At 35.9% G+C, this 288358-nt stretch overlaps 1 protein-coding gene and 1 long non-coding RNA gene across 2 annotated transcripts; one reads left to right on the top strand and one right to left on the bottom strand.

The window, feature by feature from the left end:
• Positions 1 to 69875: 69875 nt before the first annotated feature.
• On the top strand, positions 69876 to 203028 carry LOC149554473 (glucuronokinase 1-like). Its single transcript, XM_089828528.1, has 6 exons — positions 69876 to 70199; positions 96044 to 96193; positions 144141 to 144329; positions 144418 to 144534; positions 144786 to 144946; positions 202616 to 203028. The coding sequence occupies exons 1-6, from the start codon at positions 69990 to 69992 to the stop codon at positions 202854 to 202856; spliced, it is 1068 nt and encodes a 355-aa protein (XP_089684654.1). The 5' UTR covers positions 69876 to 69989; the 3' UTR covers positions 202857 to 203028.
• LOC149554474 (uncharacterized) lies at positions 137021 to 141134 on the bottom strand. Its single transcript, XR_016364375.1, has 2 exons — positions 140976 to 141134; positions 137021 to 139880 (listed from the first exon to the last, which is right to left on the bottom strand). It is a non-coding gene; the product is annotated as an uncharacterized LOC149554474 (long non-coding RNA).
• Positions 203029 to 288358: the final 85330 nt, after the last annotated feature.

Genomic DNA, 288358 nt, shown 5'->3' with positions numbered 1-288358 from the left:
TCAAACACAAGCACAACAATAGACCAAAGAGAGAGTATGATCATAATGACGATATATTCATTTAATATTCCATATTGAAGTACACTAGGAGTGCTTGTATATAAAGGCCTCTGGAGAGCTTCTAGATTGCATAGAAGTTAGCAACATGATAAGTCATACAACTAGGCACATGTCCACCAGATATGGGTTATCCTCCATTAAGCACGGGAGTAAGTGTGATGATGAGAGAGTAAGCCTATAATGGTGTAGCATGCAATTAGGAGTGTGAATAACTATGTTGTCTACATGACAACTCAATGAATGATGCAAACTCCAGTGTTGTAGACACCATGTGCTAAATTAGAGTTGTGTACTTCTGTGTTGTCAACATGACAACTCATGAGAGTACACAAACTCCTAAGTGTCTCACCTAAATAATGCAATATAATAAAATAATACATTAACCTAAGTAAACATAAGTAAAGTGTAAATATCTCATGTTTTTTCTTAGCTCTCTCATCCTGATGATGGATCATGCAGTATGATCTAAAATGTTGATGCTAATAAATGTACACACAATCTTACCAGAAGCATTAATAAGGAAACTGTAAATAGTAAATACTTATTCGCGCCAACAAAATTATTTGTAGGATTGAGTAAGGATCTTGTGTTAATCTCAAATTGGTTTTGAAAAAGCAGTGACAAAACACATAGTCATTATTCATCATAAGTACAATGCAATCTAAGTGATCAGAGAAAGCTGAGTAATCAGTGTGAGCTGAGTGATCAAAGCATGCTGAGCATAAGGCGCTAAAAAATACATGCTGAGTAATATACATAGACAGTGTCGAGCACCAGTATGTGTTGAGCAGATAGTGAGTGTCGAGTCACTCAGAACCTAAGTAAATAGAGTATCCTGAGTCATTCAGGAATCAAGTTACAACATTGAAGATACAATGAATGTCAAGCACCAAAGACTTCAATTTTCAAGTGAATAGTTTTGGACACAGTTGTTTGTAGTCAGAAAAACTTCTATGTAAACCATTTTTGGGTTGACTGAACGATTGTTTTATGATTCTAGAATATGTATATAGGTGTAAATTACAAATCCCTATGAAATAAATTTAACCAATCAAATTGAGGGATGTTCTAAGTAGAATGATGGATCAACCACAATCATTGATTCTAACCTAACCCTAGCCAACTTGTGTTTACTTAAGGAGATAAACCCTAAATAGTTTGTATGCGTAAAGGAAGAGAAGGAGATACAAGAGAGACAAATACTAAGTGTAAAGAGAATTCATGATGGCTATGAAGGTTGTGATAATGTTATGAATTATAGAATTAATTAAAGGAGAATAGAGTGAAGTAGAGAAAGGATAGAAGAGACATATCTGATCAAAAGGATCAAGTACACACTAGAAAAGAGAAGATCTGATATCTAGAAGAGACGTGCTAACTGAAGGATCGATGTTGAAACATTGTAATAGGTGAATCAGTGACAATATCTTATTAGAGTAGCCTTGATAGGTTTCACATTCTAACATACTTTTGTGTTAATCTCTTAACTGTGTGCTTGTTTTATTGCAAGTTTAAGTCATCTAACAAGGCATACTTCTAGCAAGGTGTTTAAATCTTTTAACAGGGTGACACCTAATAGTCTTTGTAAGCCTTTAATAGGGTAGATCATAGTTTATGATCAAACTTCTTGTAACCTTCATTGGCCAAACTTTATAGCTGCAATAGTAAAGATTTGTGGATGTCATCCCCACTCTAGTTTTACCTTCCCATTGGAGGTTTATGGGGAAAAAAACTTATTGTGATATGTGTTATTTGATTCATGTTATGGATGAACATGCGTAGTTAGCTATTTCAATTTACATGCTAAATGATAAGATGGATGTGTGGTGAATGTTTTATGGTTAGAAATTTCATGTACTGATCCCCCCACCCTCTCAGAGTTTTACTTTTCCATTGTTATTTCCAACAATTGGTATCAAAGCCTTGTTCTCTGAAAAGGAAAGCTTTGCAACTTTGAGGAGAGATCTTGAAGGCGAAAGTCTACAAGTTGGGAAAGACTATTGAGAACCAGAAAATTGAAATTCAGCTTACCCTACACCAACTCATGGAAGCAAGAGAAGAATTGCAGTGTCCATTGAAGAGAAGGAAAGAGATAGCTATTGAGGAAAATGACACTTTTTACCAAGAGAAAGACACTACTAATTTTTTTGCAGATGGGAACTTAAGAGAGTTTGATGCAGCAGTTACAAATATTATGGAAGAGAATGGTGCCCTAACTAAAGAGGTCAAAAATTTTAAGATAAAACAAGAAGTCCAATCAGTGTTGCTATGCTAGGTGACCAAGTAGAAAAAGAAAGTTGAGGAAGAAAAAGTCATGATTGAAGATGACAAAAGAACATTGACAATAGACTAGAAAAGAAGACATCAGAGGTACAAAGGATTGCTAACATGCAACTAGAAATAATAAATCAAGTGATAATTACCAATCATGAAGTGAATGGTAAGGATATTGAGATCACAACCCTAAAGTTATAGAATGAACAACTAAGTGAACTAAGAAAAGAAAAGGAATTTACTAAAAGTTTCAACAAACCTAGTGAAGTCATCAAATACTTTGAAAAACTAATGAGATCTCCTAGATCTAAAAATGATACTATTAGATTGGGATACATTAGTATTGAGGAAGCAAAATCATCTAAAAATGGTGAACAAAGAAACAAAAAAGGTAAGAACTACAAACCCACTTGTCATAATTGTGGAAAGTTAGGTCATACAATAAATGTTTGCAAGAGCAACAATCCAAATTAGAACCCTATGCAAAAATTCAAGGGTTATTGTCATAAGTGCAACAAGAAAGGACATTGGGCACATGAATGTAGGACCAAGACCTTAAGCATGTAGAGATTTGAAGGATATTGCAATAATTTTTAGAAGTATGGACATAAAGCATATGAACGCATGTCTAATGCCTATTAGACATCGAACAAGTAGACAAAGGTATAACAAAATGGAAAATCCTACAATTGGGATTACAACACAAGGTATAGTTGTCACTATTGTCAAGAGTATGGACATGTTCCTGAGAATTGCATTAGAACACATTTTAGAAGCAACTACAATAAATGCTTGAGTGAGACTACATGTTTTAGCTATTTAAAGATTGATCATATTAGTAGAAATTGTCCAACTAAATCACTAATGTCAAGTAATGGAAATAACAAAGGAAAAGATATGGTCAATGTTGAGAAAGTCAAAGTGTAGATGAAAAAGACATGGAAGAAGAGGGAAGATTGCAATACTACAAGTTCTGGTGAGATCACTTCATCCAATGGATCAGGTGATCACATCACCTCTAACTAAGCAATCAAAAGGTATGTGTGGGACTAATATTTCAATGATATATTTTACATCAGTTCCATGAATCTAAATTTTGAAAACTTAGTATATGCATGAATTAAGATGCAATGTATTGGTTAGTTTTCATGTTGTTGTCGAGCATGAAAGGTTTCATAGTTACTACCTAGTATGAATGGAATTTCAATTTTTATCGAGTTATAAAAGGTATGGTAGTATTCACCAAGTTTGTTATATGAATCGAGCATAGTGGAAATCATGTGTAAGCCGAGTGAGTTGAAAACCCTGTATTGATCGAGCTTACAATTGTGTAAGCATTAAGCATTTATTGTAGAATTTTAAGGGTTATATAGTCATTTCTTAACTCATTTGTATTTACAAGCAATTGAAGAGAGCACGAAGAGCACAAAAGTGAATTGCAATAGGAGATTCTCAAGTTTGTGAACTGAGTTCAACTGCAACTCGACATATTCATCATATTGGAAAGGTATTTTGCTGGTGTTGAGTTTCATTGTTTGAATTTTTGTGAACCCCAAGTATCAAATATGGTAGCTAGTTCTTTTGTAAGTGTTAGGAAGGATGGAAAGGAACTATTTAATGTGAAATTAATCAGTAATGATGTAAGACAACCACCTTTCTAAGCAATAACTGAAATTGCATATAAAGAAGATTTGTTTGGTGCATTATTGATGATACCACTAAAAGTCTTAATGATATAGGATGCTAGGTGTTTTTATACATGCAAAGTTGGAAGTATAGGAGACATGGAGATAAGGGACTTGTTTAATCAACTTTATCTAGATGGAGTCTTAAGGTAAGAGAATAAAATTGTAGAAAGGGTTGACTTGTGCCCTAGATTTTCCTAATGTATTCAAGACTGAATGAATAAAGATTGTGCTCAGTAGAATACATGATGAATTCATATGGTTAGAAAGTGGACCAATTAAGATCACTAAAAGGATCATCAACTGAGTAACATGGTATCCTACCCTATACAGACTCAAGAGCATGCAAAGTGATTCAAAAGAGATAATTGAGAAGAACACAAGTGCAATATGGAACAAGAGGGGAATGTTTATAGATTTTATCTCAGACCCCCTAATTGCCTTTTTTGTAAGAGTGATAGCTCACAAGTTCTTTCAATCTAGTAGACCAAACAGTGTGCCTTGCATGGTTGTAGATTTAGGATACAAAAAAGTGAAGAGAGACCACACCTATAACCTTGTTGAGTTGCAACTTCAATAATTGTTTGCAAACTTGGAGGCCATAAGGAAAACTAAGAGTGCATCTTGAAAATTTGGTTCTTTTCTAGTTTGTATATTCTTTTATGTGTAGAACACATTTCCTACATTTGGAAAAGTCTCTTGGAAGACCAATAGGTCTATCACATTTTAGATTTTAGAATTCATTGAGCAACTTGGAGATAACTTTGAGTCAGTGATGACTAGTTATTTTGAGGATTTTAAGAAATCCATGAAACAGAGACTAAGGATTCCTATGTCACTAGTGGAGAAATATTACAATGATGTTTGCTTCTTAGTGGATGTAGATTATACATGTGTGTAGGTAGTTATTCCTAGGATCAGATGGCTTAAGTTGTTGCCATATGAGATCAATGGTGATGAGGCATCTGCAACTATTACAGCACTACTGGTAGAAGAAATAGATAAAAGTGCTATCTCATTTGGGAATTACAAGGAATCCAAGTCTAGAATTACAATTGACTTGAAGACAACTTCTATGGGAATAAATAAGAATAAACTTGTGAAGAAGCTAAAGGAGAGAGTTGACAAAGGGGGAGAAGAAGATGATGATGAAGAAGATGAAGAGGAAGAACAAGTCCAAGCCCCTTTGGCAATCACTCAAGGACATGGAGAAGATGAGGAAGTTCATGAAGAAGATCTCAAGGAAGAAGAAGTCAAGGAAGCATTGAAGCCTGCTGAGAAGAAAATAAAGGCTAAGGAGCCTAAAGTGGAGAAACCCAAGAAGAAGCTTATGAAACTTTCATAACAGAAGCTAGCAATACTTGTTACCAAGTCTAGCACAAGGGTAGCCTCTAGGCAAGTTGAGGTTGCTGAGAAACCTAAAGGTAAAAGGACTATTGCTTTGGTAGAGCTAAGCTAGCCAGCCAAAAATGCATATGCAAGGAGGAAATACACTCTAATGGTTGAGTCAGATAAGGAGAAGATAGAATCTGATGACATGAGTCAATTCAAAGTGGTAAGGCATAGTCCCTCCTCTAACTTAGATAATTTGTGTGATAATATAAAATCAAAGATAGATTTATTTGGTTTTGCACACATAGATTTTGATAAGTTAGGAAAGGTTGAACAAAATATAGTTGAGGAATCCATATATATGATGATGGATACATTCAAATCAACTCCTATTGAGATTTCCAACTCACTACCTAAAATTCTATATGACATACTTGAGTATAAATGGCAATACAATTTGCATACAGAGAGACGGATTAGGGAATCCACTCTAGCCCAAGTAATGCTAGAATTAGATAACAGGATGATCACCAAAGCCATGGAAAAGCACAAAACAAAAATTGCCCCCAAATATAGAGCTTTCCATATACTAAATAAACAAATTGAGGACATGGTAACCAAAATCACATCTATATGGAGATCTATTTATGGATTACCTAATCCTATAATAAAAGAGAAAGGTGAGCAAGATTTGAAAGAACTTAAGAAAGGTAAGTAAGTGACAACAGAATCAACACAGGGTATTAGTAAAGGATGGTAGTCTAGAAGGCATTGAGGAAGCAGTAGCAACAGAAGAAGCCATCACTAAAGAAGATCAGCAAGATGAACATCATGTACAAGTGTCAAATGTTAGTCATCTACATGTAGACCAAGTGAGTCAACTAGACTCAATATTAATCAAGGGTGTTCCAGACAATTTTACTTAGAAGATCAATCCTTTGATTGATGATGACTTGAAGAAAATATCGAAGAGTTCCACCATGGCAGCACAGTTATGCCCAAATCCTGTATTGGTGAGAATGGATGAAGCTGATAAGGTAGAAGTGGCAGCAGTAGGGGAGAAACAAATTGACACATCTAGTGTACCCCCTACATCTATAGAGACAAAAGATCAAAGTGCAAGCACTAAATAGCTAAGTGTTATTATTGAAACACTAGTAGCATTGTCTCTAGTGCCATCCATTTCAACTAAGAAAGCCTTAGTTACAATTGACAAAGATGGGACATAAGTCAAATTAGGTCAAGAATCCAGTCTTGCGCATACTCCATAAATTCAAGGTGAAGATCAATAGGAAGTAAGTCAAGTTGATAGGTTTGAAGTATTGAAGGTGACTACTGCTCCAGAGGAACAAATTGCTATTCAGACTCTAGTTACCTTACCAGTTTTTGTGACTCCTACTAGTAGTGAAGTGTTGATATCTAATTGAAAAGATCATTTGAAAAGATTATTATTAAGAGGGAGTTTTTTGAAGAATATTATGTGTTTCAATCATTTTTTTTCACTGATGTCAAACCTGCTATTTGTTGGTAAGATAATTGCTTACAAGATTCAAGTACTATCACTTATTTGATTGATGAGGAGGATTTGACCAATAAGATGTAACAAAAGCACCTAGAGGAAAGGTTGAGTTATGATTATGTAATGAAGTACAAGGATCAGTTAAGACAATGATGACAAGATGTATTGATGATCTACTTAAGGTTACAAAATGGCTTGCTACACTTAGAAACTTTAGAAGAATAAGTTAAATAAAGTTTGTCTACCAAGCTTGACCCAGTGGATAGTAGGTGCCGAGCAAAGTTAATGCAAGTCGAGAAAGAAGTTAGTGCAAGCCGAGCAAAAAGTTAGTTGGAGCTAAGTGAAAGAAAATTCTAGTGGATGTCGAGCAAGATAGTTGATGCCAAGTAAATTTCAGTTGACATCAAGCACTAGTAAAATCTAGTTGATGCCGAATGATTTTATAATTGATGTCGAGTGATGCAGTATGTGTTGACCATCAAAAGATTGATAATGCCAAGGTGTTGCATTATGACAAAGATCAAAGATTTTCCAAATATAAGTCGACAAGTTTGTTTTCTTGGAACTTGTGAACTAGAAGGAAGATAAGATTGATAAGTTAGTGGCACAGAATTTGATGTAAACCATTTTTAGGCAAATTCAAATGGATTATAAGAGAAGTTTCTAGAAAAGACATGATATGGGGTAGATACATTGTATCCTTCCTAATCCATCCAAAACCCTAATTTAGACAATGGATAATGAGTAGGAAAATATTCTAATTTCCTTTATATAGGAATGTCTAGCCATGAAGCAAAGAGTTAAAGAGGTTGGTGTCATGTGTGAGAACCTAAGGAGGAGAAGGAATTAAGGGTTTTGCTTCATCAAGTGACCCAAGAGAAGTATCTACAATGGAATACCAAGCAAGAAGGCTTAAGGAGATGAATACTTGAAGGGTGAACAAGCTGTCAAAGCTATAGAATATGAAAGCCAAGTAGAATTGAGGACTGAATAGAAATTTGCAATCTACAAGTGAAGTTGTAAGCTGTATCAGATCAAAACTCTATTGTTACTATTGGTGTTTTAAAACTACTAAACAACAAAAGTTCAATACCAAATTGATATTACTCACATAACCTAAGGATTAGCCAATTCCTATTAGCAATTACATGTGTAAACCAAGGGTGATTTTCTACTCTTTAGGCTTTGCAAAACCAAGGTGGGTATACCCAGGGATGATTCAAGACTGGAAGATACTGTATGAGAATTATTTTAGTTTCATTCTAATTCTCATCTCAAATCCTCAAATACATACATGATTCTGACATTTTTAATAAACACATCCCATATAACAAATTTGGCCAAATTTCTTCTATGGATTTGCACGTATTCCCAACAACAATGGCCAACTAAGACTAAAACATTTCATGCAAACAAGTGTTGACCATCATTTACAATCTTCAATAAATGTAAGTTAAAACTCATTCTAATTTTAGAATTGATGCTTCTTCATAGTGTATCTATTCTGCATACTGAGTAAATTTTGATCAGTGCCTATTCCATTGGGATTCAGAGTCTACTTCAATTTGTGGATCTAATCTGTTGCTTTACAAGAAGGCTTATCAATAGTTCTTACTGAATTTCATTCTTACAAACATCCTTTCTATTACCATGACAACCCTATCAAATTCATCAAAAGCATTTACTTGATTCATTGAATTAATAGCAGTAATGAATTGGCATACAACCTAAATGAATTGCATTCAATTGAGCAAGCTTTACTCACACAATCTCAAAATAACCATGTAACAGCTAAGGAGACAAGATTCAATAAAAACTTATATGGGGACAGCTCATAACTTGTATTAATTTTCTTTAAAAATTGTATACAATTATTGTAAACTCAAAATGACCTTAAGAAAAGACATAGAGATCATTTCATATTCATATATTCTCATAAAACATGCAGAGAAAATACATCATAAAGTTTTGCTCAAAGACTGGACCGAAAACATCCTAAGTGTAATACTAAAATGCAATAGAAATTAGACCATTCTCTAGCCCTGGAATCTCACTTATATAATGTGAGATGCAAAAAAATTCAGGCGTAGAGAACTAATAGGTGTCCTTAAAAGATATTTACATACACCGTGTCACAAAAAGACAAAACTTAAGTAAGAGGAAAGTGACATCATATTATTCTTTGCAGGCCTTTTTTGTTACATCCTCGCATGTTGGGACTCCTTTGATTGGTCTTTTATTCATTCTAAATCCTCGACATATGTGGCTACTAGACTTGCCAATGATGTGTCAGGCCTTGATTCATGTAACTTCACCTCCACTCTAGCATTGTCACTCATGTCATGGTGTGTTATCAAGGTGAGAGTTACTCTTGATTCTGCATGTGCTAAGTCATCTAACTAATCCATTGTATCCTTTTGCATGAGATGACTGCCCTTCTTCTTTTATAGGTATTGATGGAGGTGGATCGATGATTTTTAATTCATCTTCATGCATTTCATCATCATCACTCTCAACTTCTTCTAGTTGCACACTAGAAGTAATATCCTCCATCCATTTGTCAAACATTATATCATCTGGCCAATTGAATCGCAAGATATCATTCTGTCTTTTGAGCACATACTCAGCCTCATTATGAATAGTAACAAATTCTTGTTTCAAAGAATCAAAGAATATTTGGGCTTTCACTATTTCTTTAGTTGTGGTAGTCCACCATGCATGCCCTATTTCATTGATAATTCTATTCATCCTTAAACAAAATAAATCATCAAGTTCTTTTGCCCATTCATCTTTGTTTTTCAAATTATTTCTCCTATCTAGGGCACAAGGAAACAAACTAAACTTTTGGCTCTTGTACTTATTCAAGTAGCCAACTATTATTCTTTGCAAATGAATTCTCTTATTGTCAAAATCAAAAAGATTAGAAACAATATCAAAAGTTTTCTCAATTTGATCATAGGAGGTTTTTATGACAGAATAACATAAAAATGTAATTTCTTTCCTTTTTCTCACCCACTTATTCACAATAGGCTTCAAAGCCTCATCACTTGATTTTAGTTCCTCCCAAATATTTATCACCCTAGCCAACTGCTTATAGACTAGTGGCCATTCAATTTTGTCCCCCAATTATGTGAGAGCCTTTCTTAATTTATCTTCATATTTTGCCTCCAACTCCACATGTAATGCCCATAGCTTGCCTTTTTCTTCTTCAAAATCTTATGTTGTGTAGTATTCTAGCCTTTGGGGTGTATTTGGTATTCCTATGAGGGGGGTGAATTTGAAAGGTTCAACTAGTGGGCAAGGGTATGTTATTCTTGGCCTTGTGGACCTCTCCATTAACTTGTTCTCAAGCTCAATTCTCTTTTTAACCTCTTTATTGTAGGCCTCTAGAATTGTTTCATATTTGCTTTGTAGTTCAAACATGGCCTATTCTCCTTCTTAGCAGTGGCCAAAATGAATTGGGATGAATTCACATTCCAATGTGCTACTTGTACATGAGAGGTATCAGCCACCTTCCTCACAATGATGTTTCTTGTCAGCCTAGATTCATCTGGTTGTGACGAAACAACCCTAGACCCCTTTCTCAGTGACCACATGACTAGAGCAGCTTGATCTTCACTAAATGAAGTCCTTGCAAACTCCTTTTTATTGGGGTCTTGTAATTCTAATTTATTAGAAATAAAATTAAAAATCAACGCATCCACAATATCCCAATTGGGCAACAATAATATATTAGAATCCTTTACCATTTGCCTCCCCTCTTCAAGGGTTATGTTCTAGAACTCTTGCATCATTTGTTCCTTTATTTGGTTTTAGATAGAGATTTCATCCATTTCTGGATGCTTTGCTATCAATTTTTTGCATCTTTCCTCAAAATTGCTCATATTTGCCCTCCATGCAAACTGATGGAAAGCCCTAGACTTGACAAAGCTATCATCAGACAAAAATTGTAGAATAGCTTGTTGCAAAATAGGGTCCAATTCCCTTCCTCTATGACCTACAATTGTTAATTCAAAACTTGGCACTAGAGGCTCTTGGGGTTCTCCTTCATTTATTTCTGATTGTGTGACCAAAACTTCCCCTTGTGATCCCAACTGCTCAATTTGCTCATCAGTGAGTTGTTCCTCTTCAATTCTCAAAGGGGTCTGGGAGGGTGAGTATTCCTCAACATGAGATCCTCTTCCATTATTATCTTTCTCTTCTTTAGAGAGGGTTCAAAAGGCCTCTCTTCCACAATAGCACTAGTGGACGCCATTATTTGTTTTCCTTTGTCTGCAATGGCCCCTTTATTCTGAAAAAGAGTGTACCCTAGCCTTTTCTGGACAATTGATTGACCTACCCCTATATTGGGAGTAAAACCTAATCTTCTCATTACTTCCCTGGCCTTATCTAGGTAAAATCTAATTAAGAATTATTTATTTTCATTCATTGCCTCTATTATTTCAGGAAAAGAATTCATAAGTTTCCTTATCTTATCTACATTTGTAACTGCATCATCCAAAGGACTATAATCTAGATCAAAACAATGAATGAAATCCAAAATTTTAGACAAGACTCTCCACTTTTCTTTTCTAGTATCCTGCTCTTGCAGGGAGTACTCATTCCTTATTATATCATCTAGGAAGTAAAATTCATGCTCAACTTGTCCAAGCTTAATTCTACGCCTCAGAGCCAAATTAAAAAATCCCTCAAAATCACAAAAATGAGGGTGAGAAATAGCCATCTTGTAGTGATCCAAAATTTTGTTCAAAGAGAGCCAACCCCCTTTTGTGATTACAAAATGATGGGCTACTGTGCAAGTGGGGAAAATTGACCCTGTTGACCTTTTCAACAAAAATGTTTCCTCCTCCCAACTACCTCAAAAGCTCAACTACTCCTACCTTCAAGGGAACCTAGTAAGGTAATACATGAGGACTTCTCTTAAAACCATAAATTCTAAAAATAGTAGAAACAGAGTATGGGATGATATCCCCCCAATTATGTGAAACTTTTAAACCACTGGGGTTATCCATAGGCCTAATGAGACCCATTAGTGCCTTGGGGATTCTAGGATTATCACTCAATAAGAGGCATCTCAGCTTGGAAGAGAAATACCTGTCAAACCTGACAAAACTAGCATTCTCTACATCCCAAGTTATATATGCACTCAATATTTGGACTGGTAGTGCTTCGCCATTCTCCTCTTTTTTTAATTTCATTTCTTTACCAAAATATGTAGCTCCTTTAAACAAAAACATGTGCATCAACAAAGAATAATGACCAAAAGTTTTTTCCACCTTGCTCTTGACAATTCCAATTAATCCATTGTGAATTTCCTCAACTCAACAAGAAGCAAAATAAAAAATGATGTCCACACCAAAAGATGAAATCTGAATAACCATATACATAAAATCCACAGGCATAAATTCTTCCTCATCTCTCCCAAAAACTACGCAAGGTCCTATATATGGAATTGAAATATGCCCTTTTGAAAGGTTCCCTAGGGGCTACTGTTATTGCTAGCAGGGTTCCAATTTTACCTATATGTGCCTTCAATGCACCTTGTCTAATGGTATCTTTCTTGGATTTGTATTCCTTTTCTAATCCTTCCAAATCAATGGGCACATGGTAATCAGTGATAGACCCTAAACTAAAAACTTCCCTAATCTCAGTTGGGCTGACTATAATTAGGACCTAGCCATTAGTTCTTCTCACAACCTTAATGGCTTGGTTGTAGTTTTTGGCCATAGCTTCAAGAAGATCATAGTCCATGAAAACACTAGGAACCACCAGTTTCCCTAGATCAAAATTCCAGATATTGGCATGTGGGGCAAAAAGGTTCCTCTCTAAAAACCATTTTTTAAACAATTCTAGACTAGTTTGAGAGGTACTGGCATCCCAGATAGAATTACCCTTTTCATATAATCCATCTACTATTTTCAACCTAGGGTTTAATGTAGTGAGCTTTTTTACTTGCACAGTTTCAGTAGTGGAATTGGAAAGCAGCTCAAGTAAATCATTGTGGACATTCCTATCCAAGTAATTCTCCTAACCATAAAATCCCTTCTTTGGAGGCATATTGGAATGTAATTTGCAGAATTAAGACACTACAAAGATTATAGTATAAATACTAACTTGATTCTCTGCTTATTTCTCTTTGTAACTCTGCAATGTCTTCGTGAACACTAGAAATTTGCTTCACATTCTTATCTAGCTCACAACCTTCTTAGTAATGGCTTCTTCTTAGGAAAAGCTTGAAAACTTTGTTCACATGGGATGAGACTGAGAAAATCTTTTGTATTATACTTTGTTTCTTTCACATGTGAAGCTTTCAAGCTTCATAAATGCACATAGTGGAAAAAATAGTGTGGCATCATCTTTCCTTTTAAATTTGTGTCGTTGATCTTTGAAAAATCCTAAGATCCAGGGACAAAAATGAAGTTGACTCATCTTTCCTCTTAACACATTGGTAGTTAAACCAATGACACACTTCCATCTGCACCTTTCCTTCGTTGCTAGCATTTAAGTCTAGACCCACTGATGACTAGGGACATGTTTCATCAAGTCGCTACCTCGCTATACATAACTTTTGAGCATCTTGCTATAGCAAAGTAGTAAAAACCATTGATCTTGTTGTGATCGTGTGGAAGACATTTGATACAACTCTTAAGAGAAATATGGTGGGTCCCTCATTCGCTACCTCGCTATACATAAACTTCGTACAACTCTTTATAGCGAGATAGCGATGGCTATAGATTTGAAGTTGATATGATGGCGTGGAAACTACATGAACTTCTTAATATGTGTTGGGTCTCATATTTTCTATGTCACATAGAGTAAAAAGTGCACATCTTTCTATAGCGAGATAGCAAGAATCGTTGATCCCATCTTGATCTAACAATCAGAATACCTCATGTGTTTTACGAATGGGGCGTGGGTCCAGGATACTAATGACATGAGAAATCCTGCATAGTTGGCATAATAAAACCATATTCTAATCCTAGTCACCTTTCCACATTGCTTGGGTCCCACCATATTTCATTTCATGATAGCTCGCTATGTTGCTAACGGTGAGATGCATAAATTTTTTGATAGCGAAGTAGCGAGCTCCGATGTCTTAACAGAACTCGACACTAGAAGAATAAAGGCAAGTCAAGTCACAATTGCCCCTATTAAGTGTTTCTGACATAACAATCATTACTCTCCATGCCACTTGGAAAATTTTATGGTCACCAAGAATTTTGGAGGCCATCGTGTAATATATTTCCCAGCTATTCGCTATGTCACTAATGGCGAGGTGCTTAGTTTTTCTGATAGCAAAGTAGCAAATCATCGGAGAAACCATTATTCTAGTGATTTCTTCTGCCCGCCTTTTACTGGATTCCTTTTCCTGTTCTAACAATATTGACAAAGTGCACGTGACTTAATACTTTGGATGCAACATATTTTTTCTTACCACTGCATCTCCATTTTATGGCACCGTTCTTTAGTTTTGTGGTATTCACTACCTCGCTATACATAAGAAGTGTGCAACTCACCATAGCAAAGTAGTGATTGCCGTAGATCTCATCAGAATTGGATGGTGAGGGACATAAGAGAACAAGACTACCTGGGGGCATGAAAAATTTAAAATGAAAATAGAATATTTGCAAAAATTTAAAAAGATTTTGCGCCCAAAACTTTTAAAAGGAACGAGACATAGGGTTTAACAAGTTTTTTCAAAGGCAAACAAAATATGGAAGACTAAACCAAAAACCCTATTTACCAATGATGGATTCAATCTAATTTTTTGTACCTAGGCTAGGGAAATTTTACCATGCAAAAAATCAGACCAACAGTTACTCTCTAACAATTGTATCAGTCTAGGGTGAATCCTTTGGATTAAAGTTGACCTAATAGTCATTGGAAAATACTTTAACAAGGTGGCATTCCAAGTGAATGACCAAAAGCCCTCTAACAAGGCTCACTTTTAATAGGGTGATTGAAATCCCTTAACCGAGTCACATTCAACAATGTGTATTGTAACCTTTAACAAGGTTGGCCTTTCACAAGGTGTCACTTCAGAAGAGTGAAAAGGAGTAGCATGTTACTAGTCATTTTTCCCAAGTTGGGTTTCCACATTAAATCATTGTGTCAAATGTGTTGATGAATGTGTTATGTTTCATGCTTTACATTTCTGTAATTTGATTAGACAGTAACCTGCAAGTTTTAATTATTCACATATTCATTTGGATTTATGCATGAATATGAATATTTTATGGGTTCACTAAGATAAGAAAAGTTTTATTTGTACATCTGAATCTTGAATAACTGATTCACAACACACTCCCCCCCCCCCCCCCCCCAATTATTCTAAAAGAATTCCAACAATTGGAATTAGAGCCATCTACTTAAGAGGACTAGTTTTAAAGTACTAGAATCACAAAGATCAAGATGTCTAAAAGAGAAGTACCCAAGCTCAATAGAGATAACTTTCTTGCATGGAAAAGTTTGATGAAGCTACATCTTGGAGGACTTGGAGATCATGCACAATCTACCATTATAGTGGAACATTTTGATCCAACAGGAGCCCTAACTACTCAAGATATGAAGAAAAAGGAACACAATCAGGCGATGTTGGAGATTGCCTCTACTCTAACCTATGCTGAATTTGATGATATCAAGGGCTACAACACTACAAAGAAAATTTGGGATGCCCTGACCACCATCTATGGAGGAGACAAAAATGTTCAAAGAGCCAAGTCTAAAAGCCTCAAAGGTAAGTTTGATGACATGAGAATGGAAGAAGTTGAGAATATTGATCAATATGTTGCTAGCATAAAGGAAGTTGTTAGTGCAATAACAGGAGCTACTGGACATATAGATGATGATACTATGTTAAGCAAAGTCTTGAGAATATTACTGCCTATCTATGCTATTAGAGTTTCTGCAATCCAATAGTTGAGATGTATTTTAGGCAATGATCTAAGCCTTGAAGGTATAGTAGGTAGACTCGCTGCTTTTGAGCTATCTAAGTTTGACAATTACAAGCCAGAGAGTCTTGAATTTGCTTTCAAAGCTAAGTTGTTATTGAAGGATTTTGAGGAGGTAAAGAAAAAGAAGAAGAAAAGAAAGATAAAATATGCATCTAGTGACAGTAATATAAATGAGGAAGACATTGAACAAATAGAAGCACTACTGGCAAGGAGATTTCACAGAGGTAAAGGTAATTTACCCATCATTTGTTTCAATTGCAATGAAGTTGGTCATATTGCTATGAGATGTACACAAAAGAAGAACTACAAAGAAGGAAACAAGTACAAAAATAGAAGAGAAGATGACAGCAAAGATTACAAAGACAAAGGCAAGAGGTCATGCGACATTGCTGGTGAACATGACTCTAATGAACATGATGATGAAGTGGTATATATTGCAGTGAAGGATGAATCTGATGAAGATGAGGCAATTGCACTTGTGACTTGTGTGAACAAGAATGATAGATGGATCATTGATAGTGGATGCTCACATCACAACTAGAGACAAAAGTAAGTTCATTAACTTAACTTGTTCTGATGGAAATAGTGTAAGATTTGGTAATGATGCACCATGTTTGATAAAGGGAAAAGGGCCTATCAAAGTCATAGACAAGATTTCATGTGATAATGCTTACTATGTTGAAGGATTAAATTATAACTTTTTAAGTGTGTCACAATTGAATAATCTGCGATGCAAGGTTGAATTTGAAAAACAAAACTGTCAAGATATATAACACAAATGGGAAGCTGATTGGAAAAGGTGATCAAACTAGAAGTAGTCTATTCTATCTAGATATAGAGGATGCTACTCCTCTTATTGCAAAACTTGAAGATGTATGGCTTTGGCACAAGAGATTATGCCATGTTAATTTTGACAATTTTGTTAGTATCAGTAACATGAAAAGAGTTAGAGGTTTATCTAAGTTGAAGAAACCTGATAATATAGTATGCAAACAATGTCAACTAGGCAAAATATCAAAGTCAAGCTTTAAGAGTAAAGCTTACACCTCTAAGAAAATACTATAGATTGTTCATACTGACTTGTGTGGACCTATTAAAGTGCAAAGCTATAGAGGAGATAAGTACATAATGTATTTGTTGATGATTACTCTAGGATGATGACAGTTATGTTTCTAAAACAAAAATCTAATGCTTTTCAAATGTTTAAGTGGTACTTGGCAAGAGTTGAAAAAGAAATGGGTAAGAGTTTGAAATGATCAGACAGAGGTGGAGAATTCACTTCAAATGAGTTTGAGATGTTCTATAATGACAGAGAAATCAAAAGGAAAATATCTGCACCTAGGACCCCTCCACAAAATGGAATTGTTAAAAGAAGAAATAGGTCTATAATGGACTATGCTAGAACACTTATGATGGAGAAGAATGTTGTTTTGAAATACTAGAGAGAAGCTATAAGTACTGTTGTATATACCTTGAACTATGTGCAAGTCAAAAAAGGTACTCATTCAACACCTTTTGAACTATGGTATGGATATCCCACTAATGTAAAATACTTTAAGGTATTTGGAAGTACGTGTTATATTCTTAAAGACATTAAGAATGAAAAGTTTGATGCAAAAAGTGAAGAAGGTATATTCCTTGGCTACTCCACAAGAAGCAAAGCCTATAAGTGTTTAAATACTAACACTAACAAAATTGTGAAAAGTGCAAATGTGAATTTTGATGAATCTATAGAAGTACATGAAGCTGAACCTATGAAAGAACAAGAAGAATACAAATCATTTGTATACTTCTATGAAGGAATGCCTACTGAAAAAGATGCTACAAATCAAGTTACAAAACAACAGCAAGTCTCAGTAACTATCGAGTCACATCCTATGAATGTTGAGTTGCATTCAAGAACTAAGCTACATTCAGATGTCGAGTTACAGAATGAAGAAAATGCACATTATGATTCTAAGATTAGTATACATGAAAGAGATGCTAAGATACCTAATAGAGATGCACATAGTGACTCTAAATCTGAAAGACAAAATGTAGAAACAAGATTTGAGCCAAGATTGTCTAAATATGTCAAAAGACATCATCCTACTAATCAAATCATTTGAAATAAAGATGCTAGACAATGATAAGAAATAGACTGAGAAGTGAATCATGTTTGTTAATCTTGAAGGAGCCCAAAATAGTGAAAGATGCATTGGAAGATGATGACTAGTACAAGGCCATGGAAGAAGAGATTCAATAGATAGAGAAGAACAAAACATGGAGTCTAGTTCCTACACCAAAAGACAAGAATGTGATTGACACCAAGTGATTATTCAGAAATAAACTAGATGAGAATGGTGAAGTGACAAGAAAAAAAGAAAGATTAGTTTGCAAAGGATATGCACAAGAAGAAAGAATTGACTATGGTGAGACATTTGCCCCTGTTGGAAGAATGGAAGGAGTAAGAATTCTACTTTCTTATGTTGCATACAAAGGTTTCAAAGTTAATTAGATGGATTTTAAATTTGCATTTCTGAATGGCATATTAGAAGAGGAAGTTTACATAGAACAACCAAAAGGATTTGTTGATGATAACAACAAGAACATGGTATGTAAACTGCACAAAGCCCTATATGGATTGAAGCAAGCACCAAGAGCATGGTATGAGAGACTTCATACTTATCTTGTGAAGATTGGATTTGAAAGGAATGATGATAACATCAATCTGTACATAAAGGAAAAAAAAGACAAAGGTACTTTGCTATCTGAAATATTTGTTGATGATATCATATTTGGAGGACAAGATGCTTCATGTAAAGATTTTGCAAATTAGATGAAGAAAGAATTTGAAATGTCTATGTTTGGAGAGATCAAATTCTTTGTGGGATTGCAAGTATATCAGATGAAGTATGGTATATACATCACTCAGTCAAAGTATGTCAAAGAGATATTGAAGACATTTGGACTAGAGGATTCCAAACCAATAAGTATACCTATGGTGACAAGACACAAGTGGTCAAAGAATGATGATTCAACTGAGGTGAATCAGACACTGTATAGGTCTATGATTGACAAATTGCAATATGTAGTACATAGAAGACCTGATATTGCATTAGTTATAGAGATAGTTGCAAGATTTTCTACTAATCCCAGGGACAATCACTTAATGGCTATGGAGAGAATAATGAGATATCTGAAAGGAACATAAGAGTTTGGTTTATACTACAAGAAGAATGAAATTTTTTAACTAAGAGCCTACACTGATGCTGATTGGGTTGGAAACATTGATGACAAAAAGAGCGCCAGTGGAGGAGCATTCGTCTTAGGCAAAAGACTAGTTACATAGACTAGTAAGAAACAAAGTTGTACTTCCCAATCTATTATTGAAGCAAAGTATGTTGATGTTGTTATAAACTGCACAAACATTGTATGGATCAAATAGCTACTCAAAGGAATGAAGGAAGAAATCATAGAACTAGTGATACTTTATTGTGATAATACAAGTGCTATCAATATATCAAAGAATCCAATGATGTACACAAAGACAAAGCACATTGCAATCAAGTATCACTATGTAAGAGAGTTAGTTCAAGACAAAGAGGTGAAGATGGAATATGTTTTTGATAAGGTAAACAAGTTTTACAGGGACCCTGAAACCCAAAAGTAGCTACATAAACATGGCTGAAAATAAGTAATAGAAGCCCAGCCAGAATAAAACAAGTCTGATGACTGAAAATAAGCATAAGGCCTAGCCAACAATAGAGGCCAACAAAAAGGATAGAAAAACAAACTATCTTTAATAGAACTTAGCAAAAGCCAGAAGCAAAAGCCAAAAAAGATATAGCAAAAAACAAAAAGACAGAACAAGAGGGCTACTCTTCATTCTTCCTCTCAAGATCCTACATGGCCTGAGTTGCCTCATAAATCTTCTGGTTCTCCTCGACCATCTGCTCATGGGCTTTCTGCATATCCTGGTCCAAACTAGTAAAGGTGATATCAATCGCCATATCTTCATTAGACTTGGCTCTACCTCTGTCCTTTCCATTCTCACCTACTAGCAGGCCTCTGTCTTTGAGCACACCAGTTAAGGAGAGAATGTTGTCATTGATCAAATTGAGGAGAGAAATCATCCATTAGCCAAGTTATAATTATAGTTTTCTAGATTCTTAATTCTCCTCTCAGCCAGACTGACTTTTTCCTCCTATTCCTCCCGGTTCTCATTATCTGTATTCTTCGTGTTGCCCTCCAACTGGCCCACCTTCTCTCTAACCTCTTCCAACTCATGGTATAGCCACTTGATTGGTCTAAAATTATTAATCATTTTTTTATGAGCATTGTTCAAAAGATTCATTCTCATCTCCCTAGCATTATTAGTGATAGCCAAAATAGCAAGGTCAATGAGCTCTTCAAGTTGGGGTTGTTCCTGGTTATCCACCAGAATCTAAGGATTCATAGCTTCTCTAAAAATTCCCATCATCATAGTCCTAACATTGAAATTACTCCAAGCTTTTCTCCTATTTTTGACAAGCACTTCCCCCTCTTTACCACCAATATTAGCCTTTTCCTTCTCCTCGGGATGAGATTGAGGATGTACAAGGGAGAGAGGGAGAATCATAACATCTAACCCCTAATTTGAAACCCTCTCATCATCTGCACCATCCCTCTTCCATTTCTTCCCTACATGTTCTTCCATACTCTCCTCTTCCTTCTCCTTGCCCTCATCATCAGAAGCCATGTCCTCCTCATCCTCATTATAATCCATTTCATCTTTACCAAAGATTTGGTCATGGTCCCTTAGACTCTTTCTTCTCGGGGTTATAACAGAGGGTGACTTCTTAACTTGACCCTTAATTTTCTTACCAAAAGAAATATTCCCCTCCCCCTCCAAGCTTATGCTCTGAATGTCATTAGAATCAGAAGAGTAGCTAGAGCTACCATTATCAGCTTCTGCTTCTAGCAAAGGATTGTTGCTAACCATCTGAGATTTGAAGTGCTCATGGATTAGCAGTAACAATCCCTCATGCAAAGAAGGGTTGACAGTTGGTTTCTTCTTAAAACTAGAAATTGCCTTACTCATGGAGGTAAATAAATAGTAAGGGAAAGAAATTTTACTATCATGGCAAAAATGATTTAGAAGAACAAAATGATGGGTTCTTACTCGATTAAACCTAGGGTCTAGAGTAATATATTCAATAACAACACACAAAACATACCTCTAGAGCTTCTTGATGGATTTTGTTACATAAAATGTCTCACTTTAAATTTATTCATTCATTTCTTTAGTGCTCTTCACAAAATCCTTCATTGCATTGGTACAGAGTTTTTTATCCCTGAAAAACTTGAAACCCTCCATCAGAATCTCAGTAACCGCAGTTACAACCTCCTCTGTGATCATAAGCGAGACACCATTCACCTTTACCTTGCCATCTTTACATGAATTCACCATGTTTTTGGTGACCTCAAGATCAAAACCATGAATTTTTGCAATGTAACTTGCAACCCCTCCCTTCTTTAGCTTTTTCCAAACTTTATCCTTGTTTCTCTATTTCTCCACTTCCCCCACCAGCTCCTTTCTGTAGTGTTCTCCCACCATCTCTTCACTTTTAGCTCCTATAATTCTCATATACTTTGAGCTCTACAACTCCTTCATAGATGAAATTTTGGCACTGTTCCTTTGAAGAGTGCCAAAATAATTCACCTTACAAAAACACAGGCAGTAAATGAAAATTTTGACCCACAAAACATGTCGAAAAGACAATGATAACCTCAGCTACTTGCGATATCCAAAAAAACCTTTATGACTCGAACTCATTCCCCAAATTCCATTAATAGTCATTATTGGAATTAGATCTCCACCGTACACCCCTAGATTTTTTCTAGGTTGATAAGGGTCTTGGCTTCTACCAAAATATTTTTTCTTGATTGCCATGTAATCAACTTGTTAGATCCCACACCTTTATTGGCAAACCAATCCGCAATTGGATTTGCTTCCCTAAACACATGTGTGATGTAGATAGTATCAAATTTTGCAAGTGTGTCATTTGTCTCTTCAATTAAATTGGCAATCAACCAAGATGGAAGAGTTTTACCATTTATATAATTAATTATATTATTAGAGTCCCCTTCTAACCAAATTTTAGTTATTCCTACTTCAAAAGCTAGTTTAACCACATGGCACACTACTCTGGCTTCAGCAAAATGATAGGTTTGGATTCCTAATGGAAGAGAAAAAGCCATGACTCCTTCACCAAAGTTATTTCTTATTATTCCACCACTGCTCGAAGGACCTGGTTAACTCAAAGGAGAAAATTGCAATATCTTCACAAAACCATTACCTAACAATGTTCATGAGTATCTAAGAGGTAAAATAGGGATGATACCCCTATCAAAGAATATGTAAGAAACAAAGGGAGTGCCCTACATCAAATAAGCTAATGTTCATATAATACAAATTGATGCAATGGACCTTACTTTAGGAACTGCCTCAAGTAATCATAGAACTAGAACTACAAATCAATCACAAACAAGGTGACAGAGGGAGAAATTGAAGAACCTACAAAAGCCTATATCTGCATGTATTAAAGATGCCAAGTGTTTGGTATATTAAACTGATCATCATCAATAGAAGAGTTTTACTAATCAAGTGCAAGAGATAAGAGGGAGAAATTCCTAAACTAATATGTTGATTGGAGAGGGAGAAAGTGATCAAAGAGGGAGAAAACATATCAAAGAAAGGATCAAAACAAAGAGGGAGAATTCATCATCATTAGAGGGAGTTATAAGAAAGAGTTTTTATAACTTAATCAAAAGATGGAAGTTGCTAATAGAAGGAATACAAGTTTTCTTTTTGGTACTATCTTACTATTTTAACCTAGTTAGTTTGATTGAACAAGATTGACTTGGTCGATTAGTTTGGTTAGCCATCAATGCCAAAGAGGGAGATTGTTGATATCTGATTGAAAAGATCATTTGAAAAGAGTATTGTTAAGAGAGAGTTTGTTAAAAAAGATTATGTGTTTCAATCATTGTTTTGTCACTGATGTCAAACCTATTATTTTCTGGTAAGACAATTGCTTACAAGATTCAAGTACTATCACTTAGTTGATTGATGAGAAGGATTTGATCAATAAGATGTAAGAAAAGAACCTAGAGGAAAGGTTGAATTATGATTATGTAATGAACTACAAGGATCAGTTAAGACAGTGATGACATGATGTATTGATGATCTACTTAAGGTTACAAAATGGTTGGCTACACTTAGAAAGTTTAGAAGAATAAGTTAAATAAAGTTTGTCTCCCAAGCTTGACCCAGTGGATAGTAGTTGCCGAGGAAAGTTAGTGCAAGCCGAACAAAAAGTAAGTTGGAGCCAAGTGAAAGAAAATTCTAGTGGATGTCGAGCAAGATAGTTAATGTCAAGTAAATTTTAGTTGATGCTGAACACCAATAAAATCTAGTTGATGCCGAGTGATTTTACATTTGATGTTGAGTGACATAGTATGTGTCGAGCATCAGAAGATTGATAATGCCAAGCTATTGCATTATGACAAAGATCGAAGATTCACCAAATATAAGCTGACAAGTTTGTTTTCTTGGAACTTTTGAATTGGGAGGAAGATAAGATTGATGAGATGGTGGCATAGAATTTGATGTAAACCATTTTTAGGCAAATTCAAATGGATTCTAAGAAAAATTTCTAAAAAAGACAAGATATGGGGTAGATACATTGTATCCTACCTAATCCATCCAAAACCCTAATTTATACGATGGATAATGAGTGGTAAAATATTTTAATTTCCTTTATATAGGAATGTCTAGTCATGAAGCAAAGAGTTAGAGAGGTTGGTGTCATGTGTAAGAACCTAAGGAGGAGAAGGAATTAAGGGTTTTGCTTCATCAAGTGACTCAAGAGAAGTGTCTGCAATGGCATACCAAACAAGAAGGCTTAAGGAGATAAATTCTTGACGGGTGAACAAGCTGTCAAAGCTACAAAGTATGAAAGCCAAGAAAAATTGAGGACTAAATAGAGATCTACAACCTGCAAGTGAAGTTATAATTTGTATCAGATCAAAGCTCTATTGTTACTCTCTAACAATTGTATTAGTCTAGGGTAAATCCTCTGGATTAAGGTTGACCTAAACAGTCATTGAAAAATCCTTTAATAGTGTGGCATTCCAAGTGAATGGCCAAAAGTCTTCTAACAAGGTTCACTTTTAACAGGGTGATTGAAATCCCTTAACCAGGTCACATTTAACAGTGTGTATTGTAACCTTTAACATGGGTGGCCTTTCACAAGGCATCACTTTAGAAGAGTGAAAAGGAGTAGCATGTTACTAGTGGTTTTTCCCAAATTGGGTTTCCACGTTAAATCATAGTGCCAAATGTGTTCATGAATGTGTTATTTTTCATGCTTTATATTTTTGCAATTTGATTAGACAGTAACCTACAAGTTTTAAGTATTCACATATTCATTTGGATGTATGCATGAATATGAATGTTTTATGGGTTCACTAAGATGAGAAAAATTTTATTTGTACATCTGGACCTTGAATAACTAATTCACCCCCCCTCTCAGTTATTCTAAAAGAATTCTAACAGTCAATACCTTTAGAGGCCGAGTACTCATGCCACACCATTGTAGATATCAAGGCCTAGTACAAAAACATCAAGGAGCTCAAAAGAAATATCCTATGGAGATGTAAGTCTTGATGAGGTGATTGAATTACCCAAGTTTGATCTTAACATAGTCACTATTGAATAGATGAGCATTCTATGGGAATCTCTAAATAGGAAGAAACAACAAGAGTTGCTAAGAAGGGAGCATAAGCAGAAGCAAGTGTTTCATGACATCAAAGACATATTTCTTGATGCATTCAGTCTCCTTGCTACAAATGAAGATAAACTCATTATTAAGAAACTAGTACATATTTTAGATAAGATTAGTGATGAAGACCTAGATTACAATGTCAAACTTCTAGAATGGTCTGAAAAGAAATTTCACACTAAAGTACTTGAAAAGATATCTAGTGCCCTTTCACTATGACAGCATAACCTAGCAACCAAAATGAAGGACGTGAAAAAGGTGTTAGAGAATATCTTTTCTCTATACACAAAGCTTTTTCATGTGAATTTATTCACACAAGAAGTGCAAAGGGTTATTGACCGACTACAAGGAGATCTACAATCCATAGGTACAACATTGAAACTATCTCCTAGTCAAAGCCAAACTCATTTTCAAAGATTGTTATCTAATTAAGGCTAGCTAGCCACATTGCAAGCACAAGATGCTAACATTCAAGCTACCTTGATCAACATCCAAGCCATGTTGACTGCACACATGGAAGTGTTACACAAGGAACTAACCTATGTTGAAACATTAATGAAGAAAAATTCTCATCTTTCCACTCATGATGGCCTAGTTAACCTTGTTGTCAGGCTAGACATCCAATATCAATCTCTAGAGGTAGCATGCAACAACTAGGATGTAGCATTGAAAATCATAATGGAGATCCATAAATCATTTTTGGATAAACACACTATCAATGTATGACCCCTGACATAAGTGTCAAAAAGGGGGATAATGATTATAAGAGGAGTAAGTATGCAGAAAAAGGGTACAACAAATACACTCATCAGGACTATCAGATTCAGAAACAGAAAGGAAACATATACTCGAGGGGGAGTAATGGAGTAATGAGGTATGACTATAAGTCATCCATTTTGCAAAATTTTGAAGTTTTAAAATTTTGTATGAGAACTAAGTAATAGATATATATTGTATGATTTATTCTCATAATACAGATTATATATGTATAACCATGTGTTTTTGCCACTTATGTTAAAGGGGGAGATTGTTAATCTTAGATTGGTTTTGACAAGGCAGTGACAAAACACTTAGTCATTATTCAACAGAAGTACGGTGCAAGTTGAGTGATTAGAGCAAGCCAAGCAATCAGTGTGAGCCAAGTGATCAAAGCATGTCGAGCATAAGGTATTAGACAATGCATGCCAAGTAATATACATAGATAGTGACGAGCACCAGTATGTGCCAAGCAGATAATGAGTGTTGAGTCACTAAAAAGTTGATGTCATATCCCCATTTTAAGATAAAATTTTAATAATAATTAGAATATACAATGTTATTAAATAAATAATAAAGTCATATTAAAACTAATACTAAAATATAAAACAAGGAAATAATTATTATTTAATCTATATTATTAATAAAATAATACTTAGTATGATATTTTAAATAACTAAATTTCAATGAGTAAAGAAATAAATAAAATGAAATACGAGAGACAATATTGTAGAAAGTATATTAACTTTCTAAATAGAATTTAATAATAAATAAAATAAACACAGATAAGTAAGTAAATAAATAATATAACATAGAATAATATAAATTAACTAAATCTAATAAAAATTCAAGAGATGTTTAACAAATAGACATGACTCCTTAAAATTAAGATATAAAAGGGAGGAGAGTTTATTTTAGAGAGTAGAGAAAAAAAAAAGGAGGAGAAGAGAGAAGTTCAAAAAAGAAAAATGGAAGAGGAAATTAATATGAAGAAAATAAGGAAGTAACTTTTTGAAAAGGTGTCAATGATATTGAAAGGATGTGAACCTTCAAAAGGGTCATAATTATGAATAGTTGTGTCTCTTCAAAAATTGTGATTATAAAGTAGTGAGACTTTTTTCAAAAAAAATTAGTTATGAAGTGTTGTGACTTTTTGAAAGTATTATAACTATGAAGCGTTGTGACTTTCCAAAGGATTTGTATTATGAAAGGGTATGACTCTTGGAAAAGAAGAAGGTAAGAAAGGTATGTTTATGAATTATAGTTGTTTAATTATGTTTATAAATTTATTTATATTAATGAACCATACTTGTGGATAATATTGTGTTAGCTCATGGGTTTAACACCATGGATATTAATGATACTCAAAACATGGAGCATGTGAGATATTAAGATCTCCATTGTCTGCAATGGCTTAGAATCGATTTGAACTTGAAGCACGGAGCATGTGAGATATTAATATCTACATTGTTCTCCATGGTCGAGAATCAATATCGAAGCATGGAGCATGGAGATATTAAGATCTCCATTGTCTGCCATGGCTGATAATCGATGTGCCAGAATATTTTGATGTTGTCAAACATATGCATATGTCATTGGCCTTAGATAGAGGATGCTCGTCCAAGAAGAATCTTAAGGGGTCTGCTCCCAAGATGATGACAAGGTAGCTATGAGCTAAGAAGCCCAATCTAGAGATGTCCTTAAGATTGGGGTTAACTTAGAGGGTAGAATAATATAGTTAGTTTTATTATTATTTTGATTTTAACATTTATTTTGTAGGTATTACTTGTACCAAACTAACCCTATTAGTGGAGACATTACTGTGGAGTCATTTAGGAACCAAGTTACGACATTGAAGATACAACGACTGTCAAGCATCAGAGACTTCAATTGTTGAGTGAATATTTTTGGACATAATTGTTTGTAATGGCACAAACTTCCATCTAAACTATTTTTGGGCTGACAGAACAATTGTTTTAAAATTTTAAAAGATGTATACAAGTGCATATTATGAATCCCTATGCAGTACATGCAACCAATCAAATCGAGGGATGTTCTAAGCAAAAAAATGGATCAACTGTAGTCATTGATTCTAACCCAACCCTAGCCAACTTGTGTTTACTTAAGGAGACAAACCCTAAATAGTTTGTATGTGTGAAGGAAGAGAAGGAGATGCAAGAGAGATAAATGCTAAGTGCAAAAAGCATTCATGATGGCTATGAAGGTTGTGATAATGTTATGAATTGTAGAATAAATTAGAGGAGAATAGAGTTGTTAGTGAACAAATTGTCCTCCAAAGAAGAATATATAAATTAACTCCAAAGCCTAAATAGGAAGACTAAATATGCACTAACAATTGGATCACTTTCCTATTGAAAAGCATAAGTGCCCTCTGAATTTATCTGGGTATAGCTCCCCATGTATGATTTACAATGAATTCACAAAGATACAAATATGGATGCTTTTAACCAGAAAGCACAAAGAGTTTACAAACATCTATCCATAAACACAAGATAGATGGGGAAAGACTACACAACTAAAGAAAATAAATGACACAAAGTCCATTTATTCAAATTTTACATAATAGAAAGAATGAAAACAAGGAATAAATCTTCCATTTTCCTGAGAAAGTGAAGAATCAAAGCTTTTAAACATATCTTGAAATGATAACATAATCAGAAAATAGTGACATTAAAATTCATTTAGAGAAAATTGAAAGCTATACAAAGATCACAATTAGTGGAAATAAAACTACCAAAACTCAAAGTTTTGATGTGCAATTATCTTCCAAGTCTCCCTTCTCTAAAGTGTACAAGATTACACAGACCTTATTACACATATGCATCAAAATCACTACTTAGAAGAAACAAAAATTGCACCCTTACAATATGCTAAAATCAAGATTTCCTCCCTTTTTCTAACACATGGTTCAGAAAAATGACAAAAACTCTACACTTTCATAGACCACAGTCTGCTCTCTTTCCCCTCAAAAGAACTGGAAAAACTCAAAAAACTGGAACCCAACTCGAACCCCCCTTTGGTTTGATATCCTCCATTAAATAAAATCCAGAAGACCAAAATTCTACTTGGTCTCTATAACTGTTTCTTGAAAACTCTTTCATCTTTTCACTTTGCTAGGATATTTTCAGTTATAAAAACCAATTCATGAGAATGCCCCTTTCTCACCTAGTTTTTATTTATCCTTTAAATAGCATTGCACATCTCATTTTTAGGGAAAAATAAAGATGTGAAGGGCAATTATAATGTTTAACAAAATATTATAACTATTTTTTATTCTCTCCAAATTTCCCTTCATAGACACCTGTCACTATCAGGTTGAATAATTTCCTGTATGTAGACAATAACAATGATGTTGCCAAATGTCTCGCAGCCACTTTATATGTTTATCACTTTCAATAACTAGATTATCTTGGAGAGAATTAGGTGGGTCATCTACTCACTCATATTTGATTTTGAACTAATTATATCACCAAGAGCTCATGCTCTATCCCTTCTTCCTTCGTGTCATAGTGTGAATGTCACTAAACAATCAAATCATCATTGATCAAGGCTTGGTTTTTACCACTGTTATTGACTTTCATATGCATTTGGGTGCTTTAATATTGTGTCTTCACAAGTGTAACCTTCATCAAGAGGCCTGATGTAGCACTTTTTGTACTCAAGCATTATGCTCTCAACCCTATTTGCCTCCTTTCTACATTCACAAAATCTTCATGGAATGGAAGTCCGGTGTAGCACCTTCAATACACATTTGTTATGTCATGTGAAGAACCAGATTAGTACATGCCCCTACATTTGACATCCCATCGACATCTATCCCAAGCTTTGGTTCTAAGTGCTCTTATTGAGTGATCTCAGATTTGGACTTTGTGAGGGGAGGTTTTCATTTGTAATGCTACTTGCAATTGGGATCCCCTTGTTTCTTTCATCTTCCTATCGACACAAGATGGGACTCAGGACAAGAATGAATGATAGACATACATATAGATTATCATAGTTGGGCCAAGGATTGATGGGTTCCCTTCATCCATACTACTGCACCATGAGCACTCCATTGAGGACACCATCAACTCTAGTCCTATCACAAAGGGTCACGGCCAGAATGTTATGTTTAAACAACACGTTATCTCATTGGAAACAAGCAGACTTTGCATCTCATTTTTACTTTTCTTTTTCCCGTGCTTATATTCAAAGGTGTCACCCACAGATTCCTCCTTAATGCCGCAAACATTTTGTCCTCTAATTGCCATTACCATTGTTGATGACTTGATGTCATAGATATTTGCCACATTTTTTTATTCACCCACATAGGGACCCAAAAGTCTACACAAGTCAACTCCTTGCAAGTATTGTCAATCTTTCGCAATGGGGAGCTATATCAAACACACACACACACACACACATATAGGCTTGCTCATAAGAATAATCTTTTAATTGGCTAAGAACATGATCATCATTATGTTTTCATTCCATCAAACAGTTACATTATTCCCTTTCCACAAGTGATTCGTATGTGAAATATGAAGACAATACTTCATTCGGGGATCTTCATGAGCTTTAGCATCCATGATATAACCTCATACCATGGCCCATTCTTTGAGCCTCTCACATTTTTCCTTGAAGTGAGGTGAATGGACTTGAAATATTTGAAGTGACCTCCACACTCTTGACCCAATTTTGAATCGTGAACTTGTTGAACCTCTGAAACATGGGAATCTACATCTTGGTCTTTCAATGGAAAATCTCTATAAATGGAGACTATCTATTGAAGGGAGTCATGTTCTGACCATGCCCGATGAGGAAAACAACAAATTTCTTTTGATGTAAACCTATGTATGGCCTTGAGGCTTTTGATAACTCCACTTTCACAGGGAATGGTTGTGATACTTCATTAATCAGAGGGCTTCTTGGATTAAATATTCCTTGATGGAAAAGAGTGCATGTCATGTAGGGTCTTTAAAATTGAATGTTGAGCCTGAATCTATATACCTGAACTTTACACATCAAACTTGGGGATCCCGTATTGACCAATTAGTGCTAATTCAAGGTATTGAACTTAGCCTTCAAACTTGAATTTCTAAATCACTAAATTTCAAGATAAACCATTTGAACTATCAAACCAGTTCAAACTACTTTGAACCATGGTTCAAAGGAGTTCAAGACCAAAATTGAAAATTTAAATACTGGGTCTATATTGGGTACCAACAAGAGTGACATAAAGAAAGGATAGAGGAGACATATATGATTAGAAGGATCAGGTACACACGAGGAAAGAGAAGATTTGATATCTAGCAGAGAGGTGTTAATCGATGGATCAATGTTGAAACATTCTAATAGGTGAATTAGTGAAAATCTCTTAACAGAGTAGCCTTCATAGGTTTCAAGTTCTAACAGACTTTTGTGTAAATATCTTAACTGAGTGCTTTTTTTATTGCAAGTTTAAGTCCTCTATCAAGGCATACTTCTAGGAGGGTGTTTAAATCCTTTAACAGGGTGAGACCTAACAATCTTTTTAAGCCTTTAATAGGGCAGACCTTTTACAGGGTAGATCATAGTTTATGATAAAACTTCTTGTAACCTTCATTGGCTATAGTTTACAGTTGCAACAATAAAGATTTGTGGGTGTCATCCCCACTCCATTTTTACCTTCTCGTTGGAGGGTTTTTGGGTAACAAACTTATTGTGATATGAGTTTTTTTATTCATGCTATGGATGAACATTTGTAGTTAGCTATTTCAATTTACATGCCAAATGATGAGATGGATGTGTGGTGAATGTTTTATGGTTAGAGATTTGAAGTATTGATTTACACTTGTGCACCCCCCACCCCCACCCCTCTCAGAGTTTACTTTCCCATTGTTATTTCCAACATCTTGGTGATAACCAAAGGTTATTGTCTACTTCTAAAAATATAGGAAAATCCCACAAGATATTGACTCTTTATATGTCGATCATGGTGCCTACAAAAATTCAATCCTCCATACAAGCCAAAAATATAAAATCATGGCTTTGCTTCAAACATTTTTGCAAACATATGCACCACTGGAATGAATCATATATGGGAGAACTCTTTAAATTTTTATTCTAACCATATTTTATTCACCATGCATATACAACTTTCAAACCTTGGGAATAATTTACAATATGTTATATTTTTCTTCTACATTATGGACCACATAAACATGACAACTACCCTCATCATGGGCTAGAAACTTTTGTAACTCAATTGTGGATTGATATAAGAGTGGGAACTTTACATTAGTGGGGGAGGGGATGATAAATAAATGTTCATTCTCACTTGAACCATCTTTAAAGGGAAGATATTTCATTCATGTATAGATGAGTATTCTCAGTTTTTACACTTATTTACTCATTGTAGTCCCTCTCCTATTTCTATTTTTATGCATACTATAAGAGTTATTTGCCTTGATCTTTTCCTTTATGTCCGGAGATGTTCTTGTAGAAAAAGAAGATTGATACTTTACACATGCTACCAAATGTTGTGCAAACTCAATCTTATGATAGTAGCTCCAAAGAAGATGTGATCTAGAATTCATTAGTCATATGATGATCAAGGTGGATAAAGTGAGGCTCTTAAAGAGAATATCCTTGATGATTGATATTATGAGTATCTTTCTATTTAAAGAGGGAATCTGATACTTCACTAAAGGAAACCTAGTACGAGGAGGTCAGAAGGTTGATATCAGATTTAGAGGGAGTTTGTCATTCCATTATAAGCAATCTTGAATGGAAAAAACCAATAGATTGAGAGGGAGAAGTTCGAGGAGAAATCCCCTGTAATACATTCTTCATGATAGAGAAGTTTGAGGAGAATTCCCTTGTACTTCAAGATCTTCAATAGCTTCAACATATCCTTCTTTAGCTTTAGGATTTCTTCTTAAACCATTCAAGATATTTTAGATCCCATTCCTTATCTCAGCTTTAAATTCTTCAAACATATTCCCTAGCCTCCTAGGGTTCATTCTTCTTGGCGACATACTGACTAGAACAAGGTGCAACTACCTCAAACCTCAACAACATGTACACCAACAAGGATCAACATGTCTATAATAGGATTCTATACAAAACTTAAACACATCATTTGCAATTATGAGACAAGACTTCAATCTGCCACCTCACAATCAAGGATTCCAAATCTTCACAAGCTCTCCAAGCTTAACCAAGATTGTATCAACAACTATCAAATCCAACCACTCTAATAAGTCATGAACAAGGTCAACCTCAAGATCAACAACTAGATCAACAACCAACTTTGATAAGTTTAGTTAGATCAAACCTTTCTCTAATACCATTTGATGTAGTATAAAGCAAGTGTATCCCCAAAGGAGATGACCAAGTCCCCAAAAAATACAACACAAAAAAAGTTCACAAGATATAATTGCAAGAAAGCACTTTATTATCAACAGATCTTCAATTAGAGAAAATGTTCTACATACATTCTACTGATTCATAAGAAAACCCAAATGATTAATAATACTACATGTTAGTTCATAAGGCCTTCCTGGATACGACTGTGTATGCCAATATTACAAAACAAAGTTTGTTATCCAAGATTTCTTCAAGTATTACATTATCTACTACTCAAGATGCCCCTTGAATGCTAGTATAATGCTACCTACTAAGAGTCAAGAATATTACATATATAGCCATTAAGACACACAACTCAACTTAGAGTTCACAATCTCTAATAATAGGAAATATGCATTACATTATAGGAATGACCCTCAATGAATGAGTGACTAAATACATAATACATCACATAACAATATGTAGCCTTAGGTATAGGTCCACATGTTAACCAACTACCTAGATTGAAGAGTGTGTAAGCTAACTCTTATATATAGAACTACACCAAATTAAATACTAGATGTTGAATGAAGAGCAACAAAGGAAATCAACACCGAATAAGATGAAGCATAACTTATGCTAGTTGTTGTATAGGATTATGCACACTTAACATAATGAGCCATGATAAGTCCATAACATGAAGCCAAACTCACAAAATATGGAAATAACAAACAAGTGTTTGCCACTACAAACTGTTAGACAAGTAGTTGTAAAACATAAACTAACAAATATATTATTGAGTGATGCGAGATTTGCAACAACCCAAGGATGCTCCTACATCACTTTACCTTGTAAAAGTTCAAAGGAAGGTATTCAATCATTGCAGTGGGTTTACCACATTCATCCAAAGATCATAATAAATCATTTTTTGAAACTTTGGATCTTTTATTATTGATTTTACCTTAATCTTAGGTGAATGTTGTCACAAATTCATTTTTCCTTTGTCTTTTGAAGGTTCAAAGGAAGTCTCATGTCCTTCCAATGAACTATTAACATTGTAGTGATAAAAATCATCTTTCTCTTGTGTGGTCTATCAATTTGATTTATATTTTAGAGTTAGGATATAATGCAGCAAGGTGGTTAGTACTGTAACATCTTTTATAATTAAAATACAATCCCACATTATCCATGGATTGAGACTAGTAACGATCACTAACCCTTAAAATTATTTCAATTAGAAGGTCTTTCTAAGTGTCAAGATCTATTAATATGTGAGCATAAGTTGTAAAGATTTTTTTTTAAATGATTTTTTATTTAGAACTAAGGAATTATCCAAAGAGTTTCCAATAGTGTTAAAACATAATTTAACTTAGAAATGAAGTTTTAGATTTGGAAGATGTACCCAAATAGGGATAACATTGAAAGATTTTGCAGAAGTGAAAAATGAGAGGTGTCACAGTTTTTACATCAATAAGTGTTTTCTCCATGCTCAAATAGTTTGCATGATAGTATTTTGATCCATCATGCTATAAAAATTACAAGAAACCATATGCACAAATAGATAGATTTCATCTTTTTGTCATAATAGACAACTAGGAATCAATAATAAACTTATATAGAACCAAGATAAAAGGCCATAAAAGACTAAATATGATAATTAGCCCACACTTTATTAAAAAAATCCTCACTTTTTAGCTATCCTATTTTGATCTTGTCACCTATAGTTATTTGTATGCACATACCAAGACATTCTAAGTTTTCCTTCTATAATAAAAAGTTTTCTCGAAAATTTGTTGGGATTTCTTGTAGATGTGGTAGCATTCAAAAAAATCGTATTAGGTGAAGCACATTTATATTGGTTACCATTAATAGTGCTAGTAAGGGTCATATAAATCCCAAGCCTTGTTGACCTTGATCTACCAAGCTTTGTGCTATTACACAAAATTTCTTAGCGTACCAAGGATGATGTTAATAGTAGAAAAATAATATTTGATGGAAGGCATCTCGCTTTGTTACAATTTGAGTCAGTTTGGAGTCATTTCCCTTAATGCCAATTAAGAAACACTAGTTAGATAAGGAAGGTAGGCAAACAAAATCTCTATGATCATCATTTTGGTAGTATTTGACAATGAATACCCCACTTTACCTCCCTAATCAATTAGGAAGGTCTTTATGTTAATGTATTTAAAGTTTACATTTTTCATTATTCTAATTTTAAATATGAAAATTTTAAGTTATATTGCAATTGTCAAATCATTTGAATCTTAAATATTTTTGAGCTCATTTGAAAGTGTCCATGAAAGTCCCATGTCATTTAAATCTAGCTAATTCATTTTTTGAGACTTTTAAGCAAATAATTACAAAGATGATTGAAATTCATACCAAATATATTATAAATGAAGATGCGATTTGTAGTGTGCTTTGTCATTTTGTATAGACAATAGAAAAATCCACTAAAACTAAATGTATAAGAAGGTAGAAGTATTGTGTACTTTTATAAGAAGGGAAAGGAATATTAAAATGTTTAATATATATTAGTAGAAGGGAACCAATATCCACATGCTTTTAAATATAATTATCACAAATATACAATATAAACCTATATATTTGCTTAAATATATAAAGTGAGTGCAAATTGTTCCTATAGTTACATAACAACTACTTATTTGCCTTTTCTCCTTCTATGCTTTCAATGCATATATGATATAATCTCCAGTCTATCTACAACTTAAAATAATGAGAAGATTGATTTAATTGTAGTCCCACAATTAGTTGGCAAGTTACTCGTTAAATCTGTAACCCTACAAGCCCAATGTTTGGTTTAATTATCACTAGGTTTTCCACATAATTATACTCAAACTATAAATTTTCAATATATTGTATGCTTTGCAATCCCAACTACATGTTTAATATAAAAGATAATATGTGTGAATACAAGTGCACATTCCCAACAAACACTAAAAAATGGGGAAAGCAAAGAATCTATTGCAATCTTGCAATTCTACTAATATGCATATACACTTTGAAACTCACAACAGTCTACACATAAACGTAGTCTGAGATCTTGCTTAATATTTGTTTTCAAGTAAATCCAAAAATTACAAGCACATGACATGGACATAATGGATTTCCATGGAGGAATTCAAAGTTGTTTTATAAAAGATAATTACTAAGTCTAAAGTCAAACTTCTTAACTATTAATAACATCCTAGACTTACACATAATCAAGTGAAAATATTAAGAATACAATGCCAATATTCATCAAACATAAAGGCAACAAATGCATTTAGATGTTCAATTTGAAACTACTATGGTAGAATGTGTTTCCCTCATCTTTTGGCTTCACAAAATTGGGGCAACCTTGCGTAATTTTCTCATGGATTCATAGGTGCATCTTCTTTGTTTTAATGCATCAATAAGGTGTCATGAAGAAAAATTGTTATCTTTGAATTGTACTTTGTGTATCTCTATCTATGTGTTCTTTTGAAGTTTTTCGTCGAGTTAAATCCCAAATTGTTTGTTGGTAAGATCTTTTTTTCTCTGACTACAAATATTCAATTTTTGGCAAACTTTCTCATTTTTCCTTCATTTTTCTTTGCGTTATAAATCTTTTTTAATAATTTTTTTTCATTAGGTTAATATCCCTTGGAATTATTCTTATTTTGAGATAACTTAGGTCTAAATTAGAGTTGTCTAGCTCAAGTTATAAAGGAAAAGGTGGGGTTTTTCAGGACAATTGTATATATTTATTAAAAACCTCATAAAAGTGGGATTTTTATTGGCAATTGCATGATATAAAATTATATTTAATATACACATTTTTTTGATAGGTAATCAACCAAAGCCTAGCTTATTTATTATTTATTTATTATTAGTAGTATTTGTTGAGATTAATTATTATTATGTGTTAAGCTCAAGTAGATTCCAACCCAAGACCTCCAAGATGAGAGGCTCACAAGTTACCATTGTGTTGTAGGTTCTTGCCTTAAATTATATTTAAAAGTTAAAGTGGATTTTGACATCCATTTTTAAAGTTTCAACTCATTTTGAGTTGATTTGGCTATAATTTTTTGTTTTTATTTTATGAAAATTAGTCTATTTCAAGTCTATTTTCATGTTACTTTATTGAAAACTATTGTTAAATTTATTAAATTTAATTACATGAGACACTTTAAATGCATTTAAGTGGGTTTTTATTGTTCAATGCATATATCAACATGCAAATCACTATATGAAAAGCCACATTAAATTAAATATAAGTCCCAACATCATAAAGTGGACTTTAAATGCAATAACACATTTCATGTGTATAGCGGGTTTAATATGTTTTTGCATATTTAAATCTTATTAAATTGATTTAAGTAGAGATTCTAAATCCATTTACACATATTGTTTCACATATAAGCTCATTTTTAATATTTTAATGCATTTAAGTGGAGTACTTTTTCAAACCTATTACAAATGCATTTTTAAATTGCCACTTAAGTAGGCTTTTGAGATCAATTTACATGTTATTATAACATATAAATACACATTTTAAGTGAGTTTTTAAATCAAAAGTGGCATTTTTGACCCTATTGCATATATTTTTTGGTAAAAGAAAACCCATTCCTATAAGCCAGAACTAGAAGTGGCGAGTTTTGATCCCATTACATGTGTTTTAAAAGCCAGAGAGAACGTGTATATGCATGAGAAAACCTCATTTTCACGTAAAGGGAAAGAGTGGCAATTTCTCATGCAATAACATGTGATTTTGAAACATGCTTTTTATTTCAAAAAGTGTGTTTAAGAAAGAGTGATGAATGTAGACCCATTTGCATATCATTTAAACATGCAAATGACTTCTAATAACTCATTTTTTATGACTTTTAGTGCATTAAAACTCAAAGTGGCAATTTTTCCCGCCATTGCATATGTTTTAAACATAGAAATGCAACCAAAAGTGATTTTTCACTTCACAATATGATGTTTTTAAATCAAAAACATCAAATAGATGATTTTTAGCCCCAAAACACGTGATTTTGGCTCTCAAAACTTTACTATCTTGGGCATTTTTCCATCAAAATTGGATTTTGCAGTTTTCAAATACTCATATCTTGAGCATTTCTTGGTCATTTTTGATGATCTATATATTATTGTTGCCTTAAATTACCTAAACATATTGGGCTACTAAAAAAGAAGTATGTTGAGTGTTTTCTCCATTTCTCAACCCATCAAAGACATGTATTCGCTAAAAAATGCCCTAGTCTTAAGCAATTTATGCCATTAAAACAACAATTGTTTGAATCAAGGTAAGTTTGACAACATTTCCTATCCTTTCTAGCTTACATTCAAGTCTTTTAGATCACTTGATATGCTTTGGACGTCATTTTCTAAATTCTTCGCATGTTGCACATTGTTTGGTCAAAGGTTGTCGCATTTTTTGTGCACTTTATCTCTCTAACCTTCTACACTTGTCTAAATTCAAACCTTGACTATCATTGGGTTTTGATTTTGAAATCGATATAAGGCTTGTTGTCTTTAACAATTCTAAATCCATAATATCTTGGATTTGTTTTTCAATTTTTTCAAAGATTTGAAAGAGACTTATTCTTTTGTTCTTTGTGAAGAGAGGTAAGTTTTCCTTGTATTTTTTTAAGGCAAGTTGTATAGTTTTGTTCTTGCTAAGTATAGCTACAAATCTTTTCATTTCTATTTGTAGACACCTAAAAACCTTTAGAAAATAAAGTATTTTTATTTTCTGAAAAAGTCCTGATGACATCATCATTTATTAATTAATTAATTAATTAATTAATTAATTAATTTTTATGCCATTAAATTCCTTTATCTTAATTAAAAATATTTAATTAAGGAATCCCTCCCAAAAATGTTTAAATCTTATTTAAACATTATTTCCTTATTTATTAATTATTTAATTAATAAATTGACCAAAAATCCTAAAATAAATAAAAAATTTATTTTTTGCCCAAAAATTGGCCAATTTCCTTATGACCAATAACCTCTTCCAAAATCTTCTAATCCTTCTTTAATTTCGATTAAAGGCTAATCTCATCATTTCCTACCCCTAACCCCAACTCAAAATATTTAATTAAAATTAAATATTAATCCTCATGTTTATTAAAAAAGTTTTAATAAATATCTCCTCAACCCAAACCCTTGAAATAAATAAAACTTTATTTATTTCCTAAAAATCTAATTTATCCTCACCCTAAGAAGTTCTAGACTCTTCTAGAAAGTCTTCATCCTCATCCTAGGAAATTCTAGACTATTCTAGAAAGTCTTTATCCTCATCCAAAATCTAGACTCTTCTAGAAGATGTCTTTAAACCTAATCCTAATCCCCTCCTAACCTTGTCACATTCCCTAAACATGGGTTAAAACTTACTAACCCAAGCCAAAGTTAACAAATATCTCTTCTTTCACCCACCCTCATTAAATGCCATCCACTTGCCTATCCTTAAGCTAATCCTAAACCATCCTAATCCATCCTCTAATCATTTGCACAAGCCTAAACAAGCTTAAAACATTTCTAATCAAGTCCAAGTCGAATTTGCTCTCATCACCCTCAAAATATCTCAACCATAAAACTTTATGAAGTCCACTAGGTCATAAATGACTCTTACAAGCCCTTTTATTGCTCTTACAAGTCATTATGAGGGTCTTTATGAAGATTTTATCTCTTGAGCCTCCTTTGTTGACTCATCCTTGCCCTTTCCTCCATCCTCTCACCATGTGACATGTGTCACTCCTTGATTGGCTATAAGGAAGCACAATCCATGTGCTCTCCTCTCATGCAATCTGAGCCTTCCATAAGCTTTTTCCCATCCTTGCATCTTAGCCCTCAATCCCTCAAGCCTCTTGCCTATAAATTGGATCCTTCCCCTTTGCAAAATAACACAATCCATGAAGTAAAGTTATAATGCTATTTTGAGAGCCAAATCCATACTAAAGCCATCTATCCACACCAAAAATCCACAATCATCCATTGAAGCCTTTGGAAGCATATTGAGCATACATCCTATCTTTTTAGACAAAGCTACTCAACAAGAGAGCTTCTCATTGAGAGAGCCCATTAATGGCTCATATTTTCAATTGAGATCTCATCTTAGTCTATCTTGAAGTTTATAAATTTTGTTTAGTTTGTAGAAGCTTTATTTAAATTTGGTTTCTATTAGCATACTAACATTGCTCATATACATTTTGGCACGCCCGGTGGGACCCCGCATGGGTCATCTTCATTAGCTTTTTTAGTCAAGTTTTGTATGTCATTTGCTGACTTTGGCTAATTTTTCTTGTTTTTGTGATTGGTAGGATTGTATAAATTGGTTTTGTAGGTCCACATGAGCATGAAGAAGACAAAGGAACTCATAATCTATCTCATAGTGTTTGCAGATTTTTCAAGCTTATAGGTGGACAAAGAACTTGAAATTCTTCTTCTTCTTCTTGTCTATATTCTTCTTATTCCATCTACTTCTTCTTCTTCTTCTTGTGGGAGATCTTGGCCTTTTTTTTGTTAAGGAAGCAAAATCATACACACTTCTTTTTAGTGCTTAAAATGAACCCCCAAATCATACTTAAATCCATTGAAAAACTAACAATTTGCAAAAAAGAAAAACTCTTTTAACAAGGGAAACTAAACCAATCTAATCATTTGCATCCTTGCAACATCAAGGTTTTAGATGCATTCATGCAAAATTAGGAACACTTCATTTTTGGGAATTTAAAAAGAACTTCAAGTTTCTATTTCAAAAGGTTCAAAATCAACACTAAGTGCACACTAAAGTTCTTTTAAAAAATTTCATGAAAACTAAGAGTCCTAAATGGTTGCCAAAAATTGTCCTAAAAGCTTTGTTATTTGTTCCAAACAAATGTCTTATTGCAAAATCTTGAATGTTTCTTAGGATTTTCATGCATCAAAACAATCTAGGAATATCATTTTTGGGCTTAAAACATGCAAACTAGAACACAAAATTTTGAATGAAAACCAAAGTCCAAAGAGTCATTTTCACTTTTGAGTCCAAAACAAAATCTTGAATGATCTAAGGTTAAAACAAAGCACTTCAAAGTTCTTAAAACAACACACAAAATCTCAATCTTGAATGCTCAAAAGAAAACACTTGAATGTTTAACCACTTGTCTTTGAATGCATGTTGCTAAAATCACTCTTGAATGCCATGGATTAAAATCAAATTTTCCTTGAATGCATGATTAAAACAACAAATCCAATCTTGAATTCTAAGGATCAATTAACCATTGCAATATCAAACACTTCATTTGGAGCTTCTAAAAATTGAACAAAACAAATCTCTTTTCCACATGCAATCTAGGTAAAGTTTGATTTTTGGACATTTAAGAAACCTTGTTAAGTTAAAATACAAATTTGCAAAAATCAATTTGAGTAGTTCCTTGGACTCACCTCTTTTCTAATCACCCATCAAATATTAACCATTGGTTGCAATCTCAGCGCCATTTATGGGGATGGGTCTACTTGAAAAAGGTGTTAAATGTTCCACAATCTAACTCACTCACTTGGTCTTTGAATTTTTGCTTTAACTTTATCAAAATTCTTAAATGATCAAAACTCTAGATTAAATCGATCACACTTCAAGTTTGGGCACTAAAATTGAACAACAACTGACGTGGAGAGCCTCCGGGCGCGCGCTTGAAATCGAATCTCACACACTTTTGTTTTGGGCTTAAAACAAACTCACACTCAATCTTGAATGCCTTAAAGAAAATTAATCGATACTTGACGTGGAGGGCCTCTGGGCGCGCGAGTTTTCTTTTGTTGACCCTAACTCTTCTTATTGTTTTCATTCTTCGATCGATTTACTTTTTTTGGCGCTTCAAGTTGGAATAAACATTGTATCTTAAACATGAGTGCTTGCAAAGTCTAGATCAGAAAACTTAAGCGTCAGTTGGTAAAAGAACAAGCATGCTTTTTAGCCCAAGATCATCCAAGTCTTCTCTCCCCTTGTCGTCTTTCGAGGCCATCTTGGGTGCATAAGATTAGGATCCAAAATCTTGTCTTAGCTTTTTAGGAGGCCTGCTTGGGGATTTCATCACCCCTTGGGACGACCTCAACTCCAGCGTTCCGACAGAGTATAAAAATCGGGAGGTGAATCCAAAGACACCTCTCTTGGAATCAAGATTTTGTCACTCGGGCTAAGCCTCAAGGAACTTTATACCCTTGAGAAGTGAAAGAGGAGAAGTGGGTTACCGCTCCTCTCGGCTGTGTGACATCTTTTTGATTTCATCTACGGATTTGGGCCTCACGTACCTTGCGTATATCGAGGACTCCCTAGCTATAACAAATTTCATCCTTGTAGAAAGCTTCCTAGGATGTTGGTGTGTTTGACGTGCTTGCTCAAAAATTTTATCTTCTTGTTTGTTCATAGCTTTTGAATGAATGTTTGCCAATTTTGGCCGAAATCCCAGAAAAGCAGAAATCTCCCAACTCAAGGCATACTTAGCGTAGTCACTGCCTTATCAGAAAATCATCCAAGCTCCCCCGATGCAACCGAATCTATCTAGTTCTTTGCCTTAGAACAATCCCAAATCCAAAGTCAATCCAAATCATCCCCCCAGCCAGCTAGCAACCCAATCCAAAATCACCCAAGCCTTTAAAGAGTTGTTGTCACTTTGCTAGATTTTGCTATCCAAATCAATCCTACCAATCCACCAGCCTCACCACGATTATCCTTTTGACAGAGCTTTGTCTAGGGTAATCTAGCTTTGTCACCTGTTATCCCTCATCACCTTGAGCTAAAGGTTGGGATCCACAAATGATCAATCTTGTGTCATGCCCATAGGATCATTAGTCTATTCTTAGGTTGACACAATCTCCACCAATCCAGTGCATAGGAAAGAAAAACTCTCACCTTTTGACAACATGCCCTTGAAGTCTTCCACCCACAAGAAAGCCAAAAATCTCCAGCCAATCCTCCTTAGGTTTGTCATACAGCTTTGACTCTCCCTAGGAAATCTTTCATCAGCCAATCCAAAATCTGTGATTAATCCAAATCCAACCATGAGCTTCCGTGTTCATCCATATGCAAGACCCCATCCCCATCAAACTCATCATCAAAGCATGAAGTACCAATCCTATCATGATACGTTTGGTCGCATTGTCCTTGCTCCCGCCACCTCCTATTCCAATGATGATGAAAATCTTGTTGACTATGACGGGTATATTGAAAGCCTTAGAAACATTCCCCCAAGCATCCCCCAAAATCCAAGGGTTATTCCAAACTATCTAGTCATGCCATCTGATATTCCAGCTTCCCCTCCATCACCCCATCAACCAAGCTTCCAATCTTCCACCCCCATCACACTAGCTATTCCTGTTAATCCACCTCCACCTTCGACACACGAGTCTCCAAGGAATCTCCTAGAGGAAATACAAGAAAAGTTGCCTCCAACAGTCGATAAGCCATGTCATCTAATCCAACCATGTGAAGTAGTCAGTGATGAAGCTTCCCCATCTATAATATCACCTCCATCTCCCATAGCTATCATCCCCATACCATCCATCAAATTGCTTAAAATCCTTCCACTTCCCGCAAGCATCAAAATCCCACCACCTATCAAATCCCTCCAAATCCTATCCACATCGCCTCCAAGCATTTCCCAAATCTCTCGTAATGACCCTTATGCATCCATCTTCTACTTACCCATCTCCACTACTGAATCTCCCATCTATCCATCCGCTGCCTTTGAAGAATCCATCCCTTCACCTCCTATCGCACCATCCACTCCAAACCAATCCTATCAAGATCCTGCCCAAAAGCATGTTGACATCCCCCAAAGCATAAATGAAGATATCATCGTACCATGTCTTCCATCCATAGTGCAGTCACCATCTCCTCCATCTCCAAAACCTCAAGCCATATCTCCTCCACTACAAGATATCTTGTCATCCCAACAGCTACATCAAGATCCTATCCTTCCATCTCCCCCGCTCCATGCTTCCATCTTACCACCTATCCAAGCTATTCCACCATCTATAATCTACCCTCTTGGTTCACTTACATTTATCCACGGTGGCCCTCTCTCAGCAGAAGAATTAAGAACAGTATCTCCCCATTGCAATACACCTAATAAATCACTTCTACCATTTTCTGCAAGCAAAAAGTTTCCTCAGCTTGTTCAAATGCTCAATCGATGGCATTATCAAGGTCAAGGTTTAGGACCACAAGAGCAAGGAATCAGAGAGCCTATTATTGCACAAAAAAATCTAGGATTTCATGGTCTTGGATATGTATCCAAAGGCTCACCATCTAAAGGTGTTGGTACACCACACCCCCAAACCAAGCCTATCTCCAAGCCCACCATGCCAGCCTCCCATCACTCCTTCAAGAAATCTTATGTCATCCCCCCTCCACCATCTTTGCAACCCAAAACAACCTACCATATCCCCCCTTCATCCGCTAAATCCATTTTGGGTCCCTATGTCCCAAAATCTACCATCCTCCATCCTCCTATCAGCCATCATAAAAATCCTATTCCATCCATTTCTATGCAAGATCAACAAAGGCACATATCAGGGCACATCATCCATCATCATCCCCCTACATGCTCTTTCATATCCTCTCCATCTCACAAAGCTTCTCCTAACCATCTTCCCAAAGCTTACCACAGCAATGTGAATGCCAACTTCAAAATGCATAAAGCTAAAAATCCACATCCTAGGCAATCATATGTCTATTCTAAAAGACATACTCCAAAAAGGCAAAATCCAATCAAAGAATGCAAAACAATGCAAAAGCCTATGAAAAGAAAATCCAAAACCATGTGGATCCCCAAGAAAAAAGTTGAAACCCAATGCATAATGGCATCCACCATTGCTAATCCCCCATCTAGTGACTCATGTCCCCCATATCCTAACTCCATCTTGGGTGCCTATATCCCCAAGCATTCTTCCACAAATCCTCCATCACGCCCGCATCTACCATCTATCCCCCATATGCTCTTTTCACACCCGTCCCAACATGTGCCAATGTTGCTCTTACAAGCATCCCCATCTCATGCTCCTTTCCAACCTTTTCATCCCTCCATCTCCTACCATCAATCCCATCTAATCCAATCTATTGCATAAATCACACATCCGGTGTACCAATAGCTAGCAACAAAATTGAACATTCCAACAGCTAGTGAAAAATCCCCAAAAAGCCAAAATAGCTGAAGAAAGCCAAAATCATTCTAGCTAAGTCCAAAGTCAAAAAAAAAAAGAAAAGAAAAGAAAAGAAAAGCGTCCACTGGTGAAAACTTGGCAATTCAAGCGCCTTGGACAAGTACCATGATGAAAACTTGGCAAACAAGCATCATGCGTAATCTAGCCATCCCCAGCTTAGCCTATCATCCTCATGCTTTTGGTCACATCGTGCCATCCAGCTCCATCTTCCAATTTATCCACCTATCTTTCATCCTCCAGCTTTTATCTATCACTATCCACCTATCCTCCATCCTCCAGCTTCCATCTCACACCATCCACTAATCTTATGCAGCTTCAACCAATCATCTCAGCTATCATCCATCTCCCTAGCCCCTTCAACTTTTTTCATCCTAGCTTCAATCCTATCACATCCATCATAAGACCTCCTTCTGCATGTTATCTTCTGATTGGGGGCACTATATTCCTTGGAGATCTTGTCTTGTCCATCCTCCCTTATCATTGGTATCTAGCTCTAGGCTATCCTCATGAAAACCCAATGTCATCTCTTTATATCCATCATAATCCTAGCTATCTACCATCCTATCCAGCCATCTCATCCTGCTCCTCTAGCTATCCTTGGTCACAAAATCTCTCATCATCATTGGATGCATCCTGCCAAATCCATATCTTTCGCTATCACCTCATCCTTAGCTTCTGCCTCTTGCACCAACTTGAGCCATCCCGCTATCCTCTCATCCTGAGCTTTTTATCCATCTGTATCATACCTATCATTGGTCTGTTAGCTTGTACCATATCTTGATTAGCCTGCTTGTACATATCTTGGTCCATCACCTTGTACATCCTCTTTAGCTTAGTACTATTGTATCTATCCAGCGTTCGTGTCAGTTTGTCCTTGATCAACATCTTGCACACATCGCACACTTTGGTTAGATATTCCAATGCATCCTTTAGCTAGATTTCCTGTCACCAAAGTGTTATCTTTCTTAGTTCAGCTTGCCAGATGAATCACTCATCCAAATCCACCAGCTTTGGTGCTCTCCGATAGGTCCTTGCAGGATATAGCTTTCCTCAAGTCTAATCTTGGTCAGTTAGTACCTCGTCCTACCCATCTCGTTGGCAAACAACTCTCTTTTGGATTTTCACTTTCTTTTGATTTGGAATCTCCCCTTTTGGGTCTTGAAGTATCTTTTCCAAGCAATCTCCTTGTTCCCTCCTCAAGGTTGCCACGATCTTCCATATCATGGTATGCTGCGAATGGGGCAATTAGAGTGTAAGGTCTTGATCAGGTCTTTCGTTTGTTTTTTTTTTCTGCTTGTGGGTTCTCCAGTGTCATTTCCACGTTGCTTCCTCTAGGACTCATGTGTGATGCTGGGGCAATCCTTGCGTGTTTGTTTTGAGTCAGTCCGTCAGTCCTCTGGATGGTTGGTGAAAAGGCCTTGATGTTCTTGGTAACCTTGGCAATTAACCAATAGTCCTATAGCAAATCTAGTGCTCAACTACATGGTGGTACTTCTCTTTGAAGTATCTCCCCGCTCAAAAAGCTTCAATGGTTTTCCTTCATCTCCATTATCCCCCACCCATATCCAGCATCTGTCTCTCCTACCCTAGCTGATGCATCAGTATCTCTTTGAATCACTCATCACTCTTAGCTTTAGGGATCCACAATCCTAGTCTTAGGGATCCACCAATCCAAATCAACCCACCAAGCCTCATCTTTCGAGATCCACAATCCTAGTCCTAGGGATCTCCGAAACCCATCTTCCACCAATCTAACTCTTTGAAATCCTGTTCCATCAGCTTTATAATCCCCTCATCCATCTCCCTATCCTGGATTCCTTTTTATAGCGCTCTGCTCCTTCATCCTCCACCTTCCCTAAGGTCTTAAGCTTGCTTCCTCTTGTGCATCTGATTCTCCTTTATCATTCTCCCATAGTGAGAGTTTGAGCTAATTCAGCCCCTTCTCTTTGCCAATCTAAGTCTCCTTGCTCATCCCATATTCTTGTACTTTTCAAGAAGCCATCGAGCCTCACTTTCTCTCCCCGCTGCCTTCTTGAGGGGGCATCTCATAGTCCATTCTCTCCTCTTCTGCTCTAGCCTTGGGCATCTTATTTTCTTATCTTTGATGCCATGCCACTTGCGGCATCACATCAAAGAGGGGCAAAATGTAGACACCTAAAAACCTTTAGAAAATAAAGTATTTTTATTTTCTGAAAAAGTCCTGATGACATCATCATTTATTAATTAATTAATTAATTAATTTTTATGCCATTAAATTCCTTTATCTTAATTAAAAATATTTAATTAAGGAATCCCTCCCAAAAATGTTTAAATCTTATTTAAACATTATTTCCTTATTTATTAATTATTTAATTAATAAATTGACCAAAAATCCTAAAATAAATAAAAAATTTATTTTTTGCCCAAAAATTGGCCAATTTCCTTATGACCAATAACCTCTTCCAAAATCTTCTAATCCTTCTTTAATTTCGATTAAAGGCTAATCTCATCATTTCCTACCCCTAACCCCAACTCAAAATATTTAATTAAAATTAAATATTAATCCTCATGTTTATTAAAAAAGTTTTAATAAATATCTCCTCAACCCAAACCCTTGAAATAAATAAAACTTTATTTATTTCCTAAAAATCTAATTTATCCTCACCCTAAGAAGTTCTAGACTCTTCTAGAAAGTCTTCATCCTCATCCTAGGAAATTCTAGACTATTCTAGAAAGTCTTTATCCTCATCCAAAATCTAGACTCTTCTAGAAGATGTCTTTAAACCTAATCCTAATCCCCTCCTAACCTTGTCACATTCCCTAAACATGGGTTAAAACTTACTAACCCAAGCCAAAGTTAACAAATATCTCTTCTTTCACCCACCCTCATTAAATGCCATCCACTTGCCTATCCTTAAGCTAATCCTAAACCATCCTAATCCATCCTCTAATCATTTGCACAAGCCTAAACAAGCTTAAAACATTTCTAATCAAGTCCAAGTCGAATTTTCTCTCATCACCCTCAAAATATCTCAACCATAAAACTTTATGAAGTCCACTAGGTCATAAATGACTCTTACAGCCCCTTTTATTGCTCTTACAAGTCATTATGAGGGTCTTTATGAAGATTTTATCTCTTGAGCCTCCTTTGTTGACTCATCCTTGCCCTTTCCTCCATCCTCTCACCATGTGACATGTGTCACTCCTTGATTGGCTATAAGGAAGCACAATCCATGTGCTCTCCTCTCATGCAATCTGAGCCTTCCATAAGCTTTTTCCCATCCTTGCATCTTAGCCCTCAATCCCTCAAGCCTCTTGCCTATAAATTGGATCCTTCCCCTTTGCAAAATAACACAATCCATGAAGTAAAGTTATAATGCTATTTTGAGAGCCAAATCCATACTAAAGCCATCTATCCACACCAAAAATCCACAATCATCCATTGAAGCCTTTGGAAGCATATTGAGCATACATCCTATCTTTTTAGACAAAGCTACTCAACAAGAGAGCTTCTCATTGAGAGAGCCCATTAATGGCTCATATTTTCAATTGAGATCTCATCTTAGTCTATCTTGAAGTTTATAAATTTTGTTTAGTTTGTAGAAGCTTTATTTAAATTTGGTTTATATTTGCATTTTTTTTGTATATAATAAGTTAGTCCTTAGGTATTATTCTGCCCACTTCTCTTAGTTCTATATGCAAGGTTTTATTTACTTGCATATACAGTTAGGATAAACTCTTGTTCTAAGAAAAAGGAAATATATTCATCTCCCATTATGCGAATACAAGTATGAATCCTACCACGATGCTTTTCATGAACCTCCATGTGGCTGCCCTATGGTTGGAACTCGGCATGGTTTGTGGAACTCGGCATGGTCTATGGAACTCAACATGGTATGTGGAACTCAACATGGTCTTTGGAACTTGACATGGTCTCTGAAACTTAGCATGGTCTCTAGAACTCGGCATGTCTATGGAACTCGACAATGCTTGAGAATTTACTAGTGTTTGTCTTGGTTTTGCTGACTCAGTTTGGTATTAGTTTCTATTGGTGTCAAGTTTCTTGTGAGCTGGCTTTTGGCATTTAATTTATGTATGGGTATTTCATATAGTGTCATAGCCGACTTGTGGCTCAACCTATATTTAATGTAAGAGATCTAATTTCATTTGTAATGAGCTGGGATGAATTGTGGCTCAGTTGGATATAAGTAAGGGGTCTTGTAGAGTCTTTTGGCATGATGATGACTTATTCCAGCTTGGAGAAGGGGATGAAATGTAGATGTAAATTTTGAAGAGCTAGGATTGTGGCTTAGGAACCCCATCCTCAATTGAAGAAATATTCAGCATACCAACCTCATCCTAAATATTGAATCTCAAACCATTAATGTACTAAGCTACCTTTTCCTTTGACAATTCTATATGACCAGACTAAATAGTCAACTTGTAGAATTCCTCAGTATAATCCTTCACAGTCATATCCTTCGGTTTCAGATTCTACAACCTCTTAAACAACTCAAGTTCATAATCAAAATGAATGAACTTAACCTTAAGTTTAATCACCATCAATCTCCATCTAGTGATCTAAATTTCACCTTCTTCTTCTTTATCTCTTTGCAATTCTTTCCACCAAAGAGCAACATGTCCTTTCAGAGCTGATTTGGTCCTCCATCATCAAGCTTGATCAAGCAACAACAAGGTATTTTTGTTGTTAGTGTTGTTTCAACATTTGTTGCTAGTCCATCAGTTTTCACAATTATTTCCATTCCAAATGTATCTATAGCAAGTACAATGACAGTTGAGAAAGAGTCTCAACTAAGTACTGGAGTCCTAGACAAGGGAAAACAATTTGTTTCAACCATTTTGAAGGAAAAGGGCAAACAAGTTGAAGCTATTGATATGGATGAGGATATAGTTATTCCAAATTGGGATATCTCTACCCTCACCCCTAATCAAATGAATACCATGGGAGAACTACTGAAGAAGAGAGCTAAGCAACAAAAGATTAGAGAAGAGAAGAAGAAAGTAAAAAAAAAATTTGAAGACATAAAGAGCATATTTGTTGATGCTCTGAGTATTGAGGTTGATAATACTCAACCTATTCTTGACCAGTTAGCAAAAATTTTCCACAAATTCAATGAAGACTTGAATGGAGAAGAGAAGCTACTTCAGAGAGCAGAAAGGAAATTTTAGAATAGAGTATTAGAACAAGTTGCACAAAGAATTGCAAGAGATCAAGTAGAGTTAGCTACTATTCTTGGTGCACTAGAAACATTTGTTAATAATGTTATATCATTATTTGTCAAGTTGAGTGACACATCTATATTCACAAAGGAGATAAAGGATAAATTGTCCAAGATAGATGAAGACATGAGGGCAAGTGTACACAAAATGTCACTTGACCCAAGCCATAGTTTTGCATATTATTCAAATATTAGATATCTAACAAATCTGCAGACAAAATTATTGAAGGAAGAAGCCAGGATCAAGGCCACACTTGCAAAAATCCAAGGCATGATTCTTCCAAAAATGAATGCATTGCAGAAACATATTGTACATACAAAGACACTCATCCATGATAACAACTTCTTCGTAGCTGATCACATGATGGAATTATCAATAGAAGTTCAAATTGCATTGCACGCAAGCAAAGCACTACAGAAAAATTGGGACAAGACAATGGTACTTATTCTGGAGGTTCATTTTGAATTCTTCTCACATTTTGGTATTAACATATAGTTATTATACACCTTTGGTATTTATGTCAAAAAGGATTAGTGTATATAATATGTAAAGGAAAAGAAGTAATATGTAAAGGAAGAGAAGTATACTATACTCCATGTGTATGTATATAAGGGAGATATATGTATGGGGAGTAGTATAGTGTAGTATGAATAAGCAGAAAATACTTTTACAAAAGCAATTTTGAAAAATCAGAAATACAGAGTATGTTACCAAGCCACAATAGATAAAAGTCAAAACTGAGTTGAAGAAACAAAATGATGATAAAAGAAGTTTTGACTTATAGTTTTGAATGATCATATTTTTGTTTTGATAAGTGTTTTTTTCACTAATGCCAAAGGGGGAGATTGTTGGCATTAAGGTTAATTTGTCTATCAATGACTCAACACTTAGTCAAATTGGTTACATTGCTACCGAGCTCTACACTTGATACCAAACTTATCATTCAGTTTGCAATGTTAAACAAATGATTCAATTGTTCTTGAGCTAAGTATTTAGAATTTAGTGCCTACCAAGCACTTGATTCAATTTGTAGTATTTGTTGAGCTACACAGTGTTTACTGAGCTTCAAAGACAAAGTTTAGTGCAAACTGAGCATAGCAGAGGCTATCGAGCTTGTTAGTGGAAGTGAAGAAGATCATAGAGTTAACTAAGCTTATAGTGTTAATCAAGTCCAATAGTGTCTATCGAGCTCACAAGGTTAACAAAGTGGATCTAGTATTGACCAAGTCATACAGTGTCAACCTAGTGATCCAATTGCTACCGAGTTTCTTACAATTCATCGAGTCACACAGTGTTGACTAAGTTCAAGCTACTTGTAATTGATTAGTATGGATCGAGCTTCAAGTTCAATTGAGTGCCAAAGATTTTTGAGTGTTGACAGTGTTTTTTGTGTACCAGAACATCACCATGTTTGTCTTCAGAACGTGAGTTATAGCAGTTGGGTCAACTTTGTGTATTATGATGAAATTGGTATTATAGTCGACTCTAGTAAGTTATGATTTGGATTGGTATATATGTAATGCATTATCTCATATCCAAGAATATATGTGAAGAGAATATGATGAGTACAAGTGTGAATTAAAGAAGGCTACAAGCAATATAAGGGACAACAGAATTTTATCTATCACAGTCAGGTGATTATTGCAATACAAGAAATGTCAACCAATAAATCAGAGTTGTAGATCAGAGATTAGCCACTGGTTCATCCTAATAGGTGCATCAACTAAATCCTTTAACAAGGTAGACTTAACAATCTTTGTTAAATCTCTTAATTGAGTACATACTTCATTGTATGTTTGTAAATCCTTTTACAAGGTGTACCTCACAGTCCTTATTTTTCCTAATAGGGTAGATCACCAGAAGTGGTCAATTATAAGCCTTAACAAGTTAACTTTATATTGTAATATTAAATCTTGTGGGTATCATCCCCACCCTAGTTTTACTTTCTAATTGGAAGGTTTCTAGGTCACCATATCTTGTGTCAAAGTGTTATGAATGTTTATTTTCTTTCATTCTTTCATGCATGCAATTAGATCAAAATATTATATGAAGGATTAATTGGTGAAGTAAGATAAAGTTTTATTGGTTTCTAATTCACCCCTCCCCTCTTATTAACCTTGCCTACCTTATATTTCCAATAGTGGCTACCCTACGGTTGAAAGTATTTCCCACATGTTTGTTGGATAAAAATATCATGAGTTGCATCTATAAAAGTGTGTTATGCCTCCCATTTTCTATTCATTTATCCCTCATTTTCACAATTTAAATCATGTTTTCTGTGTGTGTTATGTTCTTAGAAAAACTCAATTTTTATTTTTGAAGTAATTTTTGAGCCATTCTTAGCTTAACCCATTTGCTCAAATGTTAGCTATCTGTAATCATCCCATACATTTTCCCTATTCATACTTTGTCCAAATTTGTGTTTTTACATTAAAAAATCTTGATATGGACCCCTCATATGATGATGTTCTTATACTATCAAACTTTTGTGTAAAAATTGCAAAGGTACAACATTTTGTGATGTCAAAAGAACTTGCACAAGCAAAAGGAAAGGATAAGAAAAAGATGAAGTACCGGTATGATCAGTACCACAACTCCATTCCACCATCTCAATTAACTTCTTACACTTAAGAGGTTCGAGATACTAGTATAACACATATGAATAATGGAGATTTCCTCATAAGGGTCAATACGAAAGCCACTAAGAATATGACTTGGATCAAGTGAAGTCATATACATATGTTATCTACTTTTCCCTTGGCATTTCTTGAACTTGAGTTCATCCTTGCACGTGCCAAACATTTTCATGCACCCTCTCAAACTACCAGAGACCAAGACAACAACACCATAACTAGTCTTGATCTAGAGACTATTGATTGAATTTTTCATGTTCCTCACACTCTAGTGCTAACTAACATTACCAAACAAAAGGCATTGGAAAGATGGAACAATGACATGGATGAATGTTATAGGTAGGTGAATGTCAACTGGTTGATCAACAAGAGGCCAAATATTGTTAGGTAGCCAAAAGGTGTGCACTATTTTGATTTCAAGGAGGAAATCAATGATCTTATCACATTACTTAGCCACTTAGCAGGGATTAAAGATTTAAATATTTTTGAACCCTTAGGGATCAATGATTTAATTGTTTTCAACCCTAGATGTACAAATATATTCATCACACCATAAGAGCTAAAAAGAGAATGTATTTTGGGCAAAACTGATAAGTGTTTCAATCTGCAAACAATTGGTGATTCTGAAGGACACATGAGCATTCAAGATGAATTCTTACATGGTGAATATTATTGTTACCTTGGGTTCCTTTTTAGGTTTATCAACCAAAGGTGACAAGTCTTTGGTGCATGTTTTGGAATATTATGATCAATTGCCTCTAAAAAAAAGATAGATACAATACTATAGAGTATAAGATGCCTTCTTTGGACACTACATGTGTTTGTTTGACAAAGAACTCCCTATTTGACAAAGAACTCCCACACACACGTGTTTCTAATGAGGCATGGAATAAATACAATCAATACGGTCACATGTTCCTATAATTTCCTAACTTTACATATTTGCAAGTTGGATGCTTCAAAGGAGATTCGTACACTCTACCCAAATACCCCACAAACAAGATTGTACTCATGGAGCTAGCTAGACAAATCATGGAGGTAAAAGCTTATTGGTCTAACCTACATAAGCCAAGAGTGGGAATTTTATTCAAAAATTTCTTTGAAGATTGACATGTATTCTATATATACTATGCCAAAAACCAAGAACATAGAATTTGAGCTTCAAAGAATCACTCTAAATAAGTTCACGACAAGGAGTTGTTTTGACTAGAGAAGGATGAATGATAAAATGAGGAAGCAATTCACATGCGTACATTGCCTAGAAGATTTCTAGATTGATGTGCATACTAATGTGGATATTCGATTCTTGGAATATAGTCTGTTGACATTAAAGCAAGTAGTATACTTCAACCTTGCACAAATCCCTAATGGGGCTGAAGATGATGGTCAAATTTTGGATCCTGGCTAAATTCAACATCAGATAGAGAAGTTGCCCTATCCTTCCTCCTATATGGTCAAGTAAGGAAACCACCTCCATATGGGACCATTTTCAGCCTATCCTCACTAACACCAACATTTGATTAAAAAAGAGAATCCTCAAGCATACCAAGATCAAACCTAGCAAGGATTTTGATTCTGTAGCATAATTGGCATAAGTTCAGAGATAAGGGTAAAAGGGAAAGATGATACTTCACCTTCAATAGTTGAGCCTCTTTCCCAGTGCCTACTAAAACTTACAATCAAAGGAGGAAAAACCATTGGTAGAATGCTTGAGATAAAAAAAATTAGATCTCAAGCAATTCAAATTAATTCCACTAATTATGATGAAATAAAAGAAAATGAACTCACATCCTTAGCTTTGTGTCTCATAGAAGTCCATATAACAACTCTCCTAGACTCAACACCTATATCAGATGAATCCCCTAATTCACCTTTGAACATTGTTGTGGATGCATCCTCCACCAAACATACATCTCTTGAGGATCATGTAATAGTAACTCCAAAATTATGTATGTCCTCAGTTGCACCTACATTGGCAACAAAACGTGGTTAGTATAACTATAATATTTTTTTAATACATATTCCATGTCAATCCCCTCTGCATCAACCTAGCCTATGAAATTGATTGATGTGACCTCAACTTAGTTTAATAAATTCATGACTAAGGTTACAAACAATATTCCTACACCAATAACCATTCAAACTGAGGCACCTACTATAGTCACAACTATCATGCAAGATAATCCAGTGCTAACCATGATGACTACTACTGCAGATGGCACTACCTCTTCTTTCATCCTACCTCCATGACTAAGCACAATCATGTAAAGAGGAAGAAGGAAGAAATCCTACCAAAGGAGTTTGATAGGCAATTTGTCAGACTTGAATCATAGTTGATAATAACAATATCAAGTATGCTGAAGTTGTTGAGCCCCTTGTTGAGAAACTAGTGGAGGAAATGAAGGCTACCTACTACAAGTTCACTAGGATTGAGCTTGGGAAACAAAATCATTTGAGCTTCCAAAAAGATGTAGTTAGCTTGTTAACCCAAGATAATGACAAGTTAGGGAAAAAGAAAAACATACTTAAGAAGGAAACTATGCAGCTCCTGGAAACTATTGAAAAAATAAAGAAATTTCCTCAAGTGTTGAACTTGTTTCTTTTGAGTGCACATAAAGAATAAAGAAAGGCACATACTATAGATAAATGAGTCAGCAACATTGAATCATAAAGATTTCAAGTCATTTGAGATATGTACAAAATACCAAGGAAAGGAAAATAAACTAATGCTAAATCGAATAATATTCAAGAATCACTTGATCATCAACTAGAACTACTAGATGAGGACATTGGTGCCTAGAAAAACATGATGGAAATTGATTTGGAAATCTTATTTGAGTATAAATTCATCTCATTAGTTGAAATGTATCATGATTACATGCACCTAATGACTAATAAAGAAGAAGTCATGCAAAATTTCATGAAAGATGTAAAGGCAACTATAGTTAAGATAAACAACCAAAAAGGCATGATCTGTGAATATTTAAAAAATCTTTTATGTGAAGTTTTCATTGAAAATAACAAACTCAAGAATGAAGAAGTCATCCTTAAAAGGTTCACTGAAGCAACTCGCTTACACCTTAAAGTGGTTGAATTCAATATCAATGTGTTGAATACATTTGCAAGATGAAAGTGGTCATTGAATGATCTAAAAAGTAAGATAAAGGTTTATGGAAAAGAAATCTTAGAAGCAACAAGCACATTTTGAAAGATCACAATGGTTGAACAATACATCGGTGAACCAAATGTTGTAGTAGTATGCAAGCCACTGCGAAAGTTTGGAGAGCTAGTTGATACTATGTGAATACTTCAAATCTCTCAAATTTCTTAAGTAGTATTGTTGGCGCTCAAAATTGCATTCTCATTTTGAGCATTTATTTGAAATTTTGAGTCAAATCAAGCCCCATAAATGCATTTGTACTTGACTATACCTTTGAGCCCCATGAGGTGTTTAATGCTTCTAGCACCTTCCATTCAACATATCCACATGTTCCATGATGATAAATTATCATTCCGAGCCATTCCATGAAGTCTCATTTTGAGCAATTTCTAGATCTGCATTTTCACCGGTGTCAAACAACGACATGAGGCTGTGTTTGCAACTGAATATCTCGCACCCAGTAATGTTTTGTGACTTTCTGCTTTGGGAGTGTTTAGTGTCCATACCTAAGAACCTATGTTTCAGATTCCAAGTCATTTTGAGTTCGTTTGATTAGGTTTTGAATCCCTCAAAGTTGGTCAGTTACTATTTTCGTGCTTTTGCAATTAATTTTGAATTTTGGGAAGCCCTATTTGATGTGTTATAACTTTTGACCAGTTGACCCGAATGCTAAAATTCCTTTTGCATTGTATTGTAGATGTTAGAGACTTGTTATGTTTCAAGTTTCAGCTCGTGAAAAATCTATTTGATCAGTTTTCAAATGCGATTTCAAACGCAATTTTTACCTTTTTACTAGTGTCAGCATTTGCAGATTTGTTGGAACCCTTGTTTGTGGTGTTATAACTTGAGATCTGTGATTGCCTAGATTGAATCAATTCTACCCCTATGTTGTCCTCTAAAAATCCTCCAAGTCTGTCAGTTTGCAAGTCTTGACGAATCCATATGCACACTTTTCTAGGTCCATTCCATTTGCAAAAATTGTTATCTTGTCATTGTTTCCAGTCAACAATTCCAAGTAACCTACCTTGAACGCTCACCATTTGCGCCCTATTATTCATCATAAGCCCAAATCACAAATCCATAATTTTCTCATGATAGAGAACCAACACCCAAGTTTTTGTCTCCCTAGGTGTCAGTTTGCCTAATTTTTCGAGCCAAATCTAAACCCAATTTATGGTTTTCTGACATGTTTGTTTGCAGGTAATTCTAAGAGGTCAACTTTGACAATCAATATCTTTTGACTGAGAATTTTTCATGAGATGAAATTCAACAAGGTAGGAGTATGTAGAGCAGAGAATCAGTGGGTCAGATTTCAGAGCCCGATCATGTGTTTGGATCAGTTTTTAAAACTAGCCAATAGGCCCTGTTAGCACAAATCACAGTTTGCATAAAGAGGGTAAATGAGTTTTTAACGATCATTTAGTGATCAAATTTGATTCTAATCAGTCTCAGATGGTTAATGGATCAGTTTTGCAGATCAGTTGTGCGAAAATGAATTTTTTATTATTCAAACCTGCTTTTGGGCCCGACTGAATGGTGTCAGATTGATAGAATTTGAGGAAATATCAGATAGAACTTCAAGACATTGAAAGTTGCATTCAGAGTTGCAATATTTGTATTGATCAAAATTTAGCTACGCTTTTTTTTGGAATAAAGGGGAAGTATGGGTCGTTAACAATGTGACTTGACAAGAGGAAGGATGTTGTTGTGGGGAAGATCATGTTTATTAGAGAGGGCGGCCTATTAGATTGAGGGGCAATGTTATTGAATCCTTGCGAGATGGTTATGGTGGCAAGTGTATGGTTATGTGGCTTTGTAAAAGGAAGGGTCATTCAACTCTACATTGTAGTAATATGATTTAGCACTAGGAAAACACGTCACAAAAATATGCGATTTAGTGTATTGAATATACATTTAAAGCTCAAATTTCTAAGCGGACAATTTGACTTGGTACATGTGCCTTACCTTGCTCACGCCTTTTAACATTGTTAAACAATTCATTCTTGCTAGAGACTTACTATATTTATGTGCATTATACCATGATAAGTTTTCATCTACGCAGCAAAGATTAGGCAATGAATAATTAGCCAGAGGAAGTAAAAACGAGGAGCACATGTTTTAGAACAGTCTTGCGCAGGAGAAAATAGGGGCATCTTTTGTGACTATCAACACATTGAAAAGAAAGTCAGTGCAGCATGCTCACGCCAGTCAAAGGTAGTCATCTAAGACACATGAAGGAGATTGGATGGAGACTAGAGCTTTTTGGTTTCCATTTAATGCAAGGAAATTTCAAAGAATGCGTCACTTAAAGAAAAGACCATCTTGCGCCAAGAGAGCTCCACACATAGATATAAAACTTTTGGCAACAAAGGCCTGCTGTCAGGTGGATAGATGTTGGGGGGATAGCTCCTTTTACACCTGTCAATTATTCGTACTTGCGAGTAATGCTCTGGTTCAGTTATGAAGGAAACTGACAAACTATTTGCAGGCATCTTCGATTGGAACACCAAACCAATTGATCTCAGTCATCCCTGTCTCTTCTGCTATGGCCACGTTTGTGCGTTTACAAAAAGAAAAATGATGGCCAAAGATGAAGATCACATGTCCCTACCAAAGCCCACGTTAGTAAGGAAAAAACCTTGCATATAAAAGAAGAGGTCATGGCATGGTCAAAAGAGGGGGGATTCTGCGAAAGAAGCATGAGCCCATGCATTGGAGAGTGGGAGCATGCATTAAAAAAAGGGGAAGAAACCTGCGCAGAGAAGAGGCAGAAAGACCTTGTGTAAAAGGGCAAAGCTAGCAGACACTTTCAAGAAAGAAGCTCACGTTATATGGAAAGAACTCCGTCCAAGCCGCAGGCACTCAACGCATGTTTAAAATAAATTAGCTCACGGCTGTTAAAGAAGAAATGTCTAAGATTAAAAGAGAATCTCCAAGAAATGCCTACAAAAAATGTCCAACGCAATGCAAGAAGGTAGCTTCACCCACAGGTTCCATAAAGTTTTAAAAGAATAAGGAGCCGATTCAAGTCACAGGAACCCACAGTCAAATACAACAGAGAGATGCCAGGCGGATTTGATTTATCCCACATTGGGTGCGCCGAAGGGTTTTTATTTCTTTAAATGCCCAAGCATAAGAGATAGAAGCAATTCAAAGTCATCGGCTTTTGAAGCGCCTAGGCATGGAGGGGCCCGCAGGCTTAGAAGTTAAAATTTTGACTTGTGAAGTAAGCTCGCGTATGAACGTAAGGATAATGAAGATGGTCTTCCGCTCTTGCGTGCAAGCTTCAAACGTATGCTCGAAAATAAAAATCCAAGGTTCTACGGGGTTACGCTCACGTATGATCAAAATAAAAAATAGAAGGATCCCGATGATATGCTCATAAGGCATATGAGCGAGAATTGGCTTGTACGCGGAATTCACTCTTGTAAGAGCATAAATCAAATTTTGTATGCGGAATTCACTCTTGTAAGAGCATAAATCAAATTTTGAAGAGGTCCGTGGATACGTTTTGAGCGTATGAGTGTAAAAGGAAATGCACCTCGTATAAGCGTAAAGCAGATTTCAAAGGGAAACTCATGTGAACATGAACGGAAATGTGTAGAGGCTTTGGGGCTACGAGATTTAGGAGATATTATTAAAATATTAATATCATCCATGTGTGGGAGAATGGAAAGAGAATTTCAAATGCCTCCAATGTTACGAGAAAAATGAATATTAAGAAAATTTTAATTAATTAATTAATAGTTCAATTATCATGGCCAATCAACGTTCGACATGTGCCGTCTTCAGATTGAAAGAGAAGAACAAAATGAAAGTTCAAAGAGGATAAACACATGAAATGAAAAATTTAAATGAATTTGAATTTTTATATAGTTTAGACTATATACTTTTTTTAAATTTTTCATTTTTAATGCAAAGCCACAGTCTAGGACCAGATTTTCAAATGGCCATAACATGGGCTTTTTTTGTCCAAAATATGCCTTATCATATACCGTCAGAACTGGGAGAACCTGATTTTTTCATATTTGAAGTCAATTTTTACACAGCAATTCACTGGTTCAGTCTATAAGCAGTTTTGTGATTTTTGGGGCATTCTTAGTGCAATGGGCTTAATTCATCATGAAGCATCAGAGTTTGTTACAGGGCAATTTTGAAGGCTTGGTAAAGTTTGGATGTGAAGAAAATCAATTCTAGAATGTTTCCTTGGCTTTTAGAAGTCATTTTTAAAACTAATTTTCATTTTACCGTGAGTAAAAATCAAGAATCAAATCAGTTGTTGGTTTAATCATACATTTAAGATATTTGATGCTTTTGGAGCCATAACTGATTGAAGATTTGATTCAGCTGTTGAGGGAAAAGGTTAGAAAGATGTTTTAACTTGTTGAGAAGGTTTTCCAAGTGGACAGATGTCATGTTCAGATTAGATCCGGGAATGAACTCTTCTCCTATATCTTTCCTTTTCTCATCTATTGTAAGGGTTCCAATTTTTGTCACTAAGAAACCAGTTGGTTCCAGTTCCTTGGAAGAAATATGCTCATTACCGTGATACCAGATTTTGGATCCAGTTCTTGATGCATTTCCAATACTAAGAAACCATTTCTTTTAGCAATTTCTCTTGTATGAACGGTGAAAATGAAGAGAATACAGATAGTTCAAGTCTTTTAGGCGTTCCTATGTTTTGATTGCATGCATACGACTGTATAATTTCAAGGAAATAATACAAAGAGCAGAGGAATTTCATTAGTTTCATTCTGATTCTTGCCTCTAGTCTCGGTGAATTTTCAATGTTTTATGATCTTTGAACAAAGAGCTTAGGTCATAGTTGCAGTCCCTTAAGGCTATACATTGTTTTATTGTTGCTTATGACTCAAGGAGTTATGTAAATGCTTCAAGGAATCAACAGAGTTGCAAGTTTATTGAGAAGGATATCATGTAAGAATGAGGTTTGGATTGAGCACCGATGTTTATTTACAAGGTAAATAGATAGATCAGATATCTAAATATATACATAAGTATCAAATATCCATATGTATGCATTTGATTCATGGATTTGCCCAATGGATTAGGCACTGGTCAACTACAAGATCATTTAAGTCTTACTGCAGCATATCTGAGGGTTTGTTGAATTCAACATTATTAATCAAACGTTCTTTCCCTTTCATGTTGAAGGACCTAAAAGTTTAACCCTCACTCAGCGTATGAGATTCATAGCTTTGCATTTAGCTGATGTAGATTTGTGTCATTTCATGAGTTATTAGGAGAAAATAGGGGTTTTAATCTACTTAATAGATTCAGGGATATGTTTTTGTATTGGTACAGTATCAATTGAATCTGAGGTTTACCCACCTAGGTTTAGCAGAGCCTGAAGTAGAAGAAGGGTCATGCCTTATAGTTGGCCTATTGAAAATGGGAGTTAGTTGCCCCTAGATATGTCAGTTTCTCAGTGGGATAATTGAAAACCCTCCAACATTTTCGAACACCAACAAGTATGACATTAGGAATATTATATGTAAAGAGAAAATATGTTGTAAGTTTAGGATAACATGTACCTGTACAATCAACTCATGTAGTCAAGTTGCAATTGTAGAGTCAAATTAGTTAGTTAGAAGTTTGTTAGAGAATAAGTCAAGATGGTTGAAGATTTCCTCTTTTCTCTCTCCTATTTTCCTATATAAAGAAGAGAACTCATTGTAATAATAATCTTTGGCTTTGTGTAAGAAAGACTACATTGAATTTCTTGTGTCTTGATAACTTTGTGTTTCTTGGTGCAAACTTTCTACATTGAATAAAAAGAAACATGAGTTATTGAACTTGGTGTTGTCATTCCTAGAGTTAATTGGTGTATTCTTATTTTGCATTGATTGGTTCATCCTTGTTTTAGCTTATAGCTTTTTATACGAATCTTTGGAGAAATTTAGCTAAGTTCTCAAATAAAGAATAAATCTTAAAGTTAGAAGTGGTTGTAGTTTTTTTTTAATAAGAATTCCAGTAATAGATTTTAAGCTTTACTATTCTTTCTTATCTAGTTTCTTTGTTATTGAATCATTCAATGAATTAATCATCGAAGGCTTTGGATTTCATTTGTTAATTCACTTAAGTTATTAATAGTAAATTGCGGTCTTACGTGTTGTTCTTATGTCAACCACCTAGCCACCAATATTATCATAGCAATAAGAGATTTTTGTAGAGTTGTAAGTTGTTGTTACTTACGTATATTTCCTTAAAAAAGAGGAAAATTTTGAGAGAACCACCCCTTTTTTTATTTCATTTAAGATCCTATTGGAGCCATCTATGATAAGAAGGGAGCCTCCCCATGTCAAGAGGAGAGAAATATCTCATTACACTATTGCCTAAAATCACTATTTTGTAACTTGTAGTTTTAGTGACTTACAAAATATTTAGCCAACATAATGTTTGTAAAATGCAAATGCAAAAACAATACACACAAGCATTATAGAAAGTTCAATGATTGTATAACACAGTAAAAATGGATTTATGAGAAGAGTTTTAGAAAATACTAATCAAATGCAACCTAAAATCATGGTCTTCAACCTTTGACAACATACTCCACTTTTGCAACTTTTGAGCCACATAAATGTTTGCGCCCTCATAGTCTGATGCATTTTAATATACTATACTATATGTTGTAAGACTATTGGTTAGGTCTCACAAATAGATATCTCACCTACCTATACATATCACTTTGATAAATTATGACAAATTCATGCCACATATTGCCACTAGATTGTCTTGTCTCTTTGTAAAATTTTGAGAATATCGGGCCATACGTTATCATTATTGGAAAAAATAAAATTCTCAACTCAATCTTCCCCATGGTTTGTTAGAAAGTTTGCAACTATGTTGGCCTGTATCTATCTATATGTCTATCTACATCTACATCTACATCTACATATAATATCAAGAAGTCCCTCATATAATAAAAAATAACAATAATTTGTTGTAATTTCAAGCTGAGTCTCTAATTGGTAATCTTTAAGAGAAAGCAACACCAATATAAGTTTGAGAGCCACCTTCAATATCCACAACTTTGATTTTATTTCGTTGCCACAATCCAAGCCTCTCTAGTAAGACATATAACTCAATCTCAAAGTTTTGTGGATGTGTAGAGTTTTAAAAAAGATAATATCAATGAGTTTACTTCAACATTTTATATTATTCTTTCAACCCCAACTAGATCCATATGATTGCTTCCCATCTATATTTAATTAATATTCCAAAAGTAGGTACCAAAGTTTGATTTCTACCCTACGCAACTAAACCAAACAATAAGAAAAACCAACAAAAGCCTAATCAATTCTTTGTCAACCTATTGTCCAAACTAATGAACTCAACCATTTTATGTAAATTCAATTTCAATTACTAAAAGATTTTTATCAGCAAACATTTATCAATTTTTTTCCCTTGGCCCCTTTTTGTGAATTTGTAACTAGTATATAAATTTATTAATAGAAAGGAACTATTCATCAATTTTATTTTATTTTATAATTTTTCATACATACTTATATTTGAAATCCCTTAAAATAATTTATATTCAAAAAATAGGCAAGAGCCTACAACACAACGGTAAATTATGAGTCTCTTATCCGAGAGGTTTTGGGTTCAACTCTACACAAGCTTAATAAATAATAATAATTAATAGATTTTGGTTCTGACCCAATGGTAAATTGCAAGCCTCTTATGCAAGAGGTCCTAGGTTCCACTCTAAAAAAATTCTATTTAAAATTATTAGGATAACAATGATGAATATCCATGTCTACCACTCTACTTCACTGCTCACCTATTTTTGAAGATTCTTAATCTTGGTTTTCGAACTGACGACTCAAGAATTGGGCTCTGCTAGGGTTTTCTTGCTACATGCGAACTTTCAATTTTTTTTTGCGTACAGCCCTTCACTTGCACTCCCCTTCTGTTGGCACTTGTCATACCGCATCTACTGCAGGAGCTTTAGGTTAGGATATAATGGCTCTGGCCAGCGGTGAACCAGTTGTTTCTGGTATTCACGCTGCTGCTTCGAACTGCCATGGCGCCGCCACCGAACAAACGCCCACGCAAGTTTGTCTTGAAGGTCCTCCACGAGGTAATCCTGATATTGTCCTTCCTTTGCAAGAATTTGATGCTGCATGTGACTGGTTAGAACAACATACCTTGATAGGGTATTTTGTTGGTAGGACTCCCCCTGAAGCTATGCTCAGAGAATGGGTCAACAAAAGCTGGACTCCTCATGGAGTCTGCCTTGATGCTGTACAAAACCTTACCAAAAGTTTTTTATTATTTCGCTTTGCTAACCCATCGCAAGAAGACGCGGTTTTTACCAACGACCCTTGGTTTGTGCGTTCCTCTCTGCTTGTTTTTCAGAAATGGTCCCGAGACTTCTCTGTCTCGGATGATAAAAAGCTTAGGGTTCTTGTTTGGGTCGAATTCCCAGGTCTACCCTTGCCCTGCTGGCCTTTTATTGAGTCTATTGCCCAAGCCCTTGGCAAAGTTGTTACCAAGGAGCCAGAGAAATTTTTAAATGCTCGCCCTCAGCAGCGTGTTTGCATTGAAGTTGATCTTTCTAAAGATCTCAAGGATTCTGTGGAAATCCAGATAGGCGATGAAACCTTCTCACAGAAGGTGCTTTACTTGAACCTACCTAACACCTGTTATAGGTGCCAGTTTGTGGAACACAAGATCAGGGATTGCCCTTTGGCTACGCCTAGGGTCAAACCCCAGCCTAAAGCGACGCCTGTCAAACAGGTCGAAGGAAAAAAAGAAGAATGGGTTACTGTTGGGCGCAAGGGCAAGCCTACCTTGAATCCTTTGGCCCCCAAGCCATCCCATGCAGCAGTTACCGCGATTCCTCCTGCTTCCATCGAAGTGTCAGCGCCTGCTAGCGTGGAGATGCCAGCAGCTTCCATTACACTTGTTCCGATTTCGCAAGTTTCAAACCCTGCTGGTTCACAGGGGATTAAGGCGGCCGTCAGGGCCTCATCCTTGGATGGGGCTTGTTCTCCTCTTGCAGTCTCTTCCATAGTACCACCAGCAACAAGGCGTTCTCGCAGTCCTCCTGGACGTGCGGAGATATCAAGGGTAAAATGGCAAGCTGTAAGTTCAGAGGATTTCTCGTCTAACTTCCACCCGATTTCTACCTTTTTGCAGAATAGTTACTCCTCTCTGGAGGACGAGGATGATATGGAAGAATTCTCATGAACTTCCTCTCTTGGAATGTTCGAGGTCTTACAGACCTCCCCAGGAAGTACTATGTCCGGGATACCCATCATAGACTTGGGAATTTAGATTTTCTTTGCCTGCAAGAAGTTAAGATTTCTAGTTTCATGCTTTCTGCTGCATGCTGTGTCATTTGGTAGGATAGCATCATGTTTTCTTCTCAACATGAAGCTGGCCGAGGTGGTGTAATTACTCTCCTGTCACCTCGCCTTCATTCTGCTATTATTTCGTACGGTTCTGACCCCACACACAGTATTATTTGTCTTTTGCTTTCCATTAACAATCATTCTTTTGGAGTCATTAATGTTTATGCCTCCAATGATGCTGTGGAAAGGGCACAAATGTGGGTTTGGCTTGCTGACAACTTGCCGCCAACTACTTGGGTCCTGTGTGGGGACTTCAATATGGTTGAAGTGGCCTCTTACAAAGATGGCATTCTGCCTTTCCGTTGGACAGCTGGGGAAAGAGAAGCCTGGTTTTACATGCATCATAAATTGGGCTTTTTTTATCCCAATACTAGCCGCTGTCATGATAGTGGGGCCTGGCACACTTGGTCCAATTTTCGAGCCGGTCCTGACCGCATATTGAAACGTCTTGATCGTGCTATGATCTCGGCGCAATCTTTTTTTTCCTTTTTTGAAGATCGTGATCTACCTGTCATTCCCCTAACAGATGTGACGTTGTCAGACCACTATCCCATTTATTTTGGCATTTTTTGGCAAACAGCTGTCCCCAAAGTGGCCAAGTCTCAATTCTTCTTCGACACGTCTATGTTGTTGCATGCTTCCACCATCTCCCACATACAACATGTCTAGAATTTGGAACCATGTCCACATTCCCATCGAGGTTGGATTCAATGGTGGAATGACGCCATTACAAGAACGACTCAATTTTTGCACATCTACGGGCGTCAGCTAGCAATTTTTAGAAAACGGTCTTATGAAGCCAACACCCTTGCCCTCAAAAAAGCCTCTGAAGCTCTCACCTTCAACCCCTTTGATGTGGATCTGCAAATTCAGATTGCCAAGCTTCGCCATGAAAAGCAAATTGCTGATAACTATGTTGCCCAAGGTGCTCAAATCAAACGTCTCCACTGGTTGGAAGTTGGCGACAAAGCCTCGAAGGAGTTCTTCCAGGCTCTCTGAGCCCGTCATACCAATGTTGGGATTAAAAAGATAAAATAGGGAACTGATGTTCTTTCCAGTCTGCCTGACATCCTGCAAGCTTTTGTTCTTCACTATGAGAACGTCTTTGCTTCGCAGGGCCATTCGGTTGCTCAGGAGGAGGCTCTCAGAAAGTGTATTACTGTTACTCCAAACCGGCTCGCGGTTGAGCAACGCGCTTTCTGTGAGCAACTTCTTTCCCTCCGAGACCTTAAAGAGGTAGTTTACTCCATGGCAGATGACAAATCCCCTGGGTGTGATGGATTTCCCTGTGAATTTTACAAACATCTTTGGGAGCAAATTGGTCCTGATCTGCACAAAGTCTATCTTGAAGCATACCATTCTAAAAGCTTATGAGTGATCATAAATAAATGCACTATTAAATTCATACCTAAAGATGGTGATCTTGAGGACATTTGCAACTGGAGGCCCATCACCCTCCTGAATGTGTCTTATGAGATCATTGCTAAGGCGCTCTCTCTCAAAATCCGCCATATGCTTCCTCTAATTGTGCGGCCTGAACAAACTGGCTTCATCAAATCCAGGTATATTCTTGACAACATCATTACTGTCTGGGAAGGTATGGAATGGGCTCGTAAGTCCAAGCAACAGGCTATCTTTTTAAAGATAGATTTTGCTAAAGCCTATGATCGTATTGAATGGCCTTTCATTTTGGCTATGCTTTAGGCTCTGGGTTTTGGTCCCAATTTTCTTCAGTCTGTGGAGATGCTCTTTGGTGATGCTAATGCTTGCATTACCATCAATAATTCGCAATCTAAAGCTTTTGGACTTTTTTGTTCCATCAGACAAGGTTGTCCGCTAGCTCCAACGCTTTATGTCCTTGCTGTTGAAGGTTTTGGTTATTTACTTGCTCACTCTGTGTCTTCAGGACTGGTCCGTGGCATTTCCTTGCTTGATTCTTCCTCCCAGCTAGTCAATGGTCATTTTGCTGATGATTCTTTTCTTACTCTTCTTGAAGATGAAGAAAAGATAAAAAATGCTTTAAATTGTCTGGACACTTTTTGTCAAGCCTCTGGCTCTGCCATTCAATGGCATAAAATGCTTTGCTACCGACAGTCTTTTTTGCCAGCTCCACCTTGGTTCAACCAATTCCAATGGAAATGGGTTACTCATGGAGAAATCTTCCGCTTTTTTGGCATTGCCTTTGCTTTCCAGGCCTCCCCTGTGGAACTTTGGAATGCTGTGCTTACAAAGATTAGCAAAAAGCTTGATTATTGGATCACTAAGCCGCTTTCTCTTGCTGGTAAATTCCAGATTTGTTCTAAGATTTTGGCTGCCACCCATGTGTATTATTCTTCTTGTTGGGCTCCCTCCAAAGCTTCCTATCTCAAATTAGAACGTTTGCTCAAAGATTTTCTTTGGGCCTCTAGTTCTGACCATCATGGTTTTCACAGAGTTGCTTGAGATTTCTGTTGTCTCCCAAGGGAATCTGGGGGTCTCGGCCTGCTTTCCACTCGGAAGCAGGGCCTTGCCCTCTGTGCTAAATGGATTATCAGAGCTATTTCTAGAGATGAAGCCTGAAAAATTCTTGTTAGGCATTGCATCTCTTCAGGCTTTCCTATTAACAGACTGGCGTGGAAGGGGATTGGTTTTCAGACCCTTTTCACTATGCGTGAACCAGTGGTCATACAGGGCTCTTTTGTTATTAAGAGCATCTGGAAAGCCTGGGAAGCTATTAAACCTTGGCTTCATTGGGTTGGTGATGAGTTTTGCAATGGGCTGTCCTTAAATCAACAGAACATTTGGTGGTCTCCCCTGTTTGCCTTCCAGGGTACTCCTCTTGCCAAGACTCAAGGTGCCAGTGCTCTGCGGTTCTTTAAACATGACATCCACACTACCAAGGACATTTTTTCAAGAGTCACCATGAATTTCAGGTCATGGGAGGATATGCAAGTTCAATACCGCCTTGTTCGTGCCGATCACCAGACTTATGACCTTCTGTTGTCTTCCATCCCTATGCACTTACTTCATAAAGTTGGGATTCAATCTGTTCGTCCGTGGTGGTATGATTGGAAGTGGTTTCTTGCCACTCCATTTACCAATTATAAGCCCAATATGGGATACAGATGGCTTTCGCCCCACCTTCCGATGGTGGACACACTTAATCAACGATGGCATTTGCATTCTTCGCTTTCTCAATGGAGAAAACGGTTTGACACCATTTGGAGTGCCATTACAGAACCTAAGATTGCACACTTTGCTTGGTGCCTTGCCTTCCAAGGTCTTCCCCTGGGGCCTAGGCTTAAGCACATTGGGGTTCCTGATCCTAGATGCCCCTTCTGTGGCCAACCTGAGTCCTCTTTGCATATTTTTTGGTTTTGCAAGCGTGCTTAGAATTATTGGCACTGGATTCATGATTTTTTCAAGCCTTTTAGGCTCGAACCTTTTTCATGGCACATGATCCTGCTGGGTGATTCCCCCAGATTTCCTCAGAAGTTCTCCCAGATTTGGCATACTTTCAGGATGGAAATTTTGTTTTCTCTGTGGAAAGATAGGAATGCAGTTTTATTCACTCATAGTTTTTTGGATGTTAACATTGCAATGTACACTAAGGTATGCATTTGTAACAATGTCATTATGCAGATACAGGTGCAAGCTAATAAAGTCGCCCTGGAGGTTGCCCACTTACAGGAATTGTTAAATCATTGGGGCAATGCTCTTTGCATCATTGCCAGAGTGCCTCTGGATGCCTCGACCGATGTCTCCTTGTCTCGCGGTCGTCGTTCCCGACGCCAATCCTCTGGTTGCCATTCACACACGCCGCGCTCCTAGGGTCTCCGCCACTGCTCTCTCAGCGGTGGTCATGGCGGTTGGATGTGCCGCTCCGCTTCCCCACCACGTGGTGGTTCTGGTTGGTCCCCGGCTCCCCACCTGGGCAGACTTCTGGCCGATCTCCAGCTCCTCCCCCTGGACGGGCGCACTCTGGCAAGTTTCCTCGGCTGGCCTTGGCAATTTCTCTTCCGCGGCCAGACAAGAAGGATGCGGAGACTGCGACTACCCTAGACCCTGCTGGTGCTGCTGACAGCTGGACTGTTCCCAGTCCGCCTAACAATCCCATTGATGCATGGGGATTTCCTGATAAAGATGATCCTCCTCCCTCTGCTGGTACTGCCTTGGCAACCTGAGGTTGTTAAATTTTTTTTTTTTCGATGAATAGTTTATAGTTTCTGGCTGAGGCCATGTTGTTTATTCCGACTTCGGCCATTTGAACTCATTCGCGGAGTGATCTTGTATCCTCCAGCCCCTTTTTTGTGAATTGTAATCTTAGTAAATTTTATTAATTGAAAAAGACTATTCATCAAAAAAGATTCTTAATCTTATAAAGAAAACAATGATGATGGTTGAATTAAGAATGGGAAAGGTTAGTAATTTTATATTTTGAATGGAAATTGTTATAATTAAAAATATAAAATAATAAACTAGAAAACACCGAATAACGAAATCTTGGAAAACCCAAAAAAATTCCAACTGTGAAGGCAAAATGTCAGAAACTACCTACATTGCCTCGTTAAATACCTTTCAATGGATTGGAAAAATCCATAGCTTCCAAGGCCTTGAAAATGGGGAGTAAATTGTGCATTGCATCCATAGCAGGGCCCTGAAAATAACAAGGAAAAAGCCTTCAGAAGGTAAATTTTTTGTCTTGAATTGATATGGGTTTGATGGAAGAAAATTACATCGAGCACCGTGCATATGCGAGAGTTGGACTGTTGGGCAATCCAAGCGATGTGTATTATGGGCGTTCACTTTCATTTGGCCTGGCGAATTTCTGGGCAACCGCCCGCCTCAGGCCATCCCGAGATCTCGTGATCGAACCGCACCCGTATCATGATTTGGTCCAATTCAACTCTCTCGAACACCTGGTGGGTACGCTTTCTTTTATGGTTTTATGATTCAATGCTTTTAGAGTTTGTTTTTCCGTGAGCACCCGTTTGCAGACCTTCATCTTAGAGGTGTTGCCAGTGCATTACTCTGCCTACTTCGACAGCGCGCTTCATTGTTTTTCTTGAAATCAGATATGACCGAAGCCTTTTATATCCACCGTCGGTGCATATACACGTATATACATGAATAATTAGGTGTGTAAACATGCATCAATTTTGTGTAAATAAACATGTGGAAACACGTTTAATTTGTACATGCATATTAGAGAAAATGTACATTGTTTGTGTATGCCAATATGCAGATCAGTGCATATACACCATGTATATATGTGCATGCTTATGTAAGTGTACTTATCGATGTATATATATGGTGGGTGCACATCAGTGAGAGGAATACGGGGGACTGGGAAAAAAATTTGGTTGTTATAGTTAGTTTTTCAGTCTGTAGATTCTAATTCTATACCCATTTGTATCGTAAAACTGTAACACTCCAAATAGGTCAGAAAATCACTTTCATAATTTTCCTTAACTTACCAGTCCAAGTTATTAGATTACTCCATGATTATCATAATTCGGCTGTTCCAAGATTAATCAGGTTAGTTGATTTGCCAGTTCTTGTAACCAAACTATGATATTGCCTCTGGGAATTATACCAGATTCTTTCTCCTTTGGGCTTCAGTTCTAGAATTCTTTATTAATAGACTTCCACATGATCATAATGGTTTATTTGCCACTGGCATACCACATGGCTCGCGCGGATGTTTAAATTGACAACCTTATTGAATAGGTATAGAGGAAGCTTTTCAGACTGGGTGTAAATGGCAAACATGTTTCGTGATTTCACATCAAATAGGCTGATAAGTTGCAACATCTCACTTCGAGTCCTCCTGGGAACTTAAAATATAATTGGTTACATTGAGAATTTGGCTAAGGTGTAAAGGCTTGGATGTCTGGACGTCAAAAGGATCGTAATCATTATTTATAACCTTTTTTGCTCTGTTTTCTTTTTGCAACTTTTGAGGATTCTGTGAGGTAAAATGTATAAGACAGAGAGAATATAGATGTGAAATCTCTTGAAATTTGATTAAGTGGGATTTGAGGTCATGGTTTCTAAACTTCACCGTTCAACAGCCACATTGTGCCCTTCCATGTAATGGACACCCCTGGATGTCCCAAAAAACTAAACCAATTTGCTGAAAAGAATTTTGTCAAATAGTTTGCATTCAACCTCTTATTTCTTCGTTTAATGTTTTAAACCCCTTATAACTCCGGAAATCAAACGTTTATTTGTTTGTTGTGTTTTGTGCATGGAATTGGTATCATACAACATAAACAAGAAAGAAACTACAATAATATGCAAAGTGGAAATGAACTGCTGCTAATAAAATGTTATTTTCAGAATTCATAAAACCAAATACATGGCAGATTTATCAACTCGCTAATTACTTTAGCAGTATTGACATAATACTCCGGCCCATGCTTTCGAACTTGCTGCTACAGTGCTTTGTCCTTCAATCAGTCCACTACCTTCGTAATATCATTCCCTCAAAGCGGCATAAGCGTCGGAAAAGTAGTGAAGAAGATATGAGCAAAATACCAAATCTGCTTGTAGCTGGAAATGCAACTAAATTGTTTGATAATGGAGCCAATAACAAAGAATTCCAAAGGCCAAACCCCAAGGGAATGACATCTAGAATGTTACAAGAGAGGATAGATGTCCTCAAATGCCAAGAACGGAGCTGCAACTCACACACCAATTTTTTCTCATATTCAACCCTCACTAATGAAGCCACAAATGCTTCCTTTTATTCTATTTCCAAGGGTCCGCTCAACTCATATGGGCAATGTGGGATAAAAGATGTGTAGTATATAAAACATATATTAAAATACCCCTTATGTCTCCCTTGGGTACACATCCCCATAAAATAAATATTAAAGTAACACTTTAATATTTTACAATTAAATTAGACGTTACTTTAATAAAACTTCAGGCATTAAAATGTATTAGCAATCGAACTCCGAATAATGCGAGTGATAGCTCATCGGAAAGCTCTCACCAAGGAGTATCAAATCCAATCGCCAAAATTGACCTGCACTGTGTCCTGCCAACTTACTAAAAATAGTAAGTATGCCTGAAACTGAGTAAATCAACTTCGTTTTGGCCCACATTGGAAATGACTAGGCCAAAACACTCCAGGATCCCATTAAACCCTTCGTTAGCCCTCGGGACCATGTAGAACAAGGCTAACGCACACACACTTGGTCAACTGCTAAAATGGGGACATTAAAGTCCGCCCCCCTTGAAATTGCTTGTCCTCAAGCAATCTCAGTCCAGCCTGTTGAATAACCTGCTCACTCTCCCATGTAGAATCTTCCTCCGGCAGGTCTCTCCATCTGACCAAATACTCCTTCACTATCCTGTTTCTAAGCTTCCTCTCTCTGGTGTCCAGAATAGCCTCGGGTTCTAACACAAGCTTTCCCTCCTCATCCAAAAGGGGTAAATCTGCAGAAGGCACTACATTCTGACCAATGGCTTTCTTAAGCCTAGACACATGAAACACATTGTGCACTCGATTGCCCTCTGGAAGCTCAAGCTCATAGGCGACTTTGCCCACTTTGCGAATCACCCTGTAGGGACTATAAAATCTAGGTTTCAACTTTTCAGCTCCGCTCTTCTTGAGCGATGACTGTCTATATGGTTGTAGCCTCAAGTAAACCATATCCCCTACCTCGAAGCTACGCTCTATTCGGTGCTGATCAGCATACAATTTCTGTTGATTCTGGGCCTGTTGTATATTCTCTTTGAGCACTTTCAGGATGTCCTGACTATCCTGCAATAAGTTTTTCGCTTTGGGCACTCTACTGTCCCCCAAAACTAAATCCATGAAGCTAGGTGCTTCATAACCATAGAGTGCCATAAAAGGAGTCATCTTGATGGACATATGATAAGTGGTGTTATAACAATACTCTCCCATATGCAACCATCTGATCCAAGCCTTTTGTTGTGCAGTTACGTAGTTCCTCAAATATCCTTCCACCTATTTATTCACAATCTCTGTTTGCCCATCTGTTTGTGGATGATAACTAGTGCTAGATGTAAGATCTGTACCACACAACCTAAACAACTCTTGCCAAAAAACACTCATAAACTTACTATCCCGGTCGCTGACAATGAATCTGGGCAGCCCATGTAATCTGAATATCTCTCTAAAGAAAAGATCTACCACTGTGCTGCTGTGTAAGTGGACGAAATAGCAAAGAAGTGAGCAAACTTCGTCAAGCGGTCCACCACCACATAGATGCAATCTCTTTCTTGCACTCGTGGTAAACCAGTGATGAAGTCCATCGAAATACTTTCCCATTTCCTATCAGGAATGGGCAAGAGCTGTAATAAACTTGCAGGAAATGTGTGCTCTCCCTTATTCTGTTGACAAACCACACACTCCCTGACATACCTCTGAACATCATCCTTGAGCCCTTTCCATGAAAACCGCTCTCGGATCTGCCTGTAGGTCTTGAAGACCCCCGGATGTCCAGCTGTGAGTGCATCATGAAATGCCTTCAGTATCGGCTCTCTCAAATGTGATGACGGAATCAAATAAACCCTGTCCTGAACTCTGATCAATCCATCTATCACCTCATAGTGATCATCCTGTATGGTACCTGAAATCAATCCAGAAGCCCAAGCATCTTCGACATACTCTGCTATAATCCGATCTCTCCAATCTCCTGAAATCTCTGCCAGAGCACATAAGTGAGGTCTCCGAGATAAGGCATCGGCCATCACATTTTTCTTACCTTTGACAAACTCTATGTCAAAGTCATAATCCTACAATTTAGTCACCCATTTTTGTTGCTGGTCATTAAGATCACGCTGGCTCATGAAGTATTTAATACTGTTGTGATCAGTCTTGATCACAAAACGTCCACCTACCAAATATGATCGAAATTTGGCCAATGCATGCATTATGGCCAACATCTCCCGGTCATAGACAGAATAACTCTTCTCAACTCCCCAGAGCTTCCTACTCTCGAATGCAATGGGATGCTTCTCCTGCATCAATACTGCTCCAATCCCATCACCTGATGCATCACAATGAAGCTCAAAAAGCTTCGTGAAATCCGGTAGAGCTAGAACTGGACATGAAGACATTACCTGCTTGAAATGCTCAAAACACCTCTATGCTGCCCCTGTCCACACGAAGGCTCCTTTCCTGGTAAGATTTGTCAAGGGTGTAGCAATCTGTGAGAATCCCTTAACAAACCTCCTATAAAAATCACATAAACCAAAGAATCCCTTAAGCTGTGTAAGGTTTGTGGGAGTAGGCCACTTTACAATAGCTCTAATCTTTTCGGGATCAACCCGAACGCCATCTGCACTAATGATATGCCCAAGGTAAAGGAGCTCAGTCATGCCAAACTCACATTTAGATTCCTTGGCATACAATGACTCTCTCTCCAGAATACCTCCTCCAGATGATGTAAGTGCTCCTCCCAGGTCTTACTGAAGACCAAGATGTCATCAAAGAAGATCAAGACAAATCTCCTCAGCTGCTTCCTGAATACCTGGTTTATACAACTTTGAAATGTAGCGGGTGCATTGGTTAGACCAAATGGCATAACCATGAACTCAAAATGGCCATAGTGACATCGGAAGGCTGTTTTCTCAATGTCCTTTGCTCTCATCCTGATTTGATGTTATTTGGATCGCAAATCAATTTTGGTGAAGAAGCATGCCCCATGCAACTCATCAATCAACTCATCAATCCTAGGAATGGGATACCTGTTTTTAATTGTTTTCTTATTCAGTGCCCTGTAATCGATGCACATGCGCATCGTCCCATCCTTCTTCTTTACCAATACTACTACTGAAGCAAAGGGGCTCTTATTGGGCCTGATATGCCCCATCTCCAACAAATCCTTAATCGCCTTCTCTATCTCATCCTTGTGTTTCTTAGGATGACGATAGGGAGTAATCATAACTGGTTTGGCTCCCTCCTCGAGCTCAATAACATGTTCCATCCCTCTGTCAGGAGGAACCCCATGAGGAATATCGCTAAATACTTTAGCGTGTCTATCAAGTATCTTCTGGATATCTGGTGGATGACTCTTTTCTTGTGGCTCTGGTGAAGTTGGCATAATGTAGCACTCTGCCGCCCACTCTATGTCATCATGACGAAAAAGTCTCTGCATTCTCCTCAAGGACACTACTCTGCAACCTCCATCTGAAAGACCTCTAAGTACCACAGTTCTGCCCTCATGCTGGAATCTCATCTCCAATTTCGCTAGGTTGAGTGTGAACTCCACTAGTGAAGCCATCCATGTCATGCCGAGGATGACATCATAATCTCCCATGTCCACAACATAGAACTCATCCTTCAACTCGTAGCCATCTCCAAACCTGATGTGAAGATTAGATATCTTCCGAGTGCATAATAATTTATCACCGTTAGCCACCATGACTCTAAACCCATCATGCTCCTCTGTCTGTAACCCTCTCCTGGCTACCAACTGTGCATCTATGAAGTTATGTGTAGCCCCAGTGTCAATAAGAGATATCACTTTCTGCCCCTGGATAGTACCCTTGACCTTAAATGTGATTGCCTTTTGGGCCCCTGTCAAGCGTGCCAACGATCTATCATCCTTAGGAATGCTGCTCTCCTCTATAGTGTTATCCTCATCTGAATCGGAGTGCTGATCCTCCCCCTCTGCCTCTGAATCTTCTGCTGAAAAATACTCCATTTGATTTGCCTTAGCCTTGAGAGAACATTTATGAGATAAGTCCCAAGGCTCTCTACAATGGAAGCACAGCTTCTTCTTTCGAAGTTCATTCAAGGTTTCATTGTCTAGTCCTTTTGATCCTTCTTTGGGTTTGCTATACTCTTTCTGAAACGGTTTTTTGTCTTTGTCCTTGCAGTAGGAAGAATCTGTTGAATGGTTTTTTCCTTTGTATACTGAAGGGGCTAAATCTCGTGCCTTTTTAGTTGCTTTAGCTAAGGTGAGTGGATCATGTCCTTTCACCCAACCTCGTAATGGATCAGCAAAACCATCACAAAATAACACCACCAATCTCCTAGGAGAGATATCAGTAACAAGTACAGACAAGTGCTGAAACTCGGCAATGTAAGCATCCACAGAACCTGACTCCCATGTCCACAACATAGAACTCATCCTTCAACTCGTAGCCATCTCCAAACCTGATGTGAAGATTATATATCTTTCGAGTGCATAATAATTTATCACCGTTAGCCACCATGACTCTAAACCCATCATGCTCCTCTGTCTGTAACCCTCTCCTGGCTACCAACTGTGCATCTATGAAGTTATGTGTAGCCCCAGTGTCAATAAGAGATATCACTTTCTGCCCCTGGATAGTACCCTTGACCTTAAATGTGATTGCCTTTTGGGCCCCTGTCAAGCGTGCCAACGATCTATCATCCTTAGGAATGCTGCTCTCCTCTATAGTGTTACCCTCATCTGAATCGGAGTGCTGATCCTCCCCCTCTGCCTCTGAATCTTCTGCTGAAAAATACTCCATTTGATTTGCCTTAGCCTTGAGAGAACATTTATGAGATAAGTCCCAAGGCTCTCTACAATGGAAGCACAGCTTCTTCTTTCGAAGTTCATTCAAGGTTTCATTGTCTAGTCCTTTTGATCCTTCTTTGGGTTTGCTATACTCTTTCTGAAACGGTTTTTTGTCTTTGTCCTTGCAGTAGGAAGAATCTGTTGAATGGTTTTTTCTTTTGTATACTGAAGGGGCTAAATCTCGTGCCTTTTTAGTTGCTTCAGCTAAGGTGAGTGGATCATGTCCTTTCACCCAACCTCGTAATGGATCAGCAAAACCATCACAAAATAACACCACCAATCTCCTAGGAGAGATATCAGTAACAAGTACAGACAAGTGCTGAAACTCGGCAATGTAAGCATCCACAGAACCTGACTGTTTTAACTGTGCTAGTTCCTTGAAATGTAACTCGGGATCCTTAGTGTCAAATCTCTCAATCAATGTTTCGGTGAATTCCTCATAGGATGTAATCTGATTATGCCCCAAAGTCACCATGCCATGATGCCACCATTCATGTGCAACGCCATCCAAGTGCATAGCCGCATACTTGATAGCCTCCTCCTCAGGCATAGGATTTAGCTACAAGTATGTATCTACCTTCTGCACCCAAGCTCGTGCAGTCATCTTCCTTGAAGCATCATAATAAGGTAAGGAAAGTTTTCCAACTTTCTTTCTCAGCTCAAAGTTTTGATTCCTCCCTCCTGCTCTAGGCATGTGTCTCATCCTCAAGTCCATATAATCTTTGAGGGAAATATCCTCCTGAAACTCCGGTCCACTAGCCTCCCAGTCCCTCCTGAACTGATTCTGTAACTCGGTAATCTGCGGTTCGTTTACTGGTTGAATCGGATCTCTGGGTGGGAAGGTGGGTAGAAGAGGTCTCGAGCTCGCAGTTTGCGCTGGGTGTGCAACGTGTCTAAAGTTATTAGCCTCATTCCCATCGTTGCTGTGTCCATTATTACCATTAATGTTATTCTCAGGACCATTGTTGTTGCCTTGGCCTCCATGGTTATTGTTTCCCCCATTGTTATTGTTTCTGTTGTTGGCATCACCTGGATTAATATTGACACCCATCTGTCTAGCCATGAGCTGCAACATCATGTCCATTCGCCTATTCTGCTCGTGCTGCATACGCTGCCCCTACTCTAATGTATCCAGTAATTGTCTGAACATTACGTCCCCTGATTTGGACCGGCATTCCCGCCTCCACCTAATCTTGTATTCCTGTCATCTCGATCACCCATATTGTTGTCCTGATCAAAGAATATCTCCTCTGTGTTTGTATGGCTGGATTCAATGTCCCCTTGCACGGATGTACTAGACTGTTTGCTTTGCAAGTCTGAAATCTTATTTTGTCTTGCTCTGGTATCGCGGAAATTATAAGGCCCCTGTCGCATGCTCAAACATAAATGCTTAGCCTGTGTTTTTTTTAATTTCTGATTTTAGTGTTTTGACATTTCGTCAAACACTTTTCCCTTTATCCGGCTGTTCCAAATTTCCTATAAGACCTCCACAGGATGGCAGGACTTATAGCTTTGATACCACTGTAATGGACACCCCTGGATGTCCCAAAAAACTAAACCAATTTGTTGAAAAGAATTTTGTCAAACAGTTTGCATTCAACCTCTTATTTCTCCGTTTAATGTTTTAAACCCCTTATAACTCCGGAAATCAAACGTTTATTTGTTTGTTGTGTTTTGTGTATGGAATTGGTATCATACAACATAAACAAGAAAGGAACTACAATAATATGCAAAGTGGAAATGAACTGATGCTAATAAAATGTTATTTTCAGAATTCATAAAACCAAATACATGGCAGATTTATCAACTCACTAATTACTTCAGCAGTATTGACATAATACTCCAGCCCATGCTTTCGAACTTGCTGCTACAGTGCTTTGTCCTTCAATCAGTCCACTACCTTCGTAATATCATTCCCTCAAAGCGGCATAAGCGTCGGAAAAGTAGTGGAGAAGATATGAGCAAAATACCAAATCTGCCTGTAGCTGGAAATGCAACTAAATTTTCTGATAATGAAGCCAATAACAAAGAATTCCAAAGGCCAAACCCCAAGGGAATGACGTCTAGAATGTTACAAGAGAGGATAGACGTCCTCAAATGCCAAGAACGGAGCTGCAACTCACACACCAATTTCTTCTCATATTCAACCCTCGCTAATGAAGCCACAAATGCTTCCTTTTATTCTATTTCCAAGGGTCCGCTCAACTCATATGGGCAATGTGGGATAAAAGATGTGTAGTATATAAAACATATATTAAAATACCCCTTATGTCTCCCTTGGGTACACATCTCCATAAAATAAATATTAAAGTAACACTTTAATATTTTACAATTAAATTAGACGTTACTTTAATAAAACTTCAGGCATTAAAATGTATTAGCAATCGGACTCCGAATAATGCGAGTGATAGCTCATCGGAAAGCTCTCACCGAGGAGTATCAAATCCAATAACCAAAATTGACTTGCACTGTGTCCTGCCGACTTACTAAAAATAGTATGCCTGAAACTGAGTAAATCAACTTCGTTTTGGCCCACATTGGAAATGACTAGGCCAAAACACTCTAGGATTCCATTAAACCCTTCGTTAGCCCTCGGGACCATGTAGAACAAGGCTAACGCACACACACTTGGTCAACTGCTAAAATGGGGACATTACATTCCATCTGGAACTACTTTCCTCATGGCACACTTTGAAGCCCACCTTCACAATTTACCACTTTAGATCTAACACATGGCTACATGTGATTAAATCTGACAATTCTATGACTAGGATGCATGGATTTAACATCTGAGTAAATTGGGTTTGAAATAGATTTTAGATCTAGTTTTTCGTAGATCAATTGAGGGGCATCAAAAGGGGAAAATGTCTTCAAAACCTTTTTGAATCCAAAGGTCACATTCAACTATTTTAACTTTTAACAGACTGAAAATCTGGAAAGCTCAAAGAAAGTTAGTTACCTATCTTGATTGAAACCAAAAATGGATTTCAACAAGAGATTTGAATACGACTAGGGTGAGGCCTGGTACCATTCGATTTGAACTATCAAAGATGTCTAAAAAAGATATTGGTCATTGGAACAAAGCATGAGATTGAATAAGCCAATATATATCAATTATGTGGTTTCCCTAGGAAGCAATTTGGCTCAATTATTGGAGAGGTTGAGTGCATTTTACTCTAGCACATTTTTATACACAACAATTACAACCTCTTGACCACCTAATATAATAATGCATTTGGGCAATTGCATGCTTGTCTTGTGCTATGCAAATAGGCAGGGTCATGTGTAGGGTGTACTTGTGGCACAGATCTTGCTTTTGAATATGTAATTCATGCAAGTAAGTGTGAGTGAGTGATAATGTTCAAAGTTGTCATTTCTAGGGCAATTCTTGCAAGCAAGCATAAGTGAGTATGTCCAACTTTGTCATTTCTAGAGTAAGTCATACAAGCAAGCCTAAGTGTTAATGTTCCAAACTTCTCATTTCGAGGATCCTTTTCAATATAATAATATTGCAAACAACACTTTATTAACTTACACTTCATTAGTATCTCATTTACAAGCCTTAATTGGATTCCTTGAAATTCTTGCAAGGATTTTAGAATGTAGCATTTTAATGAGCTGATAATAAATGTTAATATCTTGAGTATTTAATCTGGGATTTTATACTATGACTCATAACTAGGAATACTTGTTCAAATTGAGCATACAAATTTATACGAGGACAAGAATTTAAAATACAAAGTTGCTAAAATTAATGCTTTTTAATTAACATATAACCAAGAGCTTCACACATAATCACAAATGGGCTAATTATATTATATCTGCCGGACTAATTGCCAACGTCTCCTTTGGGATTCATGACATGGTTTAGTAGCCTTCTATGTTTTCTATAAGTCTAGTAGTTGTATCGGGCATTAACAGGTTGATTTTTTGGTATAGCACAAACTGCCACTATAACAAGTGGTATTAAAGTTTGGTCATAGGTTAGAATCCACTTGGGTGATGCCGAGGGGGGATTGTTGGACTAATTGCCAAACATCTCCCTTCAGAATATGTGACATGGTTTAACAACCTTATTTGTCTTCTATATGTCTAGTTGTTGTGTTGGGCTTTAACAAGTCGATCTTTTGGTGCAATGCAACCATTGCACTAACAATATTGAGGAACTTAACATCCAATACAATGCATGAATTCTCTACACTAAGGCTTTGTGATCCTCTTTTTCTATACAAGAATTTGAAGATCGTCAATGTTAAGATTGACCAGATTTAAATATTTTTGGATTTTAATGTTGCTGAGATATGTTATATTTGACTGCTGTAACTTTAATTTGCACTAATTTTATTATCAATAATAATAATGCTCCATGATAATAATATTGAATGCAAGATATTCAATGTTCAAGGTTGATAGGCCATTCAAACATTTGATTTCATCAATAGAAATCATCCGATTGAAGCTAAATCATTAACACTCCCTCTTAGCTAGGGAGGATGATTTCTATCCCAATAAATGACACAATGTACTATTGTTACCTTATGGTAACATCAGGAGTATGGTATGCCCAAGAATATCAACCATATGATATTCACCATACTTATATGTTTTCTTGGTATGTGTGCTAACATTATGTCTACCAAAGAAGATATCTGCTCATGGCATATCCACACATGTTACTTCTCATATCAGTCACCATGACATATCTCAATAATATAACTCATTGTAGTTGCACACTGCTCTGTTAATATTATGTAAGAGATATGAACTATAATGGCATTTCTCTGATACCAACCATATGATATCCATCATGATAGTAGGTTAAACTATGCTAAAGTTGTCACTTTACCATTGTAACAACAAGTAAGCTTCATTGAAAGATCGTCACCTCTCAATAAGTTTTCACAAGATCTTGTAATAACTCACATGACATCCACCATGAATCATATTAGAGGGTGGATCCACCAAAAATATTCCCAGAGGGTGGAACAAGTGTTTTTATCGTAAACTTCTCTCTCACAGAGAAGCATACATTAAAGTACATCTCAAGTAATCAGTAAGGGCTCCAATCCATAACTCCAAGCTTGTCTTCAATAATGTACAAACTTCACTTTAGCTGAAGGCTTGGATAAAATATTGCTTGTCAGATCTTCAATGATAGCATTTCATGTATCCATCTATGGTTTAGGCATTCACATAAAGTCCTTTCAGTCTACACGCATAGAACTTCATCTCATGAATCATAGTCCTTTGGCTGCTATAGTTTCTTGATTACTAGAGAATCCATCTCGACATGGTCTAGTCCCTTTGAATAAATATGATAAAGATCCTCAAAAAGTCAATTGAAGCATATTGTATGGAAGATTCTTTAGCATTGTAGAATATGTGCTGTTGGGAGCAGATGTGCAGTGGAGTGAGATTTTGTGTTCTTCAGGTCATTATTCAACTTTGACAGATCACAACTTGCCATTGCACATGATATTTGGTGATATTTTTCAAACTCGAATGTCGCTTCGAAAAGTAACTTTTAATTGCAGACATTTGATCATCGTGTTTCAACCTTTGTGCATTTTTCTTCCTCTTTGATCCATGCATAGCGACCTAATTATTTTTTTCACTTTCCAATTGGGTGCATTTGAGGTAGTGATATGACTTGCACTCATGGGCATACATTGCCATGTGGGGAATTGTCAATTCTCCTTGCCTACTAGTGATCTTGAATCCTTTAGATAGTATGATTAGGTGTCTTTTTTAGGCTTTTAATCTGCCTTTTCAATGCCCTTTTCATTTTGATGCTCTAAAGCTTGGCCATTTTCAATGTTTTTATGTTTTTTTGGTCAACGCTCAACCACTTTGATGGATCTTCTACTTTTGGACACTTGCAATGAATTTTTCAAACTTAGTGAAATTTATCTCCTTCTCTAATCTGGATCTTCTTCAAGGATGAAACAGTTCAAAATTGAAACCTCACAAGGCAGTTAAACTACTCTAGATGTTGCCAAATTTTAATTTCATCACTTCTCAATTGGAAAACAAGGAAGAATCAAGGGAGCAATGCCAGAACTACCAAGAAACACAAGCCAGAAATGAGCAAGCGAACCAAAAAAACTCGCAGTCTCCATTTTCAATGGGGTGATGTGTGGAAAGGTCACAACAAGTTTTCCACTCAGACACCTACGTCATAAGTTGTGCATATATGATTCTTATGTTCTATGGATTGATATATGCCTGATGCTATTTTCTTTTGATTATATATTGATGTATGTCTTAGTGCCATTGTGTTTAAGTAGTAATATGTTATTTGAATTGAATTTTATTGACCATTAATTCACACACCCCCCCCCCCCTCTCAGTGGTCTGGAGTGTTCCAACAATTGGTAATAGATCCAGGCTCCTTGTAAAGGTTAAACAACCTAAGGTTGATCTTGGTAGGGAATACTTGCATTCAAGACACAATAAGGGTCCTTAGATGCAACAGCATTTCTGTTTGATGACATTGTCTATGCTTTTTGGAATGTTAGAATGAAAACATATTTGATTTCTACAGGAGTTTATGTATGGAGTAAGGTTGTGAATAGATATATTGTTCCAGATACTATACCACAGGTAGTGCTGGCAAAAAGGAAAAAGGAATATGAAATTGATGCCAAGGAAGAGCATCCTATTTTTTGTGGCTTGACTAAAGACATTTTTGTGAAAGTTATGTATTGTGAGTCTTTACAAGAGGTCTGGGATAAATTGAATAATATCTATTATTGTAATGAAAGTGTGTAGCAGGCCAAAATAAAAAATCTGAGATCAAAGGTGAAGGGCTGAAAATAAGTGAGGAAGAGAAGATAGCATATTACCTTCATAGGGTTGATGAAATTGTCAATGCTATCTGTGGTCTAGGAGAAGAGTCAGGATAAAAATGTAGTAAAAATGGTTGTAAGATCACTGCCACATAAGTATGATTTGAAAATATCTGCAATAGAAGAAGCAAATGATATATAAGTAAGTATCCTGTGGATGACTTAGATGGTGCTCTTATAGCTTATGAAGTGAGAACATGTAAGGAAGAGTCGTGTAATAGAGAGTCAACCTTGAAGACCATGAAAAAGGATAGAGCAGTCAATTCAGATTCTAGAGACTTGCACATAAAAGAATCTAACTCTGTCAGTAAATTGAAAAAGGGACCAGGAGAGTGTAAAGAACTTCCTTTTAAATGCTTCAACTGTGGTGGAATAGGACATTTTGCTGCAGAATGTCCTTATGGTGAGTCTAATAGAGATGAAGGGAGTATTGAGAAGCAGGGCAGAAAGAAATTAGTCAGTGGTAGAAGAAATTTCTCTTATAAGAAGAAAAGTATATATGTTGATGTGCCTGATAGTAATTCTAAAAGCTCAGTTGATGAAGAAGGAGAGGTCTTGATTATGACTATGGAAGTTCTAATGCAAATCACAGAGATGAACATGATACAGAGAGAATTTGAGATTGTAAATGTTGAGATTGAAGGTGAATAAATTTGTGCCTTAAAGAAAATTAAAATGTTAAAAAACGTTTGCATATGAAAGAAGGAAGGCATGAAAGATAAAGAAAATCTGATCAACAAGGTTAAAAGTGCAGATCATGTGGTTGTTTTGAAAACACGGCTTGAGGAAAATTAAGAGAATTGAAGAAGTGATCAAGGCAGAGTTGGCTTGCAAGATAGAGGACTGTAAAAAATTGGAGGCAGAAATTTTCTCAATAAGAAAGACGTTAGCAAGACATGATAGTAACAACAAACTCAAAGAGTAAGATGTCCAAATTTTAGGATCTAATAACAATAGTCAAACACAAACTGCCTCAAAGTCCGATCACAAACATGTAGATGTTAATGTCAAGAGAAGCTACAATGTGTTCAAGGGATCATCAATTATGCATGGAAGGTTTCCAATCAGCTATAACTCTGATTTCTTTGGTTACTGTTTCTTTTGTAATCGGTATGGACATAGGATACATGAGTAGAGTTTCCCAAGGAAGAAGATTGACTTGTTTGGAAAACATTCCTATGATATGATATATAATTTGGAATGCTTTAAATATCATAATCTTGTTCAAATAGCCAAGTTTTGTAGATTGAATGTTGATCAACAAAATAAGAAAAGTAATGTTGATTTTGAGAAGATGAACAAAATAAAGTTGGTTTGGGAACCAAAGTAAAGTATATTGAGAAATCAATGTTTGTCCAAATAACACTTTAACTCCAAAAAGAAAGACTTGTGGGTGAGTGACGGTGGTTGTTCAAAGTCAAACCATGACTCATGATAGAGAGAAATTTACTGAACTTGAAAGTTATGATGGAGGGTTTTGTCAGATTTGGAGATAATACTTCCAGGTAGATCAAAGGTTCGGGAATCTTGTTATTGGATGATAATATGTCTATTAATGATGTCTACTATGTAGAAAATTTAAAATAATATGCCTATTAATGCTGTCTACTATGTAGAAAGTTTAAAACATATTCTCTCGAGTGTCAATCAAATTTGTGACAATGGTTACAATGTTTTATTCAATGCTCAAGGATGTCAGATAAAGAGGAAATTAGGAAGGACAGTTGTAGAATCTGCACTTTTCTTCACACTTTTTGTCAACCTCAAATCAAAGGATGATACAAAAGTGTGAAGAAAAGTGTTGCAGTTGTAGCAATTTCCTAGTAATTCTTCAAAGCTCATGATTCTGAAATTTGTCTTCTCAAAGACTTCAGAAATTTCCTTAATCTGAATCATATTTACCAAGCAAGAAATCCGAATGATCGCTCCTGCAACTAGCCAGGGTATCAATTTTCACTACTGAAATTAGAATAAAATAATTCTACCTATGCAAATGTACTTTTCAATATTTCATTGATTCAAATAATAGAGCAACTTTAATAGTTCCCTTTTCATATCCAACTTTATTAAATTAATTAAATAATATTACCCCAAATATGCACAATAATTAATTTGAATTATTCCTTTACTGCCGACTTTAACCTATGAGAATAAGATAGGCTAGCTAAATGGTCTCCTAGGTTACTCCTTGGAAGGGGATATTATATTATGCCACTCTTGATGGAAATCTTTGTTAAGTTATATGCCCAGGGATTAGATCAACAGCATAAGATAACTAAATAAAAATGCACAGAAAACACAAAAGATTTATCTTGGGAAAACCCTTCCACTTGAAGGGAAAAACCCAGCTACACCAGGAAAATATCTCTTTTATTGATCATACAATAAATGAGTACAAGGCTTTTCACTTGATTGATTACAATATACCGAGCAATCATATAAATAGACTGCATAAGACTATTCATCTTACACATGAAGGTCTTTTTGAGTATTAAAAAATAAGACCCTTCAGATTTCCACATATTAAACACCTCATATTTCCATACTTATGCCTCTTTGCATGACGTATGACGCATGTCTTTTTGCATAATATTAACATAAATATAATCACAATTAGCTTTTTCAGCTGAAAATGGCCATAACGGTCATAACAAACATGTTTCTATCTCATAAAATCAGAGATAAAGATCTTTATTGCATCTACAAGCTTCAACACTCCCTCTTAGCAAGAGAGAGCTCTTTAGTCAGGCCTACCCATAAAGCTACAACCAAAGATGATAAATTCACATAACATGTGTTATCTCAGCATAACATAATCCATCATAGTTACCCTAGAAGCACATAGAATAGAGTCACACACATGACTTTCACCATGCTTGCTTGTAGAGAGTAGAATGAAGACTTTTATTTCAAAACTTCTCGTAGAGAAGGATACATTTCCACCATGCTTACTCGCAGAGGGTGGTCCACTGTACCTACTCGCAGAGGGTGGAATGAGGGCTTTCACCTCTGACTACTCTCATAGAAGAATACATTTCCACCATGCCTACTCATAGAGGGTGGTCCACCGTACCTACTCGTAGAGGGTGGAACAAAGGCTTTCACCTCAGGCTTCTCCTAGAGAAGAATGCATATCCACCATGCCTACTTGCAGAGGATGGTCCACCATACCTACTTGCAGAGGGTGGAACAAGGGCTTTCACCTCAAACTTCTCCCAGAGAAAGATGCATTAATAACTGAGATTTTCATTTTAACACAGACTCCCTCTCCACAGGGACAATCTTTAATAACCATGTCTCCCTCTTAGCAGGGACAATGTTTAATAACAAAGTCTCCCTCTCAACAGGGACAACTTTAATTTCCACGATAAGATATTTGACTATAAACTTGCGAAGGGTTGGACATATCCCTTTGTCTTGTAGCCTCTCTTTGAATGTGAATAGTCTTTCTCTAAATAAGATCTTCCCTTTTTAATATAGTGCCACCAATTTGGTATCAAGACTGCAAATAATGTTTCATAATCTCTCACCATCCCATTGCATTCTACAACCATGAGAGATTTTAGTAACTCATTTCAGCCGATTACTAAGATTTTCTCAGCAACATCTACTTAACCAAAATAAAGAGGGCCATCAAAAACTTTTGTCTAGTTGCTCTAATAGAATAGAGTCGATTGAATAGTTAAAGTCATGTATGAATCGTTCAATAAAAAAAAACAAGACCCTTCCCATTGGTAGTAAAGCTCTTGTAAACTTGATCGATGCATACACCATTTACACAGAATCATAATTATTGAAACATAAAACTAGTAAATGATAGACATAGCATCTGCAAATAACTTATATAAGCACAACTTACACAATCACTGATGATATCATAAATCATGCATAGGTATATTTGATATCAAGCAATTCTCACAAATTAAACTTGATCTCACAATATATATGGAGTGCTCAGAAATTAAACACTATCTCAAGAATCACACTCAATATACTAATGACATATAAATTGGTCTCGACATGCACAAAGAACTTTCCAAAAGGTGAGAATGGGGCCAATTTAACAGTTCTACGCAATTCTAAACTATTCCAGATTGTGCTTTAACTCCTAAGGTTAGGGAGATAGACTAGACATAGATTCATAAACAATTAAATATTTCAATATCTGCGATGATCAAGTGTAAAATGCCATAGATAACCACATCCACTTATCCGACATAAATTGTTTATGGAATTTTAAAAAATAATTATAAAGGACAAAAAAACAGCAATTTAAATCTCCATGCCTTTAATAAAAATAAACAAAGGATATTTTATTTTATTTTTAAAATAAAATATTTGAATTTACATTACAAAGCCATATTAATATATTATATATAAATGCTTTCTTTCTTTTATGTTTTTTGAATATGTCTTATATGTCTCTCTTGTATTTTGTTCCATTTTATACTATCCCTATTTATATTTGAAATTCATGTCTTCTTGAAAATAATCAAACCTCTTCCTTTTACTAATACTATTGGAGCCTTTTAACACAAGCTTTCAATGATTAGATTTATCATTTGTTGCATATCCTTTCCGAACTTTATGTTAATTAGCACTTCAATATTTCCACCAATCGCTTTTTCTGTTTGGTTTGCGATACATGCATTTATCAAAACTTCTGAGGACATCTATGTAGGAAAGGTTTTTGTGCGAATGACATGCCACATAGATTTCGGCTCATTGATCTTTGATATCATATGGTTTTCCAAATATATTTATCGCATATTATTTATAGGGCTCCATTGTGACATTTCTGTCACAGGGATCATCGCGTTTGGCTGATAATGATTGCATCATATCACTATGTCTTATTCTTGACATCGTGACTCCCCCTCACACTTCATTGGTCGCTTCTATGAACCGTATTTGTCTTTCTTTTGGCGTTTATCCCTCATTGCATACATCAGCGACAAGTACAACATATGATAATCATTGTTTATGTTATATATTGCTCAGAATCATTTCTACCTCTGCAACATCCTTGTTTTTTGATGTGCTTTGGAATAGACTAATTCACTATATTTGTATTTCATGACTCCTTCAATGTGATGCCCCGCCCAGGAACCCAAAAGAAATTAACCGAAAGCTTCACTAAGTTTGCCAAACTTTTTTTTTTTTTTTTAACAACAGATAAAATATAGCGGAAGCAATATTCACATACATACCAACCATCATAAAACATATTACATCTATTAGGGGTCCTATGACGTTGAATCACATTTACATTTAATTAATACTAAATTCAATATATAACAAGTCCACATCAAAGAATAATTACAAGTACAAATCCATTTAAATAATATATAATTATATCGAATGCCACTTGGCAATAATCAGAATGCATAATCATCCACTGTACAAGTCACAGGGTATGAAAAGCTCAAAGAATATACATCATGAATATAATACATCATCTCATAAGATCTTTGATAATCAAATACATACAACAGAGTATAATCATCCACAAGATCAGGTAGAAAGGAACATCTGCACAAACACATCTAGCTGTTGGATCTCAATGGTATAAGAAATATGCACTACCACCTAACCTTGTGGAACGTAAATGGCCCACTCCCACCGCACTGAGCAGATAAACTCAAGTCCCATACGGATATCAATCCACAAGTCAAAACCAACATCTAGGTCAACTATCTCAAAGGGTACGAAGACACAAGTAACATCTAAACCTAGAGGCAACAAAGAGACGTAGGAAATCTACTATGTAAGTGGGCGAGTGTGATTGCATGAGCCAACTGTAAGGTTATCTTGGCAGCCTCTCTGGACTGTGGCCCCCTAGTGTCTCTATGGGGCACCAGTATCCTTTTGTACAAACAAGGCATACCAATGAAGCAAGGTCGCAACCAAGCATCCTCTCTGCTCCCATCCTAGCTGTACCAGCACTCGAGGCATGGGTGAGGAAAAACAATGACTCTTATTAATTCATTTTAAACCCATTTAATGATATGTTATCACTTATTAAAACAACTTATAATGGGTCACCCAGGTAGCCACTTTGGGATCCAACCTCCATTGCAAGCCACTTCCCAATGTACATATAGATTACCTACCCTAGGCTCATAAAAGAATAACTCATAAGATCACAGTTTCTACCTCAGTCTTTTACAAGCAACTGGAAAGCACCTATAGATAGAACACAACAATCACCTCAGTCATTTACAAGCAACTGGAAAGCACCTAAAGACAAATCATAACATTCACCTCAATGCTATGCAAGCGACTGAAAAACACCACAAGACAAAACACAATAATCACCTCAGTCCTAAACAAGCAATTGGAAAGCACTAGAAGATAATCGAACGACAGCTCAAAGGTTACAACAAGAAAGTCACAAATATCACCTCAGTTCTATACAAGCAACCGGAAAGCACAGACAAGCACTGATCATAACTCATCATAGAAACATGTGACACATCACCATGGTCAAGTATAAAAGGTCGTATACATAACATCATCACAAAACAAAAACCCCCCAAGCCTCTGGTAAACATCCTGAATGGTCAACTTACTAGGTCAAACCCGGAACCCAATATGAAATACAATATACATCTCAATAGAATTCTAACCATTGTTTTCATAGTTCATTTAGGTTTTCAAAACACAAAGATTCAATAAACAAACAAGGTTACAGTTTTTCATTTTTCCCTAGTGTTGATTTGCTAATGTTTCCAAGTTCATAAGAATAATAGATTCAAAAATCTTATTAAAAGTCAATTAAATATGACATTGAACTGTTAACCAAAACCCGAGTTTACCAAAACAATCAATTTCCCAATTACAGTTCACAAATTTACTGTACAAATACATTTTAATAATAAATTAATTAAACACATTAATTAAATATTATTATAATTAAATCAATAATCAATAATCATTAAATCATTAATGATAATAATTATTTATTCATTAATAAAATAATTTATATTAAATTATTAATAAACAATTATTAATCTATAAATAACACAATAATAATTAATAATCTAATAATATTAATAACATTTAATATTTAATAAACATATTTACTCATTATCAACTTTTAATAAATTTAAATCACATATATTAAAATTTATTATAAAAATTAATAAAAAGACATTAATAAAAAACAAAATTTAATAAAACCTACAACTATCGTCGGCTTAGGCAGCCTTGGCTGCCGGCTGGTGGCAGCCCTGGCTGCCTTTGCAGTGGCAGCCAAAGGACTGCAGGAAGAGGGACGGGGAGGTCATTGCCCCGATTCCTCTTCAATTTTTTTTTTTTTATATATATTATTTTAATAAAAAAGTAAAACAAACAACCCCCCTATCCGTACAAAATCGCAGCACAAAAACACATATCCCTATTCCAGTATAAATTAATTTTTTTTTCTTTATAATTTATATTATAGATAATTATATAATTATGTATAATATATATTTTTTAAAGATTTCCCAAATTAAATTTGATAGAAGAAATATGGAAGATCAATCAAATTTGTATAAAACAATCTTGATTCCTTTTCCAAACCCTACTCGTATCAAAATACAGTTCTCTAAAAGTTTACAAAACGAGGGTTTCTAATTCTCCATTCATATACAAATGATCTTGAAACAAAGAGCAATGAAATTCGCAACAAGGGTTTCAACCCAATTTATAATTCTGAAAATAGAATCCTCAACAAACATGGAGAAGACAGAGAATTCAAAGATTGAGAAACTACTGCACAAACCCACAAGATCCTACCTGGGTCTGATGCTAAAACAACGGATGCACGAAACTTGCAAACAATTTCCCCTTCTTTCGAAAACTTTCTTCTCGAAAAATTTGCTCCTCCAAATCTTGGTATCGAGAAATGAACTCTAATTTCCCGATAAAGGGTTTTTCCCCAATTTAGGGCTTCGATTGTGCAATCATGCGAAACCCCTTTTTCTTAATTACTTTATTATGTTTTAATTTTTATGTGCAACTTTTTTGCAATTTAATTAAAATACCTTTATTAAATCAATTTCTTTCTCTGTTTAATTAATTCACGAGATGTTTTTGATAAAATGTTTACTAACTTAAACAACAATAATATTTAGAGTTTATCTTGAAAATGAAACTCCTAAATATATTATTATTAAACTAAGTAAATATGATTACATCAAAATTAGAACTTTAAATATATCTTTAAATTTAATTCTTTTATTTAATTAATCTCTCAATTAATTAAATATAATTAAATATTGAATTTTTTAATGATATTTCCATTAAATTAAATCATTAAATACTCTTTTAATTTGATTTAATTATAACTGAAACCACAATAGAGTCATAAGACGAACTACGAAAACCCATCATAAAGAACATAACACAGATTCAAACTCCAGGGTCAAAGTCACGAATTCATTTCACTTGACGAATTCAGAAGGGTAAACAACTCAGATACTTGTCCTACTTTCTAGGACAATTGGCTTAGGGTTAGGCTTTGGACTCAAGAATTATCTCCCCTCTTTTACTATTGAGATATTGCAATAGGGCACACTCATCCTAGCAATTCAGGAAAGTCAATGTTTGGTGCCTGCAATCTGCATAAAATCCACGCATGTACATACACATATAATCTAAACTAAACAGGCAATGGCGGGAAGTGGTGCATCATGTAGATCCCGACTAGCAGGTGACTATGACTTCCTCCTTCAACCACATCAGAAATGTTAAACATAAACTAAAATATACATGTACACCATACACATGCAAGTATGGGGCGAGTAACCATAAAAACTGCATATAAATCACATATCTAACTAGCATCATGAGATAATTGAGAACATTGTATGAACATACATATATCATCATCGAAATAATCATGAACACATGAAATAACTAAGTATCTCAACACATATATCAAGTAGCTCATCAAATAAATCAACTAAGTATGAAATATCATCAAATCAATCTGGTAACTGAGTACTGCTAATTATAAAACATAATCATAAAAATGGCCTAAAAGAATCCGGCAATACAATTTGAAAAGTAAACTAGGGGTAGGCTTAACATCCAATAGATGAAACTATTATAACCTCACCATTTATCAGAGATGCATGATAACGAGCCCTCTAAGTCAGATACTTTCAATAGTATTCTTGTTTTCAGTGATACGTGCCCTTCTATTGTGTTCCCTCCTAATTCAGTTATGAAATTGTTTTGTTGCCTGTGTATCAACACCTCTTGTCTATGGGTCCATATGCTTTATATGCATACACCATTCAATATGTAACTTGAAATGAGTTCAGTTGTATATGAGGGTGAATTCTTGAAGGAAGAACATGGTATTCACAAAGTCATGATTCAGAAATTTGTGCAGATCATTTTCAGAATTCTCAAGTTCTTACATATTGCACCGATTCTGTTCTATATACATTCTTTCTGAAGCTTTGCATTCAGATTAAGGTGTTTCTAAACATATCTGGTTTGTTCTGATCCCTTGCCTGAACAGGACTTCAAACTACCGGATAACATGTCTTTTGGCATCAAGTCTGTTATTAGCAAGTCATCATCCCTATTTGAAGCAATTATGATGCCTGGATTCCATTCTGTCTTGTGTACCTTGAATTTGATCACAGTCAGAATTCGTACTGGCGTGTGCATGCTTGTGAACTTTTGAATGATTTGCTTTCTTGAGAGTTAAAAATTGTTTCAGCCAATCCCACTGTTGTGACAAGAATCTTTTGTAGTTCCAATTTCCTCTTCGTGCCTTCTTGATTCCACATGTCATATTTAGGCTCATTTATTTTCATGGGAGTGCAAATATACTTCCAGATCCAGTACGTTGAATACTTTCTATTGTCTGAAGCTGAACACACATAAAATAACATCTACAGTATATGCAACTCCAGTTTCCGTGATGTTACCTTTGCTATCAAAGGCCATGCCAATTCCATTTCTCCTCTGATTGGGATTTAAAAAGCTAATCTTGCAGGACTTTTTCCTGGGCTCTTTAGGAAGATTAACAGATGAAATCACATGAATCTGAAATGAGAACTTTTAGAACATAGAATATGTAGGAATAAGTAGGTAGCCACAGGGATTCATATGTACGGAAATATTGGGTCATTCAGGATTATTTTTTATTTGCAAATGAGGTAAACATGTGTGCCCTTGAAATTTCAACATTTGGTATATACTTCAGAACTAACTGTAAGAGGTTCAAAATGAGTGAACGCATTTATCTACTGGTGACAAACATGATGACATGAATATTTTTCTCATTTGGCATATGATTCCAAAGGCTGCAAATAAGATTTTTTGTTAAAATGGGGCTCTAGTTTTTGCTAAAATTTAGTTCCAACAAGTTCTCCAGTCACTGAGAACAGTTATCTTCCTCCCACACGACTAAGATTTATACAAAGTGCAAGAAGGATCATGAAACACAGAAAATAAAACAGATTCTCAACAACAAACATCCACTATGCTCCAATGAACTTCATTGCATAAACAAGATTATCTAACCTGGCTCTGATACTATGTTAAGTTATATACCCAGGGATTAGATAAACAACATAAGCAAACTAAATAAAAATGCACATAAAACACAAAAGATTTATCCTGGGAAAACCCTTCCACTTGAAAGGAAAAATCCAACCACACCAGCAAAATATCCCTTTTATTGATCATAAAATAAATGAGTACAAGGCTTTTCACTTGATCGATTACAATATACCAATCAATCATATAAATAGATTGCATAAGACTCTTCATCTTACACATGAAGGTCTTTGAGTCTCAAAAAAAAGACCCTTCTAATTTCCACATATCAAACGCTTCATATTTACATACGTATGCCTCTTCGCATGACGTATGAGTCTATGACACGTCTTTTTGCATAATATTAATTCATATAATCCCAAATATCTTTTTCTGCTGAAGATGGCCATAATGGTCATAACAAACATGTTTCTATCTCATAAAATCAGAGATAAAGATCTCTATCGGAGCTACAAACTTCAACAGTCTTAATCTATGCCATTGATTGTACTGGATCAGATTTTGTAGGAGTTTGAGTAGATATATGTCAAATCATGTCCGGGCTATGTACATTCTCGTAGTTGATACATATAAAAAGGCCACATGTGTAGGATTCACACATGAACGCATATGTGCACTATAAACATGTCCATATTTACACACTAATGTGTAGATACAGATTATACACATGTAATTGTGCAGACCATTTAGAAAGTTATTTACAATCTATGTATTGACGCATGGGTGTGTATATACTGTATAACTTGTTTGTGTCTATACATGTGCTTTTTAAAACTCACACATTTATGGTCTATGTATCTTTGTGCCACATTTGTAGTCTATATATACACATGCTTATGTATGTGCTAGCATGGTTCAAAATATTGGGAGCTTGCTTGCATGGCAGTAAGGCTTGTTCAGTTGCGTGAAAACTCATTGAAGGGTCTTAGGCAAGTGGTCTCTAGGTAACTTGCAAGCACCCCCAAGTCCACACTAAAATCTATCTTTTTGGGGGAAGAAAACAAGCACCAAGGATAAACACACAAAATTTATACTATTTGTGTTTTCAATTTTTTGACAACATTTCGTTATTTTATTGATGATCTGTAAAAAGCAATAAAGCATAAAAAATGACATGCTCCACAGTTTCTTGTGGCCTTGAAAGTCTTAATTTGCTTGGTGGTGGGGACTGTGTCCCTTGATCCTGCACTGTATTCTCCTCGACCTTGGAGGAATCTATCTGTCAACCTTGTTGGGTGCTGCTGCTCCCAATTTCTAACTTAGGTTTTAAAAAGCTAAAAAAAATTGTTGTGTGCCTTGGTTGATGGAAAGCAACATTTTTACCCTCATTTGGCTTGGAATAAAAAAAACCAGCATGTTTCCCTTGTTTTTTGAATATTTCAGAATTTTTTAGTTTCACAAATTTTCCTGAAGTAATTGAATTCCGTTATACTCTTGGTTTGCCAAGTCATTCCATATTCCAAGTAATGCATCTATGATAAAATTAGAATGTGTTCTCTACATTCATTTTTTATGCTACACATTCATTATATAAGTTTACTTTGCAAATTCATATATTTTTATTATATGCCAAATCTCAAGTCTGGGTCAAAATTTAGGCCTGCGGAGTTTTTCCTGAGATATAGTTTTTGAGTCATGTGCGACATATTCATGTTTAATCCATGTATATGCATGCATGTTTACACAATACGTGTATATATTATATATTATTTTGTGGGGAGAATGTGAATATGATTTCTCAGAAAAAGTCAATTCACCTGGTATAATTTAAACTGGTACCATGTTTGAATCATAAGGCATAATTGAAGAATGGCTTGTTTGTAGGTCAGTAGGGTGGAAAATGAAGGCTATTATGGAGGGGTAAGGCTGCTTATGGCAACATGTAAGATGTTCGTCCATTATTGCATCGACCATAAGATTGATCTAAAGGGTGGCAATTTCACTTTGTCGTATGACACGAATATTCCTCGACAGGTATTCTGAATTATGTTAAACTAAGTGCAAGATCTACGTTCAAGAAAATACAAAAAATTGAAAGCATATGAATTTTTTTTTTCTTTTCGTTTCTAATAGCATTGCTAAATTAGTTTTAACTGTTTATCTAATTTTGCACAGATTAAATTTCATTGTGATGTTTATACATTGATCCTCACCTATGGATATCTGTAGTTAGGACAGAAATATAAGTGAGAATACAGTGGATCTGATTTCTGTAGGCGTGTCACAGCATGGACTCAGATGCATCTTTCAACCTGATTGTGGGACTGTTTCTCTTTTCATCTCTTTTGCCTGGAATAATGTCTTACATAGGGAGACTAAGAATTGAACTAGTTACTGCCTCTTTCAGAATAGGAGATTAAGTGTTGTTATGCAGTATTTCTCAATATATCTTAAAGTCAATTGAACATAAGCAGATTAATTGTACATTAATAAATTCCCTCTCTTAGTACCAAGGTTCAGATTTTATCTCTACTAGCCTTTTTAGAAATATTCTTGTTATTGGGTGTAATATAAAGTTGGATTCTTCATTAGAAAAGGGTAACTTTTGCTTGATGGCACTGAAGCTTCCTTCTAGCTCTCCTTGATTGGGATTTCACCTTGTTTCTTAAAACCCATAGGCTTATCTCACAAAAGAAAGTCATGATACCTGAAAGATAGGCCCAATCGTGTGGACTCATGATGCGAGCCATAAATCTATCATATGGATACATGCCAAAGAAAATCACTAGTTAAAGTCACAATTTGACCCTAATCATTGTCTCCAGACCTTAAAGATAAGGATAAATCATAATACGGTAGATGTAAACCTATCTTGAATAATGATCTATGCACATAAATCATATTATGTAGCGTCCAGTAATTAGATTCTTCAAACAAGCATTGTAGTATACATTGTACATTGATTTGATACACTCTGCAACCTGAAGGAAAATGATAACAACAATTCTCATCCATAGTTAGCTAATCTATAGATAAACATGACCCACCATGAACATTGCACCATAAAAAAACTAGATTATCAAATTAGTTCCAATATTTCTTTACATTTTGGGTACGAAAAAAACATTGGAATAAACTGGAAAAACCTAGAAGTCCCAAATTTTTTTGTATTTAAAAAAATACGAATATATACTGAACAGACTTTCAAATTTTTCTTGAATCCATAGGCAAGACATTATTCAGGGAGAGAAACCCTTGAGTGGTAGAAAAGTTCATGCTGAAAAATCTTGGAATGCTTTTATCTTTTTTGGAACATTTTGTAAAGGAATCGTATTTATGATTTTATTTTGGAACATTTTATGGCAAATATGATTTCACATTGGAGCAAGCACACTTTAAATTTTCATCTATAGAAAAGACTACAATCGTTTCTCTGATATTTCTGATTCCTTTGATCCTATCTGTATAGCATCTTTGTGGTATGGTATGGTTAACATACCATCTACCTTGTAAATTCTATGTTATGGTTTCAACTTCTAACAGCCTTGGAAGGTGATGTCAGGCACTTACAGTGTATTGGAAAATTATTTTGTAATATTTATTCTCGTTATTGTGATGGTTGCACTCACAGTGGTAAAGGTGGGCTGTGAACACAATTATTAATATTGTTTTCCGTACATGTGGATGCCTTAAATGAGATAAGTTATGACATGGGAAGAGGATAAACGAGTGGCCTTTGGGCTTTAAATAAGGGCTTAAGAGAGGCAACGAGTGACTTTTGGTATTCTATCCCAAGATTGGGCCCCCAAGTTGGAGTGGAAGTATTGGAGCCCATGTCCTTTGGAATTCTGTTGAGGCAATTCAAGGTTTGGGGTTGTTTGGAATGAAAAGCGTTCTTTGGATACCTTGTTCGGTGGTTATGCAGCTCTTGCCTCTCTACAAATTCAGCTCTTTGGATGTAATTGAATGTAGAATTTCTCTCCAACAACAAAGATATGTGGGAGGCATTAGGAAGTTCTCTTTATAGAGGTGCTTCGATGTTGGATGCAAAGAGGAGAATGGATGTGTCTGACATGTAAATCTTGTTTCAAAGATAATGCATACTCAACTCTCTTTTTGATGGAGTTTTTTCCCGCAAGAGTTTCTACGTGTAAATCTTGTATTATCTGATGTTCTTGTTTTGCTTATCTAATTACATATGTGAGGTTTGCATTATTAACTATCAACTTAAGCAATTATGCAATGTCCCACGTGTTGGCTAACACCAAAGCTCAAGTGCACACCTTATGCAAGAGTGAAGTTATTTAAAGTGAATAACAAGAAGGAAAGAATCTTCAACTGCAATTGCACACAAGTGTCATATCACTCCTATTGCAAGCTTCACCTGTTTCCTCACTTCCACATTTCATATCTGGTGCTCTCCCAAGAGGGTAACCAATTACCTCATAAAGAGAACATGTATCCCACACCTTGATGTTTTCACCAAATATAATGCTACATCCAAGAATTGTTTTGTCACCCAACATAAAAAGTGGCTTGTTACATATCTTCTCAACACCCATGTCTAACTTTCAGTTATCAATGGAAATCACAAACTGATTTTGCAACGAAAGTGAATCGCCACTATGATCAATACCAAATTCATAAGTATCATTGTTGGTAAACAAATTTGTCATTGTGTTTGCTATTTCAAAACTAACCCTAATTGCTCTATGAGTAGTGACAATTGCATCATATCACAATTCGATCACAATCTTCCTTTGCTTTTGAGAGGGGCAACTCCCTCCTATGATGGGGTTATTTGGTATTTCTGTGTACTTTTAACCAAAACGTACAAGGAGAGAACAAAAAATTAAAGGAAATGGGCAACAAGAACCTTACTAGCAGACATACGAATATCAAGTAAGACTTCACGATCAACAACACATACAAGGGGGTTTAAGAACAAGATAATTTGGATATGCAATAATGATGTAATAGAAGAAACAAAATTCCACATACAAGGAAACAAGTAGCCTCAACACTTTCTAGCAAGATACTAGGGTATGAATGTGTTTCATCATTTTCATAATAATAAGTACTCAAAGGGATTCTTAGTTTAACATGAGAGAACTTGATAACAATAATTGAAAAACACAATTAAGAGATATGAATCAAATGCAGTCTTGGTTATCCTTTTTAAAATATACATTTTCAAAACTCTTGAGAACAAATTGTGTACATAAAAGTTCTTCAAAAGTCCCTTTGCACAATTCTGTTGAGTTTCTCCCCTTTTTCAAAAAATCTCCTCACATTACAATTTGCCTTTGTGTTTATAGGCATCTCCTTGATAACTACTTCTTTTCTACATTAGTAACTAACTTATTTTTGCATAAATTGAATGAGGTTATTGACCTTACAAATTTTGTGCAAAAAGGGTCAACTACTTGGCTTTGACCAAAACTGACAAACGTTACTATTACAAAATTGTAAGTTGAAACCTATACATTCTTATAAGGTTGAATTCTTGATCTTGATCAAGTAGTCACTGATACTTCTTTTGATTTGTCAGTTATTGGTTTGCCAAGAACTTTGTTTTCAAGCATATTTATTGCATGAAACAGTCCTACAAAACAAGAGCCATGTCAGCATACCCCATGAAATGCGGAAAGTCTTCCTCTTGTATTAAAACTTTATCATTTAATGTGATGCATATAATCATCTTTTGATGATCATTTGGATGTATTTGTACTCAATGGATAATGTATTTGTTATGCTCCTTGAATGTATTTATTAAATCAAGCATTTTGATGGATGGATGACATATAGGTCAGCATCCTTGGATAATGTCATGTGTTGCATTCTCTAATGGATAAATATTGTTTAATCCTTGATTATAGTTAATGGAATGATTGTTGACTATTCAAATTAGGGTTTCGCTTGTTTATTTCCGCATTTCTAGCAATTTGATGATGTGGCAATTGCTTAGCAGGACATGGTTCTTATATAAAGTAGGTGCCAATTTAAAAATTGCAATATTCCCCGCTAGCTCACTCATTTGGTTTCCATGATTATGTAACTCAACAATTTCTTCAACATTGTGCACATAGTTGGGAAATTTGCCAAAGCCAAAAGCTCACCAAGAATGCTTTGCAATGTCAAGAAAATTGTTGCAAACCTTGTGAAACCAAATCTCTCCAAATCTCTCCCATGAGTGTGCTCTCTCATCAAATGTAGAATGCAAGGGTGATTGTAGATATGTTTTGTGATCCGCCTTCCATCTTCCACAACTAGAGTCACCCAATCAAGATTTCTTATGCCCTTCAAAAGAAGGTTAAGGACATGTGCTGTACGAGGTGTCTAAAAAAGAGGTGGGTGCCTTTTGTAGAGGATTCTTCTTACTACCACATGCTGCTGCATTATCTATGATGATTAGCACCACATTCTCCATTCCAACTTCCATGACAACATTCTCCAACATTAATGCCAATGTGCACTTTTCACCTTATTGGAGGCATCAACCAATTTTTAGAACACCACGTTGTCCTTGCGAGCAACCAAAAAATTAATAATGGTCCAGTTTTTGTCATTTGTCTACCCATTGGAAAGAATGGTGCAACTAATTTTATTCCACTCTTTTTTTTGGCTCCTCCACCACTTCTTTTTTCCTATCAACTATATATGTGAGAAGCCTACAAGAACAAAGTGAAATTAAATATCAGTGCACAGTTTTGATTTTATAAACGAGAAAAACATTTAAAATTTAAAAATGAAATCAAGTGGACTATTTACCAGCCTCCCACCTAAATTCTTGCGAAAAGGGGTGTTGTACCATTTTCCTACAACTGTCACTTAATTGCTAAGTTACCAGATTCTCTCCAGGAACCCTCAAAGTCTCGTTCAATTTTGTACAAAGTCTGGTCCTTGTCAAATTCTCTCCAAATTCTCTTGCAGAGTAGCAAATTTGCTGCAAATTCTATTAGAGGAACCTGGGTAGAATTTGCAACGAACTTTGAAGAATTCGCTGTATAGAACTGGGTTGAATTTGGTCTTGGAATATTTTTTTAAGACTTTTTAAAGTGTTTTTTGACCTGTCAACCCTATTGTGACCACTAAAAAGACCAAAAAAGATGTTTATATGTCATTTGTGCATTTGTGTATGAAAATAAAAACTTGCTTATAAAGGAAACCCAAACTGACAATAGGTGACATCTAAGTTGATGATTATAGTATTACGGAAGTAATTGGTAAAATACTTGCTTGTTATTAACAGAGACCAAGAGGTCAATTTATACAAAAGAATAAAGCGATGTTTCCTTAGGAAACTATAAAAAAGAATAGAAATATTCTATTCTAACAGATAAAGCTAAAAAAGTGAAAGTTAACTAAAGCTAATTAGATATTTACAATAGATATCCATTTACTAATAATAGACGACTTATCTATTATTGTAATACCCTCCCTTAATGGTTAATCTATCTAGAACATAAAGCTGTCCTCTGAATTTGACAAACTTATCAGGACCAAGAGGCTTGGTGAGAATGTCTGCAGTCTGATCTGTGGTAGGAACATACTGCAGATCAATAGTCCCGTCTTCAACCAACTGTCGTATGTAATGACAATGAACATCCACATGCTTGGTTCGTTCATGGAAGGCTGGATTCTGTGCTAACTTGATAATGCCTTCGTTATCAACAAATAGAGTAGTCGGTCCTGCTGGTGACATCAGCATATCCCCAAGCATCCGACGAAGCCAAACAGCTTCACATCCTGCCTTAACAGTCCCTCTGTATTCAGCCTCTGTAGAAGAGAGAGAATTTGTTTGTTGCTTCTTGCTGGTCCATGTGACTGCACCGGATCCCAAACTGAACACATATCCAGATGTTGACTTTTTATCATCAATAGAGCCTGCCCAATCTGAATTTGTGAACTCACTGAGTTTAGGATTAGAACTTCGAGAGTACAGAAGTCCATAATCTGAAGTGCCCTTCACATAACAAAGCACACGCTTTGCTGCCATCCAATGATCAGCCTTAGGAGCTGTCATAAAGCGTGAAATATAGCTGATTGCGAAGCTAATATCAGGCCTAGTAGCAGAGAGGTAGATGAGGCTACTTACTAGTTGCCTGTATGTAGTATCATCAACGGAAGGAGAATCAGACTTTGCTGATAACTTGAGAGCTTTCTCCATAGGTGTAGATGTAGGTCTGCAATCTTGCATTCGGAATTTGTCTAATAGGGCCCTGACATATTTGGACTAAGAGATGAATATACCAAAAGATTGTTGCCAAACTTCAACACCTAGGCAATAATGCATGAGCCCAAGGTCAGTCATATCAAAAGATTGGCATAAGCTCTGTTTGATTCCTTGAATCAAAGATACCGAACTGCCAGTGATGATTAGATCATCCACATAGATAACCAGAAGGATGATGTCACTGTCAGTAGTCTTGATGTACAAATTTGAGTCTGAAGAACTCCTCTTGAAGCCTTGATCACTGAGGTACTTATCAATCTTGATGTACCATGCCCGAGGGGCCTGCTTCAAACCATAGAGAGCTTTTACTAATTTGAGAACCTAATGGTCTTTATCGACAACCTTGAAACCAAGAGGCTGCGTTAAGTAGACCTCTTCATGGAGATCACCATTCAGGAAAGCACTCTTTACATCCATCTGATGGACTTTCCAGCCAAACTGTGCTGCCATGGCTAGGACTAATCTGATGGTGCTCATCTTTGCAGTAGGAGCAAAGGTCTCCTCATAATCAATGCCCTGACGCTGAGAAAAGCCCTTTGCCACCAAATGAGCTTTGTACTTATCCAAAGTACCATTTGATTTGTATTTGATTTTGTAGACCCATTTGCAGCCAATGGGTTTCTTCCCTGGTGGAAGATTAGAAAGGACCCAAATGTTGTTCTTCAGCAAGCTCTGGTGTTCAGATGTCATGGCCTATTCTCACTCTGGAATTCCTTCAGCCTCAGAATATGTTTGAGGTTCAAACACATTGTGAATGTTGGCCATAAGAGCAAAGTTAACAGAATCTGTAGTATTGCTCTTTTTCCGAGCAGTTCTTCCATCTACGAGCTCATCATCATGAAGATTAGCAAGTGTCTTAGCCCACCACTTAGGCCGGATAGGAGGACCAACAGTAGTACTAGGAGATGCTTGATTAGTAGGATCCACATCAGAAGAAGCTGGATCAAACTCAGGTGAAGCATCTTCAAAACAAGGTGATCCTGCAGGAGAAGTCGGAGGAGTCTGTATAGGTATCACTGGAATAACTGGAGCTGCAGGAGCTACTGGAGCCCTCCCATCAGGTGGACCTAACGGAAGCCGAACTCCCAAATCATGTGCTTGCATAGGCTGGTCTGCTGGATTAGGAACAGGAGAAATAGGCATGAATGGTCCTCGTTGCTCATCAAAGACTACATCACGGCTGTATATAAGATGAGATGTCTCAACATCAATTAGGCGGTAGGCTTTGTGAAGACTGCTATATCCAGCAAGCATCAGTTTCTGACTCTTGGCATCCAACATGATGCATGAAGCATCAGGGATCCAAACAAAAGCAAGAAAGCCAAAAACCTTCAGGTGATTGATTCTGGGCTTGCGACCTGACCAGGCCTCTTTCGGAGTTTTAACTTTGACCGCCACTGTGGGTGATCGGTTCAACAGATAAACTACAGTGTTAATTGCTTCTGCCCAAAACTGCTTCGGAACATGTCTGTGTTCGAGCATGGAACGAGCCATCTCGGTGATTGTCCTGTTCCGACGTTCAACTACATTGTTCTGTTGTGGCGTGTGGGGTGTGGTGAACTGGCATTGGATGCCATGTGTATCCAAGAAGCTGGAGAAAACATTAGAACAAAATTCCCCCCCATTGTCTGATCTAAGAGTAATAATAGATTTCCCAGGCTCTTTTTCAACTAAAGGTTTAAACTTTTGTAATATAGTAAATGCATCGGATTTCTTTTCAAGGAAATACACCTACATTTTTCTACTGAAATCATCTACAAACAACAGAAAATACCTGTACCCAAGAACAGGAGGAGTGGCCATAGGGCCGCAGATATCAACATGAACAAGCTAAAGTACCTGAGAAGCTCGCCAAGAATCGCCATTGGGGAAAGGTGTGCGATGTTGCTTCCCAGCCTGACATGCGTCACAAACTCCAAGGTGTTGAGTTTGAATCTTTGGCAAACCAAGAACAAGCTCATCTCGAGCAAGTTGTGAGAGATGATGCACATTTAAGTGCCATATCGCTGATGCCAAAGTGTGCTTATGGAAGATCACCGAGCAGCCATAGCTAAGTCCTGAGAATCATCAGAATTAGTAAGTCTAAAAAGACCATGATCCTCAAGACCAACTGCAACAGTAGACTTAGTCGCTCGATCAGTGATGGTGCACTGATGTGAACTGAAGGTGACTGCCAATTGTGGAGAATGTCGCAACAACTGACTGATTGAGAGTAGATTTAGTTCCATCCCTGGAACGTAGTACACATCAAGGAATATGAGATTCCTCCCAACAGACTGAATCTGAATGTTGCCTTTACCGACAACCGTGTACACTTCTCCGCCACCAAAAATAACAGAATCTGAATAAGATTGGTAGTCAGTAAACTAGTCTCTGCAGTGAGTGAAATGTCGAGAGGCACTTGAATCAATGTACCAGGCAGACAACTTCACATGATCTACAGGTCTCTTAGCCATAAAGGCGCAAAAGGCAAATTTTTCTTGCTTAGTGTGCTTTGCACTGTTCGCTTTGGGTTGCGAACCGGATTGCTTAGACTGGACAGCTAAGCGTTTTCGACATTCAACCTTCATGTGACAATAGTTGCATTGAATGTTCTTCTTTTTGGTACCATCGGATGCTGGAGCAGAAGACTTTTGCTGAGATGGTTGTTGAAACTTGCCCTTATCCTTCTGAAAGGATTTCGCAGCAAAGGCTTGCTCAGTGGAGTTGGAATTGGAGCTATTACCGAACTGTTGTTTCCACCGATCTTGCTGAAGCAGCAGGGTGTAGAGATTAGTGAACTTTAGATCAACACTAGTAGATGTGATGTTGGGAGTTTTGATAAAATGCTCATAGGATTTTGGTAAACTCCGAAGAGTGATTACCACAATATCCTCTTCCTCCATCTTGTGACCAATGGCAAGTAGCTGATCACAGATTTCCTGAATCCGATTCAGGTGTGCCTGGAGCGTGGTCCACTCATCCATGACAATAGAAAACAGAGTGTTTTTCAGAAAGAAGGCTCTGCTCTTGTCAGAAGTCTCATGAAGACCTTTGAGGTGTGTCCAGATTTTTGCCGTTGTTATTCAGATCCCATGTATCTTGATCAGGACCTGGAGAAGTCGAATGCTTCGTAACACCTAGAACAAGTTGATCGGTGTTCTGATATTCTAGGTTCCCTAATTGCGACCATTGAATTTGGAGTTATGCTTGAGCAGAATATTTGTCAGAGATGCCATGGTACGTCTTTCAATGAAAATCTGTGAAGGCATGTTGTTCGAGGCAAAAATATGGATGACCCAGAAGAGAGCTCGAAAAACTTAGAAGGAATATGTTGTTGTTTTCTGAATCCGCTGGCTCAAAAATTGAGGCACGAAAAATGAGGCACCTAGAAAAAACGGACGACAACCTAGTTGAGCTCTTGAAAAACCCACCAAGAATCTGCAAAGGAAAAAAATTTCTGACCCCAAAAATTAGGGTTTCGAGCCAAAAAACCAGTCAGTGGATTTGAAGGTCAAAGCAATAGAAAAATGGTGTTTGCAGGTTTGAAAAAGACGATTTTGATCAGAACAGGGGCATTTTTGCCTGAGACAGCATAGGCAAAGAGATTTTAGCATAAAAAATTGTGATTTCACCCTCGAAAACGCTGTTCCTTGACTGCAGAAAAACAAATGCCAAAACTGAAACCCTAGCTCGCGATTTTCAGATATGATGAGGATCCAAGTTGCAGAAAAACAACTTCCAGATCTTTGATTTTCAGCAGCTGAAAAATGACAGTGAACACATGAATTCTTCAAAAAATGGAAAACCCTAGATGGGTTTTTGAGAAATTGCAGAAAAAATTCCGAAAATTTTGAAGCAAATAATTTCAAAAAAGAAATTATATAATTTTTGAAAAAACTTCAAGTATTAGCTCTGATACCATATTACGGAAGTAATTGGTAAAATACTTGCTTGTTATCAATAGAGACCAAGAGGTCAATTTATACAAAAGACTAAAGCGATGTTTCCTTAGGAAACTATCAAAAAGAATAGAAATATTCTATTCTAACAGATAAAGCTAAAAAAGTGAAAGCTAACTGAAGTTAACTAGATATTTACAATAGATAACCATTAACTAATAATAGACGACTTATCTATTATTGTAATATATAGAGGAATGTCTTTAAAAAGATATGTTATGTTATGTCGGCATAGTTGTATAACACATTATGTATATCACGATTCGCTACGTATACAATGTTCTTCATTCCTTTCTATTGATACATATCAAGTTATAACCCCGTAATCTTCCATTGTTGGTTCCTATCTAAGTTAAAATAAATTCTTTGGTTTAGCTGGTGGCATCAACAATTAAAATAAAAATTCCTCAAAGATCTATACTGTGTTGGGTGCTACATACTAGAAAGTTGATGCCGCACAAGGTGAGTCAGAGATATAGTTATTTCAGTGGTTCAGAAGTTCTCCATCATTATTTCAGGTGTGTGATTCTATTATTCCTAGGAAATGATCTGTTGTGATATTAGATCTCTGATTTGCTGTCTTGATCGCAACCTGGATGAATATAAATGTGAAATAAAGAGGCATGTCTCTTGAAGAGACATGTCTCTTTAACATATTAACTTATATTAGTTATAGTTATAATACAAGTAATATACCCTCAATATATTATAATTGTTATATAACTATATATATATATATATATATATCACTCTTAATATAAGTTAATCATTCCATATATAATATTTGTCATATATATAATATAATTTATCCGACAGAATTATAACATTAACAAAAGGAAATTCAGTTTTGGGTGTGATAACATATTTGAATATTTGAAAACACTGGCTTTGTGGATCATTCTTGGTTGTGTGTAGAACAAAGGTTCTTCGATTTTGAATCAATTGATTTTGCATGTCAGTATGTTCCTTTGGGACTTGGAGGTAAGTTAAAGATTTCAAAAGTTCCTTGGCTTTCGAATTTTTTCATTCCTTTGCATTTGATTCTTCAACATCTACTAATTTTCATCTTTCTCCTTGTTGTGCATTGATTTACATGCTGAATTCTGAGCATATTAATAAAAGTATTCATCTCTAGAATATTTAATATCTCTATGCCTTTTGAAGATACTTCCAGACCTAGCATTCTTCTCATCTTTTATTCTGCATGTTTTGACACATTTACAATCCTCCTTTGAGTTACTGTTTGCAAAACCCTGAAGTCTTGCTGGCACTCTCTAGGAATTTTAACTTCAAAACTCAAAATCAAGAAGCATTTCAAAATTGGAATCTTGAAGGACATGGAACAAAACTTGACCTAGGACATCAAAAACTATCTTTTCTCAATCGACAAAAGCAAAAAAAGGGCCAAGCACACAAAAGCAAGGGGTCCCATCTTTGATGGGATATGTGAATAGGTCACAACACAACTCTGATAAGCATCCACATTCTTTGCAATGCTTTGATATTTTGCATGTATCTCCATGAGGATTATTACAAATACACCATAACACATAATCTCTTTCACCTTTGGTCTGTGCTTCAAGGATTATGCATTCATGGCTCTGGAACTCCAAATTTAACACTGTAATTTGTAGATTGCTTGGAAGTTTTGAAGACCCCTTTCAACAATGAAATTTGTTATATCATGAAATGTCACATTTCATTCCTAGAAATGACATCCCTTTCAGACATTTCTGTCAAATAATTGTGTTGCATTGTCCATGAGTTCACAATTTTGCAGGCATACATGTTACCCTGTGCACTTTTAAGATGAACATTACTTAACATCCCCTTCTTCATTATACTTTAATGGATGCCATACTGTGTTCCACAGACCCCATTGGTGGTGCAGACTGAGAGGATGTTGGCATGAGGGTTTGGAGTTTAGAGCTGCACCTGCCTATACCCTGTTTTGAAGCTCCAGATTTGGCACACACAGGGGCTGTAAGAACCCTGCTGGTTCTACCTCCAGAAAACTCAATTTAGATGTTTGACATTTCGTCAAACAGTTGGCATGCAATGTTCAGATTTCTAATTTCTAAATGTATATAGCTACTGATAGCCTATATTTTCACTGTGCTAAAATTCTGAAAATATATTGTCAAAATGTCATGAAGAGTTTTGTGCAACTAGGGTTTCTCATATATTGTTGTCAAGTTTCCTTTAAAAACCGTAACCTAGCAGGTTTGTGCAATAATCCATTTCAAATTTTTGCCTCAACCTAGGATCATACAAATGTTCTAAGACTTGTGTCTCGTGCTTAACATTTGAAAAATTTCTTATTTCATGATCTAGTTGGTTTTAACCTTAGGTTTTGTGTCTAGCGGGAGATCGCAATTGATTTTCAAACCTTCCTTGTCTCTTTATGATCTCATGATCAAATTCATTAGCATGGAATCGTAAGTCTTAGGTTTTTAGTCTCCCGATGTTACAGTAAGGGTGTTTAGTGCAAGTAAAGTGGCAATTCATGGGTCTCTTGAGATAACGATTTTTAACACAAGTGTAAAGGCGTAAAAGTATTTTACATAGGTTTCGATCTTACGCTCATTTGAGAGTGTAGCATCGTAAGTATTTTTTGTGAAGATCAGTAGGTGTGACGATCTTACGATGAAAGGAGTAGAGTAAAAGCGTAAATGCTTTTCTATGGTGTCCCGACCATACGCATAAATCAAAAGCGTGAGATCATAAAGTGTAAAGTTTCAAGTCATATGATGCTTACGATCTGACAATGTGGGGCCTAGCACATAAGTGTAGCATAATTAAGCACATAAGTGTAAAGTCTTTCGGGGATTTGAAAAGTGAAAGATCATAAGATCACAAGGTGAGATGTAAAGATTCCTGCAGCTACGAAATAAGGCGAAGCGTAAGTTCGGAAGATGAAAGCGGAAAGGTCCTGATGCCACAATAAAGAGTCAAGTGTATGATCAGGAGATTAAAGTGAAGCTAAAGTTAGGGTCTCCGGGTTACGGTAAGCAATAGAGGTAACTGTTAGCATATGGTCGGAGTGTTAAGGCAAAAGTTAGAAGAAAAGTTCTCGGAGTTACGGTGGAGGTTTGTATAGCTGTTAGCATGAGATCGTAAGACAACAAGAGAGAGGCCTTGATGCTACGGGTATCATTGAAGCGTAAGATAGTAAAGTTTTCAATGCACAATGCCGATGTTACTTAAATGGTTGTAGACTGCCAGGCATGGGGTTTGTGGTTTGAAAATAACGTTGTAGGTGATGTTTCCAATCTCACGGTAAATTGATGAGCGTAAGGACATAAGGAATATAAAAGGGTTCTTCATTGATACGAAAAGGGATTGAGCGTAAGATTGCAAGCCCTAAATATAACATGGAAAAGATTTTTGCTTTCTCTGAGCTGGAAAAGGACAAAAAGGTTTTGACCAATAAGGTTTTAAAAGTACGAAAAAGTGCTAAGCTGGATAATTAAGTCGACGCTCCATGAGGTGATAGAAAAATTGAGAATTAAAGCTCGCAAATGCAAGAAATCAATGCAACAAAGAAGTTAATGAAATACATAGAGCACAAAAGACATTTTCAAGGCTAAAACAAAATACCATTTACAAAGCATGAAGAATTTGAGAAGTTGCAGAGCTTTCAGATCATATTAGCAGTCAAGATGTCAAAGAAAGAGGTAGAAGAGATTCAAGCTAAAGACATGGAAGTTGCAGAAACATCAACTTCAAAAGGAGGAAAGACTCAACAGAGAAAGCCGAATAAATATGCAGATGAATGGATGAAGATATTCCCAGAATCGTCAAATGCCATCTCTGCAAATAATCATTATTTCAGAGACCTGTACGCGTTCTGTAGAGATGCAATCTACCTTGGTGTTAATGGATATGAGTTGTTTAGATATTGTTACAACAATGGTTTGAGAAGATCCCCATCTGCAACCCATGGAGAAGAAATATGGCGAAGCTACTATTCCTAGAGGTATATGTGGATGTTGATTTGATGAAAGCCCTAATCAAATCATACAATTGAACAACCAAATTATTCCATAGACATGACGAGAGTATTTTGTGTACACTGGATTGTGCTTCGTTCATTGAAGCTTTTGGACTGGCAGGTCAAATGAGTGTCCCACTTGATATAGATGAACTTCAAGGAAAGTTCGAAAGAAATACAAGTGCTTATAGTGGAAAAGCAATGATGCATCATATCCCTATGGACCTCAAAAGGGTAGGAGATTTTCCTAAGAAGGTAGAGAAAATGATGCCCGTGAGCAAGTTCAAAAATTACTTTCAGAAGACTGTGTATGGTGTCCACAAGGTAGTGGGAAGTGATGGCTTTGATATGATGTTTAGATCAATATATATTATAGCCCAAGATGTGTAGGATGCCTTCCACAATTTGGAGTATGATTACGTGGGTTTCATCATTGAGAAGATGAAAGGACAGATTGAATTAGGACAGAGAGGAGAATTGGGGAATTTCAGATTCCACCATTATTCATTGTTGATGCATCTTATCTTATACAAGAATGTGGGATACATCAATCCGAATTTCATTGATCAGACATCTGATGAGAATGGAGAGCTACCAGTACAACTATGGACACAGGTATGGGATAGATATTACCATTACTTTGATTCTGTTTTGTTTTTCAATAATTTCAGTGTAGTAATAATGAAAATGTTAGACCCCAGTTTTTTTAGGACCTCTGAAATTTTGAAAAGTTTATTAAGAACAACCCTCTTGCCTGAACAGAAGAGATTAGATCACAATTGGGGTGACATCTTCTTGTTCCAAACTTTTTCTCCTTCGAGAGTTTTTTGCATGTCCCTAACCACCTCATGTATTACCAAAGTATATCCTTCCTAGGCTTGCAATCATTGAATTTCTATGACAGCTGATCATGGTAGATAGGGAGTACTTAGGGCCAAGATTGCACAAGGCACCTTTTTGTGTAGATGTTTCAGGATAGGAGACTTTTCAATTGGGAAAGAGTCTCTAGATCAAATTCATGTATTCCTTAGGCATTACAATTTATCCACTACCCCATATAGAATCTATGATCTAGAAAATTTCATGAAAATACCTTGAAAGAGATTAGAGGTTATGTATTGCCTAACACTAGGGAATTGCCCCTTGAAGATTTAATTACAAACACTGTAGTTGAAGGGGAAGCCACAAAAAGATTAAGAAAATTTGATGACATCTAGAGGGTGGAGAATGAATAGAAGAGGACAGACCCAAATTTCAAGGGTTTTTACTTGGATGTCCCATACTCCTATAGGCTAAGGAAGATGATTGAAAATTATGATGATATCATCGCACAAATGCCTAAGGAGCCAATAGGTGAAGAAGGAAGGGTAAACCCTGAGTCCCTTGAGCTTTATGTAGTTTTGAAAGTTGAAGAGGAGTCGGCGGCAGTGTTGTTGGCTCCTGATTTAACAGTTTTGAAAATGACCAAGAAACCAAACAAATGCATCTAAGGTTGGCAACTTCCCATGATGGATGTACCTAATTGCAATCTTGGGCCAACTATAAGGCATAACTCCTCCACTTCAGGCTCTGCCAGACCTAGGCGATTAACCTTGAGGTTCTAAGATATGGTACTAGTGCAATTTAACATAAATCTGAACCTAACATCAGCAGATTAAAAACCCCTTTTATCTTCTAACACTTACGCAATAACATAGGAATGAAATAACTATAGATCATAACCTATGAACCCATAAGCTAAGTGAGGGGTAATTCTTTTCAGCCCACTACAAAACATGAAAAACTGAATTGATTTTGATTAATAATGTTGAATTCAACAAAACCCCTAATATGCAGCAGAATGAACTTGTGATCCTAGAAACGATCAGTGCCTTATCTGTTGGAAAATTCCATGAATTAATCACATACATATAGATACCTGATACTTATTTATATATTCAGATATACGATCCATCCATTCACCTTGTAAATAGACATCCATGTTCAATCTAAATCTCATTCTTACATGATATCCCCCTCAATAAACTTGCAACCCTGCTGATTTCTTTGAAGCATTTACATAACCCCTTGAGCTATAGGCAACAATGAAACAACATATAGCTTTAAGGGATTGCAACTATGACCTATGCTCTTTGTTCAAAGATCATAAAACATTGAAAATTCACTGAGATGGGAGACGAGAATCAGAATGAAACTAATGAAATTCTTGCTCATTTGCATTCATTTCCTTGAAACAATACAATCAAATGCATGAAATCAAAATATGAAAAATAGCTAACATATCAGAACTAGCTGTATTTATCTTTCTACTGCTGTTCATACAAGAGAAATTTGCTGAAAAAAATGTGGTATCACAGTATGGGAACACATCAAAACTGGATCCAAAACATGCTATCACAACAGTGATTAGTTTTTCTCCAAAGACTGGAACCAACCTTACAATGAGGAAAAGAAAAGAAGATATAGGAGAAGAGTGAATTCTCGGATCTGATCTACATTTGACACGTGTCCACTTGAAAAACCTCTCCTAACAAGTTAAAACATCTCTCTAATCTCTCCCCTCAACTGGTGAATCAAATCTTCATCATTTGGCTTCTACCAACACAAAATATCTAAGATATTTGAAAGGAAGAATAACTGATTTTGATTCTTGAACTTTACTCAAAGTAAAAGTGAAAATCAGTTAAAAAATGACTTCTAAAAGACAAGAAAACCCTTTGAAATTGATTTTCTTCACATTCAGACTTCAATAAGCCTTTATATTTGTCTCCAAACTGATTTTGACATCCTATGATGAATTCTGCCTGTTTCACTGAGAAGGCCTCGAAAATTACAAAACTACTTATAACTTGAACCAGTGGATTGCTGTGCAAAATCTAACCTCATATTCAGAAAATTCAGCTTCTCCTGGTTCCAACAATATATTGAAGTGTCTAATTCGGACAAAAAAAGCCCCTGTTATGGCCGTTTGAAAAATAGGCTCCTGGACAGAAATAGAGCTTTAAAAATGAAATTTTAAAAAAATTATATAGTTAAAACTATATACAAACTTTAAAATCATTTAAAATTTTCCATCTTTGAAACCCTTTTCAAATTTTCATTTCATTTTCACTTTATTTTCAAACTCTCCCTCCAATCTTGAGATGCCATATGTTGCATTATGATTGGCCACCATTATCATTTTGGAATATTTTAATTAATTAATTAACATATTAATTAATCCTTATCTTCAATTCCTCGTAGTATCGGAGGCTCTCATTTTTTCCTTTACGTGCATACTCTCAACTTCTTGCTTTACACTTGCATGGGCTTTACGCTCATACGGGTTACTCGTGTCACCAGAACTTTTAAAAATTTGGTTTACACTCTTACATGAGTGAATTCCCTTTACGCTTTCATGACCCGAGCGAAGCAACGAAGGCTTTGAAATTCGACTTACGGGCATACACTTGAAACTTTCGCATAGCATCGAGAAGACTTAACATCTCAACTGCCACTCATACGCTTGAGCGTAACCTCGTAGAGCCTTGGGTTTTGCTTTTCGCTCTTACAGGTCAAAATTTGTTGACTTTGCATGCCACTAGCCTAGCCGAGCGGGTCCCACAACAAAGCTTGCGCTTCAAAAGTGCTTGTCTTGAAGACAACAGTTGACTTGTGTGTTATTCTATTTAAAAATTTAAAAACATCAACCCGTAACAAATGTGGGATATTGGGTGGAGACTGTTCCATCTACTTATGGCATCTTTTGTCTGCTAGCGTGAGTACCTTGGCTTTGCGTGGATCTGCTTATGTTGTTTGGTGTGTTCTGCCTTTGATTGCGTGGGTACCTTTTCTAACACCTTCATAGCCCCTATTTTATACGCTGTACTCTTCTACCGTGGGGCTACTCTTTTCCTTGACGTGCTGGCTGCTTGGATTCTCCTTTCAATGGTCGTCTTCTTCTATCGAGCTCCCTTATACAATGGCGCTCCCCCTTCAGGTTGCATGTCGAGCTTTAATATAGGCGTTCCCTGCCTGTAGATAGTGGTCTTCTTGCCGTTGACTGCAGGTTTCTTCTCTTACCATGAGCTCTTACGCTTCGTTCCCTTGGTCTTTGGCATGCAGATTCTCCTGTTCCCTTTTTTATGTGCTGGTTTTTGTCTTTTTCATATGCGTGGGTTCTTTTTGAGAGAAGGAGGTGAAAGTCAGAAAGCTTCCATGAGAAGGGATAACCCTTCCATTTTTGAAATTCACATAAAAGAAGGCCAAATAAATTTCTTTAAAATCACCAATTCCTGGTAGTCTACGGCATAACTGTTTAAACGTGTGAATTATTGATTATAATGAAATTCAGACTTTGAGCCGTCTCATTCCTTTGATTAGCGTAATCAATTTCTTTGACCGGCGTGGACTTTTGTTATGCCGCCCTTCTTTGGCTTTCAGCCAACTCCCCTTTAAATTGGCGACTATTGGCATGATTTGCCTTGGTGTTTTCACTTCACTCTCACAGGCTCTTTCTTAAAATGGGCATCTTGGTAAGCTTCGAGCCACCTCCCCAGGTCCCACTCGACTCTGATATGCAAGAGTGTGATCAATAGTGATGTCTTTTGCCTTGAGTTCATTCATAACCAATCCCACACTCTTCCATCTTTGCTTTATATGGATCACCAACCTCCTCAACATATGTAAGTAGCACGCCATATGCACTGAAAAATATCATAACCTCTATTGGCCTTCAAACTTCTGCAGCTCTTTCTCAATTAAGTTTGCCATAGCTTTGATATATCCTTCTCGCTGATACTAGGAAGTATTACTGTGTGTTGCATCCTCACCAGATACTCATCTTCCCTGAAATTGCTTTCTAGAAGACGTAGACTTGAACCACTAGTAGAAATTGAAAATTGAGGATAAAGTGGAAGAACAACAAATTTAGTGATTCCATCACTCTTGATCTTCTCAATTGCTTCTTCTATAAATGGATGCTAGTAGCGCATTCCTACGTACACCTTGGTAGGTACTTGCATTGCTAGCAAATCTAGAGGGCTTAAAGAGGTTCCAAGATCAATTCCTCCCCTGGCATCTTATCAATTTGACAGAAGTAGTCGGGCCCCAAAGTGGGTCCGGCTAAAAAGTTTTCGTTTTCAGACAACTGACATTGCAAAGTAACCTATTGATCAATCTGATACTAATTAAACTCGAATTTGAGCATTGATTGATCATTTGAAACTCATTTCACCATTGATTTGCGAACTGTCATTTTGTGCTTACGAGGCCTATCGGCTGGCTTTAAAAACCGATCCAAACAAGTAACTAGGCTTTGAAAGCAGGCGTGTTGATATTTTGTCCCACATACTTTTACCCCGTCGAATCTCCTCTCATGACGAATTCGAGGTCAAAAGATATCGACTGTCAAAGTTGCCTCAGAATTGCCTGCAAGAAAACATGTCAGAAAACCATAAATTTGGTTCACAATCGGCTTCAAAAATTGGGTAAACTGACACTTGGGGAAATAAAACTTGGGGCGTTGGTTCACTATCATGAGGAGAGTATGAATCTGGGATTTGGGCTCATGATGAATAACTGGGCGCAAATGGCGAGCGGTCAAAGTGAGCTACTTGGATTTTGCAAACTGGAAATACTGACAGAAAACATTTTTGCAAATGGAAATGCCCTGGAAAAATGTGCAAATGAATTCGTTAAAACTTGAAACTTGGAACACTTAGAGTATTTTCGGAGGACAACACAGTGGTACAATCCATTCGATCTTACCAATCACAGATCTCAAGTTATAATGTCCTAAATAGGTGTACTGATCAATCTGCACTTACACCAGTAAAAAGTTAGAAATTCCATTTGGAATTGCGTTTGAAAACTGATCAAACGGATTCATCATGAGCTGAAACTTGAAACACAAGTCTTTGACCTCTAAAATGCAACACAACAAGAATTTTAACATTTCGATCAACTGGGTCAAAGTTATAACACATCAAACAGGGCTTCCCAGAATTATGTGCAATGTGCATCAGCATGAAAACAGTAAACTACCAACTTTGAGGGGTTCAAAACCTAGTCAAACGGACTCAAAACAACTCGGAATTTGAAACATAGGTTCTCGGGTATGGACACTAGGTACTCCCAAAGTGGCGGGTCATGACACATTTCTGGATGCGAGATATTTACTTGCAAACACAGCCTCCTGTCGCTACTTGACACCTAGGTGAAAATGCAGAATTGGCAAATGCTTAAAACGGGACTTTGTGAAATGGCTCGGAATGTTAGTTTAACTTCATGAAATGCATAGACATACTGAGTGAAAGGTGCTAGAAGCATTAAACACCTCATGGGCTTCTCAAGTACAGCCGGGTACTTAGGCATCAAAAAGTGTTTATAGGGCTTAATTTCTCCATTAGTGCTCAAAATTTGGGCTACAATTTTAAGCACCAACAAGTGTCATGTGTAGCCAAGGGCAACAAAAGGCAAAAAGTGATCCAAGTACCTGATAAGGTGAAATAGAGGACACTACAACTGATGCCCAGTAAAAATCAAAATTTTATTGACTTAAGGCAAAATTATTTACAAGATAGAGTAATAGCAGCAGAGAATTCTCTGACTGACTTACAACTGATAGCAGCCAGAATGGATGACAAAATCATCCAGGCAGAAATTTATTGAAGATGATGAATTCTTGAAATCTGCTGAGTTTAAGAGTTTTTTGTACAAAGTGAAACAAAGTAAGTTGGTCTTGAAGCTCAAGCCAGGTGAATCTAAGGAGAAGATTCAAGAATTGGTAGATAAATTGCAGGCATATGATCGTAAAAGTGAGAAAATGACTCCTATAGAGGCTAGAGACCTTATACAAAGGAGTGGAATGCTTATAGTGCATGGTTGGGATCTTGAGCAAGCATTCATGCTAAACCAAATCAGAAGACAAGAGAATGCAATTTCATATGAGGCATTTGGTGTTGATGGTTTTCAAAGAAGGTCAGCATTCAACATATACTCTAAGTCCTTTGCAGTGTTGAGCATGGCACCTGAAACAAACAAACCAAAGCTGATGGAACAAACAACAAGGTGGTGAGATAAGAACAAATGTTTTAAAAGGTATGATATGCCATAAGATAAGCACTTTAAAGATCTCTCAATAGGCACATAGCCTTTTCATTTCTCTGCAAGGTGTTGAGCATATATGCAATGAAGCATTATTATGGCTGTCACCTATTTTTAACCAATGGGGACCACATAATCAATTTTTTGAAAGATTAATTTTGTTAATGGCAAAGAAGCTTGATCTACTTGATAAGATTTTCACAGTAAAGGAAGGTTTGGAGACAGTAAAAGAGTTAATTGGTTTCTTTACTGGTAAGTTGCAAATTGTGCAGAATAAAATGAAGATTTTGATAGGGGGAATTGATTCTCATATCCTACCAATTTCGGATGCTAACAATAAGTTAAAAGATTGACAAGAATGGTCAAATTCTTTTGACTCAATATTAGCTCTAGAAGTAGTAACAACCTTTTTGATGCAGGAGCATCCTGGCCATCGCGTTATCCTGCTCTGTTGGTTGTTGCCGAGTTACAGACATTGCCGAGTGCTAGTAACTATTCAGTCATTGCCGAGTTGAAGTTTCCTGACGTCGTGTTAACCCTTGGGTTAGCGTGTTATCCCATTTCACTGTGCAGTGTGTGCCGAGTTTTCTAGTATGTGCCGAGTTTTCATGCATGTGTTGAGTGAACCTGTTGATGCCGAGCGTCAGCATTTTGTTCCTTCTTTTGTTGAGTTTTCTATGTCTAGTTCCAATTTGGGCCAACCTTGTGCGTATTTAATTTTGTGATGGGTATTTAATATTTGTTGAGAGTTGACTTGTGGTTTGGTTATGCATTTAATGTAAGGGTTCATTTAGTTGGTAATTTGTAATAGGCTGACTTGTGGCCGTGCAAGTATTTAAGGGGATCTTGGGTAGAGTCTTAGTCATTATTGTTTAAACATGGAGATGTAGATGATAATTTTGGAGTCATGAATAAGTTTGGGAGTGTGGAGTCTTAATGTGGAGTCGCTTGGAGATAGAAGTTCGCATTTGAGTTTGGAGATCTGTTCTTCTTTGAAATATGTATTCTTCTTTGTAATGGCCGTAACCTGGAAGGCCGTACAATCGGGCATGTTGGATGTAAACTTCCTGATTCAAATATATGAATCGTCTCTTTGGATTTGAATCTCGTCCCTCTTGTTCATTTTTTGTTGTGTGTTTGTTTGCTGGTTTCTTGATCACCTCGTTTGGGGTACATCTGGATTTGCGTTGCGTCACTTTTTTATGGTGATACAGATAATGTTGCTTTAATGATTTGATTGATTCTCTTTTCAAAGTAGAGATTGACATGAATTGGTTTGTAACCGAGCCAAGAGCCATAACAGATGCCAGGTGGAACAAGGCAGTTAGTGATTTGGATGAAGTTAGAGGCACTGAATGGCCAACAAAAAGAGAGATTTATGTGTGGGAAGTAGTTGGAGCAATTAAAGCTCAGCCCATGGGAAGCAGTTAGAAATCACAGCTAAATTGCAGAAGAGACAAAATAGAGAAAAGACAGTGATTGTGACAGGTTGTTAAAATTGTACACATGCTCATCTTGGAGACACCTGAAGAGAGATCGCTACCTGCCAGTTTTGGAATTGCTTCCTATCTTTTGTCCAAGTACAAAGAATGTTTTGCAAGAAAAAAGTATTTGATGTCTTTGTATTTGTTTTGAATCAAATTTTGACAAATGTCCTCCCATCTGAAGCTTGTATGCAATCCTTGTCTTATAAAAGGATTTCCAAGATGTGGAGTGACGGTCCGGTTTTTGTTTCATTTTAATGATAATGCTTTTTTGTAATCGGTTCAAATTCTTATGTTAATTTCATGTTGTTTCAACTTTGTATTCTGAGAATATAGTGGATCATTGAATGACAGATTTGTCAAGTTCTGAATTGTATTCTAAGTTTTCTATTAGATATGTGTATTGTTCTCAAGAAGATTAATACAAAAGGGTATTTTTAAATATCCGTGTCTTTAAATTTTGTCTCCATTTTCATATATTTGTCACTTTGAGATTGAATGAACAAAGTTCATTTAGTTTAGTGCATCTTGGATGAGTTGAATATCAATTCATTGTTGCTTTTAATTCAAGCAATTAAGTAAATGCTTTTGTGAATTGATAGGGTTTCTAAGTGTATGGAAGGGATATAATGAGAATGGGATTCGAGGTTAACAACTGATATATTTAATTGCAAGTCAATTGAATAGGTCAAGGTTTACTGATATGACTCTATGTAACAATGGATAAGGCATTGGTCATCAATTGAGATACAAATTGAGACAATTATTTAGTTGCATAATTCACATTTAAATCAAATCAATTATCTAAAGTCTGTGAGAATAGATTACATGTTGGTCATTCACTTATTATAATAGCTTTTGAGTTTATAGTTGGCTGCTGTAAATCAATAGTTAATTTCAATTTCAAGAAGATTAAGAGACCAAATCTTCTCTAAAGCGATGTGTGATGTGAAAATATGGAGAGAAGTTGAAATCCCTAGGTAAACCCGCCTTGGTTAGCAGAGCCTAAAGTGTAGAGAGCCCATGTGCTTTGTTAAGTTGGTCTAGATCCAAATAGGTTTTGCCGAAGATGGGAAATAGCTAACCACTGGGTATCACCTTTATTTTGTATCCTAGTGCCGTTTTAAGATCTGTAGTTTTAAAACACAAACAGTTACTTTCTTTGTTTTAAATGATTTTGCAATTCAAATACATATATTAATGCATGTATTAATTGAATTACGATGCATCTCTTCTCCAACACTCAATTCCACTGACCTTTTATGAAATGATTCTATTGACAAAGTCAAATGCAATAACATCTATCCAATAACAAAGATCAGGGAACATGGATTTGTTTGCATGCAGTCAAAGAGAACTCAAAATGTTATTACAGATCCCTGCTGAAGCTCTAAATTAATGCCCCAATATGCGGATCAGTTTTGGAATCATGCAATAGCATAAATGTGCCCCAGTTCACACACATGCTGCCCGGAAATTCTGATTGAGGCCCTTAAAAAAGACTACTGCTCGATGATGAATGGAAACTCTCTCTTTTATTTCAAATCCAGAACTTCTTTATGAAACACTGGCCCCAAATTAACCACTGCTGGCTAAATATACAGAATGTCGTTCCCCAGTTCAGTGCTGTGGGTGTCTCTACTACCAAATGCAGACCTTCATAGTCTCGGCAGTGTGCAATTTTAGCTGTTTTCTAACCTTGCAGTTAATTTCTGAAACTAAATATTGAAACCCTTCTTTCAATTTGATCTCCATTAAGCTCAAACATCTTTTTTTGAGGATTATAGGGAACACAAAACTCCTCTTAATCCCAACTTCAATGTGGCAATTCTGAAAGTTAGTTGAAGTGTACTCTCCTCTGTTATCGGTTCTCAGGATTTTGATTCTATTTTCAGATAGGTTTTCAACTAGATCTTTGAAGTCCTTGAATCTCATCAGTACTTCATCAGATTCCTTATTTTCTAAGGAAATAGATCCAAGTCTTTCTAGAGTAATCATCAACAAAAATGATATTAGACAAGAAACCACTGAAGGAAGCAGTAGACATAGACATAGGACCCCATAAATCTGAATGAAAGAGCTTTAAAATGCATATAGATCACTTTTCACTATTGTGAAAAGAACCTTTAGTGTTCTTGCCTAAAGCACATCCTTTGCAAAATGAAGGGGATGTGAGTTTGTGCAAAATGAGGCTAAGTTCAAAAGAACAAATCCTAAGGTAGGGTCAAAATCCACTGCCTACTTGGGATTCTCAATCCCAACATGCACCATATTTTCGTCTCCTAATCAAGAAACCAAAATAGGAATAAGATGGGCATGAGGAGAGTTGAAGTCTCAAAGCAAGAACAATTGTTTACAATCCACGAAAGACCATATATGAATAAATTGGAGATTTGAAATTACAAAAGGCGGTCTCAAGTGAAGGGCGGGATCTGCCTTGCACTTAGGATTCATAATCCCAACAAACACCTAATTCTGCCCCTCTACCAAGGTCAATGTTACAAGAAAGAGGGGGTGGGGAATCAATCGATTTCATGAATTGAGGATAAGCCTAAAACCCCAAACATAGACTTTTTTCAACATCAACTCACCACAAATGAGACTAGAGTGAACCAAGGGTATTGTTCAAATGTGGAGTGTAATATGATAATCCGAAGAGGGTGGCCAGAAGTCCGCCCCATGATCTCAACAGATGTGATCTCTTCAATGAGGTTGTTGGTGTTCGAGATACATTCTTGACTCCCAAGGATGAAACAATGGATTAGATCAGAACAAAAATCAGATTGATTTGGTCTTAACATATCTCTATTTTATTTGGAAGATAAAATAAACTCACCATGATAAATCTCCATCAATCTTGGGATTTAATTGGAATCATTGAATCAATACCAACTAACGGGAGAATCTGCCCCCTAGTTAGGATTTGTAATCCTAAGCACACCCAAATCTCTGCCCAAAATTAGATCAGTTTGATAGGGATTTGAGAAGAGGTGCTTCTCACACATTATTTTAAACTAAACTCGCCTTTCGCCCCCTAACTGAAGTTGGCCTGCATGGATGAATTCAATGTTTAAGTCTAAATGATTTTTGTTGCCCAAGGAAAAAGCAAGTTGGCCTTAATAAGGACATGCCTCTTCATTTTGTGGATCACCTACATAAGGGAGGCAAGGATAATTCATTTTTACCAAAACAAGAGAAGCTCTCTCTCTCTCTCTCTCTCTCTCTCTCACACACACACACACACACACACACACGAGCCGCAACTTCCCTTACAGGCAGATGTATAGACTATAGAGGCCACAATTACATCTGTGGCAGCAATTGGAAGATGTAGACATCAAAATATCACCGAGTTTCCATCAAAGTCAAGATAAAGTGCTGAAAAGAAGCTAAATCTGGGATTAAAGAAAACCAGACCATAGAAAATAGAGAATCCATGATCAAAATGCATTTTTCTCTCTTGTTTGATAGAAAAGAAAAGGTTGATGCAATTTTATGTAAGCTTTTAGATTTCCTTACTGTCATCTATTCTTATCTATTATAATTGTTGAAGGAGAGGCTTGGAGAAAAAGGAGATGATGACAGGGCCAAGTCAAACAAGGAGAGAACATATTGATACTGCAAGAACAAGTTTGATGGTTCAAGAGCAAGGTCAAGGTGGAATTAAAGAAAGAAAAGCCTGCAAGTGAAAGGAAATATTTTACGAACATGTTCGTCTTCAAGGATCTAACTACATGAAAGTTTCATCATCACCAAGAAGATCAAGGTCTAGACATGAGAAGAGACATCAAGTTTGCAAGTACAATCAAATTCAAATCATGGCAACAAAAAAAATTCCCAATGGAAGAAAATGGACAAAATTTGAGAAGATGAAGCAATAGGAATATGCCATAATAATTGAAGGCTTCATAATGTTGAGTATCAAGAGATATTTTCTCATCACCAAAAAATGATCAAGTCTATGAGAAAAGAATGATGAGGTGGCACCCACTTGGCTTTTACCAATAAGAATATTCTAGTTACATGTGTTGAAGCACACTGAGTTATATTATGCCCATTGAGTTGTATTATGCCTATTGTATAGTTTTCTCATTTGCTCTTAAAAGCATTGTAATTTTCTTTTTGGCCCACAGGGTGGTGCTTTCATGTAATTGGATGATAGTGTGATAACCCTAATTATGGTTTGTAATGGGTAAATCTTGGCCCTTGATTGTGAATTGATATTGGCCCTTCATTGTAATTGAACAATACTAAAGGGCCAAGCCCTCCTCATTCATAAAAAGTTAGATTCTAGATAAATTAGAGAGAAGACTAAGATTAGAGTAGAGGTAGAGTATAGGAGGAGACTTGTTGAAATTGGTGTCGTAATGCTATCAAAGTAATTGTTGATAAAATATCTGCAAAGTACTTCATCACCCCAAACCAAAATCCTCCTGAAGCCTCAAGAATACTATAAAACCTGTAACTATGAGAGCCAACTAGCTAGGGTTTGTCTTCCGCCATCAAAACTATTAATCTGAATAAGGGGTTTTGTCCTCAACTAGTCAAGAAAGGAACTCTAGAATCGTTTTGATAGCATAACTATAGCTATCAATCTCAACATGGCCAAATCGTTTCTGTAAAAAGCAATCACTAAAAACAGTTAGTAATCCAAAACTCCCAAATGATCAAGTGGTGTCCAAAATAACATTCACTAATTTTTTTAAGTCTCGAACAAGTTGTTCGAAATTACTCTAGAAAAGTTCGTTTATCTCCATTAATTTGTCTAAACAAACTATCAACAACGAGACACCCATCAAATATTGCTGAACAACACTTTGAAGAAAACACTATTGGCATTGCAAGAGAATCAATAAATCCCAAAGTTTTTATTAAATTATATATCTACTAGATCCGATTGAATGAATGTTGGATTTTTGAATGCCTATTTAGGAGATAGTTAAGAGACTACAATAGAAGTCTTAGAGAAATCAAAGCATAGCTAAGTTACTACAAAATTAGGGTTTCCAAAAAACTGATCCCAAGGTGACAAATCAGCCAGTTTCTTTGAGTGTTTTTTGGCAAATTGTTCGGATAATGTGTCATTAACAATCCTAAGGCATTCATGCCTCCATGTTCCTTGGAAAATGTTTTTAGAGAAAAATATTAAATATTTGTACTTTATGACTATTTGTAATTGCATTTTTAGGAGGTGAAGATGAAGAGGTGATAGTGATAAAGTAAAATGGACAAGATATATTCTTTCTCATGTTCATACTAATACATGAATGTTCACGCTTAAGATGATCAAGTTTGGGAGGACAAAAGGTGTCCTTTAGGGGATTTGAATAGTCACCATAAGCTATGAAGCACTCAAAATACAATCTAAGTGGCTTTGGGTTTGGCAGCTAAAGAGGAGTCATTTGAAGAGTTTTATTATTAATTTACGTATATTAGCTTTGATTTTCCAAGTGGTCTCCTTAGATTTTTCCACAACCAGTGATCTATAAATTGGAGTCAATGCATAGTTCTTTCATCATATAGTTTCCTAGAGGTTTCAAAGTAGTTCTGGGATCATTTGGAGAAGTGAAGTATATTATGTAGAAGTTGATAAGAAGACAACTTCATAGATTCTAGAAATAACTTGCAAGCAAATACCTGTTACAAGGAAGATGAAGCAAAGTAGAAAATATTACTCTCAAAACAAAAAGAATATATTCATGAGTGAAAATGAGAAGTGTTCTCATGAATGAGAAATGAGTTCTCAAGATATGTAATACAAGAGAGATGATCTCTATATAAAGGAGATCATGCAATTTGGGAATTGTTGTCATCCACTCCTAAAGAGATAAGGGGTCCATGCAATCCTATCATGGATTCCCTAAAGAGATAAAACCATTTAATAAATGAAAACATTTATTAAATGCCAACTATGCATAAAGGTGAAATCTTAAGAGAGGATAAAAGACAACTATAATAAAGCAATTTAAGTTAGGCCTTTTAATGTAACTTCCCCCCCTTAAGATGAGTGACAATGAAGAAGAAAACTTGGGTCTTGACAACATGGTTTGATGAGGTACCCAATTACAACCAAATCTCTATGAACTAGAGAAATAGACTAAACCACATGGGAAAAACTCTACTGCAAAAAGAGATGAAGAAACATGCTAAAAAACATGAAAAAGGAAGGAAGGACTCACTAAGACCCCTCAAGGGCAACTTCCTTCACCCCAAGCATGGTGTGCAACTCAAGATAGCACGGTGATGCAAAAGTTTTAGTGAAGATGTCAGTAACTTGCTCTTCTGTAGGAATGTACTCTAAGATGAGAATACCATCTTGGATCAACTGTCGGATTAAGTGCATATGGATCTCAATATGCTTAGTACGCCAATGCTCTACTGGGTCGCGGGAAATGTGAATGGCACTCCGATTATCACATCAAAGCATAGTGGGACTATTAGGAGGAAACCCAAACTCAATCATCAACTGTCGAAGCCACAAAATCTCTTGACTAGCTAAACACCGCTGCTTGTTACTCAACCTCTATAGATGATAGTGCAATAGCAGATTGCTTGTTGCAAGACCATGTGGTAGGATTAGATCCAAGACAGAACACAAAGCCATAAGTAGACTTCCTATCATTAGCATCACCAGCCCAATCTGAGTTTGTAAAGCTGACAATGTGTGGGTATCCTATAGTGTAGTGAATGCCAAACTGTGTAGTCCCCTGAATGTACCTCAAAATACGCTTGGCTGCCTGCCAATGACTCTCATGAGGATCATGGGAAAAGCGAGAAACAAGGCCAACCGCAAAGGAAAGATCGGGACGAGAGTGCGTTAGGTATAACAAATTGCCAACCAATTGTCAATATAAAGTGGGATGCGTTGAAGCAGTAGTACAAGTGGTAGACAAGACAACGCCTGACTGAAAAGGTGTAGGGGAAGGCTTGCAATCAAGCATATTGAATCGCTGGAGCATATCAAGAGCATACTTCTGTTGATAGATGGAAATACTATTGGAATTCTGAGTAACTTGTAGGCCCAAAAAATAGTGTAGAAGACCAAGATCTGTCATCTCAATGCTCTCTGAACACTCTGATTTATAGAGGATGAGCTACCCGTAATGATGAGATCATCAACATAGAGCACAAGTATCACAGTATCAATCCCCAAATGCTGAATGTATGCAGTGTGATCAGAATGACAATGTGTGAAGAGTGAAGTAAGCAAGAATGAGTCCATCTTCTCATACCAAGCCCTCGGGGCTTGTTTGAGGCCATATAATGAGTGTTGAAGTCTGCAAACTAAGAGTCCTACGAAAAACCTTGAGGTTGCTCCATATAGATCTCCTCATGAAGATCCCCATGTAAGAATGCACTCTTCACATTCATCTAATAGACTGGCCATCCTTGTGAAGCTGCTAATGAAAGTACAAAGCGAATAGAATTCATCTTGGCGACAGGGGCAAAGTTCTTAGAGTAATCAATATCCTCTACCTCTAAGAATCCTTTCACAACAAGACGTGCTTTGTACTTATCAATAGATCCATCTGTTGGTTCCCAAAACCTCCTACGAGCCTTGCCTGCTCGATGCTAGGATATCCAACCGGTTAAGGCCAACTTGATGGGATTGATCAATGCGATCCAAATCCCCTGCGCTTCCGGCTTTGCAAAACCGAGGCGGTTGTACCTAATCCTGGACAACAACCTTATATCCAAGATGCTTAAAGTAGATCAATTAGAACGCAAATGTATTGAAAGTTTCCCAGAGGGAAAGGATTATAGAAAACCTCAAATTTGCAAATTACGAATTAAGAATAATAAAAGAATATATGAGAGTTTTTAAATAAAAGTGATTATTATAGATGATTGGAACAAATGAGTATATTAATTCTTCGAAGGAAAGAAATGAAACAGTTGCCAGCAAATGGATTATGAATCAAGAATAAAAGACCAGTCCTTAATTAAATGGGCAATCAGAGTCCATATTCTTAGTTGAAACGTACCACTTTATAAAATTCAATATATTTAAACTATAAATAATTTTAACAATTCAGACGCGATAGATCAATTATATAAACACAATTTTAAACTAGTTTAGGATGCACTTTAACTCCTGCGGAGACACACTAGACATAAAAATGGAAACAAATAAAATATTTCACAATATTTATGTTTATCAAATTTAAAATGCAATAATGACCCAGTCCACTTATCTGAATATTAAAATATTTATAGAAATTAATAAAAAACATTTATAAAGGACAACTTAATAATAATTAAAAACTCTATATTTTAAAAATAAATAACTATCACGAAATAAAATCGCAATAAAGACACTCCTTACAGATGATCTATTTATTGCATTTCTACTCCGGAATCGCATATAAATTTGCTCCATAATTCAATCCACGGGCTTTGTTCAAAACTTCATTTCTCCACCAATAAAAGAATATAGTCTATCATAGTGCATCATAATATATAATTTTTTTAAAATATCAATTTTTATTTGTGTCTCTTCCAAGTTTAATTTCACATCATATATTTATAGAGAATGAAAAGGCATCGGTTATTCAACCAAACCTTACACCTCTTCATAATAAAAACTAACCAATGTTAAAAACTTAATATGTTTTAATTTTATCAAAATATAATCAGATTCCCATGCTTTATATTTTCTATTGGTGTTAATGCATAATTGAATATAATCTCCTTCAGTCCTGTGGGTGCTTTTTCAGACTGATCCTTCTATGTGTATCAATGTTTGATGCAATTTCTTTCATTTCTCGTGGACATTTTTGGGCATTTTTCTATGCGATTCGCACCTTCCAAACATCAGATCACAAGCCATATTTTTGTAATATCGACTTACAACATCCGCCTTTAACTCTTCTTCGTCTCACTTCCATTCGTACACCTGCAAAAACAGATACAGGCACTATAAGTAAACATACGTGTAAACATTTTATAGGAAACACTTACCAGAAGATCTTGTGGTCGCCGTTTGACACAGAGGGAAGCAATTTCGATTCAAGGTAATGCACATTCTATGACCTCCATATGCCACCCTTACCAATGAAGATTTCCCGAAACATCACCATCGGAGTGCTGTAGACACTGCACTTTATCTCTGCAAATGTTATGATATTTACACACGACAACATCCTTTTAAGAAAAAGGGATGATTGATGTCAAATTATGATACTCGGCTTCGCTATCATCTCAGCATACACACAACCGCATGTTGGCATGCATAGCTTGCAATCTGGGCAAATTCTTTGCACATATCAGGCATATTGAGTTTGGTACTATGTTCTGTGATTTCAACATTCTCCTTCAGCGACATGCCTCAGATTTGTTGATGCGAGTTTTGTATCACTTACATAACATATTAGTAATTGGATGTCCGATATGGAGTATCAAACATACAATTCCTCTCTTGAAAAGTTATCACTCATGGGATGTGAGAACAACTCCAATGTTCCTTACACTTGTGGATACTCACTCAGTTTTATCAATGTGATTTGCTGGTAATCACGTAGGCGTTCTTACGCTATTCATTTGTGAAGAACCTCCTTATAGCAATATCATGAGAATGCTCGAAATAACAGAATACAAAGTGATAGCGGAACTCAGAATGAATCTACTGATCGCAGGCCACTTCGAGGGGGTAACCTCCTTTGAGCAAGCTCAATACAATAAATTCGTCCGTGCCCATCAAGGGCCTCAACCTATTCTTATATACTGGGTACGATCTAGAAAAGTAATACTACCTATGCATGTGGGATAATAAAATATACTCACGGGACGACTTACAAAGCATATGCGTCCAACAACACTACTCTAACAAAATAAACAGAAGGAACACACAGGTTCCTAACATCCCCTCTCCCTTAGAAAAAAGCTTTGTCCTCAAAGCTTAAGGTGTGGAAATTGTTGTTGAATCTGAAGAAGGGGTTCCCAGGTAGCATCCTCTGGTTGCATGCCATGCCACTGAATCAAGACCTCAGAGATGGAGCGAGAGCGAAGCTGGCGAGTGCGCTGGTCAATGATTGCCACCGGCTCCAGGATAATGGATCCTTCCGTATCCATTTCAGAGAGAGTAGTTTGTGCTCTGACAGTGGTACCCAGAACTTGCTTTAGACAAGAAACATGAAAGACTGGATGAATGCGGGAAGAAGAAGGCAGTTCCAGTTTATAAGCAACTGAACCAATCTTCTGCAGAACCTTATAAGGCCCATAAAATTTTGGGGCCAGCTTATGACGCCCTTTCAGCTTTAGGGAGGATTGTTTGTATGGCTGTAGACGAAGAAAAACCATATCCCCAACTTGAAATGAGCGCTCAGAACGGTGTTGATTTGCTTGCTGTTTCATCCGATTACGGGCCATGTGAAGATTATCCTGTAAGGTACGAAGAATCTGATCCCTGCTGCGGAGAACTATGTCAACTGCCTGGACTGGTGAGCTGTTGGGAGTGTAGGGAAGGAGCACTGGAGGTACCTGACCATAGACTGCTTCATATGGAGTCATTTTAGAGGCAGTGTGGTAAGAGGTATTGTACCACCATTCAGCTAAAGGGAGCCACTTGGCCCACTGATGTTGCTGTTCGGAAGTGAAGCAACGAAGATAAGTTTCCAAGCATTTATTGACAATTTCAGTTTGACCATCAGTTTGTGGGTGATAGCCCGAACTCATCTTCAGTTTGGTGCCAGTTTTCTGAAACAGTTCAGTCCAAAAATGACTGGTAAAAGTTGCATCACGATCAGAGACAATGGAAGAAGGGAGTCCATGAAGACGAAATATCTGGTCCATGAAGATTTGTGCAACAGAGGAGGCAGTATAGGGGTGGCTGAGGGCACAAAAATGACTATATTTTGAGAGACGATCAACCACAACCAAGATCACTGTCTTGCCACCGGATTTAGGAAGCCCTTCAATGAAATCCATAGAAATATCAGTCCAAATCCGTGTAGGGATGGGCAATGGTTCGAGCAAGCCAGGAAGGAGGGTCGTTTCACCCTTGTGGCGTTGGCAAGTATCACATTCAGCCACCATCTGTTGAATCGTCTGTTTCATCCCTTTCCAAAAGAAGTTTCTCCTTGCTCGCTCATAAGTTTTGAGGAAGCCTGAGTGCCCTGCTGAAGGAGACGCATGGAGTTCATAAAAAATAGCCTGATGTAGAGCTGGGTTCTGAGGAAGCACTAGCCGACCCTTGTATCGAAGAGAAGCACCATCCCAAGAGTAATGTGGTATAGCAGAAGGATTATTGGCTAGCTGGTGAATGATTTGAGATAAAGAAGAGTCACTGTCATAGCCCTGCTGAACAGACGCTAACCAATTGGGAATGGGCATAGAAATAGCAGAAAGGGAAGCTTGATTATCAAATGTGCGAGAAAGAGCATCTGCCACAATATTCTCCTTACCCTTCTTGTAGGTGATCTCATAATCATACCCCATGAGTTTGCTGACCCATTTCTGTTGTGTAGGAGAGGATACCCGTTGTTCCAGGAAGTATTTCAGACTTTGGTGATCGGTTCTGATGCAAAAATGACTCCCTAAGAGGTATGGTCGCCACTTCTGTACAGCATGCAAAATAGCCATCATTTCTTTTTCATAAGTAGAGAGGGCTAGATTCTTACCAGAGAGGGCTTTGCTAGTGAACGCAATAGGATGGTCATCTTGCAGGAGAACAGCACCCAATCCATTGCCGCAAGCATCACTCTCAATAGTGAAGGGTTTGGAAAAATCTGGCATCGCGAGAACAGGTGTACTGCACATAGCCTGTTTCAGTTGTTCAAATGCAGTCTCAGCAACAGGGGTCCAGGAGAAGGCATCCTTTTTTAACAGAGCTGTCAATGGTGCTGCAATTTTCCCGTAATCTTTGACAAACTTGCGGTAGTAGCCAGTCAACCCCAAAAAACCCCGAAGGCTCTTGAGAGTTTTAGGATGCGGCCAAGTTTTCATGGCATCTATTTTTGTAGGATCCACCCGCACTCCATGGTGTGCAACAATATGCCCGAGATACTCCACTTCCTCCTGGCCAAACACACATTTAGATAGTTTTGCACAGAGTTGATGATCAGAGAGAAGTTGCAAGACAAGCTCCAGATGATGGAGATGCTCAGCCCAAGTTTTGCTATATATGAGGATATCATCAAAGAAGACCAGAATGAATTTTCGGAGGTATGGTCGAAATATGTTATTCGTCACTGCCTGAAATGTTGAAGGAGCATTCGTGAGGCCAAAGGGCATGACTAAAAATTCATAGTGACCATCATGTGTGCGGAAGGCAGTTTTAGGTATATCCTCCTCATTAACCCGAATTTGATGATACCCAGAACGAAGATCTAACTTGGAGAAAAAATGAGCCCCATGAAGTTCATCAAGAAGTTCATCAACAACTAGAATGGGAAACTTGTCCTTTATAGTGAGATGATTAAGTGCTCGGAAATCAATGCAGAGTCGCCATGACCCATCTTTTTTGCGAACAAGCAGAACTGGAGAAGAAAAGGAACTGGTACTAGGGCGAATAATTCCTTGCTTCAGTAAGTCACGGACAAGTATCTCGATTTCGGTCTTCTGATGAAATGGGTAGCGGTAGGGCCTGATGTTGGGCGGAACACTGCCAGGAAGGAGCTGAATACGGTGGTCCTCTGGACGAGAAGGAGGTAATCCCACAGGTTCAGCAAATATACCAGAATACTTGTCCAAAATGTGTTGAAGATCGGCAGGAGTGCTAGAGACTGCTGAGGGCTGCATCTGAATGGAATGGAGCTGAGCGATGACACCATGTGAATTCTTCTTAAGAAGTTTTTCCATACGGTGTGAACTGATGATGCTGAGAGACCCTGGTTGTAAGCCTTTCAAAGTGTGTTGGTGCCCCTCGGCTGAAAACTGCATCCAAAGTTCAGCAAAATCCCAGAGAATGGGGCCAAGAGTGCGTAACCATTGGGCACCCAAAACCACATCACAGCCACCTAAGGGTAAGGCAAACATGTCAGAGCGCATGTTATAATCTCCAATAGAGAGACGCACATTGCGACATTTCCCTTTACAAGGTAAAGTGCCCCCATTGGCAATCATGACTTCAAAGCTAGAGCAGGGATGGATAAAGCAATCAGCCTGTTTGGCTATTCGTGGATCAATGAAGTTATGAGTGCTACCAGAATCAATGAGTATAGTAAGAGGGATCTTCTTGAAGAAACCCTGGACCCGCATGGTTTGTGGAGTAGTGACTCCTGCCAAAGCATGGACAGATATCTCTGGTGGAGCTTCTGGTGAAGGAGGTTCAGGCTGGTGAGGCTCAACCTCATCATCCACTGTTTCCTGAGCATCTACATATTCTTCCAGTTCCGGTGGAGAATCCACATCCAAGAGATAGAGCTTTTGCTGAACACATCTATGGCCCCGAGACCATTTCTCATCACAATTATAACAAAGCCCTTTGTCTCGCCTGACTCGCATCTCTGTTTCAGACAAGTGCTTGATCGGAGTAGTTCTGGGAGCTGGTATGACTGGAGGGTTGTGAGAACCTGTATTTCTGAATGGAACAAAATTAGATCTGGAGCGTTGTAGAGCACTAATCTTGTCTTCCGCTAACTTAGCCAACCCAAGGGCTTCCATCATTGTAGTAGGTCGAAGCTTCCATCATTGTAGTAGGTCGAAACATTTTGACTTCTGAGCGAAGTGCATCCTTCAGACCACTGACAAAACAACTACGGAAGAATTCATCAGACAAGCCCTCTGTGTGATTAGCTAATTTTTCAAACTCTGTCTGGTATTCTCGTACAGTGCCTGTTTGACGCAGTTTAGTTAGTGCTCCTGTGAAATCATCAAAGGAACTAGGGCCAAAGCGCTCCAAAATGAGGGTGCACAATTCTCTCCACGTTGGGTCTACATTAGCCTTGATGTACCAACGGAACCATTGAAGAGCTTCATGTTCCAAATGAAAAGATGCAAGGGGGACTTTGTGGTTATCCAAAGTATTATGCAAGCTGAAATACTGCTCTGCCCTATAGATCCATCCAGTCGGATCAGAACCATCGAAGCGTGGAAAATCAAGCTTTGGTCCACGAAAATTGCCAGAAGAGGACCCAGTATCTCCTGAATGGTTTCGGCTCATGGCTGACTGCTGAAAGTTAAGACCCAGAATTTTGTCATCCAGATCTTGAAGTTTGGTTTTGAGGGATGCAATTTCCTCTTCCATGATTTTTGCTCCTGTACGCGTAACAACCATAAAACAAGGTTTTTTTTTTTTTTTGGAATGGGTAGAAGATGAGAAACAAAAACTTTTTTAGTTACGGCAAACTTGGATTTGGGTAAAACTCATATAGGAAATGGGTGTTCGACGGGTGATGGGAGACTATCTGGGGACAAGGGAAAAAGAAAAATGAGGGTTTCAAGGGTAGGGAGGCGAAATGAGGCGAACAGTCCAAGAGGGATAAGGGAGCAAAATGAGGAATTGAATCTTGTGGCTCAGTTTGGTGGCGATTGGATGAGAGGTGAAAAAGATAGGGCAAACCCTAAAATTAGATAAATGAGGGATTTAGGGCTTTGATATGTAAAATTTGGGGTTGGGTCGCCAAGGAAGGAAGTATGCGAAATGATATTGCAGACGTTCTGCGGAAGTATGAGCAGAAACAGAAAGCAAACAAGGAAGCTAGGACTAAAAAATAGAAAAATTTTTACTCTTTTTTATTTTTTTTATTTTTTTTTATTTTTTGTTTTGGTACAGTCGACTTAGAAAAATTCACTCACAGACAGAACAACTGAAAAGAGTTATTGCAATAACAAGAGATATTAGAAGTGAGAGGAACCTGAAGGCCACGACAGAAAAAAAAAATTTGATGTAATTTCCACCCAGCGAGCCCAAGAGAGTGCTCTGATACCAGATGTGAAGAACCTCCTTATAGCAATATCGTGAGAATGCTCGAAATAACAGAATACAAAGTGATAGCGGAACTCAGAATGAATCTACTGATCGCAGGCCACTTCGAGGGGGTAACCTCCTTTGAGCAAGCTCAATACAATAAATTCGTCCGTGCCCATCAAGGGCCTCAACCTATTCTTATATACTGGGTACGATCTAGAAAAGTAATACTACCTATGCATGTGGGATAATAAAATATACTCACGGGACGACTTACAAAGCATATGCGTCCAACAACACTACTCTAACAAAATAAACAGAAGGAACACACAGGTTCCTAACATCATTCAAGGATGACTTGGGCTTTGGTGGAATGATGGTGATGGTGATGGGTTTGTGAAATATGCGGGTGGCAGATAATGTTGATGGTGGTGATGATGGAGGATGTGTTTGCCAATGGTGATGCTGATGGGAAAGCGATGGTGGTGGAGGGTGAATGGGTGTGTTCTGATACTTGACCTACTTCCCTGACTTCCTCATCTAAACTTCGACTACCCAGCTACTCATTATTCTACTCCTACTCTTATGAATGGAAGGTTAGCAAATGGACGGGGATCGAACCTAATGAGAGCTGACCAGGGGCCTCACTTCCACACGTGCAATGATTTGAAGGAATAATAAACTAGTTTGCCACACAAGGCTTCCCAACCAGCCGCTAGGATGCTAGTGGTCTAGTATTGATCCCTATCAAACATCTACCAATGCTGCTATGCAACTATCCATCTACTTTACTTTTGCTTAAACAACTTGAAATGAAATTTGCTTCAACAACTTGACAAGAAATCTAACTACGTGGAAGTAGAAAACATGCAATAACACCCAATGTTCTTAATCAACATGCAAATCGCAACAATGAAAAAGAGAGCAATTTTGGTATTATCTTTGCAAAAATTTCTCCAACGCTTTACAAATGAGAGCAAATGGCCTTATAAAGGGGCCAAAAATACAACGGAGGGTGGAGATCAAAACAAGATCAATGATCCAAATTGGATCCTAAAAACCCTAATTAGGGTTGCCACCCCATTGGCCAATGAGAAGGTGCCACCTCATCAATGGACCAATGAAAAAAGTGGCAACGAATGAGAAGGCACCAAAATGGCGGCCAATTAGAAATAGACACTTGTCCTATTCTAGAAGAAAGAGAAATTTGCCACTTGGTTTTACATCAAATGATCTTCTAATATAACTCTTCCCTTTTCTTTCATTTTCTTAGCTAAGGCAATGAACTTAGCTAGCCTTTCATTAACTTCTTCCATAGGAGGATAAGGTGTGTGTTTCGCCTTGAGTTCCGCTGACTTCGCCACGCCATTCGCTGCTTGTAGTATATTTTCGTGATCCTTCTCATATTCTTTTGCAAATCCAATAGAAGCACTGAGAGAGGAAAGAGTGCCCAAATGCTTTTTCGATTGCTTGTTCACCGATGTTGGCCAACACTCTCTTCCCTTCATCAAAAATGATGGATTTACTGTTTAGATCAAATCTGGATGCACATTCCATAATCAATTCCGGACATAGCAACGTAGGAGGAAAAGCTGCCACATGTACAACTCCACTTTTGTATATCCTCTTTGCCAAGGGGGATTGTCCTTCCTTTAGTCTTTCCTTCATCCGTATCTTGTCCACTGTACCGATATTGGTGTCGGTTATTCTCTTCATTTTCGAGAAGAAGGGTGTTTTGGGCATCATATCCTCTTTGTCTTTCTTAGTGTTTGTCCGCTTGAGATTCTTACTTGCACTAACATCCTCCATACTCGTCGCCCTATTATGGGATGGTGGAGTGGTGGAGCAGAAGCCAAGTAGAACCAAAGGAAGCAATCCTTAGACTAGAACGAAAGAAAGATGTCAGCTTAAGGACCCCTTGCAAAAAGAAATTAAATGATGCCTTCGAGATGTTAAATATTTCCATTTAATGAGGATTTAGTAATTAATACATCATTAAAATTGGATTTTGGCTAACCAAAAGCCATATTTCAATATTGAATTACCAATTTCATTAAAGGCAAAAAGTTTTCAAGGCAAGTTAAATCTATTAAAGCCAATTTTTTGCAATTTTTCTCCAAATCAATTTTGCTATGCCAATTAGAAATTTTTTGAAAAAAATAAAATAAAATTGCTTCTAGAGCCAACAATTGATTTTTGCAATTCAGCCTCATTTCAACAAAATTAAAATTTTCACCAAAGAAAAATTTGAGATTTTCCAAAATTTAAGTCTAATGAAATTTTTTTCTTTTGAAAGATTATTCAAATTTACACAATTATATCTGGATTTTCAAAGGAAAACGTCTAAGTGCAAATTTACAATTTTATCCTACCACATATTGCTCTTTAAAATTTTGTTCGGCCTAAGGATGAAATTGACGGCTCTGGAAAATCAAGTGGAACTGGGTGAAAATAAGCTAAGTCTCCCCACATTTGTCTCGAAGGTGCCAAGGCGTGAAATTTTCAAAACTCAAAACTTTTTGGACAATCCAAAAATTTGCCGAGGCCATCAAAAGGGGGTCCCCAAAGAATTTGGGGCGATGGTGTGAGAACCTCACAACAAGATTGAGATCTGCTGTTTTAACTTTTCCTTCTACTTGCCTATTGCTCATCTCTATCTTAAACCCGACATGGCTCCTCTGTGGTTGATACATGGATGAAATAAGGTTCGGTTCTTAGCATGTTATCCTTCTACTGTGGATTCCAGCGGCTCCATTTGTGATGCAAAACTTCAAATGGTCTCTGTGCACTTCAGCAAACACAAGGAACTATTTGCAAAGTCTTTATCGTGGGCTCCTTGTATTCATGAAGCCATTGTTCAGAATTTTTGTAGAGCTACAGCCAAGCGTTCCATTTGCAATTTATACATGCAATCTTGCCCAACTTCTCAAATACTGTCTACTCCTGTTGAATATTAATCCTTGACCTTTGCTGATGTGGTTGTATAACTTTGATCAGTCTTAGAAACATGCTACCACTAATGCTACTGTAATTTAGTATTATGTCTTTAAGGTTGATGATATTGTTATCATTCTTTCCTAAGAACTAATGCAACTTACTTCTTTGATTCAGTCTTTGCGGTTCCAAATGAGTTTTCTCTGCTGCTTCAAGTCTCATCTTTGCCACTTTAACTTCTTAGTCTCATCTTAGAGATGATCCCAATATTAACATCAGCTGCTTATATTCCATATAGAGTTACTCATGAGTCAATACAAACTTTAATTCAACTGATGTATACGCGCAAACATGGTTCCTTTTGAGGCTGTAAATAGTTTGAATACAATTGCCGGCTTACATAGCTTCGAAAATACTACATGTTGGATCCCTCATTGTTTTGGTAGAGATGAGCATAATCAACTGATTTAATGAATACAAATCTAAAACTGCCTGTGATACAAAGAATTTCCAATTCGTAGTTTCTAATACTAATTTTCCATTTATGCTCACTTTTCATAAAGAAAATTGGAGACTAAATTTTAGGCTCCATCACCATCTGCAACATACTTGGTACAGTACACCCACTTGCGCCGAACTAACTTTCTCTCTTTAGGAAGGGAACAAAGATCCCAAATTCATAGCCAAATCCCACCCTAGTGTTCTATCGCCTCTGAAAATTTCTAAGGATTTGCAGAAATAGCATGACTCAAAAAGACTAGAACTAGATGTTTGAGCTTGAGTTCGGCGTGTATCGAAAGGAACACCTGCTAAAGAACCAACTGCCTCAACTGTAATATGTGAACCAACTGCCTCAACTGTAAACTGGTGGTGGGGGTGGATTGTCATCTATATCATCCTCAAAAGATGGTAAATCCCTAAGAGATGAAGAGGGAGTAGTAGGTAATGAAGAGGAATCTAGTGAGGGAGAATCTAGAAGAGGAAAGCGCTCATCAAATTGGACATCTTGTTGAAAGAAGACCTCTTTGGAATTAGGATCAAACAACCTATACACCTTCACATCCTCACAGTAGCCAACAAATATGAGTGGTCAACTCTTCTTCTCCATAGATTTCCTTTGAGCATTGGGAATAAAAGCCCATGCCTCACTACCAAAAATTCGGAATGTAGAAACATTGGGCTCGGCATGAGACCAAGCCTCTTCAAGAGTCATATGGCGTAATGCCTTGTGGGTCATTTGATTCTGAATATAGTTGGCACAATTGATTGCTTTAGCCCAAAAAGAAGACTGCACATCCCGTGAATGAATCATACAATTTTCCATCTCTCGTAGTGTTTTGTTCTTTCTCTTGGCAACACCATTTTGTTGAGGGGTATGAATAACTGAAAATTGATGTAGTAAACCATGCACAGTGCAAAAGTCTCTGAATGCCTGATTCACATACTCCCCCCCATTATATGTACATATTCATTTGAGAGAAAAACCAGATTGCTTCTCCACAAATGTCTTAAAGATTCAAAAGGAATCAAAGACATCAGATTTGTACTTAAGAAAGTACACCCATGTATGTCTGGACAAGTCATTAATAAAGGTGAGTACATAGCGAGCCCCTAACAAAGGAGAAGGAAATGACATAAGACCACTATGGACCAACTCAAAGAGTTCCCTAGCATTTGTGGCTATTCTCGTAGGAAAGGGATCTCAATGATGCTTGCCAAGAACACACCCATGATAAACACCATCAGTGTAGGAGATCTTTGGTAGCCCACAAACAAGTGTTTGTGTACTTATCAGCTGTAAATACTTGTAGTTGACATGGCCCAAACGCTCATGCCAAAGCTTGTTCACTGAGTCTGCATGAGCAATAAGAGAAGAACTCAAACTATCTGAACTCTCAAAGCCATCAAACTGATATAAGTGAGACTAAGGATCAACACTGCTAGTAGCGATAATTGAATCAGGATCACGAAGGTCTTGAATAACTACATCATGTGGTGAGAGCTCAACTGTCTTACCAGAGCCAAAATGACAAATCTGATAAACTGAAAGGAGGTTCGTCAAAATGTTAGGAACAAGAAGTACATCTTGAAGACAACCACCATCCAATGAAACTAAACTTGAACCGAGAACTGGGAGCTGTTCTGAGTCACTAACTGCAATATGTGAAGTATCACTATGGGCAAGGGTGGTGACCAAATCTTGTGAATATGTCATATGGTGTGAAGCACCAGAATCAATGATCCAAGAAGACCCGAAAGGTAAGGCTTGTGCATGAAGAGCATGACCTTTCCCTGTGGAAGGAGGCTAAGGTGGGGACATATGATATTGTTGCATGGCTTCCTCTAAAGCCTCTAACTATTTCCAACATTTGGAAATTGGATGTCCTTCCTTGCCACAAAAACTGCAAGGATCACTTATAAACTTCTTAGTCTTGGAGGAAGACTCACCAGACTTAGAAGATTTACTTTTAGGATTGAATTGTTGTTTTGAAGTAGACTAAAAAGGTGGATTGCAAGAATGCTCACTTCCAAAAAAATCTTTCTTGGGCTTCAATTTCTACTTCGACCTCTCCTTAGATTACTGAGCAAACAGTACCTTGTTCATTGATCCTATTAGAGAGTCTAACTGTGTAATCTTGGCTTGCTCTCTAGTCAGCGGATCACAGAAAACCTCAAATGTAGGCATAGTGAATCTAGGAGCCAAAGCATCCATAGTAGAGTGAAAAGTAGATGAGAAAATTTGAAAGTTTCCTTGAAGCTTTGAAAGAATAAGGTAAATGCACTCTTGACTAGTCTTGATCTTTCCACAACCTTGTAAAATATATCTGATAGATATGAATTTCATCAAGAAATCCTCAATAGAGGGAAATGAATCAGGAATCAAAGAAGTCAACTTTGCCTCAATCTGCAGTGCTCTGAACTCATTTATGGTGCCGAAAAGTCCCTCAAACTTTATCCATATAGCCTGAGGAGTGAGACAACCATCCAAATGCAAGAGTAGACTATCATTGACATGCAAAGATAACAAACCCATAGCTTGATCCATGTTGTTCCTCTGTTGCATGACCTCAAAAGCACGTGTCAATAGAGGTTGAACCTCATCCAAACAGGACCATAACCCTCGTGATTCTCGAAGTCTTGTCATACGAGCTTTCCAGAGATGATAATTGTGCGGAGTAAGAGACTCCAAAGATGAATCTGCCATTATTTTTTGTAGGGTTCAAAAGTTAAGAAGTTTGAGTTCTCTAATGTAAATTACAGAAAGCAAGAAAGAAACTTCTTCCACAATGTAATTAATCCAACCACAAAATAAATTGTATATTTAATTATGTGGAATTAAGAGTTCAAATTGTGATTTCCCAATTGACTTAAGACAGTTAAAGGAGTCAATGCATTCAGATTTGCACAAGATCACATCCCCCCCAGTTTCACTAAATCAGAAGTCACCCCCCACAATGCAATTTTTTGGCACTTTATAATGGAGTGTGGGTACGATGTGCTAGTTGCAAAAAACAAATTGGCCTCTTTTTTTTGTTATGATTACAACTTCCAATCTGAATTAATATCAGATTCATACAATAAAAAACACTTGGATTACGAAAGGATCTAATAGAGGATAAGTACTAAAGAGGCCAAATAAGGCCACTTTTCAAAAGTGAATTTTCTGCTTAAAGAAGACTGTCTTTTGATATCAGATTTGGATAGATCTGAAAAAAATAGGCACTTAAAAAAATGTGGAACTTAAATTTGTGTTTGTATGAGCTTGTATAGAGTTTTGGAAGTTGCAAAAATGAGGATTAAGTAGGTACAGTCATAAAAAATTGTTAATACCTCAAATTCCATGCATCAAACTGCAAAACTAATTTCACCATTGGAAAATTTGGGAGTTCCTACCCCAAATCAAAAAAAATTACATGCGATTTGGAGTCTAGATGACCAAATTATGGCCTTCCGAAGTTTGAGTACCAAATCAAAATGTAAATGCGCTATTTCACAATGAAAATGCACTATTTTACAGTGCAAATGTGCTATTTTACAAGGCAAATGTGCTATTTTACAATACATATGCATTATTTTATTATGTAAATGCACTATTTTACAATACAAATATGTTAGAGTATAACAAAAGCGCCAAAACATTGTGCGGATGTGCTACAATAATATTTAAATGCGCTAAAACAGAGTTTAAAAGTGCTAGAACAGAACAATTTTCCAGATTTGCTGTTCAACAGTACATAAGCTTCAAAAATCTTCAAACAGGAACAAGAAGTTGCAAATCCATGGCTCTCATACCATGTAGAAGTTGATAAGAAGATAATTTCACATATCCTGGAAATAACCTGCAAGAAAATACCTATTACAAGGAAGATGAAGCAAAGAAGAAAATATTACTCTCAAAACAGAAAGAATATATTCATGAGTGAAATTGAGAAGTGTTCTCATGAATGAGAAATGAGCTCTCAAGATATGTAATACACAAGAGATGATCTCTATATAAAGGAGATCATGCGATCTCTAAGGAGGATAAGGTGATAAGGGAATCCTTGTCATCCACTCCTAAAGAGATAAGGGGTCCATGCAATCACATGTTCATTTCAGATTTAGTTTTAGATTTGGTAATCTTTTCTGATTTGCAATAGCATAAGAAAATGAATGACTGCAAGATTTCTTCACTTTGTTTCTCAACAAAAGTGACATCAAATCTTGGGTAACTTATTTTTTAAAATTTTATTTTTTTTAGTTTCATTAGTATGATTTATGCAAAATTATTTTGTTGGAACTTCTTCACAAGAAGTAGCAAAAAATAGAATAAAAAGAAAAAAATAAGAAAAAAATCTAGAAGAACAAGAAAAGGAAAAAGAACAAGTATTGGAAGAGCAAGAATGAGAGAAAGAACAAGAGAAAGAGCATGAACATGAACAAGAGTAAGATCAAGGGCATGTAATAGAACAAGATGAATACGAAACGACAAAAAGAAGAAGAAAAAACAAAAATATTTGATGAAGAATAAGAAAAGAAAAGTTAGCAGCAAGGACAATGCTTTTGTAAAGGGGGTAAATGCTATACCCCTAACGGTTTAGTGTCTATTCTGTAATGAGTAGTTGGCTTGCGGATGTTGTAGCTCTTAAATAAGATATATTATTATGGAAAAATATTTAAGTTGACCTAGGCAGTTTCCAATGCATAAGTTATTAAAGTAATATTATAATATTTAGCTAATAATGGTCATTTAAGTCATCTACTTAGTTTAGTTAGTAACTTTCAATTCTACTTTAAGTTCTTGATTGTTTTTGTGATGGAAAGATCTTGTAATTTTAATTTATTCATAAGTTTTCAATCAATTTTTAAAATAAAATCGACATCATTTTTACAGGTTTTTTGATAAAATCAAAGTTTTCAGAATACTTCGAGGGTTTTTGTGCTATTTATGTGTGTGAGAGTTTTTCAGTACTGCATGCAAAGGTTTTTGGTAAATTTCCCAAAAAATTGTGGTTTTTTGCTATCGGGTTTTAACTCTTACATGATCTTTCCTAGAAGTGTTGAGGTTTTTTTTCATGATTTTTCCCAAAAAGTCATGGATTGTCTGATCTTGGAGGAGTTTACATGATTGTTTCTCAAACATCATGGTTTCCTTTGTTGTGAGTTGCTAGTTTTTCACAATTTTCTTAACATTGTGGGTTTTCACCCTTTTCCCACAAATCACACGATTTGATGATTTTTTCACAAAATCACTGATTTCCATCTTTGACAAAATGTTTTGACGATTGTTTTATAAAATCATAATTTCTTGCAGCGATTTTTGGGTCACACCTAGTGTTTCTACTTTCTAGGGTGAACGATGTTCTTGCAAATATAATGGAGTTTTCTGCACAATTTTAAAAAATAAAATGAAATTGTGGGTGTTGCTGTTTCGTTAAAAGGTTTTTGATGTTTTTTCTACCAAATCTTGTGCGATCTCAACATTGGATCAAGGGTTTGAAGGTTTTTCCAGAAATCATGGTGCTGTTTTGTAACAGCTTCTTTGGACAATTTTTGGCAAAATTGTGGGTCAAAGAGTTTTTGCTGATCTTTTTCAGAAGCTAATCTTGTTCTCTAGATAACAGGAGGGGTGGCTTGGTTACTCAAAATTTTGTTGGAAGACATTGAGTTTGTTCTTGAACTTGGTCATATCCAAAAGTTCTACAGAAAGTGGTTTACTGATCAGAATTCCAACCAGGGAGGGTCTCAGCAGTAGGCTCATTTTGCAGAGCATTCTGAGGAATTAGACTTCAATTCCTTTGTGGTCAAATAACTTGCAGAGTATGTTGTCTTCTGTGGGTGGATAGTAAAATGACCATTAAAGGAGGGTATTAAAGTGATATTGTAATATTTAGCTTATAATTGTCTATATACAAACTCTTCCTCTCCTTCGTTAGAAACAATTAATAAGTATGGTATATATAGGAGGCACAGATTAGTTATTATCATCATGTTGAATTATGTTTCTTTTTGAAGATTATTGGAGGTATCCTCCTTGGATTGGATAGGAGGTTGCCCTCTTGAAGTGGCATATTATTATCAAGTATTTGCAGAATATTTCTATATATAAGAGGTATAAGTTAGTTATTATGGTCATGTTGAGTATTGTTTATTGTTGAAGACTATTAAAGGTATCCCGCTTCAAGTGAGTTAGGAGGTTGCTTCTGGAAGTGGCATATTATTATCATGTTTTTACAGAATGTTTCTTATTATCTTCTCCCTTGTGCAAGTTATTTCATAACACCTCCCCTAGCAAGTATGACACATTGATTAGGAAACCATGGGGCTAACAAATTGATCATTTCAGACCAAGAGTTGTTTTGCATAATATATGCCACCCACATTTTTAAGTTGACAGTTTTCTTATGCATTTTGAAAGCTCTGACCTGTGTTGCATAGATAGTACATTGTACCAATTTGGAAGTTCATCTTTAATGTTACATCTTTAATTTCTCTTGACTGTTGGCTTTTCTAGGATGACATCTCAGCTTGTTATATAACATGAGTTTTTGAAGTTGTTTGATTAAACTTTTTGTTCATACACCACATTTCCTCTCAGCATAGTTATTTTCCTATGTTTACAAAATCAAAATGATATTGGGCTGGCTTGGTAAAAAGTTGCTATATATTATTATATGAATTATCCAAAAGTCATCCTAAATGGTCTTGTTTCACATATAAGGTTAGGGGTTGCTGCTGGGGAGGCATATGGATTCCTTAACTAAAAAGTGCTCAATTGAGGTTTTTATGATTTTAATTTATAAGAATTACCCTAAAATTGTGGTCATAAACATTAAAGTTAATCAACCTTGCTTGAAAAATGTGCCCTTCTCTTTACTCCCACTTTGTCCTCTTGACAAGGAGAGAATTCTTTGCTTCCTCGAGAAAAAATTGTTAAGATGATCGTATGCTTATGATGTTTTCTATCTGATTTTGCAGGCAGGGCTTTCAGGTTCCAGTGCAATAGTGTGTGCTGCCTTAAATTGCTTGCTTGATTTCTATAACCTAAGACACTTGGTGAAAGTGGAAGAAAGGCCAAACTTGATACTCAGTGCAGAGCAAGAATTAGGTATCACTGCTGGTCTCCAGGACCGTGTAGCACAGGTCTATGGAGGTGTTGTGTACATGGTATGTTCAGTCGTTTGGTTGGTATATTTCAGTCATATGATACATGCCCAGAGTTCTTGGTTTTAATATCATAACATTGAAATGATAGGATTTTAAGAAAGAGTATATGGACAAGATGGGACATGGTATGTATATACCTCTGGATCCTGCAATGCTTCCACAAATGTACCTTATTTATGCTGAGAATCCTAGTGATTCTGGAAAGGTACATAATAGTCCTTAATTGCAAACATCTGATGTAATTAGCTCTTGTTGGAGAGATTTTGCATCAGATTTTAGAGAGGAGCTTGAAATCTCTTTTTAAGTGCTTGTGTTTCTGTTATATTGAGACAATGGTATTATTAACATTGATTAGTCACTCTTGAAAGTAATCTGTCATAGATCTTTCACTTAAAAATTTGCAGAGTTGAGGACTGTGTTCCTTAATCATATCTACCTTTTTTGATGCCAATGTAGATACACAGTGCTGTGAGAAAGAGATGGCTTGATGGTGAGGAGCTAGTCATAAAATCAATGGAAGAGATTGCTGGTTTGGCATCACAAGGTCGTGATGCACTGCTGGAAAAAGATTTATACAAGTTAGCAAAACTTATGGATCGTAATTTTGATCTGCGAAGGTGTATTATCTCTCTTTGTCCCTACTCATTTTCTGTTGATATCTAAATTTTTAGTAATTGATTAGTACTGTTTTTTGTTTGATTATTTGCAATTAATTTTGGCTGTTTTTACAAACATCTGTTTACTACTATCTATCTACTACTATTTCCTTTTTTGGTCAAACCCATAAAACAAGCTTTGAATTTGCTGGGTGGTTTATGATTTTACAGTTGACAACATTTTTAGATTATAACAACATTTAGATAAGGTTTGAGATCATACACCTGACTGTTGTTATCTGATATACTTTTCTTTTAAGTAATCTGGAAATATTTGATAAATGTAATGAAGGTTTGAACTGTAAAGTTTTTGCAAATTCTGTATGAATCAGACTGAAATACTGCTTTTTAGTATTGCTGAAGATGAACCTTAATATACCGATCTGTATATGAAGTGTACTAAGAAGTATTATAACTATTCTGAATTTCCAATATTCTGTATCTTGCTAGTAAATCGCATAAGGCAGTTTTATAGAGAAGCAGACCTTTAATGTATCTTTTGTGTGTTCTCTATCCTCATACTTACCTTATATTTATAAGGTAACCAAAGGGCATGTCACTTCACGTGACATGACCCTATCTAGGTCGGCCCTTAATTGTCTTTTCAAAATTGGTGCCTATCTAGGAATAGACTTAGTTAGTGATTAACTAAGTTGTTCAAGATTAAACTTAAACAACATTACCAAGTGAGACGTCAATCATGACTGAAGACTAACAATGATATTTAGGCCCTTTATCACAAAGGTATATTATGCATGATCAGATCTGTATGATTTGTATCATCAGACTAGGATGATTTTGAAGTTATAGAATTAACACTCCCTCTTAACTTGATAATCATATTGAGAGATAACATATCTAGCATCATCAATGAAAGATGAATAAGCATAGATTGATACTCTATATCTATCTGAATCTTTTAAGCATGTGGTATCATTAGAACACACGATACTATGTCATATTACTATACTTGTGATATGACTTATCATTGATACTAGTGATAACAGTATTGCAAAGAATATAATATATAGGATAAAATTCGGAGAATCCTTAAATTCTTCATTTATCCAAGTTGTGACTCATAGGTATTGGCATTCCTATATCACAAGATGATCCTGAGTTAAGATCTACCAGAACATAGGATAAACTCCGAAGAATAATAAAATTCTTTCTTTATCCAAGTTGTGACTCATAGACATAAAAATGTCTACATCACAATGTGATTTCGAATTCATCTAGATCTAACAGTAGATCTCTATTGTTCAACACATTATCTAAGAGATCATCATCTCTCATAATGTCTTTTATACAAGTGTTCATTATCTCAGAGATCGTCACCTCTTAGATAATGAATACAAATGGTGGAGCCCATAACAGTCTGTAGCCTGACAATAAAAAAATATTTTAATAATAATTAAAAAAATACAAATGTATTACAATTCAACCATACCAAGTCTTTTTCTGAAGTGATCTATTTTCACTCGAGAGATCAAGAGGTTTGGTAAGAATATCTGCTCTCTAATCTGCAGTACAAATGTATTCTAGTTTTATAGTATTCCTATCTACCATATCTCGTACATAATGGTAAGAAATTTCAATATGCTTGGACCTGTCATGAAAAATAGGATTCACAGAAAGCTTGATGGAACTCTGATTATCACAATGAATAATCGTAGGATTCATGGCTTGACCAAATAATCCCACAAGTAACTTTCTAAACCAAACTACTTCCGGAGAGGCCATTGTTGCGGCAATGTATTCGACTTCTGTGGAACTTTGAGCTACTGATGACTACTTTCTGCATATCCATGATATCATCGCTGAGCCTAAACTGAAACAACATCCTGAAGTGCTTTTGTAGTCAGTAACTTTTCTAGCCCAATCTGAGTTTGTGTACTTATGTAGGTCCAATTCAATTTTCTCATACTTGAGCCCAAGATTAAGAGTGCCTTGTAAGTATCTCATGATGTGTTTGATTGCAACTAGGTGAATCTCCTTTGGTTCACACATAAATTGACTTAAGGCATTAACAACATAGCAAATATCAGGTCTTGTATTTACCAAGTACATAAGAGATCCAATCATCTGTCTATAGAGAGTAGAATCTATGGAAGGTGATTATGTTGTTGCTTCCTTAAGTTTATGTAGATTAGTCTCCATTGGAGAAGACATAGGCCTGCAGTTTCACATTCCAAATCTCTTCAAGATGTCTAATGTATACTTTCCTTGATTAAGTATGATGCTATCAGAATTTCGCCATACTTCCAATCCTAGGAAGTTATGAAGGAGTCCTAAATCTTTCATTTCATATTCTCTGATTAGATCTTTCTTGCATTGATCTATAAGATGATCATCACCTGTTATTAGTAAGCCATAAACATATAGTATCAATATCATCATATCATCTTTATCCATTTTATAGTAGAGATTTGGAACAACTTCATTCTTTGAGAATCCTAAGTTGATGAGATACTTATCAATTCTTTCATACCAAGCCTTTGGAGCCTGTTTAAGCCCATAGAGAGCTTTCTTGAGCCTGCAAACAAAAACTTTAGGGTTATGAGTTTCAAATCCTTCAAGTTGCTCCAAATATACCTCTTCTGTAATTTTTCCATTAAAAAATGTTGTTTATACATCCATTTGATGTACTATCCATCCCTTCAATGTTGCAATAGCTAGGACTGCTCTCACAGAGGTGTATCTGGCAATAGGACCAAAGGTTTCTTCATAATCAATTCCCTCTTTCTGAGAGAATCCTTTGGCTACGAATCTGGCTTCATATTTTTCAATGCTATCATCAGCAACATGCTTGATTTTAAAGATCCACTTAGAATAAACAACAAATTTTCCTTCAGGTCTTGGAACAATTTCCCAAACATCATGCTTCATAATGGATTGGTATTCTTGTGTCATGGCATCCTTCCAAGTTGTATGTTTAATAGCAGCTAAAACATTGGTTGGTTCTGATTTAGACAAATCACTCATGTTTGTTGCATAACTAGAAAATCTTTTGGGTCTTTTGCTTTCTCTAAAGCTTCCAGATGATGCAGTAAAGTCTTGTGCTTCCTCTACTGTCTTAATGGCCCAAAGTGGTCTTTTCTTTGAATTTTGAGTTTCCTCAAGATTGAGATTTTGAATTTCATCTTCAATTTCTTCAATGTTCTCCCATTGAAACCCAGATTTAGTATTTTCTTCAGAACTAGGTAAAGGAGAGGGATCTCCAGAACTTAGGGCTCTTTTGAATGCTAAATCTTCTTCAAATATTACATCCGTACTGAGTTCAATATTTTTCTAACCAGGTATGAAAATCCTATATGCTTTAGATGTTTCATTATACCTAACAAAAAGACCTTCCCTCTCGGAGGGTTCTAACTTAGTTCTCTTTTCTTTTGGAACATGTATATATACTGGGCACCCAAAAATCCTAAGATGTCTTATATTAGGTTTAACCTTAGTAAAGACTTGTTCAGGAGTTTTATCTCTAAGATAGGAGTGAGGACTTCTATTTTGAATACGGACAACAGTACAAGAGGCTTCTGCCCAAAGATAATATTCTAAATTTTGATCAAATATCATAGCTCTTGCTACTTCTATAATTGTTCTATTCTTCCTTTTTGCTACTCTGTTTTGTTATGGGTTATAAGGAACAGTATACTTCCTCTTAATTCTTGTTTCTTTACAAAACTCTTTAAACATATTTGAGGTGTATTCCTCTCCATTATTAGTCCTAAGAGTTTTAGTTTTGTGTCTTGATAAGTTTTCAGTTAAGGTTTTGAATTCTTTAAATCTCTTAATGATTTCTTTTGATTCGTTACATTTTAAGAAGTAAATCCAAGTTTTCCTAGAGATGTCATCTATAAAAAGTATGTAGTACCAGTATCCTCCAAGAGAAGGAACAGACATAGGTCCACATAAATCTAAGTGGATTAATTCAAAAACATTATTAGTTTTTCTAGTGCTATTATGAAATGGAATTTTGGTGTCTTACCTAGAGCGCATCCTTTGTATATGCTTGAGTGATCTTAATTCAACTTAGGTAGACCAGTTACCATCTTCTCCATGGTTGATAAGGTTTTGAAATTTAGATGTTCTAACCTTCTGTGCCATATTTCATTTATATCAGCAGCTTCATGAATTAAGGCTTGAATAGGTGGACACGGTTTTGAATTTAGCTCATACAAGTATCCCTTTTTTTGACTGATCAACTTTGCTTTAAAAGAAGAGTTCTTAGACCAAGTCATTACTTTACTGTCCATGAATGCAACATTATGTCCACTCATCTTCAAGCGCTGTAACTGAGATTAGATTCCCTTTTATCCTTGGTACATAGAGTACTCCTTTGAGATGTAGAGAATTACCCGACTTCAGTTTCAAGGTGCAATTCGCAATTCGTTTGATTGAATGAGCGAAATTATCACCGATGGTAACTTCATCATCAACTTTTTTAGATAGAGTCCAATGCTTCTTTGTACCCTGTAATGTGTCGAGATGATCCGCTATCAATTACCCATGCTTTGCTTGATACTTCATTTGATAGTGCAAAATACAATACACGATTCTCAGGATCATAGTTATCTTCTTTCATAGTAATGTTAGTACAGTTTCCTTGCTGCTTCGTATTCTCACGGAAATTAGATCTATAGTGTCCAAATTTTCCACATTTGAAGCATTTTATTTTGTATAGATCTTTTTTAGGTTTGTCATTTCTTTGATTACCCTTATTCTTCTTGAAGTGCTTCTTCTTACCTTTATAGGAATTTGTATTGAGAACATGAAGTTCTTCATCTTTGTAAAGTTTATTACCAGATTTGATTGATTGTAGAATATTTTTGCAGGTACAAACATTAACACCAATGTTTTGAATCACTTCTAGAATCTGCAAATATTAGTGCAGTAATAACATAAATGAAGTATTATCAAACTCAGAATTATCTTCAATCCTTTTGGAGTGCTTGCATTAATAGAGTTCGATGCCAAGATTACATTGAATAGATTGGAAAAATATCAACGGAAGGGGTGTGGGGATGAATGGCCATGTCTCCAATTGGAGACATGGACATTCATTCTCAAACCCGTTCATTGTTAACTAATACTCATGATTAGTTACTACCATAACACAGTGATTGAATGTATAACCAATCATTACATCTGCGGCCCAATATAAAGGATAGATCGATCAAGATCTAAACATCAAAGGAACCAAAAATAATCTCGATCATGCCTTAATGATCTTGTGCATATATATATCTCATCGGTTTCAGACTGTGGAAGATACAACAACGTGTACGTATGCATATATGTATAACAGCGTGTGCATCATGCTGTTGTACATATATACATACGTATGTGCCTATCACAATAATGTCAGACCGAAGCTACATGCATTAACACTCCCTCTTAGCTAGGGAAGACAAAGTGCATATATATAAGTTATTTATATGAAAAGTAATATCCTCAAGATATATATAAGAAAATCAAGTCTTATGATATTCTTTCTAGTTATGGTGTGTATATAGATATCAGGTCACATGATATCCACCATAAAAGATCATGGTACATCCATAGATATTAAGTCACATAATATTCACCATGAATTTGAACATATTGATCTTCCATAGATATCAAGTCACATGATATCCATCAACATGCTCTTTTAACTATCATGATTTTTCCTTGCATATCAAGTCACATGATATTCATCATGATAGTAATCTAATAATTATAAAGTCGTCACCTTATATTATCAAAATCAATATTTCATTATAAAAGATTATCACCTTAAATAATGAACATAGGGTAGGCCCATGAGTCATAGAGTCACACATATGACAAGAGTTTACACTTTAAACATCTTTATTTAAATAATACAAATATACAAAGTTGAGACTCGTACACTTACATTTCAATCAAGCCAAGTTTCATTCTGAAATGATCAACCTTCACTTTAGGGAGAGCCTTGGTGAGAATGTCAACTATTTGATCACCTGTATTAATATATTCTAATTGAATAGCTCTTCTTTCCACCATGTCTCTTACGTAGTGGTAAGGAATTTCTATATGTTTAAATCTATTATGAAATACCGGATTCACAGATGACTTGATGCAACTTTGGTTATCACAGTGAATAGTGGTAGGTTTTATAGGTTCACCAAACAAGTTAGAAAACAACTTCCAAAGCCACACTGCTTCTCTAGTTCCCATAGCTGTTGCAATATACTCTTCCTTAGTAGAATTTTGAGCAACAGAAACTTGCTTTCTGCAGATCCAAGAAATCATGGCTGATCCTAAACCGAAACATCCTAGTCTAGATTCGACACTCGTTTCCTTTAGCTTGTGAAGGTTGGTTTTCATAGGTGTAGACATAGGTCAACAATCCCACATTCCAAATCTTTTCAAAATATCAATAGTATACTTCTTTTGATGTAGAAAGATATTGCCAAACTTCTGACGGACTTCCAAACCAAGAAAATAATGAAGAATTCCTAAATCCTTCATTTCGAATTCAGAAGTCAAATCTTTCTTACATTGATTAATGAGATGTTCTTCCCTTATAATCAAAAGATCAACAACATAAAGAATTAGAATTAGCATATCACTTTTAGTTACCTTGAAGTAGAGATTTGGATCAGCCACATTCTTGGTGAATCCAAGACTTAAAGGTATTTGTCAATCCTTTCATACTAAGCCCGGGGAGCCTGTTTGAGTCCATATAGAGCCCTCTTCAATTTACAAACATGAGAGGCAGCATATGAGTTACAAACCCTTTTGGTTGTTCTAGGTATATTTCTTCCTCTATTTTTCCATTAAGAAAAGCAGTTTTTGCATCTATTTGATGGATTTTCCAACCTTTGGCTGCTACGATGTCTATTACAGCTCTAACAGAAGTGTACCTGGCAATTGGTGAAAAGGTTTCTTCAAAGTCAATTCCTTTCTTTTGAAAAAAACCTCTATACACAAAACGAGCTTTATGTTTTTCAATGCTGCCATCTGTAGCATACTTAACTTTGAAGAGCCATTTTGTGGACACAACAATTTTTTTCTTAGGTCTTAGAACTATGTCCCAAACATCATATTTTAGTATAGACAGGTATTCTTCCACCATGGCATCTTTCCAAGCTTGATGTTTAAGTGCTTTAGAAGTACTAGAAGGGTTAGGATTTGAGCTCTCACACAAGAAAGCATTATATGTCAATTTTCTAGGTCTCTTGCTTTCTCGGAAGGTTTCTAAAGGGGCTGCGAATCCATCTCTTTCCTGTATTATTTTTCTTGCCCAAAGTGGCCTTTTAGAGTGATCAAGACTCTTCTTGAATCTCTGGAAGGATTTCAGTTTCAGTTGAAGTCTCTTTAGGGAACTCCCTTTGAATCTGAAGAGCAGTAGTCTCTTCTGGAGATACATCAAATGTATCTAGTTCATCAGAGGTTTTGGCTCTTTTGAAAGCAATGTCCTCTTCAAAGATGACATCTCTGCTTAGTTCTATTTGTTTCTGTCCAACTATGTAGACTCTGTATCCTTTTACTATTTCGCTAAAACCAATGAGAATACCCTTTCTTCCAGAAGGTTCCAACTTAGTCCTCTTGTCTTTAGGTACATGAACATACACAGGACATCCAAATATCCTTAGGTGACTGATGTCAGGTTTCTTTCAAAAAAATGCTTCTTCAGGAGTCTTATTGTCCAAATGTGAGTGAGGACATCTATTCTGAATATAGAGTGCTATGTTGGATGCTTCAACTCAGAAGGACATACTCAAATTTTGATCAAAAATCATAGCGCGAGCAGCTTCTACAATAGTTCTGTTCTTCCTTTCAGCAACTCCGTTTGGTTGAGGATTGTAAGGGACTGTGAACTCCCTCTTAATCCCTGTGAGTTTGCAGAACTCTTTAAATATTTCAGAAGTATACTCCTTCCCATTCTCTATTCTCAGAACTTTAATGTTCTTACCGGAGGAGTTCTCAGTGATAGTTTTAAATTCTTTAAACTTAGAGAGAATCTCTTCAGATTCTTTGCATTTAAGTATATCCATGTCTTCCTTGAGAAATCATTAACAAATATCAAATAGTACAAGAATCCTTCTATAGAAGGTAAAGACATGGGCCCACATAGATCAAAATGTACTAGTTCCAACACTTATTTAGTTTTTCTCAAACTATGAGGAAATAGCTTTTTAGTGTTTTTCTCTAAGGCACAACCTTTACATGATTCATTGTGAATATGGTTTAACTTGGGCATTTCGGTTACTACCTTCTCCATTGATGTTAGGGCATGGAAGTTGATATGACCTAGTCTTCTATGCCATATTTCATTTGAATCTAAGGTCTCATGTACAAGTGCAAGGTTTATCTTAGCACATAGCTCATATAAAAGTCCTTGTCTTACTCCTATTGTTAGAGCCCTTTTAATGGTTGAATTTTTAGGCCATGCTAGTACTTTCCCTCCCATGAATGCAATTCTAAAACCATCATCTTCAAGTGCAGATATAGATATTAAATTCCTCTTAATACTTGGTACATAAAGAACTCTAGAAAGTTGAATAGAATTTTCATATTTCAATTTTATGGTGAAGGTCCCAATTCCCTTTACGGAGTGTGCAAAATCATCACCAATTGTAACTTCTTCATCTGTTTTTATTTGCATGCTTTCTAGGTTATCTTGATATCCAATGATGCGTCTAGAAGACCCGCTGTCAACTATCCATGTATTCCTTTTGGTTGATATTTGGCTGGATAATGCTGAAAAGAAGGCATATTTCTCATATTCATTGCCTTCATTTGACTTCTTAGATTTTGCAAAGGATGCTTGAGGTTTAGATCTATCGGAACAATTTATTGCATAATGTCCATATAGATCACATCTGAAGCATTGGATTTTGGACAAGTCTTTCTTCTGTTTGGATTGTCCTTTTCCATGAAAATTTGTCTTCCTTTTGTTGTTTTTCTTCTTTCCCTTCTTATGAGCATTTGTATTAAGAACTTGAACATCTTCATCTAGGGTTTTTGTTTTTCCCTTAATCATTAATCTCGATTCTTCTTGAAGATAATCGGATCTTAAACGATTTACTTTAGGGATTATAGACCTAGCACTTAGACCTTGTACAAAGGATTCCCAGGAATTTGGAAGTCCTCCTAATGCTATTAAGGATAATTCTTGATTTTCAATCTCATAACCAAGTGCAGATAATTGATCTCTCAAATTTGTGATTCTCATAAAGAAGGCATTTATAGTTTCTCCTTTAGTCATGCTTACATTATTCATCTACCTTTTAAGAGCAAGTTTTCTGCCTGTATTATTGATTATAAATGCATTTTCAAGAGCTCAAAACATACGATATGCTGTGATATGTTTTGCCACAATAGGTGCTATGTGGTCTCGAAAAACATCCTCATTTATCTTGATAGCCTTTTCATTTTTCTCGATCCATTCTAATTTCTCAAGATCATCTTTAGGTTCCTCTTTGTCCTCTCTTACAAATGATTCCAATTTGTTTTCTTTTAACAACATCATTAATCGAATTTTCTAGGATTCAAAGTTATCAGAACTTCTAAGGTAATGTTCAAATCTCATTGTGTTTGTCATCTTTGTAGAGAGAGGGAGGACTGTTATTTGAAGTAAAAATGTGATCCATATAAACTTAGTGTGATCTTTCTTAGTCAAGCTTTGATACCATGTAAAGTTGATTACCAAATTTGATTGATTGTAGAATTTTGTTGCAAGTACGAACAATAACACCAATGTTTTGAATCGCTTCCAGAATCTGTAAATGTTAGTGCAGTAATAATAGAAATGAAGTATTATCAAACTCAGAATTATCTTCGATCCTTTTGGGGTGCTTGCATTAATAGATTTCAATGCCAAGATTACATCGGGTGGATTGGATAAATATCAACGGAAGGGGTGTGGGGATGATGGCCATGTCTCCAATTGGAGACATGGACATTTATTCTCACACCTATTCATTGTTACTAATATTCATGATTAGTTGCTGCCATAACACTGTAATTAAATGTACAACCAATCATTACATTTGCGGCCAAATATAAAGGATAGATCGATCAAGATCTAAACATCAAAGGAACCAAAAATAAACTGGATCATGCCTTAATGATCTCAGAACACACACACACACACACACACACACACACACACACACACATATATATCTCATCAGTTTTAGACTGTGGAAGATACAACATGTACGTATGCATATATGTATAACGTGTGCATCATGCTGTTGCACATATATACATACGTACGTGCTTATCACAGTAATGTCAGACCGAAGCTACATGCATTAACAATCTTCAATTTTCAATCTTCCTCCTTTCTTAAGTTTCCTAGATTCTTCTTACAGGCAATCTCCTTTAAGTCTATTAAAGTCTGGAAGATTATCTCTAGCACTTTACTCCTTGTGAGAATGTTTCCCATGAATCTGGTAATCCATCTATAGCCATAAGTGTTAGTTCCTTGTCTTCAATTATGGTCCCTATACTTACAAGTTCATCTCTGAGTTTAGCCACCCTTAGGAAGTAAGAGTTCATAGATTTTCCCTTCTTTATTTGTATATGTTGATGCGAGTTTTGTATCACTACATAACATATTAGCAATTGAATATCCGATACACAGTATTAAATGTACAATTCCTCTCTTGCAAAGTTATTACTCATGGGATATGAGAATAACTCCAATGTTCCTTACACTTGTGGATACTCGCTCAGTTTTATCGATGTGATTTGTTGGTAATCATGTAGGTGGCCTTATGCTATTCATTCGAGGATGACTTGGGATTTTGGTGAGATGGTGATGATTTTGTATGAGTGCCAGGTGATGTTGATGTTGACAGTGATGGTGGAGGATGTAGCCCCAGATAGTGTTGATTGCACAAGGAGGAGGCAATAATGGTTCTAATGGCTTCTACCTTCCTAACTTTCTTAGAGTGAAATTCGACTACCCAATTACTCGCTATTCTACTCCTCCTTCAACTACTCACTATTCTACTCCTACCCCTATGAATGGAAAGGTTAGAAAATGGACAAGGATTGAATCTAATGAAAGCTTACCAACGGCTCCACCTCCATAAATGCAGTGATTCAAAGGAAAAGAAAACTAGTTTACCACACAAGGCTCCCTAACCAGCGGCCAAGATGCTAGTGGCCTAGTTATAGATCCCTATCAAACATTCACTAACATCACCATACAATTAGCCATCTACTTCTATTCTAACAACATGAAATGCAATCCTACTTTAATTTGAGAGATGAGAAGAACCATGCAATACACCAAAATGATCATGTATATCCACCATGCAAGTCACAACAATGAATAGAGAACAATTTTGATAGTATTTTGGCAACAATCCTCCAACATAACTCCCTCACAAATGAAAGCAAAATGGCCTTATATAGAGGCTGAAATTACAATCGACGGTAGAGATCAAAAGAAAAATCAACGATCCAGATTGGATCCTAGAAACCCTAATTAGGGTTGCCACCACATCGGCCAATGAGAAGATGCCACCTCATCAATGGACCAATGAAAAATTGGAAAAGTGGCAACCAATGAGAAGGCACCAAAATGGTGGCTACTCAGAAATAGACACTTGTCCTATCCTAGAAGAAAGAGAAATTGCCACTTGGGCTTACATTAAATGATCGTCTAATATAACTCTCCCTTTTTCTTTCATTCTTTTAGCTAAGGCAATGAACCTAGCTAACCTTTTGTTGATTTCTTCCATGGGAGGACAAGGTGTATGCTTTATCTTGAGTTCAACTGATTTCACCATGCTGCTTGTTGCTTGTAGTGTCTTCTCATGATCCTTCTCATACTCTTTTGCGAATCCAATGAAAGCGCTTAGGGAGGAAAGGGTGTTCAAATGTTTTTTCTTGATAGTAGCCTTTCCTAGCTCATCCAATCTCGATTCAAGTCTTGTCTCATTGATATCCTCTTCTCTGATGTCTTCAAAATCAAGTGCCATCCCAACGTCGCTCATCATGGTTGATATGGAGGTGTCGACGCTTGGGCTGTGCTTTGTAACTGCCTTTTGTATCTCTTCAAGTGTTCTAAATTTGGTAGTCAAGGCGACAAACCAAGATTCAACCGTACTCAATCCTTCCTCATCAACCAACTTGGCCCTCTCCAAATATGGTCCTGGTAGCCCAATGAATGCCTATAGTCTGGGAATAGCTAAATCTTTGATGGGAAGGAAATCCTTCCACTCTTCTTCAAATAATCTGAACTTGTCTCTAACAGTCACCAATGATTGGAATGTCGAGATGAAGGAAGGCAAGAACTTTCGCCCATCTTGGATTGTATCATGGATCCAACCCTTGACTTCATGTAGCTGAGCTGATATCTCTTCCATATTGCTCCCACTTTCTTGAGGAAGGGCTGCCTAGTGTAACTGTTGGATAGGCTGGCAATCTCTCCAATATTTGTCCTCGGCCTCCAACTTCATAATCCTTTCATTGGCCTTCCTCAATCTTTCCCTGATCGAAGCTATGCCTTCCTGGATCTCTTCACATTCCATATCATTTGTGTTTCTTCGCAAGTCGTGTTCCACTATCTTGTATTCCTGGGCCGCAATCTCATCCAATGCCTTATTGACTATTGGTATAGCAATCTGAACCTTTCGGTGACCATCATTGTTGCTCTTGATTACCTTTGCCACCGTCTTTGCCTTTTGTTTCTGGTTCTCGCTATCACCCTTTTCTATTAATCCTCAGATGTCTTCTGCTGTTCGGGCAGTTACCACATCGCCTCTTGGCATGAGCATTTGCCTTAACCATAGTGGTGTGGTGCATCTCCCCAAATCTGGATTTGGTTCAACTAACAAAGCATCACCAATGGCCCTCAGGTGCCTGACTTATTGCCTCAATACCAATCGACCCATCTCCTTCTTCACTAGTCACTGCCATATCATCTCCTTGTTGGTTTTCAGAGAGAGGGGAGTACTCGGTGCTCTCACTGTAACCACTTGATTCTGAATTAGAGCTCACCTCTACTGTGGCCCCTTTATCACTTGAATTGACCTCTTGGCTTCTAGGCTCAACTATGCTTTCCCCTGATGGAACTGTATGCTGTCTCTTGGCCAGAGGTTCTGGATGTTCTTTGCTCTTCTCGACCTTCAAGGCTCTCTTCTTGTCTTTGGCTGTTTCCTGTTGCCGGCTACTTCTTTCACCCCTCTGTTCGACTGATTCTGTTGGACCTTCTTTTGGCTTTGTCTTCTCATATGTAAGGGGAATCTTTCGTCTTTGTATTTTGCTTAACTTTTCATTATACCATGACTTGGTATGCAAATCAACTGCTCTTGTAAGTGCCTCCAAGGAAGGATCCTGATGGTCATCCTGATCTATTGGATTCAACTTTGTTACTTCTACTGTATCATAATCTACTCTCAACACATTACCGTCATCTTCCAGTTGATCAGGAATATCAAGGCCCCTCCATTTGATATCTCTCATCATGTTCACCGACAATCTCGAGAAAGCTAGCTTTCTTACATGAAAGTCATTCTTGGCATTGGCCCAAAAGTCCTCTATAGTGGGAACATGCTTAAATGCATTTCCATGAGATACCTTGATAAGACCACTAGGATCGAATCCTTGCCTTGCTTTGTACCATCCTAGATGATACCATTCCAATTCCTTCTTTGCAGCTGCAAAGGTGGCCCGATTGGGGCAACTATCATTGCCAATTCCAATTGAGAAGGTAATCCCAGCCTTACCCTCGTTTCTCATTATTCTATCATAGTGCTCAAGTTGCCTAGCCAATTCCATCAAAACTACCTTGTCGGGTGGGTATCTTGGAAGCCTCTTGGGACAAACTGTACTCCTTGCTATTCTAATGTAGGTGAATTGCATAAATTGGATAAACCAACTCCCAAACTTCTTTATCTTTGCTTCTGCTTCTGATGAAAGTCTCTTAGTAAGTGTCCCTTGAGGTACCCTTACTGTCTTCATGGAAAAGGCATCACAGAAGATCTTGTAATCCTTGTTGTTGTGCAAATGAATCTGTGGATAGCATTCATGCACCGAATATTGCCCTGGCCCCTTGCCAACTTCTCGTAAAGCCTCAAGTCTCGGACTCTTATATAATCTAGCAATTAGGTAAAACAGATAGGATCCCATGTAGAATTGCTTTTGGTTTTGTACGGTTTTGAGTTGCAACTCTAGGTTCTCACTTATGATCCTAGCCCAATCAAATCTTTTTCCTTTTTCAATTTCATCAATGAAGAAGTACATCCAATTTTCAAATTGCGTACCTTGAGCTAGGCCCATGATCCGACTGAGAAGCACAATGAGATCTTCGTATTCTGATTTGATGTCTGCCACTGTAAGCTTTGATGACTTGGTTACACCTTTCTTTCCCTCGTGTAGCCAATTTTGCTTTAGATGTGTGAAATAGGCCTCCTGGGTATCCTGAAATGATTTAGTTGCTTGATCCATCAGCACTACTATCATGTTTTTGTACTGGGGAATGTTAAATGTTTCTTTGATTGCTTGTTCACCAATATTGGCCAACACCCTCTTCCCTTCACCAAAGATGAAGGATTTATTGGTTAGATCAAACCTAGATGCACACTTCATAACCAATTCCGGACAAGCCAATGTAGGAGGAAAAGCTGCTGTGTGTACGATTCCACTTCTGTATATCTTCTTTGCCAAGGGGGATTGTCCTTCTTTTAGCCTGTCCTTGACTTGTATCATGTTTACTATACCGACATTAGTATCGGTTATTCGCTTCATTTTCGAGAAGAAAGTTGTTTTGGGCATCATATCCTCTGTCTTTCTTAGTATTTGTTCCCTTAGGATTCTTGCTTGCACTACCATCCTCCATCTCATCGCCCTATTACGAGATGGTAAAGTGGTGGACAATGAATGCAAGAAGAACCAAGGGAGACAATATCTAGACAAGAACGAAAGAAGGAAGTCAGCTTAAGGACCCCTTTCAACTCTAAATGATTAAAAGTCACCTCCACCAATAGCCGGATCTTTCTTTTGGAAACTAAGATCAGACTTTGAGAATTTCAAATCCCTTGAAAATCAAAATTTTACGTCTTTGGAATTGTCCACCTTTGGCCTCAAAAATCAGACTTTCATCATGTATTTCTTCTCCAAATAAAATCTCCTAGGTCTGATGTAAAAAAAAATACAGTCCCAAATGGAGAAAACCAGACCTCATCATAGATCGCCTATGGCACAAAAATCAGGTCTGCCCTCGTAAAAATGCCAAGAGTGGAAAATTCTGCCTTCAAACCAATTCTACCAAGCAAGAAGGCGCTCTCTCTCAACAAAAAATCGCCATATATGAGAGAAATCAGTCTGCCCTAGCAAAAATCGCCTAACAATGGAGGAGAAGTCTGCTCTCTCAAAATCTTCTAACAATGAAAATTCTGCCCCAAGAGGAAAATCGCCAAAGGGAGGAGAAAATTTGCCTTGCAAAATCGCCAAAACAAGAAGACAATCTGCTCTTGCAAAATTGCCCACACCATGGAGAGAAAAAAATGAAAAGTGAGGAGAAAAGAGGAAGGGGGTTTCCTCTTATACCCAACTTGCCACTCCCTCCTAGCTGGCCGATTGGGACCCTGGGAGCAAGAAAAATAATAATTAATGCACATTTATGGCCCCCAATTAAATGCTTAGCTAAATATTAACTTCACCAAGATGAAATTTACTTTTTGAAATTGCCAATTAGACCAAAATTGCAAAAAGAAAATAAATAATGCCTTGGAGATGCTAGATGTTTCCATTTAATGACAATTTAGCAATTAATATGTCATTAAAATCAGATTTTGGCTAGCCAAAAGCCATTTTTCAATATTAAATTACCAATTTCATTAAGTTTTAAAAATTTTTCAAGGCAAATTTAATCCATTAAAGCCAATTTTTTGCAATTCCATTCAAATCGATTTTGCTAAGCAATTTTAGTTTTTTTTAACACAAATAAAATTATTTCTCTAAAGTCTAAAATCGATTTTGCAATTTGCTTTCATCATAACAAAAATTAATTTTCCCACAGAATTTTTTTTTCAAGATTTTCCAAAAAAAGTTCAAATCTAACAAAATTTCATTTTTTGAAAATTATCCAAATTTACACAATTATATCCAAATTTCCAAAAGAAATCGTTTAAGTACAAAATTTACAATTTTATCCTGCCAAGTGTTGCTCTTTGAAGTTTTGTCCGGCCTAAGGATGAAATTGGTTATTCTGGAAAATCAAGTTGGAATCGGGTGAAAATAAGCTAAACCTTCTCCTCTCTGACCCTGAAGGTGTCCTATCACTTAAAATTTTTAAAAAATCAAATCAAAATTGTTGGACAATCCAAAAGTTTGCCAAGGTGATTAGAAAAAGGTGGTCCCCAAAGTTTTGTGGCCGTGGTGTGAGAACCTCACAATAGTATATGATTTAGTTGCCTTTTGAGTGCAAGGGTTCTAGTCGCATGTTAACTTCATGCATTTAATAATGCATCCATCATATGAAATGATGTTTGATGTTTCATTAGCATAGGTACTATTTGATTTTTCACTCCATCTAATATGATCTGCATGGCTTTCCTGTTTCCTTTACTCTAGATAGTTTTATTAGGTTCAACTACAGGTTGCTTGGATGCTGAATCATTGTCTTCAAGAATCATCATAATCTTGAATTTCCAAGCAACGAAGTGTTCTTTCCCATCAAACCTATCTTCGGGTTTGATTGTGCTTGCCATTGAAGATAGAAGGATGTTGCTAGATATGAAAATCTGATTGTCAATTTGCAGAGCCTAGGTTCTGTTGGTTCCCAAAACCGCAGATTGGAAATCCAAGAGCCTGCCACTTCTCTGATAGGACTTCTCAATCAATTTTGGCCAACGAATAGGAATACTTCTCGATTCCCCTACATTTTAGGCTCCGCTACACCTAGGCGGGTAGACCTCCTCGAACTTGATTACTTGGTTGAGAGCTTTTCTAAAGCGAATATAAACTTTTGGAGTTGTTTGGTGGGCAAAGTCCTCGAACTCAATTAAAATGAAAACTGGATGTTGGATAATGGTTGAATGTTTTGTGTAATTGAATAATAACTAATTTGATTCTTGTAGGAAGGAAGTTATAAATTTTCTGACTTCCATAATAAAAAGACCAGTGCTTCTGCTCATCTGGGCAATAGAGTCAACTTCAGTGAAGATTTTCACATACAACTTTATAATGTTCTATGCACTTATACTGCCAACAATTAAATAATCAAGATGCGACAGATCAAATATTTATGCAATTTTAAATTAGTCCAGATTGAACTTTAACTCTTCTGGTAGGGAGACAAACTGGACATAGATACAGAAACAATTTAATATTTCACAATACCAGTGATGATTGAATTTAAAATGCTAAATGACTATGTCCACTTATCTAACATTAAAATTGTATACAGAATTCCCAAAAATAATTACAAAGGATGATTCATCTGCAATTTAAATCTCCACGCCTTTAATAATAAACAAAGAACATCTTATTTTATTATAAAAATAAAATAATTGAGTTTACATTATAAAGTCATATTGAGCCCTTATTCCTCCATACAAGTAGATATTAAATATTCTTCAAAATATGAATGTTTTCGAATATGTCTTGTTGCTTTACATTTCTCTCATTATTTATATTTTAAAAGTTAAAGAAATGTGACTTTCCAAACTCAAAAGTCACTACCTTATAAAAATAAATTACACCCCTTCCCATAATATGACTTATAGACAATTTTAATTAAATTAAAATCAACAGGCTCCAGCGAAAGGCTTGGTAATTCCATAACCCTGTCTCAGGATAAATTCATCGGGCAGTATAATATTATGCCAGCAAATATTATTTAAGAGACCTTTGTGTTGTTATTCAACACTCTTATCTATCTGCTAATTAATATATGCTCGTAATATGCCTCTATATTATAGCCACGTCATATATACTCTTGTATTAGTAATGAATTGAACCTTTATTATTTTTGTGTTTTCTGGCAAATATCATTCTGTCATCTCCAGATGTTTGAGCTGTGTACATAGTTTTCCGGCTTTGAATGCACTTGTCTCTTCCGCTCTAATTGACGTGAGGTATGACTTCCAGCTTTGGTCCATTCCTTCGAATTCATTGCTTCAGCAGGCCTGATCTTGGCAAGACTCGTTTAACATCATCCATCATTTTGTGAAACCCTTTATGATATGGAGTCATCTTCAAATGTGTGTGAATGGCCTCTAATTCTTCATCTGTGTGCATCTCACAGAGCATGATTGACACCATCCACCATTTTCTGGCATAGCATCCTTTAAATGTCGTGCATACATATCATGTTTGGAAAACTCCACGGTGTGTGTTGTATTCAGAAGTCAGTTTGCTATGGTGCGTTTAATATTTTGCTGGAAGTATACTTCTGAAATGACGCCTATTCATAATTTGAGGGATTGTGCAATTCTATATCATAAAACACAAGTGGAGGACATAGTAAAATGCAGAAGAGTATTATGGGGATGATTAGCCACGCACGGTATGACTTCTTGGAAACATTATGAAGGCAGGTGCTCTGTAAATTCAACAGCCCAATAGCAACTCATGGGTCATGGTAACATTGGTGATTCATGGTACTCATAGCAGTCACGATGGACTAAACCAGAAGCACATCTTAATAATGACAGTATCCAATTTCATTCAACACAGTGAACTGGAAGTAGGTATATATATTCCGAAAACAATATTGCAGGTGTATGTGAACTGGAAGTAGGTATAGAATGAAAAAGAACTATCATATCACATTCCATTCATTGGAGAGAAACTTTGGACAGAACCACACTTTGAGATATTAGATAGTGAACATGTTGGGAGTACTAAAGCTTTGGGGTCCTTTATCTCTGTTTGTGTTAATTCACTCAAACTCCTTTAAACATTATAGTGGTTATGATCTTTTATTGTTTTAATTCATATTGTTTGAATATAAGTAGTGGGTACGATTTAAATATTTTCTCTTTACCATGCTGCTTGGGAATCTAAATTTGCCAAATTTTAGAGTTCCATCAGGTTCGACTACCAGAGCTCTGATAACACGTAAAGTTTCTGCAATTCTGTATGAATCAGACTGAAATACTGCTTTTTAGTATTGCTGAAGATGAACCTTAATATACCGATCTGTATATGAAGTGTACTAAGAAGTATTATAGGTATTCTGAATTTCCAATATTCTGTACCTTGCTAGTAAATTGCATAAGGAAGTGTTATAGAGAACCAGACTTTTAATGTATCTTTTGTGTGTTCTCTATCCTCACACTTATCTTATATTTATAAGGTAACCAAAGGGCATGTCCCTTCAAGGGACATGAACCTATCTAGGTCGGCCCTTAATCGTCTTTCCAAAATCGGCGCCTATCTAGAAATAGACTTAGTTAGTGATTAACTAACTAAGTTGTTCAAGATTAAACTTAAACAACATTACCAAGTGAGACGTCGATCATGACTAAAGACTAACAATTATATTTAGGGCCTTTATTACAAAGGTATATTATGCACAATCAGATCTGTATGATCTGTATCATCAGACCAGAGTGATTTCGAAGTTATAGAATTAACAAGAACCTGTGATCAAAGCTGGGTCTTTTCAATGTTCTTACCTTCAATCGCAGGAGTGGAAATGAATATGGGATGACTGATCTCTATCATTAAAAAAGAATGAAGTCAAATTAGTTTGAGAAATCATTTTACTGGACAAATGTACCATGGAACTCTTCTGACATGCATCTACACTTCACTAGTGACAAAGGTTTCTATTATTTACAAAAAGCACACAATACTTTGTAATATATTGACCCGTTTTTCCTTTTGTTTTTGTTTTGAGATGTGTTTTGCAATGGTTTTGAGATGACAAATAAAGTGTAGATAGTAAAGTAAATTGCAGAAAATTAACAACTCAGAAATTTGACAACTCAAAAATATATGTAGCTAAAAATTCCAGAATTTATTTCTGATTTGAAAATATACCTTTTCCCAGAAGTAAGAGCAACTCATATCATGAGACAGAATTGAATATTATCTGTTCTTTTTTTTGACTCATTAACATTTTTGCATTTAAATTTTATCTTTCAAAGGATCCATATTTTGCCTTGCAATATCCTTTCTCCCTTGAGGACTTTTCAATTTTTCAATTTTGGAAATTCTTATTTCCGTAAGGATTTTCATGATCTCTTGGGCGAAACCTTCACTTGGCTTAAGAATTTTGCATTTCAAACTTGGAATTTTCAACCTTAAACATGGACTTCTCATTTTCAACTCACATATTTCATTCTCAAAAATGATTTTTGTAAATATCAGCATCTCAAATTACTCGACGATTAAAAGGGAATATTGACCTAATTTGGATTTTGCAGTTGATACTCAATCCTTAGAAAGTTCCTAATTCCCAATTTTCAACCTACGAGCTCTTGACTCAACATACCTAGAACTAGGAGACTATGGAACCTGAAAATGTTGCCAAGAAAGGAAACACTAAGCCATAAAGTGATAAAAAGTGGGGTTCTTCATTTGCAATGGGGCGTATGTGTTTACAATACAATGCTAGCGTATGTGTTTACAATACAGTGCTAGCGCCATTTAAAAAAAATGTTCTTGAACATTTGAAAGGTGAAAGCTCATTTGAGACTCAATGCCTTTGGAAAATTCCTTCTAACTCATCATCAATTGGAACCATACTCAAACAAGAAGGAAAATCACAAATTGAATTTGAACTCTTTGGCTTTGATTACCCAGGTGTGCCCAAATGCCTTCATTCCATCTAAAAAGACCATTGAAACTCCTAATATCCATTGCGACTAGCGACATGACTTATTTTACATCAAAAGCATCTTGAACATTACCTCACTGCTAGTTAGTTGTCCATGGCCTTGACAAGGTTATCGAAGTAATTACTACAAACATTTCTCTACTGCCACCCAAGCATCTAGAGCCCCAACATAGATATTTGCAAATTCCTAAAGTCAAAACCTGATTCTTCTTTCATTTTATTTTCTCTCTTCTCTTTTTGTCTTGGATACTACTTTTCTTTCCTCATATTTTTACTAGTTTGGCTCACAAGTAGTGAAGCTCGTAGCGGGTTTGAGAATTATAGCGGTGCTGAAGTAAGATTTTACATTTTTCGCTAGCCACAATTTCTCCTAACAAACCTCAATTTCTTAGATCAATTAATTATGTGTAAAATGTATAGTAATTGAAAGATTTAGTTTGAAGACACAATGGATGATTCCCTTCCAAGTCGATGATGAATTGTAACGAAAAGATTAAGTTAGAGGAGATAACCTTGGATTTTGAAGTACTTCATCAATATTCATTCAAGAAGTAAACTAAACATATGATAGGATCATGTCGATGTATGACAAGACAATGCCTTTCTCGCAAATTGAGATCCCACAAAGGAAACTAAAACTAACAAAGCAACGACAACAGTAAAGAAAACTAAACTAGGGAAAGCACACCTCCAGAATCAAATGACTCCAGGTGAACTAAAAATAACTACTAAAACTTGTGTCAAGTGACTTAAGTCTTGCCTACTCTAACTATGTACAAAATAATTGGATGATCAAAACTCAAAAAATGTCTAGATATGTAGAAGACCTCTCAAAATGTTCAATAGTAACAAGACATTAGTCATGGTTTGAGTTCTTGCAAATTTATTCTTGGATTTTGAGAAAAAAATTTACCACCTCACACTCATATTTATGAAATACATCATGCAAGATCAACAATTGAGGTAATTCATCAAGTCCAGAATCTATCCACACATGTGGTCTTTCCTAAATTTCCATAGTTAAACTGATGACCATCAAAACTATTAGTAAGGAAAGAAACAACCTAGTGAGCTTTGTCTTTGAATGGGAATTCCTATTTGTAGTCTACTGCTTTAAGGGATTGAAATTGATGATGTACCATCCTCTTGCATCATCATTGTATTCACAAGTGAACAATGCGGGTTTAAACTACTATGGTAAAATAATGAATGTGTTATTGAACAAAGATCATAAATGATCTATATACAAGTATAGACAAGAATGTTTCTTTAACAAACATAGAGAGAAATAGAAACATTTGGAAGAGAGAAAGAGAAAGTTTCCATATTGAACAGAGAGAGATGTGAAAACATAGAAGATGAGCAAATATTAGAAATAGAAGTAAATCTGCGGAAGAGAGAGACACAAGAATAGAGAGATTTAACTCTAATGCCCTTCCTTGATGGTCAATCTAACTTCAAAACAAAAAAATTTGCAGGCGAATCCTTAAAAGGCGTAAAAGGCAGACTTGGGCTGATCAGGGCACAGGACGAGTCTCAGTACCTAGAACAAGGGGCTCAAGGCGATAGTACTTGAAGATATCATCATTCTCTACTTCCAGGTGTTGTAGTTCTTTTCGTTGAATCACTCATTGCCTTCCAAGAGAAGATTGGTGAGAGATGCCATGATATGTTTTTGATGCAAAAAAAATTGAATATCTGAAAAGGCACAAAATTCGAGGCGAATTGACTGAAGACCCAGAAAAAATTAAAGGACACCCAGAAGAGAGCTTGAAAAACCCGAAAAGAATTTGAAATGAGATTCTAAATCTACTAGCTTGAAAATTGACGCACCTAGAAAAACAAAGACCGACTCCGTTGAGATCTACAAAATCTCATCAAGAATTGGCAAAATGTTTTTCAAAATTTTCGACAGTCTTCCTTTGTGGCAACGACTTCTTCATGCTTTAGTGCTTCGAAACTTTGATCTTGACTTGCGACTATTTTGTTTGATCAAAGGTCTTCTGTTTTAACTGATGTTCGGGTTAGAAGATATATATCCAACAGTCACATGCAATTTAACTAATATGCAGAGGAATAAAACACAAAAATGGAGCAACAAGTACTATGTATGCTTGTATTCTTATTGCATTAGGCTAACTCTTCACAAGATATATAAGCCTTGTAGTCGAGTGGGTCGTACTACATTGTACAAGGGCCAGTGATAAGTCCTATAGTGGAATGGGCCATGCTTCATTATTCAAAGAAAGAATCCTGAGGTGGAATCGGCATGGGCTACATCATACACGACACTAGATACGGCTTGTGGTGAAATGGGCATGGGTTACATCATACAAAGACACTAGTTGTGAAGAATAGTCTAAATGGAAGAATTATTGTGCGAATCCACAACCATATTTTGTAGATTATGTTACATTAACAATTTACTGACTTTGTATATATATATACACACACTATTTGTGAAGGTTATTTCATGTGGAAGAATTATTGTGAGATTCCATAATCACGTTGACAAATTATATTACACTAACAATATGTATGTGTGTGTGTATATGTATGTATGTATGTACACACACACACACACGTGTGTGTGTGTGTGTATCCCTTATTGGTGATCTTTGGCCCACCAAGCATGCCAAGTTTTTTTAATGTGAGTTCGCATTCCTTGCTTGATGTGTTATCCCCTCATAGCCTTGTATAACATGGAAACAACCTCTAAGTGTGGGACTTGTGCTTTGAGGCTAAATCTTTGAAGATGACCAGGGACTCCAAGTGTAAAATCTACTGGTTTCAATTAGTCCTATTGCTGATATGTATAAGATCATTTCTGATTTTTAGTGACTTACAAATTTTCTATGAATTTACAGCTTTTAAAAATCTCTAACATTGACCCATTTCACAGAAATGCATATTATTCTCCCTTATATCATGAAAATTCTATTCCAACATCCTCTTACTATCACATCAGCCTCAGCCACAACCTAGTTATTGCCTAATTTCATTTGCAATACCAAGCGGCCAGCACGTCCAACTTGCTTACCATCCTCTTGCTCCAGCTCCATCAGCGTCAACGCCTCCAAATAGAATTAATAGGCTCAAGGCCACAATGTTAGAGATTACTGAGCAATTGAAGGACCTCGGGGGCCCAGGAGTATGATGAGGAAATCAAGAGGCAGCAAGAACTTGATAAACACTAGGAACAGGAGGTACGTTTGGCCTATCTTTATGAGCAACAAATGGATGCCCAACGATGATGGTAGTTTTTGGACGAGATTACAAAAAAGATAGCTGCAGAAGAAGAAGAACAAATGAGGCTCAAGCTTGCTGAAATGCAATAATTTGAAGAAAGGAGACTCCAAGGTGCAAATTTTCCAGCTTTAGACACGATAAGACTTCACCATCACTTTAATTTGCACAAGAGACTAAGGTCCCTTCTCCCAAACTTGTCATTCCAAGTGTTACAGATCCCTGTCGGTCACAAGAGCCTACCCAAAAGACTAAGGTTTATTCTTCTAGCTTCTTCACACATCTCTTTTTGGATAAGAAATTGATGTGGTGCTTTAATGTAACTGAGCCCCCATTTTCTATGACTTCTAAAGTAGCGCAGGAGGAGGAAACAAAACCAAAGCTGCCATGTGAAGAAGAGTTGCAACCTTCTATTCATAAGGCTTCACATGAATCAGATGGGGAATATGAGGAGGACAAAGAGGATCTGTTGCAAAAGGACATTGAAAAGGTTTTACCCTCATAAACCTCTCCACAGATGAAGAATGAACAAAAAGAAGACTCCGTCCTCTTATTTGAAGAGCTTCCCTCTTTCGTTGAGGAAGGAGAGAAAAAAATTGTTCTTTCCCTTGAGGAACAAATTTTGACTATTGAGCCTCTATAAGAATCAAAGGACTTTCTGCAAAAAGGAGAACAAAAGCAGTTGCTACAGTAGGAAATCCTCTATGATATGGAGGATAAAAAAGACCTAAAGGATAATAACTCCATCCTTGAGGAAGAACATGTTTATATGCATGAGGTTGCCTCTCAACCTATGCATCAACCTATGCATATTATTGGAACAGAGCAAGCCAATTCTGTTGAATGTAATGTCCCCTCTTGCCCTCAAATGAAATCAGGAAGAATTTAATTTAATGCCTTTTACCCCTTTGTTTGGCATTTAATAAATTTTAAAAAAAAGCTACGTGAATATTTTTATCATTAAAATAAAAATTGGTGTCCTGCAAAAAACAAACAAACAATATTTGCATAGACTTTAGAAAGGGGGACTTAGAGGGACTGTGGAAATGTCTACATGGAGATGGGGAGAAGGCAAGAAGCTTGGCCGCTTATAGACTTGTTAGGGAATAAGAATGCAAAGCCAAGAATCAACCAGGGGGGAGATAGAGGAATCTGTGGCGAAGAATTCTTGGTGAGATTTAGTAAATCGCATGCAGGGGAATTGGCCCGACTCTGACAACTGCAGAGTGGCGTCTGTGGGAATCCCATCTTCAGTGTTCAAACGATTCACTTAGGATAGGAAAGAGGGATTAAAAATGGAATTTATCATTGCTAGGAAGTCGAGGGAGGCTAAGTGGAATAGACAACTTTGTGGTTACTATTGCAGGCCAGGTTATCAACTAATGTCTTCACTGGCAAAGCTGAGATTATTCTATATTCAGAAAAGTGGAAAGAGATGTCCATGTAAACACAATAGTAGGATTGAGAAGAAGCGCGACAATTAATTGGGGTTGGATAATTCATATTCATTTGGAGTTTTTGCAAGACCAGAAATGTTCTTTGGAATGACGACTTGGGTAAGATGTGGTAGCTCCGGACGGTTAAAGCATTGCTCGTCATTTCATTTAGTGTACATCTCAGTAGGGGAGACAATATGTGCGAATGCTTGGTGATTACACTGCAGAACCATTACAGAGTGCTTGTCAATGAATCTTAGTTGTTGGCAATGTTGCATTACTGTTGGAAAAAAGCAGAGTGGTCTGGCCTGTTGGAGTTTGGTGAAGGGAAACGACAGAAGGAAGCATGGTGAGTTTGGTTTGCACAACTAGTTACGTGAAAATGTCAAGTATATGCTCAGACCTCTGAACAAATGAGTACCTTGGAAGAGAGGAGGGTATTAACCAGTTTTATCCTGTGAGTTGAAGCGCACTCTCTGTATTGGAGCAACACGTAGAAGGCTGGACCAGTTCCTCTACACTTACGAGTTGAGTGATCTGATAGTATCATAGGTATTGTGAATGTTGTGTAAGCATGTCTCTGTGCAGTGATATATTAGAACCAAGTATTTCCTTTTATGTAGAAAAAAAAAACTGAAGTAACTAAAGAATTGTCCATAGACAGGAATGAACTGTGATATGATTTAATTTTGCATGTATTCTGTATACATCAAACATGCTTTTAATGTGAATACTACGACACGTTGCCAATTTACTCTTATAGAAAAAGTGCGTCAAGTACTGTTTGAAATTACTAAAACTGTTGAATTGTCGAGGGAGACTACTATAGTTTTGTCAAGCTCTTGAGAGAACTAGGTGTTATGCTTATACCCACATATCACCATTATATTCAAAGAAATAGGTCGAATCCGCATTTGAACAAGCAACCAGAGGTTGAGCAGTCTCTTCTCCAATCAGGAACAATGGACAATGATACCAATATCTTGGTGGAATTGAAAATGTCTTAGGAGAATTAGCAAGGACCCAAAGGGAGATGATGAATTTAATGACAATCTCAATAACAAATGACACAGATGCTCACTTACTTAGTACAATCAAATGCAAACAATGAGAACTAAGGGCATGATGGAGATATTGTCATTGATGTCAAAGGGCTACAAAGATGGACAAAACACTTAGCATCACCAATGTCAAAGTTATGAAGTAGAAAATCGTAATTGAAGTCAAGAAAGTAATCGAGAGGGAATATATGAAGTCTATAATCCAAATTCAATAATATTAGACCAGTTACAATAGAAGATATAACATGAACAATAGAAAAGATGACTAGTTCAGGAAAGATTAGGAATACATATAGAAGATAAAGCTACAGTGGTCATGCATACAGAAGACGGAATCTGAGAGTCTTGAGTGAAACAATAAAAGCTTACAAAAGTAGAAGTGGTTGACAAGTCAATGATGACTATATGATTACCATAATCATATACAGAGTAACAAAATATAATTATTCGAAAATGACTGTTTGACAGAGTATTTCGAATAAATTATAACTTAAGAGTGACTGCAGTGATGATAATTAATTGATTTAATCGAACAAATACTACAGAAACACCATTGGGTTTGATGTGCATAGTCATTGTAGTTTCAGTCTGTAATGGTCTGCAATGAGGCACAATAAATGGTTTGTTTGAAAGTCAAAATGGCATATAGTTGGTGATATGCTGATCCATGTCAGCAATAGAGTTTACAGATGCATTGAAACCTAAGTCACAGGATTCGCTGAATTTCAGCGAGTTTTTACCCTTTCCTAACTCCACCCAAATTTTACAATTTTTAATATAATATTGTTTTTGATTAGATAAACAGGTTTTACAGGGATCTTGAAACCCAATAGTTAAAACATATAAGGCTGATAATAAGCGTGAAAGCCCAGCCAAAAAAGTATAAGTTCAGAGGCTGATAATAAGCATAAAGCCCAACCAAAAAGTAGAGTTCTGAGAAAATACCAGGCAAAAAGACAAGTAATACCACGGCCTAAAGCCAGAACAAAAGCCAAAAGGCAAAGAAAAACAAAAGAACAGGCGAGAGTTATTCCTCGCTCGTTCGCTCCAGCTCTTGCATAACCTGAGCAGCCTTGAAGGCCAGTTGATTCTCCTCCGCTTCTAGCTGTTGCGCCCTTTGGTCCCCCTGGTCTTGATCAGGAATGGAGTTGTCCTTTGCAGAGTCGTCCTCCGTTCTAGCTTCATCCCTGTCTTTTCCTTCCTCATCATCCTGCATTTCTCTGTCTTTGATCCAGCCCGTAAGAGAGATGATGTTGTTAATGGAGCTTAACAAGGAAAACATCTGATTCGCAAGGTTGTGATTGTAGTTCTCCAGGTTGTGTATCCTTCTTTCCGCCAAACTGAGCTTGTCAGCTGAATCCGTCCTCCTGTTAACATCCATGCCATTCCTTGTTGCCTCAATATGTCTCACCTGTTCTTTGACCTCCTCCAGCTCGTGGAAAAGCCATTTGATTGATCTAAAATTGTCAATCATACTGTTACGAGCATTGTTCAAGAGGTTCATCCCTGTCTCCCTGGCTCTGTCCAAAATAGCCACTATCTTTGGGTCAATGAGTTCCTCCAGCCGCTGTTCCTCTTGATTTTCCACGAGGATTTGGGGATTCATGGCCTCCCTGAAGATGCCTATTTTCGAAGTCTTGACATTAAAGTTTATCCGAACTTTCCTCCTATCATTGACCTGCAGTTCCCCTTCCGCATACCCTGTAGTCTCCTCTTTGCGCTCCTCAGGTTGGGCTTGGAGGTGGACTAGAGATAGGGGCAGCATAGACGCCTCCTCAAAACTCTCCCTCTTGCGTTTCTTCCTTCCACTTTCATCCTTAATTTCCTCCTGTGTCTCCTTAACCACCTCCTCAAACTCCGGCTCCTCCTCATCATCGCTGTCTCCCTCCTCATCCTTCTCAGGAGGCTTCTGCCCAAGATCCCTAGGGCTTTTTCTGCTAGGGGTTATGGGGGAGGGCGATTTTTTAGCTTGGTGAGTCACTAAAAAATAATTTTGAGTTATTTAGCTTAATTTTATAGCAATGTCAAACTATTTTGACAATTTTGTGGATATATTGCTTTTATATAAAAATAAATAATTTTATATAAGTTAAATTTAATGTTGATTTTTTATCCACATTTTTACCCTTGCTGAATTTCATCCAAATTTTATGATCAACAAACCCGAATTCAAATTTGAACCTTGCGACTTAGATTGAAACAACCATTATTATTCACAACAGTAATACTGATCGAGTCTGGGTATGCAACAATTTATTTCTGGAGTATGTGGTAGATTAGAGATGCCAAATATGAACAACAGTAATAGTGACTTCATGTTGATGATGAAAACATATATATAAATACTCAGCAAATGCAGAAATATATTTATTTGTCTGATCTGGGTGATTAAATGGAAGAACGGCAGTATCATATAAGAATTTTTAGTTTTTTCTGTGAATAAGCTGCCTGTGTGTTAGCCAGAAGAATTTGTCTTATCTGAAAAGACAAAGACAAACTTAAGTATCGGGAGCAACTTTGTGTGAAACCAAAAGAAAATGAGAACTCTATACCCAGTAGATATGGCAGTCAAACTTGCCCTATAAATTCCAATGATGATGTGGCAGTTAAGACAAAAGCAAAAATTAAATAGGATGCAATTAATATAATACAAAGTTTTGAAAGGCTGCGATCATAATTAAAATAATGAGTAAACAAAGGGATTAAACTAAGTTTAAGAACAGGAGCGATTAAGATCTCATATAAATAATAAAAAGAAATTAATTATGAAAAGGTACGTTGTCAATACGAGAACTCCCTATTCCAAAGAGACACATCTTTTACTTGGAAAGTAAACATATACATAAGAAGTCTATTATTTGCAAAGACGAAGCTGAAGTGAGAAGAATAGAATATATATATATATATATATAGTCAGATTTTTAATCTGATATGTATATATACAGCAGAATAAAAGAGAGAGATGAATACAGAATTGAATATATGTGAAGAGAGTAAAAAGAAGAGTAGTGAAGTATAAAAAGAAAAATGAAGTAAGATATAAGTAGATTGAAAAGTAAGAGTGCAATAAAGGAATATATATATATAAAATCAGATTTTCAACCTGATATATGTTTTTAGCAGAATATAAAGTTACGTGGGAATAAACACGTAAGGGAGAAGAATAGAAATGAAAAATATAATGAGATGAAGTAGCACATAAAAAGAAAAACAAGAGGAAGGGAAAAAATATATATATATAAAAAAAAAATATAAATAAAAAAATAAAAAAATAAAAAAATATATATATTCAGTTTTAAGCAGAGTAAAAGAGGGAATGCAAGATATTATATAATCAGATTTTTATCTGATATATAAATATATATTTGAAAAGAAAATATAAAGAACAGTATTTCCAGAGATAAATAAAGAATTGAAGCAGATATACATTTCAGATTGATGAGAAATTGGTGCAATTAAAGTATCCATCATCAGTTGAAGCAAGCAACTTAGTCAAGGTGGAAAAGCAGTTTGTATGTGTTAATTCTGTAACTTCGATCTCATACTGATCTGATTGTAAAGATCGTACAGTTCTAATGAAGCACTGAGTTCCTTTATAGGGATTAGCCTCTTATTTTATCTAACCTAATCGGCGTCTAATTGTGGAAGATATTATAATGCGTTTATGCATTGTGTGTGTTAGTATCTTTACTAACTAATATATTTCCTTTAAGAAAGCTGATCTTGGAAAAGATATTTATTAGGTTATATTGGCCGACTGGGGAGGAGACATGTCCTTTCTAAGGACATGCCTCTTGAGTGCAATATATAGATGAGGTAAGGATGAGGTTAGAGGACACACAAGATACAATTATGTCTGCTCCTCTACATTGCTGCCTTGTATGATTTATTGCAGAGATAAGAACAGTTCAGAATAGTAATTATACTATTGATTAAACTTCATATAGAGGTCTGTACATTGAAGACCATCTTCAGCACTATAAATGTATTATCTCAGTCTGATTTATAGCAGAATTTGCAGAGACTTTATAGTATGTAGTCGGTGCTCACGAAGACAAGTAGTGGGGAGTTAGTGCTTCCCGTAGGTCGGTGCCTACAAAGCGTGGGAGTTGGAGCTTCTAGTGAGTCGGTGCTCATAAACATAGGGGTTGGTGCCTCGAGTAGGTTGGAGCCTACAGATCACTGTAAAAGAACAAGTTGATATAAAAACAATTATTTTGCCATGGTTTTCTCCTGCATTACATTTCCACGTAAATCATCGTGTCATTGTGTTCATGTGCATAATTATTGATTTCAACATTAAATGTTATTAAAGCAATTGTTTGGATAAAAAGTATAAAATTGGCAAAGTTGTCATACTGATTCACCCCCCTCTCAGTGTAATCGTGTGCTCTTCAGGGCAAGGAAACAATGGCAATATGAAACAAGAAAACAATGGAAATCACGAACAAGGTTCAACTACCAATTGACAGGGACAACAAGGAATTTCTGGATCCATAGTTCATTCAAGGCCATTAATGCCTACTTTCAACCACATCAACAACATACCAGCAAAGAATGAATCGATGAATCAAGAATTTCATAGATAGGTTTGGGCTGATTGGCAAGCATTAGGAGCAGATTTCTAGGATGAAATGCCCTTTTCTCATTACATTGCTTCTAGGGAAAGGAATAGATCACGAGGGGGTAATGATGTAAGGTTTTAGAATGAAGAATTGCAACGAAGAGTTGGTAAGGTGACTATACCTTTCTTTGATGGTTGAGGGAAAATTGCATTGAGATCATATATACAAAAATTGGACACTTTCTTTCAACTCAGGCCAATGGTTGAGGATGAAGCCATAAAATATGCAACCTTGCATTTGGAGGGGAGTGCGCATGAATGGTGGTATCACAGGATGATTTCCTTGGGCCATGATTAGATTGTATCTTATGCTGAATTCACAGAGAAACTCATAGATTGTTTCGACAAGAAGGATCCCAAGCTTGATTTCAAAGAGTTCGCACAACTGAAATAGTGGGGAATTGACCCAGGGAAGGATGGAGAATTAGGGCCAGAGGCACACCTAATTTTCCAGACACCTTGTTGAGCAAACACAATGGAAGCAAGTAATAGAGAACAACACCAAAGAGAGTGAGAAACAACAAATGTCTTTATTGATTCATCACAATATCAACAAATATGCCTGGCTGTGAGGCCTTTTAGGTTACGGCCAATACAAGGATTAGAAATACATCAAAATGCATCCAATATGATATAGCTCTGATCAGATATCCTGATTCTAGCTCACTAACTTCTACACCTCTTTGACTTGATCTCCCTTGTGATATTGCTATCAGGATTTCTAATAAATGATTCATAAGGCAAACACTTGGTCAAGGTTTTGCAAATGGGGTTGCAAGCTCTGGGTTTAACCATGGAGGAAACTCCGTAGTTAAGTGTGCTCAGGCTGGAGTAGTACTGGGATGGGTGACCTCTCAAGAAGTCCTGGTGCTTCACCCCTGTGAGCATCACCTAGGTCCAATTAGTGCTAAGTGTTCCATTTATTCTCATGAGAGATGGATTCATGTTGAATCACTATCATGAAACATGGGTTAATGAGTTTGACTCAAAGTCACACAGTTAAATCTTGATAGCAATATCACAATTTGACTTGTTGTGGAAATTATCTCCTACTTATCAATTGATGAGCTTAAGGGGCTTTCTAATGAATGGTTCATAAGGCACAACACTTGGTGAAGGTTTTGCAAATGGGGTTGCGAGCTTTGGGTTGAACCATGGAGGAAACTCCATAGTTAAGCGCGCTCAGGTTGGAGTAGTACTGGGATGGGTGACCTCTCGGGAAGTCCCAGTGCTTCACCCCTGTGAGCATCACCTAGATCCAATTAGTGCTAAGTGTTGCATTTATTCACATGAGAGATGGATTCATGTTGAATCACTACTCATGAAACATGGGTCAATGAGTTTGACTTAAAGTCACACAGTTAAATCCTGATAGCAATATCACAATTTGACTTACTGTGGAAATTATCTCCTACTTATCAATTGATCTCCCCATTTTTTAAACCTAAACTAGACTTGCTACTTATACTTCTCAAACACGACTTACCAAAGATTCTAGATCTTCACATGAGAGAAGGCCAACCTTATAACGGTTTGTACGCATCCCAATGCATGATCCTTACATTAAATTCATAGCTCAAATTAAATAAACAAGTTGGTTAGCACTAAGAACCAATCACGAACAAACTCGGTCAAAGAAGGAACCGAGTATCAGAAGAAACACCTAGCCAACTTGGGACATGAAGGAACTCAATGATTACAGGAGCTTGGCCAACATAAGAACTCAATTGATATTGGAGCTTGGTAGTACTGGCGCTCGACAAAAATTGCTACTCAGCAACTACTGATAGGAAGAGCAAAGATGAGCAGGATCTCAAGACAACCTAGGATGCTCCTGCATCAGACAACTGGGGTTGAAAGAAATGATTCTCCTGAATCATGAAGGCATCACAACCCGAGTTGAATCCAACTCAAATTGAGAAATCCATGTAGCATCTTTAACTGGCTTGTTCTTCCACTTCACCAGATATTCATAGTAATCTTTTCCTCTTGTTTTCTTACCAATTCTTTGATCCAATATTTGTTCAATCTCTTCAATCCACTTCTTAGGATAATCACTTGTGCAACAACTTCATCTTCTGAATTGTGATACTAATACAAATCAACAACATTGAATATAGGAGATATATTCATGTCATCAAGTAACTCAACTTCATATGCATTACCACTGTCAAACTCTCTTAAGATTCTACAAGGACCAAACTTCTTCGTTTTCAACTTACTGTATGTTCCAATCGGAAATCTACCTCTTCTCAAATGAATCATCACCGCATCACCAACTTCAAATACATGGAATCTTTTAGAATTGTTTGCATTCTCCTTATACTTCAGATTACTTTGTTCCAACCTCAACTTCACTTCGTCATGCAAATACTTCATAGCATCAGCAAATACTTCCCCTTCAACACTTCTCTTCGCTTCACCAACAATATCCCTTTAGGCTGCATTCCAGTAACAATCTTAAATAGTGTTTTCCCAGTACTCCTATTCACAGAATTATTATATGCAAACTTAGCTTGTGCTAATACCATATCCCAATTACTTAGCTTATCTTCAACTAAACATCTCATAAAATTATCCAAGCTTCTATTCACAACTTCTGTCTATCCATCTGTCTGTGGATGGAATGTAGAACTAAACTTCAACTTAGTGTCCATCTTCTTCCACAAAGTCTTCCAGAAATAACCAACAAACTTGCTGTCTCGGTTAGAGATAATGCTCCTTGGCAATCCATGCAATCTAACAATCTCTTTGAAGAAAAGTTCTGCAACATGCATTGCATCAAATGTCTTCTTAAATAGAATGAAATGTGTGATCTTAGAAAATCTATCCATAACAAAAAATATGGAATCACACCCTCTTGCTGTCTTAGGTAAGCCAAGAACAAAATCCATACTAATGTCACTCCAGGGTTTCTCAAGAATAGAAATAGGTGTATACAATCTAGTATTTTGACTCATTCCTTTTGCAACTTGACAAATTTCACAACTCCTTACAAACTTTTGTACATCCTTATACCTCAGTAGCCAATAATACACGTCTTTAAGCAAACTCAATGTCTTATCAATACCAAAGTGTCCAGCCAATCCACCACAATGCTTTTCCTTAATCAAGTTAACTCTCATAGAACTTCTTGGTATACACAATTGAATCCCTTTGAACAACATACCTTCTTGAATGAAATACTCATCATACTTACTCGTTTGATTTGATAGATTCGGTGCTCTATGGTCTCTCCATGTCTCAAAAAAATTAGGGTTAGTATCATACAACTACATCTCATCAAAGCGAAGAACTTCAATCTTTATCTCGGTCAATAAAGAACGCCTTCTGTTCAATGCATTTGCAACTTGGTTAGTGACTCCACTTTTATGCTTTATCATAAATGTGAAACTCTGCAAGTACTCAACCCACTTCATATGTCTCTGATTCAACTTATGTTGACTTTCCAAGTACTGTAAAGCATTATGATTAGTATACAACACACTCTTTAGGAATCAAATAATGTCTCCACTTCTTCAAGGCTTGAACAATAGCATAGAAATCCTGATCATAAACAAAATATTTTTTCTTAGCATCATTCAACTTCTCACTAAAGAAAGCAATGGGTTTACTTTCTTGACTGAACACAACTCCAATTGCACTACCGCTTGCATCGCATTCAACTTGAAATACCTTATTGAAATCAGGTAAAGTCAATACAGGTAACTCAACAACCTTTTGTTTCAAAGTCTTGAAACTCTTGTCAGCTCCATGTGTCCACTTGAAATCCTTTTTATCTCCTCTCATAGGCTCAGTCTTAGCATTGCAAGTAGAACTGAAATTCCTTATGAACTTTCTATAGAAACTAACAAAACTATCGAAATCGGATCGGAATCGGCAAGGCTCAATCGAATCGTGAATCGGCCATGAATCGGAATCGAATCGGCCACAAATCGACAAATTTAAAAAGCTCTTGAAATTTAGTAACTTATTTCATAAACCCTTTATCGCTGATTCGATTCACCGATTCACAAAAAATCGTTTGGCTTGAATCGAATTGCCAAATCACGTAAATCGTGTGAATAGTCGCCGCGATTCTTGGAACTATGATCTTACCTCACCCACATTCTTAGGTGTAGGCCACTCCAGAATCACTTTAACCTTCTCAAGGTGCATTCTCAAACCATCAGCTGAAATCACAAATCCCAAATACACAATCTCCTCTTGCATAAAGGAACACTTCTTCAAATTTATTAGCAACTTCTCCCTTTTTAGCCTTTGCAACACTTGCCTAATATGCTCAAGATGTTCTTCCTTAGTCTTATTGAATATCAAAATATTATCCAAGTATACAATTACAAATGTACCCAATAATTTTTTTAGAACTTCATTTGTCAACCTCATGAAAGTACTTGGTGCATTAGTCAAACCAAATGGCATTACTAATCATTCATACAAACCATCATTTGTTTGTAGTCTTCCACTCATCACCCTCTTTGATTCTGATTTGATGATAGCCACTCTTCAAATCAATCTTGGTAAATTATTTTGCTCCATTCAAGCAATCCATTATATCATCCATCCTCGACATAGGAAATCTATGTGTCATTGTTATCTTGTTAATAGCTTTGAAATCAGTACATTCTCCATTCTCCATTTTTTCTCAGGTGCCAATAGGACAGGTACAACACATGGACTCAAGCTTTCTCTGATTAATCCTTTCTGCAACAACTTCTGCACTTGTCTGTTAAGTTCTTCATTCTTGGTAGTTGTCAATCTATGTGGTGCTTTATTCGGCAAACTAGCTCCACGAATCAGATCCATACAATGACTTATACTTTTTATTAGTGGTAAACCATCGGGTGTATCTTATTCAACAATCTCCTTGTATTTACTAAGCAAATTTTCAATTTCCGCTGGCACTTGGCTATTATTGTCATCTTTTGTTGTCACTCGGCCTCTACTATCTTCTATCACTCAACCATTACTATTTTCTGTCACTTGGCCATTTCTGTCACGACTTGATTCTCCAGGAATTACAACAAAGCAGACTTGGTTCTTCTTCAAGTCCTCAAATTGTTTCCAATTGACCATACAAACTCTAACAGTAGTACAATTTACCTCATCTGGAACTTCAAAAGACAACAACGTTTTCTTTCTTCCATTCACCCAAAGGGTATATTGATTCAATCCACCATCATGTACATGTCTATCATACTGCTAAGGTCCACCCAACATAATATGACAACAATCCATAGGCATAATATTGCACAGAAATTCATCAAAGTAGTTTCCAATCTTGAATTTTACAACACATTGCTCACTTACCAACAATTTATGCTCATCCTTGATCCATGAAACATGATGGGGCTTAGGGTGTCTAAACCTCTCCAACTACAACTTTGTAACCTGCTCCTCTAATGCCAAATTTGCTGAACTACCACCGTCAACGATCAATTTACAACATTTTCTTGCCATCTTACTCCTGGTTTTGAAAAGATTTCTCTTTAGGACAGGTTTTTCATCAACGCTTTCACTACACAAAGTTCTCCTTACCATTAGGTTTTCTCTAGCCTTAGGTCCACTTGGTGAACCCTCAAGATCTCCTTGAATCACAACATTTCTGCCATTACTACCTTCATTCCTCCTTCCAAAATGTTTACATTCGAAGGCTCAATGTCCTTCCTCACCACATTTAAAACAATTACCGCTATATCCTTCTCTTCCATAACTACCTCGGTAAGAACGACCTCTTCCTCGATAAGAACTACTACCTTTCCACTCGGTCTTGCCTTTGTCTTCACCTTCCTACTTGGTTTTTCCCTTATCTTGCACAAAATTGTTAGATCTGCCACTTTCTCCATAAGATCTACCTTTGCCCCTATGAAAGCTACTACCTCTGCCTCTTTGTCTTTGTTCATGCTTCTTTGTCAAGATCTCCTCAGCTTTCAAGGCATATTGATATGCTTCTTCCGCACGGTCCAATTTCACAAAACTTATTTCATCTTGAATTCCAAATCTCAATCCATTCAGATACCTTGAAACTTTCTCAATCTCATCGTCAACATGTCTAGATCTGATGTCCAATCTATAGAATTCCTTTTGTGTATTCGTTTACAGTCATGTCCTTTTGTCTCAAATTTTGCATCTTCCTCAACAGGTTCACTTGGTAATTAGCAGGGAGAGACTTCTTCACCTTGTTCACCATTTTCAACCAGGTTCTGATATTTTCCTTTCCTTTTCTTTGTCTATCAGTTTGCAAATGTTCCCACCATAGTGAGGCATGACCTTTTAACCCAGTGACTGCAATTTTCACCTTCCTATTATCAAGAATGCTTTCAAACTCAAAGAACTTCTCCATATTAGAGATCCAATCCAACACAACATTGGTATCCAATCTACCATCATAAGGAACAACTTCAACAACAGGCTTCAAATGTGCCCTAGACAGAACTCTCAACAGTCTTTCCTCATCTTGATCTTCTTTAGGTTCAGGATTAGGGTTTGGTGTCATTGCTTCATCATTCACATCATCAAGATACGCTCCTCTAATCTGGCTACAATCTGACTCAACATGTTCGTTATGGCATTATCAACATTTCCTGTTCCTTGAACCATCTTGACAAATAGGTTCCTACAAGATCATAACCCTCTACAAATTATAGGTCAAATCCTTAGATTTGTTGTCTTATAACCAAGATCTAGGATTCTACATGATCCAATCCTACGAACAATTGAGCTCTAATACCACTTGATGCAAGGAAGGATGGAGAATCAGGGCCAGATGTACACATAACTATCCAAACACGTTGTTGAGTAAACACAACGGAAGCAAATACCAGAGAACAACACCAAGGAGAGAGAGAAACAACAAATGTCTTTATTATTGATTCATCACAATATCAACAAACATGCTAGACTATGAGGCCTTTTGGGTTACGGCTAATACAAGGATCAGATATACATCAAAATGCATCCAACATGATACAACTACGATCAGATATCTTGATTCTAGCTTACCAACTTCTACACTTCTTCTACTTGATCTCCCCTTTTTTAACCTAAACTAGACTCGCTACTTGCCAAAAATGACTTAGAGAAGATTCTAGATCTTTACATAAGAGAAGGCTGACCTCATAACGGTTTGCACACATCCTAATGCACGATCCTTACATTTAATTCACAGCTCAAATTAAATGAACAAGTCGACTCTCACTAAGAACCAATCATAGACAAACTCGGTCAAAGAAGAAACTGAGTATCAAAAGAAACCACTAGGCCAACTTGGCATATGAAGGAACTTGACGATTACATGAGCTCGACCAACATAGGAACTCGCTCGATACTGGAGCTCGACAGTACTGGTGCTCAGTAACAACTGCAACTTGGCAACAACCGATAGAAAGAACAAAGATGAACAGTATCTCAAGACAGCATAGGATGCTCCTGCATCAGAGAATTTTATTTTAGATTTCCATAGGCTCTCAGTTTGAGAATAGATATCTTGAAAGAAGAAGAGTGACGCTTTTTATAGATGGGTTAATGGAGCCTTTGACGAGTTGGCTTAAGGCCTTGAACCCACCAAGTTTACAGGACGCTATCAAAAGAGTGAGGGAATGGAAGCATCAACTTCAAGGAGCAAGTACCTTCCAAGGAACCTCCGTTACAAGAGGGAAAAGGATAGAAAACACTCCCAAAAGGATTTTGACTAGTCCAGGAAGTTGCAGACCAGATTAGATGACAAGAAAATAAATGACTTCATAAAGAAGAAATTATGTTTCCAATGCAGAGAACCTTGGGACCCAACTCAGAAATGTGTTGTGAAGGCCAAGGCAAAACGATTAGAGTATTTTACAGTCCCTGAATCAAGTTCTAAAAATTCAAGACAGCAGACCGAATCAGACTCTAGTGTAGGGGATCCCACATCAGACAAGTCAGAAGAAAAGAATGGAAAGAAGAGTTGCATGGCACAATTAACCCTAAAATATGCAACCTTGCATTTGTAGGGGAGCACCCATGAATGGTTGTCTCACAGGTTGATTGCCTTGGGCCATGATCAGATTGTATCCTATGCTGCATTCATGGATAAACTCATAGATCCTTTCTAAAATAAAGATCCTGAGCTTGATTTCAAAGAGTTGGCACAACTGAAACAGTGGGGAACAATAGAGAATTTTATTTCAGTTTTCTAAAGGCTCTCAATTTCAGAATAGATATCTCGGAAGGAAGAAGAGTGGTGCTTTTTATGGATGGATTAATGGAACCTTTGAGGGGTTGGGTTAAGGCCTTGAACCCACCAAGTTTATAGGATGCTATCAAAAGAGTGAGAGAAATGGAAGCATCAACTTCAAGGAGCAAGTACTTTCCAAGGAACCTCCATTACAGAAGGATAAGGATAAAAAACACTCACATAAGGATTCTGACCAGTCCAAGAAGTTGCAGACCAGATTAGATGATGAGCAACTAAATGACCTCAAAAAGAAGAAATTACGTTTCCAATGTAGAGAACCTTGGAACCCCAACTCATAAGTGTAATATGAAAGCTAAGGCAAAACAATTATAGTACTTTATAGCCCCTGAGTCAAGTTCTGAATATTCAGGAAAGCAGACCAAATCAGACTTTAGTGAAGGAGATCCCCACATTAGATGAGTCAGAAGAAGAGAATGGGAAGAAGAGTTGCATGGTACAATCAACCAGCTTGCAGAAATTGGTTAATTCAGAATAAGAGATGTGTTGTGTGGACAATGAATAATTACACTAATAGAGATGGGTGCAACACATAATCTCATAGATGAAGGGATCGTAGCAAGAAGGGGTTTTTAAGGATTGAAGAATGTGGAGGGTTTAGAGTGATGGTTGCTGATGGGTTTACAATCACATGTATACGTAGGATACCAAACTTATTTATGCATTCAACTAGGCGAATATGAATTGAATGATGACTTCAATGTGGTTAGTATTGGAGATACTGATGCAGTGCTACACAGCTAATGGCTTCGCTCACTTGGTGAGTTTAGAATGAATTTACAAACAGTGGAAATAAACTTTGAAGTTGAAGGGAAGGAGTTTCTCCTTAGGGTCATGACAAATGGTAGTCCAAAAATATTGTCCTTCAAAAGAATGAAAAGAATGTGGTTTGATTGAGTCAGTAGCAGAGTGTTACCACACCAATTGATTGGGGATAGAAAATGAGGAGTTGATACGTAGGAGATATCGGATAAGTCCCGATGCTTCACCTCTGTGAGCATCACCTAGATCCAATGAGTACTAAGTGTTCCATTCATTCACATGAGAGATGGCTTCATGTGAATCACTACTCATGAAATTTGGTCAATGATTTTGACTAAAAAATTACACAAGTAAATCTTGATAGCAATATCACAAATGAGAAGTTTTTAGCCTAAGATTAAGGTGCTACCAGATAAGTACAACAAGGTTTTTAGTTACATTCCACACGGTATTCCACCGGATGGAGGTTTTGAACACATAATAGGATTAGAGAAAGGGGCTAAACTGGTCATAACCACTCCCTACAAGCATTCAAAGAGGCATAAAGATGAAATACAGAAGGCAATCAAAGAGCTGATGGAAATGGGTCACATAAGGCCAAGCAAGAGCTCTTTCACTTCTTTTTTTTTTTTGGTAAAGGAAAAAGGTGGAACCATGCACATGTGCATCGATTATAAAGCCTTGAATGGGAGGACAATCAAGAATAGGTACCCCATACCTCACATTGATGAGCTAATAGATGAATTGCGTGGAGCTTTCTTCTTTTCGAAGATAGACTTGAGATCTGGATACCATCAAATCCAGGTATGAGAGACGAATACGGAAAAGACAGCTTTTAGATGTTATTTTGGGCACTACAAGTTTTTATTCATGTCTTTTAGGCTGACTAATGCACCAGTGACCTTTTACTCTTGCATGAATTGGATTTTCATGAAGCAGCTCTGAAGTTTGTTTTGTTATTTTTTGATGACATTCCAATACATACAAAAACATGGGAGGAGCACTTGAAACAATTGGAAGTTCTTAGCATGTTGGAGAAAGAATCTTTGTTTGCTAACGACTCAAAGTGTGAATTTGGTTTAACAGAACTGTTGTACCTTGGTCACATCATTAGTTCCAAAGGAATTAGTGTCGATCCTGAAAAATTAAAGGCAATCATGGATTAGCCTCCCCCAAGCAATTTATCACAACTGAAAGGTTACTTTGGTTTCTGCAGACTTTATAGAAGGTTTGTCGAAGGGTTTTCATACGTGGCTGCTCCATTAACTGATTTGACTAAAAAAGGAGCCTTTGCAATGTCTATTGAGGCACAAAAATGTTTTGACCAGTTCAAGGGTCTAGTGAGTTCATGTCTTGTGTTAGCAATACTTGATTTCACTGAGCCATTTGAGCTGGAATGTGATGCATCGGGTGAAGGGATAGGTGTTGTGCTAACACAAAATAAGCATCCTATTGAATTTGAAAGTAGGAAGTTGAGAGGAGCTGAAAGGAGTTTTTCAATTTATGACAAAGAGATGCTAGCAATAGTGTACGCCCTTGGTAAATTCTACCTTGTTGGGAGTAAGTTTACTGTCAAAACTGATCACAAGTGTCTCAAATGCATTTTGAACCAACAAGATTTGAGTGAGACAACGAAAATGAGTGAGTAACTACTGGCCTGCCTATGATTTTGATATTGTTTATTTTCAGGGAAAAAAGAACGTACTAGCTGATGCTTCATCAAGGAGAAGAGAAACATTACAGTTGAATATGCAAAGGATGTTTGGGCTTCAAACCTACTTGAAGGTAAGACGCATATGACAGGTATAAGGTGCAGAATGGACTCATACTTTACAAGGATAATTCTTTTTAGTGCGTAATTCTAAGTTCAGATTGTAAACATTTTATAACGCTCCCATGGCTGGCCACCTTGGATTCTTCAAAACATACAAGCAAATTAGAGAAATATTTAGTTGGAAAGAACTAAAACTTGAAGTTTAGAAGTTCGTATATGAATGCCCAACATTAAGTGACTCTACAATACCCCCAAGATCAAATGAAAGACCAAGATACTTTCACAAGAGATTGGTAAGATAATTACATTAAGATGCAAGAATGATATTATTGATAATGAACATCAGTAGATTAATTGGACATTTCTGGACATAATTGAAATTTATACGTCTCCTTATATAGGAAAGGTGATAAGAGACAATGATAAGGAGAAGATAGCCTATCACCTACACAAGTTGGAATCACATGTCCATCAAAGGTGGGTCATCCTTCATTATGCAATGAAGTATGCGCAATGACGATGATAATGTGATATGTGCATTAGAGGTGGATTGAGTTAACTACTATCACCACCTATAGTGGAATTCTCCTACACCATGTGCATAATTGAGGTGCAAACTCCTAGGTGTCTTGATGACAAACTACTATGCAATTCATTACCTTAAGTAAGCTTAAGTAAGTATAATTAGTGAATACTTAATTACACCAACAAAAACACATATATAGTTGGTTTGGTACAGCCCTTGCCAATACCAAATAAAAAATGGGAGAGTATTTCTATGGATTTCATAACAGGTCTACTCAGTGTCCAAGGAGAGAATTGCATCTATGTTGTGGTTGATAGATTGACTAAATTTGCACATTTCTTTTCCATTTCAGCTACATACACATTAGTACGAGTAATATATTTGTTTGTCAAGGAGATTTTCAGACTTCATGGGCTACCACGGAGCATAGTTAGCAACACGGACATGAAGTTCATGGGTCTGTTTTGTCAAGAGCTGTTCAAATTGTCAACAAATGGCTACATGGACTTTTGAGAAATAATGTTTTAGAACAGCAAAAAGTGTGGGTGAAGTGGCTGCACTTGAGTGAGTACTGTTATAATTCAACGTATTACATGTCCATAAAGAGGTCCCCTTTCATGGCTCTCTACATTTATGAGCCATAAGTTTTCTAGATCTGGTTTTGATTGATAGTAGACTAGCCAAGGTTGCAAATTTATCGCAGCAAAGCCAAGACATTGTGAAGTCACTGAAATAGAACATTCAACAAGCTTAAAACAAGCATAAATGATATGTAGGTCAGCACAGAATGGAGAGGTAATTTAAAGTTAATGACTTGGTCTACTCAAGGTTGCAGCCTTGTAGACCATCTTCTCTCAAGAGGAGTGGAGTTGAGAAGCTTTAGCTGAGGTTCTATGTGCCTTATCAAGTGGTTAGGCAGCTTGGGGAGGAAGCTTATCAGCTGGAACTACCCTCAAACAACAAGGTTCATAATGTTTTCATGTGTTAAGGCTAAAGAAAACATTGGGGCATAATGTGATCCCATCCGCAATATTTACCATCATCGGATGATGAGGGAAAACTGATTCTAATACTAGAAGCAATCACTGATACTAGATAGAAAATATCGCGCAATTAAGGAGTTCTTGGTGAAATGGAAAGATCTACTGGTTGAAGATGCAACCTGGGAAAATAAACATATCCTAATGCTTCTAGAGTTGAGTTTGCTTGAGGACAAGCAATTCCAAGGAGGGAGGATTATAATGTCCCCTCTTGCCCTCTAATGAAATAAGGAGGAATCTTATTAAATGCCTTTTACCCCTTTTTTTGGCATTTAATAAAATTATAAAAAAAGATATGTGAATATTTTTATTTATTAGAATTAAATATGGTGTCCTACAAAAAACAAACAAACTCTATCTGCATAGAGTTTAAAAAGGGGGGATTTAGAAGGACAACGGAAATGTGTACGTGGATATGAGGAGAAGGCAAGAAGCCTGGCCAGTTATAGACTTGGTAGGGAAGAAGAATGCCTAGCCAAGAATTGACGAGGGGGGAGATAGAGGAATCTGTGTCGAAGAATTCTTGTGAGGTTTAGTAAATTGCATGTAGGGGAATCAGCCCAACTCCAGCAGCTGTAGAGTCTCATCTATGGGAATAAACCATACACTTAGGAAAGGAAAGAGGGATTAAAAAAATAAATTTATCATTGCTAGGAAGCCAAGGAAGGCTAAGCTGAATGGACAAGTTTGCAATTACTACTACAAGCTTAGTTATCAACTAACGTCTGCACTTGCAAAGCATAGAGTATTCCATATTCGGAAAGTTGGAAAGAGATACCCATGTAAAAAGAATAGTATGATTGATAAGAATCAATAGTTTATTGGAGTTGGAGAATTCATATTTGTTTGGAGTTTTTGCAAGACTACGAATGTTCTTTCGAATGATGAAATGGGTAAGATGTGGTAGCTCGCGATAGTTAAAGCACTTCGTGTCATTCAGCATACATCTTAGTGGGGGAAGTAATATGTGCGAATTCTTGGTGATTACACAACAAACCCATTATGGAGTGCTTGCCAATCAATCTTAGTTGTCGACAATGTTGCATTGTTGTTGGAAAACACAAAGTCATTTGGCTTGTCGGAGTTTGTTGAAGGGAAATGGTAGAAGGAATTGCATTGAGTTTGGTCTACACAACTAGTTATAGGAATATTTTAAGTATATGCTTGGGCTTGTGAACAAACGAGTATCTTGGAAGAGAGGAGGGGATTAACTTGTTGTATCTCATGGATTGAAGTGCACTCTCTGTATTGGAGCAATGTGGTAAAACACTGGACCTATTCCTCCACACTTCCGAGTTGAGTGATTTGACATTGTGAGGGGTATTCTGAATGTTATTTAAGCACAATCTCTATGCAGTGATATATTAAAACTAAGTATTTCCTCTTATGTAACAAAATTGAGGAACTAAGAAATAGTCCATAGACAGGGATGAATTATGATATGATTTAATTCTGCATGTATTCTGTATGCAACAAACGTGCTTTTAATGTGAATACTACAACACTTTGCCAATTTACTGTTATAGAAAAGTGGACCAAGTATTATTTGAAATCAATAAAACTGTTGAGCTATCGAGGGAGCCTACCATATTGAAGAAGAAATTTTTTGGGATGTGCTGAAAATGTTTTTCTCATCCATAGATATCAAGCCTTCTCCTTTATTAGAATATCATGAGTTGCAACAATTAGAAGTGGAGATCTACACCATACCAAAAGTGGTTCATGAGCAACATGAAGAGGTGAAGATCATCCTTTCACTAGAGGAAGAGGAGCCATTTTCAAGCCATTAGGATAACGATGTTGTAGAGCACAACAATATGGTCATGAATGATTACTTAGACCTAGTGCCATCAAGAGGGTGCCCCATAAGGCATCTAGATTTGCAACAAATCAACAAGTTGCCCTTGGTCATGCTTATTTTAGAGCGTGAGGGTGAATATCACAAAGAGAAGCGAGTTTGACTTGCTCAAAATGATAGTGTTTAAGTGCTGGAGAGCTTCTTTGTTCTCAACATTGGAAGGGCATTCTATCAAGCTATTGTATGCTTGTCATGCTTGTTGGCGTTGGCTGGTTGACCATATGCATGAAAAGAACAATCAACATTTTCCAGCATTAGTGAATATACCCAATGGATTGCTTATGACCGCTGATTGTATACTTAGTAGGCAAGCATCTCCCTTGAGTCCCCATAAATGTTGGATATTTTTGCTACCATCAGGTCAACATAGCTAACCGATCTGAGATAGTTTCATGGGATGAACTTTGTCACAGTGGGTAAACATGTCGTATTTTTTGACATTTGTGGCTAACCTATCGTGTCATTCCTCACCTACAAACCAATATCGGTGAAGGCCTCATCAAAATCCCACACAATGGATTCGTTAATACAAGACGCTGATAGCGACAAGACAACTTTTAGGTCTTGCCGATACAATAGTTCATCAAGGTATTGGAAGAGGGAAAACTTGGCCTTGATGGGCCACGTTACATTGATGGGAAAATGTTGGTGAAACACATGGCATGTTTCATTGAAAATGTATATACAAGATGTCTTTGACAAGACATATGGCATGTTTCGTCGATATCTATGGGTGGAGAGCACGTGTTTTCCTAGTTTCACGATTTCACAAGCGTAGAAATGACATCTTGCAAAATGGCGAAACCAATCTGGTATTGACATGTGGTTTTATTTTGTTCGACTAACAAGTAATGTGAGTGAATGCTTTTGCATATTTTATCAAATTTTAAGTCGCACATCTTGGCAAGGATTGATAACCCTAGTTTCCTTTCACGATTTTGTGAGCTTGCCGAGGGTGAGGTTGGAAATGCAAAATTCAATAGGTCAATGCCACAGGGTGGGTTAACACATGTTGTCCCATTTTGACGGTTTTCTGCCAGCTTTGCGATTTGATTGTTTCTGGCTCAGACACAACAACAGGATTGATTATTCAATGCTGAATGACTTCTTTGGTTCTGTGAACACGATGCTAGTGTACTCCATGCTTGTTTATTGACTTGCATGGACATTTTTGCCTCTTCTATTTTTTGGTTACTCATTTGGCCATTTCCTGTCACTTCATGATCAAGTTGCTATAGAGATCAGATTTTGGATCTGATATTTATTTATTCTGCATCTGTAATCAAACTTCAATGTGAATCAGTGAATCTTTGATCTATAAAACTTTTCACTTTTCAACTTTAAACCAATGATGTATGTGCATTAATTAATTTCCTTCAAAAACATCCTTAACGAAAACTTTAAATCAACAAATATAGTAGAACATATATTAAAAAATTATGAACACCATGTTTATAGTAGAAAACCTCTTTGGGTCAAAAACTACTTTCTCAAACCCTTTTATTATGCCTCAGCAAATGTGCCTCACATAGCCAAACTGCCTCACATAGCATTTACTTAGCCTCACATAGCCAAACCTTTGCCTCACATAGCACACACAACCTCATATAGCCAATTACTGTGCCTCACATAGCCAAACCTTTGCCTCACTTAGCATCTTCAGAAGCACCCACTTCCATCAAATACAAAAATGAATAATCTGTTTCAGAGGGCTACTCTGTTTCTATACAACATATTGGATTCAAAAACAATTTGTATATGTCATCTTCACTGTTCTTGTAGCAACCAGAGCCCCTGTAGCAAAAATTGCCAGACATCAATAATACCAAATCTGGACAAATCTTCAAATCTGAATAATGATCAATCCTATCAAAAACCTCTGTCATTATCTGCTTTAATATTAAAATCTGAATCAATTAGTGAGAACCATTGTTCATAAGAATGCTGTCCATTCATTGTTCTAAAAACACTTCATCAGTCTGCAAAATTTTGATCAAGGCATCTCACAAATATAATCACTGTTCAATCATACTATCATCTCAATCTCTACATTAGGTTTCGTTAAATCTTATGTGCAATTCATAATTCCAAAACTGGTTAGATAACTATAAAACCAGAAATAAAGGATCACAAACAATGTTTGTTAAGAAACCAATCTGCATTTGTATCAATGAACAAATCTGCCAACTTTTTCTGATAAGAAAGACTTCGGATACTGCAAATCACTTTTTGTGTAATCCAACTTCCAAACAAATACTCAAATCACAGTCCAATCATGAGTTTTCAGAGTCAGTAAACATAATCAACTTGATTATAAATCTAGAATCAAAATCTGCATGAACAATAGTAAATCTGATTCTTGGATTTTAGAAAGATATTATCTGTGATTGCAAATAGGGGAAATGCTTTGCAAGAAAACACAATTAAAGAAAAAAATCTTACAATCACTTTTCTCAATCAGATATATGTTGATTTGTTTCCTTAAAAAAATTCAGATCTGCACTTGACTATTCAAACACAACTCATCAGTCATCTTCATTTTAGTGTCTTTCTGTTTACTGTTAAACTCGTCATCATCTTGTGCATATTTGAGATAGTTTTTATGCAAATAATCACATTTCTTATAACCCCTCACACATAAGATTCTGCAAATGAGCATTCTCCATCACACACTTATTTGATTCCATCAACTTCATTTACAGTCATCAAAATATTTGTTCTTCAAAACTGACTCAAACTAATTTGGAACCTGTTGATTATTTTTATCTACATTTAGCCCATCATAGATACCAATCTGAGAGATCTTCAATGGGCTAGATTCTTTAGTAGTGGGTTAACATGTCAGGATTTGCGGTTAACATTTCACTGAGTAGCTTGGTTACTGTCTTGGTGTTCTTTCAGCAAGTGGATCGGTTTTCTACTTTGTGGTTCTTGGTGAAGTGTTCTTGCTATGGTTTACCGAGTGGGCTCGGTAGTGGTGGAAGATTAACCTTCGTGTTAACCCATTTCATTATTTCATAGGAGTCATTTTTTGACAGCTTGCGAAGTAGCGAAGTGTTTGTTGTTTCTTCCATCATTCATTGGAAATGTGCCAACTGCCAGATTTTAAAGTTTCATCAATGGTTGTGTTTTAATCAGTCATTGGGAGATCTTTTCCAACATTTGCGCCATACATATCAAAATGAAAGATCCTTATCAATGGTTCACCATTTTTTATGGAAGATTTGATCCTTTCCATGCGGACCAACTCTACAGGTGTATGCAGGTGGGTTAACACTTCGTGTTATCCCTTCCCGTGTTTTTTGACAGCCAAATGATTTGATTCCAAGCTTGATTCCTTAATGTTGGGTGACTTTTTTGGCCTTGTATTATGACCTGAGTGCACTCCATGCCTATTTATTGCTTGTAGGGAGAAGACTTGTCAGATTTATCCTTTCTATGAGCTGGGTGAATTCATTTTGACTCATTATCGTCCCTTCCAAGAGCAAGTTGCTAAAAAGATCAGATTTTCTTCTGATTTTTATTTATTGTGCTTTGCAACTTTAACTCCACTGTGGTTGGGGTTTGAACTTCAAGATGCATTTGGGTTATGCCTGAACCCTATAAAGAAAAAGTTTGTCAATATTTTTTTGGGTTCTTCTCTGGTTCAATATTTTTTGTTTTGCCTTGCATTAATAGAAACCGTTGTTTTCCTCTTCTTACTATTTAACTATCTTGTACATCTTTTGCCTTGTGTTGTTACTAATCTTTTGCCTTGTGTTGAATGTTTCTATGTTATCATTTAAGTTTGTATGTTGTGTTTAACCTGTTCGCATATGTTGCAATGTGAATAACTCTTTCCATGGAGCATTTCATTTGTTCTAACCTGCATATGAATCCTTAAAGGGTAAATAAGAGTTAAGATCTGTGTGGTTTGGGGCCTTTTATTAATGTCATATACATCTATAGTCAAAGGTAGTAACACATTTCAATCTGGTGCATCACTCCCTTTCCCTTTCAGCATTTATTTTCATGCATTCCTTCTCATGTTTCTTCAAGCTTTCTATAAAGTTAGTTTTTCTTAATGCTTTGACACGGATCCCCTTCATAGAGATGTCCCTCGCTTTCCCCCATATCATGAATAGGCTATCCTTCAACCCTCTTATCCTCTATCTCAGCCACAACCTGGTTATGATCACCATGATTACCCAAATTGCTAGGAGATTGATTTTATTCCAAGTTATGTTATTTTTGGCCACAAATGTGTTAAAATTCCCCCCTCCAAGTTAATGACAGTCCAAGAGTTCTAGACTCTTCTCTAGGAGCAGCAAAAGAGGAAAGGTCAAATCAAACCTATATGTAGACTCCTCCTTGAGTCCAGTTTCCCTTACAACATCAAATGACCAGCTTGCTCAGTCTCCTATAGAGCCCTACAATGATCCCATGTCAAAGCTAGGAGACTTCTTTGACCGTATAAACAATTTGGGCCTTGAATTTTCTAACTTTGGAAAGATTTTTGAGTACGCCCATATTCCTTACTTGAAAACATATTGTGGAGAATTTTCTTTTGTTATGTTCCTTATGTCTTCTTGGCTTAAGGAGTTGCATGATAACAAGGAAATATGGAAGCATAACCCATATGTTTGCAGCATGGTATCTAAGGCATCTAATTTTCTCAATGAGGCTTATCAGACCGTCCTCAAGTTGTAGCAGGAGGTCTCTCATGAAATGATAGAGAAAGAAACATTGCGGAGGCTGCCACAAGTTCAAGAGCTTGAAGCTCAAGAAGCTACTAATATCCCAAGTCTATTACGATAATAGATAGTTTATATTATCTTTGTTTAGTATCTAATGGTTATCTATTGTAATCGTCTATAAATATTAAAATGTTTCTAATATTTAGTTTTCTGTTTCTAGAATAGAATGTTTCTATTCTTTACGATTGTTTCTTAAGGAAACATTGTTCAGTCTCTTGTATAAATTGATCTCTTGATCACTGTTAATAAGAAACAAATATTTTCCAATTATTTTGTAATATGGTATTAGAGCCAATACTCTAAATTTTATCAAAAATAATTATAATTTCTTGGTTGAAATTATCTGCCTTTTATTTCGAAATTATTTACATCCATATTTGCTTTCAAGTCTCTTTATAATCCGACTAGGGTTTTTGTTCTAAGAGATCCGAATCCGCCGACTTCTGGTTCGGTTTTGCAATCCATTTCTATCTAGATCCGTTTGTTTTTTGTGCACATTTCTGCCTTTTTTGGTGGTCTTTTGCAGCATGGCCGTTTTTATTCAAAACCCTAATTTTCGAGTTCGAAATTTTTTTGATTCTAGATTCTTTGTGGGTTTTGTGAGAGCCCAATGGGTTGTCATTAGATTTTTCTAGGTGCATTGATTTTTGTGCCTCAATTTTTGAGCCAGCCGATCTAGAACTTGAATATATATTCTTTCTGGATTTTTCGAGCTCTCTTTTGGGCCACCCTTCAAATTTTTTGGGTAGAGTCTACTTTTTGAGGGTTGCATGTACTTGCATGTTTGTTGCATGTACTTCAATGTTGTTTGCATGTGCTGCTTTACCATGCAAAGTCGCGTGTTTTGCCTCCCTTAAAATTCTGGTGGGTTATCATAATTTTTTTCCTCGAAAAAAAGAAGATTTCTAATGGGTTTTCATATTTTTTCTCTACTGTTTTTATTTATGGGTTTCTATGATTTTCCCCTTAAAAATTTATGATTCTGTAATTCACAAAGTTGTGTGTGATTTCTTTGTGAGTTTTTAATTTTTTCCTCAAAAATTATCTATTGGGTTTTACCGTTTTCCTAAAAAAAACAATGCTTTGTAATGTTGAGTTTTGATTGATTTTTCACCACAAAAATCATGTTGGGTGTTTTTTGATTTTTCACCTCAAAAGTCATGGTTTTTTGCGATTTGTTTTGGAGCATTCTCCAATGTACCATTAGTAGTCTTTTCAATAGACATCCTTTGCTCCAGATTCAGAAGGCTCTTGGAAGAAGAACATTCAATGCAACTATTGCCACAAGTTTGGTCACATGAAGGTTGAATGTCGGAAGTGCTTAGCTACCCTATCTAAGCAATCTGGTTCGCAGCCCATAGAGAATAGTGTGGAGCCCCTTGAGCAGACAAAATCTACCTTTTGCGCTTTTTGACAACTTCGTGCTCTGGATAGATTAACCATTAAGGGAGGGTATTATGATAATAGATAGTTTCTATTATCTTTGTTTAGTATCTAATGGTTATCTATTGTAATCTTCTATAAATATTAGAATGTTTCTAATATTTAGTTTTCTGTTTCTAGAATAGAATATTTCTATTTTTTACGATTGTTTCTTAAGGAAACATCGTTCAGTCTCTTGTATAAATTGATCTCTTGATCACTGTTAATAACAAGCAAATATTTTCCAATTACTTTGTAATAAAGTTGGCTAGCAATTCAAGAGGTTTCCAAGCCTAAGATTCCAAGTTTCTTGAGTCGTAAACCTCAAATAGATTTGGAGCAACCTTTACCCAAGCTCAAGATTGAACATGATTGACAAAATCAGCCATTACATTCTCAGAATGTAATTGAACTAAGAGACAAGGACATTAATTTGTCATGTTGCCTTTCTTGGACCATGTATCCTTGTTTTAAAATGCAAAACCTTGTCAAATTTGTCTTATGTGAGTTGGTTCAGGATCAAAAAGATAAAGGAGAAAATGATCTTGCTGGTTCTAAGCTGGTACAACCAATTGAGGAGGCTTAGGTGCAGAGGCATGATGATGGAAAGGAGGATGTTGCTGGTCCTAACCTATTTGTCGAGGCACCTGCATCCACTTAGCAGAAAGAGGAACTTGTAGTTCAACAAATACTATCATATGAAAAACTCATTCCAGAAGATCAGTCTTCTCTTGACATTTCAATGCAGCTTGTAAAGAAGAAAGAAGATGAGGTTCATGTTGTTGAAAAGGATAATCAAGATCTCACATTGAGTTCAGGACAATGGATGGGGGAGATTGTTTTATATGAGCTTAAGGCCTCATGTTTATCTAATAAGCCATCTTCCCCATCTCTAGAAGATGAGGATTTGTTGCAAGACAAAGAAGGAAATCAATTGTTGCAGCAAACAGTCTTCCATGACATGGAGAATGAGAAAGAGGACCGCAAGGATAGCTCTATCATTGAGGAAGAAAATGCTGATGTGCATGAGGTTTCCCCTCAACCTATGCATATTACTACAACAGAGCAAGCAGAGTTTGATGAAGACAAATTTTGGGATGAGATGGAAATGTTTTTACTCATCCATGGACATCAAGAAATCTGCTCCTTCATTAGAAGATCATGAGCTGCAACAATAGCAAGTGGAGATCCACACCATACCAGTAGCTCCCGAGGAGGCGGTTCATGAGCAACATGAAGATGTGGAGATCATTTCTTCACAAGAAAAGGAGGAGCCACTTTCAAAGCAGTAGGATACCATCATTGCAGAGCACAACAACATGGTCAAGGTTGATAGCTTAGACCTGAAGCCATCAAGAGGATGCCCAATAAGGCATCTAGCTTTGCAACAAACCAACATGTTGCCCACAATCATGCTTATTTCAAAGCACGAGGGAGATTTTCACAAGGAGGAGCAAGTGCTTCTCGCTCAACAAGACAATGACCCAATGTTGGAGAGCTTCATTGTTCTCAGCATTGGGAAGGTATTCCAAATTGCAACAGTATGTTTCTCATGCTTGCTGTTCTATTTAGTTGCCCACATGCATGAAAGGAACAAAAGACTTGTAAGAAAGGGTGGCTACTTCAACAAAGCCAGTTAATGGCTTTGTTTAACTTGTTTTGTTTATAAATACTTGTACATAGTAGAGTAGGTGATTTCAGCTTTCCAAGAAGTGCACGTGGAGAGTTGTTCTCCTCTCCCAGAGCTACTCACAGATAGTTTTGCCCCCATTTAGCCCATCATAGATAACCAATTTGAGAGATCTTCAATGGGCTAGATTCTTCAGCAGTGGGTTAACACATCAGGATTTTCAATTAAGATTTTATTGAGTAGCTCGGTTACTATCTCGGTGTTCTTTCACCAAGTGGCTCGATTTTCTACTTTGTGGTTCTCAGTGAAGTTTTCCAGCTATGGTTTACCAAGTGGGCTCGGTAGTGGTGGAAGGTTAACCTTTGTGTTAACCCATTTTGCTATTTTGCAGTAGTCATTTTTTGGCAGCCTGCAAAATCGTGAAATGTTTGTTGTTTCTTCCATCATTCATTGGGAAATATGCCAACCTTCAGATTTTAAAGTTTCTTCATCAACGGTTGTGTTTTAATCATTCATTGGGAGATCTTTTTGAATGCCTGGGCTGTCCATTTCAAAATGAAAGATCTTCATCAATGGTTCACCATTTTTTATGGCAAATCTGATCTTTGCCATGGAGATCAACTCTATAGGTGTATGTAGATGGGTTAACACTTAATGTTATTCCTTCCCGCATTTTTTAATAGTCGAATGATTTGATTTCTTTGCGGCCACGACATGTTTCCAAGACTGATTCCTTAATGTTGGGGGACTTTTTTGGCCTTCTATTATGACACTAGTGCACTCCATGCCTTTTTTTTTACAGGGAGATCTATAAGATTTATCCTTTCTATGAATTGAGTGCATTCATTTTGGCTCTTTTTTGTCCCTTCCAAGAGCAAGATGCTAAAAAGATCAGATTTTCTTCTGATTTTCATTTCATGTTCTTTGCAACTTTAACTCAATCGTGGTTGGGGTTTGAACTTCAAGATGTATTTGGGTTATGTCTGAACCCTATAAAGAAAAAGTTTGTAAATATTTTCTGGGTTCTTCTCTGGTTCTTTTACAACAGCATTATGCTCTGTAACTGTAAATTTCTTGTTTTGCCATGCACTAATAGAAACCCATGTTTTCCTCTTCTTATCATTTAACTATCTTGTACATCTTTTGCCTTGTGTTGAAAACAGTTGAATGTTAGTATTTTATCATTTAAGTTTGTATGTTGTGTTTAACTCGCTCATGGGTGTTGCAATGTGAATACCTTTTTCCTTGTAGCATTTCATTTGTTCTAACTTGCATATGAATCCTTGAAGGGTAAGTAAGAGTTAAGATCTATGTGGTTTGGGGCCTTTTATTAACGTCATGTGCATCTATAGGTAGTGGTAGTAACCACGTTTCAATCTGGTGCATTACCCCCTTTCCCTTTCAGCATTTATTTTCATGCATTCCTTCCCCACCTTCCCTTAAAGTTTTGGTTTAGATGCATCCTGATCGTAAGGAACCCGACCTTATCCAGAGATTAATCTTAGAGCACAAGTCTCGCACTTGTAGATTGTTTCCATGTTAGACTATGTCAACATTGTGACTAAAGAAATTATGGCATGAATAAACCATATAATTTATATCACATTTGATCAAACCATATAATCAATTATGTCGGGTATGATGTTTTCACTCTTCTGTAGTAGTTGAATAGAAATAGTCCTTGTTTGTGGCAGGATGTTTTCACTCTCCTGTAGTAGCTGAAAAAAAAAGGTCCTTTTTTGCGACAGGACATTCTCAAACCTCCTATAGCACCTGAATAGACTATGACAACATTGCGACTAAAGAAATTGTGGCACCAATGACCATATAAAGATCAGTTTGAATAAACCATATAATTTATATCACATTTGATCAAACCATATAATCAATTATGTCTGTAGATAACCATAAATTGGTTTGAACCATCATCAAGCATATTAGTAACATATCATATTAATGAAAAACATCTGAAACATCATCAAGCATATCATACCATCCTTTTTGACATCAATACTAAACATGCTAAAGGCAACACCCTTTTCCCTCAAAAGTCGTAGATTAGGTGTACCCTAATTGTAAGGAAGTTGGCTTTCTCTGGAGATTCAGTCTCAAAGTGCAAGTTCCCGCTTGGAGGTTGTTTCCATGTTGCACAAAGATGGTACAGGGATAACATGTTAGGCAAGGGTGCAAACTTTTGTAGTAATAGTTACTTAATATTTATAGTGTTTAAATAAGGTTGAATAATACCTAAATAAAATATAAAATTTTTAGGGTCATGACACTACGATGGAAATTCCAAGGAAAGGATTTATGGATAGTGGAGTGATAAGAGAAATTGAGGGTTATGACTTTCCTCGATGGTATGGTGCAATAGTCACATGAAAGGAAATTATTTGATAAATCTGCAAACAGAGAATCAACTTGATTGAGGAAATTGATGAGGAACATCCTAGACAAAATCCTCAATACAATCAAAACACTATTGACAAAGATGCTAATTGACAGAGATGGCAACAAATGGCTTGAAGACCAAGTTGGAGGAAATTCTTTCTCATCGATTCTTTCTGAGGAGGTAATTTGGAGAATATCTCCATTTTGTGAAGCAATATGCATAGAAATCAGGAATCAACATTGGAATGGGGAAAGAGTTTTAGTAGGTGTGGAAAGGGCATAACTATTATAGAGTACAAGCACAAAACTATGACAAATGTCTTTGTGGGCAAGCTAGAGTTAGTCATGTTGAGATTCATTGCATTTAAAGAAGGGAATAAAGAATAGGCTATCCTGGGCGATGAGTCATTAAATGGTTAGTGGGCATCTTGTCTCCTTAGTTTTTGACTTGACCACTCTCCTGCTAGTGGGTGACTTGTCCTCTCATCAGTCCACATGTCCACACTACTTCATGATGCAAAATCTATTAATGGTCAAACCCTAATTAGGGTTTGTATGACAAAATCTCAGCCTTTAATTTTATTTTGATCTTGGTCATTCATTGTTATTTTGAGGTCCATAAAAGGGGCTCATCCCTCTCATTCGCAACAAGAGAGAACTTGTAGAAATTGTTGCTATTAACTACTAGTGTAAAAAGTAACACATTGGAGTTTTGGTTAAAACATGGGTAAAGCATGTACTTATACATAATAGAACCTTAAAATATAAGAATTGGCAAATTCATATGCCAAATTTGTGTTACTTTGAGAGTCAAAGTCTAATTTGTTCTAGAAGTCAAAGTCAAAGTCCCCTAAGTGTCCCCAAGTCTTCGAGACGTTTCCGGGATGGGGACAACTGAAAATATACCTAGGACGCGTCCCTAGGTAACACAGTTTTTATGTATAGTGAAAGCTGGTAAAACTTTTTTATATGGATGCTTAGCTTCAATGAATGCCCACTGTTGTTCTTGATGGTGTGAAATTCATTTGCAGCCTTTGAAGATTGGACCTCCTTTGTGTAGTTTATTTGGTGAAGCTAAGTGTTGTAGATTTCACCTAAACAGTCATTGTCTTTCAAGTCCTTGGGTTCAGAATATAATCTTCCAACCTCATCCTCTTTGCTTCCAGTATATTTCATTGAAACATTTTAAAGTACTTTTTATTGCCAAATAATTTGAATATTTTGAATGTGCACTGTTCTTGATGGTGTGAAATTACTTTGCACAGCCTTTGAAGATTGGACCTCCTTTGTGTAGTTTATTTGGCGAAGCAAAGTGTTGTAGATTTCACCTAAATAATCATTGTCTTTCAAGTTCTTAGGTTCAAAATACAATCTCTCAACCTCATTCTCTTTGCTTCTAGTATATTTCATTAGAACATTTTAAAGTACTTTTTATTGCCAAATAATTTGAATATTTCTTGAGCTTAAAGTTGCATATTCACAGTAGTAAGTTTTTATTTAAAAGCTCATATCCATCATAAAGTTGCATGTTTGCAGTAGGAACCTTGGAGACACCTCTATGATCTTTGCAATCTTAGCATACGAGGCATCTTTGCTCAAGGGAGGATAGAGTGTCCTTTGGCACTTTGTTCTGTGTTGGTGTGGTCAATAAACACCCATCAACATGGACATTACAAGATTTATTAAATTGAGTATGCAAGCTTTTCATTGCTTATTTGGAATTTCCCCAATGTAGTCAGTTTGCTGATACAAGCAATGAACTAGCATCTTCATCAAGCTGAGTATGGCCGCTAGTGCTTATAGGGTCTAGACAAACAAATCAGTAAAATAAATATTATTAAAAAATACATGAGCCCAGAAGGAAGTAACCTGAGCTAAGCCTGATAAAACAATTTTCTTATTTAAGCTTTTTGGCAGCTTTTGTTATCTAAGAGTTTGATAGCAGTCCTTGTGATCAGTAGAATCATATTTGATGTATATATCAACTAAACTATCTTTTTTAACAGCCTAATGTAACATTGATGTCTTGAGTACATGAGAATATTTTTTTGTATTCAATATTTAGTAATTAATTCCATAATGTTTTTTATGCTGATGCTTTAAATTTTACAGACTTATGTTTGGAGATGGTGCTTTGGGGTCAATGAACATTAATATGGTGGAGACTGCTCGGAGTGTTGGAGCAGCATGCAAGTTCACAGGAAGTGGAGGTGCAGTAATTGCATTTTGTCCTGAAGGCTCTTCCCAAGTCAGGGAATTACAGGATGCGTGCCATAAGGCTGGGTATATCATTCAACCAGCTCTTTTGGTTCCACCTTTGCTTATGGATGCTGATCTTCAAACTCTCAAATAAATGGAAAAGCACATTTCTATGGTTGTTTTCTTGATCCCTCGGATGGCATATGATTTGTTTTCTTCTTTTAGTGCTCCTTTTCTACTTGCAAAACAAAACATATTAATTGACAGAACAATTACTGAAGTGGTTGTTTGAGATCCTTCTTTGAAAATAAATTCTCTTTGCTAAATCTGTCCTAATGCCAAAGGCAATGAGGTTTGAGATCCTTCTTTGGAAATAAATTCTCTTTGCAAAATCTGTCCTAACGACAAAGGCAATGAGCTTAATGCATCTCTAATATAATTCAATCTCTTGAATAACACGTATAGAATGGTGATGTGGGAAAATTAAGTAATTTACCTTTATTGTATATGATGCACTTAGGATAGATCAAGCTTTCTTAGGTAGATATCTATTTAAGTTGCATATGAATCACGTCTAGCACTTTCTTGTTTGATGGAGTCGTACTACACTACATCTTTCTAATATCCCATATTGGTTGTTCAATCATACAAACATACAAACGGATGTAATGTCCTGTATTGATAATTTTGTGTTTATATTTTTTTGAGAACACACTATAATGCCCCCTTTATGAATGTCTTGGAGCTTTTCGAATAATTACTTGATCTCTCTAATTGTTTCTCTTGAGTAGACCTTTGCTGTGTCTGATATGCACCCCCCATGGTTGTAATCACTGGTGTCATCTCTAATCTGCAATTATATTCTTGTCCTCAATTAATACCAATTTCTTAGAATTTCTTAGGAAAGCAATTCCAAATATGGAGTTAAAAGAGGTAATGGTTTCATTCTATTTTATTATGAAAAGAGATTGGATATACTCTTATATCTTGCATTTTAAATGATAAGTATTGTTGTAAATGACATGAATCATGTGTCTTCTTAATTGTACAATTTCATAATAACTTCTAATAATTTCTCTTCTATTACAAATCGAGTTCTTCATAATGTTGTAAATGATAGAATCATGTCACTTTTTAATTGAACAATTTCAGAATAACTTCTAATTATTTCTCTTATATTCTAACTTGGTTTCTTCACAATAAACATAGTTTAGTCTTCTTGTATGCCACCCTTGACTAAAGACAATAGTTTGCTTGTCTAGATGTATATTTTTAGATATTGGTTAATTTCTTTTCAATGGATTGACATAATTAGTTTATGTTTTCTATTTATTACCAATTTACTTGTGTAATATCAATTACTTTTTCAATTGACCAAGATAGATGTCTTGTATAGTGATCCTTGATACTTGTTAGTATAAATATCTTCTTGAATTCCATTAAGGATATTAATCATCCTTAATTGATATGTTTAATGCCATCAATGCTGATGTAGGTGCACCATGCATGGTTTGACCATTTCTCTCCCCAAATTTTGGTATTTGGTCATTAGATGGATGCATTCAGGTGTTTTATGCATGTGAAGGCCATTTCATGACAAGTTGTAACCATTTGGTATGTTTTTGTATCAATTGTGCATTGTTTGTTCATTGGTCAATTGGACTCAATATTGTTCAACAAGCAATCAAAGTTGAATTTTGGGCTTGTGAGTTAATTAAGTTGATGTTGGCATGTTTTGGGGCCAATTTTAACATCATGATTTCTATGATGAAGAGCAAGTTTATGCAAGCAAATATTGAAGTGCAGATGATTAGAAAGTTCCATAATCATAGGCAAAGAGATCAAGATGTTGCTACCTATATTGATAAATTCCATAGGTCGAGTATGAGAGCACATTACAATGAAGATTAGGAGGAGTTGGTAGCTAGGTATGATAATGGCTTAAAATTATAACATTAACAATGAAATTACTTTTTCTACTACTTAAGATTTTCGATGAGTGGTTTCAACTAGCCATCAAGGTTGAGGAGGAACTCAAAAGAAAAGGTGATCATGGCAATAGAGGTAGATGAGATAGGAACATAAGTAGGGGCAGAGGTAGCTTTGGCAGAGGACAAAGTAGTAGGAGTGATGAGAATCAGACAGTGAGTTTAGGGGTGAGCATAGTTGCAGAGGTGGACATAATTTTTAGGGGAAAAAGAATGCCTTTTAATAGAGGCAAAGGACATTTTGGAGCTTTAGGAGGAGGAAATGCATACTTCTTTGGTAAGTGCTTCAATTATAATTAGGATGGACATACAAATAACCAATGTCCTAGCAAACCACCTACTTCATTTGCGGAGAGAGAAGGGAGAAATCAATTCTTATTGGAAGATGAGGGCAGTAGCAGTAGTGTTAATACTCCAGTTGAAAGTGCAACACCTATCATTGATGGTGAGAATATGATGATCAAATGGACACTTTTGAAAGTCCCATTAAAGCAAGAGCCTCCTTAGAGAAAATCTCTATTTAAGACACAAGGAAAAACCCATGACAGGTTGTGTAAGATTATTATGGATTTAGGATCAAATGAGAATGTTGTCTCTATAGAGATGGTGGAGAAATGCAAGCTTAAAAGTCCACCCCATACATATGATAGCATGAATGTTGATGATATTCCTATGGGGGAGTATCCTATCATTGTTGGAGCATTTGGGTTATGATTCTATGGAGATTGACAAAGAAGTAGACAAAAATTGAGATCGTGAGCTTCGAGTATTGAAGATAAGGATAAGCGCAGTTGAGGAAATGTTCTACAGAGTGTCATGATTATGTGGCTAAGAGGGCATGATAAAATATGAAGACAGTTGATGGTTATTTGAGATTTATTGAAGACGAGTTCCTAAGAAGTAGTTTTTGGTAATTGGATTATATGTCCTAACATAGATAGAATCTAGTTAAGCACAGTTGTATAGAGGAAGAATACATGACGAAGATGATGTGGTTGATCACACTAAGTTAGAGGTTGCACATGTGACAAAATATGAAGACTGTGAGCTGATAATGTTATGTAATTATGAAAAGATGTAATGAAACTTGTATTGTATTATCTTAATGTGGTCCTATATTAATTGTAAATTGAGAAAGTCTCAAGGCCAACTCATTAATTAGTTTGAGGACTTGGTATAAAGGAAAGCTGTTTTCCTTGTGGTTAATTGTGCAATTGTGGCAAGTGATTGCGATTGTAGTTGTGAGCAAAGTATATGTAATGCAAGTGAATGAACTTGGATGTAAGATCCAGTGAACCTGATATTGAGATTAGAGAAGTGCTTGGTGTGGATAAGGCATGGTGAGCTGACATAGTGGATGTATTTGGCAAAGAGATAATAGTGGACAATTGTTTATTAGTGTTATTATGCAAAGGATAGTACAGAGGCCAGTTGGACAGTGAGTTCAATGGTCTTGCCCTTGAAGTTGTTGCGGGTCCTCTTCTCTTCTCGCCCTTAACTCCAGCTCGGGGTGTGAAGCGATTGTACAGTTTCCCTAACACGGGCTGTTCCAGATTGGTGAGACCCCGCAGGGGACCTTTTTGCCAGTGACACTCCTCTCATAGCACTTAGCTTCATCACAGGGCTTCTGGTAGCTGCACAGATTAGTCACTGTTGGACTTTTTCCTTGTGAAGATGGATACCTAATCTTTTTCGTGATGTTTCCTGCTTTCTTCTTCTTTTGTTGTGCTTGTTCGTTTTTGGACACCGTTTGGTGCTCCGTTTGTCTGCTTTTTCCTTGCTGTAAGCTTCCAGTCCCATAGACCCACGTTGTGGTCTTTTGTTGGACATTAATAAATTTATCTTATCTTATTTTATCTTATCTACATTCCATAACTCGTAACAGGGTTGGAATCTCCTCACAAGGATTCAAACTCTTGTGATATGTACTAAATGCATTTCATTGACTCCTAACAGGATCCATTCTCTTACAAGGAACTCATATATTAGTACATTTTGTGGGTACCATCCCCATCAGGGTTTTCCCTCTGATCAAGGGTTTCCCTAGTTAACAAATTTGGTGTTGCTGCACTTGTTAATTATATGTTTAAGATTTAATAAGGTTAATAAGAGTTGTTTTAATTTGATAACTAATTCAAACCCCCCTCCTCTTAGTTCTCTTGGTGGACTTTACTTTCTAACAATTGGTATCAGAGCCTCAGGTCCTTGAAGGAAAAACTTAACAACTTAAGGAGATCTATGGTGAGTCATTTTAGAAAAGAAAGTCTAAAGTTTGGTGGAACCAACTATGACAGTTGGAAAGAGAAGATGAAGACACATTTGTTATGCATGGGTCTAAGATATTGGCTGATCACTAAGAATGAGAGATGTATTATTACAACTTTTAAACACTTCAAATAGATTAATCAATCTCAAATATCCACTTAGTCTCTATAGCATATAATTGGCAATTTAACATTTCATGCAATATCTTAACCCTCTATCTCTATATGTGCCAAGTGCCAGTAAATAAACTATTGTAAGATATAACACGTAAAACAATAACATACATACATGAAAATAACATTTTTGACATCAAGATCTAACATGGAAACTCAATTTGGGAAAAACCACCAAGTAACATGCTACCAAAATTTCACTCTTCTAAAGTGAGCTCGGTTAAGAGCCAACTTTGTTAAAGTTTATGCAACACACTATTAAATATGACCCTTTTAAAGGATTTAATCACCTTGTTAGGAGTGGCCTGGTTAGAGGGCTTTAGAATATTCCATTAGAATGTCACCTTGATTAAAGGATTTACAAAATGACTGTTAGGTCAACCTTGATTAAAAGATTTTGGACTAATACAAACGTTAGAATGTAACAATAGGTTTGAGCTGTGAAGTACAATTCACTTTGCAAATTCAAATCTCCATTCGCTCGCTGCTAGTTCATTGACATCTCCATCATTGATTTGCTTGACATCTGCTAAAGCAATCACACTTCACAAACTCTTCACACTTGACCTTTGTTGTTCACCTCTTCACAACTTCTCCTTAAGATCACCAATCAACAATGAACCAACCTTGAAATCCATTCTTTATGCCTCCTTAAATAGGTAATTTTGATCTTTGCCACTTAACATCACCATTGATCTTAGGGTTAGGTCAGATTCATTGAATCCTTCAATTTTTTTTTATTCTCCTTCTTTTTGAAACTTTTTATCCAATCCTTGCCTTTGATCATATAACAAACTCTCCTTGTGCATTAAATATGCCAACTCATCAATCCTTATCTTCAATGTGCTTTGGCTAATTCAAAATTCTAGTCGTGTCGGCCTCAAAATCAAATCTTTCTCAAATAGACTTTTACTGACACTTGGCAATCACTTTGTTCTTCAATTCGGTCATCATTGTGTAGCTCAAAAATCACTATACTTTTTCACTCAGCATCAACATGCTTGCTCGAGCATTACTACGGTCGGTCACAACTACACTTCTTCATACATTTGCTCAGCAATAACTATCACTCAACTTGAACTATTTCGTTCAGGTTCTACTTAAGTTCCTTAATCTTCTGCTTCAACTCCTTCATTGACCGTGCAATACTAATACTTGGTCAAGCTCATCTTTATGACTTGTTTGAATTCTTAGCTTCATCCAATAGCCTTCTACACTTCATATAATGATTGAACAACAGGTTATCTTGTTAAGGACTAACTTATCAAGTTCCTATTGAATTTCCATGAATCTTAACACATTTCAACCCTCAACCTTTCACTGGGTCATCTCATGATCTCTTCTTTTTAAATCCTCTTCATCAATCAAATGTATGACACTCTATAGTGTTAGTAAAATGTCTCTTTAGTAGGTTTGACACTCTGTCTTACCAATGGATTTGACATCAATGACAACATAACAATTTCTCTAATTGTAGTTTCCAACAAAACTAATATTGATGATGTTTATTTTATTGATGGTCTAAAACATAATCTTTTGAGTGTTGGACAATTAGTTGACAAGGGATATCAATTACAATTCATAGAGAATACATGTATAATCAAGGATAAAAATGGTACGTTGATTGGTACTAATACAAGATTAAGAGGTATGTTTTTTCAGTTAAATCGTACTAAGATGACATGTCTAGTTGCTAAGGTTGAAAACAATTGGTTGTGGCATAAGAGGTTTTGTCATATAAATTTTCATGATATTGTGAACATGAGCGCTACACTTGTTAGAGATTTGCCTAAAATTGTAAAGCCTACTAACATGGTATGCAATGAATGTGCTATGGAAAAGTAGAAGAAAAATTCTTTTCTAAGTAAGAAGTTTACTACATCAACGAAGCTAGAGATAGTACACATAGACTTGAGTGGTCTTACAAGAACAAGATCGTTCTTTGGATAAAGGTATTTCATGATTCTTGTTGATGATTATATTAGGATGACGTGGGTAGCATTTCTTAGAGAGAAATATGAAGCATTTGAGAAGTTTAAGGTGTTTAAGAATAGAGTAAAAAATGAATCTAGATTGAGGATTAAGTGTTTAAAATCTGATAGAGGTGGTGAGTTTACCTCAAATGAGTTTAACAATTTTTGCGAAGTGAATGACATTAAAAGATAACTTTCAACCCCTAAGACACCTGAGCAAAATGATATAGTAGAAAGGAGAAACATATCAGTAATAGAGGCATTAAGAGCGATGATGTTTGAGAACAATGTCTTAATGATACTTTGGAGAGAAGTAGTTAATACAACAATATATACCATAAACATAGAATAAATTAGACTAGGTATTGTAAAATCCCTTATGAGCTTTGGTTTGGACATGCACCATTAATTAAATATTTCCAAATCTTTGGAAGTAAGTGTTATGTGAAGAAAGAAGATGATATTGGTAAGTTTGATGCAAGAAGTGACGAAGGTATGTTTTTTGGTTATTCATTGAAAAGTAAAGCATACAGATGTTTTAATCAAAGAACCAAGCTATTGTTGAGAGGGAAAATGTTAGAGTTGATGAGAAGTTTGGAATTCAAGAAAGAATGCTTGATTATAGTGCTGATGAAGAGACTAATCCAAAGGATAACCAAGAGAATGTTGAGTTGTTTTATGAGACTGACATAGATTTGTAGAATGACATGCAAATTGTGGAATAGAGAGAAGAACCAATTTGTGAACCTAGAGCTGAAGTAAGAGGTGAGACAATGACACCTAATAAGAATCTGATAAAGAATCATCCCATTGATCAGATTATTGGTAGCAAGGAAAAATGAGTGATGGTGAAGTATAAAGAGAAGAACTTTGCTTGATTTCTCAAGAAGAACTATGCTTGATTTCTCAAGAACTTAAAAGTGCAGATGAAGCTAGTAAAGATGACTTTTGAATTAAAGTTGTGAGAGAAGAAACGGGTTAGATTGAGAATAATGATACATGGGAATTGGTTCCTAGACCTAAGGACAATAATGTTATAGGAACTAAATGAGTTTTTAGAAATAAGTTTCATGAACACGATGAGGTTGTGAGAAACAAAGCAATACTGGTATGCAAAGGTTACTCATAGAAAGAAGGTATATATTATGAGGAAACATTTGCACCTGTTGCTAGAATAGAGGCAGTTAGAATGTTTTTGGCTTATGTAACCAATAAGAAATTCAAAGTGTATTAGATGAATGTCAAATCAACATTTCTCCATGGAGAACCTGAGGAAGAAGTTTACATTGACAATATAAGTAGATATGGTTTGTAAGTTAAAGCAAACATTGTATGGATTGAAACAAACACCTAGAGCTTGGTATGTGAGGTTGGATAAGTATTTGACAAAATTGGAATTTGCTAAAGGTACTGTGGACAATAATTTATATTTGAAGGAGATTGAGAATGCTTTATTGATTGTTAAAGTGTTTGTGGATGATATAATCTTTGGAGGCGACGATGAAGTAAGTGAAGCATTTTCTGGTGAAATGAAGAAGAAATTTGAGATGAGCATGATTGGTGAGATGAAGTATTTCTTGCAATTGCAGATTGTGCAAAGTAGTGATGGTATTTTCCTATCACAAACTAAATATTTGTTGAAAAGACTTGGTTTGAAAAATTGTAAACCTATTGGTACACCTGTGGCAACTGGTCACAAGTTATCTAGCAAAGATGAGGCACCTACTATTGAGTAGAAGTACATATCAAGTCTGCAGTATTTGACTCACCAAAGACTAGATATAGTGAATGCAGTTAGTATTGTTGTGAGATTTCAAGCTGATCCTAAAAAATCACATTATGTAGGAGTGAAGAGGATTTTCAAATATTTGAAGGGTACGCCTAATTTTGGGTTATGGTATGACAGATCAAATGACTTTACCTTATTTGCATATAATAATTTGGATTGGGTAGATGACATGGATGTCAAAAAGAGTACAAGTGGTGGATTATTTTTCTTGGGAGGAATATTGGTTTCTTGGTGAAGCAAGAAACATGATTTTATTTCACAGAGAATATCAGAAGAAGAGTATGTAGTAGCAACAAATAATTGCAATCAGATCATGTGGATGAAGAAAATGTTGAAGGACATTGCAGTTGAATTTATAGAGCCTTTTATCATACATTGTGATAACACAAGTATAATGAATATGTCTCATAATCCTATGTTACATTCTAAGAAAAAGCACATATCTATTAAGTATCACATTTTAGGAGAGAAAGTTGTAGAGAAAGAGATGAGATTGGAGTATATTAGTACAAAGGAGTAGATAGCAGATATATTTACAAAGCCCTTGTCGAAGGATACATTTGAGAACCTAAAAGTTATGCTTGGGGTTATGCCCTTGCCTACTTCTGAGTAGTTGATGAATATATTGCATCAGTCTAGTGGTACATAGCACTATTGTTTATCTAGACTAGATGTTTGATGCTTCCTCTATGGGAGAGTATCTGTTGTCGAGTTGAGTCATGAAAGACTCTTGGTGACTAGTATTTAATGTCTTTGGACACTTGAGCTTGTTGAAGATATTTTTGTTGAAGAATTGACATAATGATGCCTTTTTCGTTGATGTCAATGGGGGAGAAGATGTACATGAAAACCATCCTATGGAGAGTATTGATGTCAATAGGGAAGTATATCTATGGGGAGTAACAGATTGATAGAGAGTTGTTCCTAAGATTCAAATTTGATTGATGAAGGGGATTGAAAAGAAAGAGTACAGTTGAGTAGTTGCAACAGAGATATATATTTGGTTATCTTGGAACCTAGATGTTTTTCATCTATGTTGCCATCAATGCCAAAGGAGGGGATTGTTAGCATGAATATTGATGATATTCCTATGGGGGAGTATCTTATCATTTTTGGAGCATTTGGGAGATGTTAGCATGATTGTGTGTTGCATTCATGACTATGTTTTTCATTGATGCCAACATACTTATGATTTTGTGGAGACTGACAAAGCAATAGACAAAGATTGTGATTGTGAAATTTGAGTATTGAAGATAAGGATACGAGAAGTTGAGTAAATGTTCTACAGAGTGTCATGATTATGTGACTAAGAGCACATGAGAAAATATGAAGACAATTGGAAGTTATTCGAGATTTATGAAGATAGAGTTTTGGCAGAGTTCCAAGGAAGTACTTTCTGGTAATTGGATTATATCTCCTAATAGGGATAAAATCTAGTTAAGTGTATTTGTACAGAGGAAGAAGACATGAAGAAGATGTTGACTTGATGGTCAAATACATTTGTCTATTAGCGACTTAACACTTAGTCAGTTACATTGCTACCGAGCTCTATAGTTGCTACTAAGCTTATCATACTGCTAACAATGCAAACCAAGTGATTCAGTTTCTACTGAGCCAATCGATCTGATTGCCGTTCATACCGAGCTTCATAATGTCTACCGAGCATTTGAGATAGAGTATAGTGTTAACCTGACTTTGTAGTGTCTACCAAGATGGCACTATTAATGAAGTGAACAAAGGCAGTGTTGACCAAGCCATTTAGTTTCAACCAAGTCTACCGAGTTCTTGAGTGTTTACCGAGTCATCCAATGTTGATCGAGTTCTTGTTACCCCAAGTGATTAGTATGGACTAAGCATCTACATCAATCAAGTGCCAGAGTTTGTCGAGTGTGGACAAGTGTTGCTGAGTGTCAGAACATCACCCAAGCGGTCTTTAGAACCTGAGTTACAACAGTAAGCCGACTTTGTGAAGATTGTTTGAATTTGGTATTGTAGTAGACTCCAGAAGGTAATTTATTGGATTGGTATATATATATATGAAATATATCTTTTCATATCCAATGCAATAATATTGAAGAAGCAAGAAGAAGATGATTGCGAATTAAGAAGGCTACAAGAAGTATAAGGAAAAGCAAAGTCTTATCTATCACAATTAGGTGATCATGGTTATTCAAAGAAATCTCGTTCAAAAAATTGAGTTGCAGATCAAAGATCAGCCACTGATTCATCCTAATAGGTGCATTAGTCAAATCCTTTAAGAAGTTGGACTTAAAAGTCTCATTCCACATCTCCTAACATAGTGCATACTTCGTTGTATATTGTAAATCCTTTCACAAGGTGTACCTAACAGTCCTTTTTGCTGCTTATAGGGAAGATAATCAGAAGTGATCAATTATAAGCTTTAACAAGCTAGCTTTATACTGCAGTAATAAAGCTTGTGGGTATCATCCCCACCCCAGTTTTACTTTCTATTTGGAAGGTTTTTGGGTTACCAAATATTGTGTCAAGTGTTATGAATGTTTTATTGCTTTCATTCTTTCATGCATGCAATTAGATCAGATTATGTGGTGGTGGTTTAATTGGCAAATTAAAGTATAGTATTTATTGGTTCCACTTCACCCCCCTCTCGGTCTCCCAATCTATACTACATTTCCACCAAAAGATGGTGTGGTTAATTGCACTAAGTCAGAGGTTGCACATGTGAAGAATTATGAAGACTGTGAGATGATAATGTTATGTAAATATAAAATGATGTAATGAAACATATATTGTATTATCTTAATGTGGTCCTATTTTAGTTGTTAATTAAGAAAGCCTCAAGGCCGATTCATTAGTTTGAGGACTTGGTATAAAGGAAAGTTGTTTTCCTTGTGGTTAAGTGTGTAATTGTGGCGATTGATTGCAATTGTAGTTGTAAGATAAGTATATGTAATGTGATTGAGAAAACTTGGATGTACGATCTAACGACTTGATATTGAGATCAAACAAGTTTTTGGTGTGGATAAGGAATGGTGAACTGATAGAGAGATTGTATTTGGAAAAGTGATAGTAGTGGATAGTTGTTTATTGGTATTATTCTACCAAGGATAGTACAAAGGTCTATTAGACAGTGAGTTTGGTGGTCTTGCCCTTGAAGCTATTTGGACAGTGAGTCCTTCCATCCACAACTCCTAACAGGCTTCACACAACTCATAATAGGATTCGTACAACTCCTAACAAGGACTAATATGTACTAAATGTATTTCATTGACTCCTAATAGGATCCATCCTCTTGCAAGGAACTTATATATTGGTACATAATTCTGTGGGTACCATCCCCATTGGGGTTTTCCCTTTGATTAAGGGTTTCCCTAGTTAACAAATCTAGTGTTGTTGTGAATGGTTATCTTCTGGCGGTTGTTGCACTTATTGATTATATGTTTAACAAGAGTTGTTTTAATTGGATAACCAATTCACCCCCCCTCTCAGTTATCTTGGCAGACTTTACTTTCTAACAACATTACCATATAAGATGTCTTGGTTCAACAAAAACTAGAGCTATATTGTAGAAGAGTGGGCATGGATGAAGTTTGAAATACATTATGAAATAATTCCAATGGATTCTTGCCAATTAATACTAGGTAGGCCTTAGAAATTTGATGTGAAGGCCCAACATGATGGAGAAAAAATAAATTCTATTTGATTACCAAGAACGATAGGAAGTTTAAGATGGATCCTCTTCCTGAATAGTTTTACAAGGAGAAAGGTGAGTCTTCATTGATGTTGGTAGGGGGTAATGAATTATTAAGTATGACAAAGGAGAATGATTTCCAAGGGTATGCACTAGTTGTCAAGCCCAAGGAGAATGTAAAGAATTAGGAGCCATAACTAAAGGAGGTAGACTGTTTACTCAAACAATCTCTTAGTATTTTTGTAGGAGAGCAACCTAAAACTGTCACTAATTAGAAGAATAAGTCATCAAATAGACTTAATACCTAGAGCTATATTTCCTAATAACCTGGCTTCCTACAAGTTGATACCCCAAAAAAATGTAGAGGTTAGTAAGCAGGTGCAGGAGTTACTAGATAAAGGTTTGATAAGGAAAAGCTTAAGTCCTTTGAAATACTATCAATTTTAGTCCCTAAAATGGATGGAAAATGGAGGTTTTGTGTGGACTCAAGAGCCATAAACAAGATCACCATAATATGTAGGTTTTCAATGCTAAGGATAGAGAACCTATTAGACTACTTGGGTTGATCATGTTACTATTCAAAGATTGACCTCAAATATGGTTACCATTAGGTAAGAGTCACACATGGGGATGAATGGAAGAAAACATTCAAAACCAATGAAGGGTTATATGAATGACTTGTCATGCCATTTGGGTTGAGAAATGATCCAAGCACCTTTATGAGATTGATGAAGGAGGTGTTGGTTCAATTTATTGGTGCATCAGTTATGAACTTTAAACAACTTTCCACCCAACTATGGATATCATTTACCAATCTTAAACTTTATAAATCAGCAAAAAAAAAAGTAAAATTGTGCACAACATTAACAAATTCATAAAACAATATTTTGTTAATTAGGGAAAACCCGACCAAGGGAAAACCCCAGTGGGGATGGTACCCACAAAATGATCCACTAATCAAAAGTATCTTGTGAAAAATATTGACCCCGTTAGAGGACTAGGCCTGATTAGAAGCCTCAACCCTATTAAGAGTTGTAATTACAATAAACAATACAAGATGAGCCAATTTCCCAAACATGCATACATAACTTTACAAGTTATAAATACAAAACCTTTGACTGTGCTACTATCTTATATATCTGACCAGTCCTTGTAGTTTCTCTTCACAAAACATGTTCATACACTACTCTGCTATTTTCTAGCATATAATTTTGCATTGATACAACATATACAAACCTCACACATATCAATCATGTCATTGCAACATCATTGACATTTTCACTAAACAAAAGAATAATCTTTATACTATAATCTTTGATCTGTCGGCCTTGTGCGACTTTGAACATTACCAAGTCTTCAAATTAACTTTTTCCATGAGAGGATTAACATATAGGATGTCATCCCTACCTTGTTAAGTAAGTATTTTGTTAAGCTAAAATACTTAACCCAAAAACTCTATATTCTGCTAGTTACCTTGTTCTACGATGTTATAGCTGTCACTGGAAATCCTTTTAGAATTGATGTAAACCATAACATTATTTCTAGCAGCCTTGAATAAATTATCTATAGTTTTTTTTCTACCTTCCTCTAAGTTTGTGTAACTTGATATGGTTCCTTTGAAGCTTGCCAAACAACATTGTTTGCCTGTTCTTTGCAAACCCATATTATACTTAGATAATTTTCTATGTATACTTACTCCAAACTTCATTTTGACTTCTTCCATCTCATACTTAGTAATATGTTGCCATAAATGAAAACCCTAATAATTACACTTACCCAAATTTTCAACAATCTATGTGTTTGGCATTGATGACAACATATGGGAAAAATTGGTTAAGTATGACATAATTTCAAAATTGCAAAATTGTGGACTTGTGAAAATTTGTAAAATTGTGGATCATCTTACATTTGTTCTATCATCAATATATATTGCGCTCTCCCTTTAATGATAATCCTATATCTAAGCCACCCCTTTCAATATGCATAATAAACTATACATAACACTGTAATGTCCCCGATTAGGACATTAGGTTTTAAAACCCAATATGCATATAGTTTCTATTTTTTCTCCCAGTTACAGGAATGTTATTATTCCATATATATATATATTATAGAGTCACATCCTTTCATAATAATAATAATATTATATTAATAATAATAATATTATATTAATTATATATTGTTGCCCGGTTATAAAATTGTTTCAATTTTATAAGCCTCGGTTAATTTTTGAAACTTGCCTGGTTTTAAGCTTTAAATTGGCCATTTTATCTCTAAAATTTTGTGAGTTTCTAAGTCTCCATGTCTCCGACTCGTTCCCAGCTCCGCACAACATTTGAGATTTTTAAAATCCGACTTCTAAGCCTCAAGTTATTGCAGGTTAATGGAGAGACCCAAAATACGTATTTTCAAGTCTATCATTAACCTTTAACCTCTCAAAAGGTTAATGATAACATCCAAAAACACGTTTTTCTTAACCTCTCAAAAGGTGGGTGCCCAGATAGGAGGCATATTGAAGGTTACAAAAGAAAAGTAACATGCTGACAAATTTTGGAAATCTGTTTACCAACAAGCACTTGGCTCCAAATTGGACGAGATGTATACAAGGCTTAATGCAAATATGCAAGCCCATAGCTTATCAATTTTGGAGAATAGTGGCATTGGCAAACTGCCTCATGTTCCCTTTGACAAACATGCAGTTGGCATACAACATTAGGTCGATGAAGTTGTGAAACTCCTCCAGTGGGAAATTGCTACGCCCTCCGTAGCTGTGGTTATACACGGACTTGGTGGATCCGGCAAGACTCCGTTGGCAGATGAAGTGTATCATTCCTTGACAGAAAAAATTAGTGATTGGAAATATTCCAAGATTACTCTACCCCAAGACAAGAAAGAATATCCCGTTGCTAAAGAATTGCAGTCCCTGATTCTGCACCATTTGACTGGTAAGAAAAAAGAGAAGAAGTAACAGACATCAAGGAAGGACAGGAGAGATCGAAACAAACTATGGAAAAGGAACCCATATTTTTGTATATCGATAACGCCTTGTTCGAAGAACATCTCCAAGAGCTTCTACCAGGAGAGATGACAAATCCCAAGACATTCCGTTTTCTTATAACTGCTAGGGAAACAATATCTCAAATGTAGTGGCGAGTCACATGATTAAATGTCAAATTTATTCCATGGAGCCCCTTCGTATCGATGACGCCATTCATATCATATGCAGAAAAATAGCTTCAGGCAGAGAGATAAGCTCCCTTTTGGAGGAAAGACTCGAGATAAAGGAAATCACCAAGGTATTGAATTGTTGTCCTTTGTTTTTAGAAGTCGTGGGTAGCTTTCTCCGTAGAAGGAATAATGAAAAGGATGCTTATAAAAGAGTATTTGAATGAACTCTTGGAGAGTCGATCAGATCCAGTTTCCTACGATGAGCAGGGCCAAACCACTTTGCATGTAAGTTATCTGAATCATTGCACAAGCAATGTAAAAGCAAGGAAGAGAAGAAAATTTGGGTAACCAAATAAGATGATATGGGTAAAACTGCTCTCCATGTTGCGGCCATGAAAGGACATGAAAGCCTCTGTCATTTGCTTTGTGACATGAATGAAGAAATTCTACAAATAAAAGATAGAGATGGGTGAATAGCTCTCTTCGAAGCAGTTAAAGCAGGCCACGATGATCTCTATCCGAGTTTACTATATCGAATTAGAGGGTATAATGTTGATTCCATTATTGACCGCCTCTACCTCACTCTACTACATGTGGCAACTTCAGAGGGCAGAATGCATTTAGTTGATCTCCTTTTGATAGAATCTAAGAATAAAAAAGACTATGTGAGTTCAACAGATGTATTTGGATAGACGACGCTTCATAAAGCCACCAAAGGGGAAGAAGTGAAGTTCAAGTTCGTACAACCAGGAAAGCTCCCGAGGAAGGGAGAAGTCTACATGCTGCCATTGTTAAATTTGTTGGAATGCTATGATTGCTAGTGAGATATCTAATGGTAGGATAGACGCATGCCAATTATTTGATGAAATGCCAAAAAGAAATGTTACTTCGTGGAACTCAATGATAACAAGACATGCACGACTTGGGAGAATTAATGATGCATAAAACTTGTTTGACAAAATGTCTGAACGAAACATAGTATCATGGACTGCAATGATTTCAGGCTGTGAGCATAATGGGTTTGGTGAGGAGGCTCTCAGTTAATTTAACCAAATGCTAAAGGAAGGCCTGGAACCAAACTAGTCTACTTTCACTAGTGTTATCAATTCTTGCTCTAGTCTTGTGGCTTTGGATTGCGGATATGCTCAGAATGGATGTAATGGAGAAGTTGTAAAGGCGTTTTGTGAAATGGAGCCAAAGGGTATAAATCCAAGTGAGTTCTCTTACATGAGTGTTATTAAGGAATGTGGCAGTCTTGCAATTGCTGAAGAGGGTGATGAAATTCATGCTCAAGCGATCAAAACTAGATATAACTTGAATGTATTTGTGGGTAGTGCATGTGTTGACATGTATGCTAAATGTGACATCATGCAAAATGCAAGAAGCAGACATCAAACCGGATCATGTTACCTTTATCTCAGTGCATTCTACATCTAATCATTCAGGCCTAGTGGATGAAGGTCGTTGCTACTTTAACTCCATGACTAAACAATATGGCATTGCACGAAGAATAGAGCATTATGCTTGCATGGTGGACCTTCTACGCAGAGCTGGACACTATGTATTGCTACCAAACATCTATGCAGTGACTCACAGGTGGATATGATAACAACTCACCAAAATCAGTCCCAGAGGATTGCAAATTCTATAACTTATATCAACAGGAAGACAAGGTTGTAGTATCACTATCAAGACTACAGTCAGTGCATGAGCAATTGATGTTGTGAAAGATTATTTCTTTGTCTATACTCAATATGTCCAACTTGGCGATGATCATGAAGAAGAGTCTTATCGAGTAACACAACAAGTCAATGATTCGACCATCTGAAGACATGTTCCAAGCTATACATTTCAATTAGTGGCCATTGTTATTTGAGGTTAATTCTGTTGAGGTTAATTAACCTCACCCAAATCACATATTTGGGAGGTGGTTATTAACCACGAAGAGGTAGTTATTAACCTTTGTGTCTATATAAGGGCTCTTTTGGGCTTTGTAAAGGGACTTTTTGGTTTTAGAAAAAGGGAGCACTATGCTAAAATTTTGGTTAGGAGATGATATTTGGAAAGTATGTACAGATTTTGTCTTTGTAATCAAAAATTCCTATTAGGTTCTTAGTGCAAGAAAATAAAGGAATGTGCAGTTTGAGTTCTCTTCTTCTAAATCTAAATTGTTAGAAATGTTGATTCTCTTTGTAGTGAGCATTCTTATGGTATGGTGTAGATGTTTATGAATCTGTGGATCAGCATTGTGCTAGTAATAGTTTTCAAGCGTAGATCTTGATTGTTGTTATTAGCGGTTTTAATTTAGTAGTTCGAGAAAGCCTTGGAGTCGTGTGGTGCATTCGTCATCATGAGCTTTCTCACCTTTTAGTTTTAGATTCTTTATTCGAAAAGCTTCAAAATTATATCATACGAGGGAGCTGCCCCTCTAAACGCAGAGGAAGGCCGCATATCAAGGGCCTATCCAACTGTTGTGAATAGTTTGACACACACTCCGTTGGGCAAATTCTACTGTGACAAATCTGTTTACCAACATATATTTATATTAATAAGCTTAGTTTATATTAATTAATATCATAAAATATATTATATTATAACATATTAATTAAAAAATATATCAACTATATTATTAGATTATAATACTTTATTAATATAGCACGTTGCTACATTAAAATATATCTTAATCATAATTATATTAGATTATTATTATTATAATACGATATATATGATATTATTATATGATTATAATATAATATTAATTTATAAAATATGATTATTTTAATATTATTATTAATATTACTTTAGATATAATATTTATTTATTATTTAAATTATATGCCAAAAATGGGGATATCACAGTTCTCCCCTCTCAAATTTGCTTGTCCTCAAGCAATTGATTTGATCCTCATTAATTCATAGTCTGGATTCATTCTCTTTCCTGCATATGTGTTAGGCACTTGCAAAGTAGACATGTTAGTATATAATAGCATGTACAAGAACATATGAATGAAGATACAAAGTAGACACATTAATGCATGAAGATGCGATGCAAGCACGAGGTAGACACGAATGCATGAAGATACAAAGAAGATACGAAACAAACACATTGATGCCTGAAGACATGATGTAGACACATAGTCTACATGTTAGAATCTAGCTTACAAATTGAAATAAGAAAAAGGGTAAGAAAATGTTTTACCACTTTGATCGTGAATGTCATGCTCCTTTCTCCTATCTTGAAATAAAAAGTTCTTGAAGATGCATATTTTCTATAGCTAGTACTATAATAGGGTGTATAATTCCATAGTGGATGGTAGATTTACTACTGCTCAAGTTTGGACACACTCAGCTTGGGACTCAGATTTTTAATCCATATTGGGATTCTCTTGCCCCAATGTGACCGATTTATTACTCCCCTTGTGCACACTCCCTACTCACTAGGAACATGTTTAATCTCATTATGGATGGAAGGTTTACTACTGCTCGAGTTTGGACACGCTCAGCTTGGAGCTCTCTCAGATCTTAAAATCCATATTGGGATTCTTTTGCCCCAATGCGATCATTTACTCCTCCCCTTGTGCACACTCCCTATCCATCGTGAACTTAAGCACAAAGATTTTTAATAATATCCTCTTCTGAGACCTCTCTTTATAATTCCAATTTTTTTGTTCCTCGAGTTTGCAACTTATAACTTTTCATGCCAATTTTTAGTATCATATCCACTTGAGATCTCCCTTTAATTTGATTATGAAATAATAATTTGACCTTACAATGAAAATCTAAATACATTAAATAAAGAATCTCATAAAGATCATCCTAAAATCCAAAAAATTAAAATTAGAAGATGATATCACTATAATGTCTTCTCTTACAATCTACTTAGATTTTTTAAGCTTGAGTATAATAATTCCATCTTAAATTGAGATAAAAAATACTTAAAAATATAATTTTATAATGAAATAAACATTTAATAGAATTAGATCTCAAAAGAAATAACTTATCTTTTTCCATATTATATTCCTTCTTCATAAGTATTGCATCTTCTCTTTCGATGTCAAATTGCATCTTCTCTTTCGATGTCAAATTCCATACAATTATGATTTCTTTCATTTTCTTTCCTTATTAAGTGAATCGATATAACATTGATAATTTATCATTGATAATTAGCCAATCTTTAAGTCCTATTAATCAATGGAAATCTTCCCCTTTATTGAATCTTCTTCTTTGAAGACATGTGTGATTCACCTTTTAATATAGGGTTTTCCCTTCTCCTTCATTTGACAATTGCCTCAGCTAATATTAACACATAAACACCTCCATTCTGATATTGTCTGTTCAAGGTCCCACAGTAAGGATCTTCACACGCGGAATATAGTTTCCAATTCCTCTCAAAATTGTTAATCTCTAGCATGAAATTTTTTGCTGAAAGAGACACATGACACATACACTTCACAAGGAATGTCGATTAAAGAACAATGCATATGCTACCTCTTAAAATTAACAGTGAATGAAATTTTGGTCCACATGAGTCTTTGACAATGGTGCTCGCATACTAGCCAATGACAAAGAGAAGATGAAAGGGCTATTATATTCTTAATGATGCTTCCAGAGTTGTGTAGATAATTAGTGAATGACATTGAAGAATTAAATCTTTCCATCCCAAAGCCTTCATTCATTTGACTCTTCATATATAAGCTCAACAATGATTATTCACAACAACTATTTTCTAACCAAATGCTTATCCTCCAGACACATTTCTTTAATTTTCTCACAAAATTTGCTTAAGGGCTTCTAATTTGTGCAACCCTATGCAAGGAGAACTTTGCTAACATCTCTTCCACAAGTGGGTGGGTTTATAGATGCCAGAGTTAGAACATCATATATGGGGAAGCAGTAGTGTAATTTCACATGAAAAGGTTTGAATGAGATTGCACTGAATTCTTCCAAATTGTCCAAATGTATTTATCTTTCAAAGTTCTTTCAATTTATGTATTCAAAATAAATGGAAAAAGATGGCTTGCGTTCCATCATTGATGAACTGACAAACTCAACCATAGAGGCATCCATGGTCACAGACCAAACAAAATGAGTGATCTGTAATTGCCAACAACTCGTCATCTTTGTCAAAGCCACAAATTATTCACTTAGTTTACTGGAAAATGTGGATGCTTATGTCGATTAAGCTTGGAATGCCAAAATTATTATTTACAGCAACTCCTATTGCTCAATTCTGGCGTATTTCTATCCTCTAGCTGGTCGGTTAAAAAGAGGAGAATCAGGATGAGCACAGGTTGATTTGATTGAGGTGGGAGTCATATTTAAGGAGGCATTGATTAGTATAAAGTTGGAAGATTTGGGAAAAGATGGGTTTCAACACAAACCCTTTTTCAAAAATCTTTCCCTTGAGCTCGATGGAAACTATGGCATATCACTTTTGTCGATACAGATATTTCAATAACTCTTCATGCTTCCATTGACTATGAAATCAATGCCAAATTATATTTACCTGGTTATTTTAGGTCACAAAGTGTGAGGGAGGCGGGATCTGCATTGGAACCACCTTTCATCTCGTTATTGTGGACATAACTTCTTATATCTATTTCATGAATTTGTGGGTAGAGGGCAACAGAGGCCTTCCCATTGTCAACCCTCCTCAGCTCGATAGAATAGTTTTCAAATGAGAAAACAAGACCTCCCCTTCAATTTCTTACAAAGCCCATGATATTGTAATCATTGGGATAAAAGAAGCCAACATTTTCAAGTTTGTACCAGGCGATTTATATTTTTGATATTATAAAATCCATTCATTTGGGCGCTTGTGGCATTGGTCTACTCCAATTTGTCTTACTAAAATTTCGGAATGATTTAATTTAACCCTTTAGAGGAATGATTCCTTCAATTTAACCCTTTAGGCTAGCAGGATACCGGCTCTGATACCAATTATAATGTCTCTGATTAGGACATTAGGTTTTAAAACCCAATATGCATATAATTTCTATTTTTTCTCTCGAATGATCCTTATAAGAATGTTATTATATATATATATATATATATATATATATATATATATATATATATATATATATATATATATATATATATATATATATATATATATATATTATAGAGTAAGAGTTATATCCTTTCATAATAATAAGTATATTATATTAATAATACTATAATTATATTAATTATATATTTATATTAATAAGCTTAGTTTATATTAATTAATATCATAAAATATATTATATTAATATTTATATTATACCATATATTAATTTAATAATATATCAACTATATTATTAGTTTATAATACTTTATTAATATAACACGTTGCTACATTAAAATATATCTTAATCATAATTATATTATATTATTATTATTATAATACGATATATATGATATTATTATATGATTATAATATAATATTACTTTATAAAATATTATTATTTTAATATCATTATTAATATTACTTTATATATAATATTTATTTATTATTTAAATTATATGCCAAAAGTGGGGATATCACAAACACTTACAATTTTTCTCCCTCTATATTGCCCCCTTTGACATCAATTACAAAAGTGAGTCAAAAATTTAATTACATGTTAAAACTTGATATCTTCTTTTGCTTCCATAGACAAAATAAGTGCTAAGAAATGCCATACAGTTGGAAAAGTTTGTCTTCAAATGTGCAAATTCTTCATCTCAATGAAGTCTTGACTGCATCTACAATGCTGATAATTCCACACAATCCATAAGATGCTAATTCTACTACATTAAGGTTGGTACAAGAAAAATTCTCATATGATGACCTAGCCTCCAAAAGTGTAGCCAATTGTTTTGAAATAGATCTAGCTTTGGTGTCAAATGGTCTCTAAGAAAATTGAATCTCTTCAATATTCCTTCCTTGTCATGCTCCATCATTCTTAACTCATCATTTTCCTCTGCATTCTTTTGATCCATCTCAATGATCTTTACACCATTATGCTTTAGCTCATCGACCATCCTATCTATCTCATCTTCCTTCTCCTTGATAGCTTTGGTAATGGCAAGGGCATGCTTGTGTTCCTTAACACGTTCAACATATCATTTATTATCCTCAAAGATACATCTCATTTGTTTGATGCAAGCATCAAGTACATTTAAATCACTTCTAACATTATCGCATACTATATTGAAAAGTTTGGCATCATGTTCAACTTGTACTTTGATTTTGATTGCCTCGTCAAGATTTGAAAACTAATCATCAAACTCTTCTATCACATTTTTTCCTTTTGTTCCAATATCTTGTCAGTCAACTGTATTCAAAATGGAAGTGTGCTGTGTTGCTTTTCAATAGTTAATTCTAACATCTTTTGAATACTCTTATTCATTTTTCTTGATTTCTTTGTTATTTTGCTGATTGAAAAAGGTAATAATTGAGTATATTTTTGTATATCCATGTCTTATATGACCATACATGTAACATCTTTTGTCATATCTACAATTAGAGCTTCAAATGTGTCCTTACTAGTCTCTTTTGTAGGTGTCTAGACAAAATTGTAATATGGGTTTCCTTACTTGGTCTCCTTTGTTCTTTGTCATGTTTCTATGATCTCCTCTCTACTCATTTCTTCTTCTTTCTTCTCATCCTCTACTTTATGTTCTTCTAGTACTTATAGTGGTTTCTCTATCATCTACTCATCTTTCTTTTGTTCTACCTCAGGCTCATGTTTTGTAACTGTTATTGATATATCTTTTTGCACATTTTCTTTCCCCTACTCTATCTTGTTTGGCTCTACACTCTCAAAACTTGGTGGCAAAGTGATGATACTTGGTTGTGACCAAGTCAATAAGGGTATTATAGCTATCTTCTCACCTCACAGGATGTCTTGGTCTCGATCTTTCTCTTTTTCCTCTTCCATGTTTTCAATGTTTTCGTCTTTAATATTAGATGTAACCAAATTGCCAACATTATAATATGATTGATCTTTGAATGGATCCTATGTGGTATCAATGATTATTGGCACTCTAGCAATGTACACATCTAGTTGTGTTACATTACTAACATATTGCCTAGTTTCAATGTCCTTACTAGTGAAAATAGTAGGAACATCACCTGGTGTATTTTAATCTATAGGATGCAAATCTTCAAGTTCATTGAGTAATTTAAGTACTACTTCTTCTATCTCCTTTATGACCTCCTCATAAAGTTCTCCCAAAATCTGAATAGGTGTTGTTTTCTTCCTTAAAAGTGGTTCCAATTTCTTCAAAAATTCTTGCGATTTCTCATCATTCTTTACTATGCATAATTTATGTACTACATCCTCCTATATCTTTTTCTCTTCCCCCACTACTCTTTTCTTCTTAGCCTCAAATCTACTATAAAGATATCATGGTATGCTGGCATGAATATGAATAAAATATTGCTTAAAATTAATCGTATACTTAACCATTGCATTTTCAAGTTGTCTCTTTTGATTAGGATCATATAAATCATAGTATTTGTTCAATTGCTCCAATTTTTCATCATTTATAATCGTATCATTCATTCTTTCTATTTCAAGTTTTGAACATTTCCTCATCTTTCTCTTGCTAGATTCAGCTTTATCTTGTGTTGTAGCAATCTCCCCTCTCATCCTTGGTTTCTCCACCGATGCATCCTCGGTGTCTTTTTGATTCTTTCTACTTTTTTATACTATTCATGTTTAGGCCTTTAATGTCCCAGTCCTTGAGCCATCTCTTTGACTCTCTTAGTCTTCTTAGGTGTTTCTTCTATTTTTTCTTCCTTTATCTCTATAAGAAAACATACTGTTATTTTGCTTGTTGTCACAGATGGAAAACTTGTTGCAGATCTCTTTGTTGATACTGACTACATTGTAGTAGACTAAATATGGGTGATCTTTACCTCATCCTTAGATGGTGTTACTATGGTAGGTGCTATTACTGATGTACTTGTTGTATTCTCATTTGCAAGTGGCTTAACCAAGAGTATGTTTGATTGACCAGTGGCTCTTGTTAGTGAAAAAATACAAACACCAACAAATGAGTTTCTTGATAGAAAAATCTACACATTTAAGAGGTGCAACTTCCTGACTTGAAAAAATTCACTATTAAAATTTATTTTAAAATAATGATGACTGAAGTTACTTTTGACCCGAAAGAATAGGGAAACAAATTCAATTCATAACAATGAAAATAATTTACAAGCTAAAGATCAATTCAAATTTCATAATATTAATTAGCCTCATGACTGATTACTACAATGAAACAATCTAAGATTAGATCATACAAGTGATGGCTACTTTGTTATTTTGGATGTGGAACCAATGTATAATGTAGAAGATGACTTGACTTCACATAGCATCCATTCCCACAATACATTGAATTGTTTTCTTTAATAGACCATAAGATGTACCAATCAACCATTCATAAATAAAAACTTAAGAATCCATATATTATTTGCATCATACAAATAAGTATCATAGATCAAAAACCAAATAATCAAAATGAAAATTTTTAGTATTAAGAAAGCTTACCCTCTCAAAATCATAAAATGATCATCATATAGTCATGCAGGGCTTCTAGATTTAATTTTTAAAACTAACTCCTAGCAGAGTTGATAAACTAGCAAGATTAACAAAGTTCTTGAAACAACTAACTAAACTAGGAAACATGCTATTGGCTATTAGTGTTGAAAACTACAATTGGAGCAATTGTTGTATTGTCATTGATGTCAAATCTATTGATAAGAAAGTTTTCTATCTGATCTAAATGTCATATCTATTTGATTGATGAATAGGATTTGAGAAGCTAGTGATAACAAAAGAACCTAGAGGGAATGTTGAGTTATCAAATAGAAGCTACAATGGACATTTGATTACTTAGACTTTGACAAGACAAAGTGATTGTTTAAATCATGTTGATAAAGGAGAAGAAAATAATGTTCAAGTCTTCACAGTGCAAGCTAAGATAGATCACTTATGTAAGGCTTGACTGAGAAACATTAACCAAGGAATTTTGAAGTTTATGTCGAGTGATGGTACTATCAACCAAGCCACAATAAGTACCAAGAAAAGTTAGTGTTAGACTTTGACTAGAAACAATGTTTAAATCCTTTAACAAGGTCACATTTAACAGTGTGTACTGTAACCTTTAATAGGGTTGGCTCCTAACAAGGCTCACTTCAAAAGAGTTCAAAAGTGGTGACACGTTGCTGGTGGCTTTTACCAAATTGGGTTTCCATGTTAAATCCTAGTGTTAAACTTGTGTTGAATGTTATTATGGTGTTTTACATTTTCATATTTACATTCTGCAAGTCTATTATATTGGGACACTAAACTACTAGTTAATATTGCTATTGAGATTATAATAGAGACTGAGTAGCAGGATAAGTAAGGCAAAAAATTGATCAAGTGTTTTGTTTGTTCAATTGGTACATATAGACCTTGAGTAACTCATTCACCCCCTCCCCCCGCAAAATATTCTAAAAATTCTAACAATCAACTTCTAAGTCCTATCTAGTTTCCAGCTGTAGCAACATGATAAACTTGTTGGTCTAATTTTTTTGGAAATCTACCACCTGTTTCCTTGCACCTTTTGCGCACAACTATAAACTCGACCAGTTTTTTCTGCTACATTACCCTGATGTGCTGTAGCCTCCATTTTTACATGCTCTTGATTTTGTGAACATGGTCTATCTTCTTATTATGAGCCTCTAGGTGGTCTCTATTGAAGATCATCATTGAATCCACTTTGGAACTGGTGGTGAAGTCCTTGACTGTCATCTCCTTGATTTCTTTCATGATCTTCATCTTGTCTCAAATGCATGCTAGTACTTCTTGTGTACCCTTGTTGAGCTTTCCCTAATTCTCCATAATTTTGATGTCATTATCCAAAATTTTCTTTAAGGCATTACATGTCCTTTAAGAGTTCATAAGTCTCATCTAGCCCTAGTTCCATGACTAAGTTCTTGCATTCTGGATTAGACCTCATAACAAATAAGACATTAGTATCAATGGTTGTATTGGGTATATCTTTTAACAAATCAACAATTCCATGGTATGGAATTCAGTAATCTGGATGATGTACTCATCCCACTTCACCTTTTTTTTGCCTCCCATGCATTTAGTTTGGATTCTAATTCAGTCATTAATTTTCTCCCATGTCTTGACTTTAGCAAAATCAATAATATAATTTACCTCATTAGACATCATTATATCTACCCAATCGTTAAAAATTTTGGCCACTGACCTATCCCTTTTAAGTTGATCAAGAAAATTTTGGTTGGCAGGAGATGAGACATCTACTACAAAAGAATTACCTAGTATAGCCAATGCATCAGGATTCTAGAGGGTGTGAATATATTAAGCCATAAATTTTATGGTCTTCTTCATGCCTCTTTTGTTCTTCTAGTCTTTCCAGATCCTATGCTCAATATAGTTGTTACTGGCATTGAAGATTTTCATATTTGCTTTTCTAAAAGCCATTCCAAGATCAAACCTTTCCACTGTAAAATCCTGTGGCAAAACTTCATCTTGATACTTATCATTGATAGGTTTGTAATTATTTGCCACCTAATGCCCTATTTTGTCATCCAACTCCAACATGGATTCTACCTTTGGCTTCTTTATTTTTGATGTTCTACCAAGGTATTTCCCAACCATACCCTATATTGGAAGAGTTATAGGTACTGTAATTATCTTTTTACCAATAGAGAGATCAAACGAATTTGGAGTAGAGGGGTTACCTTGGGTCCGAGGAGTCTGAGCTTCTATACGATTTCCAAAGCCAATGCATATGAACTTAAAATATTAGTTCCATCAATTACTTGTTTTCCTTGATCCATCTGATCCATGGTTTCTGTAAGATTCTATGGTGGATTCTATTATTGGTCCGCCTTCACTGGGTTATTTATCTAGCACCACTATGACCTCCTCTGATTTCTTCCTTTTTTGGCTCTAAGAATGAGTAACCCGTAGTGAGGATTAGACTTAAACCTAAACTGGCTCTTTTGCACGAAGTTCAACTTCTTGTTTGGCACCTTGATCACCTGTAGATGAACATGGTGCAACCTTATTAGTATTACGGGAAGGTAAGGCTGAACTAGAACTAGTTGAAGCTATTTGAGGAGGGTGATATGATATGTTCCTTTTGACTTCGATTGTCTTTTCTTTTTAAGTAATTCTTTAGTTCTATCAATGACAGAGATGATCATTCCATGAAGATCATCATCTTCTATCTTGTCCCAATCCAATTTGGATATGGGAGAAGATTCGGTCTAAAACTTCTTCATTCTTAACTTATTCAATTCCAAAAAATTTCATTGGAAGTCTGAATTCTATGATTTGCTTCAAAGTAAGCTGAGACCACAACCTTTTCCTCACTTCAAAATCATCTTTGCAATCTTCCTAATAATCTTCTACAAGAGGTTCAAGTACAAATGAATGATCAAGTTCAAGCTAAGATTTTTCTAATTTCTTAATATATAATTTAGGTCTAGTAGAATAGGGCCATAGATTCATAGTCTTTAATTCCTCTTTTAAATTGAAAGCATCTTGGATGCTTCTGTATCAATAATGACCCAATTCAATAGGAAAAATGTACCTAGAACCTTTCCTAGTTTTACAATTCTTGTCTACCTCAACAACTTGGCGACATACCTCAATTAAGACATATATATCCAGACAATATCTTGGTAACTTTGAGGGTTTCCCTTGAAACTCTCCAACCATTAGGTAAGTGAATTTAGGAAACTGTATAAAGTAGCTACCTTAAATGGCAATCAACTTCATAGCCTCTTAAAACAACCTTTTGTTTTCTTTCCCTTGCAACTCAAATACTAACTTAGCTAGAAAAGTATTTTGAACCCTTCAGAAATCTTTAGAATTTCTCTTCTTTTTCAAAAATAGGTAATTATCATATATAGCCATATTATCTACCCAAATTTGGTATGGAAAACCCATCCATTATCTACAATAAGCTAGAACATAGAATAGATAAAATGACATATAGAAACCTGCAATTCCTGATACTTGAGAGAGCTCTTTGCACAATGATTTTAGCCCAATAAATCAACTTTCCTTTGTCAAGCACAACTTGGATGAATAAATACATCCATTTCTACCACAACAAGTCATGTTGGTTTCCCTTTACCCTATTTGAAAAGATGATTACATCTATAACTTGTGGTATCATATGTTCCTTGGTTAGGGGTCTTGGCAAGCAAGAGCCACTTTTCTCTGGGTTTGGTAACCAATTCTTAGCAATAGTGCTATGGAAATATTTAGAATTGGTCATAAATTGGGAGCATGAAAAATTTATAGTCAAGTCTTTATACACTTCTTTGGGTGGAATACAAAGAGCTCCCATGATAGTTACATAATTTACATACACCAAGACTTCACTATTGTGGTTCCATATACATCTTTCAACAACATCATACTTATCCTACTTTGAGAAAATATTTTAGCTATGGACCTAGGGCTGACGTTCTTAAATCTAGACACTACGCTTTCAATTGATTCATCAACAAGAGATGTATCCCCTAGCTAAAGAAAGAAGCTCATTAAAGGCCCAAACTTATTTTGTTTTGACAACTTAGGATGTGGGGTGACCATGGAAATGTGTAGGTTTCAACTAGCAGAGTTAAACAAGATATGAAACAAAACCAAAAAAACTTGAAAAAATATTGAAAGAAAATAAAAGCAGGGAATTTAGGAAAGAAATGCAGACTCGCTTTGCTTGAACCCACATAAATCCTCTAATGTGGACCCTACTTTTCTATTCATATTCTATTCTTAGTGGACACATTAAACTTTCTTCTTTTAGAAAATCATGACTTTTACTAGAAAGTGGGTTTAATAGAAGTACATACCTAGAGGGAACGTCCACTAAATGGTCGGGGAAAGTACCAATATGTCAAGACTTCTTACTCATTAATGAGTGCCTTCAATTCCTCACGTACTGAATTTCATTCCACCATGACCTTAACTAGTTCTCATTAAATGAATGTCTTTTCATCTTTCCTTCAAAGATTATGTATCTCCATACTTCCACATATTTATGGGCGGCCAACTTTCAAGCCCACAAACTTTGAATTCTCAAATCATAAAATGACCGGTTCAAGATTTAAGTTTAATGTGCCAAGAACATATTGGAACAAAGTTCTCATTAAAAACTAACCCAAAATGACTTAGGTAGACTTTCATTACACCAAACCATGAACTTGAACTAACTACAAGGACTTCAAAGTTCAACCTTAAGTAAGAGCACTAGAGTCCACTATGAAACACAACAATTCATGTCGGGTGTGTATATACAAAAGTTGAACTCTCAAGATTTGAACCTTTGAACCAATTGGTACATGGGTTCAAGTCTAAGGTTTAGATTTGATAAAAAAAAAAGCTCAAGAAAGTTTCTCGAAATGAGAATGAGCGACTATGAACCTTTGAACCAAAGGTTCAAGTTCAAGGTTCAAAATTCCTCTTTAAGATTCTATTTCAAAGACTATGAATAAGGAAGGGAACCAAGTTAAAAATGTAGGTAGCAACTAGTTTTGACTGGAGATTTGGAGTGTAAATGCTACACCCTTAATATTGATGTACATAGGGTTATGAATAGTCAACTTGTGACTATCTTAATCCTTAATTAATTCATGTTATCATTATTATATTATTATTTAGGTAGGTAGGTTTGTCTAGGTGTTATATAAGGTTGTGTCTATTCAACCTAAGCATAATTAGGTATATATACTAGGTTGTGAGTCTTATTTCAACATCATATTGTGAAGTGTGTTCTCATTGGAGATATTTGGAGGTTTCCCCCTTGAAGTGGCCTATTACTCTTAGTTATTATCAAGTATTTATATAATATTTCATATTATTTCTTCTATTGTGCAAGTTATTTCATTACAAGTGGTATCATAGCATGATCTTGGCACCATAGACGCAAGATTTTTTCTCAACATTGGGGCGATTTAGGGAGGAGCATAACTTTCAAATTTTAGAAAAAATTTCAAAGATTTTTAAAGCATTTTTTGAAGACCATATTAAAGAAGTTATAATCCAAAATTTAGAGGAATTGGAGCAAATTTTAGAAAATTATTGCAAAATTAGTATTTCTACACAATTTATTGAGATCTTCATGTCTCTCACATCCTCCTAAATCGGAGTATAACTTGTATTGGGTTTTTGAATACATAGTAGAGGAGCCTAAATTTCAAAGATTGAAGAAATTGAAAAAAAAGGCAAGATATTGCAAAATTAGGAAAATTCTCTCTCTAGACAACAAATTTGCTAATTTTTTGGGATTTTTTCTAAGGGTATCTTGGCCCTAGTAAGTTAGAGAAAAAAATTTAAAAAATTAGAGAATTGACATGTCATTTGTGTGATTTATTTCAAAAATATTGGTTTCCATCATGATGGGGCCTTCAACAAGAGGCAAAAATAATGCTACCATATTGGGGAAATCCTCTGATCAAGATTGGGAAGCAACAAAGAATAGTAATCTCAATGAGGAACTTAGTATGTTCAAAGAAGAGGTTAAGAGGGATATGTGTGACCTACAAGGAGATATATCAAATATACAAAGCATGTTAAGCACCTATATGAATGAAACAAGGAAGGAGCTTTCAAGCAATCAAGGTGAAACCTTCAAGTCAACTAATAATGAGACAAATTTTATTAATCCTACAAGATGTAGGAATTTTTTTCAAAAGGTGGATATGTGAAAATTTGATGGCAAGGACCCTTTAACATGGATAAATCAAATTTGCAAACATAGTGGAAGAAATCCATACTACCCTTGGAAAATTTGAGAATGTACATGTTAGCTATGAGGATAGGGAATCCAACTTGGTGGTTGATTGGTTTGCCAACAAGGCAGTCAAGAAAGAAATAATGACAATTTGGACCACCAGAGGGAATATTCTATTAGTCACAAAAGGCCTAATTGATCAAGAGAGGATCTAGGGAGGTACGGGTGAAATCCTCAGTTAATTATAGAAACTAATGCAAATATGTGTGACAACCAATGCAATTATGGAAAATACAGGAGTAAATGGCAGATGATGCATTCGGTGTCTAATCACCATGCTTTATGGGTAGCTTATTTTCTTTTCCAATTCTCTAGAATTGAAATAAAAGGTAGTTTTGGACAAAGAAGAGGACAAAGGAAGGTGTAGAATGGTCTGTGTTTATGTGAAAGGCTATTACTTAGCTTACTGAGATGGTGGGAGAAGCAGGAGGGAACCAGTTGGAGAGGCAAAGAAATGGAAATAGAGAACCAAGGTCTAGAAGAAACTTGAAAAGGTGGCATCACTAACTACATTGCCAAGCTTTATGGGTATGAATCAGCGATTACCAATCTCATGGTAAATTCTTGGAAGGATGATAGGGTTAAGATTGATGGGGTCTCACATCATGTTAATGTGGAGGTCATTGCCCATGTCATTGAAATCCTTGATGAGGGTTTGAAGTTCTACAGAGACAAAAAAGTTTTTGTGAATGCAGTGAAGGATTTTTTCAAGAACACAAAAGAGAAGAAGGAGCCAGTGAAGATTGAGACTTACTATGAGATGGACTCATTTAAGAAGCTCTAGAGATATGTGCTGAGGGCCATCATTGAGTTTATTTCTTTGGATATGAGGTTTGATAGGGTTAGAACCAATCATTTTGTTTTGCTTAATCATTTCTATTATGGAGGTAAGGTTTCTTTTCCTTTTTACATGTACTCTTCCATGAACAACAATATTTTGGGGTATAAGAAAAAACCTAGTGCTAACCCTACCCTGCATGAGGGTTTACTTCTTTTTCTCTTTGAATATTTTAAAACTTAGTCCAGGAGTAAACCCCCACCTCATGCTCTGGATGCTTCTGAGGAGAGAGGGAGCTCTAATTTCTCCTTAGACACAGAGGAAATCTAGAGCTTAAGCTTAGAGGAGGAGAAAGAATATCATTTGTCGGGGAAGAAGAGTAGGGAGAGAGACAAGGAAACTCCCACTCCTAGTAAAATTTCTTGTAGGAAAAGCCCTAGAGGCCATGTGCCCAAAATAATTGGTCAGGGGTGTTAGGATTAAACCACAGACAAAAATAACAATTACATGCAAATATAACCAATATTAGAAAATAGTAGATCACACAAAAAAGAGCACAAGACACCAAGATTTAACATGGTTCACCCAAACCCTAGGCTACATCCACCAAATAGCCAGTCCAATATTTTACAATCGAGTGATTACAATCTAATTACAATCCATAATCCCTTAACACTCAATACCACCACAAGAACCAATTTCACATCACCTACTACAAAAATACCTAACTCTAAGCCCTTTTATAAAAGTATTTTTATGCCACTTTAGGGTTACAACATGTCAGCCATACGTCAGCCACATGTATAATACTTCTCTGATTTATCACCACAAACTAACAATCTTCCACTCGGGGATTGATTAGACTCTACACTAGACAATAATCTCCCACTTGGAGACTAATCCTGTAGCAATACTTCTACCACATGAGGCTCTCACTGGATCAAACCACCCTGGACCATGCTATTTATTGATTGTTATTCAATCTAGAAGACCAACCAAAGCTGAAGAGGAATTCATCTTCGCCCTTGTCACTACCTTGGTAAACATATCTAATGGATTTTTATTTGTATTTATCTTGTCCAACTTTAACTATCCATGCTCTAAAACTGATCGAATGAAATGTTACTGCAACTATATGTGTTTTCTCTTTGAATGCAAAGCTGAATTCTTTACAAGATGAATGGCACTTTGACTATCTATAATTTTTTTTTATCCTTCTGAGGATATCCCAATTATTTCAAGAAGAACTAAAGCCATATCATCTCCTTGGTTGCCTCTATAGCATCAACATACTCTGCCTTTGTAGTGGACAAAGCATTAACCTTTTGTAACCTAGAAACCCAAATCACGGCTGCCCCACCAAAAATAAAGACATAACCTGTAGTACTCCACCTGGTACCAATATCCCCTACCAAATTTGAGTCAACATAGCCCTGTAAATTAGTAGTAGAGCCCTCAAAGTGTAAACACTTATTAGATGTTCCTCTCAAATATCTGAGAATTCGCTTGACTGCATTCCAATACTCAATTCCTAGATGACTCATATACTTGCTAATGACTCCCACTACATGTGCAATATCTAGCCTTGTACATACCATAGCATACATCAAGCTTTCTACAATTGAAGCATAGGGTACCTTGGACATCTTATCCTCTTCTTCTTTTTTCTTGGGACACATCTCCTTAGTCAACTTCAAATGATTAGGTAAAGGTGTGATGACAACTTTAGCATTATCTATAAAGAAATGTTGCAACACCTTCTCAACATAATCAGCTTGAGAGAGTTTCAATCTTGTGTTCTTCCTATCTCTACAAATCTTCATACCAAGGATTTTTTTTGCTGCCCCCAATTCCTTCATAGAAAATGCATGTGCTAACTAGAGTTTCAACACCTTAATGTGATCCATGTTAGAGCTAGCTACAAGCATATCATCAACATATAAACATAAAATAATGTAGTTGTCATCATCCAACCTCTTAAAGTAAACACAGTGATCTGAATGACACCTATTGTATCCATGCTCATGCATAAAATTGTCAAATTTCAGATACCATTGCCAAGGTGCTTGCTTCAAGCCATATAAACTTTTTCTTAATTTGTACACTAAGTTCTCCTTACATTTGACCTCAAATCTCCATGGCTCAGCCATATATATCTCTTCATCCAAATCACCATGAAGAAAGGTTGTTTTAACATCAAGCTACTCTAAATGTAAATCTTCAGTAACCACAATACTTAAAATAATACAGATAGTAGTAATTTTAACAATAGGAGAAAATATCTCATCAAAATCAATTCCTTTTTATTGTGCAAATCCTTTTATAACTAACCTGGCTTTAAATCTTTTTCTTACCTCCATCTTCTTTCAACCTATAAACTCACTTATTCTATAAAGCCTTTTTACCTGCAGACAAGTTGCATAAATCCCATGTCTTATTCTTCAACAGAGAGTCCATTTTGTCTTTCATTACAGACTCCCATTGAATCCTTTTTACCTACAGGTAACTTGCATAAATCCCATGTCTTATTCTTCAGCAAAGAGTCCATTTCATCTTTCATTGTAGACTCCCCCTGAATCTTAGTATCCACCTACATAGTTTCATCATAACATTCAAGTTCACCAACATCTATTAATAAAATAGAATACAAAGAGGGAGAAAATCTTTCTAGAGGTCTAATTTGCCTAGTTTACCATCTAACATTCACTGGTGTTTGTGTTATTTCTTGTTGTTCTTGTTGCACATCATGAGGAATGGCTAGAACATCATCTTTTGGAGAATCATCCAACACTACATAATCATCTTCTTTCTTCTCATGTTGCTGCAATAGATCTTTGAACAACACTTTCTCATTGAATATGACATCCCCGCTTCTTACAATTTTATGATTTTCAAAATCTCTAGCCTATAACCAAATTCATTAATTCCATATCCAACAAATACATATTTCTTTGGCTTAGCTTCTAGCTTGGTTTTATTTTCAGAATCTATGTGAGCAAATGCTTCACAATCAAAGGTCTTGAGAAAAGAATAACTCACCTTCTCACCAGTCCATGCTTCATCTCGAATACCACAACCCCAAGGAGTAGAGGGACCTCTATTAATCAAATGTACAACAATATTGACAACCTCTACCTACATGTATAAGGGCAACCCAACATGCAACCTCATGCTCCTTGCACGCTCCATTATAGTCCTATTCATGCATTCAACCACTCCATTTTCCTGTGGAATCCTTGGAACAATTTTCTATCTATGAATACCATTAGTGGAGCAATAATTTTCAAATTCATGACTACAATACTCGCCACCATTATCAGATTTGAGACATTTTAATTTCTTACTAGTCTCATTTTCAACCAAGCATTTCCATTTCTTAAAAGTGTGAAATACATTAGATTTTTGTCTAAAGAAATAAATTCATACCTTTCTAGTTGAATCATCAATAAATGTAACATAATAATGAGAGCCTCTAAGAGAAGATACCTGAGCCGCCCCATACATTGGTATGCACAAGCTCAAATTTCTCCTTTTTGTTTTCCTTCCCAGTCTTCACAAAACTCACTCTCTTCTGTTTTCCATACTCAACTTTCACAGAAATCCATATTAACACATTTTAGACCTGGTAAAACTTTTTTTGAATGAAGTACTTTCATACCTTTCTCACTCATGTTCCCAAGTGTGTTGTGCCACAATGATGTATCAGAATTTATAGCAACTATTTGTTCTCCCTGCTCAACTACAAAAACTATTCTTGAACATTCATTTTTCTCTAAAATAATTAAAGTAGAAAGAACAATATGATTTGTACAAAGATATAAGGTGCCTACTTTCACACCTTTTGCTACTACAAGGGAACCTTTTGTAACCTTCCAATTTTTATCATTAAAAGTAACTACACAACCCTCATCACCGAGTTGCCCTACCGAAATTAATTTCTTACTTAGCCTTGGAACATGTCTCACCTCATGTAATAGCCAATGATTCATATTTTACAACTTAATCTTAACTTTTCCCTTTCCAACAATCTGACAGGGTTCATTATCCCCCAAATAAACAAGCCCACAATTCCTTCAAACATAATCAATGAAATAACCTCTATGAGGTGTAGCATGAAATGAAGCACCATAATCTAAAACCCATGAATAATCAAAACTTTCTTAAGATAGAAGAAAAGCATCCTCTTTGGATTTTTTACTTACCACATTTGCCTCCTTGTCTCCATCTAGTTTATCTCCTTCATTTTTCTTTTGAGTCCAACAATCTTTTTTTTTATGCCCTAGTTTTCCATAGTACCAAAAGTCATTCAATCCTCTCGATTGAGACCTCCTCCCCTTTGAATTTCCTCTTGATTTCCCATGATTTTTAAAATTAATTCCTCTCTTAATCATTCTAGCTCAACTTTGTGTGTTCAAAGCACTTCTAGATGTAGATTTGCCTAAGGATTTCTTACGAGTTTTCTTACTCAAAATAACACCAATCATATCGTCATATTTTAGGGTACTAGATCCAGGAACATAATTACTCACAATTATTACTAAGCCATTCCAACTTTCAAGCAAAGAACACAAAATCATGAGAGCCCTAATTTCTTCATTAAAATTGATACCCACAGAAGATAACTGACTAGTAATAGTATTAAACTCATTTAAATGATTTGTAACAGATCCACCTTCTGCCATTTTCATATTAAGTAAACACTTAATGAGAAATACCTTGTTTGAAGTGGAGGGCTTTTCATATAGTGTCACTAGGGTTTTCATCAACTTTTTTGTTGTCTTTGCTTTTGTAATATTAAATGCAACCGATGGTGCCAAGCATAATTGAATACTTTCAAGTGCCTTTCTATGTAAAAGATCCCAGTCCTCATTTAACATAGATCCCTGATTCTTGGTTTTTCCTTTCAACAACTTACATCTTCCATAACTAAAAATTTTACCCATTAGACCTATCAACCCTCAGCTTACCCTTGTTTACCATCGCTACCACTTGACAGTGAGACTCCCACTCAATCATGAGACTTTTCTACAGAGGATAACTGAAAAACAACCTTGCTCTAATACCACTTGTTAGGATTAAACAACATACATATAACAATTATATGCAAATATAACCGATATTAGAAAATAATAGATCACACAGAAAAGAACATAAGACACCAAGATTTAATGTGGTTCATCCAAACCTTAGGCTACGTCCACCAAATAGTAAGTCCAACATACAATCTAGTGATTACAACATGATTACAATCCATAATCCCTTATAGCTCAACACTGCCACAAGAACCAATTTCACATCACCTGCTATGAGAACACCTAACCCTAAGCCCTTTTGCACAAGTATTTTTATGTTGCTTTAGGGTTACAACATGTCGATCATCTGTTAGCCATACGTTGGCAACAACATTGGCCACGACCCAAAAAATTTATGATGTATAGTACTTCCCTAATCAGTCACCACAAACTAACAAGGGGGAAGAAGAGTACAATTAGGAAGGAGAAGACATAGACATGGATGAGAGGAGTAAGTGATGCAGAGTATGCAACAAAAGCACCAACTCTTCTTCCAACTCCGATCAGCACCTTAACTTCCTTCCATCCTCCAAACAAAAACTAGGCCTTCTTCCAAGGTTAATGACTGACCCAATGGCTTCTAACATTGGTAGACTCTACCTCAAAGTGGACTCCACTTCACAAGCCCAACCCTCAAACCTAGGGTTCATAAACAACTTGGGACAATCACACCTATTACGGATTCCCTAACACCAAATTGGCCTAAAATAGAAAATACTTCTTAGATTGGTTAGAAATCCATTCCCATGATAGAAATGGTTCTTACTAACTCAAAACAACAAGAAAAACCCCCACTTTGAAGTTTCTCAACACCCAACACTGAAAATTACAAATTGTTACCAGCACTTTTATTAGAAAAATTCCTAGTTTCAATGGTTAAACTCCAAAAAAATACAAAGAAACATACAATATTTTCACATCACCAAACACCCTTCAACTACTCCTATAAGATTCCAAAAGATCAATTACCAACTCTACTCCAGCATCAAGTTATGCCCGCTTTGTGTCACAGTCCTAAATGGCCAGTTTAGGCTGGGTTACAAGGAAAGTATAAATCAATGGGTTCAAAGACTTGGTTCAACCCCTTGGATCTCTTCTACACCTTTTATTTTTTCTTCTACACCCTTCACTTGGGTCAAATCAATCAACTTGGGAGCGTGATCCTTCGTTTTCCTTCAAAACTAGACTAGACATAAGACTATGTTCAGCCTAGGGCTTGCTGGTAAAAATAGGTGCCCAACTCCTAAAGCCCTGAAACTCTTCCATCTTTAAGTCACCTCTCCTAACTTTCATTCCACAAAGCGGCATTGAAATCCCACGGTGGGTTTGCAAGTTAGGAGGCCATCGTGTTGAAACCCTCAATGTGCAGCAATTTCAGACCTACCTCTGCTAAAATAGGTATAACTTTTAACCCAAAATAGATAAAAACTTCAAACGAATTGCATTAGAATGCTGACTCAGTCCTTTTTCCAAAAATATAAGATTTGTACCACTACCAATCCGTACAGGCCATACAGAATTGAAAAAATAAAGAAAATTGCAAAATTTTTGAGTTTTATTCACCAAATGCTGTCCACCCGTCCGTACCATGGCCTTCCCCATGTGTGGAGACCTTAAATAAGTGTCTTCCAACAGTTATAACTTCCATTTGGATGGTTGGAAGACCATACAACTTCCTTTTTTAAGTTTGACAATAAATTTGCAAAAATTGCTCTTTAGCAACTTTTTGCATTTTGCAACTTTCTTGCACCTTTGCACTTTTTTTTACACACCTTCAATTCAAATGTGTCCTAATGACTCAAATCAACCTAAAAAATCCTAAAAAAAGTAAAATAATCAAGAATGCATCAAAAATGACTCCTTGGTTACAAATGGTCACTTGGCTTATAACCACACCAATGTGCCATTGTACCTTACAATTGAGTCTTCATTACAAATATGGACCAAACTTCATTCCTAACAACTCTAACGTACTAAACACCTTGAATTCATGCCTAAGAGACTTAGGTGCCCTACACCATACTCCCTAGGCCAAAAGAAACTCAAGTCTCTTGAGTTGGTAATGTGGACACGTTGTATCCCATCTTCTTTATAGTTGATTCAGGCAGCCAACTTGCATCTTCAACTGGTCTACCTGTCCATTTGATGAGGTAGTCCATGTACACCTTCCTCCTAGTCCTTTTTCCTTCTCTTTTATCCAAAACACTTTCTATAGTGACTACCCCTGCCTTGGGAAGAGAGTTCATGATCTCTTTATCTACTGTGGTTGATTCAATGCCACTGGTTTCAGTCTGAGAACCTCTGTAAGGATATAAATTAGAGACATTAAATGTATTGGAGAGCCCTATGTCTGGTGGCAACTCCACCTTATAGGCATTGTGTCCACATTTTTGCAAGATCGTAAAAGGACCTATTTTCCTCATCATCAACTTAGTAAACTTACCTTTAGGAAGCCTCTCCTTTTTAAGGTTCACCATAACCAGATCTCCTATTTCAAATTGAAGATCTCTCCTCTTAGTATCTGCTGCTTCCTTATACTTCATTGTCATTTTTCCTAGCCTATCTTTGACCTCTTGATGAATTTCCTTCATCACCTCAGCAAAATCACATGCTTGAGCACTGGTTCTTTCCATAGATTTGACATCTCTGACCTCCATTACCCCTCTAGGATGAGTGCCATAAACAATTTGAAATGGGCTTAATCCGGTTGTCCTATTCATTGAATCATTATAAGAAAACTTTGCTTGTGCTATGACTGAGTCCCAAGATGGTCCATGTTCCTTAGTAAGTCATCTTAATAGGTTGCCTAATGATCTATTAACCACCTCTATTTGGCCATCCGATTGTGGATGGTATGCTGATGAAAATGAGAGGTCTGTACCAAGTTTTCTCCACAAAGTCCTCCAAAAGTGCCCAAGAAACTTAGAATCTCTATCCGAGACTATGGATAATGGTAATCCATGTAGTCTTACAACTTCCTTGAAAAAGATACCTGCAATATAAGAGGCATCATGACTGGTTTTACATGGCAAAAAATGTGCCATCTTGGAAAACCGATCTACTACAACACAAATACTATCATAGCCTTGCTTGGTCCTTGGCAATCCAAGTACAAGGTCTAAAATTACAGCATCCCAAGGCCTATTTGGTATTGGTAATGGGGTGTACAGTCTTGCATTAGAAGTCTTCCCCTTTGCCTTTTGACAAATCACACAAGTCTCTACAAACTTTCTTACATCGGTAGGCATCCTAGGCCAGTAATAAAATCTTCTTACTAGTTCAAGGGTCTTGTCCAATCCAAAATGACCAGCTAGACCCCCACAATGCTTCTCCTTTATAATTTTCTCCCTCAAGGATCCTCTAGGGATGCATAGCTGACTCCCTTTGAAGAGCAATCCTTCTTGCAGCATGAAATCTGCATAAATGCTATGGTACTGCCCTGTCGTATCCCTGCAGACTTGATGAACTTTTTTGAAGTCTTCATCACTTTCATACATGTCTTTTATGGAGTGGAATCCCACATTCTCCAACCTCATTTCTTGAATGGTCAAATTCGTTCTACTAAGGGCATCAACAACCTTATTTGCCTCCCCTTTTTTATGCTTAATAGTGAAGGTGTATGATTGAAGGTACTCCATCCATTTCACATGCCTTTGGTTCAACTTTTCCTGTCTATTCAAGAAACTCAATGCATGGTTATCTGTATAGACAATAAAATCCTTGGGCAATAAATAATGTCTCCATTTTCTTAGAGACTGAACCATAGCATACAATTCTAAATCATATGTAGAATATCTTTGTTTTGCTTCATTTAACTTTTCACTAAAGAAGGCTATTGGCTTACCTTCTTGACTTAGGACTCCTCCTATGGCCCTATTACTTGCATCACATTCAATAGTAAATACCTTCTTGAAATCAGGTAGAGCAAGGATGGGTGCCTCTGCAACCCTTTTCTTCAAGTACTCAAAGGACTGATCAGCGTCTCCTGTCCATGCAAATTTACATTTTCTTCCACCCTTGATTGTATCAATCATAGGGGCACACACATTACTGAAACCTCTAATAAAATTTCTATAAAAGCTTGCCAAACCATGAAAGCTCTTTACCTCACTTGCATTCCTTGGTGTAGGCTAGTTGAGGATTGCTTCCACCTTTTCTGGATCCATCTTGAGGTTGCCCTTGGAGATGACAAAACCTAGGAACACCAACTCTTCTTTCATGAAGACACATTTATTCAAATTTATCTTCAATTCCTTCTCCCTGAGTTTCTTCAAAACCAATTCCAAGTGTGTTAGATGTTCCTCTTTAGATTTGCTAAAAATCAATATATCATCAAGATATACAACAACAAAATGATTGATGAAAGGTTCCAAAACTTCATTCATGAGTCTCATGAATGTACTAGGGGTATTAGAAAGGCCAAAGGGCATCACCATCCATTCATAAAGTCCCTCGTTAGTTTTGAAGGCAGTTTTCCATTCATCTCCTTCCCTTATTCTGATTTGGTGGTAACCGCTTTTCAAATCAATCTTGGAATAGTACCTTGCCCCTCCTAGGTGATCCATAAAATCCTCCATCCTAGGCATTGGGAACCTATATCTGATGGTTATCTTGTTTATGTCTCTTGAGTCCGTACACAACCTCCATGTACCCTCCTTTTTAAGTTCCAACAAAGTAGGGACTGCACAAGGGCTGATGCTCTTTCTTATGAACCCTTTTTCAAGCAACTCCTCAACTTGTCTTGCTAATTCCTTTTTTTGTTCTGGTGTCAACCTATAGGCAGGCTTATTAGGCAATGTAGAATCTAGAATAAAGTCAATACAATGACTTACCTCTCTAAATGGTGGCAAGGTATCAGTAGCAGGGTTTGAAATAACTTCCTTGTATCTATCCAAAAGCTGCCTCACTTCCTTGGGTTCCATATTCCTTATTCCTAATCTGCCTTCCTCCTTTTTATCCTCTTGTCTTGGCTTTACTACAATGGCAAAGCATGGGGTGTTCTTCACCTTGAGAGTCTTCAAAAACTTCTTCTCCCCAACCATCATTACACTAGATGCATGTTGGGTCTCCTTTCCATCTTCTAGCAATGGTGTCATAGTGTACTCCTTCCCATTTTTGGTGATGATGTAGACATTGTTCCTCCCATCATGCTTGGAATTGACATTATACTGCCATGGCCTACCTAATAAAAAATGGCAAGCATCCATATCTACAACATCACAAACAATTTTGTCCTTGTACTCCCCAATTTGAAATTCAACATTAACTTGTTCATTGACAACAACTTGCTGCTCCTTACTTAACCATGAAACTTTGTAAGGGTTAGGATGAGGTGACCTCTTCAATCCAAGCTTATTTACCATCTCTATTGATGCAATATTATCAGTTGAACTGGAATCAACAATTACCTTACACACTTTACCTTTTACCTTGCACAAGGTCTTAAGTAAGGTCTTCCTTTGGGGAGGTTCTTGTTCTGCAACTGTCTTCAGCAGGGTTCTATTTAACATTAAAGATTCCCCTCGCTCTGGATCAGCATTCCCTCTTGCTCCTTGGTCACTTTGTGCATCCTCTTCTTGAGCCAAGTGGATTCTTCTATCTCCTTCTTGACTATTGCTGCCCCCTTTCTCTGGACACCTAGAGGATCTATGCCCTATTTGATTGCAGGTAAAACACCTTCCAGTGAATACCCCTAGAGTCCTTCCTCCAAATCTTCCTCTCCCATTAGGTCTCCTACCTCTAAATCCTCCTCTAGGATTGGATTCTCCATCTGATTTTTCTTGACTGCTGCTAGGTTCACCTTGAGATCTATTAGATGAACCTCTGCCCCCAAATCTTCCTCCACCTCTGTTATTTCCTCCTCTCCCTCTTCCATGGGAATCACTTCTCCTCTTGAGTTTCTCCTCAATCTTGAGGGCCATTTGATAACATTGGTGGACAGTCTTAGGATTGAACAAAACTAGTTCATCCTTGATGGAGTACTTGAGCCCATTCAAGTATCTTGCCAACTTTTGCTTTTCACTTTTAGGAACTTGAACCCTTAGAGTGAGTTTATGAAACTCCTCTGTATATGCTCCTACATCTAAGTCCTTTTGCCTGAGACTTTGCAACTTTTGATGCATTAGGACCTCATAGTCCTCTGGTATAAACTGTTTCTTGATCTCTAATTTCATTCTCTTCCTCTATTCTCTCATTTTGAAGAAAATTCCACCAACTAAGGGTAGATCCTTTCATCTTAGACTTAGCCACCTTTATCTTTTGGTTTTTTGGCACATTATCACATTCAAAGTGATTGTCAAGTGCTTCAATCCACTCCATGCATTCTTCTGGATTCAACTTACCACTGAACATAGGTAGGTCTGATCTTTGATCCTTTCTTCCTACCCTTTCTAGGGCCTCCAACATGGCTCTTTGATCTGCAGGCATTTCATCTCTAACCTGCCTAGGATCTCTAACTTTAGTCCTTTCTTCTTCTCCTTCAGAGTCTTCCATGACTCCTCTAGCCATCTTGCCCTTCAATTTTTCCAATTCTCTTTTCATGCTTCTATTTTCTTCCCTTACTGCTCTACTTTCTGCCATTTGTTCTTTGACCAACTTGGCCAATTCCACATTTGTGATCCTAAGAGGTATCTCCCTCTCTCCTTCCTCATTATCTGACATCTTTTCTCTCTAATCAGGCTCTTAGTGGCTCTGATACCACTCTGATGCAGAGTATGCATCAAAAGCACCAACTCTTCTTCCAACTCCGATCAGCACCTTAACTTGCTTCCATCCTCCAAACAACAACTAGGCCTTCTTCCAAGGTTAATGACTGACCCAATGGCTTCTAACATTGGTAGAATCTACCTCAAAGTGGACTCCACTTCACAAGCCCAACCCTCAAACCTAGGGTTCACAAACAACTTGGGACAATCACACCTATTACGGATTCCCTAACACCAAATAGGTCTAAAATAGAAAATAATTCTTAGATTGGGTTATAACTCCATTCCCATGATAGAAATGGTTCTTACTAACTCAAAAAAACAAGAAAAACCCCCACTTTGAAGTTTCTCAACACCCAACACTGAAAATTACAAATTGTTACTAGCACTTTTATTAGAACAATTCCTAGTTTCAATGGTCAAACTCCCAAAAAATACAAAGAACCATACAATATTTTCACATCACCAAACACCCTTCAACTACTACTATGAGATTCCAAAAGATCAATTACCAACTCTACTCCAGCATCAAGTTATGCCCGCTTTGTGTCACAGTCCTAAATGGCCAGTTTAGAAGTGCAACAATTTCAGACCTACCTCTGCTAAAACAAGTATAACTTTTAACCCAGAATAGATAAAAACTTCAAACCAATTGCATTAGAATTATGACTCAGTCCTCTTTCCAAAAATATAAGATTTGTACCACTACCAATCCATACAGGCCATACAAAATTGAAAAAACAGAGAAAATTGCAGAATTTCTCAGTTTTATTCACCAAATGCTGTCCACCCGTCCGTACCATGGCCTTCCCCACATGTGGAGACCTTATATAAGTGTCTTCCAATAGTTATAACTTCCATTTGGATGGTTGGAAGACCATACAACTTCCTTTTTTAGGTTTGACAACAAATTTGCAAAAATTGCTCTTTAGCAACTTTTTGCATTTTGCAACTTTCTTGCACCTTTGCACTTTTTTTTACACACCTTCAATTCAAACATGTCCTAATGACTCAAATCTACCTAAAACATCCTAAAAATAGTAAAATAATAAAAAATTCATCAAAAATGACTCCTTGGTTACAAATGGTCACTTGGCTTATAACCACACCAATGTGCCATTGTACCTTACAATTGAGTCTTCATTACAAATATGGACCAAACTTCATTCCTAACAACTCTAACGTACTAAAAACCTTGAATTCATGCCTAAGAGCCTTAGGTGCCCTGCACCAGTAAGGTGGTGGATGTTGAGACTAGAGAGGAGTTGGCTGGTAACCCCAAAAAGAAGTAGATGAGGAATAAAGAGGAGGAGATGCCACTAGAGGGGAAAAATGATATGGGACCAGAGATCTTTGTGCTCCCTCCCCTTCCCATTCCCTTGTAGGAGTAAGAAAAGGAGAAAATGGAGGATGGAAACATAAGCAGTGAGCTTTTAATAAAAGATAGGTGTATGGCTTAGAAAAACTTAAATGGTAGAACCTCTAAAATGTGGAGTGTCAGAGAAGCTATGCACCCCCAAATCATTGAAGAAAAAGAGGGCAAGATCCAATTGGAAGAACTAATAGAACTGACACTAGTGGCCATCAATAAGTAGGAGATAATTTCTACAGCAAGTCAAATTGTGATGTGAATATCAGGATTTAACTGTGTGATTTTGAGTCAAACTCATTGACCCATGTTTCATGAGTAGTGATTCAAGATGAATCCATATCTCATGAGAATAAATGGGACACTTAGCACTCATTGGATCTAGGTGATGCTCACAAGGGTGAAGCACCGAGACTTCTCAGGAGGTCACCCATCCTAGTACTACTCCAGCCTAAGCGCGCTTAACTACAGAGTTTCCTCCATAGTTAAACCCAAAGCTTGCAACCCCATTTGCAAAACCTTCACCAAGTGTTGTGCCTTATGAACCATTCATTAGAAAGCCCCTTAAGCTCATCAATTGATAAGTAGGAGATAATTTCTACAGCAAGTCAAATTGTGATGTGAATATCAGGATTTAACTGTGTGATTTTGAGTCAAACTCATTGATCCATGTTTCATGAGTAGTGAATTCAACATGAATCCATATCTCATGAGAATAAATGGAACACTTAGCACTCATTGGATCTAGGTGATGCTCACAAGGGTGAAGCACCGAGACTTCTCAGGAGGTCACCCATCCCAGTACTACTCCAGCCTGAGCGCGCTTAACTACAGAGTTTCCTCCATAGTTAAACCCAAAGCTTGCAACCCCATTTGCAAAACCTTCACCAAGTGTTGTGCCTTATGAACCATTCATTAGAAAGCCCCTTAAGCTCATCAATTGATAAGTAGGAGATAATTTCTACAGCAAGTCAAATTGTGATGTGAATATCAGGATTTAACTGTGTGATTTTGAGTCAAACTCATTGACCCATGTTTCATGAGTAGTGATTCAACATGAATCCATCTCTCATGAGAATAAATGGAACACTTAGCACTGATTGGATCTAGGTGATGCTCACAAGGGTGAAGCATCGAGACTTCCTAGGAGGTCACCCATCCCAGTACTACTCCAGCTTGAGCGCGCTTAACTACAGAGTTTCCTCCATAGTTAAACCCAAAGCTTGCAACCCCATTTGCAAAACCTTCACCGAGTGTTAAACTAGTTGCCATCACTGAAAATGCAAGGGAGCTGGGTATGGATTTTCTCAACAATGCAAAAAAACAACATGATTGATAGCTTCTGATCTATAAAATGGCTTTTCATGAACTACAGGAGGTAGAAGAAAGAATGGGATAGATGAAAAGCCAAGGGAAGAAGAACGAGCAAGGGAATCTGACAGACGAGGGGGATCAAATCAAGATGATTGAAGAAAGGATGAGAAATATGGAGAAGTTCAACCACAACATGGCTAACTAGATGCTCACTATTCTAAATTCTCTTAATGAAAATATTGTCAATCTTAGTGGAAAGTTGAAAGCCAGGGGTTTTGTCATAGAGAAGGATGGGAGAGACAATGATGAAGACAGGATGGAAGAGGACATCATAACAGACATAACCCAAAGCCACAGTGGTCGGAGTTGTGAGAAGAACTAGGAGCTCTTGGTGGTGGAGATTTAGAGAGCCCTTGAAAGGAAGGCATGGGTATAAGTGAAGAAATTTCAAGGACCATCTTTGGCTTCTATTATCTCTGTATGTTTCTATCTTTTTGGCTTTTTGCCTGTCTTTTGTTCTGGCCTATCATTGGTTGTCATTTTTTTGCTGGGCATTTTTTGTTAACATTGTTAGTGCCTAATGTGGTCACACATTTAAAACCTCAAGTTTAGAGTTTTTGAACCACTTCGAACTGAAGTTCAAGGTAGTTCAAAGTGCTTCAAAGCATTTCGATGGTTCAAATGGGTTTGAAAATGCAGGATCAGTTTCAACAAGTTCAAAATTTCATCATTTAAGCTTAGGTTCTATCAGTTCATAGTTTTTAGAAAGTGCAGATTAGGATGAAGACCTAGTTTGATGGATTCAACTGTGAGGCTTCCAAAGCGCAAAAACTATTATATGTGGTATCAGCCTTCATAGGAAGTTCCATGGATTTATATTTTAGTTTGGGACTTTGAAAAGCTTAGTATTATAGATAATTTTAGTGGTCTCCAAATAAAATGTTCATTTTTATTTGATATTTTGGGTTCAATTGATACAAAATGACACATATGTACAATTATAACGTTGGGGGAATTAAATCCTAAAATATTCAATAAATAAAGGAGAGGGGATAATTGAATTCAATTTATGGCCTAGCAATTTGAATATACAAGTACTTTGAATTCAAAGCTTCATCCATATCACTTGGAATTATTGGCTAGCATCAGCATTTGATCAGACTTCAAATTTCTCAATATTGGGTATTCTTTAATAAGAATATAAGCATGCACTAAAAAGGGTGATGTTGTTGTCAGATCCTTTGAAAAAGAGCATTCACATGTGGCTTCTAATTCAGTTTATTCTCCATCTGGCTAGGAAATGTGTTGATCTAAAAAAAGGGAAAAAAACCAAGTTGTATTTTGCAAAAGTGTCACGATGAAACAATAGAGATCTACTCACTCCAACACAAGGTCACTAATCTTACACCTAGGAGTTTGCAATTTCTTATACTGAACTAGAGTGACATATGCAATGCTTGTAGACTCATGCATGTAGTTAATAGTTCCATTTTGGGTTGAGATAAATAGTTGGGCCTAAATCTTTCATAAATATATGCATCGATATTAAAAGGAAGTTGGTGGCAAATGTGAAATAAAAAATGTGAAGCTTGAAGTAAAATAAAATATAACACTTTCAAAGGCCCGATGCTCTGTTCAATGAAGAATCTGCATATGGAGACTCTGAAACATATAGGGACCCCACTTCATTTTGAATTGATTGGCAGCATCAACTGTGTCTTGATAAAACTTGGCCTTATGTATAAAGAAACCAATTGCTTCGAAGTTTTTTTTGAAGGATCCATGAGTTGGAATTGTTCATCACTCACTCAATGATATCAATATGGGTATTGGTATGATAGCTGCTCGGATGGATTCAGAACATTCAACAAAGGTTACTTTCATAGCATTGGAGAGTGTCATTATGGCATGCAATACTACATTGTGAAATCGAGGTCAACAGATATCAGCTTTGGCTTTGCAGAGCCACATTAGTGAAATCTTCACTATGGATATGTGTCCAGCCGCTCGTATTGACAAGGTCATGTTAGAAGATAGGGAAGACTATGCATCAATATTGCTTTGGCCTCTCTTAAAATAGCATATGAAAAAGAAATTGTTAGGAAGGCCAACTTCAACACAAGGCATTCATTGAACTCGATGTATAAAATATGCATGAAAATGATTAGTCAAGTTGTTCGGTCGGTGAAGGGTATGAATTTGATGATGCCGCAGGTGATTTTGATGAAAATCTTCATAGCCCTCCACTGTCTAGACACACTATTACAGAATGAGACTAGCCCTTTCTCATGCTGATTCAAGAACATTCTGATAGCGTCATCGAATCCTTTGATAATATTGGTATTGAAGATGGCTAGTAGTTAAACTCTACGCTAGACTGGTGTAGAATAGACCTCGATGCCAATTTCAAAGCTCAAAGATGAATCTATATCGTGTATTTAATGAGGGATCCAATGGAAGTCATTGATGTTCATGTTTTATTGATGGTTTCAGAATAGTGCTCAATGTATGGAGATCACCAAATACTGATAGTGCATTTCAATTCATTTTGGTTCAAATTATCAATGCCACTGTGCAATGTACTACATCCACAAAGTCAAAATATGTCTTTAAGTTGGCTTGCGAAAGTAGCATCTTTGGAGCTCTAGTTTATAATATGATCTAAAGTGAGTTTTACATCGCCACAATGAGTGGGAAGGAAAATCATCCGGCTTCCTCAAAGTGTTTTATTAAAAACTATCTATAGTTGAAGACGTGTGTAAAAGATTTAAAAAGGATATTTTTAAGATGGGATTTAAAGAGTCCTGGGGAATATCAAAGAAATGGTTTTGGATAACCGAAAAGTGAATAGACTCAAAGGGGTTAAATAGACCACGGAAATAGAAAGAAGGGGTTTCATTTTAGCTTCTTCCAGACTGCAGACTTTGAGCTTCAGGCAGGGAGGAGATCGTGCAAAATTGTTCTATTTTTCTTGAGAGGCTATGAGAGGCAGAGGATGGACTTTTTCCTTCTTTTCTTTTTTAGAACTTTGTGCTTGAGATAGAAATAGGATTTTGATAGTTAATGTAATATTGTGAAAGGAGTTTCTGTCTTTCTTGAAATAGCAGTTTGGTTGTAATGTGCACAAGATATTTTGTGATCTTTTGCAGTTAGGGAAGGGAGACTGAGGGTTAAGTATATCAAAACTTTGATTATGGTGTATTTTCCTTCCATTGATTATGAACTTTGTGTCATTTTTAGTTTTTTCTGAATTACATTTCAATATCATTGTTTTCTTGTTACATCATCAGTTCAAACATCTTTAAAGGCTTTGAGTTTTATCTCTCTCAAGAGAATGGAAGATATATTTTATTTCATTACACAATGCAGTATTCAGCAAATGAACTTTGTGTCACTTGCTATTCTTTGCTTTCTTTCTATGCAGTAATATAAGTTTACGCATATACGCTGTATTTACGGGTAGATGTTTGATATCCTTTTATGCTTTCTGGTAAAAGAATTCACATTTGATTCATTGAATATTTCATATGGGGAGCTGTACTCGGTAAAATTCAAAGGAAGGTTATCAACCCCGTGATAACCTATCTAACTGTTGGTGATAGTTTATCCTCTCACTTGGGCATTCAGGGATAGATTTGCACATGTTTTCTTGGAGGACAATCTGTTCACTAACAAACATGCAACCCTTTTTTAAGTAAGAAGTTTTGGGTTTTAGGATCCATTTAAATCCTATTTTTCTTAATACAAAATATGGATAAATCATATGGAGAATTTTTTTGAAGTATATTAAATCCCATATGGACAAAAGGTCATGATGGCTTTCTTATATCTAGAACTAGATCAATTCATTTGGTTTCATTGGCTTTGTACTCATAGGAGGAAAAAGGGTCTCACTATGTCATGGTCAATTTTTATAGAAGAACTCCAAGCACAATATAGCAATAGTGAGATAGAAAACTTCTTTAGCCAACTTGCTAAGCTTCAACAAATAGGATTAGTTAAGGATTATATTCAAAAATTCTAAAATCTATCCTTAAGGGTGGATACAATTACAGAGAACCTGAATGATTTATTCTTGGGTGGTCTCAAGGATCACATTCAACATGAGGTATGCATGTTTTTTCCCAACTCAGTAAATGAGTCTTTTATATTGGCACGTAGGGTAGAGGAGAAGTTCTAGACACCTAGAAAGCAAGGGGCTAATGTGACAAGAGAAAAAGGTTATTCAACACCTTCTTTTCCTCAACCTACTAGGTTGACTCAGCAACAAATTGAGGAGAAAAGAGAAAAATGGTTGTGTTTTAGTTGTGATAGCAAATATAGTCGAGCATATAAATGTAGTGAAAAGAAATTATTTTATATTGAAGGTCCAAGTGAGAAAGAAGAGGACGAGCCCATATGAGAGGAGGATGGGGAGTCAGATGAGGAATCACATGATTCTCAACCAATCATTTCTTGTCATGCACTTTGAGATTTTAGTGCACCACAAACTCTCAAGGTAGTGGGTTTCTTAAAGAAGCAAAAAGTAACATTGTTGATTGATTCAAGTAGTACTCATAATTTGATCAACAAAAAGTTGGCAACTCTTCTAAACAGTTTTTTATATCCAGCTCCAAAGTTTTAGGTTTTGATTGTAGGTGGGGGCATAATTTTTTGTTTAGGGAAGTGTCATAGCATCAAATTATCCATGAGAGATTATCAACTTGGTACCCCAATGCATACAATATCCATGGGTGCAACGAATATTATTTTGGGAGTACAATGGCTTACTACATTGGGAACAATTGAGATGAACTTCTAAGAACTATTCATGCAATTTCAATCAAAAGGAAAGGTAGTTGAGCTAAGGGAATTGAAGGAAAAATCCTCACAAATGGTAAGCTCTCATTAAATGTAAAAGTTTCTTAAGAAAGGTGTGGATGGATTTGTGGCCTAGTTATGTTCATTAGAAATCTCTCAATCTAATGCTCTTACTCATCCAATTTTACAAGCAATACTTGATCGTAACTCAATGATTCTTGGAGATATGCTTAAAGGAATTCCTCCTAAGAGGGATCATGACCATGACATACAACTAGTTCGAGGGAGCTAGCCACTAAACATTAGGCCTTATAGGTACCCATACATACAAAAAGTGGGATAGAAAAAAAATGTTGAGGAAATGCTAGGGGCAATAATTATCAGGCATAGCCAAAGTGCTTACTTGTCACTTGTTGTGATGGTGCGTAAGAAGGATGAAACTTGGCACGTGTCAAGATTATAGAATGCTCAACAAGTACACCATTACAGATAAGTTTCCTATTCCACTCATTTATGATCTTCTAGATGAATTAAATGGAGTTATGAATTTTACCAAGTTAAATCTTAGATCAAGTTATCACCAAATTTGGATTAAGGAAGAAGATACTTGTAAGAAAACATTTTGAACTCATGAGGGTCATTATGAATTTTTTGTGATGCCATTCAGTCTTACTAATGGACCATCTACATTCCAAAGTTTGATGAATTCTATTTTTAAGTTCTTAAGAATGTTTGTGTTAGTATTTTTTGATGATATATTAATTTATAGCAAGACTTGGGAAGAACATTTGCAACATGTAGATCAAGCATTACAATTACTCAAAGATCATCAACTCTATGCTAGGCCATCCAAGTGTGCTTTTGGTCTTAAGGAGGTGGAGTATTTGGGACACATAGTTTCAAATAGAGGAGTAAAGGTGGACCCTAACAAAATAAAGACTATCATGGAATGACCTATTCCAAAAACTTTTAAGAAGCTAAGGGGTTTCTTGGGATTGACAGGATACTATAGAAGATTTGTGAAGAATTATGGTCATATAGTAGCACCTCTGACCACTATATTGAAGAAGGATTCTTTTGATTGGAATGAATTTGCTAATGTATCATTTGAGCAATTAAAGAAGGCTATGTGTACAAATCTAATTCTTTCCTCTCCAAACTTCACCAAGGAATTCATTGTGGAATGTGATGTTGTTGGCCATGGGATAGGAGTAGTTCTCATGCAAGAAGGTTGACCAATTTCTTTTTAGAATCATCAATTAAAATGTAAAAATCAACTCAAACCTATTTATGAGAAGGAAATGCTAGCAATCCTTCATGCAGTTAAAAAATGGAGGCCTTATATAATGGGTCGACATTTCAAGGTCAAGATAGATCATGATAGCCTAAATTATTTTTTTGGAACAAAGACTATCGTCAGAAGAGAAACAAAAATGGGTCACTAAGATGTTGTGATATGACTTTAAAATTGTACATAAGAAAGGGAAGGAAAATATTGTGGCTAATGGACTTTCCAGGAAGCATGAAAAAGATGAAGCCTTATTGTGTGCCCTTTCAATATTACAAGAAAATTGGGTGGTAGAAGCAAAAGAAGAGTGGCAAAATGATGTTGCAACAAGTAATCTCATCTAGTAAATAAAAAGTAACCCTAGTAGTTCAGATAAGTTTTGTTTAAAGGGGGATATTCTTTGGTATAAATGGCACTTGTACCTTTGCAAGAATCCCATTCGTAAACACAAGATTCTCAAAGAACTACATTAGTCCCCAATTGGTGGTCATTCATGATTTTTGAAGACATATCATCGGATCAAGAAAAAAAATTTGTGGGAAGGTAAAAGGTGATGTTTAAAAGTTGGTGGTTGAATGTTTGGTTTGTCAAAGAAATAAAGGGGAAACAATTAAGACACCAGGTTTCTTGTAGCCTTTATCTCTTCCTAGCCAACGTTGTGAAGAGGTATACATGGCCTTTATCATAGGGCTTCCCAAATCTAAAGATCATAATGTCATCATGGTAGTAGTTGATTGCCTCATTAGATATGCACATTTCATTGCATTATCACATCATTTTACAACAAGTATAGTGGAATTTTTTTTCTTAGAGAATATTCAAAAGCTATATGGTAAACCTAAGGCTATTGTTAGTGATCGTGATCCTATCTTAGTTACTAGTCACTTTTGGAAAGATTTATTCTCATGTTTGGGTACTCAATTGGCTCATAGTTCTTCATACCATCCATAATTAGATGGGAAAACTAAGGTGGTTAATAAATGTTTGGAAGGATATCTACGTTGTTTCACTTCAAAAAAACAATCTCAATGGGTAGATTGGCTACCTCTTGTAGAATGGTGGTACAATACTTCTTTTCATAGTTCATAAAAAAATTGTCCATTTTTGACACTTTATAGATATCATCCTCCTTCCATCACATCATCATTAAAGGTGTCACCAAGAGTTCAAGCAGTAGTGGATCACTTTCTTCATCAACAAAAAGTACTTTTAGGACTCAAGGAGGATTTAGCTATGGCACAAAATTGAATGAAACAACAAGCATACAAACATTATAGTGAAAGAAATTTTGAGGTTGGGGACTGGGTTTTCTAGAGATTGCAGCCCTATAAATGAATCTCAATGAAGCAACAAAAATAATAATAAGTTGTCTCCAAGATATTATGGATGATACCAAATCATGCAAAAGATTGGTAGTGTTTCCTACAAGCTTGAGTTGTCATCAACAACAAAGATAAATCCAATTTTTCATGTTTCTTGTTTGAAGAAGGTAATTGGGTAGAATATTCCTACTCAAACAGTACTACTAGAACTTGATGAAGAAGGAAGAATAATTTTTAAACCTATTCAAACACACATGAAGAATCTGAGGAACATAACCCTGACTCGATATCTCATCCAATGGAAGAACTTACTAGTTGAATAGGCCATATGGGAGGATGAGGAGTTCATTCAAAAGAATCCACACTTGGTTAGCATTGAGGACAATGCTTCTTTCAAGAGAGTGGGCATGCTATGCTCTTAATATTGGTGTATATAGGATTATGAATAGTCAACTTGTGGCTATCTTAATCCTTAATCAAGTCATGTTGTCATTATTATATTATTATTTAGGTAGGCAAGTCAGCCTAGGTATTATGAAGGGTTGTGTCTATTCAACCTAAGCATAATTAGGTATATATAGGAGGTTGAGAGTCTTATTTCAACATCATTTTGTGAAGTGTGTTCTTATTGGATATATTTTGGGGTTACCCCCTCAAAGTGGCCTATTACTCTTAGTTATTATCAAGTATTTATATAATATTTCAAATTATTTCTTCTATTATGCAAGTTATTCATTACAGTAAAGGACTAAAGAAGGACTCATAATCTCTGGTTTTGTGACCAATTTATCAACTAAAAAGAACACTAAAGAAACCAAAGAAACAAACTATAGTATGATACAACAAAATACTATATACATTATATACATAGAGAGGGGGAAAATGTGTTACAATTGGTATAGTTTAAGATCTTTCCCGTTGTATGACAAGGGCATCTTTGTCCCATCGTGGGACCTCATCTTAAAGGAATTAGGCTCGAGAACCTTGCTTATCTTGAAGGGGATTTTCTAGTGTGATTTAAAATTTCTGTGGGCTCGCTGTGACTCCCTTCTCCCATCCCAATGATGTTTGAGAAACCTAGGTTGCTTTTCTTTACTACTTGTCTTTGATGTTTTACCGAGTTCTATTAGAAACAATAGTCCATAAAGATAATAAAGATGGGGGGAGGAGGGGAGTGAATTAATTATCCAATGATTAAAACATTTATCTACTTTAAATAAAATTAACCATTCAACCAAAGTAGATAACGACCACAACAAAATGCACATAGACAATTACACCAAATACGTTAACTAGGGAAACCCTTGATAATAGGAAAAACTTCGATGAGAATTATGTCCACAAGTTGATGTACTAATATAAATATTCTTTGTTAGAGGATGGACCCTGTTAGGAGTCTATTACAATATTTAGTACATATGAGTCCCTGTAAGGAGACTTTGAATCCCTATTAGGAGATTCCAACTTTGTTAGGAGTTGTGATACAATGTATGCAACAAGAGCTCACTACTCAAACATACAATTTCAATTACAAGAAGAGTTCACTACCAAAAAAAGTAATTTACTGTTAAGTGCCTCTTTCCTCTATTCTACCAATCGAACCAACCATTGTTAGACCTTGTATACTAGGTCACAAACTTCGGATCCAAGTATCCAACTTCAGATCACTTAATAAAACCCAGGCAATAAAGTTTCCTTCACTTCCACTTTTCTCTACTCAACTTCAAATTTTTATCTTTGTGCTACTTCCAATCACTTCACATCTACACTCATGATAAAGGAAAATTTCCTTCCTTTATATTGAATCCATAAATTAGTTTCCCAAGTCGACTATTAGACCTTCTCAATTAATTATTATAGGACCACATTAGGAACATGTTACACTTAGCGATAACATTAATCTTCCATCTTGTAACTTAAATAACTTTCCATACACATGTCATTATGATGAGTGATCTTAGCCATGCCATCACCAACATGTCTTCTTTACATCGTCAACCTTGATTCTCAAAATAACAATTCTACAAAGAGATATAACAAGTTTACTAGAACATGCCTCTGTAAACTCTATCTTAGAATAGTCATCACCAAAACTTACATAACTTCTTCCAAAATTAACATTTCTTCACCCAATGTTAATTGCATATACTAGATACTTAGAAGTATCTCTCATTTCTTCTATTACATACCACAAAGAATTGCTATGTTGACATCAAAGACAAACATAGTCATGAATGTAACGTATCATCATGATAACATATCTACAATACTCTCCCATAGGAATATCATCAACATTCATGCTTCCAACAATCTCCCCCTTTGGCATTGATGGCAAAATAGATGAAAAATATCTAGTTTCAAAAATACCAACAAAAGACTATTAATCTTTCTTTTTAAATCCTCTTCATCAATCATTCTCCCCCATTGATATACCTCAATGTGCTTTCTATTTTTTCATGTCTCTGAACTATTTTCATGAAGTTCTTATTCCCCATGATGTTTTTGCTTCCCCCCAATGATTTTCTTCATGTAGTAATTCTTCCCCATTGACATCAATGCCAAAGGAATCTACAACCAACAATCTCTACAACAATTGATTCTTACTTAGCTCAAGTGTCCAAAGACACTATTCAAAACAACATCCAATCAAGAGTCCTCAATGACTTTTTCCATCACATGTACTCCCCCATATAGGAAGCATCAACATTCAATCCAAACAAACAACGGTGCTCTGTTGCACTGGAATGATGCACTTCTTGCATCTTCTACTTTGATGTAAGAAGGAGCATAACACCTAGCATAACTCACAAATACTTAAACATCTCTTTGGGAAGAGGCTTAGTGAAGATATATGCAATCTTCTCTTTAGTGATCACATATTCCAATCTAATTTCTTTTTTTGCAACTTTATCTCTCAACATGCGATACTTGATAAAAATGTGCTTAGTCTTAGAATGCAACACTGAATTCTTAGACATATTTACAATGCTTGTATTGTCACAATGTATAACAACAGAGTTATTGAATTCTATCTTTATATCCTTTAGCACTTGTTTCATCAAAACAACTTGATTACAATTGTTTGCTACTGAAACATATTCTAATTTTGCTATACTTTGTGAGATTCAATCCTTCTTCTTGCTTAGCCAAGAAACCAATCTTCTTCCAAGAAAGACGACACCACCACTGGTGCTCTTTTTTTCATCCATACTGCCTACCCAATCAACATCAATATAAGTGCTTAGAGTGAAATTATTAAATCTGTCATACCACAATTCAAACTTTGGTGTTCCTTTCATATATTTAAATATCCTTTTGACTATTGCATAATGTGCTTCTCTAGGATATCTTAGAATCTTGCAATAATTCCAATTTCATTTTCTATATCCAACCTTGTGTGAGTCATATATTGCAATCCTTCGATCATAGATCTATACTTTTTTTGCTCAATAGTAGGTGTCTCATCCTTTGTAGATAACTTGTGTCTAGTTACCATAGGTGTTCCCATGGGTATACATGTTTTCAAATCAATCCTTTTTAGTAAATCCTTCAAATACTTAGTTTGAGAAATAAGGATTCCTTCTTTATCCTCTACAATCTATAATTCTAACAAATATTTCATTTATCCTATCATACTCATTTCAAATTCCTTCTTCATTTCTTCTACAAACTTGTCACTTTCCTCATCATTTCTTTCAAATATGATATCATCAACAAATATTACCAAAATCATCAATCTATCATCAATTTATTTCCAATAGAGATTACTATTTGTCATACCTTTGCTATATCCAAGCTTTGTCAAATGCTTGTCCAACTTTGCATACTAGGTTCTGGGTGCTTGCTTCAAGCCATACAATGCTTTCTTTAGTCTATATACGATATCCTTGTCATCTATCAAGGTACAATATTCAAGCTACTCTATGTACACCTCTTCTTCAAGTTCTTCATTTAGAAATTCTGATTTGACATTCATCTGATATACTTTGAATTTCTTATAAGCTCTGTATGCTAAGATTAACCTTACTACTTCTATTCCTTCTTACTGTGAGTAGCCTTTACATACCAATCTTGCTTTGTTCCTTACAACTTCACCCTTCTCATTCATCTTGTTTTTGAATACCCATTTAGTTCCTATCACATTCTTGTTTACTGGTCTAGGGACCAATTCCCATGTCTCATTCTTTACTATTTGATCCAATTCCTCTTTCACACCTTGTTTCCAATGACCATCTTTACATGCTTCATTTGCATTCTTAGGTTCAACTTGAGATATCAAACATAGCTCTTTATTGATTCTTCTTCTTTTCATCACACTTTTATTTTTCTTTCGATGATCTACTCGGGTGGATGGTTCTTTGTCATATTCTTACCCAAAGTAGGAGTTGCTATCTCAACTCTTAGCTCTACAAAATGTTCTGAGTTTTGTTCCTACCTTGGCTCTCCTTCATTCTGCAAATTATTATTATTCTTAAGGAATACTTCATCATTTTTTGGTTTAGTAGCAATATCATCATTTAAATTGTCATCAACTACTCTTTCTTCTATTCTAAATTTCTCATCAACTCTTACATTTGCACTTTCCATTATAGTCTTAGTTCACAAATTATAACATCTATAAGCCTTTCTTTTCAATGAATAACTAAGAAACATAACTTCATCACTTCTAACATCAAAATTACCAATTTTATCATCTCTTTTGATATAAAACTTACTGTTAAATTTTTTGAAATACTTAACTATAGGTGAGTGACCAAACCATAGTTCATGAGGGTTCTTGTTTGTGTCTTTTATGACTTCCACTCTGCTCATAGTGTAGATTTCTATGTTCAAAGATTCTCTCAAAAATATCTTGGATACATCATTCTCAACTAACATAGCTTTTGCTTCTTTTGTAACTAACATGTTTCTTCTCTCTGCTATACCATTCTGTTTAGGGGTTCTCAGAGATGATAACTTTCTTTTGATTCCATTAGCTTCAAAAAAATCTTAAACTCATTTGAATTAGACTCTCCTCTTCTATTTGATCTTAAACATTTAATCTTCATGCCTAATTCATTCTCAAATCTATTCTTGAATATCTTGAACTTATCAAATGCCTCAGATTTCTCTTTAAGAAATGCAACCCACATCATTCTAGAAAAGTCATCAACTAAAATCATAAAATACCTTTCAGCATAGAATCCTTTTATCTTTGTACGAACATTGAGATCTGTGTGTACAATCTCTGATTTTTTTGTAGTAGTAAACTTTTTGCTTGGAAAAGAAGTTCTTTTATGCTTTGTCAAAACACACTCCTTGCAAATTGTGGTAGTAGGTTTTACAATATTAGGCAAATCTCTGATTGCAAACATACTACTAGTCTTCACAATACTATCAAAGTTTATATGAAAAAATATCTTATGCCATAACTAATTGTCATCTACCTTTACAACAAAACATTTCAATTTAGTAGGATTCAACTAAAATACATTACCTCTAGATTTGGTTCTTGTTCCAATTACCTTTCCATCTTTGTCTCTGATCATGCATGTCTTTTCTATGAATTGCAGCTGATAACCTTTATCTACTAGATGTCCAACACTCAAAAGATTGTGCTTCAAACCATTAATAAAATATGCATCCTTAGTATTAGTTTTACCATCAAGAGTTATAGGTCCAATACCTTTAACTTGGCATGTTGCATTGTTTCCAACTCTAACAATGCCTCCATCATGACTTTTGAAGTTAACAAATTTGTTCATATCACGAGTCATATGATTTGAAAAACCACAATCAATTATCGAATCATATTTCTTTTCAACCTGTGATACCAAAGCCATTTTATCTAGACTTTCTTCTTTAATAACTACAAATCCAATTTTATCATCACTAACACTTACTGCTTGTTTATCAGAATCATTGTTAGTTTGTGGTGACTAATTAGGAAAGTACTGTACGTCATAAATTCTTTGGTGTTCCCAATTTTTTTTTGGCCTTGTTTTATCAAGATTTTGGGCTGACATGTAATTATTAATTATATCCCTAAAGTAGTAAAAATATTTATATAAATGGGCTTAGGGTTAGGGATTGTTTCATTGTTGTGATGTAAAAATTGGTTCTTGCAGTGGTATTGAGCTGTAAGGGATTACAGATGGTAATCAGGTTGTAATCACTAGATCATAATAATATTAGACTTTCTATTTGGTGTTTGTAGCCTAGGGATTGGGTGAACCACATTAAATCTTGATGTCTTGTGTTCTTTTCTATGTGATCTATTATTTTATGATATTGTTTATATTTGAATGTAATTTTTATTTATGTTCATGTTTTAATCCTAACAAGTGGTATCAGAGCGAGGTTGTTCTTTTTAGTTATCCTCTATAGGAAAGTCTCACAATTGAGTGAGAATCTCATGGTTGAGTGGGAGTGATGGCAGACGAGGGTAAGCTAAAGGTTGATAGGTTTAATGGGCAAAATTTTTAGTTATAGAAGATGCAAATGGAAGACTATCTTTATTAGAAAGATTAATGGAAGCCTTTGAAAGGCAAAACCAAGAATCAAGGATCTATGTCAAATGATGAATGAGATATTTTGGACAGAAAAGCACTTGAAGCGTTTGATTATGCTTGGCACCATTGGTGACATTTAATATTACAAAAGTAAAGACAATAGAAGAGTTGATGCAAACCCTAGCAAAGCTGTATGCAAAGTCCTTTACTTCAAACAAGGTATTTCTCATGAAGCATTTATTTAATATGAAAATGGCAGAAGGTGGATCTATTGGGAATCATTTAAATGAGCTTAATACTATTACTAGTTAGTTATCTTCTATGGGTATCAATTTTGATGAAGAAATTAGGTCTCTCATAATTTTGTATTATTTTCCTGAAAGCTAGAATGGCTTGTTAATTGCTATGAGTAATTTTGTTCTTGGATCTAGTACCCTAAAATATGATGATGTGATCGGTGATATTTTGAGTGAGAAAGGTCATAGGAAAATCTCAGGTGGATCTACATTAGGACGTGCTTTGAACACACAAAGTAGAGGCATAACAACTGAGAGTGGAAGTAATTCTAAAAATCATGAGAAATCAAGAGGAAAGTCAAAGGGGAGGAGGTCTCAATTGAGAGGACCAAATGATTGCTGGTACTATGGCAAACTAGGGCATAAAAAGAAATGATTGTTGGACTCAAAAAAATAATGAAGGAGATAAAACAAATGGAGACAAGGAGGCAAATATGGTAAGTAACAAATCTGAAGAGGATGCTTTGTTTCTGTCTTTAGAAAGTGTTGACGACTCATGGGTTTTAGATTCTGGTGCTTCATTTTATGCTAGACCTCATAGAGATTATTTCACTGATTATGTCCAAGGGGATTTTACACTTGTTTATTTGGGGGATAATGAACCCTATCTTATTGTTGGAAAGAAAAAAGTTAAGATTAAGTTGCAGAATGAGAATGATTGGCTACTACATGAGGTAAGACATATTCCAAGGCTGAGTGGGAATTTAATTTTAGTAGAAACTCAGTGATGAGGGTTGTGTAGTTACTTTTAATGATAAAAATTGGAAGGTTTTAAAAGGTTCCATTGTAGTAGCAAAAGGTGTGAAAGTAGGCACCTTATATCTTTGTATAGGTCATATTGTTCCTTCTATTTTAATTATTTTAGAGAAAAATGAATGGTCAAGAACAATTGCTATAATTGAGTAGAGAGAACAAATAGCTATTGTAGATTTTGATACAACACTATGACACAACAAAATTAAGTACATGAGTGAGAAAGGTATGAAAGTAATTCATTCAAAAAAAGTTTTACTAGGTCTAAAATGTCTTAATATGGATTTTTGTGAAAGGTGTGTGTATGAAAAATAAAAGAGAGTGAGTTTTTTGAAGACTAAGAAAGAAAATAAATAGGAGAAATTAGAGCTTGTGCATACCAATGTATGGGACCGGCTCAAGTATCTTCCCTTGGTGGCTCTCATTATTATGTTACATTTATTGGTGATGCAACTCGAAAAGTATGAATTTATTTCCTTAGATAGAAATATGATGTATTTCAAACTTTCAAGAAATAGAAATGCTTGGTTGAAAATGAGACTGGTAAAAAATTAAAATGTCTCAAATTTGATAATGGTGGTGAGTATTGCAGTCATAAATTTGAAGATTATTGCTCCACTAATGGTATTCGTAGATAGAAAATTGTTCCAAGGACTCTATAGGAAAATGAAGTGGCTAAATGCATGAACAAGATTATAATGGAGCATGCAAGGAGATGACGTTGCATGCTGAGTTTTCATTACACATGTAGGCAGAGGCTGTCAATATTGTTATATATTTGATTAATAGAGGTCCCTCTACTCCTTTGGGTTGTGGTATTACAACGGAAGCATGGATTGGTAAGAAGGTGAGTTATTCTTTTCTTAAAACTTTCGGTTGTGAAACATGTTCTCACATAGATTTTGAAAATAAAACCAAGTTGGAAGCTAAGTCAAATAAATGTGTATTTGTTGGATATGGCATTAATAAATTTTGTTACAGGCTTTTGAAATTTGAAAATCATAAAATTGTAAGAAGCAGAGATGCCATATTCAATGAGAAAGTGTTGTACAAAGATCTGTTGTAGCAACATAAGAAGAAAGAAGATGATTATGTAATGTTGAATGATACTCTAAAAGATGATGTTCTAGCCATTCCTCATGATGTGCAAGAACCACAACAACAAATACCACACACACCATTGAATGTTCGATGGTTAGTAAGGATGAGTAGAACTCCATAAAGATTTTCTTTAATGACCCTTTTTTAGGTCATTCATTTTTTGCCATCTTTTCTCTGATTCTCTCTTTCGCTGCCTGTCAAGGATCCCTTCGATTTCAACACTGCCATGTAGGTACTATATTTTTTGTTGCTATTTGAATATAGTCCCACTACTGAACCATTATCTGATGCATGTAACTTTTGATTGACCTCACTGCTAATCCTTCCTCTGTTATTGGTGATCAAATGTTGACCATAACCTTTTATGCCTGGATGTCAAATCTAGGGATTATCTTGTGTCATCACCAGCTAAATTGTTGTGCATAAGGTCATTAACTTAATCATTCTGACTATATATCTTTAATCAAGTCCTTCTCCGAGGTGTGACAATTCTATTCACATTTAATATCTTTAATACTTTGAGAAATATGAAGAGATACATCTCTTCTCAAAAGGTTAGATTTAGTTATTAAAAATATTATTAGAAAGCATACTAATATAGTTTGATAAATTATAATATTTCATTTTTATTTGTATTCTTATTATTGGTATATGTTAATTAATTTATTTCTATTATCAATTCTTCAATATTATTTATTCTTTTTCAAATAAGTATACATCATAGTATTGGATGTATTACTATTTTATATTACATTTATTATTATATTAATATAACATCATTATTACATCAATATGTTGATATAAAAATTACGTTATATTATGGTAACATATCTAACCTTATATCAAACTTAATCAATTTATTATATTTATTTATCATTATATCAATAGTTAATAGTAATATATTTTTAATATTATCAATCAATCATATTATATTTTGTTATTTCCATTTATTATATATAGTATCATTTTCGTACAATTATTATATGTTTTTTTATCAATTATAATCAAAATATTTATTTGTTGTTTAATTTACTTAACTCATTCATATTATAATTGTAATATAATATTTTACACTACAATTATGCTATAATCTTATAAATATATCACTATTATATAATAGATTATAATATATTTTACTTTAATATTATTATTTTTAATTATTATCATTATATAATATGCTATTTGAATATTCATATATCCTTTTAATTTGGGCTCATGAAATTTTCTCCCTCTTTGTATTTTGTTTTACTTACTGATACTGGTGAACCTAAATGTTATGATGAAGCTATGCAGGTGGATACTAAGATTTAGTGGGAGTCTACAATGAAAGAGGAAATGGACTCTTTGCTGAAAAATAAGACATGAGATTTATGTAAGTTTCCTGTAGGTAAAAGGGCTTTACAGAATAAGTGAGTTTACAGGTTAAAAGAAGAGGATGGAGGTAAGACAACATTTAAAGCCAAGTTAGTTGTGAAAGGATTTGCACAGAAAAAGGGCATTGATTTTGATGAGTTATTTTCTCATATTGTTAAGATGACTTCTATCCGTATGGTTTTAAGTATTGTGGCTACTAAAGATTTGTATTTAGAGCAGCTTGATGTTAAAACAAACTTCCTTCATGGTGATTTGGATGAAGACATATATATGGCTTAGCCATATGGATTTAAGGTCAAAGGTAAGGATAACTTAGTGTGCAAATTGAAGAAAAGTTTATATGGCTTGAAGCAAACACCTTGACAATAATATCTAAAATTTGATAACTTTATGCATGAACATGGATATAGCAAGTATCACTCAAATCATTGTGTTTATTTTAAGAGGTTAGATGATGATAGTTGCATTATTTTATGTTTATATGTTGATGATATGCTTGTAGCTGGGTCTAACATGGATTAGATTGAGGGGCTGAATTGCCAGTTAGCACATGCATTTTCTATGAAGGATTTAAGGGCAGGAAAATAAATCCTTGGTATGAAGATTTGCAGGGATAGGAAGAACAAGAAATTGATGTTATCTCAAGCTGATTATGTTGAGAAGGTATTGCGACATTTCTTTATGGAGAATGCTAAAGCTGTTAGCACACCTTTACTCGGTCATTTGAAGTTGACTAAAGAGATGTGTCCCAAGACACAAGAAGAGGAGGAGAAGATGTCATAGGTACCTATACTTCAGCTGTAGGAAGCTTGATGTATGTTATGGTATCTATAAAGCCAGATATTGCATATGCAATGGGAGTTATTAGCAGGTATATGAGATATCTAGGAATTGAGCATTGGAATGTAGTTAAATAGATTCTCAGATATCTGACGAGAACATCCAATAAGTGTTTAAAGTTTGGGGGATCTATTAATAATTTATAGGGCTATGTTTATTGAGATTTGGTAGGAGATATTGATACCAGGTAGAGTACTATAGGTTATGTCTTTATTGTTGGTGAGGCAAACACGAGCTGAGTTTCTATGTTATAGAAGGTTAATACTTTATCCACTATAGAGGTAGAGTATGTTGCTCCTACAGAGGTAGCCAAGGAGATGATATGACTTTAGTTCTTCTTGAAAGAATTGGGACACCCTCAAAAGGATAATTATTTATTTATCAATATTTAGAGTGCCAATCATCTTGTAAAGAATTCAGCTCTACATTCAAAGATAAAACAAATTTAGTTGCGGTACAATTTCATTCAGTTAGTTTTGGATGATGGATAGTTAAAGCTAGACAAGATACATATAGATGATAATCTAACAGATATGTTTACAAAAGTAGTAACCAGGGAGAAGCTACACTCCTCATCAACTTTGGTTGGTCTTCTAGATTGAACCTGAATAACAAAACAACTAAGTCTAGGGTGGTTTGATCTAGTAGGAGCCCATGTTGTAGTGGTATTACTATATGATTAGTCTCTAAGTGGGAGATTGTTGTTTAGTGTGAAGTTTGATAAGTCCCTAAGTGGGAGATTGTTAGTTTGTGGTGATTGATTAGGGAAGTAGTATACATACTTCATTAATTCTTTGGGGTTGGAAAAAATTGGTTCTTACGGCAGTATTGTGCTATAAGGGATTACAGATTGTAATTAGATTGTAATCATTGGATTGTAATAATATCAAACTTGCTATTTGGTGGATGTAGCTCAGGGATTGGGTGAACCATGTTAAATCTTGGTGTCTTGTGTTCTTTTTTGTGTGATCTATTATTTTTTGATATTGTTTATATTTGCATGTAATTGATATTTCTATCTGTGGTTTAATCCTAACAATCATTTTGTTCATTTTCATACAAACATTTTCTATCTCTTCTAGGTTTTAAATTACCTCTATATTTGTTCTCCCTTTTAGGACACTTAGATGCATAATGACCATATTCATTAAATGTCCAACATTTAAAGATTTTCTTACCATCTTTTTCTCTTCTTACCAGAAGGGCTATTCCTTTTTCAATCTTTCTATCCTCATTAGTTCTATTGCTGCTAGAAAAATCTCCTCTGGCACTTGTGCTCCTTGATAAAATAGGTTGAATATTCAAGGCACTGAAAGATGTTTTTTTTCTGGTCAATTCTCTAGATTGTCTAAGATCATTCTTAACTACTTCAAGTCTTCCAAGCAATGTTTCCTTTGTGAAATCTTTATTACAAGAGATCAACAACTATATCATTTGAACTACTTGCTTAAATGGTAGTGTTAAGCTCTTCAATATCTTCTATATCACCTCATCATCTTCTTTGGTTACTCCTTGAGATCTAATACCTGTAGTAATTTTTGATATTCTACCTACACATGTTCTTACAGATTCATCTTCCATCATTTTAGCATCTTGAAATGCACAAATCCAACTTTGTAGCCTCAACTTCTTAGAATGTTCATCACCTTCAAAACTAGTTTCAAAAGCTTTCAAAACCAAATGTGAAGTAACAAGTGACTTTACATGATTGTATTCAATTTTAGAAAGTGTAGTCAATAGTGCTTCTCTAGCTCTCATGTCACATATAAAAAGATCTCTTTTTTCCTTGATACAACTTTCCAAACCTTTTTTTAGCAATGATTGACTTTGCTAATTTTGTCAAGATCCAATATCTTGGACCCATACACAAAAAATGTGTCTTCATATTTTTCTTATAGCTATCATAATTTGTTCTATCGAACTTTCTACTATCTTTCTTGAACTTACATGCCATGGATCTTCCAAAGTTGTTAAAATTTATCTTCAAGGACCTAAAGCTATGATACCATTTGTTAGAAACAATAATCCACCAAGATAACTAAGAGGGGGTGGGGGGTGAATCAGTTATCCAATGATTAAAATATTTATCCACATTAAATAAGCTTAACCATTCAACTAAAGTAAAAAATAACCATAACAAGATGCACATAGACAATTGCAACAAATATGTTAACTAGAGAATCCCTTGATCATAGGGAAAACTCCAGTGGGAATGATGCCCACAAGATGATGTACTAATATAAATATTCCTTATTAGAGAATGGACATTGTTAGGACTCTATTACAACATTTAGTACATATGAGTCTTTGTTAGGAGACTTTGAATCCCAATTAGGAGATTCCAACCTTGTTAGGAGCTGTGCCAACCTTGTTAGCAGTTGTGGTACAATGTATGTAAGAAGAGCTCACTACCCAAACATGCAATTTCAATTACACGAAGAGCTCACTACCCAAACAAGTAATTTACTATTAAGTTCCTCTTTCCTCTATTCTATCAATCAAACCAATCACTGTTAGACCTTGTAGACTAGGTCACAAACTTTGGATCCAAATATCCAACTTTAGATCACTAAATAAAACTTGGGCAATGAAGTTTTCTTCACTTTATCTCTACTTTGGTCAACTTTAGATTCCTCTCTTTGTGCTACTTCTAATCACTTCACATACATACTCATGATAAAAAAAAAATGTCCTTCCTTTATATCAAATCCATAAAATAGTTCCCTGAGTTAGTTGTTAGACCTTCTCAATTAATTATTATAGGACCACATTAAGAACGTGTTACACTTAGTGATAACGTTAATCTTCTATTTTACAAATTAAATAATTGTTTGTACACATGTCATTATGATGAGAAAACTTAGCCACATCATCAACAACATGACTTTTTTACATCCTCAACCTCAATTCTTAGAATAACAAATTTGCTAAGAGATATAGCAAGTTTATCAGAACATGCCTTTGTAAACTGTATCTCAAAACAATCATCACTAAAACTTACATAACTTCTTTTAGACTTAAAATTTATGGACCTAACATTAACTACATATACTAGATACTTAGAAGTATCTCTCATCACCTTATTTAGTGAGAATACTCAATTAGCCATCCGTACCAACATGATCTTTCCATTGTTCTTCTATCAGATACCACATAAAATTGCTATCTTGACAACAATGACAAATGTAGTCATGAGTGTAACATATCATCATGATAACATATCTACAATACTCCCCCATAGGAATATCATCAAAATTCATGCTTCCAACAAGTTCTAGTGTTTTTTGAGTTGTAGCTTCAACTGAGTTCAAGTCTAGTGTTGGCCAAGTTGCAGTTTCGACTAAGTTTGAGTACAGCGTTGGCCAAGTTCTAGTGGTGCCAAGTGCTAGTAATCATTGAGTTATATATTGTCCAAGCCTATTTTGTGGTCATTTTACCTAATGCTCAGTTGTGTCTAATTCTTTTTTTGACCAAGTTTCTCTATGCGTTGTATCTTTTGTGACCTAACATTCATTTGTTTGAAGTTATGCATTTAATGAAAGGATCATGCTTTGGGATGTGTGGAGACCATTATGTAGTTGGCCTTCTCTAATGTAAAGATCTAGACTATTCTGTAAGTTATTTTGGAAAGTAAAAATAAAGGTGTCTAGGCTTAGGTTAAGGGAGATAGTAGAAAGTAGTGAGTATCAAGTGAAAGTGAGACTTTAGAAGATGTTAGTGTTGGAAGCATGAATTTTGATGATATTCCTATGGGGGAGTATTGTAGATATGTTACTATGATGATATATTACATTCATGACTATGTTTGTCATTAGTGTCAACATAGCAGTTTTCTATAGTATCTGACAGAAGAACAATGGAAAGATCAAGTTGGTACGGATGACTAGTTGAGTATTCCCACTATATAAGATTATGGGAGATACTTATGTGTATCTAGTATATGAAAATAACTTTGGATGACGTAATGTTAAGTCTAGAAGAAGTTATGTAAGTTTTGGTGATGTTTGTTCTGAGATAGAGTTTAAAGAGGCATGTGATTTTAAACTTGTTATATCTCTTAATATAATTTTTATTCTAAGAATTGAGGTTGAGGATGTGAAGAAGACATGTTGTTGATGACATAGCTAAGTTCACTCATCATAACGTTACATGTACGAAAAGATATTCAAGTTGCAAGGTGGAAGATTAATGTTATCTCTAAGTGTAACATTGTCTTAATGTGGTCCTATAATAATTAATTGAGAAGGTCTAACAACCAACTTAGGGAATTATTTTATGGAATTCATATAAAGGAAAGATATTTTTGTTTATCATGTGGTATGGAATTGTATTGATGAAAAGTGATTGTAAGAGAGCAGAATGCAAAGTTGGGTAGAGCAAAGTGGAAGTGAAGGAAACTTCAATGCCGAGGTTCTATTGTGTGATCTAAGGTTTGATATTTGGATCCAAGGTTTGTGACCTAGTCTACAATGTGTGACAATGATTGGTTTGATTGGTAGAATAGAGGAAAGAGAAACTTAATAGTAAATTACTTGTTTGCATAGTGAGCTCTTCTTGTGGTTGAAATTACATGTTTGGGCAATGGGCTCTTCTTGCATACATTGTACTACAATTCTTAATAGGGTTGGCACAACTCCTTGTTAGAAATAGGAATTACTGAGAGGAGGGGTGAATCAATAATCTATAAACTCTAGTTTCCAACTTGATATTATTTGTTACTTTAAACCATACATCACAAAGTAATAAAGTAATTCTAAACAATAACAATAACCATCCACAAAGATAACTCATAACACCATAATTTTTTAACTAGGAAAACTCTAGCTAAGGGAAAACCCCAATGTGAATGATACCCACTAGATAATGTACTAATATATAAGTTCCTTATTAGAGGATGGGCCCTGCTAGGAGTCAATGAGAAAATTCAGTATAAAGTCTCCCTGTTACGAGCTTTGAATCCTTGTTAGGAGATTCCAAACCTATTAGGAGTTGTGGTATAGTAGATGCAAGATGAACTCACTACCAAAACATGCACTTCCAATTATAAGACAAGCTCACTGCCCAAACAAGTAATCAAACTTATGGAATGTAAGTACTGTAACTTCTTTCTTGACTGATCTTTGATCTTAGATTGATCTCAGATCAACAAAATATCTTTACAAAACTTCGCATATAACAACTTTCACAAAAGTTCGCATACAATCACTCAACACAAGTACTACACTTGCACTTCACATTTGAATTCATAAGATGTCCTTTGCATAAATACCATGCCATTACAAAAATTGCTGCTAGGTTGACTAAGACCATAATACACTTTTTTAATTTAGAGTAAATATCTAGGATGTTGGCCTTAATTGGTCAAGTAATTATTTTGTAAACAAAATAATTCTTTTCCTTTAATTCCACTTTCTTGTTTAATTGCTGAAACACAAATATCTCTTTTATGTATACTTTGTACTAACTTCCAAGGTTATACACGACATCATCAACATGTATACTGTCTCCATCTAACTTTTTAAGTCATAATATGACATCAGTAACAAGTTACATACAAAATAATACACTACTATATACCAAATTTATACTTAGACAATCTTTGAGTACCAAAAGATAAGTATCTTTATTTCTAAGGTTTTTTGTAAGCATGTACATCATGTGTTTTCATAAATGACAATAATTATATATCTTCATTAGCCAATTTTCTACACTCCTGACAGGGTTGGAATCTCCTAACAGGGATTCAAAGTCTTCTAATAGGGACTCATATGTACTAAATGTTATAAATTGAAATATGACATATGCATCTAAATTATGTAAACAAATAATAATTCACACATATATGACATATGCTATGATTACCCAGAAACCCTCTAATGAGAAGGTAAAATTGGGGTAAAGATGACACCCACAAATCTTCACTATTATAGTAATAAAGTGTATCTAATGAATGTTACAATGTTTGATCATGAAACATGATCTACCCTATGAAAGGTCTACCTTGTTAAAAGCTTACAAAGACTATTAGGTCTTCCTTGTTAAAGGATTTCAATACTCTATTAGAAGTGTTCCTGGTTAAAGGACTTCAACTCACAATTAAGTAAGCACCTTGTTAGAGGATTTCAATACAACCTTCTAAGACTACTTTGTTAAGAGATTAAAGTGATTCACCTATTAGAATGTCTCAGCAATGATCTTGCGATTAGCATTCTATTGGTTGATGACATATCACCCCTATACTAATGTATACTTGATCCTTCTTGATTAGATGTCTCTCTATTGTTCATTGTTTCCTTCCTCTATTCTCCTTTAATCGATTCTGTAATGCAATTCAAATCATAATACCTTGGTCACCATCAATGTCTTGTTTACACATGCAACCTCTCCTTAATCATTCATTCATTCCCTCTCCATTCACATAAAATATTTAGGGTTTTTCCTACTTAAAAAGACCTAGGTGACTTAGGGTTAGGTATGAATCAATGGTTGTGGTTCATCCATATTGACACATAGACCTTCCCTTTTCCTAATTGGATGCATGTAATACATAGGGATTCCAACTTAAGATTTTTCCTTATCAACAAAATATCATAATTCAATCCTTAAGTTGGCCCAAAAACTATTTACATTGTAGTTTGTGCCAATATAGATAACTATGTCAAAACTATGTTATTTAGCATCTAAAGTCCCTAATGCTTGGAACTAACTATGACTTCAATGCTATCACTCCACATCTGCATGACTTAGCATGCATTGCTTACTCAGATCTTAAATCACTTGACACATATTGTCTGCTTGGCACTTGAGTGGCTTGGTACTTAGTGTTTACTTGGCATGCTTTAATTTACTTGTTCTGCTCAACATATGTTACTTATTCAGAATGAACTAAGTAAATGACTTAAGTGTATAGACACACACTTTTCAAAACTAATTTAAGATTAGGAATCTTTCCCTTTGACATGAGTGTCAAAAAAACTTGGTCATACATTAATACTCTTATTCTTACAAGCATAACATAAATGATTATTTAGCTTCTATACAAAATTTCAAAATATCAAAATTTTGCAACATGATTGATACCTCAAAATCTTATAACTTTCCCTAAGTTGATTGATCTATTCTGTACTGTACTTTGTATCAAAATCTTTCTTCTACTATAGATTTGCCTCAACTAATACTCTTTCTCTATTTTTGCTTTCTTATTCTTCCACTTTCTCTGACTCCCCCATTCTTGTTCGCTCCCCCTTTTCTCTTACTCACCCTTTTTGACACTGATGTTAATGGGTTATACACTAATAGTGTGTTTGGTCAAAAAGGATTTTTGGACCTCAAGTATAATTTTAAGAGTTGCATCCCAATTATCAAAGTTATCTCCAAAGACTTAATTTGGATGGCCAACTCAACAAGAAGGTGTACTAAGCCATCTAATGTAGAAAGATTGAGGTCTTTCTTCATATGTGTTTTTGCATAGCCTAGGTCCTTGTGTAAAATGTCCATGTGAGGAGTCAATGTAGATTGGATGCTGACTAGTTTAGCCCCAATGTTGGCTTCATCTACTTGTAATGTTTCTAACTGACTTTGGGATTGCAAGAGGGTCCTAAAGTTTTTTTCACTAAGCTAGAGTCATGGGTAATTTTGCACCAGATGAATGCATTTGACTTTCCAAGCTTATGATGTGATTCCTTATCTCCTATGTGAAGAGTGTAGGATTACACAATTTAGTGTAAGAAAGAAAATGTTCTCTAGTACCTTCTTTACACTATCTCTCTTAGTTGTCAATGCAACCTATGTTAGTGTAATTTCACTAGATATCTTCTCATTCACTCTATTTTAAAACTTCTTCTCAGACCATTCTAATAGTTTGACATTATTATCTAGGTTTGTGTCACTTACTCTTTCCACTATATTGGTTAATTGTTTAATGATTGGATTTGTTTCATCTGGAGTAGGAAGACTGAATGCATCTATGAAAATTTCTTTGATCTCAATCAAGGCTTGCTTCTGCCTATGCTCCCTTCTGTGCAGTTCTTGATATTTCTTCCTTGCTAGGGCTTCTTGTAGTATACCCATCTACTCAATCATTATTGCTGCACAATCAAACTTGGGAAATACAATTTCTTCATCTAGGTTAACATGTCCATAAGTGACCACCTCTTCTACCTTAGATGAGCTAGGAATCAACATTGAGAGTTACAATGGTATAGCATCTGTACTTGGCCTCTGAAGAGTTTGACTTGAAGGAGTTCCAAATTCTGGTAATGTTACTAGTGCTTGAATTACTACTAGCTCCTTTGACTTGGGTGTCAAACTTGTCTCTTTAGACTTGTTCTTTTTTGCCTCTTTGATTTTAGTTGCACCTTGATCTTGTGCTAGATGTGAAGGTGTATCTACCTGGCCTATTTGGCTTTGTGTCCCATCATTTATTGGTGTTTCCACTTTGTCTTCTCCAATTGTCTCAACCTTGTCTTTTTTTGGTTCTTGTACATTTTCTAAGATTGGAGTACCTTCCTTGAGTGTACTGATAGTGCAACCTATTGTTTCCTTCCTTTGATATACAACTAAGGGTTGTGAAGATTGTACACTTGTGACTTGAGGAATTATTGTAGGTGTTTCTTGTGTTTTTACTTCCTCCCTTGTAGTCATAGTCTTTGACTTCTAATCTTCATCTACACTTACCAATATAGGGTTGTCACATAATTTGGCATGTAGTGTGGATTGGATAAATATTCTTTTAAAATCTTCCTCTGTTAGGGGATTTATGTTTTGATCAGTAGGATTAGAGACATCCTTTACTTTGACAGTTTTAGTACTTGCACTTATCACTTGTGGAAGACTGGCACTTGACATTTGTTTATCTTGTACATTCTGATCTGGTTGCTGCTCTTTCTTAGTTGTTTCTTGATTGTCAATATTATATTAGTGCCTCCATCAACTATTCCTTTTTCATTGTCATCTTCTTCATCATCTTATATCTCAATAGGTTCTTGTTCACCATCTTTGGCTATGGCTAGTCAATATGTAATCTTTCACATTTGTTTGGACTTTAGTACAACATCCTCTATGTTGTTTTGTAATATGCCAAATGCCCTATAATTAGGGAAAAATATCACAACAGATTTCTTTATGGCTTTAGACATTTGTGCCTTGCTAAGTTCTAGCATAACTTGAGCAAGGGTTGTCTCCCTAATTTTTTTCTCTGTGTCTAAACAATAGTTCCATTTTTGTTCAACTTTATCATATTAACTCTTAGGAATGGAGTTGGAAATTTCTAGAGGAGTTTTCTTAAGAGTAGCCATCATGGCATATCTTTCCTCCTCTACTTGATCCTTCTCAATTTTTCCAAGGTTATCAAATTCAATGTGAGAGAAACCTAAAAAATAAACATTATTTCTAATATTCTAGCACAAATTATCTAGGTCTAAGGAGGGACTATGACTCACCACTTGGAATTGGCTGTTGTCATCAGATTCGATTTTCTCCTCATCAAATTCAACCTGAGCAACATACTTTCTTCTTGGTCTTTTCTATGCTTCACCTCCCTACTTTTTAGGCTTAGCTACCTCTTTAGCCTTTTGTGCGGTGACTCTTGTACTAGTCCTTGTGGTAGGTGTTTTTTTTTTTGGATAGCTTGGTTTTGCAACCTTCTTTGGTTTTGTCACTACTTGTGTCTTTTCTTTTCTTTTCCTTTTGTCAGTAGGAAGAGGTTCTTCCTCAACTTCTTCTCCCTTGACACCTTCTATAGTTTCTATTTCTTCTTCTTGTTGATCCTCTCCCTGACCTTATGTTAGTGCCAGTGGTTCTTGAGCCTATGTGTCTTCTTCTTCTTCTTCTTCTTCTTCTTCCTCTTCTTCCTCTTCTTCCTCGGCTCCACCAAATTTTTGTTTAAATTTCTTTAACAATTTGTTCTTTTTCTTGATCATAGAGGCAGTCTTTAATTCCATTGTGATTTTTGATTTGGCCAATTCATAATTACCAAAAGCTTGGGCTTCTTTGTCCACTTCTTTTGTAAGTAATGTTGTGATTTTTGTAGAGGCCTCATAAACATTGATCTCATATCTTAATGGCCTTAGCAATCTCACCCTAGGAATTTCTACTTGTACATATGTGTGATCAATATCAACTAGAAAGAAAACATCATCATAATGTTTCTCCACTAGTGAAATTGGTATCCTTAATCTCTTCTTTATAGATTGTTTAAAATCTTCAAAATATCTAGTCATTACTGACTCAAAAGTTATTACCTAATTGTTAAATGAATTCTCTTATCTGTACTACAATTGATCTATTTATTTTCCATGCAACCTTACAAAATGCAAGAAATGTGTTCTATACATAGAAGAAAATACATACTAGAATAGATCCAAATTTACACTAAGAACTCTTTATTTTTCTTATAGCTCCCAGATTTTCAATCAATTATTGCAATTAAAACTCGACAAGATCATAAGTATGATCTTTCTTCACAATTTTATAGCCCATTTCCACTACAATGCAAGGTACATTGTTTAATCTGCTTGACTGATAAAACTTGTGTGCTATTTACCCTCACTATAAAAGCTATTAGGGGATCTACGATTGTGTCAATTGTCATTCCCCTTTTGTTCCATATGGCCCTTATGTTCCTTTTAATGACTTCCTTTGACTCACTTCTCATAGTCTTTGGCCAATCTAGGGTTGGATACCCTATTACCCTATGAAAAATCTTCTTTGTGATTCTAATAGGCCCATTTTCTAACCATACTAAGCTATCATAAATTTTTCTTAAGAAAAGTCTAATCCACTTAGATTTGAAGACATTCAAAAAATCCAGGGCACAAGTTAACCCTTTCTTCTCAACAATATTGTATTCTTCCTTCAATGATCTATTTTCACAATCTTCCATATTCTTCTCTAATTTCCATGTCACCTATGCTTCCAATCTTGCAAGTGTAACAATTCCTGACATCTTGAATCATTAAGACTCATGGTCGTATTATAGACAATGCACTGGAGGGATCTTGCTTATATGCTATATCTCCAATGGCTTTGAAAATAGGTTGTTTGATCTCATTTCCAATTAACTAAACATTTAAAACCTCTTTTCCCTCTACACCTTTCACTCTAGAAGAAATAGGTGCCATTAAATATATCCAGGGTTTACAAAATTTGAAACTATGTAGCTCGACACATGATAAATACCTTACAAATCCTAATGAAATGGTGTCGAACAACCATTCAAATATCTTGCAAATGCTCAAATAAAATTATCCAATTTTCCTTTAGCTCTTCCTATTCTTTCTCAAATTCAAATGATGTTAAATAAGAAAAAATCAATCAAATAGATCTTAAAACACTATAATTAATGCTAAGCTCTTACATAGCTATGAGCTCAATGTCAACGGATTTCTAGATCACTCAACATCCACATGTCTTTCATTTGCTTGATAACGATTATGAGCTTGGCCTTAAGTAACCAATATTGTTAGCTTGACATCCACTATTATTTTACCCAGCAACCATAAGAGACTTTTCATGCTCAATAGTAACATGATTTCTACTACAAAAGAAGATTTCTAGCCCTAGAAACTAACCACACAATAGAAATACAACAACAATGCAACAAGAATGCAAGATCTGATACCAAATCACAACTCTTTATTCATTAAACGATTGTTACATGCAACATGTCAGGCTGTAAGGACTTCCCAATTATGGCCAAATACAAAGCAAGTAATAGTTCTACAAGACCCCTTAAAATCAAATCCAAACCCTAGCTAGACTAGATCCAGACTCTAGCAGAAACCTCCAAGATCTCAAGTTGTTCTCTCAAGCCACCAAGCAATCTCCTTGTTTCGCAACCCTCAGCTAGTAGCTCTCTTCAAAATTCGCTTTTCTGCCACCTCCTCTTCTCTAAGATGGATAAAAAATGACTAAAGACTTCAATAAAACCCATAATTATACCAATATAAGTCACAAGTCAGTACAAAATGCTAAAAACTAAATAAACCTAACATTAAATACTTGAAGAGCCACAAGTCAACCTCCAACAAAAAATAAATGCCCAAAAATTGATACCTGAGAAAAACTATGATATCTCCTAGCCTCAATTGAATTAGAATAGGTTATTCAAAAAGAAGGTATTAGTTTAGGTCCTCTACAACCCCTTAAGGGTGCAAAGGCTGATTCATTAAGGATATCTACCCATCCATCCCGAAAGTCACAAATAGAAACCCATCGCATAAACTGTCAGAAATTGATATTCCAGGAGAATTTTCATATCTCCCAACTTATAATGAATTAGGACTTGTGCCTTTGATAAAAGGAATTATTCTAGGCCCTCTTCAATAATTGAAAATTTTATCTTGTAATTTATTATGCAAAATTAGTTACATGGCCTGTAACAGACACCCATAAACCAGAAAACACATCTATAGCAGCAATGTAAAAATGACTCAAACTTTAACATGATAACTCCAATCTCTATGTGCACATATGATAAGGTTCCCCAATGTGTCTCCAAAACATCCCTAACCATGAAAAATATAACTCCACTAAAATTCAAACTCGATGCTCCTCCATCAGTTAGCAACCCACATAAAATGATGTATTGTACAAGCCTTTAACATTTTGTCCACTTCCTTGAAAATTGTATCTGCCACCTTTCGGTTATAATTCCTTATTTTCTTCCTAAATGGGGTTGCTCCAAGCTTTAGTGGAATTTGGTGTTTAAACTATCCTTTCCTAAAATCCTTTAGGTATTAATACAACCATGGGAATTTTAGAAATATAGATGGAGTAACTGAGGTGGGGGGGAGGGGAGAGGGGTCTAAATCAGTTACCACAAAAAATATTTCAGATCCCTTGGATGTTAACAATAAAATTGATTGTTGTTGTCATTCAATAAACACATAGAAAATATAGTAACTTGGTAAAAGTAGTGTGATTTACTTACTATTGATCTTAAACATTCACAATGATTAACTTGCAAACATAAAAAAAATAACATGAACACATGAGACACTAGGATTTAACATGGAAACCCAATATGGAAAAAACCACCAATGTAACTAGTTACTATTTTTTACTCTTCTAAAGTGAACCCTGTTAGGAGCCAACCTGGTTAAAGGTTACAAAATACACTATTAGGTGTGACCTTGTTAGAGGATTTAATCACCCTATTAGGAGTGGCCTTGCAAGAGGTCTTAAAAAAATTCAATGGAATTGGCACCTTGTTAGAGGATTTATAATTAGATGTCAAACCAACTTTGTTAAGAGATTTTGGAATCACTACTACAATGGTAAGAAAGTAACAATGAAATGGCCTGAATCAGATGCAACTGAATTGCTGATTACATATCTTTGTTCTTCTTCATGCTAGATCCTTCCTAATCGAATATAACTTTGCTGCTCCTCAAGGATATCTGACCATCCTTCAAGTTCACCCACACTTTCCTTCTCAAACAATCAATACACTTGCATACTCACTCATACTTTAGAATCTCAACTTGAACTTATATTTATACCATACAAATTATCAAGTCAGCTCATTTACAAATTACAATGACCAGTAAACATTACCACAGTTAGCTGGAATCAATACTTGAAGTAATTAAACTTCATTTCTCAAATCAGAAAAATCCTTCATTGGCCAACCTGCTTGAAAAACACTAATCCTGAAATGATTTCTTATGTTAACCAACAGAAGCTTGGTTAACACTATGAATTTGCAAAATCCTTTGGCAATTGAGTGAACTCAGTGAACACTGAATCTGACAAACTTTTCTTTGTTAAGCATGAGAACTCGGTTAACACTGCTTTCTACTATAATTTTCTTCAACGCTTAAGTTAGCTCAGTAGACAATGTATTCTTAGAGTAATCTCCAAGAATGCTTGGTAGACAAGGAAAATTGCCTTGCTGACCAAGTGAGCTTGGTAAGCATTGACTGACAACTGATATGACATTTGTGTAACATCAAAGACAATACACAATTAGACAATTGTATCCAACAATCTCCCTCTTTGGCATTGATGGCAACACAACATGTCATAGCACAATGAAATTTAAAAACAAGACTTTGTTTGACAGAAAGTTTCTCCCTCTTAGATTTTATACCACAAACTTCTCTTATGTAGTAATCTCCCTCTATGAAGGAATTACATAGCTTCCTCCTCAAAAAAAATTTTAGAAGGACATGACAGTAAACTCTCCCTCTTTGACAACACATGCCAAAGATAACACATACCAAATGAGTATTAATGTACCTTGAGTATTGATTCATATGCAATGTTTTCTTGACTATGTTGCATCAACTGATAGATCTTCAACTTGGTTCTTGTTGATGCATCACTAAAACTATATTTTAGTGAGCTTCAGATAGGGGAATGACCCCTAACTTACCTCTTAGATACAAGAATGCATCCTTAGGTAATGGCTTGGTAAATGTGTCTACAATCTGTTCTTTTGTATGAACATATTCCAATTATTTTCTTTGTCCTACACCAATTCTCTGAAAAAGTGGTATTTTATAAAAATGTGCTTGGTTTTGGAATACATCACTAGATTCTTTGATATGTTAATTGCACTTGTATTATTACAAAATATGACATTAGGTTCTTTAATCTTAACCTTTAAACCTTCCAACAATTGTTTAAACCAAACAATATTATAACAGTTCACTGCTGCTGCAACATATTTTTCTTCTTCTATAGATTGGGATGTGCAATTTTGCTTTTTACTTGTCCAAGATAACAACCTTTCACCAAGAAAGAATGCTCCACCACTTGTACTCTTTTTGTCATCAATATTTCTTGCCCAAGTAGCATTAGTGAATATTTTTAGGTCTAGATTTCCCCCAAGTTTATACCATGAACCATAATCTTTAGTACCTTTCAAGTATCTGAAGATTCTTTTGATTTCCATCATATGATTTTCTTTGGGTTTTACTGAGAATCTTGCAACTATACCAACTACTAAAGCAATATTAGGCCTTGTATGAACTAAATACTATAATTTTCCAATCATTAATCTATATAAGGTCTGATCTACATCTTTTGAGTCATCATCTTTGGTAAGTCTTAGTATTCAATATGGTCACAATTTTAAAGCTTTTAGTTTTAGATGTTGAACCTCTTTGAACCACTTCGAACTAAAGTTCGAAGTAGTTCAAAGTAGTTCAAAGTGGTTCCATTGTTCAGTTGACTCAAGTTGCAGGTTCAATGCAAGCTAATTTCAGACCTTGGGTTCAAAATGTAGATTCATTAATTTAGAAAAGTTCAAAGCTCGACCCCAGTCCATGATTCAAGATGCAGGGACAGAACATTTAGAGGTCATAGTTTGGAGATGCCCCTCAGCCCAAAAGTGAAATACCATCATAGAAAACCTTCAAGGTTCTTTTTAGTGGTTCAAGGTATTTCAAAATGCATATTGGTTAGTGTACAAAGGTTTAGAATTCAGTTCGGGTGTTTGGTGTTACTATTGTCATATTATAAATATGGTGGTATTTAATTAAAGAAGAACCATCCATCAAAAAGAAGAGGATCAAAGGCAATCGGGTTTTATTTTGGGATTCAATTCAAATCATGAAGGACCGATGAATTTTGAGCACCTAATAATAAAATATAGAGCTCAGGTTAAATTCCTGCAAGATCACTCACCTATGGAAGAACATGTTCAATGGGGCACTGTGATTATATCCGAAGCAATTTGGATCTCTTCATGAAGAAGTTAATTGAAAGTAGTGGTTTAACATGAAACAAATCAACATTCATTCCTTCCAGCTCATAGGTATATGGACTCATAATTCAACATTTACAATTCAGAGGCATGGAAAGTGCTAATATAAAATCAGAAGACAGTCATAATGACTTCAATTGATAAGAAGAGTCAATCATCCATAATGTATTGGGAAAGATAATTAGTCAGCTTTTAATTATTTAATGATTCAAGGTGATATTTATTATAAAGATTGTTCTTTATATATAAATCATGTGTCTCAACACCGAATGCAAAGGTTTTAGATTGGAGAAATTGATCTAAACAACTTTTCAGTGGTAAATGTGATGGAAACATACAGACCATTTGATAGGGTGCCTCGATAGTTTGTGAATCAAATGTCAATGGTTTGATGCAAGGCTATTTGGTCATGTAGGAGACATGAAATGAGTTTTGAATGTGAGCGTGGTCTTTGACTACACATTCAAATATAAGGAGTGATAGAGGTATTAGAAGCCGTGGGTTCCTCCACAATATAAACTCATCGTTGGGGAATGTTAATGTAGATTATAAATAAACATCAGTTTGGGCATTGATAAATCAATTTGTGAGCTTGAACCTCTCCTTTTTTGAAAGCAATGGATGGCCATTGATTATGGCTTTTATATCATGAATGATACATATAATATTTTGACAAAGGAGATTTAAAAGCCTGATGGTGAACTGAGAAGTACAATTGTTATGATGGAAAATATAAACATTTTAGAAGTTGATGGTGAAGTTAGGTTCATGACCTGGAGGCTTGCTATTGCTTTTTGGTGTTCATGAAGTCGTGAAATTTTTGTTACAATAGAAGCTCTTTATCAAAATATATCAGGATATCGACACATATCGAGAGGCAATTTTCATGAAAGGTGGTGAAAAAGAGTTTTTATCTGTACTTCTTTACTCAAACAACCAATAGAGATAGTGGAACCTGCAAACCAAACACATAAAGACTTTGAGCCTACGTGAAGATGGAATAGACAATGTGGCTTCTTTTTAGAGCTTGTGGCACCTAAGTACATCATGAAGTGAAAAACTAATTGAGCAATGGATAGAAATAAGAAGGGTGAACTAATGATGTTTGAAATCCCTTGCAATCATTTTGATCAAATGCTCAAAGGATGTTGGCAAACTGTTTGACACAATGGTCAATACAAAGCATACAATATTCCTCCTCGAGCCCAAACACAATCATTATAATAGCTGGTGCAAACAGTTTGAATCTTCTATAAGAGGAGGTTGCATCTTTCTCAAATACAAATGCTCAAACACATCCATAGTATTTGATACCCAAGATCATGATGGCTGAGTCAATTCAAGCTTCCAATTTAATGCAAAATACAAAACACGTGGCAACAAACAGTGGGAAAATTATCAATTTAAATAAACCAAAAGTCACTTTACCTTAGGAAGTGATTGTTAACTCAAAGAATTGATAATCTTAAAGAAAAGATTTGATGAGTCATCAACCATATGTCACTTGCCAAGGAGCAGTGTATATCTTTTGTAATCCTTAATTAAAATAAGATACAAGGTAAAGAGAGGGAGAATTTTAAAGGAACGTAAGGACTGAAAAGATGGGAATAGAAGCAACCGAAGAGGGGATAGTTGCAAGAATCAGTTATGAAATTGAAAAGTCATGAGAAGGAGAAAGTTTAAATAAGCCAGTGGTAGAGAGATCAGGGGTTCTAGTTTTCAGAGTTTTGGCTGGGAGACTTTGAGCTACAACAGAACAGAGGCTGTGAATACAGTGATAGGGGGTGACACAGATCTTTCTCTCTAGAACTGCAGACTTTGTACTTTAGCAAAGGGGGAAAAATTTTCTAGATTTTTCAAGCATTAGCCCATTTTCTTGTGCAATTCGTGGGAAGCAGAGCTAGGGTTTTCTTTCTTTTCTTTCTGCACTATGTGTCAAGAGAGTTGTATTTTGTTTAAAATGCAAAGAAAACCTCATGATTTTATTAATGGTGATTGTAATAGTAATGCATTTTATGCTTTCAGAGGAGGGAGACTTGAGAGTTAATTTTTTGTCAAAACTTTGAGTTTGAGCAATTTACTTTCCACTAATTGTGATCTTTGTGTCACTTTAGTTTTCTTTGAAATATGCTGTTAGATCTCCATATCTTCATTTTTGTACTCTCTCAAGAAGATGGATGATGTGTTTCTTGACTCTGTCTTTTGTAGCATGTCAAGGTGAATGGACTTTGTGTCATTTACCGTTTAATTTCTTGTAGTTGTGTAGTTTTTCCTGCATCTACACTGTATTTATAGGTAGATGTTTGTTATCCTTTTATGCTTTCTGGTAAAAGCATTCACATTTGATTCATTGAATATTTTACACGGGGAGCTATACCTGATAAAAATTCAAAGGAAGGTTATCAATCCATGATAACCTATCCAACTGTTGGTGTTAGTTTGTCCTTTCACTTGGGCGTTCAGGGTCATAATTGCATACATTTTTTCGAAGGACAATCTGTTCACTAACAGTAAGCTTTAGTCTAGTACACATGGGGGTTCCAAATAGTTTTGAATCTTCCATACCAAACTTCTTGAGCATCTCCTTGATATACTTAGACTAAGTGATGTAGATACCATTCCTGGTCTACTGGATCTAAACACCAACAAAGAACTTAACCTCACCAAACATAGACATTTCAAACTCTTTGTTCATTTGCTCTAAAAATTCTTTGCACAGATCATCATTCCCTATACATAAAGTTGTTAGAAATGCTTTACAATAACTGAGAGGGGTGGTGAATCAGTTATTCAAGGTCCAAATATCCTATTCAAACTTTTCACTAAGTATAGTGAACCCATTCAACCATTCATTCATCCAAGCTTTAAATTTTCTAACCAACAAGTTATTGTAAATCAACATGCAAACATAACACATAAGAAATCAACACATAACACAATGATTTATGTGGAAACCCAATTTGAGAAAAACCACCAGTAACATGCTACTTCATTCTCACTTTTCTATAGTGATGCCCTATGAAAGGCCTTCCTTGTTAAAAGCTTACAACACACTATTAAATGTGACCTTGTTAGAGGATTTTAACTACCCTATTAGAAGTGGGCCTAGTTAAAGAAATCTAGAACATTCACTTCGAATGTCACCTTGTTAATGGATTTACAAATGGCTATTAAATCAACCTAAGTCCATAGGATTTTTAGATCTAATACAATTGCTAGAGAGTATTAGAAAATCTTTGACCTGACTATTAAATACAACTTGTCTTGCAGATCTCAGATCACTTCTTAGCTCATACCCTTGCTTGGCCTTCAATCGCTGCAACTGTGATAGCTTGCCCTCCTTCAAGCTTAGTCTCCTTGAGTCTCTATATTCAATGTACTAGTGCAATCATCTCTTCATGACCACTTGTAGAAGAAGAGCTTCTATACTCTTCCTTCTCCTAGATGTCTTCTCCTTGACACCCTTCTAACCACTTCATAGATTTGGCTCTTCAGCAGCAACAATATCAGTAGCATTTGCTTCTTAGTCTATGAATCCTTAAATAGAAGTCTTGAAGTTCTTTTCCCGCTCAATTCTTTCTTCTTTTAACTTCAATTTGTATGGATTAGGTAGGGTTCATTGCGTCTAACCCATATTTTGTTTCCTCTAGAAACTTCTTGAATAATCCTTTAGAATTCATCCAAAAATGGTTTACATAGAATTCTGTACCATCGGCTCATCATCCTTATCTTCCAACTCATTCACAAAATTCAAGGCAACCACTTTGTTAGCTCAGATTTGGCAAATCTTCATCATTTGAAATAATGTAGCAACTCGACACTATTGAAATACTGGTGCTCAACACATACTATGTTACTCGGCATCAACTATGTTTTTCCTAATGCTCGACACTTAAAGATCACCTGGCACCAATTAAGATTTTTCAGATGCTCAGCACTTGAACTTTACTCAGTACCTAAAGATCACTTGACACACACTAGAATTTTCTGTTACTTGGCTCCAACTAAGAATTTTCTCAGCTTCAATTAACTTGCTCGGCACCCACTAATGATCTTAGTTTAAGCTTTGTAGTCACCCTTGTTACAACTTCTTCCTCTAATGTTTCTAAGTGTTACCAACCTCTGTATCTTTGAGTATGTTATCAATACATCATTTAACCATTGTCTTAACTGATCATTGCACTTCATTACAACATCATAACTCAACCTTTTCCTTAAGTTCTATTGCTACATCTTGTAAATCAAATCCTCTTCATCAATCAACTAAGTGATAGTACTTAGATCTTATAAGCAAATGTTATTCTTCCAAATAGTAGGTTTGACATCAGTAACACAAAAATGATTGAAAACATTCTTTTAACAACAATCTTCTTTCTTTGCAATAATCTCCCTCTTTGATCTTCAACAATGAACTTTTGAATCAAATTTCTAACAAAAGTATCATCCACAAATATTTTTGCCAATAAAATCTTGTTGTCTGGTTCTTCCTTAATGTAAAAACTACTATTATCATTAGTTCTCTAGAAACCAATTTGTATAAGGTAGTTGTGCAACTTCTCATTCTATTTTTGAGGAGCTTGTTTCAGACCATATAATGCTTTGTGTAATTTGCAGACCATGTCCCTTTTTTTTGGATCAACAAAATCTTTAGGTTGTTCAATGTAGACTTCTTCATCAAGAATACCATTGAGAAATGTAGATTTGACATCCATCTGATATACCTTAAATCCTTTATGTGCTACAAATGCAAGTAAGGTCCTGACACCTTCCAATCTTCCAATAGGAGTAAAAGTCTCACCATAATAAATGCCTTCTTCTTGGGAATATCCTTTACACACCAATCTAGCTTTTTTTCTTGATACCTTACCATCTTCATCAACTTATTCATGAATACCCATTTTGTTCCAATCAAATTTTTATCTTTAGGCCTAGGTACAAGAGTCCAGGTTTTGTTCTTTTCTATTTTCTCTATCTCTTCATTCATAGCCTCAATCCAACTTTCATTTTCCAATGCATGTTTGATATTTCTAGGTTCAAAATCAGCAAGTAAAATGTACCTTTTATCTTACTTCTTGCCATAGTACCTTTTGATTTATCTCCAATAATTTGATCTAGTGCATGATGCCTCCTGACATACTTGGCTAATATAGGTTCCTTGCCTTTTGAATGAATTGCATTGTCATCCTCCTGGACTTCAACTTTAGGTTTTGGTTGCTCAAACTTGGTAGGCATTGGATCGGTAGCTTTAGAATGTGAGTCAGGTCCTTATGACTCAATTTGATCTTCTTGCAACTTAGTGACTGAGGAAGACTTTGGAGTAGAAGTCTCCTTGTTGATAGATGTGTCTAGTAATGTATTAGGTTTGATGTAAACAAATCTCCTGTAATCTTCTATTTCTTTTTTGCTTTCTTCTTCAGTCCTTTCTAAAAACTCATCGATTCTCACATGTGCACTTTCTATGATTTTATGAATAGACAAATTCAAACATCTATATGCCTTACTCTTACAAGAATATCCTAAAAATATACCTTCATCACATTTCGTATCAAATTTCCTTTTTTAGATTCTTTCAATATATAATATTTACTTCCAAATACTTTTAGGTAATTTACATTGGGT

Source organism: Cupressus sempervirens, chromosome 5 (assembly GCF_028749045.1).
Source record: "Cupressus sempervirens isolate cs-2001-9-10 chromosome 5, ASM2874904v1, whole genome shotgun sequence".
Taxonomy (NCBI): Eukaryota; Viridiplantae; Streptophyta; class Pinopsida; order Cupressales; family Cupressaceae; genus Cupressus; species Cupressus sempervirens.
The sequence above is the reverse complement of the archived record's forward strand: the minus strand, read 5'-3'. Positions and strand labels throughout refer to the sequence as shown.

Coding starts and splice junctions, on each gene's coding strand:
- LOC149554473 (XM_089828528.1), top strand. CDS start 69,990: ATGGGTTTGATGGAAGAAAATTACATCGAGCACCGTGCATATGCGAGA. Junction 96,194..144,140: donor ACACGAATATTCCTCGACAG/GTATTCTGAATT, acceptor CTGATTTTGCAG/GCAGGGCTTTCAGGTTCCAG. Junction 144,947..202,615: donor CGTAATTTTGATCTGCGAAG/GTGTATTATCTC, acceptor TAAATTTTACAG/ACTTATGTTTGGAGATGGTG.